This window comes from Sturnira hondurensis, unplaced genomic scaffold, assembly GCF_014824575.4.
Source record: "Sturnira hondurensis isolate 20B ecotype Veracruz unplaced genomic scaffold, ASM1482457v3 Scaffold0019865, whole genome shotgun sequence".
In the NCBI taxonomy this organism is placed as follows: Eukaryota; Metazoa; Chordata; class Mammalia; order Chiroptera; family Phyllostomidae; genus Sturnira; species Sturnira hondurensis.
The window spans coordinates 441,758-688,723 of NW_028092496.1; the positions used below are offsets into that span (position 1 = coordinate 441,758).

At 42.2% G+C, this 246,966-nt stretch overlaps 2 protein-coding genes across 2 annotated transcripts; one reads left to right on the forward strand and one right to left on the reverse strand.

The window, feature by feature from the left end:
- The first annotated feature begins 118,238 nt into the window (after positions 1 to 118,238).
- On the forward strand, positions 118,239 to 241,356 carry HS3ST2 (heparan sulfate-glucosamine 3-sulfotransferase 2). The gene is made up of 2 exons (XM_037028422.1): positions 118,239 to 119,106; positions 240,005 to 241,356. The coding sequence occupies exons 1-2, from the start codon at positions 118,643 to 118,645 to the stop codon at positions 240,621 to 240,623; spliced, it is 1,083 nt and encodes a 360-aa protein (XP_036884317.1). The 5' UTR covers positions 118,239 to 118,642; the 3' UTR covers positions 240,624 to 241,356.
- Positions 200,843 to 201,265, reverse strand: LOC118974843 (protein FAM136A-like). Its single transcript, XM_037028423.1, has one exon. The coding sequence runs from the start codon at positions 201,263 to 201,265 to the stop codon at positions 200,843 to 200,845; it is 423 nt and encodes a 140-aa protein (XP_036884318.1).
- Positions 241,357 to 246,966: the final 5,610 nt, after the last annotated feature.

A 246,966-nucleotide genomic window follows, 5' to 3' on the forward strand; every position in this document is an offset into this window, starting at 1 on the left:
CTAACCCTCCATGTGATCTCCATTTCTATAGTTCCGAGCTCAATCTAGCTGTCCTCTTAGTTTGCTTTCGTTTTAGGTGTGGTTGTTAATAACTGTGAGTTTGCTGTCCTTTGACTGTTCATATTTTTAATCTTCTTTTTCTTATATAAGTACCTTTAACATTTCATATAAGGGCTTGGTGATGATGAAATCCTTGAATTTGACCTTATCTAAGAAGCACTTTATCTGCCCAGCCATTCTAAGTGAAAGCTTTGCTGGATAGAGCAATCTTGGATGTAGGTCTTCGGATTTCATGATTTGTAATACTTCTTTCCAGCCCCTTCTTGCCTGTAAGGTCTGTTTTGAGAAATCAGCTGACAGTCTGATCGGCACTCCTTTGTAGGTGACTGTCCCCTTATCTCTTGCTGCTTCTAGGATTCTCTCCTTCATTTTGATCTTGGCTAATATAATTATGATGTGCCTTGGTGTGTTCCTTCTTGGGTCCAACTTCTTTGGCACTCTCTGAGCTTCCTGGATTTCCTGGAAGTCTATTTTCTTTGCCAGATTGGGGAAGTTTTCCTTTATTATTTGTTCAAATAAGTTTTCTGCTTGTCGTTCTTCCTCTTCCCCTTCTGGTATCCCTATAAATGGATGTTGGAATGTTTAAAGATGTCCTGAAGGTTCCTAAGCCTCTCCTTATTTTTTTGAATTCTTGTTTCTTCATACTTTTGAAGTATGAAAAATGACCAAAAATGTTTGGTCTTCTGGTCCACTCCATTGATTCGAGACCCAGTTTCCTTTCTATCACTATTGGTTTCCTGTGCATTTTCCTTCATTTCAATTAGTTTAGCTTTCATTTGTTCCTCCAATTTGTGACTAAAATCCACCAATTCTGCGAGCATCCTGATCACCAGTGTCTTGAACTGTGCATCTGAAAGGTTGGCTATTTCTTGGTTGCTTAGAGTTATTGGCTCTGGGGCTTTGAGTTCTCCTTGAGCCATAATGCTTTGGTCTGTTGTGCCTGTTATGTATGAAGGGAAGAGCCCTAGGTGTTCACCAGGTCAGGGCGACTCAGTCGCTGGGTTGTGACACCGTATGTGGGGGCGGGGTCAAAGAGGGGCAATGGCAGTCCCCTTTTCTGCTTCCTGCTGCTGAGGCCTACGCCGTCTGTCTCACTGGTCGCTCTTTCGCCTGGTTTATCTGTGCTCAAATGTGTGACCGTGGTCAGCCTGCTGCCTTGGGTCCTCACTGGGTCTGCTCATTGCCACCCCGTGGCTGGGATCTACCAATTGTTGCCTTTGCACCTGGGTCAGTCTGACGGCTGTGCAACCCTGCTCCCCCAGCCTCTGGCTCTGCCTCTCTTACTCATCTGGCTGAACGGTTTGTTGTTGTTGAACTTCCATATAGTTCAATTTTCTGTGTTTTGGTTGCGTTTTTGTTAATAAAACTTTGTTGTCTTTAAACTTGGTTATGCAAGCAGGCAAAGTGTTTCCACCTATACCTCCATCTTGGCCAGAAGTCTAAAGTCAGCTATTTGGATGAAGATTAAAAAAATAGCTGGTAGCATACATCATTCATTCATTCAACAAATACTCCAGCACTTTCTGCCCTAAGCACTCAGAATACAGCAGTGAACAGACAAAAAGTCCCATTCTCTGGAGGAGTGGGGCTTAGAATAAACAAGTATGTGTAGTAAATAACATGATGTCTATTCATACTAAATAGAAAAAAAAGACAATGGAAACACTGAAAGTGACTGGGCTTGGGGAGGAAGGGTACATTTCAGACTGAGTGACCAGGGAGGGCATCTCTGAAGAGGTGAAATCTGTCCAGAGACCTGAGTGAAGTGCATGAACTAGACTGGTGTAAGAACATTTAAAAGGGAAGAAGGCAGGACTCCAGGGAGTGTAGCAGACACTGAATGACCAGAGGTTGAGGAGAGGAGACGACCACAGATCGACGAGGTATGAGGGAGCAGCGCAGAGGCGGTGGCGGGCCCCCTGGCCAGCTGCCCCGGTCTCTGAGAGCCAAGGGTGGGCAACACCATCTCTGGGAGAGAACTGGTCACCAGGACCACCCCCATCTGGCAGGGCGCAGATTGGAAAACGCCATAAGAGATCGGTCTGCCACTAGTGGCAGAGAGAGGAGTGAGCATTTGGAAGCAAACCAAAAAGCTCTGATAACCCGTGGAGTAACGTTGCTGGCTTGGGAGAACTGAGAGATGCCAGAGCATTCCCTGCTTTGTGAGGGGCCTGTGCTGGCCCTCGAACAGTCTCTGGGAGTCTCGGACTGCTGGCAGGGCCTCCAGAAGTGAGTCAGTTGCAAGCTCCATCCCTACTCACCCGGCACACACCAGCTCCATCCCTGCTCACCCCGCGCAGACCAGCTCCATCCCTGCTCAGCTGGCGCAGACTGGGAGGCACTGGGAGTCAAGCCTTGGCCATCGGCTTGAGTAGCTGCAGGTCACCCGTGCCTCCCGGGCCCGGGGTCCGGCGCCGGCCCCCGGCTCGACCAACCGCTGGTAGTGCGCACCTTCCGGACCCTCAAGGGGCCTGTGCAGGCCCTCTACTTGGGGAACTGCCAGTCACCCATGGTTTCCCAGGGGTGCGGGGGTCTGCGCTGACCCTCGGCTTGGGGAATTGAGAGTCGCCCAGGCGATCCCTGTGGCGCGGGACCTCCACCGGCTGGTGAACAGTCTCGGGCTGCTGGCTGGGCCCCTGGAAGGGAGCCAGTCGCCAGCTCCATCCCTACTCAGCCGGAGCAGACAGGGAAACACAGGGAGTCAGGCTGTGGCTGTTGGTTTCGGAGAATTGTGAGTTGCCCTGTGTTTTGAGCCACAACACAGGGAAAGGTCCGCACCCAATCCTACGAGAACAAGAAAGCCTGGCTGAGAGTGCGTGCCCTCATGCCAGACCAGGGCTGGAAAGCCTGGGAGAAAATCCACTCTCAGTAGGGCCCAGGAGAGCTGTGCCAGTCTGGATCTTGGGGGGGGGGGGGTACTGGCGAGACCAGTTGATCATACCAAGGTGTGAGAAGAGCCACAATAACAGCCCCTCAGGCTGCTGCAGCTAGTAAGACAGAAGAAAAGGTTTGACTAGCTGGACACCAACCAGAGGAGTATTGGGAACAGAGAACACGAAGATACCTACAGGAGACTGCACCACTGAATTTCACAGGCATCCTACCACAGAAGTTCACACCATACTCTCAGAGTACCAGAACAGATCAATCTAAGAAGCTGAGGTCAACAAGAAGAGCATCACAAACAATGGGAAGACAAAGAAACAATCCCCAAATGAAAGAAAAGGAGGAAGTCTCAGAAAGAATGTTAGATGAAATAGAGGCAAGTCAACTATCACATATTGAATTTAAAGCACTGGTTATCAGGAAATTCAAAGAGCTTACAATGAGCTACCAGAAACTACAGGGTAGCTACCATGAGCTCTCTGCAAACTATACCAACATGAAAAAGGAAATAGAAACCATCAGCAAAGGCCAAGAGGAAATGAAAAATACAATTTCTGAACTGAAGAACACAGTAGAAGGTATGAATAGTAGGACTGATGAGGCGAAAGACCGCATAACCGAGCTCGAAGACAAGGTGGAAAGAATCTCCCAGATGGACCAGGTAATGGAAAAGAGAATCAGAAAAAATGAGGAGAGTCTAAGAGAAATGTAAGACAATATGAAACGTAATAATATCCGAAAAATAGGAATACCACAAGGAGAAGAACAAGGGACAGAAAACCTACTTGAAAGAGTAACAACGGAAAATTTTCCTAATATGAGGAGAGAGAAAGTCACACGAATTCATGAATCACAGAGAGTCCCAGGCAGGTGGAACCCAAAGAGGCCTACTGCAAGACACATCATCATTAAAATGGCAAAACTCCAAGACAAAGAGAGAATCCTAAAGACAGCAGGGGAAAAAAAGGAAGTAACATACAAGGGAGTCCCAATAAGGTTGGCTACTGACTTCTCAATGGAAACATTCCAAGCAGGAAGAGAATGGCAAGAAATAATCCGAGTAATGAGAAACAGAGGCCTACAACCAAGACTACTTTATCCATCAAGGCTCTCAATTAAGATAGAAGGCCAAATAAAGAGCTTCCAAGGCAAAAGAAGTCTAGAAGAATAGGCTTCCTCCAAACCATCTCTATAAGAACTACTAAAAAGGCAGCTTTAAGGAAAGGAAGGAAAAGAGACAGACAGAGAGGAACACAGGTACATAAATGGCAATGAATAAGTACCTTTCAATTATAACCTTAAACGTAAATGGATTAAATGCACCAATTAAGAGACATAGAATAGCTGAATGGTTAAGAAAGCATGACCCACACATATGCTGCCTACAAGAGACCCACATTATGTCAAAAGACCACCACAGACTGAAAGTGAAAGGATGGAAACAAGTTTTCCAAGCAAATGGACAAGAAAAAAAAGCCGGGGTAGCAATCCTCATATCAGACAAAATAGACTTCAAAAAAAAAGGCTATAAAGAGAGACCCAGAAAGTCACTGCATAATACTCAAGGGAAGAATCCACCAAGAAGACATTAACATTGTAAATATATATGCACCCAACATAGGAGCACACAAATATATAAGGAAAATCTTAGAAGATTTCAGGAAAGATATTGAGAGCAACACAATTATAGTAGGGGATTTTAACACCACACTGTCAAAAATGGACAGATCTTCCAAGCAAAATATCAGCAAAGATATAGCAGCATTAAACAACACTCTAGAAGAAATGGACCTAATTGATATATATAGAGCCCTCCATCCCAAAGAAGCTAAATATACACTCTTTTCAAGTGCACATGGATAATTTTCAAAGATAGACCACATGATAGGACACAAAACAAGTCTCAACAAATTCAGGAAAATAGAAATCATACCAAGCATCTTCTCTGATCATAAGGGACTGAAATTGGAAACCAACCCCACTGGCTTCCCCATTGGAAGCCAGTTCCCACAGGAAAAAACTCAAAACACCCAAAAGCATGGAGATTGAATGGTAGGCTATTAAACAACGAATGGGTCAAGATTGAAATTAGGGAAGAAATAAAAAAACTTCTTGAAACAAATGAAAATGAACTCACAACAACCCAAAACTTATGGGACACGGTGAAGGCAGCCCTGAGAGGGAAGTTCATAGCAATACAGGCCAACCTAAAGAGGATAGAAATATTTCAAACAAACAACCTAACCCGACACATGCAAGAACTCAAGGAACAACAACAAAGACAGCCCAGAGCAAGTAGAAGGAAAAAAATAACCAAGATCAGAGCAATATTAAATGACATAGAGACTAAAAGCACAATTCTAAGTATCAATGAATCCAGGAGTTCGTTTTTTGAAAAGATAAATAAAATAGACAAACCTTGAAGTAGGCTCATCAAGAAAAGAAGAGAGGGACCCAAATTAACACAATCAGAAATGAAAGAGGAGAGATTACAACTGATACCACAGAAATAGAAAGGATGGTAAAAAATTACCATGAAGAACTGTATGCCAAGAAATTTGAAAACCCAGGTGAAATGGACAAATTTCTAGAAAAATATAATCTTCCAAACTCAATGGAAAAGAAGCAGAAAATCTGAACAGGCCAATAACAGGAGATGAAATGGAAGAAGTAATAAAAAAACTCCCATCACAAAAAAGCCCTGGACCAGACAGTTTCACAGGAGAATTCTACAAAGCTTTTAAGGAAGAGCGAACCCCTATTCTTCACAGACTATTCCAAAAAATTCAAAAGGAGGGAAAACTCCCAAACTCTTTTTATGAAGCCAGCATCACTCTAATTCCAAAGCCAGATAGAGAGACAACAAAGAAAGAAAATTACAGACTAATATCACCGATGAACATAGACGCTAAAATCCTCAATAAAATATTAGCAAATCACATCCAACAATACATTAAAAAGATCATACACCACAACCAAGTGGGATTCATCCCAGGGATGCAAGGATGGTGCAATATACGCAAGTCAATAAATGTAATACACCACATAAACAAAAGAAAATAGAAAAACCGCATGGTAATATCCATAGATGCAGAAAAAGCTTTTGATAAGGTTCAACACCCATTTATGATAAAGGTACTCAGAAAAATGGGAATAGAGGGAGCATTCCTCAACAAAATAAAGGCCATATATGAAAGACCTACAGCCAACATCATACTCAATGGGCAAAAACTAAAAGCTTTTCCACTAAGATCAGGAACAAGACAAGGTTGCCCACTTTCACCACTTCTATTCAATATAGTATTAGAAGTTCTAGCCACAGCGATTAGACAATAAAAGGAAATAAAAGGCATCCAATTCAGAAAGGAGGAAACAAAACTGTCACTGCTTGCAGATGACATGATAGTGTATATGGAAAACCCTATACACTCTACCCAAAAACTGCTCGACCTAATAAATGAATTTGGCAAAATGCAGGATACAAGCCCTGGGCTGGTGTAGCTCAGTGGATTGAGCACGGGCCTGTGAACCAGAAGATCGCGGTTCGATTCCCTGTCAGGGCACATGCCTGGGTTGCAGGCCAGTTCCCAGCAGGGGCCAGTTCCCAGCAGGGGATGCACCCAAAGCAACCATACATTGATATTTCTCTCCTTCTCTCCTTCCTTCCCCTTCTAAAGATAAATAAACAAAAATTAAAAAAATAAAAATAAACAAAAAACCAGCAGGATACAAAGTTAATATTCAGAAATCAAAGGCATTTTGATATAGTAACAATGAATCACCAGAAGCAGAAATCAAGAAAAAAATCCCTTTCAATATAGCAAAAACAAAAATAAAATATCTGGGAATCAACCTAACTAAGGAGGTAAAAGTCCTGTATGCAGAAAACTACACAACACTGAAGAAAGGAATCAAGGAAGACACAAATAAATGGAAACATATACCGTGTTCATGGATTGGAAGAATTAACATCATCAAAATGTCTATACTACCCAAAGCAATTTACAGATTCAGTGCAATACCTATTAAACTACCAAAGGCATATTTCACAGACATAAAACAAACACTTCAAAAATTTATATGGAACCATAAAAGACCCCAAATAGCAGCTGCAATTTTGAGAAAGAAGGACAAAGTAGGATGGATCCCAATACCTGATATCAAACTGTATTATAAGGCCACTGTAATCAAAACAGCCTGGTACTGGAATAAAAACAGGAACATAGACCAATGGAACAGAACAGAGAGCCCAGAAATAAACTCAACTCTCTACAGTCAATTAATATTTGACAAAGGGGGCAATAACATAAAATGGAGTAAAGATAGCCTTTTCAACAAATGGTGTTGGGAGGACTGGACAGCTACATGCAAAAAAGTGAAACTTGAGCACCAACTTATACCATACACCAAAATAAATTCAAGGTGGATAAAAGACTTAAATATAAGCTGTGAAACCATTAAAGCCCTGAGGAGAGCATTGGCAAGAAAATCTCAGATATTCCACGCAGCAATATTTTTACTGACACATCCCCTAGAGCAAGGGATATAAAGGAAAGAATAAACAAATGGGATCTCATCAAAATTAAAAGCTTCTGCATGGCTAAGGAAGACAGTATCAAGATAAAAAGAGAAGCAACAGCTTGAGAAAACATATTTGCCAGTGACACCTCAGACAAATGTTTAATCTCCAAAATATACAAAGAACTCACTCGACTCCACTCAAAGAAGACAAGCAACCCGATTAAAAAATGGGCAGACGACTTGAACAGACATTTCTCCAAGGAGGACATACAGAGGATCCAGAGACACATGAAAAGATGTTCGGTATCGCTAGCTATCAGAGACATGCAAAATAAAACCACAATGAGATACCACTTAACACCAGTCAGAATGGCTGTCATAAACAAAGAAACAAACAACAAGTGCTGGAGAGGTTGTGGGGAAAAGGGGACCCTAGTTCACTGTTGGTGGAATTGCAGACTGGTACAACCACTATGGAAAATAGTATGGAATTTTCTAAGAAAACTAAAAATGAACGTGCCTTTTGACCCAGCAATTCCACTCTTAGGAGTATATCCTAAGAACCCTGAAGCACCAATCCAAAAGAACCTATGCACCCCGATGTTCATAGCAGCACAATTCACGATAGCCAAGAGTTGGAAGGAACCTAGATGCCCATCGGTAACTGACTGGATCAAAAAACTATGGTATATTTACACAATGGAATTCTATGCTGCAGAAAGGAAGAAGGAATTCTTTGCAACATCATGGATGGAACTGGAAATCATTATGCTGAGCGAAATAAGCCAGGCGGTGAAAGACAAATACCATCTGATCGCACCATTAACAGGAATCTAAACAAAACAAACAAGCAAGCAAAATATGACCAATGACACTCAAATATGGAACAGGCTGACAGGGTCCAGAGGGGAGAGGGGAGAGAATCATAGGGGAAAAGGGAATGGACTCACATGAACAAGTATAAAGGGCACATGGACAATAACTAAGGGTGGGGGGGTGGAAATGGGAGGGAGGCGGGGAGCATGTGGCAGGGGGTGGGCAGGGTTGGAAATATAAGACAGAAAGCTGTACTTGAACAAGAATTAAATTTAAAAATTATTTAAGAAAAAAAGAACATTCAAAATGAACAGCAAGTGCAAAGGTCCTGAGGTCAGAGGTGCTAGTGGTATTGGCATAACAGCAAGAAGGCAATGTGGCTGGAGAGTAGCAGGCCAGAGTGGGAGTGATAAGGATAAAGTCAGAGCAGTAGGCAGGCACCCAACCACTTAGATTTCATTAGGTCTTATCCTCAGTAGGAAAAGGGCCACCAGAAGAGTGTTCTTTAAAGCTGTTTAGGATCTGCACTGCACTTTTTGTAAACTCTTCCTATCAGGAGGCAGAGGGCCTGCAGAGCATAAGAACGTGCACCCCTGCAGGGCAGGAGCCCAGCTTTCTCTGACTTCCACTGAAAGGCCTTCTGAAATTGGTTTGCTTGGCTGTGCTTAGTAGACTCACACACTCTGGCTCACTGCAGGAGGAGTAAAGTACTCTTTTGGACTTCCTTCCAGACCTGGAACCAGTTTGTTTTCTGACTTTTATCATGAACATCCTGCTGTCCTTTGCCAGTATTCCTGGTAATGGAACCTTTTTGTTTTGTTATATTTTAATCTGCTTAGTACATGTGGCTTGTCTATCTGGTCCCACAAATCACTGGTTATCATCACAGTCAACGGTCTGTGTCCAGCCAATTTCACAGACAAACACCTCTCTCCCAGTCACTGTGTCTGATGTGGGGAAGTCTGATTTACAAAGTCAATAAAAATGCATTCATGGAATTACTGGCCCTGCTGGCTTAATAGATGAGATTAAAATCTCCAAGTTTAAGACTGTAAGTCATTTAACACAAGTAAGGTGGCAAGTGGGTTAAGGAAATGTCAGCTGGTCAGGGACAGGCACCACTGGGAGGGGATTTATTATCAGACGAAAAGACTGATTAATTGCCTTCCATGCATTTCTCTGCATGACCCAGGGAACAGATCTCATCATATATTTCATTGGTCACTTTGGAGAACAGACAATTTTTCATAGTGGGAGATCTTCTAGAACAAAAGTTGGGCATTTTACAAGGATTTTTTTTTAATTAAAAAGTTTTTTTTTATTGCCAAACCAATGTCTTCATTTTAGATGCTATAATGGCTCACCTAGAAAGCAGGCCTGGGCAGAGGGAGAAATTGGGCAGCTAGGAGAAAGGCCTCAGCTGATCTAGGAGTGTTGGACCTGGGACTAAAGCAGGGCTCCAGCCCTTGTATGCCCACAAGGACCACTTATGGCTGAAGATATCCCAGGAAGGGTGTGTGCCACCCTGAGTTAGGCTACTCCTTCAGCAGAGGAAAGTCCCTGGAAAGTGTCTCAGCTGAGAGGCACTGATGGGCAACAATTCCAGAAGCTGGGAGCAGGAGTGCCTCAGTCCTGGAGCAAGGCTCTAGGTGGTGCACACACTAGGTGGCTTCACTCCACTAGGCATTTTAGAACATGTAGAGAAAATAAGAAAACAAAAATTAACCCAGAACTTACTAACCCTAGAAAAAGATTGTTAACATTCAATCTGACTTCTGCCAAGATGGAGGCATAGGTGGAAACACTGTGCCTTCTCCCACAACCAAGTTTGAATACAACAAAGGTTTAGAGAACAAAGACACAGCCACAAAACAGAAAATTGAATTACACGGAAGTCCGACAACCACTAACCGTTCAACAGGGACAGTAAGAGGGGCAGAACCAGCAGCGGAGCAGGGTCGGGCAGAAAAGATCCTCAGACCTAGGCGCGCAAGTGGCTGGGACCCAGTCAGGGTGCGGGGCAGACTGACCACTGTCGCACATTCGCGCACAGTGAGACAGACCACACAGGCCCCAGGGGGCGAGGGCTGATGGTGGTGGCACACTCTCGTGCAGTGGGACAAAATGCGTGGGCCCGGTGACGGTGGCAGCTGCCGCACCTGTGGGGGCCGAGGCAGGAAAGGGCAGATGGGATGCCATTGCTCCTCTCTGATCCTGCCCCCACATACAACGTCACAACCCAGAGACTTAGTTGCCCTGCTCTGGTGAAGACCTAGGGCTCCAATCCTGCTACAGAACAGGCATGAACAGCCCAAAAGATGGCCTAAGAAGAACTCAAAGTCCCAGAGCCAATAACTCTCAGCGACCGAGAAATTGCCAGCCTCTCAGAAGCACAATTCAAAACACTGTTTATTAGGATGCTCACAGAACTGGTTGATTATAGTCACAAATTAGAGGAACATATGAAGGCTAAACTAATTGAAATGAAGGGAGATGTCCAGGAAACCAACAGTGATGGAAAGGAAACTGGGACTCAAATCAATGGAATGGACCAGAAGGAAGAATGAAAAATCCAATCAGAAAGGAATGAAGAAATGAGAATTCAAAAAAATGAGGAGAGGCTTAGGAACCTCCAGGACATCTTTAAACGTTCCAACATCCGGATTATAGGGGTACCAGAAGGGGGAAAGAAACAGCCACGAGTGGAAAACTTATTTGAACAAATAATAAAGGAGAACTTCCCCAGTCTGGCAAAGGAAATAGACTTCCAGGAAATCCAGGAAGCTCAGAGAGTCCCAAAGAAGTTGGACCCAAGAAGGAACACACCAAGGCACATCATAATTACATTAGCCAAGACTAAAATGAAGGAGAGAATCCTAGAAGCAGCAAGGGATAAGGGGACAGTCACCTACAAAGGAGTACCCATCAGACTGTCAGCGGATTTCTCAAAAGAGACCTTACAGGCAAGAAGGGGCTGGAAAGAAGTATTCCAAGTCATGAAATCCAAAGACCTACAGCCAAGATTGCTTTATCCAGCAAAACTTTCATTTAGAATGGAAGGACAGATAAAGTGCTTCTCAGATAAGGTCAAGTTCAAGGAGTTCATCATCACCAAGCCCTTATTATATGAAATGTTAAAGGGACTTATATAAGAAAAAGAAGATGAAAAATATTAACAGTGAAAGGACAGCAAACTCACAGTTATTAACAACCACACCTAAAACAAAAGCAAACCTAGAGGACAGCTAGATCAGGAGTGGAACCATAGAAATGAAGAACACATGGAGGGTTAGCAACAGGGGAGTGGGAGGAGGAGAAGGGGGGAGAAGGTACAGAAAATAGCATAGATGGTAGGTAGAAAATAGATAGGGGGGAGGGCAAGAATAGTGGGGGGAATATAGAATCTAAAGAACTTGAGACACGTGGTTATAAACTAAGGGGGGAGAATGGTGGGGGAGGGAGTGTGCGGGTGGAGGGGACTGAAGAGGGGGGGAATAGAACAACTGTAATGGTATAATCAATAAAATATATTAAAAAAAGAAAAAACATTCAATCTTTTACCATACAGACACAGGCATGTATATGAAATATTTATTGTGTGTCTATACAAATATACACACATATATACCCACATACATGTGCAAAAATGAATCATACTCTTTATGTCTTGCTTTTTTTCTCACTATACCATAAACATTTTCTGTGTTAATACAGATTAAAATACATCCAGAACCACCTAATGTCTAACAGGAAGGATTGGATTAACTACATTGTGAGATACCTCTGCCATTGCCATTGTAATGAAAAGTCTATGTTAATGATGTGAGAAATGGTGCTCAAAATATGGTTAAATATTTTTAAAGAATGTAAAATATTGGCATCTGGTGGGGGAAAAAGTATATGTGCATTGTAAAAAACAGTAGGCTAGCTACCAAGGTGTTCCCAATGGCTATAAGAAAATAAGGAAGTCACAGGTGCCTTTTTTTCTTTTTTAAAAATTATTTCTTTATTCCCCTAGGTATTATCTTATAATTTAAAAAAGCATTTAAAATATTCTTGATTGGTCCCCAAATATTTTAAACACTACTGTAAAAATTTAAACAGTAATTAATATATACAGCAAAAAAGTCAATAAACCAAAATGGTGTCTAATGAAGTTACCTCTGTCCCTTTATAGACACCTCCCTCTCCTCCAGTTCTCTCCACAAGAGGTGACCACTATGAAAAGTTTCTTTTATATTCTTGTAGAAATGTTCTATATGATATAAACACACACATATGCACAAAGCATGCTCTACACACTACTCAGCAAATCCCCAAATTATTATATCTGGGAGAACTTTCTAAATCATGACACATAAATTAACTTCATTCTTTTAGTGCCTGAGAAGCATTTTATACCTCCACTCTCACCCCCTAGTGAGGTGGATGAGAATGAATGATAATTCTTATTATCACTGATGTACAAAGAAATATTATTGGATGAATAAGCTTGCTTAAAAAGTGGGAGAGGGTTCCATCCTTCTGTCTTACCTGAGGATGTCTCTTTTCACTATTTCTCTCTCTGCTTCTCCCTGTCATCTCTGTACACATGCTCTTACCTCAAAGGAAGGAAAGATGAAGGGAGGGATAGAGGAGGAAGAAGGGAAAAAAGGGAAATTAAATACAAAATCTCTCTCAACTTTACTTCCTCATTGCCTTTCCCAGACAACTGATGGATACATTTACTCCGAATCAAGTGTTTTTCTGGGATAGTCCAGTAAACAAAACATTGAAAAATGTCTGATTTCATAGAATTACATTCTGGTAGGGGGATTAGATGCTAGACAAATATGTCAGATGTTGGTAAGCATCAGGGACCTAGTCTTCTGCACACTGTGTTCACTACCCAGGCCTTCTGGAGGAAGTCTCTGTCTTCTCTGAAGGCAGAGGCTGGGCATTCCTCCTCTGGCCTACATCTTGTTGGCAAGGAGAAACTTTGTTTTCCCGTGTTCCACTGAACTCTCCCCTTCTGGTGTGCCTTGCTATCCTGTTCGTTTCTCTCTGGTGACCACGGGCAAGAGCTGGCCTAAGTAGTAGCTATCGTTAATTGATCACCAAATTTTATTTGCCTGGGGCTGTCTGAAGTATTTTACAATTATGAACTTGGGTGAACTGTTTGAGGTGGATACTATTATTATCTCCTTTTTACAGATGAGGAAACTGAGAAGCACAGAAAGGAAGAGTGAGAATTTGAGCCATGGCAGGCAGTCTCAGGTGTCTTTAATATCTTAACTGGGACATGATAAATATGTGTTAACAGAAATGTGATCTTGCTATTTGTTTTTAAAAGTTGGGAATCTTGCTTAATCCTAGGGTCATTAATTTTTCATTCATTGGCTTTTGGCTTTTTGCAACTGTTAAACTAATAATCAATTAAATTATTTAGCATATATTCCTAGCACCTAGTGTATTCCAGGAACTTCTAGGCATTGGGGATACAAAGATGTGGATGCATCTGTCCTTTAGTAGACTTGAGGGGTTAAACAAAGCACTGCAATGGACTGCAGATCAGATCATATGAAATGGAGTAGTAGTAATTAAGTACTAACAGTATGCTAGACATGGCATTAAGCCCTTCACAGGTATTATCTTTTCTAGGTCTCATAAGAATCGGAAGATTTTACAGATGAGGAAATTGAGAGTTAGAGAAGTACAAACCACCTCTCCCACCCAAGGGACTGTTGCAGGAAGAATAAGGGTGCCCAGTTACATGTACATTTCAAAGAAGCATGTCCCATGCTTATACCAAAATACGAATCATTGTTTATCTGAAATTCAAACTTAACTGTGTGTGCTATACTTTTATTTGCTAAATCTGCCAACCTAACCTTAAGGTCATTCCACGGGTATTTGGACTTAAGTCTGTCTGACTTCAGAGAGATCCTTGAGGCCTGCTGGCTTTTTAGGGCCAGTGTACCAGGACGCTAGAGGCCCCCAGAGGAGTTGGCGTATGTATGCGTGCGTGTGCATGTGTCCATGTGTGCGCATGTGCACATACATACAAAGATGGAGACAGGAGCGAAAGGAAATGTGGCCCCTCTGACCCCCAGGTGCGGGAAGACAACAGCTACGCAGCGGAGTAAGTGCTTGTCTGGGGTGCTTTTTTCACAGGGAAATCAATGATTTAGTTAAAGTCTCACATTCCTGGTGCTGCAGACAGGGGCGGTCCCAGTGGAGCTGCTCTGCCTAGTCTTTTTTATAAACCCGCAACAATTTACACTCCAACAAAGCCCTAATAAACTGCTGCTGCGGCCCTACCAGGAATAGGCTGGGTAAACACTTCCTTTTAATAAAGCACACGAGGGCTGGTATGTGAGGGGCAGGGACTGCTGTGCACCCAGCATCCTGGCCTTTGTCCTGGGCGAAGGAGCCCCGGGGAGGGGTCTTCACACAGCCCCTTTGCGTAGGGATCATCAGCTCTTACACACCGCATGGTATTTCGGGGTGGCAGGAGCCCTAGATTACATCTGGGATGCTCCCACCCTGACTGCTGGAATTCTAGTGTTTTCCAGCAATGACTCAGTGATTCCTCATTGCTGGGAATCCCAGCATAACTTCTGGGAACTCTGACCTGGAGTCAGGCTGTGGCATCATACACCTCTTAATAGCTGTGTGACCAAGGTATCTTTACTTAATCTCTGTTTCTCACTTCTTCATTTAGAAAACAGGGATATTAATAGCACCTACCATTTAAAGTTGTGGCACAAGGTGAGGCATAGATTAAGTGCTGAGTAATACCCCTTACTGTGATTTTATTATTAAAACAGCATTATATATAATGACTTTGAAGTTCTTAGCATGTAATAAATACTTAGTACATAATATACCTATAACATTATTTTAGTATAATTATAACTACTAATAAACTATATTAGACCTTATAACTTCAAGACAAAGTTACAGTGTTGTAAATTCTATCCACTGCCCCAACTCTATTCTCTTGAGTCTAAACAGAATAATTTCATCCTGACCCCCTCTGATATTTTCCTCACTCCAAAATGCACCATAAGGTATGTTTCTTTCAGGTGAAAGTGCTCTGTTCCTTCTGCTACTCACCCATCCAAGCCTCATGTTTAAACTGAGAACTGTAATACTTCTCTTCCAGGAGGGAAAAAGTTAGTGTATATGAGAACTCGAGCATATTTATAGCATACAGGAGGTGCTCTTCCCTGCTGTTCTCCACATGGGAGCAGACTGTCATTGTCCTGCTTTCTGGGAGCCATCCTAGCTACTGGCTATGAGTGACAACTCTGAAGTCAGACTGCTTGGCTCCAAACTGGCGTCATCAAAGCTGTGTGACCTTGAGCAAGTTATTTATCCTCTCCTTACCTCACTTACCTTACCTGTGCTTGTGTTGATTAACAGAAATGATTGAGATACAGCACCCAGAATAGTGCTGGTGTGCAGCAAGCCCTCCATCAACATTGTCAGGCTATTGTTCCTAGCAAGCCACACACAGCTGGAGGCTGTCCTCAGGCAGAAGGCCCCCCACTCTTGGTTTAGCCCAGCATCACATACCATCCTTGGCTATTTCCCTCCCTGACTCATTCTAAGCAGTTGGTCTTAGCACACGAGCTACCATTAGGTGTCAAGACTTACCTTCTTCTCCACCAGATGTTACTTGAGTCCTTTGGACTCAAGTACAGGCCCTCACATTAATCCCCATTTAATTTCATCTTGTGAGCTTTGTGCTGTAATTACAGTTATTGATGAGTCTTTTGGAGTCTCACTCTGTCACCCACATTGGCCAGCTCACCGACTGTTCTGGCTGGACAAAGTGTGTGTTGTGGACTTAGGCTGCTCCTTCAGGCCCAGAATTTTCTGAATTTCATTATGTCTTTAGGGAACCACTCCTCTCCCATGTTATGAAGTTTTGGTGCGGTTGTCAATCAAAGTACAAGTTGAGGGTGTAGTTCCCTCCCAAGCTAGGCCAATCAGATTTTTTTCTCTGGAACCTAACTGTTGAGAACAATGACACAAGGAACCCTCTCCAACTGAGGTTGAGGGTGGGGAGTTAGAGCTGCTATTTATAGACACTGTGCATTAGATCCTAATCTATGAATCCTTAGGCAATCTATGAATGCCTTGTGCTCCTGCTAGGGCCTGGTTCTTCAGCTTTGCCTTTGATGATATATGTCAGATATTTATCGCCACAAGAATTCTGTGTAACAAACTTAGGGGCTCTTGTATCCTCCCAAAATTCATATGTTAAAATCCTAACTTCTAGTACCACAAAATGTAACTGTATTTAGAGACAGAGCCTTTAATGAGGTGGCTAAGTTTAAACAAGATAATCAGAGTGGGCCCTAATCCAATCTGAATGGTGTTTGTAAAAAGAAGAGGAAACTTTGGTCACCTAGGAAATCAACAGACATGTGGAAGCACAGAGCAAAGATCTGTGAAAATACAATGAGAAGATGGCCATCTACAAGCCAAAGACAGAGATCTCAGAAGAAACCAACCCTGCTGGCACCCTGGTCTCAGATTTCCAGCTCCTAAAACTGTGGCAAAATAAATGTCTGTTGTTTAAGTTGCCCAGTCTATTGTTCTTTGTTATTGTAGTCTTAACAAACTAATAGATGAATCATCCTAGAATTTAGTGACTTAAAGACAGAGCATTTATTCAGATTGTAAATCTATGGATCACCTAGGTGGGTCTCCTGGTCTTGGTTAGATTCCAGGCATGAATTCATGGTTATCTGAAAGCCAACTTTCCTGGTCTTTGCTGGATTCTCTCATATGTTCAGGGGATCAGCTGGGAATCGAGTGAGTTCCAGGATGACCTCAGATGGGACAAATGAGTGACTGAGTTGTGTTCAACACCCTCTGGTATGTTAGCAGTGCATGTTCACAGGATAAAGGCAGAGGAGCATGAGAGAGAGTGGGAAGTGGCAGTGCTTTTTAAAGCCTCTGCCTGTGTCATAACTGCTAATGTTTTTTTGGCCAAAACAGGTTACAGGGTGGGAGCAGCTATAAAGTTACATTACAGAGAGTGTGGACACAGGGAGAGCTGATGACTTGGATAGTATTGAATCAACAAAATACCATGAACTAGTTAAAAGACTCTTCACAAATTTACTTTACCCAATCTCATTCCTGGGTTGGTTTTTGTTGCTTTTGACTAATGAACTCTCACTGATACAGAGCTGGGTGGTAGAATGGATTTCTATCTGTATCCAAGTCTTGGAAGCCAATGGGAATGTTTCAAAATGGAAGCCATGGTCAACAATGCCAGATATTGGCTAGAAGTCACCTGATATGAAGATTAGAAAGGCCCATTGCACTTACAAGTGAGGAGGTTATCTGTCATTAAGGAAAGAACTGTTTCTATGGAGAAGTGGGGGCCAAAGCCAAATTGGAGTTGGTGAAAGCTGAGGAAGGGGAGACTGTGAGTGTAGATAGCTCTTTGAAGACTCATGAGAATATAAAGCCTGGGGGAGGATGTGGAGTGAGAAAGGGGTTTTTAAAATTTTTGTTTCTAGAGAAGAGAAACATATAAAGGAGGCACTAGGGTGGAAAGTCTAAATGAAAACAGTTGAACTAGGGATAGACTAGCCCAGGCTCCGCTGGAGCAGTTCCCTTCCTTTTTCCAAGTCGGGTGTTCTTGTTACTCCTTTTGGCTCTCACTTCCCTGCTTCAGCGTCTAGGAGCTTTCCCAGTGCCCCAACAGAACTGTTACCTGTCTTAACCACAAATATCCTTGTCTACATCTTATTACACCATGTGAACACTGTTTCACTCACCCTCTCTCAACTCCCCAGGACAAGGCCCCAGCAGGGTAGGGGCTGGGATACAAATAGAGTGGTGGGGAAGCCTCCTCACTTATGTTCTGAAGGGGTTATTAGACTTTCTAGCTTGAAACCACCCCACTCATCTGTTCCATTGGGACAGCAATGACACACCAGTTACATGGAAATGTGAATAAACTCAGAAAGTGAGAAAACTTACCTCTTACATAACTAAATGATATCTGGGGTATAGCCCCCTGGTAGGTGAAGTAGAATGGGTGCCAGTTCTAGGGAAAAGAATTAAGGAAGGGAAGATAACATCTTAATTTGAGTTCTCTATGAGGGCTAGAGACAACTTGTGGGATAAATATAACTCATGCAGATCAATCATTTATTTGTTGCGTGACTTTTCACAGGTGAATTGACCCCTCTGGGATTCATTCTTATGGGGTAGTGAGGATTAAATAAAATCCCATTTGTAAAGTATCAAGATGCCTGCTTTGTAAACCCTTCTCTCTTTCAACCACTGTGCACTTGTTAAATGATCGTCTCTTAGCACCAAATCCAGCCCTTTCTATTCAGCTTTGTGATGCTTGGACTCAGACATGGCAACCACACTTGGGCAGTACCAGCTACTCCCTGTTAGGCTCTGTTCATAGGGGGTGCTAGAGGGAGAACATGGGTTAAAGAGGAAGGAGAGACTTGCTTCTTCCTGTTTCTGTAAGCATCTCTTAACACTTCTCTACCCTGGACCCAGTCTATAGTTTTTTCAAAGTTGACAGAACGAGTCTCATTAGAGACTCCAACACCAGCTGGCTGTTACTCCATCCTCAGAGAGTTGGGTTTGAGACCCACAGGACCTGAGCTTCTGAGTTTTAATACCTTTAACTGCTCTTGATACCTAATTTGAGTGGTGGCAGCTGCTTCCTACAGGGGCTATCTCTAGGATACTTTACAGTTGCCCTTCTCCCCTTTTAGTTACCTAGTAATCAACTTCATACCTTGTTGAAATTCCTTATTCCAGTACTGGTGTGGCTACTGCCTCCCATCTGGACCCTGACCATACCCACATTTTCATAGGGTCAGTCTCATTGTACTCAGTTATTTCCTTCCTTGTACCTCATTCATATGGGTTTCTCCATCATGGTGATTGCTCAAACTGGCTGTGTCAGGATCTACTGGGGCCTTTGTTAGAATATCTTCTGGGGGCCCCACCTGGTTCATTTCAGAAGCATGGGGTGACAGTCCAGAATCTGTATTTTTAATAAGTGCTCCTGGTTTGGGAAATCACTTTTCTGCCATCAGGGAGAGGTTTTACTATCTTTGTTCCCAGGACCCTGGCACAGTGCAGGCCTCCACATGCAAAAGTTTGTTGAATGAGTGCATAGATGCTGTTTGCATTATTCTGCAGAATCAAGGACCAAGGAGAACTCCCAATAATTCTGTGTATCCTTTAGGTGAGAGGATGTGTAACTGTAGTCTGTGGAAGAGAAGTTACCAGCAACCCTGGTGGCTTCTAAGGTCAAATATTGCAGTAGAAGACCCAAGTCTGACATGTATTAAGAATAAAGTGAGCAAGCCTTCTGAGAAAATGTTTTGTAAAATAGTGACTCAAGTGTTTTCAGGAAGTACATCTCTTTTGATGGTGGGCCAAGATAAACTTCTGCTTAGTTAACTGATCTAAACAAATTGGAAAGTTTTTTTTATCCTCACCCAAGGACTTTTAAAAAATTGATTTTAGATAGAGAAGGAGAGAGAGACAGAGAGAGAGGAAGAGAAACATCGATGTGAAAAAAGAAACATCAATTGGTTGAGCTTCTTGTATGCACCCTTACTGGGGATTGAACACTCAACCTGGGTTTGTGCCCCAACCGGGAATCAAACCTATGTCTTTTCAGTCTATGGGATGACACCCCAACCAACTGAGCCACACCAGCCAGGGAAATTTGGAAAGATTAAAAATATCTGGTGGGGAAAGGTAGTTCTATTCCCCCTCCCTGTACCCAGAGTTTTACTTCATTTGAGGTAGAAAATAGGTTACTAGTCCTTTCATCAGTAAAAACTGGTTTGGACAGAGCTGTTGAGAAGCTCATTATGGCCTGGGGGCTGGGAAGGTTATGGTAGATTTTCATTAATTTACTTCTCATAGAAGAGAGAAAATCCATGAGACGTTAAGTATTAAGCAACATATAATACTTATTCCTAAGTTAAATAGTGCTTATTCAAGATTTGTCCAAACTAAATTAAATTATAACAGTAGGAAAAAATGGCTATGAGTTTGTGGATCAGCGCCACCATCCTTTGGAGGAGTAGTTCTTGAAGATCTAACCCTTTCCTCCAGATGTCATTCCTGGAATGCAGGGCCACAGGGATAATTATGTGAGTTATGGTTACATAGACAATGTAAGAGCACAGTTTCCTATCATAGTGTGTAGAGCTAGGATTCCAGAGATGGACACTCATATTGACTGTGACTCCTTTGGCCAGCTCATTTCTTGCATACCAAATATAGTCTTTTGCAGGCAAACTTGACAGATCAAAGTCTGCTTATAAAACTTTGTCCACCTTCACATTAGGGGAGAGGCATCCTGGCCATTGGGAAGTAACACCTAGGAAGCTACAGTATGTGGAAGGAGGTTTAGGATCATGGAACAGTGGTTGCTTCCCAAGAGACACTACAGAGTTGGTGAAGGCTCATTTTTCTGAATTCAGCTAATTCTGCATGGCCAACCAAGTCTTTGTGCAGGAGACTCTGCCTGGTTTGGGGACCTACCTGAAGAGAAAGTTCAATGAGAAGGCCAGGAAAAGGAATGTACAGTGTGTTGAGGCAGAAGAAATAAAAGGTAAGAAACAGCCTTGGGTTCCATTGCCTTCTCTTGCTAGAAATTCTAACTTTTCAAGAAAAGCTAAAAATTTTGGCTTTTATGTGAAATACCTTGATTTTTTTTAATGATGACGACTATTCTTTCAAATATAAAAGCATACGAGGGCCAACACATGCAGGTCCAAGAAGACACATCTGTGAGCCAAGTGTGGCCTGAAAAATAAGTTTGTAACCTTGATGTTAGTATCTTCACAGAGACTATGTGAGAAACAAGTGAGGAAAGGGAGTATATCAATCAGGTTCCACTCAGAAAACAGACCACACTCAAAATAGTACAATTTGAGGATTTATTAAGAAAAACTGATTGCAAAAGTGTAGGTAGGATTGTGGGGAGCCTCAAGAATAAGGTAAAACTTGGGGCTGGCCACAGTGGAGTTTTCACCACCTATACCTCAAAGGGAGAAGGGGAGGAGTAGTTGTATAGAGCAAGCCTCTTTGAGAAGTACCTTTTGCTGAGGGACATGGCCAGCCCAAGATTACCTCTCAGAGAGGGAACCAGAGAAATGAACATCCTGGCCTCCTTCCCTCCTGCTCCTGATGCCTCCCACTGACCAAAGCCAACTGACAGTGGAAAGACATGGATAGCCATGGATATGATGAATACCACTCAGTCTCTGGAGCAGAGAACTGGGCTGAGAGAGTATGGAGGAGGTCTGGAGGGACGAATAGAGACATCTAGCATAGGCAGTGGAAACAACAGATGTTTAAGGATTTCTAAGGCTTCCCGTGGGTCCAAACTCCCACCATTGCTTTCCACACAATCTAGGCACCAGCCCTACCCACATTTCAACTAAGGAGGAGAGCCTGGGAAAAAGATGACTGTTGAAAGGGAACTTGGCTGGGATGGACAATTCAGGACCATAGAGAAGATCCACCCTGTGCTTAAGGGACAGAGAATTAGGAGTGCAGGAGGCTTGTCAGCAAATCTACAAAAACAAGAATCTGAGTCTATTTTGTTCCTTGATGTATCCAAACAACTCAAACATGTCTGGCATACAGTAAGTGCTCAACAAATAACCTGCTGAATGAACAAATGTTAGGGCAAAGAGTGGCCGTCTGATTATATACTCAAAGAAGAGCCATCCCGCAGTGTTTTTCAGCACCCAGACCTCCCAAGACAGTTGAGGTGTCCTGATCTTTTTAGAAATTGCTCTTGGAGGAACCTGAACACCAGAAGGGCCTGAATGGGGAAACCACTTCCCAATATCGCTCTAGGATTTCCTAGCTCAGAGAACAAAACCTGAAGCCTCTTCCCCAGCCTCCTCTTTTTCATCAGCTAGAAATAACTCTGGGTAGGAGTGGCTTGTGTCTCTTCATATTTCTTGCTTGGCAAGCCAACAAGCAGTTGGATTAGAGGATTAGGCACTGAATTAATGGATAGTGGTTCTGAGAGGTGCTGTACAGAGGACTTGAAGCAGGTGGTGGGGAACAAGCTGACTTGACTGAGGCAGGTCTCAGGCCTTGGTCCTGGAGAAACCTTGAGAAGGGAGTAGAATAAACCTGTCCTTCTCATTCCTTATGGTCCAACTTGGCTGATATCTTAACCCCTGTCTTAAGGACTGCTAAATTAGAAGAAGAATTAGAAGCTTGTTCCCATTCAATCACCTAATATCCATCAAACCATTACCATGTGCCAGGCCTGTGCCAAGCACTAAAGACAGGGCGGTGAATAACACTGCCATTCTTCCTAGCTTCACCTGAGCTTACAGTTGAGAATATATATCAGAAGCACATGGAATTGTCATAATGTAGATTCTGAGGCTACAGGCCTAGATACTCTGTCATAGTAAGACTAGGAATCTGCATTTTTATGAACAAGCATCCTGGGTGACTCTAGTGCTATTGGTCGCAGCCACATCCTGATAACCAGCTGGTCTACCAGGAATCTTACATTTTGAGAAAAAGAGTTCCCAGTTCAGAAAATTACCACTCTGCTTCCCAAAACTGGAATTATTCCTCCTCTGCAGAACAAGAGGTTCTCAATTAGAGAGGAAAATGTCACATTGTCAAAATTACTCTTAAAATTGCTTAGGATGGCACCATGTTGGAGGTTGTTATATCACCCTTTAAAGAGACAAGCCCAGCCAGTTTTCCTCCACTCTGGGTAGAAATTGCTGTTTCTTCAGAGAGCATAAAATGAATGGCTGGCTTGGAAGTCCTGACGTTTAAAAAGATACCAATCTTTAAATACTCCACATGGCATAATAATCCCTTTATAAGGGTCACACGAGGAATAGCAGATTCAAGGCCATATTTTAAGCTCTCCCTGGATGTGCATTTATTGATGAAGTGGCAGGAAGAATTCCCTGTATTATTTAAGTTACTATTTTTTCAAATCCAAGGAGTAAGATAGGCAGAAATTAAATGTGCATGTAATATAACTCGATAGTTCTAAGAAGATGATGAAAGATGCCTGCCACTTCCATTTCCCCATTTTGAGAAAGCTCAGTGTGCCTCTAAGCCCACCATTACCTCTGAAGGATTCTTTAGCATTAGGTCCCCATCCATGCTCTGCACCACATGACCCACAGTTTCTTGTACTAGGTTGTGCACTGTATAGCCTTCAGAATGGTATTCACACAGATGGCAGTGTGAATGGCACCCAGGAGCTGTGCAGTATACAACCTAATCCAATAGCCCTAGCTGTACCCAAGAGCAGGAAGGCAACTCCAAGAATCTCCCCCAGGCCTTTGATTGGGTGGGTGGGGAGTACAATTGTTTTATTGCTTTCAAATAATACAACTGTTAAAATGCCAAAAAATGAAACACCCAAGAGACTCTGGGTATTTGCATTTCCAATTACATAGAACATGCATTCTTCACCCACAGAAGTGTCAATTTTATTATTTTTCAGAGTTCCACTGAAATTGGCCCAAGTCCCTTGGGCACTTCTTGCCTAATTCCACTTGTTACCATGAGATAATTGGTTTAAAACTGATTATTGAGTCACTAATTGTGGGGCCTATTGACAGTGTATTTCAACTTAGGGAAGAAATTTAAAAGTTCACCCTAATTAATCCAGGGTAATTAACAAGTCTTCAATTTTGTCAAGAGATAATTGCCAAGAAATCCAGAACAAATTAATTGTGTATTCCAGAAGGTGAGGAAGGACTCAGTCATTGGAACTGGAAGTTATTTGGGCCATTCACTCATTCATTCATTCAACAGATGTTTACTGAGCACCTACATGGTGCCAGGGACTCCGTGCCTTTGCTGATTTGGCCTCCCATTGGACAGGGAATGGTCAGGCATGTGACCAGGCAGTTTTTCAGATGGTTGCAGAGTGCTTCTCTGAAGGCATAAGAGTAGTGACTTTCCTTGCTGATTGCTTTGAGCACTTAATATCTGCTGCATGTGGTACTAAGAGCTTCTGTGTTTCATTTCTTTTTTCTATTTTTTTTTGTTGTCAAGTGATCTTTCATTGAAATATTCTCCTTTGTAGTTCTTAAGTAGCCAGGCATTCCACTGTACCACTGTTGGTGTCATCTATGATGTCATGCATGTGGCAGCCATCAACATTGCAGCCCACAGACTGGGCAGTCCCCAGGATCTCTGTAATGGTTCCAGAGAGTTCTCTAGCTAAAAACCAGTGCCACGTCTCTCAGGCAATGTGGAAAATCTCATCAGAAGTGGTCTTTCCACTGTGCTTAGTTGTTTGTTTGTTTGTTTGTTTGTTTTTGCTTCTTTCTGTCTCATGGCAGTTGCTTCAAAGGAAGGCTTTGATGACCAGGGTGGAGGAAGAAGGTACTACTACCTCAGTCTGGGCCTGTCTGTTCTGAATCGTCATTTTCACTGTAATCCTCAGACCCTTTCAATCACAGGTTGCTTCAGTGATATTACCACCAAACTTTTTTTAAAAAGATTTTACTTATTTATTTTTAGAGAGAGGAGAAGGGAAAGAGAAAGAGAAGGAGAAAAACTTTGATGTGTGAGAGAAACATCAATCAGCTGCCTCTCATACCCACCCCCACCCATTCATGTGCCCTGATTGAGAATTGACCCTGAAACCTTTCACTTTGCAGGACAATGCCCAACCAAATGAGCCATACCATCCAGGGCAACATCTGTTATTTTTGCCTATACAGCATCATTTTCCTTATTCCCACAACTGCACCCTGGTGTTTCCTTTGAGGAACCACCCTTCTCCCTTCCTCAAGTCCCTTGGCTTAGGTGGGGATGTTAACCCTCACACTCCATGGTGAACATGTGACCCAGGTCTGAGAGATCAGGAATTCATTTTTTATTTCTAGTCACATTGACTCATTTTCAGACATAAACACATGCTCATGTAGATCTAATAGAGCTGCCCCCTTCACTTTGCAGGATGCCATTGGGGAAGAGGCACTCTCTCTCTCTCACTCACTTTTTCTCTCTCTCTCTTTAATTGATAACTGTTATTACAACCAAAGGCAACTTTAAAATTTCACCTGGATGTCAGGTGAGAGCAGGAAAAAGGGCATGCAGCAAAATAACCTGCATATTAACCACATGGGAGGCCTCTGAGCCTTGGCCACTTGTGTTTCCACTTGTGTAAGGGAAAGAAGAGGCCCCCAAAGGTAGGGTTTGCCCCAGGAAAATAGGGTACAGAGGCCAGCAAGAGCCCCAAACAAAACCAGGAAAGGGGCAAAGACAAACAGCACCTAGAAGGAGGGAAAAGGAAGCTGGTGGCAGCAGCAAATCCTCTCCTCCCTCTTGTTGCAGATGAAGATTTGGAGACACTGGTCTTTCCACCAGTGGGGACCGCCCTGCTCCTCAACTAGTTGGTCTCAGCTAGTCATAGAAACAGCCTGGCTCCATCCTCCAAAGAAGCTTGGTACAGAGACGCTTCATGGGCCAGAGACCCCATGGCAGCCACTCCAGCCCTTCCTTCAGGGCTGGCTACTATGGGCCAGGTTACAGTGATCCTGGCTTTAGACAGGTGTGGGGTAGACCCAGTCCTGCCATCGGGGTCAGAAGCCCTGGGTCCTGGGGAGGCCATGAGGGTTCCCTTGTCTGGTGCCTGGCTGGTCCATAAAGATGCAATGCTGACAGGCCCACATGGCCAGTGTGACATTGAGCAAGGAGCCCAGACAGCTCCATCCTTGTGAAGGCACAAAGCTGCACCCAAGCTGTGCTACCAAACCACTCCATGGTGGCCCACTGCTCAGGCTTCTTCATGTCTGTGTCAGCTCTTCACAGCCTCAGCTTCTGACAGCTAGCTGATGCTGTCCGGAAGAGGCATGGTTTTGCCAATGACCAGAAACAGCAGGAGCTGGAAGTCCAAGATGGTATCCAAGAATACAGGGGAGGTATTCCAGAACAAGGAGGTGGCCAAACTGCGAAAGTCCAATAGATTCCAGTTTTCAATAGGAAGTGGATTCTATGAGTAGAAAAGTGTAAACTGGATCCTTGGGGAAAGTCGTTGTAATTTATGATCAGATTCTCCATGTGCAGTGGATGAGCCAGCTGGGTTATCTGCTATTTATTTTTTAAAGATACCCAGACCCTACATCAGGCTCACTGAATCAGAATTTCCTGGGATGCAAGCCCTGGGTAGGATTACAGTGAAAAACCTTCTCACTTTGTTTTTCCACTCACTCTGGTTAGGAATCAGTTATTTAGAGAAACAACAGTACATTAATAACCAAAATTTTTAAAACAAGAAGAAACATTAGAACCAATAGTAAACAATATTTTAAAGACATAATAAGTAAAATACTAATGGGGCAGTAATGGAGCTAAGATATAAATTAATAAAGTAGATAAACTTTGTAGAAATTAATATAAATATATAAAAGGCAATGTAGTATATAGCAAAATTGGCATTTTTCATTAGAGAAATTTATTGAATAAATGACTTTAAAAGGACTGATAGTCATTTATTTTATTCTTATTTTTAATTTTGTTGTTCATTAATTTTACTTTGTTCTTTATTTTAGTGTCTCTGGTTACATTTTGCTACCTTGATTGTCTTGTTGGTTAGGTTCCTCTTATAGGTGAGCTCATATGGTATTTGTCCCTCACTTCCTAGCTTATTTCATTTAGCACAATGCTCTCCAGGTACATGCATGCTGTTGCAAAAGGTAGGAGCTCCTTCTTTCTCTCTGCTGCATAGTATTCCATTGTGTAAATGTACCATAGTTATTTTTGTTTTTTATTGTTTCTTTTTTAAATTTAATTATTGTTCAAGTACAGTTTTATGTCTTATACTCCCATCCCAGCCCACCCCCAGTGCTCCCAACCTCCCTCCCATTCCCTCCCCCACCTTAGTTTTTGTCCATGTGTCCTTTATACTTGTTCCTGTGAATCCTCCCCCTTTTCCCCTGAAATTCTCTCCCCTCTCCCCTCTGGTCCCTGTCTGCCTGTTCTGTATTTCAGTATCTTTGGTTATATTTTCCTTGCTTATTTGTTTTGTTGTTTAGGTTCCTGTTAAAGGTGAGATCATATGGTACTCATCTTTTACCACCTGGCTTATTTCACTTAGCATAATACTTTCCAGTTCCAGCTATAATGTTGCAAAGGGTAGGAGCTCCTTCTTTCTTTTTGCTGCATAGAATTCCATTGTGTAAATGTACCATACTTTTTGGATCTATTCATTTACTGATGGGCACCTAGGTTGCTTCCAACTCTTGGCTATTGTAAATTGTGCTGCTATGAACATTGGAGTGCATAGGTTCTTTTGGATTGGTATTCCAGGGTTCTTAGGATATACTCCTAGCAGTGGAATTGCTGGGTCAAAAGGCAGGTCCATTTTTAGTTTTCTTAGAAAATTCCATACTGTTTTCCATAATGGTTGTACCAGTCTGCAATCCCACCAACAGTGAACTAGAGTCCCCTTTTCCCCACAACCTCTTCAACATTTGTTGTTTGTTGCTTTGTTTATGAGGCCATTCTGACTGGTGTAAAGTGGTATCTCATTGTGATTTTAATTTGCATCTCTCTGTTAGCTAGCGATATTGAGCATCTTTTCATGTGTCTCTGGATCCTCTGTATGTCCTCCTTGGAGAAGTGTCTATTCAAGTCCTTTTCCCATTTCCTAATTGGGTTGTTTCTCTTCTTAGAGTGCAATCGTGCAAGTTCTTTGTATATTTTGGAGATTAAACGTTTGTCTGAGGTATCACTGGCAAATATGTTTTCCCATACAGTTGGTTTTTAATTTTAATACTGTTTTCTTTAGCCATGCAGAAGCTTCTTATTTTGATGAGATCTCATTTGTTTATTCTTTTCTTTATATCCCTTGCTCTAGGGGACACATCAGTAAAAATGTTGCTGCATGAAATATCTGAGATTTTCCTGCCATTGTTCTCCTCTAGGACTTTAATGGTTTCCCGGCTTATATTTAAGTCTTTTATCCACCTTGAATTTATTATGGTGTATGGTGTAAGTCAGTGCTCAAGTTTCATTTTTTTTGCATGTATCTATCCAGTTGTCCCAACACCATTTATTGAAGAGACTATCTTTACCCCATTTAATGTTACTGCCCCCTTTGTCAAATATTAACTCACTGTAGAGAGTTGGGTTTATTTCTGGGCTCTCTGTTCCATTCCATTGGTCTCTGTGCCTGTTTTTATGCCAGTACCAGCCTGTTTTGGTTACAGTGGCCTTGTAATAGTTTGGTATCAGGTATTGTGATCTCTCCTACTTTGTTCTTCTTTCTCAAAATTGCAGCTGCTATTCGGGGTCGTTTATGGTTCCATATAAATTTTTGAAGTGTTTGTTGTATTTCTGTGAAATATGCCATTGGTAATTTAATAGTCATTGCATTGAATCTCTAAGTTGCTTTGGGTAGTATAGACATTTTGATGATGTTAATTCTTCCAATCCATGAACACACTGTATGCTTACATTTGTTTGTGTTTTCCTTAATTTCTATCTTCAGTGTTCTGTAGTTTTCTGAATAAAGGTCTTTTACCTCCTTGGTTAGGTTTATTTCTAGGTATTTTATTTTTCTTGTTGCTATATCAAATGGAATTTTTCCCTCATTTCTATTTCTGGTACTTCATTGTTGGTATACAAAAATGCCTCTGATGTCTGAATATTGACTGTGTATCCTGCTGTTTTGAGAAATTCATTTATTAGGTCAAGCAGTTTTTTAATGTAGTCTATAGAATTTTCTATGTACACTGTCATGTCATCTGCAAACAATGAAAGTTTTGTTTTCTCTTTTCAAATTTGGATGTCTTTCATTTCTTTTTCTTGTCTGATTGCTGTGACTAGGACTTCCAATACTATGATAAACAGAAGTAATAAAAGTGGACAATGTTGTCTTGTTCCTGATCTTAGTGGGAAAGTGTTTACTTTTTGCCCATTGAGTATGATGTTGGCTGTAGGTCTCTCATATATGGCCTTTATTAGGTTGAGGAATGCTTCCTCTATTCCTACTTCACTGAGTGTTTTTATCATAAATGGGTGCTGTACCTTATCAAATGCTTTTCCCACATCTATTGATATGATAATGTGGTTTTTGTCTTTCCTTTTGTTTATGTGATGTATTACTTTTATAGATTTGCTAATATTGTACCATCCTTGCATTCCTGGGATGAACTGCACTTGATCATGGTGTATGGTCTTTTTAATGTATTGCTGGATGCAGTTTGCCAATATTTTGTTGAGGATTTTATCATCTGTGTTTATCAGTGATATTGGCCTTCTTTTGTTATGTCTTTATCTGGTTCTGGGATTAGGGTGATGCAGACTTCATAAAAAGTTTGGGAGTCTTCCATTCTCTTGGATTTTTTGGACTAGTCTGTGAAGGATAGGGGTTAGTTCTTCCTTAAATGCTTATTAGAATTCTCCTGTAAAACTGTCTGGTCCAGGGTTTTTGTGAGTCTGGATTTTTTTATTACTGCTTCAATTTCATCAACTGTTATTGGTCTGTTCAGGCTTTCTACTTCTTGTTCATTCAGTTTTGAAAAGTTATATTTTTCTAGAAATTTGTCAAATTCACCTATGTTTTTAAATTTCTTGGCATATAGGTTTTCATAGTAATTTCTTACAATCCTTTGTATATCTGCAGTATCACATGTAATCTCTCCTCTTTCGTTTCTGATTTTGTTTGTTTTGGTCCTCTCTCTTTTTTTCTTGATGAGTCTGCTTAAAGGCTTGACGATTTTGTTTGTCTTTTCAAAGAACAAGCTCCTGGATTTATTGATCTTTTGAATTGTTCTTTTAGTCTCTATGTCATTTAATTCTGTTCCGATTTGGTTATTTCCTTCTTTGTACTCTCTCTGGGCTTTGTTTGCTGTTGTTCTTCCAGTTCTTGTAGATGGAGAGTTAGGTTGTTTATTTGAAATATTTCTATCTTTTTTAGGTGGGCCTTTATTGCTAGGAACTTTTCTCTCAGGGATGCCTTTTTTGTGTTCCAAACTTTTGGGCTGTTGTGTGTTCATTTTCATTTGCTTCCAGAAATTTTTTATTTCTTCCTTAATCTCATTCTTGATTCATTCATTGTTTAATCCATGCCATTCAATCTCCATGAGTTTGACTGTTTTTGAGTTTTTTCCTGGGGTTAGTTTCTAGTTTCAGTCCCTCATGGTCAGAGAAAATGCTAGATATAACTTCAATTTTCTTGAATTTGTTGAGGCTTATTTTGTGTCCTGTGATGTGGTCTATCTTTGAAAATGTTCTATGTGTATTTGAAAAGAGTGTGTATTTTTCTTCTTTGGCGTGAAAGGCTCTAAATATATCAGTTAAGTCCATTTGATCTAGGACATTGTTCAATGTTGCAATATTTTTGTTGATATTTTGTTTGGAATATCTGTCCATTTTTGACAGTGGGGGTGTTGAAATCCCCTACTATAATTGTGTTGCTGTCTATATCTTTCTTGAAGTCCTCCGAGATTTTCCTTATATATTTTGGTGCTTCTATGTTGGGTGTATATGTATTTACAATGCTTATGTCTTCTTTTTTAAATTTAATATATTTTATTGATTATATCATTACAGTTGTTCTATTCCCCCCTTCATTCCCCTCCATCCTGCACACCCCTCCCCCACCATTCCCCCCTCTAGTTTATGACCACGTGTCTCAAGTTGTTTAGATTCTATATTTCCCCTACTATTTTTGCCCTCCCCCCTATCTATTTTCTACCTACTGTCTATGCTATTTTCTGTACCTTCTCCCCCCTTCTTGATGGATCCTTCCCTTGAGTATTATGAAGTGAGCCTCTGGGTCTATTTTTATGGCTCTTTTCTTCAGGTCTATTTTGTCTGATATAAGTATTGCTACCCTAGCTTTTTTCCCCTCTGTCTATTTGTTTGGAATATTTGTTTCCAACCTTCCACTCTCAGTTTGTGTAGGTCTTTTGTTCTGAGGTGCATCTCTTGCAGGCAGCATATGTGTGGGTCATGATCTCTTATCCATCCACTATTCTATGTCTTTTTATTACATTTACATTTATTTACATTTAAAGTTATTGTTGGTAGGTACTTATTCATTGCCAATTTTTTGTACCTGTGTTCCTCTCTCTCTAATTTTTTTTCATTTCTTAAAGCAGTTCATTAGCATATCTTGCAGAGCTGGTTTGGAGGAGGTGTATTCTTTGAGGTTTCTTTTGTCCCGGAAGCTCCTTATTTGGCCTTCCATTTTAATTGAGAGCATTGCTGGGTAGAGTAATCTTAGTTGCAGTCCTCTGGTTTTCACTAGTTGGAATATTTCTCGCCATTCCCTTCTGGCTTGGAGCGTTTCCATTGTGAAGTGAGCTGCTAGTCTTATTGGGGCTCCCTTGTATGTTACTTCCTCTTTCTCCCTTGCTGCCTTTAAGATTCTCTTTTTGTCTTGGAATTTTGCCATTTTAATTATGATGCATCTGAGAGTGGGCTTGTTTGGGTTCCTCTTGTTTGGAACTCTCTGTGTTTCCTGGATTTGTGTGACTTTTTCTCTCATCAAATTAGAGAACTTTTCCATCATTACTGTTTCAAACAGGTTTTCTATCCCTTGCTCTTCTTCTTCTCCTTCTGGTATCCCTGTTCTACAGATATTACTACATTTCATGTTGTCCTGAAGTTCCCTTAACACCTATTCATTCTTTCTGAGTCTTTTTTCCTTTTATTGCTCTTTCTGGGTGTTTTTTCTACCTTGTCCTCCAGCTCACTGATTTGATCCTCTGCTTCATCTAACCTCCTTTTGATTCCCTCTACTGTGTTCTTCAATTCAGTATTTGTGTTCTTCATTTCCTCTTGACCCTTGTTGATAATTTCTATTTCTGTTTTCATGTTGATATAATTTGCAGTGAGTTCATTATAGTTTCCCTGTAGTTTCTTGTAATTCTCTGTGAGCTCATAAAGCTTCCTTGTAACCGTTACTTGAACTCAGTATCTGATAATTGACTTGCCTCTATTTCATTTAGTGTTCTTTCTGAGACTTCCTCCTTTCCTTTCATTGCGGGGTTGTTTTTTTGTCTTCCCATCATTTGTAACACTCTTCTTGCTAGCCTCTGCTTCAAAAATTGATCTATTCTGACTGTGTAGGTTTGTGGTGTGAACTGCTATGGTAGGAGACCTGTAAGATTCAATGGTACAGTTTCCTTGACCTCCTGAACTTGCTGCTCTTGGGCTGTCATTTATGCTGGCTTTCTGGATTCATATGGATTTTGATTGTTTTGTATTTTTCTTCAGTGGGTCCTTCTGTCCAGCTGGTTAACTGGATCACTCCACCCACCATTTCTTGTATGCTATTTTGCAGGTGTGGACAGGTTGTGTCAAAGCTGGTTCTTCTGTCCCTTTTTGGTTTCGAGCCTTCTTTCTCACTTTCAGTTGGTGGTTATGGGTAATTTCTGCACTGTTTAGTTGTACTTACAGATAGATCCTGGGAGGAGATTAGTATTGCTAATTATTTGTTGGTTGTTCCTTTGCTGGTGGATTCTTTCTTCCAAGAGGTATCGTGGTGTTCACAGCTCCCACCTACTCTTTTCTTGTGATCAGTTGAAAGGGAAAGCAAAATGGATTAAGACAGCAGGAGTCCATTCTATAGGACTTAAAGTATCAACACATAAAAAAGAGGATAGCCTTTGGATAAGTATAGTGTTAACCATGATATTTCACCTGACTAGCCACTTTTTAGAAAGGGTGGAAAAGAGAAAAGACTCTTGTTAGAGGGGGGAAGGATTGTGAGTTGAGTCCAGAAAATAGTGAGCTTGTTGGAGGTCATATTAGAAGATATAGTGAGAGTAAAGGATAGAAAATAGGCATCATGGGTGAGAGAATAAAATCACTTAGAATGTAATAAACTTCCAGAACACAGTGAACTGGGCAATGATCTGGGAGGGGTGCTGTGTAGTATTTGCAGTTATATGGAACAACAATTATTTACAATAATACTGGAACAACAATCATGTGACAGAATCTATGTGATCCGAATAACAAGAATAGGAAGTACATGACCTAGAGTAGTGTACTATTGGAACACAAGTGAAGTGAAAGAAGGAAAATTAAAAATACATTGTGACAGAGAGAACAAGAAAAACCAGTCAAACAATGCAATTAAAGAAACAAAATGAAGAAAACTGAACAGAAAGAAGAGAAATAAAAAATACTAATAAAAGAAAAGAAGTAAAAATAATGAAAAAATAATAACACAAATAAACAATAACTTGCAAGTTCTCTGCAATAGAAAAGTGAAATTTGTCTTAGTTTCTCAGTATTTAGGATGACCCCTCTTCGGGTCTGACTCTGGTCCTTTCATAGCTCCAGGTCTTATTGTCTCACTTGTGTGGGGGGAAACAAGGAAAGAAAAAAAAAGCCTCCTGTTGGCTTTAAACTGCCCAAATGAATTCTGCTAGTCTTCCTGGCTGCAGCAGCCTGAGGAGGGTTGGGTTATGCTTTTTTCCCTTCCTGTGGTTTTGCAGGGATGGGGGCCAGGCCTGCCCTGATCTCTGCACACTTACCCAACCTCCAGCTCAGTTCCTCAGTTTGGTGCCGAGTCCCCAGTGTCCTTCTGTGCCAGACCTATGCCTCAGTCCACTAGTTGTGCTGTCCTTGAGGTGCACCAATTAGGGGCAACTGACACACCAACTTCTCGCTCTTTGCTGTCCTAGGCGCTAGGGACTCAAAGTCTCTTCAGTGTACTTAGGCTCCCCCACTGAGTTACGTGTTTCTGGGGGCTGCTAACTCCCTGAGCTCTGCTGCTCTCCTCTGTAGAAACCAACAGTGCCTCTTCTTTTCTCTTAGTGCACCAGTCCAGCCCCACAGGGCGAGGGAGCTGCAGTGGCTGCAGCCAAGGGGGCTTCAAGGTTGGGCACATGCCTCTGTGGCTGTGGGCATGGGCTGGGGCTGTCACGGCTGCAGTGTTGGGGGTGGGGGTGTGCAGCCTTGGCAGAGGCAGGGTCAGGCATGTGCCACTGGGACAGTGGCCGCAGTGGGGTTGGGTGTGTCCTTCTGAGGCCTTGGGCAGGCACCCTCTACCTCTGCAGCTCAGGGGAGAGTAGGGCATGGCTACAGTGGTGGCAGCAGGGGTGGGCCTGCGACTAAGGCTGCAAAGGCTGAGGAGGCCCAGCTGGGGGAGAATTCCTTAAACAGCCACCAAGAGCCTTTTTTAGGGGGGGGAACAAATTCCTCCTCCTCAAAAAAAATTCCTCCTGTTCCAGCCTGCTGCTCCTAACAAGCGCCCAGCCTCTCACACAGCCCAACTTTCCAAACAGATCAAAGACTATCCAGGTCAGCATCCATCATGGCCCAACTCTTCTCCCTTCTCCAGGCCTCACCTGGTGCCCCAATTTCTCTGTTAATGACGCAGCTTATGTCCACCATCTCAGTGGGTGAATACTACTTCTGTGTATTTTCCATTTCATCTTTATTACCCCCAGCAACTTCAAGCATCCAGTTCCATCCTGGTGTTGCTGTAACCTCCCTGTTTGGCAGGGGAGGGAGCCAATGATCTGGTCTCTTCCAAGGATCCTGCTGCAGTCCCAGCAGGTGCTGGGCCTGGGGCTGCAGCCACCCTGGTCCCTGTGCTGGTCCCAGGGACCTTATCATCCCAAAGCAATCTCCTTACCATCTGATTTTCAATGCCCTTTACAATTGTGGCCTCCAGCCTTCACATATGCTGGGATACTATTGGCTGTTCACTCTATTCCTCAGAAGCTCAGCTAGGTGTTCCACATGTATACAGGGGGAAGTGGACTCTGCTCCCACCTACCTCACTGCCATCTTCCTTCCCCACTTAAACCTCTTAATTTGAGATACTGTATTCTTCATTTCTTCCTGGTTCTTATTTATAGTTTCTATTTCCTTTTTCATATTGTTGTAGTTCCCACTGAATTCCTCAAGTATCCTCATAACCTTTCTTTTGAATTCTATATCTGATAGTTTTCTTGCTTCCATTTCATTTTGCTCTTTTGCTGGGGAATCTTCCATTCCTTTCAACTGTGTTTTTTTTCTTTGTCTCCCCATTTTAGGTGACTCTTTTTGTTTGTTTCTGTGATTCTTGATGCTTTGTTTTGCCAGCTTTCTTCACAGGGTGAACTTCTATGGTAGAAGTTCTGTGGGACCCAGTGGTGTGGTCTCTTTGCTCTTCTTGTCTGGATGCTCTAGGGTTGCCCTTCTTTCATTTGTGTGGGTCTCTTGTATTTGGGCTTTACCTTTTGGTGGCTCATTTGTTGGTGGGTTTTCTCCTCCAGTGGGCTTACTGGTATTCACTGTTCCCACCTTGTTTTGTATGCTGTTATGTAAGTATTGGTTAATAAAGCAGTATTACGGAAACAATGCAATCTACACCAGCAAAAGGAATCCCCCTACAACATCAGCAATATCAACCTCAACAGAACTAAGATTAATAAATGTGAAGAGGGATTTCAGATATGACATGACAAAGAAAATATAATATGACTAAAAGAGGGGAAAATGTTGTTGTGTGGCAAGAGGGAGGAGAACTGATAAGCGTTGAGATAGAACCAAGGTGAAGAAAGGGAGAGAGCAACATTTACAACATAAGTAAAACACAAATGGGAGATAGGAACAATGGGGTAAGCAGAGGGAAGGGTATAGTATGAGGTCTGAGGGTATAGTAAAATTGAAAAGGTACTGAACCAACAGGAGCAAAATTGTAGAAAACCAACAGCAGGGTCAATAGCAATGACAGCTGAATGGAGTTTAATAAAGATGGAATGGGAATAAGAATATTATAGAAAAGCATAAGTGCATATGAGATGTCCATAGTAAAAAAATGATTTTGAGAGGATGGGAGAAGCAAACTAATGAGTAAGGAGTAAAGCCCAGGTTGGGGTGGGGGGAGAAAGAAAAAGAAGAAAGAAAGAAGAAAAAGGAGAGAGAGAAAACAATGAGATGAAATTCCTTACTCAACTGATCAGGGACAGGGTGAAGGCAAAATGGAGTAAAATGGAGAAAAGTATTCTATGGAATATAAAGAACAGATAGTGAACAAATAGGAGATCCTTTGGAAAAATACAGTAGTGACTGTGATATTCCACCAACTAGCCACTTGTTATAGAAGGTAAAAAAGAGATGACTCTTATTAGAAGGGAAGAAAGAATGTGAGCTGACTTTAGAAAGCAGAGCACTTATGTGAGGTTAGATGGAGGAGAAATTAATAGTGAGAGCAAGGGATAGAAACTTGGCATAGAGTGAGATAAAACAAAGTTAACCATAACAGAAATAAAGCTCAGGAAGATGGTGAAATGAATTAAGACCAGGAAAAGATGGTGTGTAAGATTTGGAATAACAATAGTATGATAAGAAATATATAATCTGAATAAAAAGAATAAAAAGTAAAAGACCAAGAATAGTGTGTTATTGGAATATGAGTGAAGTCAAAGAAGAAAAATTAAAATTCAATATAAAAGGGAGAATAAAGAAAAAATCAAACAATGAAATCATACAAACAAAACAAAAAACCAGTTAAACAGAAAGAAGAGAAATTAAAAGAAAACATGCAAGTTCTAAAAGAGAGCAAAGTGAAATTTCTCTCAGCTGTTGGTGTTCCCCTTCTGACTACTTTACGGATCTATATCTTGTTTTTTTTCACAGCTCTCAGTATTATTGTCTTACTCTTGAAAAAAAAAAAGAGCCTCCAGGTGACTTTAAACCTGACAAACAGGTTTTGCAGGCCTTCCTGGATCCTGCAGGTGAGTTTGGGCTCCATTTTTTTTCTCCTGTGGTTTTGAGGATGGTGGCTCAATCTGAGCTATAATAACCACAGGGGTCCAATTTCCAGCCTAGGTTCTCAGAGTGCTGTGCAGCCTACACTCTCCACTGCTCATATGTGCCCGGCCGGTACTTATAATCTACCTGGTTTTGCTCCCTTTGTTCAGTCCTTGAGGTGCACTGACTGGAAGCAAATCACATTCCCTCCTCCCCCACCCACCTACCCTGTCCTCCCTCTTTGCTGGTCTGGGTGCTGCGTAGAAATCCCTGCAGGGCAGCTAAGTTCCCCTATTGAAAAAAGTCTCTCTGGGCACTGCTACTGTAACAGGGGGCAGCCAAAAGGGGGGCCCCAAATAGGGATTTGTAACAGGGTTCCAAACTCAAGGTGTCCAGGAAATATTACATATATATATATATATATATATATATATGATGTCCTCACCCCCCACAAGTCTGAGCTTGGGGAATGGGCCACATGGAGCAGGACCATTCAGAGCTCTGTTGTATTTTTATTACTTATTTATTTTTAAATTTTTAAAGACATATTTTATTTCTCTTTTCCCAAGTAAAGCATTTGTACTACTCTTCTGTTTTTTAAGCATTTTTTAATTTAATTCTTGTTCAAGTACAGTTTTCTGTCTTTTACTCCCATCCCAGCCCACCCCTCCAGTGCTCCCCACCTCCCTCCCATTTCCACCCCCCTTAGTTTTTGTCCGGGTGTCCTTTATACTTGTTCATGTGAATCCTTCCCCTTTTCCCCTGAAATTCCTTCCCCTCTCCTCTTTGGTTCCTGTAAGCCTGCTCTGTATTTCAGTGTCTTTGGTTATATTTTGCTTACTTGTTTGTTTTCTTGTTTAGGTTCCTGTTAGGATCCAGAGACACATGAAAAGATTCTCAATATTGCTAGCTATCAGAGAGATGCAAATTAAAACCACAATGAGATGCCACTTTACACCGGTCAGAATGGCCATCATAAGCAAAGCAACAAGCAAATGTTGAAGAGGTTGTGGAGAAAAAGGGAACTCTAGTGCGCTGTTGGTGGGAATGCAGACTAGTACAACCACTATGAAAAACAGTATGGAATTTTCTAAGAAAACTAAAAGTGGACCTGCCTTTTGACCCAGCAATTCCACTGTTAGGAGTATATCCTAAGAACCCTGAAACACCAATCCAAAAGAACCTATGCACCCCAATGTGCATAGCAGCACAATTTACAATAGCCAAGAGTTGGAAGCAACCTAGATGCCCATCAGTAAATGAATGGATTGAAAAAGTATGTTACATTTACATAACGAAATTCTATGCAGCAGAAAGAAAGAAGGAGCTCCTACCCTTTGCAACAGCATGGATGGAACTGGAAAGCATTATTCTAAGTGAAATAAGCCAGGCGGTGAAAGACAAATACTATATGATCTCACCTTTAACAGAGCTGTGTTGTATAGCAACAGCTTTGCAGCTAACCTCTGGCACAGTCATTTAACATATCTGTAACCTTTAACTGGTTTCATGAGTATGTTAAATAGCTGTGGCCATGCTTTGAGCCAGGGGGATGGGAGTGACTTTCACCCAAGATGTTACTGAGAGGCAATTGTCCCGGGTTATACTGCCTGCGTGAGAGTTTGGAGGAGATTAACTCCGTGCTATGGGGCCACACCTGCTCAGACTTACTATTGTAGTCCAGTAAAGCTGGAAGAATACAGGAATGCTGGCATGTGTAACTGATTGTAGGGGGAGTAGAAAATAGGGCTGCAGAGGAAGATTGGCTATACAGACTTAGAGTAGTGACTTAATGGTTTCATTAAAATACTGGAGTCCTTTAGAATACTCACAGATGCACACAGTCCTTCCTCCTCCCTTTTGCCCAGTCTGAGATACCGTATCTCAGGAAAAGAAGTAGAAGTCCATGATTTGGGCTCCCGGCACCTCCAGCTGTGTTGCCGCCACAATCTCCAGTTAATCTAAAGCCATGTGGCACTTTCTCATGGCCCACAAGCAAGAGCCCTTTCACCCCTTTTCTTCCAGACAAAGTCTCTCCTGCTTCCTAAGCCATGTGGCAAAAGGGAGCACCCCAAAGCTGCAGGGTCCCCACTCTGCCAAAGCCACGCAGTTCTCCCCATTATGGCTATCATGCCTGGGTTTAAATCCCCAAGCCAATCTTCCTCTGCAACCCCATTTCCTATTCCTCCTACAATCAGTTACACAATCAGCAAGAGATTGGAAATCTATTTGAAATGATAATGAAATAAAACTTTCCTAATTCTGTGAAGGAAATAGACAGGCAACTCCAGGAATAACAGAGTCCCAAACAAGATGGATGCAAAGAGGTCCACCCTAAGACACATCATAATTAAAATGTCAAAGGTTAAAGATAAAGAGAGAATCCTAAAAGCAGTAAGAAAAAAAAAGAAGTTGGTTACCTTCAGGAGAGTTCCCATAGAATATCTGCTAATTTCTCAAAAGAAATTTTGCAGACTAGAATGAATTGGCAAGAAATATGCAAAGTCATGAAAAGCAGGGATCTACAGCCAAGATTGCTCTTCCCAGCAAACATATTATATAGAATAGAAGGGCAGATAAAAAGCTTCCCAGACAAGAAAAAACTAAAAGAGCTCATTATCATCAAACCATTAACATGACATGTTGAAGGGACTTATTTAAGAAAAAGGAGATCAACGATGAACAATAAAATAGCAAAACATACAAACCTATTAATGACAGTCTTGTCTGACCTTACATAGAAGCTCCCAAGTCAGCAAAACAGGATATTGGAACAAACAGACCAGGGTGGGACAATATCCAAGTAAATGGTTAGGGAACAAGTTCCAAGAACTAGATAGTGTGGTTTAGAAATATCCAATAAGAGAAGGACAAGACTACACTTCCCCATAGTGTTTTTTTTTCTTTTAAAACCCTACACAGAACCACTCATGTGGGAGCTAGTCTCAGCTCTGCCACTTTCTCCTCTCTTGCTCCTGAGAGACACCTCTTTTAATAAACCCCTTGCTTTACTATTAGCTCGTTGTCTTCTCATGGTTCTCAGCAGCTCCGATCTCCCATTTTGGTGCCAAAACCAGGGAGTCAAGGTCGCCCAAGCCCTGACCCCTTGCCTGGGACCCCCCTGGGGTCTGGACTAGACTCCTGGACCAATAGCTACTGAAGATTTCATTAGTCCCAGGCTTGAGCTCCCTGCTTGGCTGCTTAATCCCATCTATCTACTCTGCCTGGAAAAACCTAGCTATTGTGCCTCTCTTTAACAGACAACAGTGGTCATGAAACCACAGGGTGAGTCTAAGCCCCCTATCAATCCTTTTGTAGACTTTCTTATTACCACGGCAGCCTGCTGGTATATGCTACTCAAAATCTGAACGTTCAGTCAGAGTCCTCCACACTTCTCTCACCAGGACAGACGACTTTCAGGGACACTGGGGAAGATTCAGTTTCTCTTGTCACTGGCCTCTGATAGTGACATGGGGATGCTCATCTCACTGCTCTGTCTATTTGTGGTTTAGCACTTCTCACCCTTGCTCTGACCTTTGCTCTCTTCTTCATAATTCTCTCCACAATGGGGAACAATCAATCCCTACCTCTGAAGGACATCCTCCTCAGGTGTCTTCTTAGAAACATAAAGACACTCCAGTTAGAGCAGGAGATTAAGCCTAAGAAGCTCATCTTTTTCTCCACTGTAGCATGGCCCCAATATCCTGTTTAGACAACCAGAATGGATGGCTGGAAAAAAGGCACTCTCAATTTTGACATTCTCACAGATCTCGACATTTTCATGTGGTGCACTGGCAAGTGGTCTTAGCTTATATATCTTTAAGTTTTTTGGACACTTAGAACCAAGCCCTCACTCAGCCAGGATCCCACTGCCCTTTAACTTCTCCTCTCTAAGGGAAAGGGATCCAAGCTGAGATCTAAGCCTACCCCTTCAGCACCTCCTTCTGACTCCTCATCAGCCACCTTCTTTGACCCCGCCAATCACCCTCTGCCCTATTCAGGTCCCTCCCCCACTCTTCAAGGGACAACCCACCTCCTTCAAGGGACTCACAGCCTCCCAGACCCTACTCTTCTACCCCCAGAACAAAGCCCCTATACCTGCTTGTTACCTTGCCACCTCACATTCATTCTTGTGGGCCTGTCTCAAATCCCTCAATGTATGCCCCCACTGAGACCTCCTTGGGGATATTTCCTCTCAGAGAAATAGCAGGATTAGAGAGAGTAATGCGGCTTCATGTTCCTTTTTCTCTCTCAGGCTTAGCACAGATAGAGTGTAGCCTCAGCTTTTTTTCTGAGGACCCCACAAGCTATGTTAAGGAGTTTAAATATCTTACTCAAACTTATAATCTTACATATCAGGATGTTAATGTCATCCTCACCTCAACCATGACCCCAGAGGAGAAAGGCCATCTCTGGACCACAGCTATGACCTATGCAGATGGGCTTTATGCCAAGAACCCAACCTGCCTCCAGGGCACGGTCATGGTTCCTACTACCCTTCCTAATTGGGATTATCAACCAGACTCTCTTGATATAAGAAAAATGTCACACTTCCTGACCTGCATTATTGTGGGCATGGAGGAGGCTAGTTTTACGGCTGTAAATTATGACAAAATTCTAGAGATCACGCAGGGCCCAGATTAAAATCCTGCAGCCTTCATGAGCTGCCTCAATGAGGCAGTTTCCAAATATGCCAATCTGGACCCAGGCTCAGCAGAAGGAAGCTTATACCTTCACACTCATTTCATAAGTCATTCTAGACACAATATTTGCAAAAAGCCCCCCAAACTAGAGGATGGCCCACAAATGTGGCAGAAACTTTGCATGCAAGTCCCCCCGTCTGCCATGGATGAAAATAAAACTACCAAGACATGATCTGCTTGGGGAGGAGAGGTGGTCAATCTCTCAAAGGAGGAGGACCAAGAGCCCATTCCTCAATGGCTTTTATTAGGTTTGTATCACACAGAAATATGGGTAAAGCTCATCAATCAATGTCAGGTGGCAAGGATCAAACAATAGATAACATTTCAGAGAAATCTGGGGGCTTAATCTGAGTTAGTGTCTGTCAGGTAAGGGGGTTGCAAAAACTTTAGGAGACATACTCATTTCCTGCTAAGACTCTTATCATATGAATGAAAGCACTCCTAGCAAAGCAGGCTTCACAGGACTCTACAAATTCCTTCTTATGCCCAATCACTCCAGAAAACCCTCTAGCTGACAAAGGGCTGCGCCACCTTCCCAGTCATAGGTTTTTAGGCTTAAGTGGATTAGAGTCAGGAAGTGCTTCTCCCACATGGAAATGGGAACTCAGGCTATGTCAGAATAGCCAGAGAACAAGGGTCCATCACCCCCTCTTTGCTGCAGCCCCCCGAGTCCTTCCTTGAGGGCCTCCCAAGTGATCATGTCTGGCTTAGGTTGACCTCCCTCTGAGGGGTCTTACTCATCATTGACTAACTGACCAAGCACTGGGGGCCAGAGATAGATGAAGCAGAAGCAGCGCTCCTGCCAGAGAGATAAGTTTTGTCTCTTTAGTGGCTCACAGTCTGAAGGTCACTCACTCCGCTTTACCCATGGGGGGTTTACAGCTCCTGAAACCAGTCAGGGCAGTTCCCAACACACAAACACCCCAAAGAGAACTCATTAAGATGGCTTTCTGGGTATTCAACAACAGAGAGGAGTAGAAAATACTAGAACAAAACAGGAGAGATAAAGAGGGAGAATAAAGAAAAAGTGTGTGTGGAGGGGGAAAGCAGGAAAGGGAGAACTCGAGATACCTAATGCTTGTCACTGCCCTTCAGGAACAAACCCCCAGGGGTAACAGGAAAGGAAAGAAACCTACTTAGGCAGGGGCTTCCTGGGGTCCTTGTTTCAGGTGTGGAAAAATGGAACATTGGGCAAAGCTCTGCAAGAAGACAGGGCATTGGAAGGTTGACTGTCGGACCCCAGCCAAGGGACTAGACTTCCTTCCTCTGTGGGATAAGCACCCCCTGAGTTCACAGTCCCTTCCCTACTCAGTCTAGATGCAGAACTGACAAGGCCCTGCTTCAAGAACCCCTACCATTACCATCACCACTGCTGAACCCAGGGTAACCTTATGAGTGGCAGGTAAGCTCATCTCCTTTATCCCAGGTAAGAAGCCACGTTCTCAGTTCTGCCAGAATATCTGGGACCTTTAACCCCCTCCTCAATCTCTATTATAGTAATAGATAGAAAACTAACAAAATCATGGGCCACTCTTCTGCCATATAAGGGAACATACCTTTGCTCACTCTTTCTTAGTCATACCTACTTGTGCCCTCCTGCTAATAGGGAGGGACATTTTAGCCAAGCTACAAGCCTCCCTTCTAATATCCTCATTATAGAGCATAATACATGCTCTAAACCCACAAACTGTCCTGCTGCTAACCTTAGGAAGCCACCCTAATTCCCCAGCACCCAACTCATCAGACCCCACCTTCCTTTCCTCTATTGACCTTTGGGTTTGGGGCACAGAATACCCATCTGTAGCCTCTCATCATGAACTGGTCAAGGAAGCTCTTAAAGATCCCAGAAAATTCCCCAATAAAATACAATATCCCCTGTCCAGGCCCTAATAGGAGTCCAGCTCATTATAGACCATCTCCTCTCAGCAGGCCTCTTACACAACATGGCTTCTCCAACCAACACCGCTATCTTAGCAATAAAGAAACCCAATGGAATGTACTGACTCATACAAGATCTCCAAGTGGTGAATGAGGTGACTGTTCCCATTACCCCCATCGTTCCCAGCCCATATTCCCTGCTCTTCCAAAGACCACAGGAACCACTCATTATTATACTGTCCTAGACCTAAAAGATGCATTTTTTACTATTCCCCTTTCCTCCCAATCACAGGATCTCTTTGCCTTCACTTGAACAGACCCAGCTACAAACTCAACCAAACAACTGACATGGACTGTCCTCCCTCAGGGCTTTAGGGGTAGCCCCCATCTCTTCGGTCAGGCCCTGGCCTCTGACCTATGAGGCCTAGCCCCCAGCACCCTGCTCCAATACGTAGATGACCTTTTACTCTGCAGTCCATCTGAAGAAATCTTGCAAAAGCATACCATTGCCCTTCTTAACTTCCTATTTAAAAAGAATTATCAGGTCTCTAAGGCAAACCAAGGGAAAATTTTTGCAGACTCAGGTCACCTACCTAGGACTCTTACTAACTCCTACCCATAAGGCCATCACACAACAACACTGAAGCCTCATTACTGACATCCCTCTCCCTCAGACCAAGCAGGAATTACTTTCCTTCCTGGGGCTGGACAACTTGTTTAGGACCTGGATAACCAACTTTGGACTAACAGCTAAAACTTTTATGCCAGGTGACCACCAGTGACTTGCAGGAGCCCATATAAAACCCAAAGTATTTCTAAAGCTTTCCAGAAACTTAAGGATGCCCTTGGACAGGCCCCCACTTTAGCTCTTCCAGGCCCCCAATGGCTCTTTGTCCTATATATGGACATCTGTAATGGCCATGCCTTAGGCCTCTTAGCTCAACACTATGGGCCCAACCTAAGGTCCATCGTTTATTTCTCCAAGCCACTAGATGCTCCATTCCTAGGCTGGCTGGCTTGCCTGTGGGCTCTGGCATCAGTAGCCATCCTTATTCAGGAGGTTCTTAAGCTAGTTCCATATGCCAACCTGATGGTATATTCCTCCCACTCCATAAACCCTCTCGTCACACACCTGGCTATATCTAATCCTTTCCCCTCCTGGCTACAATTTCTCCATGCTCAAATCCTACAAAACCCTCAAGTTCAAATCCATCCCTCCCCTCAAAGTCTTAACTGATCTTCCTTGCTGCCTCTCTTTACCTCATCTACAGACCCTCATCATTATAGTGATGTCATTCACCACTTTTTACATCTTTTCCCTAATCTCTAGGATAGCCATCTCCTATCACCTACACCCAATTTGTTCATAGATGGGAGTTCCTTTAAGGCCCCCAAACAGGGAGCAGGCTATGCTATCATCACCCTCACTGATATTCTGGAGTCTAAGTCTCTCCCTCCAGGAACAACCCCCCAACAGGCAGAGCTTATAGCTCTGACCAAGGTGCTAACAGTCGCCAAGGAACATATGGTAAAATATATACATGGACTCCAAGTATTCCTTCTATACCATACATTCACACATCCCCATATGGAAGGAGAGAGGCTACCTCACCTCTAAACATTCCCCCATCATTAACGGAAACCTCATCCCCAGGCTCTTCCAGGCAGCCTCATGACCCAAACATGCTGTTATAATTCACTGCAAAGGACATCAACATAAGAGATCACATCTCCAAAGGAAATATTAAAGCAGACACTGAGGCCAAAAGACAAGCTTGGAACACCCAACCACTTATTCAACTGTTGATAGTGCCTTCTAAAGCACCACCCTACACCTAGAGGAATATTTAAACCTCCTCGAACTGTGAGCAACCTTTTCCAATGGTGGTATACTCTTTTTTTTTTAAATATTTTATTTATCTTTAGAGGGGAAGGGAAGGAGAGAGGGAGAGAAATATCAATGTGTGGTTGCCTCTCGTGTGTCCCCTGCTGGGAACTGGCCTGCAACCCAGGCATGTGCCCTGACTGAGAATCGAATCACGATACTCTGGTTTGCAGGCTCAATCCACTGAGCTACACCAGCCAGGGCCAATGGTGGTATACTCTTAACAACAAGATAATTTTACCAGAACAACGTGTCACCCAAATACTTACTGACCTACACAACCAATTTTACATAAGTGCAAGACCCCTCACCTCCCTTCTCTGTCAGACCCTCCTACACCATTTCCTACTCTCTACCCTAGAAAAAATAATCAAGCAATGTGTCATCTTCCAACAAACTACACCACAAGGGGGAATGAAACCTAACCAACCACAAGGGGGAAAAATCTAACCGACCCCTTTTCCGACTCACCAAGCTAGGGCACAGGTCCCCAACCAGGGTTGGCATTTCAACTTTACACACATGCCACCAATATGGAAGCTCAGATATCTCCTAGTATTCATAGATACCTTCAGTGGGTGGACAGAGGCATTCCCCACTTCCTCAGAAAAAGCCACACAGGTAACATAAAAATTACTTACTCAAATTATCCCACATATTGGCCTCCCAACATTCCTCCCATCAGACAATGGCCCAGCATTTATCTCCCAAATTATCCAGCAGGTATCCCAGGCTCTAGGTATCATATGGAGGCTCCACACAACCTACAGACCTCAGTCATCTGGGAAAGTTGAGAGGATGAACGGCATCCTCAAGACTCGTTTAACATGACACATCACCTACACTCATCTTACCTAGGATGAACTCTTACTCCTAGCCCTCCTGAAAGTCAGGGCAGCTCCACACAAGCCACACATGTTAAGTCCTTTCAAGCTGATTTATGGGTGCTATCTCACCCTCAGCAACATTCCTCTCAGCCACACACCATATGAGGACTAGTTTTCCACCATAACATACCAGGAGTACCCTTAGAGACTATGCCAATGATTCTCTCCCCAGTCCATGGAGGGAAATACTCTCCTCCCCTCAAATTGTCCCAGGAGACTACGTTTATGTAAAAACCTTAACCCTGAAGCCCCTTTCCCCTATGGAGACAGGCCCATACTTAGTCCTACTTACCACCCTCACAGAGACTAAGCTTCAAGGAATTGGGCCCTGTATATATTTTTCTCACCTTAAACTCACAACACAGTTACAACCCTCAGACACATCAGGAGATGGAGTATCAAGTTCTCTGCTACTTGCTCCCATTCCAGAGGTTGAGGAGATCCCCTCCTCCAAACCATCATATACCTGTATCCCCACTGGAGACTTTAAAGTAAAAATTGCCAGACCCAAAGTAAACACTCTAATCTATGATGCAAGAAGACTCCCATCTTGCCAGTATAATGCTGTTCCTCCATATTATCATTCAGGAACTCTTTTTATACCATAAACCCCCAGGGTCCATTGCTGAGCTCCAAGAAGTTATCAGAGACTTTTGGCCACAAGGGGACCTATAGGATTTTAACTCCCAGGAAATACAGTTTAATACTTTCATCCCTAGCCTGCTTCTTGCCCACCTCCTACACTAATCTCAATTTGAAAACCAATCTCCTACTCCCTTTTGCTCTCATCACTCCTGCCCTGTCCTTTAAACATCCCATCACCCCTATAATTCAACACACAGTCAACATTACTCATGAAAGTATTTGATGGATATGCCCCAAACCTCCTCCACTATTAAACTCATTGCTTTCCCAGCAACCATATCTGAGTTATTAACACTCTAACCCCAACTATTCTGACTAGGGCCAAAAAATCTAACTGACCCCAATAGTGTGGAAAGCATAGGGCAGGCACCCACTCTATATACGAAGCTGGTTTCTGCTTTCAAAACTTCAACAGTACAGGGAGTAAGGCAATCCACTTAGGCTCCTTTAACCACACATAACTACACTTATGTCTTTTGGCACAACAAGGCAATCTTCTCACCCCCCACAAACCCATCAGGGATATGTCTCAACACCACCTATCACAGCTCCACTTTCAAAGAACAGTTGCATGCTTTTACCCACAGTGCCTGGGGAATAGGGGACAACACAGGTGTAGTGTACACCCAAATAAAGGAAACTTCTAAAAATGCCACAAAAAGGAACTCCTCATACACCTTCTTTACTAGACTTATTCTTAATGGAGTTTGCCAACACCCACATAACCTTTCAACAGCTCCACTGTCCAATGGCAACTGTACCAAGAAGAATAGGGGCATCCCCTGTGCTCCACAGTAGAGCTCCATTATTCCTGATCTCAGAAAATGAAAACATAAACAATATAGGACAACTGCCCTGACACTAAGAGAAACAGGATTTTATTTCATGTATGGAACCAAAGTACATCTAGTCCTCTCTAGGTACTAGTCCACAACGTGCACTGTGGTAAAATGCAGAATGTGCACTGTCCCCAATGCAGACATACTCACTCAGCAGGAAATGGCCTCTTCCGAGAGTTTCCGGAACCTTGGCTCTTTTTTAAGGATTTCTCTCTAGTCGTGGCCCAAACCATTAACTAGGCTGAAGATCTAGCAGATCCTAACTGGGGCTATCATACACATGATAACCCAGTCCTAGAAAGACTGGGAGGCTACTCTATTGCTCATGGTGTTTTTTAGTTTGCAGGAATACCAGTACTAGAAAGACCCATCTCAAACATATCCATTACCCTCCAACAAAACTGGAATGCCACTGTCAATGTGGTAGAAAGGCAGCAAGAGTCACTCAATAGCCTACCTGACGTAGTCCTGCAGAATAGACAGGCCTTAGATATTTTAAAGGCTGAGGTAGGAGGCACCTGTGCTATGCTTAATGGGACCTGCTGCTTCTATACAAATAATATGGGCATAGTTGAGGGAGATTTAGAGCTACTGAAGAAAAATATTGACATAATACTAAGAGCCTAGAAAGGGGCCTACACTAGTGGAAGCTAGACCTCAACTCTGCTTTCCTATCTCTCCCAGTCACTGAAGGCACTGCTGTTACACCCTAATTACACCTTTCCTCATTTTATTTCTGTTTCTCTTAGTAGAACCCTGTTTAATTAAGCTGTTAATCAATTTCATAAGAAGAACAGTTGAAACCACTATGGTAGAAACCATGAAGGCCATTCTGCTACCAAGAGGGTACCATCCTCTACACCATAATCCAGCTCAATAAGAGGAAGTCCCCTTGCCATGAGCTTATAAGATGAGCTTCTCAGCAGGAAGCAGCCAGAAGACCTTCAATGCCCCCATTCCACTAACCCCTATTCTCTTTTTATATAAAGAAAAAGACAAAAATGACAGTCTGATCTGACCTTGCATAGCGACTCCCAAGTCAGCGAAACAGGATATTGGAACAAACAGACTAGGGTGAGACAATGCCCAAATAAATGATTAGAGAACAATTTCCAAGAACTAGATAGCGTGGTTTAGAGACACCCAGTAAGAGTAGGACAAGACTGCACTTCCCCATAGTTCATCGTTTTTTTCAAACCCTTCACAGAACCACTCAGGTAGGAACTAGTCTCAGCTCAACTACTTACCTTCTCTCACTCCTGAGAGACCCCCCTTTCAATAATTGCTTTGCTATTAGCTCACTGTCTTCTCATGGTTTCTCAGCAGCTCCAATCTCACAATCAACAATTGAATCTAAAAAAAAAAAAACTAAGCCAACAAGTAGAACAGAGAGAGAATTATGGATACAGAGGGCATTTTGATGGTTGTCAGATGGGAGGGTGGGTATGTGAGAATGGATGAAGAGGTGAGGTGATTAAGAAGTACAGATAGGTAGTTATAGAATAGCCACAGGGATGTAAAGGAAATGGAGTAGCCAAAGAACTTATACACATGACCCACAGACATGAAGAAGGATGTGGGGATTGCCTGAGGGAATGGGGTTGCTTCCTGGAGAGGAAGCTAAGGGGGAATATTAGGACAACTGAATAGCATACCAAGAAAATGTAATTAAATTTTTTTTAAATAATTAGCGAAATTATACATATACATTCACAAGTAAAGTGTATAGTATATAAAGGGCTCTCTAACTAATAATGATCTGCACCCTCACCCTCACCCTCATATTAAGAACTACTGCTCCAGCTTCAAATGACCAGAAAACATTTTAACAGGTATTTTGAAAACATTTTTACAAAATGATTTTTACAATTTTATCACATTATGTCAGAGTTCTCCTCTTCTATCACTTCTAGCCTGTCACCAAGTACAAGATGCTTTCTTGGGACAACCAGGGGTGCTCTATGTCATTGATCTGGGGGATTTAGTTCAGACTTTTGGATTTTAAAAACTCCTCTAGGTCATTTTAATGGGCAGTTAGAATTGGTAACCCCTGGTTTAGAAACTACTTCCTAGTCTTGACCACTAAACCACTACTCTCCTATCTGCTTTGGGACCTTTTCACTCCTCTGCCTAGAATACTCTCTCTGTGCTCCTGACAGCTCCTCTGGCCCCACATTTGGACCCTTAACTCATTTTTCAGGTGTTGCTTTCTCTGGGGAACTCTCCTGACCCTTTACCTAGGGCAGGATGTCTGGTATATACTTTCCAAAACTTAGGTACCCATCAGACTTAGAGCCAGGAAGTGAAGAGTTCCCTTCTCTTTCTTTCCTTACAGTTCCCTGTGGAAACAGAATGGCCTGAAGGAAGATATGGTGTTCTGCCTAGATGGGGTAGAGTCACAGTCTTTCTATGTGGTGTCCTAATTTCCCTCCAAACCCAGCCCAGACTTTAGAAAATTCTGCCCTGTTTCCTTTATACAAAAAGGAGAAGCAACAAGAGCCAGAATCAGAATGAGAGGCCTCAGATGAGAAGAGAAATTTAGGAGAATACATTCAAGGGCCCTTGATCAGACATCCTTCTTAATCAGAGGATCATCCTTCTTGTATTAAATCATAGAGACTCAGAGTGTGATGTTCTTTAATAATAATAGTCTAACACTACTGTGCTGCCCTTAGTGACCATTTACTAGATAACATTGTGCTATGCATCACCTGCTGTCTCACTAATACTCACATCAGCTCCAGGAGTGAACTACCTTTCCTCTCTGTGGAAGAGACAGAGGCACAGGGAAGAAGTAATTTGCCCAGGATCATACCTGTAATTAGTGACAGAGCTGAGTTGTTTGATGACATAACTCCCAGGCCTCTTTGATGCTGGAGCCACTTGAAGCTATGGGGTGAGGAGACGTGGGGGACTGGAGCCCTGGGTTTTCTGCAGCTTCTGTAGCCCCAGGTTCTGCTGCTGGTTCTGTTCCCCATCCCATTCCACCCACCCTCAGTGTCCTCAACAGCCCAGCTTCTCGTCCTAGTGTACCTCAGACTGCAGCCCACCTGAGTTATGACGTAACTCCCCTGAAAATTCTCCTGTAAAGGGAAAGGGGCCAATCAAATGTGAGTTATTCTTATTGTAAGCTCCCCAAAGCCAGGGACCTTATATGGTTTATCTCAGTATAACCCACAGCACTGGGAACAGGGCCTGGCACACAGCACACAATAAATGTTTACAGAGTCAACTATAGTTTTCAGAATTAGGGGGGCCAAACACACACACACATTGTACACATACTGCTGTACACACACAAACACACTATAGTTACACAATCTCCATGTATAAACACCTACCTTCTATCAACAGAGACACACTCTGTACACCTTGACACATACACATTGTTCACACACAAATAGACATACACACTGCAGTTATACATCCTCTACTTACACATACCCACTTTCTCTACCCACACAGATACAGTCTTTGCACATCCACTCTACACATATGTGTACATACACACACACAGTTTATTTTTGTGGGTGTGAGTTTGCATATGTAATCTTTGTCTTCCTGTGACATGTTATGTGTATAACTCGATCACTTACTTTAATTACATTATTGTGGGCTCTATTTGGCCTTTGGCTATTTTTGAGACCAAATTAGGAAATTTAAAAATAGCCACTTTGCTGACCCAAGAAATTTATAACAGCAAACAGGAAACTAATAACAGGGTTGAGAATGAAGACACAGGTTGGAGCAGGGGACTAACTTTTCATGGGAATCCCTTTTGTTCTGTTTGGATTTCTTTTTTAACCCATGTGCCTGTATTATCTTTTCAAAGCCTAGAAATACAGACATTTAGGAAAAGAAAAATTAGATACCTTCCTTCAAAAACAACCATTGATTTATCTGCTCTGGACAGTTCACAGGCCCCCAGGCACATGTTGCCACTGCCCCAAGGATGGAGGCAGGTGGTACAGGACCACAGCCCTCTGGGGCCTAGGCCCAGGCTGGCTACCTCCCAGGAGCTCCTCTGCAGAGGCCCTGCATGTTCATTTAGCTATTCTCTTTGCTGGGTCAGTAACAGATCTGTAAGGATTAGGCTGGTAAACTCTGAAATCTACTCAGTAAGATGAAAATCTGTCCCTTCATTCTCAGGCTAAAGTGAAATGATTAAATTCAAGGATCATCTCAGGGGGCAGGGGCTGGCTGCAGCCTTTGAATTAAAAGTTCTGTTGCATCCTTTCCTGTGATTTGAGAACCCTTGGTCTCTGGTGCCCAGACTCCATGGCAAGGAGGTCTGGGGTCTCCAAGGTGGACAAGGACTTCCAACCAGCTGAGAGAACTGTATGTTTCTTCTAAGTCTAACATAATCCTGGAGGGATTAATTTTTATCAAATGACTTCTTAATGAGAGTCCACTTATCTCCAAATTTGAAAACTTTAAAACTCATCAGCAAGCTGGTCTGCTTGGAATGTGAGGAGTTCACATATCAGAAATTCGAAAGAAAGGGAACAAGTTCAGCAACAGACAGGTGCTAGCAGACTGGAAAATATTAGCTTGGAATTCAGAAAATGGCCTTCCTTTGTGTCCCTGCCAAAGGCACCGAGATGCCAGGTGGGGTCTGAAATTGGGGTTGCCGGGGCTGGCTCTGGCTTGCAGATGTGTTTTGTTTAGTTCACAAAATAATTTTAAAATTTTGGAAACTTCATATATAAATGTGGTTTGGGTGCTCCTTTGTAAAATCAGAAGCTCTAGCAGGAACAGGTCCATACTCCTGTGTTGGCGACGATCTCCTTGAGCTGCCTAGTGGTCGTGCCTTTGTGATGGGTAGTGTGCTTATCTGCCATAGCCCCCGCATTTTTCTATTACCCTTCCAGCTGTGCTTATTATGTTCTCTGCCTGACCCTGTGGGTGTCTGAGTTTGAATTTGAGTTTCCTGCTTCAGATAAATCACAAACATGCTTAGAAAAACCCATGGGGTAGGCTATTTTGCAAATGTGGAATCATTTAGTAGACAGATGAGGCCAAGACTACTCCCTTGAGCTTCATTGGGGGATTTCCTTTATTCTCCCCCACACTGCTGCTATGACTTGGCTGCCCCTGTGACTCAGCTTCAGTGACCTAATGTTTCTCTTCTTGTATGCTGTAGTGGACTGACTCTAAGAGGATTCCAAATCATCCCAGCCTCCTGGTACATGCCATTGTGTAAAGTGCTCTTGATGGTGGGCAGAGCCTGTGACATACTCCTAACCAACAGAATACAGCAAAAGTAACAGGATGGCACTCCCATGATTACGTTACATTAGACTACAGTGTCTGTCTTGGTAGCAGACTTTCTTCCCTTGTTACCTTTGGTGAAGAAAGTGGAAATGTTAAGGAGTCCCGTGTGCAAGAATCTGAAAGTAGCTACCAGCAAACAAACAGCTGGCAACTGAGGGTGACTTCTGGCCAACAACCAGCAGGAAACAAGGCCCTCAGTCTGACAGCCCATAAGAATCTCAATCCTGCCAACAAACACATGAGTTTGGAAGCTGACTGGCCAACACTTTGATTGCAGTCTTCAAAGACCCAGAAGTGGAAGATTCAGCTAAGCCATGCCCAGACTCCTGAGCCACAGAAACTCTGACATAATAAACATGAATTGATTTGAACTGCTAAGTTTCTGGTAATATTGTTTTGTAGCCACTAATGCACACTCCTCTTGGGCTTAAAGTTTCAAAAACTACATTTCATCTCAGTTTGATCTTATCTCTAGTAATCTTACTCATGGTGTAGAACTGCTAAATGCTGCTATAGATGCTCCCAAATCTGGGTCATTTGCCAGAATCAACTTTTCTTGAGGCAAGGAGGGTAAGAGTATGGCCACACCCGGTTCACACCTTTTGTGTCATTCATCAAATGCATCTCACACTTAAAAAGTGTGTTCCTTGATGGTAGGAACTCTGTCTTGTTCATCTTGACATCACTGGTACTAAACATACTGACATGCGTCCAGTAAATAGTTGTTGAACAAATGGGCATAGCTGAATGGCTAAATTATCCATCACAGGCAGTTTTTTCCCTCCACTTCTATTCTTCATGACTAGATCACTTGTCCTTCAAAGAGCCCATAGTTTAAGGACTTAGATTCCTTTGGCATTCATTCCATTTTCTAATTTTTTGTTAATATAATCAATGCTTCAATTAAGCACTTTAATAGCCAAATATTTGTGCCCATTTATGATTATGGCTGGGTTAAATTATATGCATGGTATTGTAGTTAATACTTACTAGCAATATATTTATCTGCCTGAAAATGTAGTATGTGCTCGCTTTCTTGAGCACCTGTCAACACTAGATAGTATTTTTCTGGATAATCTTTGCCATTGTAATAGCTGAGAATGATATCTTGTTTTTACTTGTATTTATTTGTTTATGAATGGGGTAGAATATTTTACTAAATGTTTCTATTTCTTTTATAAATGTATATTTCATGTCCATTAGTCACTTTTCTATTGGAACAGTTGATCTTTATCTCACTGATTTGTAAGAGCTCTTTATATATTAGGTATAAATGATTCACACCACTTTTCTTTTTTTCTGTGTGCTTTTCTGTTTTTGGTTTTGTTTTAAAGCATTTTTATTACTTTTTCTGTATTTTTTCTTTTTATTTAATTATTTTTAAAGTACAGTTTTCTGTCTTTTACTCCCATCCCAGCCCACCCCCCATGCTCCCCACCTCCCTCCCATTTCCACCCCCCCTTACTTGTTGTCCATGTGTCCTTTATCCTAGTTCCTCTAAATCCCTCTCCTTTTTCCCACAAAACTCCTTCCCCTCTCCCCTCTGGTCCCTGTCTGCCTGTTCTGTATTTCAGTGTATTTGTTTTTATTTTGTTTGCTTGTTTGTTTCATTGCTTAGGTTCCTGTTAAAGGTGAGATCATATGGTATTTGTCTTTTAACACCTGCCTTTTTACTGACAGGCACCTAGGTTGCTTCCAACTCTTGGCTATTGTAAATTGTGCTGCTATGAACATGGGGTGCATAGGTTCTTTTTTTTCTTTTAAATTTATTATTTTTATTTTTTAAGTTCAAAGTATATTTTATTTATTATGCTATTACAGTTTTTCTAATTTCCCCCTTTATCCTCCCTCCACCCTGCACCCCACAACCTTCTAACTTCCCCACCCTTAGTTCATGTCCATGGGTTGTATATATAAGTTCTTTGAGTTCTGTTTCCTATACCATTTTTGACCTCTCCCCATCTATTTAATGCCTACCAAGTATGCTTCTTCTTCCCTGTACCTTTCCCCCACATTCCTCCCTTCCCACTCCCCACTGAAAGTCCTCCATTGATGTCCATTTCTCTGATTCTGTTCCTGTTCTATTGTTTGCTTAGTTTTTGATTTTGTTTTCTTCCTTTCTTTTATTTTTTAGGTTCATTTGTTGATAGTTGTAAGTTTGTCGTCATTTTACTGTTTGCATTTTTTATTTTCCTTTTCTTAGATAAGTCCCTTTAATATTTCATATAATGTCTTGGTGGTGATGAACTCCTTTAATTTGACCTTATCTGTGAAGCACTTGATCTGCCCTTCCATTCTAAATGAAAGCTTTGCTGGATAGAGTAATCTTGGATGTAGGTCCTTCCCTTTCATGACTTCAAATACTTCTTTCCAGCCCCTTCTTGCCTGTAAGGTCTCTTTTGAGAAGTCAGCTGCTAGTCTAATGGGAACTCCTTTGTAGGTGACTCTCTCCTCTTGCTGCTTTTAAGATTCTCTCCTTATATTTAATTTTGGGTAATGTAATTATGATGTGCCTTGGTGTGTTCCTTCTTGGGTCTAATTTCTTTGGGACTCTCTGAGCTTCCTGGACTTCCTGGACTTCCTTTTATTTCACCACACTGGGGAAATTTTCCTTCATTATTTTTCAAATAAGCTTTCAATTTCTTTTCTTTTTTATTTTTTAAATAATTTTTTTAAATTTAATTCTTGTTCAAGTACAGCTTTCTGTCTTATATTCCCAACCCTGCCCGCTCCCCGCCCCATGCTCCCTGCCTCCCTCCCATTTCCGCCCCCCACTCTTAGTTACTGTCCATATGTCCTTTATACTTGTTCATGTGAGTCCATCCCCTTTTCCCCTATGATTCTCTCCCCTCTCCCCTCTGGACCCTGTCAGCCTGTTCCGTATTTGAGTGTCATAGGTCATATTTTGCTTTCTTGTTTGTTTTGTTGTTTAGATTTCTGTTAACAGTGATATCATATGGTATTTGTGTTTCACCGCCTGGCTTATTTCGCTCAGCATAATGCTTTCCAGTTCCACCCATGATGTTGCAAAGGGTAGTAGTTCCTTCTTCCTTTCTGCAGCATAGAATTCCATTGTGTAAATGTACCATAGTTTTTTGATCCAGTCATTGCATAGGTTCTTTTGAATTGGTGTTTTAGGGCTCTTAGGATATAATCCCAGCACAGGAATTGCTGGGTCAAAAGGCAGGTAAATTTTTAGTTTTCTGAGAAAACTCCATACTGTTTTCCATAGTGGTTATACGAGGTTGCAAGTACACCAAAAATGAACTAGGGTCCCCCTTTCCCCACAACCTCTCCAACATTTGTTGTTTGTTTATGAGGCCATTCTGACTGGTGTAAAGTGGTATCCCATTGTGATTTTATTTTTATTTTCTTTTATTTTTATTTATTTTTTTATATTAAATGGTTGGAAATATTAGTACTGATATACTCTTTTTTAAAATTTTTATTTATTTATTTATCTTAGAGGGGAAAGGAGAGAGGGAGAGAAACATCAATGTATGGTTGCCTTTGGTGCATCCTCTGCTGGGTGTTGGCCTGCAGGGAACCGGCCTGCAACCCAGGCATGTGCCCTGACTGGGAACAGAACCGCGATCCTCTGGTTTGCAGGCCTGTGCTCAATCCACTGAGCTACACTAGTCAGGCCATTGTGATTTTAATTTGCATCTCTTTGATAGCTAGGGATATTGAGCATCTCTTCATGTGTCTCTGGATCCTCTGTATGTCCTCCTTGCAGAAGTATCTGTTTAAGTCCTTTTCCCATTTTTTAGTTGGGTTAGTTGTCTTCTTAGAGTGAAGTCATGTGAGTTCTTTGTATATTTTGGAGATTAAACCTTTGTCTGAGGTATCATTGGCAAATATGTTTTCCCATACATTTGGTTGTCTTTTTATTTTAATACTGTTTTCTTTAATGGTGCAGAAACTTTTTATTTTGATGAGATCCCATTTGTTTATTCTTTCCTTTATATTCCTTGCTCTAGGGGACATAGAAGTAAAAATGTTGCTGCGTGAAATATTTGAGATTGTCCTGCCAACATTCTCCTATAGGACTTTATTTTTTTTAAGATTTTATTTATTTATTTATCTTTAGAGGGGAAGGAGAGAGGGAGAGAAACATCAATGTATGGCTGCTTTTTGTGCATCCCCTGCTGGGAGTTGGCCTGCAGGGAACTGGCCTGCAACCCAGGCATGTGCCCTGACTGGGAACTGAACCGCGATTCTCTGGTTCGCAGGTCTGTGCTCAATCCACTGAGCTACACCAGCCAGGGCTCCTCTAGCACTTTAATGGTGTTACAGCTTATATTTAAGTCTTTTATCCACCTTGAATTTCTTTTGGTGTACGGTGTAAGTCAGTGCTCAAGTTTCATTTTTTTTGCACGTATCTGTCCAGTTCTCCCATCACCATTTGTTGAAGAGGCTATCTTTACTCCATTTTATGTTACTGCCCCCTTTGTCAAATATTAACTCACTGTAGAGAGTTGGGTTTATTTCTGGGCTTTCTGTCCTGTTCCATCGGTCTATGTGCCTGTTTTTATGCCAGTACCAGGCTGTTTTATTTACAGTGGCCTTGGAATACAGTTTGATGTCAGGTATCGTGATCCCTCCTACTTTGTTCTTCTTTCTCAAAATTGTGGCTGCTATTCCAGGTCTTTTATGGTTCCATATAAATTTTTGAAGGGTTTGTTTTATGTCTGTGAAATATGCCATTGGTACTTTAATAGGTATTGCATTGAATCTATAAAGTGCTTTGGGCAGTATGGACATTTTGATAATGTTAATTCTTCCAATCCATGAGCATGGTATATGTTTCCATTTGTTTGTGTCTTCCTTGATTTCTTTCTTCAGTGTTGTGTAGTTTTCTGCATACAGGTCTTTTAACTCCTTGATTAGGTTTATTTCCAGGTATTTTATTTTGTTTTTGCTATATCGAATGGGATTTTTTCTTGATTTCTGCTTCTTCTGCTTCATTGTTAGTATACGAAAATGCCTTTGATTTCTGGATATCGACTTTGTATCCTGCTGTTTTGGCAAATTCATTCATTACTTTGATCAGTTTTTTGGTAGAGTCTATAGGCTTTTCCATGTACACTATCATGTCATCTGGAAACAATGCCAGTTTGTTTCCTCCTTTCCAATTTGAATGCGTTTTGTTTCCTTTTCTTGTCTGATCGCTGTGGCTAGAACTTCTAGTACTATATTGAATAGAAGTGGTGATAGTGGGCAACCTTGTCTTGTTCCTGATCTTAGTAGAAAAGCTTTTAGTTTTTGCCAATTGAGTATGATATTGGCTGTAAGTTTTTCATATATGCCCTTTATTATATTGAGAAATGTTTCCTCTATTCCCATTTTTCTGAGTACCTTTATCATAAATGGGTGTTGAACCTTATCAAAAGCTTTTTCCACATCTATTGATATGATCATGTGGTTTTTGTCTTTTGTTTTGTTCATGAGATATATTACATTTACTGATTTATGAATATTGAACCATCCTTGCATCCCTGGGATGAATCCGACTTGGTCATGGTGTATGATCTTTTTGATGTATTGTTGGATGCGATTTGCCAATATTTTATTGAGGATTTTAGCATCTATGTTCATCAACAATATTGGCCTGACGTTTTCTTTCTTTATTGTGTCTCTATGTGGCTTTGGAATTAGGATGATGCTGGCTTCATAAAATGATTTGGGGAGTTTTCCTTCCTTTTCAATTTTTTGGAATAGTCTGTGAAGAATAGGTGTTAGCTCTTCCTGGAAAGCTTTGTAGAATTCTCCTGTGAAACTATCTGGTCTGGGGCTTTTGTGTGATGGGAGTTTTTTGATTACGTCTTCAATTTCATCTGCTCTTATTGACCTGCTCACGTTTTCTGTTTCTTTTTCATTGAGTTTTGGAAGATTATATTTTTCTAGAAATTTGTCCATTTCACCTAGGTTTTCAAATTTCTTGGCATACAGTTCTTCATAGTAATTTCTTACAATCTCTTCTATTTCTGTGGTATCAGTTGTAATCTCTCCTCTTTCATATCTGATTGTGTTTATTTGGGTCCTCTCTCTTCTTTTCTTGATGAGCCTACTTAAAGGTTTGTCTATTTTGTTTATCTTTTCAAAAAACTAACTCCTAGATTTATTGATCCTTAGAATTGTGCTTTTAGTCTCTATGTCATTTAGTTCTCCTCTGATCTTGGTTGTTTCCGTCCTTCTACTTGCTCTGGGCTGTCTTTGTTGTTGTTCCTCAAGTTCTTGGAGGTTCCCGGTTAGGTTATTAGTTTGAAATGTTTTTATCTTCTTTAGGTAAGCCTGTATTGCTATGAACTAAGTTCCTCTCAGGACTTCCTTCACTGTGTCCCATAAGTTTTGGGTTGTTGTGAGTTCATTTTCATTTGTTTCCAGAAACTTTTTGATTTCTTCCCTAATTTCAGTCTTGACCCATTCATTGTTTAATAGCATACCATTCAGTCTCCATGATTTTGGGTGTTTGGGGTTTTTTCCTGTGGGGTTGGTTTCCAATTTCAGTCCCTTGTGATCAGAGAAAATGCTTGGTATGATTTCTATTTTCCTGAATTTGTTGAGACTCTTTTTGTGTCCTATCATGTGGTCTATCTTTGAAAATGTTCCATGTGCACTTGAAAAGAATGTGAATTTAGCTTCTTTGGGTGGAGGGCTCTATATATATCAATTAGGTCCATTTCATCTAGAGTGTCGTTTAATGCTCCTATATCTTTGTTGATATTTTGTTTGGAAGATCTGTCCATTTTTGACAGTGTGGTGTTAAAATCCCCTACTATAATTGTGTTGCTGTCAATATCTTTCTTGAAATCCTCTAAGATTTTCCTTATATATTTGTGTGTTCCTATGTTGGGTGCATATATATTTACAATGTTAATATCTTCTTGGTGGATTCTTCCCGTGAGTATTATAAAGTGACCTTCTGGGTCTCTCTTTATAGCCCTTTTTTTGAAGTCTATTTTGTCTGATATGAGAATTGCTACCCCGGCTTTTTTTCCTTGACGATTTGCTTGGAAAATTTGTTTCCAGCCTTTCACTTTTAGGCTGTGTAGGTCTTTTGACATAATGTGGGTCTCTTGTAGGCAGCATATGTGTGGGTCATGCTTTCTTAACCATTCAGCTATTCTATGTCTCTTAATTGGTGCATTTAATCCATTTATGTTTAAGGTTATTATTGAAAGGTACTTATTCATTGCCATTTATGTACCTGTGTTCCTCTCCGTCTCTCTCTTTTCCTTCCTTTCCTTAAAGCAGACCTTTTTGTAATTCTTGTAGAGCTGATTTGGTGGAAGTGTATTCGTTTAGACTTCTTTTGTCTTGGAAGCTCTTTATTTGGCCTTCTATCTTGATTGAGAGCCTTGCTGGGTACAGTAGCCTTGATTGTAGGCCTCTGTTTCTCATTACTTGGAATATTTCTTGCCATTCTCTTCTTGCTTGGAATGTTTCCATTGAGAAGTCAGTAGCCAACCTTGTTGGGACCCCCTTGTATGTTACTTCCTTTTTTTCCCTTGCTGTCTTTAGGATTTTCTCTTTGTCTTGGAGTTTTGCCAATTTAATGATGATGTGTCTTGCAGTAGGCCTCTTTGTGTTCCACCTGCCTGGGACTCTCTGCGATTCCTGGATTTGTGTGACTTTCTCTCTCCTCAACTTAGGAAAATTTTCTGCTATTACTCTTTCAAGTAAGTTTTCTATCCCTTGTTCTTCTTATTTTCCTTCTGGTATTCCTATTATTCGGATATTATCATGTTTCATATTGTCCTACATTTCTCTTAAACTCTCCTCATTTTTTCTGATTCTCTTTTCCATTACCTGGTCCGTCTGGGAGATTCTTTCCACCCTGTCTTTGAGCTCGCTTATGCGGTCTTTCGCCTCATCAATCCTACTCTTCATACCTTCTCCTGTGTTCTTCAGTTCAGAAATTGTATTCTTCATTTCCTCTTGGCCTTTGCTGATGGTTTCTATTTCCTTTTTCATGTTGGTATAGTTTGCAGGGAGTTCATTGTAGCTCCCCTGCAGTTTCTGGTAGCCTGTTGTAAGCTCTTTGAATTCCCTGATAACCAGTGCTTTGAATTCAATATCTGATAGTTGACTTGCCTCTATTTCATCTAACATTCTTTCTGAGACTTCCTCCTTTTCATTCATTTGGGGATTGTTCCTTTGTCTTTCCATTGTTTGTGATGCTATTCTTGTTGGCCTCAGCTTCTTAGATTGATCTGTTCTGGTTCCCTGACTTTATGGTGTGAACTTCTGTGGTAGGATGCCTGTGAAATTCAGTGGTGCAGTCTCCTGTAGGTACTTTGGTGTTTTCTGCTTCCACTACTCCTTTGGTTGGTTTCCAGATAGTCAAAACTTTTCTTCTGGTCTTACTAGCTGCAGCAGCCTGAGGGGCTCTTAGTGTGGCCTTTGTCATGCCTCAGTGAGCTCAACTGGTCTCGCCAGTGCCCCTCCAAAATCCAGACTGGCACAGTTCTCCCGTGCCCTACTGAGGGTGGATTTTCTCCCAGGCTTTCCAGCCCTGGTCTGGCGTGAGGGCACGTGCTCCCAGCCAGGCTTTTCCTGCTCTTGTAGGCTTGGGTGTGGACCTTTCCCTGTGCTGTGCCTGAACACACAGGGCAACTCACAATTCTTCCAAACCAACAGCCACAGCCTAACTCTCTGTGTTTCCCTGTCTGCACAGGCTGAGTAGGGATGGAGCTGGCGACTGGCTCTCTTCCAGGGGTCCAGCCAGTAGCCCGAGACTCCCCGAGACTGTTCAAGAGCCGGCGCAGACTCCTTGCCTCAGGGAAAGCACAGGCGACTCACGGTTCCCCAAGCCAAGGGCCAGCGCAGGCCCCGTGCAGCCAGGGAGGCACGAGCGACTGGTGGTTGCCCAAGCCGACAGCCAGGGCTTGACCCCCGGTGCCCCCCAGTTTGCGCTGGCTGAGTAGGGATGGAGCTGGTCTGTGCTGGGTGAGTAGGGATGGAGCTGGCAACTGACTCACTTCCAGAGGTCCTGCCAGCAGTCCGAGACTCTCCGAGACTGTTCGAGAGCCAGCACAGGCCCTGTGAAGCAGGGAATGCTGGGGCAAGGGAAAGCTCGGGCAACACTCAGTTCTCCCAAGCCAGCAACCTGACTCCACAGGTTATCAGAGCTTTCTGGTTTGCTTCCAAATGCTCACTCCTCTCTCTGCCACTACTGGCAAACCGATCTCTTATGGTGTTTTCCAATCTGTGCCCTGCCAGATGGGGGGGGGGGGGGTGCCGGTGACCAGTTCTCTCCCAGAGTCGGCGTTGCCTACCCTCGGCTCTCAGAGACCGGGGCAGCCGGCCTGGTGGAGGGCCTGCTGCCGCCTCTGCGCTTCTCCCTTGTACCTTGTTGATCGGCGGTTGTCTCCTCTCCTCAACCTCTAGTCATTCAGTGTCTGCTACAGTCTCTGGAGTCCGGCCTTATTATATGCTGGGTCCCCCTTGGGCATCTGATGCGCTCCTCCACAGATCAGCCAGGTCCTTCTCTGGTGTGTGGAGGGAAGTGAAATCCTTTGTCCTACTCTGGCGCCATTTTCCTCCTCTCCCTTTCGCTCATGGTTTCTTATCCATTCAGCTATTCTATGTCTTTTGATTAGAGCATTTAATCCATTTATGTTTAAGGTTATTATTGAAAGGTACTTATTCATTGCCAGTTTTATACCTGTTCTTTCATTGTCTCTCTTTTTTCCTTCCTTTCCTTAAAGCAGTCCTTTTAGTATTTCTTGCAGAGATGGTTTGGTGGAGGCATATCCTTTTAGACCTTTTTTGTCTTGGAAGCTCTTTATTTGGCCTTCTATCTTGATTGAGAGCCTTGCTGGGTACAGTAGCCTTGGTTGTAGGCCTCTGGTTCTCGTTACTTGGAATATTTCTTGCCATTCTCTTCTTGCTTGGAGCATTTCATTGAGAAGTCAGTAGCTAACCTTATTGGGGCTCCCTTGTATGTTACTTCCTTTTTCTTTCTTGCTGCCTTTAAGATTCTCTCTTTGTCTTGGAATTTTGCCATTTTAATGATGATGTGTCTTGAAGTGGGCCTCTTTGGGTTCCTCTTGATTGGGACTCTCTGTGACTCCTGGATTCGTGTGACTTTTTCTCTCATCAAATTAGGGAAATTTTTCATCATTACTCTTTCAAATAGATATTCTATCCCTTGTTCTTCTTCTTCTACTTCTGGTATTCCTATTATTCGGATATTATATGTTTCATATTATCTTGCATTTCTCTTAATCCATCCTCATTCTTTCTGAGCCTCTCTTCCTTTTCTTGCTCTTTCTGGGAGTTTTTTTTTTCTACTTTTTCCTCCAACTCGCTGATTCAATCTTCTGCCTCACTGATCCTGCTTTTCATACCTTCTCCTGTGTTCTTCAGTTCAGAAATTGTATTCTTTATTTCCTCTTGGCCTTTGCTGGTAGTTTCTATTTCCTTTTTTTATGTTGATATAGTTTGCAGTCAGTTCATTGTAGCTCCCCTGTAGTTTCTGGTAGGTCATTGTGAGCTCTTTGAATTTCCTGATAACCAGTGCTTTGAATTCAATATCTGATAGGTGACTTGCCTCTATTTCATCTAACATTCTTTCTGAGGCTTCCTCCTTTTCTTTCATTTGGGGATTGTTTCTTTGTCTTTTCATTGTTTGTGAGCCTCTTTTTGTTAGCCTCAGCTTCTTAAATTGATCTGTTCTGACTTCCTGGGTTTATGATGTGAATTTCTGTGGTAGAATACCTGTGAAATTTAGTGGTGCAGTCTCCTGCAGGTAACTTGGTGTTCTCCACTTCCACCTACTTGTTTTTTTGTGTGTGTGATCAGTTGGAGGGTGAGGCAAAATGGTTAATGATAGCAGAAGTGTATTTTATGATATCTACAGTCATAGCCGGTAGAGAAGAGAAAGAAGATCTTTAGGCTATATACAGTGGTAACCGTAATTTTCAACCCAACTTGCCACTTTTAAGAAAGGATGGACAAAAGATAAGTCTTTTGTTTGGGAGGGAAGGCTTTTGGGTTGTATATAGAAAGCAGTGAGGTTGCAGACCATCAGATTTTGAAGTAAGGTGAGAGTAAAGAATAGTGAATAGGTGTAGCATGTGAGCGAATAGAGTTAATCACTACAGTAATAGAATTCAGGAACCTGTAAAGTGGGCTAAGATCTGGGAGATGTGTTGTGAAGTATCTACAGTTGTATAGGACAGTTCTTATTTACAATAATATTAGAGCAACAATCATATGACACACTCTATGTGATCTGTCTGAATAGGGGGTATAGAGCTTTGGGTAGTGTGCTAAAGGAAAGCAAGTGGTGTGAATTATTGTCTTGGAATTAGAAAATTAGCAATACACTGTGGGGGAAAGAACAGGGGAAATCTGTCAAATAGTACAATATAACCAGCCAGGACTAAGAAACCTATACAGAAAGAGGAGGAATGCAAAGAAACTATTAAAATATAGAAGAAAGTGAGAATAATGAAAAAATTCAAATATGCGGCAACTCGTGGCTTCTCTGCTCTAGCAAAGTGAAATTTGTCTCTCTGACTCTGCTGTTGAGATGCCCTCTCTTTGGGTCCCACTCTGGTCCTTTCACAGTTCCCAGTTGTTTGTGTCTCTTATGGGTAAAAGAAAACAAAGCAACAAACAAACAAACAAACAAAGGGAGGGAAAAGCAATACGTTTGGGAAGAAAGGAAGAAAAACTAAAACAGGAAAAAAGAAAGGAGAGGAACAAAGTATTGAAAGATAAAGCAATAATAAAATTAAAAAATAAGATTACTGAAAAAAAGGTACTAAAAAACAACAACAAAAAAACCTTCCCTTTGTTGGTTTCAAACTGTCCAAACCGGTTTTCCTGGTTGCAGTAGGACCTCTCTGTGGTCTGGGGTGCAGGTGTGTGCAGGCACTCCAGCCAGGCTTCCAGACAGGGGTTGTGGGGCCCACACACCCGCCAGGCTGCCTGGGTCCCACAGGATCTGGCACAGTCCTTCCCAGTCCTGTGGTGGGACTCAAATGCTTCTGCCCCTCCTCTAGATCGCTGCCAGCCTGGGTGGGAGGCAAGCCAAGCTGCCCTCGCAGGAGAACACCTCAGTCCACTTTAAAAAAAAAACCTTCTCCAGAAAGCCTGCCTCTCAGCCCAGCCCAAGCCCCAGCCAGACCAGTGACAACAATGCGCCTCTCAATTTTCCCCGGCTGGTGACCACAGAGTCCTTAGTTGAACATTGCCCTTAGTCCTTATTACCCTCTCTGTAAACTCAAGCAGACAGGTCTCTGCCCGGGGTTGCCCAGCCTTGCTTAGACAGGGAGGGAGGGAGCTGATGACTGGCGCTGGTCACCTACCGAGGCCCTGGGTGCCCAGGCTCCCTTGGCAGACACCTCTGGCGCTGGTCCCAGACTGATGCCTCTGGACCCCGACTGTGGCGGCAGCACCAGGGCCCGCCTGGCTGCAGGTGCCAGCCCCCACCGTAGCTGCTGCCACTCCTGTCTCCACTCAAGTTCCCGAGACCCCACTGACCTCCTGCTGTCCGGTCCCTCAGCATCCATCACAATCTCTAGTCTCCCAGTTTCATAAATGCTGGGGAACTGTTGGTTGATTCCGCTGTTCCTCAGTAGATCTGCGAGGATTTTCTCCCCTGTGTATGGGAGCTGGAATCCACTCCATCCTATTCCATCGCCATCTTCCTGGCCCCCTCACACCAGTTTTCAAAACTTTGTTTTTTGCAAAAATGTTTTTAAACACATTAAGAACTTTTTATTTGGTGAAAAAACTGTTTAAGATTTTATTTATTTAATTTTAGAGTGGAGAAGGGAGGGAGAGAGGGACAGAAACATCAGTGTGTGGTTGCCTCTTGCACATCCCAAACTGGAGGCCTGGCACACAACCCAGGCATGCACCTAGACTGGGAATCGAACCAGTAACACTTTGGTTTGTAGGCTGGTGCTCAATCCACTGAGTCACACCAGCCAGGGCAGTTTCATGTAATTTTTTAAATTGAATTTATTGGGGTGACACTGGGAGGTGCACATCATATGTACACTGTACTGTGTGTTCCTCACCGCAAGTCAAGTCTTCATCCATCATCATTCATCCCCTTCTCTACCTGCCCCTCCCCTTGGCAATCACCACACTATTGTCCCTGAAATTCACCAGTTCTCATTTTGTAGTTTCTGTCTATTTCATGTAGAAAGTTCTGTTTGACCTTCAACATTATATATTCATTCTCTAACCTTTTCTCTACATAGGACTTTTTATTAAGTTTGGCAGCTGATATATGGACTTTCTCTGTGTTAGTAATGTTTTGGTCAAGCATAATTGAAACCTAGTCATGTAGAATCAGACGTGGTCCTTCAACAAAATCAGTCTTGGCACACCAGCAGATCCACACTGATAGATTTTTTAACTAAACCTGTCTTCTCTATCTGAGACTCTAGAGACATTTTTCCTCTTCTAATGGTTGAAACCACTTCATATCTTGCACTAAGCCCTGGTAATTGAGAGTTTCCTTGGAAGAAAGACTCAGCCGTGGGTGTTGAGAGAAGTAGAAATGGGTCCATGGTATCACTAGACATCACTAGAGAACAGGTAGCAGACTGTACAAGTAACCAACATTAGGAGTCCTACAGAAAATTCAAGTGTCCTTATAGGGGACTAGAAACAAAATGGGATCAGGCGTTGATTGGGTATCGGTCCAGTGCCATGTGCTGTGCTAGAGTCTTAACATCCACTATGTAATTTAATTCTCTCACTAACTCTATGGTGTAAATATTATCCACATTTTGAAAATGAGGGAACTAAGACTCAAGACCTTGATTCAGGCTTGTCTGACTTTGAAGCCCTTTCCAGCACCCTACACTGCTGCTTCTTGTTTTTCCACATGAATACAAGTGATATTCATGGATACAGGCTGGCAGGATCAGAATGGCTCGGCTGAGGCCAGGTTTTTGGTGAGATGCCATTTGAACATTGGTTGGCTGTCAAGGTGCACATATAATGGAGAAATTGGTGAGAACTTCACAAACTTGGCCTATGATAGAGATGTATAGTCAGCCACCCTGTCCTATAACTACACATTGAGTTTCTTGCTAGAGATTTCTAACACTCTGCATTTTCTTGTCTAGGGATGCAATCATCCTATGTTAAGCCAGACTCCTTGTGGTGAGTTTGCTTTAAATCACCTTCTTCTTTTTTTTAATATTTTATTTATTTATCTTTAGAGGGGAAGGGAAGGAGAGAGGAAGAGAAACATCAATGTATGGTTGCTTCTCGTGCATCCCCTGCTGGGAACTGGCCCCTGCTGGGAACTGGCCTGCAACCCAGGCATGTGCCCTGACTGGGAATCGAACCATGATCATCTGGTTCACAGGCCCGTGCTCAATCCACTGAGCTACACCAGCCAGGTAAATCACCTTCTTTTATCTGTAGATTTATGTCATTCTCTCATCTCTTAGGGGGTGACCCACAAGAGGATCCAATGTTCTCTTCAGCGTCTGGTATTGGAAGTTCTCTGCTATATCTCCCATTTTTCTGGTGCTCACAATCCCAAGGTTGCAGGGGATAAGAGCAATTCACCACCTTGATTCACTGAGGGCAAACATCTCTCAAACCACATCTCCACAGTATGTATTCCACAGACATTGAGCATTTACTATGTGCCAAGAACCACTTAGATTCTTGGAATGCATCACGTGAATAGATGCTTGGAACACATCAAATGACCCAAAGTGAGAAAGAACTTGCCCTCAGAGAGTGAACACTCCAGCAAGGAGTAGGGAAATAAGGAAGAGGAGATGGGGTCAAAAAAGTATTGGGGGAAGGGTATGCAGGACCATTTTGTTTTTCCTTTGAATGAAAGGAGAGCTACTGTAGGGCTTTGAGCAGAGTACTGACATGACCTGACACATTTTTATTGGGATCTGATGGCTGCTGTGTTGAGAATAGACCGTACTTATACAAAAATAGAAGTAGTGAGGTCAGTAAGGAATCTAATGGAGAAATTGTGAAATGATGGTGACTTGGGCCAGAGTGATAGGAATAAAAGTGGCAAGTAGTTGGATTTGGGATATATTCTGAAAGTAGAGCTAGTGGGATTTCTGACATATTGGACATGGGATGTAAAAGAAAGAGAGTGGTCAAGGTTGACATGGGATATCTTTAAATAAGGTGAAGAAAGCTGTTGGGCATCTGGAGGGGGGAGATGGAGAGGTCAGTTCTGAACATTTGAAGGCTTATTATGCATCTTGTGACATCCGTCATGGACTGTGGCTTGAGGTCTCAGGAGCTGAGATGACTCAAAGAGAACTGGAGAAATATGCAGAGAAAGAGATGGGCTGTACCTACAAGATCCTTCTCTGAGAGTAGAGTACTCCAGTAGGAAGTTGTGAAGAATCCCACAGCACTTAGTGCTGCTGGGTCTCATAAAGTCCACATGGAGTCTGTCTACTCTCCACAGAACCCTAGGAACTCTTTGCTACCAAGCTAAGGTATGTGGTCAGGATGTAACTGAAAGAGCAAGAGTAAATTGAATGTGTTTGGGGACAAATGACCAGGGCAGGGTCTCAGGTATAATAACTAAGACTCAGATTCATGTATAAAATGGTGGTCTTCTCTTGCAAGGGTGCTTCTAGTGCTCACCCTTATCTGCTCCTCAGCTTCTCCTGAACACACCAGAGAATGACACAGCCCTCTCCCCATGAGGTTGGTCAGGGCCATGTGATTAGTTCTGAACAATAGGCTGGACTGAAAGTGACATCATTTCTGGGCCAAAGCATTTAATGGTCCTAATGACCCTGTCTCTCTGGCTTCCCCTGTGCTGGTGACTAATGGGGCCTCATGTTATAGATGGTGCACCAACAAGGTGTCACAGCCTCTGTCATCCGGGCCCCTACATGACTCCATGGATTAGAACCCCTACTCGTACTCACCTTACTGCATATGTACAAGGAGACAGAATTTGTTGTGCAGAGCCACTGAAAGTCCAGTTAATATCACCACAGCAAAAACTAGACTCTCTTGACTGAAACAGCTCTTAACAACAGAAGCAAATTACATCAAACTCCAGGTCCCCTTTCATATTTTATCCTTTTAAGAAACATAAGAACTGCTCTGGCCATTGTGACTCAGTTTCCTGGATATCATCCTGCAAAGCAAAGTGTCGTCAGTTCAATTCCCAGTCAGGGCATATGTCTAGGTTGTGGGTTTGGTCCTGGTCGGGGTGCATACCAGAGGCAACCAATCAATGTTTCTCTCTCACATAGGTGTTTCTCTCCTTTTCTTTCTCCCTCATTTCCTCTTTAAAAATTAAAAAAAAAACACACATAAAAACTGTTAACACTCTTCCAATGCTCCTGATAATACCTCAGTTTGTCAACCCCCCCAGCCATCCCAACACTCAGCTCTGTGTGAAGCCTTCCCCACCCATCTCACCCCAACTGGTGATACTTCAGCATACCTTCCTTATGGGACTTACCACATTGTGTTCAAATAAATTGTTTCTGTCTGACTCTCCTACTAGACTGTGTCAGAAGCTTCCTCTTTTTCCCCTCTTAAGAATAGGGGGGAGATACACCAAAGGAAGGACCAATACATATAAAAGGCAGCTGCACTGAGTCTCTCTTCCACCTTAATTGGCAGTGCTTTTAGTTAACTGCGGGTAATAGAAATCTACTTTGCTAGTTTAAGTGAAAAAAGAAATTTGTTGGAGACATATAGTAGTTTTTAGAATGTAAGGGAAAGATAAACAAGAAATTCAAGGAACTGTGGGAACCAGGGTGTCCCTGCAGATCTCATTCAGTGACAAGATTTATCCACTGTCTGTTTATTGCTCCACACAGCTCCCAAATCCTGTACACTGCATCCATGAGTTACGTTGTCCAGGAGAGAGAATCCAACTGGCCTAGCTTGGGTTAAATGTCTATCCCTGACTCCAACACCAATGATCAGGAGACGTGCTCCAAAGTAGAAACACAAAGCTGTAGTCTTGCAATGTGAGCCATTCTCAGTGATAAGAGGCTGAAAAATAATCTCACAGATGCTCATATCAAATGGCATCTTATCTAACCTTTAGAAAATGCATCTACTTGCCTCACGGCTCTGTAGACTCTCTCTCAACATGAAAATTCCTGATAAATTCCAACCAATCACATTCCTGGAGCCTGCCTTCAGTGTCCTAAGTCACCTTGAACTTCTGCAGAAGTACCTGGATGCACATCTCTTTCTAAATAATGGACATGCCCAGAAGTTTGATTCATCTTATTTGCCCTTAGCTAGCTACTCTGTTGCTCCCAGTAACTTTCCTGCTTAACGTTTTACAATGTCTAGGGCACCCAGCTCCTCTCATGGGCTTTATCAGCTCCTGCTCAGGCTGATGGTTCAGCCAAGCCCAACTGTTAGCTGGGAACTGACTATAAATTTCCCCATAGTTGGCCCATCGGAAGCATTGGTTGAATGAAACTGAAACGGATGACAAAAACTAGATTGTGTCTACTCTGACCACCCTTTTCTGGAATGGGAAACCAGAAGAAAACTGGGCCTACGGAGAAGAAGTTGTGCAGCATCAATTTTGGAAACAGTTCACCCCCATGTCTTGACCATCCCCATTTATGCATTCATTTATTCATTCATTAAAAAACATTTCCAGGTACCTATTATGTCAAGGTTTTTCTAGGCCTGGGGATAGTGAAATGAAAAAGATCTTGTCTTGCAATTAACTCAAGTCTTGGAGGGGATGCAGAGACTCAAACAGATAACTGAAATTCTAGGAAATTAATTAGAAAGTAAAATCTTATAAAAAAAAAAGTGTGGGTTGTGAAGATTATGAATCCTGCCTCCATAACTTCCTGGCTGCATGACCTTAGATGAGTTACTTGACCTTTCTGGGTTTTAGTTTCTTATGACCAAGGCAAAAGTAACATCAGCTTCACAAAGTTGTTGTATTGGATATAATATGTAAAGTATCTAGCAGTTAATAGGTTGCCAGTAAATGGTAATTATCCATATCATTACAAAATACAGGGTTTTTTAAACATACTTATGAGGTTTTTCCCATGATTTCCAGGGCCTACAACACTGTCTAACACATAATAAGCCCTCAATAAAGATTTTTGAATCAATGAATGAACACCAGTTTTTTGTGCAATCACCTTATCTTAGACATTCATGTGTATATCTGGAAACAACTTAATTTGTAGAAGTACAGTACAATATAAGAGTTAAGGTCTCCATCTTCAGTGTTAGAAATATTGGGTTCTAAGCCTTACTATGAATTTGGGCTCTGTCTTAGGTGGGTCCCTAGAAACAGAAGCTGAGAAGGGACTTCTGCAAATGATGACAATGTTCTCCAGAGGGACTTATAAGAAAGTAAAGGAGACCATATAAAGCAGACTAAGAAGCTAGACAAAGATGTGGTGGTGTCTGGTACCTCAGTCTAGCCTCAGTCTAATTCTGTAGAGAGTGCTGGAGTGTGAATTGTTCCAAAGTCAGTACTGTCTTTATGAAAGGTAGTTGGCTTTTATGTCCCCCACCTCAGTCAGCTATTGGCTGGGGATAGCCCTGGGAAGGAGCATCTCTCATAATGTCTGAAGAGTCTCCAGCAGGGTGGTTCCCATTGATTTCGAGAGGAATGAAAATGAGGCTCTATCTGGAGGCTACAGAGAATCTGGGTGCTATAGAGGGGTCCTGATGGGAAACCAAGAGCATATGCTATAGACTTCTAAGTACTATCATTAAAAATGACAGCCCATACAACTTATGGCACATGAGGGAACCAGAGAGCAAGAGCTTAAATAATTCATCTAAGGTTATCTAGCTCTAAGTAGAAAGTGAATCCTAACAAATATCATGTGTTCATAAAAATAATGACCCATTATTGAGCAATTAAATGACCGTGTTTTAGATAGAGAAAGAAATGCTGTACCAAATATCATGTGTTCATAAAAATAATGACCCATTATTGAGCAATTAAATGACCGTGTTTTAGATAGAGAAAGAAATGCTGTACACGCACAATTTTGTTTACTACTCATTACAAACCTTCAGAGTAAATAATTTATTATCCCCCAATCAAAATGAGAAAACAATGCTAAGAGAGGTTATGTAACTCATCCCAAGTCACATTAGTAGTAGAGGCATGGGCAGGATTTAAAATTAGGCATGTCCAATTTCAAAGCCAAAGGATATTAACCACAACTCTAGAAAAGCATTATGAGGTAATAATGTGTTTTTTTTGTTCCTCACAAATTTTCCTTCCCTGTATTCAATGGGGAGCAGTCTCTCTTTCCTCATGGGACATTTGTATAAGTAGAAGTCAGAGAACAGTATGTTGTCTTGGGATTTTGCCTTCAAAGCATAAGCCTTTAGGAAAAGGGCATATAGGAACACAAAGTGCAATGGTTTGAAGAAATGGGAAAATGTATTCCCTTAGAATTAGGGTCTGCAGGAATGAGGGAGGGGGGAAAAGAATGAGCCACAGTGGGCAGAGGGCAGAGGGGAGAGGGAGAGAGGGAGGGAGAGAGTGAACACAACTTTTGGATCCCTGGGCAGCAGAGAGGAAGCTCATTTCTCAGTCACATAGAGAAGAAAAGCTATGTGGTGCTTCTAGGTAGACGAGAACACAAGAAGACTCATTAAATCCTCTCACCCTCTTAGCATCCAAAGAATCACAGAGAGGGAGTGGATAAAAAAAGACATGTAGACAGGGAAAATGGATACATCTGTGCAATTTGTATAGACATATGACTGAGATTCAAACACAGCCGCTCTTTGGATGTAGCTGATCCTAGGAAGGACTAAAGTTAACTTTTTTTATACATCAAAGGGATAGAAAGCATGCACCATCAGATAATCAAGTTGAGCTGGAAAACAAAAGGAATATTACAACCTGAGTTTGAAGTTTGAAATGTATACCAATGACCAATGTGAAAAAAAATTAACCTTAGGAGATAGGGAGACAGTAGCCTGTGTTATGATGAGAGGAGAGAACTTTCCTATATTGAAATCAGCATTACTGGTCACTAAATGGCACACACTTACCTCTCTACTTGGGTTGCTCCACCCCACTGTCCCTACAAGGAGAGTGGGAGTTGTTGAATATTGAAGTCCAAGTAAACTAAGGCCAGAACTCAAATACAATTATTGCCTTAATGAAAAAGGATTGAAAAATTTGCACCCATCAGCCTAGGGAAGTGAATTGGGGGATTTCTCATTAACCAAACGGAAAAACTACAAAACTCACTCACCTATAGAAAGCAGAAGTACCAAATGTGCACCATATGTTGATACTGAAAATCAAATTATGATACTAGTAAGTGATAGATTTCTTTCTTTTTTAAAAAGATTTTATTTATTTACCCTTAGAGTGGAAGGGAAGGAGAGAAAGAGAGAAATATCAATGTATGGTTGCCTCTCGTGAGTCCCCTGCTGGGAACTGGCCTGCAACCCAGGCATGTGCCCTGACTGGGAATCAAACTGTGATCATGTGACAGATTTCTAAAGTGATAAATTCACACCAAAAATTTGTTCTAGACTGGTGGAATCCCAAGGGATGTCTGCACACACGAATGCAAAACCATTCCATAATACCACTACTATAGCACTAGGATCCATGGGACTCCCCTGGTATAAACAGTATCCCCTAGGATTTAGCTATCTTTTAAAAACTATAAAACATATCAAGAAATTTTCAACNGCATTGCCCTGACTGGGAATCAAACTGTGATCCTGTGACAGATTTCTAAAGTGATAAATTCACACCAAAAATTTGTTCTAGACTGGTGGAATCCCAAGGGATGTCTGCACACACGAATGCAAAACCATTCCATAATACCACTACTATAGCACTAGGATCCATGGGACTCCCCTGGTATAAACAGTATCCCCTAGGATTTAGCTATCTTTTAAAAACTATAAAACATATCAAGAAATTTTCAACCATGAGGAAAAGTCAGAAGACACCACACACAGTAAAATTGCTACCTTAAGAACGTTAGGTAACAGAATGGCAATCTAAAAGGTACTGTAAGTCCATTTAAAACTTTTATTAAGATAAAGAAAAATAACAATCATCCTAAAACGACAAGATAATGATGTGGACACCATCCCACAGTGTCCACATCATTATGGATGAAGTGAGACATTCATGCAGACTACCGAGTCCAGTGGAGGAAAAGGGCGAGCATGGCTTTTCTCTCAAGGGGAGCAAAAGCCTTGGTCCTTGTTGCGACAAGCCTTTATTGGGTTTCTGGGCACATTACATAATGGTCCTCATTTACTATGCACAGGTTGCTTTAGGTAATTGCCTTTTACAGAAAACAAAGGGGCCAATGCCACTAATCACATCACAGAAGAAGGATGTTAGCAAACGAAAAGGCAAAAGTGGCTGGACCTGTTACACTCATCCTTGGAAGGTTTAGCATGGATTAAATTGGAAGTTACTTTGCAGTAAATGTTTGCCACTGGGGCTGGGCCCACACCACGCAGAATTGTCTCCTACAAGATAATATAAAAATGATAACAAGTATATTTGAAAAATAATTGAACAGAATGTCTGCCAACAAAAAATGTGGACATATAAAATAGAACCTCAATAAATGTGCTAGCATATTAGACACTGCTATGAAGAGAATTACTGAAGTATAAGATGGAGCTAAGAATATTACCCAAAATAAAGGTCGCAGAGAAGTGTCTATGGATAAGATGGATAAACAATATGGAGGACAGAATGAGCAGAGAATTCTAGAAGGAAAGAATAGAGGCAATGGGAAACAGGCAATATTCAATGAGAATTTTCAGAATTTAGGAAGCATAGTGAGCTCTAAATAGGATACATACCCATATATCTACATATGGATCCATTAGGTTGAAACAGAAAAATAACAACAATATTAACAACAATAAAATTATCTGCAAAGGAAAAACAGATTGTTAGTCCAGAATAATGGAATAATCCCTTCAAACTCCTGGGAAAAAATGTCGATCTAGAATTCTATACTCAATACAAATATCAACAGTCAAAGACACCTGTAGACAGAAAAGATAGAGACCACTTTCTTGATGACATGATAAAATTGGAAAATAAGGAGAAAAATAAAGTCTAACCTTCTTTCCATCCCATTGGGAAATATTACACTTTTAAGTAATTCATGTGTCAATGAAGAAATTTGATGATAATTAGAAACTACAGAGTCTGGCAGAAGTAAGGCTTGCTTGAGTATGGTTGGTAGGGCACGTGAATGTCTTGCATGAGATGGACAATAATTTGAACATTTCACCTAAAATGTTATATGGTGTGCTTGAATGTGATATTGGTTTTTTTTTTCCTTTTTTTTATTTAATTATTTTTCAAGTACAGTTTTCTGTCTATTACTCCCATCCCATCCCACCCCCATCCTCCCCCCTCCCTCCCATTTCCACCCTTCTCAGTTGTTGTCCATGTATCCTTTATATAGGTTCCTCTAAATTCCTCCCTTATTTCCCCTGAAATTCCCTCCCCTCTCCCCTCTGGTCACTGTCAGCCTGTTCTCTGTTTCAGTGTCTTTGGTTATATTTTGCTTGCTTGTTTGTTTTGTTGTTTAGCTTCCTGTTAGAGGTGAGATCATATGGTATTTGTCCTTCAACACCTGGCTTATTTCACTCAGCATAATGCTTTCCAGTTCCATCCATGTTGTTGCAAAAGGTAGGAGCTCCTTCTTTCTTTCTGCAGCATAAAATTCCATTGTGTATATGTACCATAGTTTTTTGATCCATTCATTTACTGACGGGCACCTAGGTTGCTTCCAACTCTTGGCTATTGTAAATTGTGCTGCTATGAACATTGGGGTGCATAGGTTCTTTGGGTGAATGTGATATTGTTATGTTACAGAATTACATGCTTGTGATTTTATAATAAAAGGGGTTGTTATTTGTGCCACACCCTGTATTTAGACCATAAGCAATAGTGAAATAATACTTCCTATTAAAATATGTAGGTGCTAATTCTAAAAACTCATGTGTAAGGGTAAAAGGGCAAGTTAAGCAAAGAAATGGGAGAAATGCAAATTGAAGTAGCAGTGAGATTCTTTACACCCAGCAGTATGGCAAAAAATTTTCAAGAAATTCTCATAATGAAAAGCCATGGCAAAGGATAGAGATGATGGGACCCTCCCATATTGCTGCTGGAGCAGTTCTGAAGGTAGCTCATCAGCATCTAGATAAACTTGCACACAAATATCCTCCAACTCAAGCAATCTCCAGGTATATACCCCAGAGTGCCACATCCTGCAATCCCCCCTCCCAGTGTGATGAGTTGTGAAATCAGAAAAGGTCCTAAACAGCCATAAAAGTGAAAGAAGTGAAGGGAAATACTAGCATGCATTACACATAGCAAGATTTGGTGTTGGCTTTTCTAAAAATTGTATATGTGTCGGTTGCAGTGTAAATGTATTCTTTCCCAGGGTCACCGTAAAAAAAAAAAGAATGTAACAGACAGTTCTCTAATGCAACTCTCACACTTGTCCACAAGGAGGTAGAGGTAAGAGTGTTCACTGTGGTGTTCTGTGTAATAGTAAAAAATGAAAACAGCCTAGAATGTAATGACAGTAAGTCACATTTATCTACATGGTGAAATACTCAAATGCAGTTAAACTAGCCTAGGTATACATTTCTCAATGCTAATAAAGCTCAAAATCATACTGCTGAAGATATGGCGAGCATGGTACCATCTCTCCAAATTGTAAAGCTGCATCCAGATGTGGTAAAAATATGGGAACATTTGTGGGGGATACACACCAGCTTCAGAACTGTATTTACACTTAAGGAGCAAGGTGGAGAGGAGCCTGGGATGGCATGTGCATGTTGGGGAGTGGGTACTTTTCCTTTCTTTGTGACATTCTCTATGTAAACAAATCTGAAGCAAATATGAGGAAATCTGAACACCTGTATAATTTGGGTGCTGGGTACACAGCTGTCTGATATTTACTGTGTGTCTGACACAGTTCATAAAGAGAAATTTAAAAATTGAAATAATCTCAATGCAAATACCTTCAGAACACTGGTTATCCAGCAGAGGCCCCCAATCACAGGGCCAGCTGAATGTCCAGTGTACTTGGCTGTCTGGAAAAAGAGATTGCTGGCATTCAGCTTGGGGTCAGGGAGACAAAAATGTAAATTTATATCACACAATCCCACAAAATCAATAGAGGTAATTTCCTGATTCAAACCTGTAGATGTGCACAAAAGCAGCCAGATCTATAGAACACAACACACACACACACACACACACACACACACACACACACTCACACACACACACACACCAGAAAGGGAGCTCTGGGGCCTGAATTATTCTGTGTTTGTACCATGTCCCCATCACTTTGGGCTTCAGATGGGGTACAGAGAGGAAGCATTGCTTTGGCTGCTGGATGGGCCTCAGCCTGGCTGCTCTCACAGTCACAGACCCATGATGAATGATAATTTTGCCTTTTCTACAACCATGTGTGGAAATCTGTTTATAGATAGGGATTACAAGTTCTGGAAGCTTTAAATGTTTAATGATTTTTCACTGGTCTTGAAGGGCTCTATACTATTTCAACATGAATCTGCCTAAATTCTGGACATTGTGGAATTAACTTTGGAGACTATGAGAAACCTAAAATGTTGGTCATCCCACCCTCAATTTCCTTGTTTTATTTTTGAAAAAGGTGGAAAAGGGAAAAGGCAGGCATTTGGGAAGAGACTGTTGTGAATAGTTGCTTTTCTCTCCTAGGCTAATAGGAGAGCAGTCATTCCAAACTTTGTAAGTGAATCCATGGTTGGAGGACAGTCCAGAGGGTGATGTCTGTTCCTCTCGAAGCCTAGAGAACTGGCCATGAACTTCATTTCTAAATGGATTAAAACATACTGCAGTGGGAAGATGGCTACAAAAACCAAAGATTCTGAGTGACTCACACATTACAAAAAAAATGAATTAGCAGTGACATTTTTTTCTCCTAAAGCATCCCCCCCCCTTTTTTTTGGCTATGGAGATAAGGGCAAACTTTGATCTATTCTAGCCAGAACCTGATGAAGACATCAAGGCCAGAATATTGCCTCTAATCTTATTTATTATTTCCAGACTCTATCCTATGGACCCTTGGCTCCTTTAGGCTGGGGCTGTCCTGATGCTGATACAACAACTCCATGAAAGAAGTCGTGCTGTGTGCTCAAATGGGCCCGTTCTCATGACTTGTGACAGGCAGTGCTGGTCTGGCTAAGGGTCCCCATTCATGGTATGTATGCAATCTTCCTTGATGCAGATAAACCGTAGCTGGTGGAAGTGAAATATAAAACAGGATGGGGAAATGACAGCACAATAAATAGAGAATTATAAAAGACAGAACAAGCAAAAGCTTTTCTGTTCTTAAATTGAACATTTAATTATTTTTTAGGAGTGTGTCACTAGACACACTCTAAAAATGTCTTTCATGTTTTGAAGATGAACAAATTATGCACCAAGTTTCCAAGCTGAAAAATAATTATTTTTAAATGCAAACACAAAAGGAAAAATAACAAGATATATTTTTTAAAAAGATTGGGTGGTTCAGATCTGGCCCCTTCAACAATAAATGCCACAATAGACTCAAGCGGTGCCTATGTGACTTGGGGAAAAAACTATAACTTAATAGATGTGCATTTGAGATGATATTTAGGTATGAAGACAATAGGAAAGCTGGTCAGAGAGCCTGGCAAAGGGGATCATATTGCAAATATCTCCAAATGAAAAGACCTTGGCATGTAGAATTTGGAAAACTTCAGTAAGGCGCTGGACTTTTTTCTAAGGGTTTTAAGCAAAGCGATGTGATTTTATGGATGTTTTTAAAAATTAATCTAGGGCATACAAATGAGGAGGTTTTGCATACCCAGGGCAAGAAGTAGTGAAGGCCTGGACTGGCAGATGACAGTGGGGAAAGGAAGTACTTGGATTTGAGATCTTCATAGAATGATGATGAAGAGGATTCACTGATAGACTGTATTGGGGGTGGTGTGGAGACGGTGAGGGCTCAAAGAAGAATTCCAAGTTTCCATTTCAACACTGGGAAGATGGTTTTAATTTACTGAAGTGAGAAACATTGGTGAGGCACAAATTTGGGGTTAGAGATCAATGGACCTACTACAGTAGGCTTTGAATCTACTATATTTGACGGACTAAAACTTACAAATGGTATGGCCAAGGGAGCAATTAGATATAGATGTCCAAAATCATATTCTCAGCCCTATACATCTCTGAATCCACTACACCACCCTCTCAAATCTTTCCATGGATCCTCTGGAGCTCCTATATTGTGATCAGTAAATACTGTAATGCCTTCAGCCTCCTATTCTCCTCCCTTGGTCTTCCTCATTCCAATAATGGTATGTCAATATTGATCTCTTGATCCCCACTCTTATTAAAACTTGCTTTCTCTACAAGCACTTCTCACCTTCCAACTGTTCAAGTCCCAAACCATGATGTCATCACTGACTCCTTGTTTTCTCTAACACTCCACCTTCAACCCTCCAGGAAACCCACTGGCTTTCGGCATTGTTCAGAATAAGAAAACAACAACAAAGATTTCACAGTAACTCATAAAGTTCTACATGATCTAGACCCTCAGATAGTCTCTCTCATTCTTCTCTCACTTTGTTCCAACCACATTAGCCTCCTTGCTGTTGCCCAAGACTCCAAATACATCACCTCGGGGCCTTTGTGCTGGCTCTTCCTTCTCTCTGAAACACGATCCCCCCATTTCCCCATTTTCCCACAAGGCTCATTTTTTTTTCTGTCCTTAAATATCCCCTCATCAGTGAGGTGTGCCCTTATCTGATATAAAGCAACATCTTGTCCCTTCTTATTACTATGTGGCACACTCTCTATGTTTATGTTTACTTGTCTATTGTTTATTTTTCTTTACTAGAATACAAGTCCCATGAGACTATTGTCCTCGTTTTGTTCACTGCTGTATCTATACTGTATCCCCACAGCGTAGAATAGTGACTGACCCAAGTAGATACCCAATCAATATTGTCGCTATATATTGTTGCTGGTGACTAGAAGTCAAATAGTCTGGAAGGTAGTCTCAATTATAACCTCATGGAACCTCCCTGAGATTCATCTTTCTTACCAGAGAAGTGGGATAGTAATATTTGCCCTGACTAGGTCGTGGATCTGCTGTGAAGGTGTCTTAAGTATTAGACAGAAAGACTTAGAGATTTTCACAGGCCATAGTTCCATGGCCAAAAAAGGCACAGCAGAGTGTGTGGAACTCAGTGAATGGACATTTGATAATCTCCTCTGTAATCCCAATGGGGGAGAAAAAAGAGTGAGGGCCCTAAAAAATACTAGTGTGTTCTTACAGGGAATTTTCTGATGAGCTCTATCTTAAAATGATCAGTATATAGAAGATGGAAGGATAAGCACAGAATCACGAAAGAGTAGTAAGCAGGGACAAAAACAGTTTTAGGGAGTCTGTGACCAAAAAAGAGTTAAGGTTTGCAAAAATATTAAGTATGAGAAAAATTGATTTGGGGACACATTTGAAGCAAGATAAATGACAGGATTGTGCCAACAAATGACAGATTAAAAGCAAACTTATATCTTAGTTTGTGTCCAGCACAGAAAATGGTCTTCAGATTTAAAATAAGAAATTCTTTAAAATTAAGTTTAAAGAGCCAGACAGTTATGAAAGGAGGCAGAAAGTATTCTTGCTTCATTAAATAAAATTGAGTCCCCAGATCCAAGGTAATCCTCAACCTAGTCCCTGACTTCATTTCAAGGGTCTTTTTCAACTCCTCCCAAATTTGGCAACCAAGTTACCCATCTACTTCTGGGAATATTCCCATTTAATTCACAGCTCAGTCTGATGACAGAGATGGCTAAGGAGCCATATCAGGTGGGTAGAAGAGTCTCTCCTTATCTGTGGTCAGACTAGAGGACCTCGAGCAGGTGAGCATCCATATGCTTGGTTGTGTGTATATTTCTATACTAGGACATCTAGGAGAATGTCTTCTGATGACAGTGAACTAGACTTTATTGGTTCCAAGCATCTCTCCTCCACTGGAAGTAGGAGAGTTTGGGGACCATAAGGATGATTGCTCCCCTGCTATTAATAAGTACACACCTTTGGACTTCCCAACTTCCTATCAATACTCCAAGAACTTTAGCCACTGTGTCCCTAATAGACTGACCTTGACTGTTGTACTCTGGAATGGCCACTGAGTCTCCATGTGGTCCTCTGATCATTGGGATACAAGTCTGTACCAATGTGTTGACTTCCATTCTTCACTCTTATTTTTTTACAACTTATGTATGCCTTCCATCCCACACAGAAACATCATCCTCATTCTAGCTTGGGGCTGAGACCTGCCATTCATGAGGACACTTCTCAGATACTGCCCTTTTGTCTGCCTGGACTTCTGAACTGTTCCTCTGGGGCCTTCTAAGCCACATCATATATTGTCACTATTCACAGCAGCCATTGCACCAACCATTTACTTAAACCCTGACCATAGAGGTTCATGACCCTTAGAAACCATACTGTGTTGTGGACCGCTCTGCCTGGTTCTATGAATTGTAATTCTCTACCCACTGTGGCTAAAGATGAGGAAGTGATGACCTCTGGAATGCGAGCCACAGGAGACAAAGCTTGTCTGTGATAGCAAATGCTGCCTCAGTTTCCTCCCTGCTCCCAAAGCATGGTCAGAAGTCCTTGATGGGTAAGTCCCCTCAGAGGAGGGGCAACCTAGGCCAGACACGGTCACTTGGGAGGCCATAATGGAAGGATTCTGGGGGCTCCAACAAAGAGCAATGGACTCTTGACCTCAGGCTTTGAGTCCCCATGTCTTTCAGGAGAAGTGCTTCCTGGCTCTAATCCCCTTAAGCCTGAATACCTGATGGGGAGGGGTGCAGCTTTTTGCTTTGCTAGAGCATGTCCTGGGAAAAAATCTGGCATCACAAAGACTTCCTGATAAACCTGTGAAATTCTGCTCTGCTAAGAGTGCTTTCATTCATATGTTAAGGGTTCGAGCAGAAAACCCTAAAACTCTGTTCCTGACAGACTCTGACTCAGACTAAGCCCTCAGATTTCTTTGAAATGTTATCTACTGTTTGATCCTTGCTGCCCTGTGTTCCCGTGTATTATAACCCAATAAAAGCCCTTGGAGGAAGGGGCTCAACGCCTTTTTCCCCTGAGAAACTGACCACTGCTCAAGGCCTTTTTCCTCTGGAAAACTGGCCCCTCTCCTCTCTAAGCAGATCACATCATGTCTGTCATGTTTACTCTCATCTGTGGCACATGGGGGGACTTGTGAGGAAAGTCGCCCCCACAGTACTGTGCTGATTGAACCTGGGGTGTCAGCCCCTTTCTTCTTTCCCTGCCTTTTTGTTCCTGCAGGAGTCTAGATCATGGTCTGTCTGACCTACTTTCCTTATTTTTTGTGAATTCTGTCCTTTGTGACTCATTTTAAAATTTAATAATTCCCAAATATATAAAAATGGGATCCCCAAACAACTGAAATTAAAAAGTAATTTGACTTCCTGAGGGGCAGGAACTGAGTCCTACTCATCTTTGTAACCTGATAAAACAAGCAGACATAAATTTTATGGGAAGAAAATCCATAAATTAGAAAAAGGCACTAATCATTGTTTCCCAAAAAGGCAACTTTCAAGATGCTAAAGAGAGTTAAATGGCAAAACCCTAAGTGAATCCTTATAGTTTTGCTTTGTGAAAACTTGGGAAACTAACGACATGGTCACCAAGTAAGTTGTATGAAGTTAACCAATTCACGATTCTGAGGGGATTAGTCTCACAGATATCTATAACATAGAATTTGTGTATTTCAAATCTTCTTTTAAACTACAAAATGTTTTAAAAGTTTTTTTGTATTGTGGTAAAATATGTAATACAAAATTTACTATTTTATCCATTTAAGTGTTAAGTACACTCAAGTTGTTACACAAGCAACATTACCATCCATCCATCTCTAGAATTTTCCATTGTCTCAGATAGTAAGCAGTAACTCCCCCAGGCCCTGGCAATCATCATTCTACTTTCTATAAATGTGTGTCTGCTACAGGTACCTCATATTAAAGAAAGCATATAATATCTGTTCTTTTGTGACTGGCTTATTTCACTTAATGTCCTCAAGGTTCATCCCTGTTGCAGCCAGATTTCTTTCCTTTTTTAAGCCTGAATGATAATGTGTTTTAATTTTAACAAGACCAATTTTCTCCCAAAACCTTGTGTATTAAAGGCAGGAATGTGGCCTAAGGGATGGGATACTAAAGCATTACCGAGTCCTTGTCATCTGGGGGAGAGGCTGTCTTGGGAAGTCCCCTAATAGTCTTGTCCAGACTGCCCTAATAGCATTTCTAACAATGACTTAACTGAAGACACTGGAGGGCTGACAAACTATGTGACTGACACAAACTTGGGCATAACATCTCTTCTGTTGAATGATAAATATGGATCCAAAATCTATAGTATACTAGAATGATATACTGAAATCAAGGAGGTGAAATTTAACAACAGTAAATGTAGTAGGCTAAAATTAGTTTAAAGTGCATACGTGAATGCACACACACACACACACCTGTAGCAGTAGAGGATGGAATAAGACCAGTCTAAGAGCAGCATGACCAAGAGTTGTGGGTTTTAATTGACCGCAGGCTCAGTTTGAGTCAACATTGGGATGTGGTTGCCAAAAAGCAACTAATAGGATCCAGAGATGCATTAATAGAAGCACGATGCTCAGAGTGAGGCAGGAAATAGCCTCTGTGGGCCTTGCTGTGTAGGCCACACCTAGAATGCTGAGCTCAGCTTGGTGCCGCAGTTTAGGAGGGAATTGAAACCCTGGAGGGCATTTGGCAAAGGACAAACAATCTGGAAAACATGTCTTGTGAGGAGAAGGAAACAAATCAAGGAACTTTGTGGGCTGAAGAGAAGACTTTGCAGGGGACACAGGAGATGACTTTAAAATTTGGAAGAATTGCTTTTCCATTAGAAAATAGAATGGTTGGTCATGGATGGAAGTTATGGGAAGGGTACATTCTACTTAGAAAAATAGATAATCTTATTGTTGGACCTATCAAACAATAGAATGGGAGGCTTCTTGAGTGAGTTCCTCATCATTGGAGTCAATTAATCAGAGTTGTTTCAGAAAAATGATTCTTAAGGGCAACTTTGCCCTCCAGGAGATTCAGGCCTCATTAATTGTCACCATTGGGATGGGCCAGAGCTGCCACTGGCCTCTAGTGGGTGAGACCAAGGATGCTTCTAAACATCCTACAGTGAATGCACTGGACAGCCCCCAGAACAAAGAATTATCCAGCCCCAAATGTTAACCACGCTGAATTTGAGAAACCTGCTTTAGAGGAACTTACTGTACTAAAATGTTTTGTGCAGAGGCCAAAGCCCACTGGCTGGATCTGGCCTTCAGGGTTTTGTTCTTTTTATATTACTTGCCAACACTCATGAATCCAGAGATTTCACAGGCAGATCTGGAATTTCATCCTTTCTTTCTAAAAACAATAAAAGTAAAAAAATTAAAATCTCTATATTTGACAGTACGTGGACCTACCTTCCTGCATGGCAGTAACTGCCTGGAGTTGAGTAGCTGATATCCACTTGGGATAAAACCAGAGCTCGTCACAGTCCTAGTGTCATTATCTGTTTGGTCACTGCAAACATTTGAATTTGTGAGTCCATGTGCTCTAAATTCAGGGCTTCCCAACATTGTCTCTGCTTTTAAATCACCTGGGAAGTTTTTAAAAAACCCTAGTGCTAGGTTGCACCCCAGACCAGTACATTAAAGCCTCCGGGGAAGGAGGACCCAGGCAGCAGTGTTTCTTGTAGTGCCTCAGAGTGGTTCCCAGGTGCAATCAAGGACAAGAACCACAGCTTTGTGAAGGACCATTAGCCCATGTGAGGAAGTTCTAAGACAAATCATATCCAGTAGATAGAACTTTCAGTAGTCAAAGAATTTGAATAATCAATTAGGTGGCTTCAATAGTGAGCTCCATTTTTCTGAAGGTAACCAATCAAGAGAATTTTAAAGAAGAACTCTCTACTTTGGAATACTTGAAAGGGAGGATGAAAATCACCTGAGGAGTATTGCCAAGCACACAGGTTCAGGTCCCACCCTGGATGATTATAGGTGAGGGCTGGATGAGTCAGGTGAGGGCTGCACAGGTGAAAACTGGAAAAGCTCCCGGACAATGCTGGTGCACTCCCAGAGAAGAACCACTGAGTCAGATGGATGACCTCTGTCTCCCAAACTCAACCTTAGCAAACACTCAGATCTTTGAAAAAATATCTATGTAAACATTCAAATACATGCTGAAAGAGAAACAAATAACATGAACCCCATGGGTTGGGAGTATTTTAACACATGAAGATGAGGTTAAATTGATAGTGCAAGATTCTCTGATTCGGCCAAACACAGAGGCCTAAAGGATTCAAGAAAAGAGCTGTTTTCTAGGTTCTAGCAATTTCTCTGATATACTTGACATGTGATGTCTGCTTAAATAACCTCTCAGAAAGCAGCTCATATGTTTGCATGGGAGTTCTTAGCTTCAAGCAACAGACACTGACACTGCCTACTCTAAGCTAGAAAGAATTCCGTTCGACCCGCACTGGGATCGTGTGAGAAGGTTGTGAAGTATACCTACCTGCTTGATAAAGTATGATACATTGATGCAATGACTTGTTATTAGAAGCAGTCATGCAGGTTAAAATGTATTGGCATGTAAAAATGTTCACAATACAGAACTTTGTGAGAAAATTAGGTTATAGAACAGAATTTAAGATATGATACAGCCCTGACTGGTGTAGCTCAGTGGACTGAGTGCGGGCCTGTGAACATAAAAGATCGAGGTTCAATTCCCAGCCAGAGAATGGGAACCCATACCTGGGTTGCAGGTCAGTTCCCAGCAGGGGATGTATGAGAGGCAACCATACAATGATATTTCTCTCCCTCTCTCCTTCCCTTCCCCTCTACAGAAAATTTTTTTAAAAAAAGAGGCTCCAGGGAGATCCCTTGCCCCTTCCACCATGTAAGGGCATAGCCAGAAGGTACTGTCTATGAACCAGAAATCACCAGACAATGAATTTGCCAGCAGCTTGATCTTGAACACTCTACCTCTAAAACTATAAACAATAAATTTCTACTATTTATAAGCCAAAAAAGATATGATACAATTTATCTTTTTAATAGCATATATTTATATTGATACTTATATACAAAATCTAGGGGGAAGTATGAACCTCACATCTTATATACAAAATTAACTTTAAAAGAATCATGAAGTTAAATATAAAATGTAAAATTATAAAACTTTTATTTTTATTTTTTAAAAAATATTTTTAAAGATTTTATTTATTTACTTATCTTTAGAGGGGAAGGAGAGAGGGAGAGAAACATCAATGTATGGTTGCCTTTTGTGCGTCCCCTGCTGGGAACTGGCCTGCAGGGAACCAGCCTGCAACCCAGGCATGTCCCCTGACTGGGAATCAAACCGCGATCCTCTGGTTTGCAGGCTTGTGCTCAATCCACTAAGCTACACCAGCCAGGGGCTAAAATTATAAAACTTTTAGAAAAAACATAAGAGAGTACCTTCAGGTTCAAGGGCTAAGGAGTTCCTAAGGACTTCCACCCAAAAGCACAATCTGTATAAGGAAAGACCAATGAATTTGACTTCATCAAATTAAAAATGTTTGTTTTGTGAAAGAAGTGTTAAAGGAATGAAAAGGCAAGCTGCAGGTTGGAAAACTAGTTGATAGAATACTGTATTTTGCTGTGTATAAGGTACACCCACATTTTTGGCCCAAACTTGCAGGGAAAAAATTTTTGTTTTAATTTTTTAATTCAATCTTTTATTTATTTATATTTAGATACATGTTTTTTTCTATTATAAAAGAATTTCAGCACTTAATTTGAACATAACATGGTACAAGAAATTTTATGCAAAAAATAATTATACAACACAAGAACAGGTACAAGTTACAAGAAATTTTAAGAAGAATTAAAAACATTTATATAGATATGGAATTAGTACTACCCATGTATAATGTGCATCCTCATTTTTCCCTCAAAAAGAGGGACAAAAAGTGCACATTATACACAGAAAAATATGGTATATAAAGAACTCTCAAGACTCAACAGTAAAAAAATAAATTCAAATTAGAAAATAAGCAAAAACATAAAGAGATTGTCCCCCAAAAGAATATGTAGATGGAAAATAAGCACAAGAGGAGATGGTCAAAATTGCTGACTACTAGAGAAACATATGTTAAAACCACAAAAGGGTAAACACGCACACCTATCAGAACAGCTAAAAAAAAAAAAAAAACAATGACAACACCAAATGCTGGTGAGGACGCAGAGAAACTGGATCAGTCATCCATTATAATATGGTACAGCTACACTGGAAAAGAGTTTCTCAATTTCTTACAAACTAAACATGCAATTTCACTTGATCCAGCGATTCAGCTCCCGGCCATTTATTCCAGAGAAATGAAACTTATGTCCACATAAAAATCTATGCATGAATATTCATAGCAGCTATGTTTGTAATAGGCAAAAAATGGAAACAACCCAAATGTTCTTCAAAGGGCAAATGGTTAAAGAAACTGTGGTACATACATTCTATGAAACACTACTTATATAAGTAAAAAGGGATGAACTTTTTATACCGCAACAATTTGGATAGATCTCTAGGGAATTATGCTGAGTGACAAAGTCAATCTTATAAGGTTACATACTCTATGATTCTATATGTATAACATCTGTGAAAAGACACAGTTTTAGAAGTGAAGAGATTAGGGGCTGGGGTGGGTGCACTTATCAAAGAGCATCATGAAGGACCTCTCTAGTGATAGATTTGTTCTGCATGTTGACTGTGCTAGTGGATACATGAACATGTGATAATATTGTGTAGAACTAAACACCTACCCACACATATCAGTACAACTGGGTAAATTGGAACCAGTTCAGCGGATTGTATCAATATCAACATCCTCGTTGTGATGCTGTATTATAATTTTATGAGATGTTACCATTGGGAGAAACTGAGTACTTGATCTCTTATAAGTTCCTACAGGGCATTTAAACCCACGATTATCTCAAAATTAAACATTTAATTAAAGAAAAATATATGTTGGCATGTAAAGATCTCCACAACATAGGGTTTCATGAGAAAATTAGGTTACAAAATAGAATAAAGATATCATTTATTTTGATAAATTTGTGTATTTATACTAATAGACATAATGACTGGAATCTATGTTGAAGTGATGGAAGGTATCATGGGTAACTTTATTTTTATCTTTCTTTTATTTCTCTGTGTATTCTATTTATTTTTAACTGAATACATGGATTTGTGGGGTGAAAATAAACATTTCAAAAAAGAGAACACAAGGCTATTGGGTAGTTCACAGAATCATTAAGGTGTCTGGAGAAAGAGAAAGGCGGGAACAGTCAGGAGTGGCTGAGCAGCAGCAGAGTCTGACCAGGTCTCCTCTGGCTGGGGCACCACTGCTGTTGCCCTGAGCTGCTGTGATAACATAGCTGCCCATCAGTATCACAAGTAATGAACTCTGGGTGTCCCCACTTCCCCTGCTACCACTTGCTTCCAGAACTTCAATGTTGCTGCAATCATTACCACTAGAGAGAGAGAGGGAGGGACAGAGAGACTTTCCACGCTCTGTGCTCCCAACGCAAAGCCACAGGCACATGCTGTCATTTTCAGGACCTGGAGCAAAGGCACAAATGGAGGCCCACATACTATATGCTTAAACACTGAAGTTATAACCCAGACCTACAAATTATTTAAAAAGATATGTTTTATTATCCAATCCTGACATATACCTTCAAGAGCCTCCTGCAAGGCCAAGTTCAAATTTAGAATCAGACTCTTCAGAATCCTTCACTTGAAGGTGATGATATGGGGATAGCCAGCCCTGGTCTGCAGTCCACACCTCTATTCTTTCCACTACTGGCTCACCTTCCACTTTGAGCTGCTTCACAAGCAAGCATGTAAACATTCAAGCTCCAAGCAACCCCAATACCTGCAAAGAGCCATTTCTATGATTTGGGCCTCATGGTATGCAACTGGTGGTACAGTCCACTCTCAGGAAGATGGACCTGGGGAAAAGACCTGTGTGATCTTGGAAATGGTTTGAGGCTGTTTGGCCAAGTATTCCAGGATCCAGGATACCTGGAATGTAATGTGATATTGGGGTCATATGTGGGCACATATCCTTGGTCCTGTGGACTCCTCAGTTCACAGGAAGGAACACAGCCAGAGTCTGGGTCTCCCTAGCTGCAAGAAAATCTAAGAAAGTGAGATCTGACACTTTCAGCTTCATAGCGGAGGATAGGTTTTGCCTACCATCAACACTCATAGTATGGGGAGTGCCATAAACATGGGAAAGGTGCTTAGAGCTGGATAGCCTCAGACAAAAAAAAGATGTCCACCATGATACTTCAGCTCCTAAATGCTATTCATTGTCAACTCAGAGACGCATAAAAGGTGATGATTATTAATGATAGTAATGATGGCGGTGGTGATGACACAAGCTAACATTTATTGAGTATTCATTTCTGTCAGGCACTATGTAAATATGTTCATTTACATTATCTTATTTAATCCTCACAACTCTAGGTTGTAGACTTTTTTGTTACTGTCACCTCCAGCAGAGATAAGAAAACTGAAATGCTAAGATAATTTAGTCACAGTAAGTTGGGCAGTGATTATGAAAGACAGGAGTAAAACTCAAGATGCCTGGCTCCAGGATTTGCAAGCTTTACCAGTACCCTAGCATCCTCTACAGAAGCAAGTGGCAGTGGTTATTTTGGTTTTTGTTTTTTTTTTTTAATTTATTTAATTGTTCAAATACAGTTTTCTGTCTTTTACTCCTATCCCAGCCCCCTCCCCCCACCAGTGCTCCCTAGTGCTTGTTTGTTTTGTTGCTTAGCTTCCTGTTAAAGGAGAGATCATATGGTATTTGTCTTTCACTACCTGGCTTATTTCACTCAGCATAACGCTTTCCAGTTCCATCCATGCTGTTGCAAAGGGCAGGAGCTCCTTCTTTCTTTCTGCTGCATAGAATTCCATTGTGCATACGTACCATCGTTTTTTGATCCATTCATTTACTGATGGGCACCTAGGTTGCTTCCAACTCTTGGCTATTGTAAACTGTGCTGCTATAAACATTGGGGTGCATAGGTTCTTTTGGATTGGTATTTCAAGGTTCTTAGGATATAATTCTAGCAGTGGAATTGCTTGGTCAAAAGGCAGATCTATTTTTAGTTTAGGGGGAGAGTTCCATACTGTTTTCCATAGTGGTTGTACCAGTCTGCAATCCCACTAACAGTGCACTAAGGTTCCCTTTTCTCCACAGCCTCTCCATCACTTTGTTTATAATGGCCATTCTGACCAGTATGAAGTGGTATCTCACTGTGGTTTTAATTTGCATCTCTCTGATAGCTAGGGATATTGAGCAACTTTTCCTGTGTCTCTGGATCCTCTGTATATCCTCCTTGGAGAAGTATCTGTTCAAGTCCTTCCCCCATTTTTTAATTGGGTTGCTTGTCTTCTTAGAGTGGAGTCATGTAAGTTCTTTGTATATTTTGGAGATTAAACCCTTGTCTGAGATATCATTGGCAAATATATCTTCCCATATAGCTGGTTCTCTTTTTATTTTAATACTGTTTTCTTTAGCCGTGCAAAAGTTTTTAATTTTGATGAGATCCCATTTGTTTATTTTTTTCTTTATATCCCCTGCTCTAGGGACATATCAGTAAAAATGTTGCTGCATGAAATATCTGAGCTTTTCCTGCCAGTGTTCTCCTCTAGGACTTTAATGGTGTCATGGCTTTTATTTAAGTCTTTTATCCACCTTGAATTTATTTTGGTGTATGTTGTAAGTTGGTGCTCGGGTTTCTTTTTTTTCTTTTTTACACGTAGCTGTCCGATTCTTCCAACAACATTTGTTAAAGAGGCTATTTTTACTCCATTTTATGTTGCTGCCCCCTTTATTGAATATTTATTGACATAGAGACTTAGGTTTATCTCTCGGCTCTCTGTTCTCTTCCATTGGTCTATATGCCTGTTTTTATGCCAGTACCAGGCTGTTTTGATTACAGTGGCCTTGTAATACAGTTTGATATCAGGTATTGTGATTCCTCCTACTTTGTTCTTCTTTCTCAAAGTTGCAGCTGCTATTCGAGGTAGTTTATGGTTCCATATAAATTTTTGAAGTGTTTGTTATATGTCTATGAAGTATGTCATTGGTACTTTAATTGATATTGCATTGAATCTGTAAATTGCTTTGGGTAGTGTTGACATTTTGATGATTTTAATTCTTCCAATCCATGAACATGGTATATGTTGTCATTTGCTTGTGTCTTCCTTGATTTCTTTCTTCAGTGTTGTGTAGTTTTCAGCATACGGGTATTTTACCTTCTTAGTTAGGTTTATTTTTAGGTATTGTATTTTTCTTTTTGCTATATTGAATGGGATTTTTTTTCTTGATTTCTACTTCTGCTATTTCATTGTTGGTATATAAAAATGCCTTTGATTTCTCGATATTGACTTTGTATCCGACTGTTTTGCCAATCATTTATTAGGTCGAGAAGTTTTGGGTAGAGTCTACAGAATTTTCCATGTGCACTATCATGTCATCTGCAAACAGTGACAGTTTTGTTCCCTCCTTTCTGATTTGGATGCCTTTTATTTCCTTTTCTTGTCTGATCGCTGTGGCTAAAACTTCCAATACTATATTGAATAGAAGTGGTGAAAGTGAACCTTGTCTTATTCTTGATCTTAGTGGAAAGCTTTTAGTTTTTGCCCATTGAGTATGATATTGGCTGTAGGTCTCTCATATATGGCCTTTATTATATTGGGGAATGGTCCCTCTAACCCCACTTTACTGAATGTTTTTCTAATCTTTATTTCTTTATTTAATTACTGTTCAAGTACAGTTTTCTGTCTTATATTCCCAGCTGTGCCCACCCCCCTAGTGTTCCCCACCTCCCTCTCATTTCCACCCCCCACTTTAGTTATTGTCCATGTGTCCTTTATACTTGTTCCTGTGAATCATTCCCCCTTTTCCCTGTGATTCTCTCCACTCTCCCCTCTGGTACCAGTCAGCTTGTTCTGTATTTCAGTGTCTTTGGTTACATTTTGCTTCCTTGTTTGTTTTGTTGTTTAGGTTTCTGCTACAGGTGAGATCATATAGTATTTGTCTTTCACCGCCTGGCTTATTTCACTCAGCATAATGCTTTCCAGTTCCATCCACAATGTTGAAAAGGGTAGGAGCTCCTTTTTTCTTTCTGCTGCATAGAATTCCATTGTGTAAATGAACCATAGTTTTTTGATCCATTCATTTACTGATGGGCATCTAGGTTGCATCCAACTCTTGGCTGTTGTAAACTGTGCTGCTATGAACACTGGTATGCATAGGAACTTTTGGATCGGTGTTTCAGGGTTCTTAGGATATACTCTTAGGTTCTTAGGTAAAGGCATGTTCATTTTTAGTTTTCTTAGAAAATTCCATACTGTTTTCCATAGTGGTTGTACCAGTCTGCAATCCCACCAACAGTGAACTAGGATTCCCTTTTCCCCACAACCTCTCCAACATTTGTTGTTTGTTGCTTTGTTTATGATGCCCATTCTGAACACTACTTTACTGAATGTTTTTATCATAAATGGGTGTTGTACCTTATCAAAAGCTTTGTCCATATCTACTGATATGATCATGTGATTTTTCTCTTTGCTTTTGTTTATATGATGTATTACACTCACTGATTTGCAAATATTGAACCATCCCTGCCTCCCTGGGATGAATCCCACTTGGTCATGGTGTATGATCTTTATAATGTGTTGTGGGATGTGATTTGCCAATATTTTGTTGAGGATTTTAGCATCTATGTTCATCAGCGATACTGGCCTGAAGTTTTCTTTCTTTGTTGTGTCTCTATCTGGTTTTGAAATTAGAATAATACTGGCTTCATAAAAAGAGTTTCGGAGTCTTCCATCATTTTGAATTATTTGGAATAGTCTATGAAGAATAGGGGTTAGCTCTTCCTTAAATGCTTTGTAGAATTCTCCTGTGAAACCATCTGGTCCAAGGCTTTTATGTGATGGGAGTTTTTTGATTACTGCTTCAATTTCATCTGCTGTTATTGGTCTGTTCAGGCTTTCTAATTCTTCTTCATTGAGTTTTGAAAGATTATATTTTTCTAGAAATTTGTCCATTTAACCTAAGTTTTCAAATTTCTTGGCATACAGTTCTTCATAGTAATTTCTTACAATCCTTTGTATTTCTGTGGGGTCAGTTGTAATATCTCCTCTTTCATTTCTGATTGTGTTTATTTGTGTCCTCTTCTTTTCTTGATGAACCTGCTTAAAGGCTTGTCAGTTTTATCTTTTCAAAGAACCAGCTTATGGATTTCTTGATCCTTAGAATTGTGCTTTTAGTCTCTATGTCATTTAATTCTGCTCTGATCTTGGTTCTTTCCTTCCTTCTACTTGCTCTGGGCTGTCTTTGTTGTTGTTCCTCAAATTCTTGCAGGCGTAGGGTTAGGTTGTTTGTTTGAAATGTTTCTATTTTTTTTTAGATAAGCCTATATTGCTATGAACTTTCCTCTCAGGACTGCCTGTGCTGTGTCTCATAAGTTTGGGGATATTGTGAGTTCATTTTCATTTGTTTCCAGAAACTTTTTGATTTCTTCCCTAATTTCATTCTGGACCCATTCATTGTTTAATAGCATACCATTCAGTCTCCATGATTTTGGGTGTTTTGGGTTTTTTCCCTTGGTGTTGGTTTCCAGTTTAAGTCCCTTATGATCAGAGAAAATGCTTGGTGTGATTTCTATTTTCCTGAATTTGTTGAGGCTCGTTTTGTGTCCTATTTTTTGGTCTATCTTTGAAAATGTTCCATGTGCATTTGAAAAGAATGTGTATTTAGCTTCTTTGGGATGAAGGGCTCTATATATATATCAGTTAAATCCATTTCATGTAGGGCATTGTTCAATGCCAAATTGAACAATGTGCCATTGTTCAATGCCACAAATATCTTTGTTGATATTTTGTTTGGAAGATCTGTCCATTTTTGACAGTGGGATATTAAAATCCCCTACTATAATTGTGTTGCTGTCAATACCTTTCTTGAAGTCTTCTAGGATTTTCTTTATATATTTGGGTGCTCCTATGTTGGGTGCATACACATTTGTGATGTTTATGTCTTCTTGGTGGATTCTTCCCTTGAGTATTATTAGGTGACCTTCTGGGTCTCTTTTTATGGCCATTTTTTTGAAGTCTACTTTGTCTGATATGAGTATTGTTACCCTGGCTTTTCTTTCCTGTCCGTTTGCTTGGAAAATTTGTTCCCAGCCCGTCACTTTCAGTCTGTGTAGGTCTTTTGTCCTGAAGTGGGTCTCTTATAGGCAGCATATGTGTGGGTCATGGTTTCTTATCCATTCAGCTATTCTATGTCTTTTTATTAGAGCATTTAATACATTTACATTTAAGGTTATTATTGATAGGTAGTTATTCATTGCCATTTTTATACCTATCCTTTCATTGTCTCTCTCTTTTCCTTCCTTTCCTTAAAGCAGTCCTTTTAGTATTTCTTGCAGACATGGTTTGGTGGAGGCATATTCTTTTAGACTTCTTTTGTCTTGGAAGCTCTTTATTTGGCCTTCTATCTTGATTGAGAGCCTTGCTGGGTAAAGTAACCTTTGTTGCAGGCCTCTGCTTCTCATTACTTGGAATATTTCTTGCCACTCTATTCCTGCTTGGAGCATTTCCATTGAGAAGTCAGTAGCTAACCTTACTGGGGCTCCCTTGTATGTTACTTCCTTTTTCTTTCTTGCTGCCTTTAAGATTCTCTCTTTGTCTTGGAATTTGGCATTTTGATTATGATGTGTCTTGAAGTGGGCCTCTTTGGGTTCCTCTTGATTGGGACTCTCTGTGTTTCCTGGATTTGTGTGACTTTTTCTCTCATCAAATTAGGGAAGTTTTCCATCATTACTTTTTCAAGCAGGTTTTCTATAACTTGGTCTTCTTCTCCTTCTGGTATTCCTATTATTTGGATATTACTACATTTCATATTGTCTTGCATTTCTCTTAATCCCTCTTCATTCTTTCTGAGCCTCTTTTCCTTTTCTTGCTCTTTCTGGGAGGTTTTTTTTTTTTTCTACTTTGTCCTCCAACTCACTGATCTGATTTTCTGCCTCATTGATCCTGCTTTTGATTCCTTCCACTGTGTTCTTCAGTTCTGAAATTGTATTCTTCATTTCCTCTTGGCCCTTGCTGATAGTTTCTATTTCCTTTTTCATGTTGATATAGTTTGCAGTGAATTCATTGTAATTCCCCTGTAGTTTCTGGTAGCTCATTGTGAGCTCTTCAAACTTCCTGATAACTAGTGCTTTGAATTCAATATCTGATAGCTAACTTGCGTTTATTTCATCCAGCATTCTTTCTGAGGCATCCACTTTTTCTTTCATTTGGGGGTTGTTTCTTTGTCTTTCCATTGTTTGTGAGACTCTTGTTAGCTTCAGATTCTTAAATTGATTTGTTCTGTCTTCCTGAGTTTTTGGTGTGAACTTTTGTGGCATAATACCCTTGAGATTCAGTGGTGTAGTCTCCTTGATCTCCCCAGCTCACTGGTCTTGGGCTGTCCTTTACATTGGCCCTGAGTTTGTCTTTTGGTTTTGGTTGTTTGGGGGTCTTTCTTTTGTGGGTCCCTCCCACCAGCTGGTGAACTGATGGCCCCTCTCTCCACCACCAATTTTAATTTTTTTTGCTGGTGGGGGCAGGTTGTGTTGAAGCTAGTTCTTCTGTGTGTACAAGGTTTTGAGGATTCACTTTTGCTCTTGTTCAGTTGTTTGCACTGGTTAGTTTCTCCACTGTTTAGTTATATTTCAGATAGGTCCTGGATTGAGATCTGTGTGGTTTCCACTTTCTCCCTCACCTTCTTCTGCTGTTATCTGTTGGTAGTTCCTTTCTTGTTGGGTTTCCTCTTCCAGTGGGTATCCTGGTGTTCACCACTTCTACCTACTTTTTTTGTGATCAGTTGGAGGGGAAGGCAAACTGGTTTATGACAGCAGGAGAGTATTCTATGGTATTTACAGTAGCAGCTGGTAGAGAAGAGATAGGAGATCCTTTGGCCATGTATAGTGATAACCGTAATCTTCAACCCAACTAGCCATTTTTTTACAAAGGATGGAAAGAAGATAAGACTCTTGTTGGGAAGGGAAGGTTTGTGAGTTGGATCTAGAAAGCAGTCAGGTTGTGGGAGGTTAGAGTCTGAGGTAAGGTGAGAATAAAGAATAGTAAATAGGTGTAGTGTGAGAGAGAATAGAGTTAACCACTACAGTAATAGAATTCAGGAAACAATGAAGTGGGCTAAAACCTGGGAGGGGTGTTGTGTAGTGTTTACAATAGTATGGAACAGCTATTATTTACAATAATATTAGAGCAACAATCATATGACAGAATCTATGAGATACCAAGAATAGGGAGTATCGGACCTTCAATACTGTACTAATGGAGCACAGGTGAAGTGAGAGACAGTAAATTAGCAATACAGTATGAATGAGTGGACAGGGGAAACCTGTCAAATGATACAATATAACCAGCCAAGGCAAAGAAGACTATACAGGAAGAGGAGGAATACAAAGATACTATTAAAATAAAAGATGTAAGAATAATGAAAAAATAATAATACAAATATGTAGTAACTTGTAGTTTCTCTGCTATAGCAAAGTGAAATTTGTCTCTCTATCTCTACTGTTGGGTGCCTCCTCTTTGGATCCATCTCTGGTGTTTTTGCAGTTCCAAGTTTTTTGTGTCACTTGTGGGGGAAATAAAAGGCAGCAGAAGGGAAGGAAAAGTGATGTGTTTGGGAAGAAAGGAAGAAGAAATAAAACAAGAAAGAGGGAAAGAGAGGGAAAAGGTATTGAAAGATAAAACAATAATAAAGTTAAAAAATAAAAGATTAGTTTAAAAAAAGAATACCTCTTGTTGGTTTCCAGCTGGCCAAATTGGTTTTTCTGGTCTCACTGGTTGCAGCTGGCTGAGGGGCGATTGGTGTGGCCTTTTTCCCTTTTGGTGTACTCACCCAGTCTCATGAGCACTCTCCCAAGATCCAGACCGGTGCCTCTCCCCAGCACCCCACTGAGGGAATCCAGGTCCTCTTTAGAGCACTCTTTCCCCGGGAGTCACCGCCATGGGCTGGGGTGCAGGCACTGGTGCCCAGCCAGGCTTCCCTGGTCCCGCAGGCTTGGGCACGAACCTTTCCCAGTGCTACAGGGGAACACAAGAGAGACTCTCAATTCTTCCAAACTGGTGACCACAGACTCCAGGGGTGATCAAGGCCCCCTTGTTTGCTTCCTTGTGCCCATTCCTGTCTCTGGCACTTCAAGGAAACAGGTTTCTCCCTGTATTCTTCAAACTGCGCCCAGCCGGATAGAGAGGGAGCTGATGACCCGGCTCTCTCCCAAGGACCCTGCTGCCAGCCCTCAGCTCCCAAAGAGTCAGCAGCAGACCCAGCACTGGGCCCATGGTGCCTGGCATGGCGGAGGCAGCAGCCTGGGCCTGCAGCCTCTGAGCTGGTCCCTCGGACCTTGTTGACCTGCAGCCGCCTCCTCACCGTCTGGTCTTTCAGTGTCTTCTACAATTTCTGGACTCCTATTTTCCTATGTGCTGGGGCAGTGTTGGATATTTGCTGTGTTCCTCCACAGATCAGCCAGGTTTTTCTTCCACATGTGAGGGGAAGCGGAATCTTCTCCATTCAATTCTGCTGCTATCTTCCTCAGATCCCCAGAGGTTATTTCGAACCTAAAAATTAAAATGTGTGTTAGCAAGCATTTGTCTTGGTTATAGAAAACCTAAATAATACCCTTTACAAATGTTTGATTCCGAATGAGGATATCTACTAGGATGAATTTACTGTTCGATGTATCCCCTGCAGCAGGCTTTCAAGCAGCATTCAAGTGCATTTTAACACTGTTGCCCTGAAACCCTTTCTTCTGACCAGTCTTCTGTAGGACCAAGGATTCCCAGAGGTCAAAGTTCTAGAGACAGGACTAAAGAACACCACAAGAAATAGAGAATAAATGGGAAGTGAAGTATATGTCATCCTGGTGGTGGAGAGCAGGCAGACTTCCTATTGTCTCTTTCCTCTCACCAGTGTCTGCCCCAGGTGTAAGGCAGTATGTGGAGTTATTTGTGGGGCTATGTTTGAAAAAAGGGGTTTTGGTTTTGCAGAGTGGTTGTGAAGGGTGGAAGGTCTCTGCTTGGTAGAAGTGTTCTGGTGAGATTTAGATTGTGGGCTGAGTGGTGGAGTAAGGATGAGCTATTCTAGATGCTTTGTGGGTATTACGAACATCTGTTATTTCAGGAAAGCTCTTGGGAAGAATTTCCCAAACCTGTCTTGTCATTAGTCATCTGGAGCAGTTCTCAGAATTACAGCATTCAGTTGTGACCCAGTCCTATCAAATGGAGTCTCTTGGGCTTTATTGGTCAATAGATGGTTGGCCTGGTTCAAAGGAGAAAAGATCCCAAATCATGCTTTTGGAAATGAGGCAGATAAAGGGTCTTACTGGAAATTTAAGTTAACACTGGGTTCGAGCATTGTTTGTCACAATGTGAGGTGTTTAGTAGTGATAGCACCAAGATAATTTCAGGTGTCACACACCCATCAACTCATAGAGAAAGTTATTCTTTTATGAACATCTCCCAATCCTTCTAATTACATCAAGAGGACTTCTCAGACCTGTGCTGAATGTCCTGAATACCTCTGGTCCTTATTCAGGTTTTATACCAAGAGAGACTAGGTATCAAACTCAGCCCCCAGTAGGCAACAATAGCTGAAGAATGTAATAACAGCTTTTTCTTTACTGTGTATGTTTTTAAGGTTACCTTCAATTTTGGAAAATGATACTGGTTTTTTACTTCTAGTAATGATCAGGATCACCTTAAAAATATCAATTTTGAAAATATCCATTTAAGCATACGTGAGATGATGTAAAGATATCTTATAGAAGTAATCGTCTTGCCCTGACTGGTGTGGCTCAATTGGTTGGATCATCTCCCCACAAGGTGAAAGGTCACTAGTCTGATTCCAGGTCAGGGTACATGCCTGGGTTTTGAGTTTGGTCTCTAGTCAGAGAGTGTATGAGAAACAGCTGATCAATGTTCTCCTCTCACATTGATGTATTTCCCCCTTTCTTTCTCCCTTCTTTCCCCTCTCTCTCCAAAAAGAAGGGGAAAAAGAAATAACAATATTGTTGGTATCTGAGTGGGAAGAAATCATGCAGGTGCCATGTAAATAACAAAATTTGGGAAATACTACCCTGAAAAATTCTTCTCTTAGGAATCTGAGCATGGTGGAAAGGGTGCAGAAAAATAAGGATCCCAGTAAGTACTGTCTCCATCTTTTCCCCTGCTTTTTTATTTTTTCTTCTTATTCTTAGAAGGGGTATTTCGGGTATTCATACATCACTTCCTTCACTATGTTGATAATGGACCTGAAATGAGCTGTGGTCCTTGCATTGGACACATGTTGAGGTGGGTGAGAGGCAGAGACAGGGTGGTGGGAGGGATTAGGGAAGAAGAAATAGCTGATGAAAATAAAAAAGCATTTCCAGTTACAGCCAAGATAGAGGCATAGGCAGATATGCTTCACTTCCTCACACAACAACAAAAAAAGGATGACAATAAATTTAAAAGCAAAAACTGCCAGAAAATGGAGCCATACGGAAGTCTGACAACCAAGAAATTAAAGAACAAGCATTCACCCAGACAAATAGAAGGGGTGGAAACAGGCAGGTGAGGCAGAGAGGATGCATGGCAAGGCTGCGGCTGGCAGTTGGGGTGGGCAAGGTGGCTGCTGGCAGACTGGGTGGTCCCACATTTGAGTGAGAATGAACCAGAAGGAACAAATGAGGAGTGAGATAGACCACACAACCCAGAGTTCCAGTGCTGGGGAAGAAAGCTTCAAAACTTCTGACAGTAAAAACCTTTTAGGGATGTAGTGGCAGGAGAAACTGCCAGTCTCAGAAGAGTCTGTTGGAGGGAATCATGGGGTCCTAGAATGTACACAAGCCCACCCACTTGGGAATAAGCACTAGAAGGGTGCAACTCATTTGTGGGTAATGGAGGAAGTGACTGAAAGCTGGCCAAGAGCCAAGCAAGTGGCATTATTCCCTCTCTGACCCCTCACCCACAGACAGCACCACAACACAGCAAAGTGGGTTGCCTCACCCTGGTGAATACCTAAGGCTCCATTCCTTACAACATAATAGGTGCACCAAGACAAGTATGGCCCAAATGAAAAAGAAGATCAAAACTACAGGAAAAAACTTAAGTGGTGAGGAGATAGCCAACCTATCAGACACAGAGTTCAAAACACTGATAATCAGGATGCCCATGACAATGATTGAATATGGCTGCATAATAAAAGGAAGAAGTGAAGGCTATGAAAAGTGAAATAAAGAAAAACATACAGGGAACCAACAGTGAAGGGAAGGAAAATGGGACTCAAATCAATGATTTGGAGCAGAAGGGAGAAATAAACATCCAACCAAAACAGAATGAAGAAACAAGAATTCAAAAAAATTAGGACAGACTTAGAAACCTCTGGGACAACTTTAAACATTCCAACATCCAAATCATAGAGGTACCAGAAGGAGAAGAGAAAGAGCAAGAAATTGAAAACATATTTGAAAATATAATGAGGAAAACTTCCCCAATCTGGTGAAGGAAATAGACATGCAAGTCCAGGAAGCTCAGAGAATCCCAAAGAAAATGTGCTCAAAGAAAAACATACCAAGACATATCATAATTAAATTATCCAAGATTAAAGATAAGAAAAGAATCTTAAAAGCAGCAAGAGAAAAGGAGACAGTTACCTACAAAGGAGTGCCCATAAGACTGTCAACTGATTTCTCAAAAGAAACCTTACAGGCGAGAAGGGGCTGGAAAGAAAAATTTGAAGTCATCAAAGGCAAGGAACTACATTCAAAATTACTAGAATGGAAGGGCAAATAAAGTGCTTCCCAGAGAAGGTCAAGTTAAAGGAGTTCATCATCACCAAGCCCTTATTATATAAAATGTTAAAGGGACTTACCTAAGAAAAAGAAGATCAAAACTACAAACGGTAAAATGACACAAACTCACAAGCATCAACAACTGAACCTAAAACAAAACCCAAAACAAACTAAGCAAACAACTACAGTAGGAACAGAATCACAGAAATGGAGATTATATGGAGGGTTATCAATGGTGGGGGAGAAGGGGGGAAAGATACAGGGAATAAGAAGCATAGTTGGTAGGTACCAAATAGACAGGGGGAGGTTAAGAATAGTACAGGAAATGGAGAAGCCAAAGAACTTATATGTACAATCCATGAACATGGACTAATGGAGGGAGAATGCTGAGGGAGGGTGGGTGCAGGGCAAAGGGAGATAAAGGGGAGAAAATAGGTTGACAACCTATGGTTGCAGGGGACAACCATGATAGCATAATCAATAAAATGTACTTTTTAAAAAAGAAGCATTTCCAAGTTATGAGTAAGGAAGTATGAAGGAGTTGTGCAAACTGCAAATTTATTACTGGGTTGGAGGAGAAGGGAGCAGAAGTTGAGAGGCAGAGATAGAATGCATGAACAGGAGGAGGGGCCCACTAGGGAACATTAGCCCTCACTGCAAGGGGGAGACTATGGGGAGAGTCTGGCCATCCTAACTTGTACAAGACCAGAGAACGCTGTAGCTTGCCTCCGTGTGTCTGCTTCCACGTCTCCATCAGCAGATGGAGGTAATCAAGGAGCCTAAAAATGGAAACACAAGCTGGTGTGAAGCATTGTCATGGCAGTTTGTCACAGAACAGTCAAGAATCCTTCACCAGTAAATATGACTGTCAAGGTCATCTGTGATCTCCCTAATATTAAATCTAACAGACACTTGTCTGGGTGGGCTGCAGCCAGACCAGGTAGGCCAGTCTCCTGGGGCATGAGGTTGGCCGCTGCCCACTTTCAATCAGCCTGGCTTTAGCAATGGTTTGGTTTCCCTGGGGGTTCCTGAAGGCTGTTAGTTGCAACTTTTGTCAATAACCTATGTAATTAATCAGCTTAAAGAGAATGCTGGTAAGCAACAGTTCTTGACCCTGGCTGCACACTACAATCACCTAGGGAACTTTATAAAAATAATACCAGTCCTAGACCTCACTCAGGATCAATGGGTGAAGCCTCAGATATCAAGTTTTTCAAAAGCACCCCAGGGCTGGGAACCACTGGGATAGTTCAGTAAGGGCCCAAGTTTGGACATATGTGGGATACCAATCTTGCTCTTTCTCCAACCTATGACCTCCTGTTAGCACACTCTGATTTGGAGTGAGGATTGTCATTGAGAGAGTAAGAGGCTATAATCTATTTAAGCAAAAACCAATTGGTGCAATTTTAATATTATTTTAAACTTTATTTTAAAATGCTATAACAATCCAATCACCTTTTGCACCAAACTTTGCATGTGTCCATAATCTATTTCCTTGGTATAAATTTCTCATATAAAGTTTGTAATATACTTTATTGTCTTTTGCCAAATTGTCTTGTAGAACAACTTTTCCAGTTGACTTATTTAAGAGTATTTAACTTTGCACTTCTTTAATGCTCAATTTTTCTATTTGTATCTTAGTTATTTGTATTTCTTCATTTCTGAAATAGATATTCATGTGCTTTCACCATTTTTCTATATTGGAGGTTTTTCCTTACTGACTTTTAAAGATTTTATATATTAAGGGTATTAAATATTTGCCATATACATTGTCAACATCTTGCTGTCTTTTGCTTTTAATTTTGTGTGATGTTTTATTTTTTCTTTTTTTTCCAATTTTTATTTATTTATTTATTTTTCAAGTACAGTTTTCTGTCTATCACTCCCATCCCATCCCACCCCCATGCTCCCCCCTCCCTCCCATTTCCACCCTTCTCAGTTGTTGTCTATGTATCCTTTATATATGTTCCTCTAAATTCCTCCCCTACTTCCCCTGAAATTCCCTCCCCTCTCCCCTCTGGTCACTGTCAGCCTGTTCTCTATTTCAGTGTCTTTGGTTATATTTTGCTAGATATATAAGTGTAAGCTGTTTATGTAGCCAAATTTGCCCACTTTATCCTTTATGGTAAATTCCACTGCTTTTATGTTTAAAAATTCTTTCTATCTCAAAATGTTCTTATAATTATCTTCATCTAATTTCTAATATTGAATGCTTTCATTCATCTGGAATTTGTTTTGGCAAACAAATTACTTCAACTCCAATACCAAATGCCAATTCTATCACACACTGAACATGAGGGTGTGTGAGCTTTCTCTTTTGCTCTATTGATCAATGTGTTTAGTTTGTCTTGACCTAATACCACACTGTTTCAGTTACTATAACTTTATTGTTTTTTAAGATCCCACAAAAGTACATCATTCTTATTTCTGCTTTCAAAAGCATTTGTGAATCTTACTTGAATATTTTGGAAAAGTCTTAGAAAATCATTACAAAATTAATGCATGTAAAGACAATATTGTTTGCAAATACTGACAAAGAGAACTATGGAACCAAAGAGAGAGTGCAATGATGAGAAGCCTAGTATTTTATATCTGTGAGAAAGGAGAGGACTAGACAATGAACAATTTCTTATTCACTTGGCAAACATTAGGGTGGTGTCTCGGATTATATACAAAAATAAATTCCAGGAAATTTGGCAAAGTCTGTGAATAGTCAATTTATAGAGAAAGGATCCTAAATGACCAAGAAATATATAAAAAGATTCTTACCCACAGTGATAATCAGGGAAATGCAAATAAAACAATTAGATAGCATTTTTCTGCCATATGATGGGGAAATTATTTTTAAAATACAATGTCTAGCCCCGGCTGGTGTGGCTCAATGGATTGAGTGCTAGCCTGTGAACCAATGAGTCGCTGGTTCGATTCCCAGTAAGGGCACATGCCTGGGTTGAGGGCCAGTTTCCCCAGTAGGGGGTGCACAAGAGGCAACCACACATCGATGTTTCTGTCCCTTCCATTCTCCCTCCCTTTCCCTCTCGCTAAAAATAAACAAATAAAAAAAATTTTAATTAAAAAATAATAAAATGTAATTTCTTTTTAAAAAGATTTTATTTATTTATTTATCTTTAGAGGGGAAGGAGAGAGGGAGAGAAATATCAATGTATGGTTGTCTTTTGTGCGTCCCCTGCTGGGAAATGGCCTGCAGGGAACTGGCCTGCAACGCAGGCATGTGCCCTGACTGGGAATCGAAAATGTAATTTCTTAATATGTAGAGTTGACAAACTTGGGGGCAATTGTTAGGAAGTATGGATTAGCAAAGTCATGTAGGAGAAACTGGGGAGGGTTTATTAAAATTTAAAATACCACACCTTATGACCTGTGAATACACTCAGAGAAACACTAGAACTCTTAAACAGTATGGGCAACTCTAAACAGGGCTCTACCTATCACTGAAAGACTGATCTACTCCTCTTTTGGTTGGGACATAGCCCTAGTCTCAAATCCTGCAAATGTCCCTCTCTCCACCTGCAAAGGTCACTTTAACTTTTCCCCCCTTTAACCTATACTGTCCTGTGATCCAGCAAATAAAGAGTTAGTGAGTCAATGACTAGCACAGATCACTCTGGGAATCCCCCTCCTCCTTTCTGCTCCAGCCCTGGGCCCCAGGTCTGTTCTAGCTGATTAGAGATATTTGACTGTGATCCCTGTGTTAGAAGATATTCATCAAAACATTGTTGTGAGAACAACAGACTGGAAACAACTTGAGGCAGAGACTGCTAACTGCCTGTGAAGTATCAGATTTCTCTTTCACACCAACAGAACTTATTAACATTACTGTCCATCAAAAAAGTACATGTCCGCCCTGGCTGGCATAGCTCAGTGGAATGAGTGCAGGCCTGCGAACCACACGATCGCGGTTCGATTCCCAGTCAGGGCACATGCCTGGGTTGCAGGCTAGTTCCCAGCAGGGGACTCATAAGAGGCAACCATACATTGATACTTCTCTCCTCTCTCCTTCCCTTCCCCTCTAAAGATGAATAAATAAATAAAATAATCAAAAAAAAGTAACAGAAGTCCATGGCCACATCAAACCTTTAAAAAAAAAAAGTACATGTCCCAGCTTCCCTTGCACCCAGGTGTGGCTGTGTGATTAAATGCTAACCAATGAAAGCTGAGCAGATATTAGCATAGAGTTCTGGGACATCTCCTTAAGAGAGTCCTCCATGCAGTCTCCCAGATTGAAGATGTGATTGTGGAAATGGCAGCACCCAACTTCATCCACAGGAAGGTGGGACACATGCAAGTTTTCCTGGAGCTGGAAGGCTGGGTGACTGATAACTTCCTGGAGGTGTCATACAGACCCAGGCAGGTTTCTACTTGGCTTCCTTTAAATGAGAAAGGAATTGGTATCCTATTAAAATTGCTATTGCTTTGGATTTCTCAGTTTGATGCAGCCAAGTTTGATGACAATGGATGCAAAACCAAATGCCTATTGACAGAGAAATGGGTAATTCAACCATGATATATATATATATATATATATACTATATATATATATATATATATATAAAGTATATATATATTATATATTATATATATATTATATATATTATATATATAATTGGAAACAACTTGAGGTGTTATATATGTGAAGAAATATTTTGAAGACTGAGTTAAATATATAGGCATTACAAATATGGAAGCAACCTAATCATCAACAGATGATTGCACACTACTCAGCCATAAAGAGAATGAAATCTTACCATTACAACAATATTGATGGATCCAGAGGGTATTATGCTAAGTGAATAAGTTAAACAAAGAAAGACAAGTACCATATGATTTCACTTACAGGCTGAATCTAAAGAACAAAATAAATGAACAAACAAAACAGAAATAGACTTATAGATACAGAGAACGGACTGATGATTGCCAGAGGGGAGGAGGCTAGGGGGCTAGGTGAAAGAGGGGAAGGAATTGAGAAGTAAAGACTGGCTGTTACTAAACAGTTATGGGGATGTAAAGTACAACATAGGAAATATAGTTAATGATATTATAATGACAATGTATAGTGCCAGGTAGGTACTACACTTATTGGTGGGATCATTTCATAAATTATATAAATGTCTAACCACTATGCTGTATGCCTGAAACTAATATAATATTGAATGGCAATTGTAATTGAAAAAGAAAAAAATAGGTTCTAGCCAAGATGGAGGCATAGGTAGAAACCCTTCGCTTCCTTGCACAACCAAAAAAAGTAGGATAACAACCAATCTGGAATGAATAGCAACCAGAAGCACCAGAAAATTAAACTGCATGAAGCTCCAACAATCAAGATATATATAAATATCTATCTATCTATCTATCTATATATATATATATTTATATATATCTGGTTGATATATATATATATAAATCAACCAGAACAACCAGACCAGTAAGAACCCACAGCAGACTGTGCAGGCAGGGCTAGCTGAAGACGGAACTGAGACTCAGAGTTGACTGGGAACTATGGCAGGGGTTGCTGTGGTGAGAGAAACTCCCAGTCTCACACAAGAGTTCATGGAAAGTGGGCTAAAGACCAGCAGGTGAGCTGCACTGTTCCCTCTCTGGCCCCTCCCCAACAGGCAGCACCTAGATTCTACAAGAAGGGTTGCCCCACCCCTGTGAATACCTAAGGCCCCGCCTCCTTACAACCTATCAGGTGCCCCAAGACAAGGAAATATGGCCCAAATGAAACTTTGAGCTTGGTCAAAAAATGAAAAAACAAATGAAAGATACCCAAATGAAATAAAGCAAAATATTCAGGGAACCAACAGTGACAGCAAGAAAACCAGGACTCAAAGCAATGATTTGCAAAAAAATAAAATAAAATAAAGGAAAAATAAACATCCAACCAGAATGGAATGAAGAAATAAGAATTCACAAAAGAGAAGAGAGACTTACAAACCTCTGGGACAATCTAAAACATTCCAATACCCAAATTATAGGGGTGCCAGAAGGAGAACAACAGCAAGAAATGAAAAACTTATTTGAACAAATAATGAAGGAAAACTTCCCCAATTTGTCCCCAATTTGTCCCCAATCTGGTGAAGGAAACAGACTTCCGGGAAGTCCAGGAAGCCCAGAGAGTCCCAAAGAAGTCAGACCCAAAGAGGAACACACCAAGGCACATCATCGTTAAATTAGCCAAGATTAAAGATAAGGAGAAAACCTTAAAAACAGTGAGAGAAAAGGAAACAGTTACCTCCAAAGGAGTTTCCCATAAGACCGTCAGCTGATTTCTTAAGAGAAACCTTGCAAGCAAGAAGAGGTTAGAAAGAAGTATTTGAAGTCATGAAAGGCAAGGACCTGCATCCAAGATTGCTCTATCCAGCAAAGCTTTCACTTAGAATGGAAGGACAGATAAAGTGCTTCTCAGATAAGGTGAAGTTAAAGGAATTCATTATCACCAAACCCTTATTTTATGAGATGTTAAAGGGACTTATCTAAGAAAAAGAAGATAAAAATATGAATGATAAAATGACATCAAATTCACAACTATCAACAAATGAACCTAAAGGAAAAGAAAAACAATGAAAACAAAAACTAAGCAAACAACTAGAATGGGAACAGAATCCGAGAAATGGACATTACATGGAGAGATTTCAGTGAGGAGAGGGAAGGGAGGCATGGGTGGGAAAGATACATAGAAGAAGAAGCATAATTAGTAGGCATAAAATAAATTGGGAGAGATAAAAATGGTATAGGAAACAGAAAACTCAAAGAGCTTATATGCACAACCCATGGAAATGAACTATGGGGTGGGAATGCTGGAGGGTTGGGGATGCAGGGCAGAGGGGGAGATAAAGGGGGAAAAATTGGGAAAACTGTAATAGCAAAATCAATAAAAATATTAAAAAATAATAAATTAAATAAGAAAAAGAAAATAACTATATGTATAGGCATTAACATGCTGAGTGAAAAAAATTGTAAAATACCATAAATTTATATATGTGAACTTCTCAAACCCCCAATAAAAGTTTGCTGATTTTCCCTACATTTCTAGACACAAAAGCATAGAAAAACAGACTGTAAGTATGCTATTTAAACTGTGATAATGTTAGTAACTTTGAGGGATTGAACAATAATTGCTGGGTGCTGACCAAATGGCACTTTATCTTTGACTGCTCTATGCTATATTTTCATAAAAGGAGTCATTCATGTACAATTTGTATGGTACAAATTATTTAGGTTTCCCATCGACTCACCAGATCACCTTCTTAAACTCTACTTGCTCACCGCTCACTGCCTGCAGGGTCTGCATTTGAGAGCTGTCAGGTTGAAGACACAGACTCAGAAGAACAACCTCCCTGGCTCACAGAAATTAGCTTGTGAGCCACATGAATGCTTTTTGTCAGAAAATTTCAAGGTTCTTTCAGAACCCCTCTGTCACAAAGATTGTATTTTTTATGACACCACTGTGTCTAAAGGAAGAAAATAATGGTATTAATCTACAAGGATAAAGACAGTAAGAGGATGCAGCAGCAGATGAGAGATGACAATAAAACGTTAGAAGTAGTTCATGGCCCTCAGGGCTTAGACAGCAGCCCTGAGCACCTGCAGTAGGAAATACTGCTCCAGAGAACCTTAGAATGGCTGAATACTTGGGGACATCAGGTGGGAAAAGAGGAAAGAGGTGTAAGGCTAGACCCGTATGTATTCCTTGCCATGCACACAACAAGGAAATTGTGTTCCACACTCCAGTACTCCAGATAAGGAGACCCCAAACTGAGCAGTGGGAAGGGAAGGAGTGTTAGTGTGAACCAAGGGGAATTGGGTTAAAATCATCCTCTAATTATGGGTGGGGCAAAAGTAGGTTTATAATTGTGAGTATGCAAAACAGAGTTTATTCTTGTACTATTATTTAGTAATTATTGTATTATTTTCCATACAAAGAACTGTAAACCTACTTTTCCCCCACCATATATAATAAGTATGTGTTCATGGGTCCCATTCCAGATTCTTCTTGTTATTTCTCATGTTTGAGGCCAGTTCCAAGGCTGCTAATTGCTTGAGGATAGTTTGGGCTCAGGGTAGAGGGGAAGAACTTGGCAGCTGGCAGTTTTATTTTGTGTTTATTGTCTCAAAAGAATACTTACGAGGTTGACAGGTCTTTAGCTCCAGGGATGGATCTTCTCGCTAGGTGAGGTTAGAAGCCACAAAGGGCTTTAAACAAAAGGAGCCCTTTCAGTGTTGAGATGACTTTAAGAAGACCTACTAGGGTCTGTATCAATTACGGTCTACTCAGGAAAACAGAACCACTCTAGGTATTTCAAACAGGAAGAATTTAATAGGGAGATTGGTTCCAAAAATGATGGTAGGGTAGGAGAAGGATAGAGTTACCTAGCACTTAATAACAGTAGGAACTGCCCCTAGGCTGTAGGCACAATAGGGAAGATGACGATGCCAGAACACGACTGTTATATCACTGTGATTATTGAAGCACCTGCTACTATTACTGCTGCCTTAGGAACCATAGCCACATCCAGCTTTTAGAGGGTCACACTCTCACTTAAACTGCAGGATCTCATATGAGAGGTTGGGGGATCTGTCACACCCATGAGTTCTGGGCTGCTGAGGCTATAGGAACACCCACTTCAACCTATATGCTACATGAAGAAGAAATTAGAAACCTACACTTAACCCATATTGCTGTTGTTGCTAATGCCATGTAAGCTGCTTCTAGCAGCAGAACACGATTTCTCCCTTCCTCTGTTTGCCAGTGTCCTGCCAGTGCCTTCCATTGGGTAAACCCAACTAAAAGCCACCTAGCCAAGAAACAAAACAAAAAATAGCTGGCCAGGGATGCTAGGAAATGTTATTTTCAGTTCCCCAGTATCTTGCAATATAAAGGGGACATGGAAGAATGGGAATAGAAATGAGAGGGGATAAAAGACTGAGGATGGCTACTATAGGAATTTAGGTGAGAAAGGAGGGCTGCTTGGACTGGGATGACAGCAATGGAGATAGTGAGAGGCAGTCAAATTCAGTATATATTTTGAGGTGAGAATCCACAGGATTTGCTCACAGATCACACATAGGCTGTGATAGACAGAGAGGAGTCAAGGCTAACTCTGGATTATTCTTGGCTTGAGCAAAGAAAAGATTAAAGCTCTTATATACTTAGATGATGAAGACTATGATAAAAGCAGGTCTTAGGGAAGCAGTAAATTCAGTTGGGGACATGTGTATTTGAGATGCCTATGAGACATGAGGTGGAGATGTTGAGTGGACAGTTCAGGGGAAAAGAGATATAAATTTGAGATGTAGTCATATATAAGTGGAATATAAAGCCATGGGACTTATGGTGTCACTAGAGTAGATAAATAAGAGACAATGTCCAAGAACTAATACCCATAATACTCCAAGTTAGAGGTCATGAAGGCAATAAAGAAACCATCAAAGGAGGTTTAAAAAGAGAAGCAGAGAACACTAGAAGAACAGGGTATCTTGAAACCCCAATGAACAAAACCTTTCAAGAAAAGTGTTAATTGTATCAAATGCTGCTTATAGGTCAAGTTCAATGAGGACTAAGAATTGACTTGAGTTTAGTACTATGGAAGTCATTAGTGACCTTTAGAAGAACAGTTTTAGAGGAGAGGTGGGAACATAAGTCTGATTGGAATGGACTCCAAAGTGAGTGGAGGAGAGAATTTGGAGTCAGTGAGTAGAGATCAGTCTTGAATAGTTGAGCTGTAAAGACAGGAAATAAATAAAGCTCTACTGAGAGGGAGAGGCAAGATCAACACAGTTAGTTTCTCTCTTTTCTTTTTAAGATTAAATACCAATTTATTTATGTGTTTATGGGAAGGACCCAGTGGAAAGGGGCAAAGCTGGATGCAGGAGAAAAGGGAAAGGGTTACTGGAGTCCGTCCTTGAGTAGACAAGAGTAGACTGGATCTGGTACCCAAGTGAAAGGGTTAAACTTTTCTAAAAATATGGACCATAAAGTCATATTAACATGAGAGAAAACAAAGCATGTGAATATATCAGGTAGGTGCAGATGGTGGCATAAATACCATTTGCTTCTATTTACCAGGGAAGTAGAAGGGGATAGGGGATAGGAGAGGAGGTGTTAGAGGTTTGGGAAGAGGAGAGAAGAAACTAAATACTTATATAGGAAAATGGGAGAATGAAGGGGCAGTAGGATGATTGCAAGGAAGTGTTAAGGGTCCACCTGAGATCAGAAATGATGAATTTTAAATGATACCAGTCATCATGCTTGTGTATTTGCTGTGTTCAGTTGTGTGGGTGCAAGCGTTGGGAACTGAATGGGAAGAAAGCTGATTTTAAGCAGGAAATACAGCACAGTAAAAGAGTGTTAAGGGAGTTGAAGATAAAAGCAAAAAAAGATAATCTTATTTCTAAATAGAATTTAGTCTGAGTAAAGAGGAAATAGAGGACATGAAGGCAGTGATCAATAAACAGAGAAGTGAGTCCTGTAAGATAAGTTGTACCATGTCCTCATGACAAAAAATTGCTGTCCTCTAGGTGAATGGGGTGTTTAAGAGTCTTACCTATGTATTTATCCAATAGACACTTGTTGACACTTGTCCAGAGAGGACATGAGCTATGTCCAGAGAAGACATTTGGTTAATTCCCTAGAAACATTGAAAATATCAGGGAGATAAACTGGATCCAAAGCAGGAGGGGTCTTAGGTGATTTGGGAAAACATAATAATTTTATTTTATTGTCAATACAATTCTCAAGTAAGTTGGAGGATGCAAATCTAGTTGAAAAGTACACATCTGTATCAATCAAAATGGCTTAAGTCCAAAAGCAAATTTATTAATGGATGTAAAGGAAAAGTTTGCAGTATAATAGCAGCTCATGTTTATTCAGGGCTTATTGTTAGCCAGGCTCTGTTCTAAGTTCATTACATTTATTATCTTGTTTAATCCTAGTGTCAGAGCCAGGATTTGAACTCATGCAGTCTGCTTCCAGACACTGTATTCCTAACCACGATGCTTTACTGTCTCTTGGAGAGATAGTTTCAGGCAAAGCTGAATCCAGAGATTCAAACATTATTCCCAGGACTCAGTGGTTTACTCATACTTCACTTACTTCCGTGTTGAATCAATTCCATTCATGGTAGCTCAGGCTCACATGATCCTTACATCAAGCATTTCCAGTAGAAAGTTATTTTCCCCTTCTGAAAGTGCTAGATTTTCATCAGTCTGTTTATAATGATATAAAATAGATTCACAATATTGTTAAGTAAAAAGAACTCACACTTTACAAAACAATAGATAAGGACTGATCCATAAACAACAACAACAAAAATAAATATGTATACACACATATATACATACATATTTGGAAGGATATAAATAAAACACTAACAATAGTTATTTGTGAGTGTTATAATTTGGGGGATTATTTTTATTTTTCTCAGCATTTTCAGTTGTTTTTTACATTAAGAATATATTATCTGTATGATAAAACTTTTGAAGGTAAACAAAAATGCAACAGAAGCAAACAAATAAATCTCTCTGTATTGTTCTCTGTAGCTAAATGCTTTTCCACTCATCCCACCCTATACCACTAAGATCTGTATCTCAGGGAATGTATAAATGGCAGGTGGCAACACCAGTGGTGACATTCTTATCTGCTTCCATTTGGCTAAAGACAAGAAGAGGGAGGACCCCAGGCCATTTCTACCTATTATTGAATAAATGAACAGGTTTAGTATCTTCCCCAACATGATAAATAATCCACTCTGGGCCTATTTTGAAACAGATTATTAGTTCTTTCTGAGAAGCTCTCACAAGGTAACATTTCATGATCCATCAAGAGGGAGAGGAGATAAAAGAACCTGTGAGGTCTCAACATGAATATGCAGCCCAAATTCCAAGTACCAGGAATCAAATCAATCAAATGGCTTTGAAGTAACTGTTCATTCTCTGCCGCCAGGGAGTTTCCATCTCATTAGGAAAGCAAGATGGTAAAACAGGGTGAGTACAAGACACTGTGGGTTAAATAATGCAGGATGGGAGGTGGGGGCTGGAAACAATGCTGGCCCAAAGGAATTATAGGAAAACTGGTCATCAATCTCCCATTCATGCTTCTAGATATGGTTTCTATTCTCCAGCCTGCAACATCTGTGAGAACATGGAAAACTCAACCTATTTCACATTGTTTCCTAGTTTATAAAGTACAGATCATAATAATACTTATCTTACTGTTTTGTTGAGAAGATTAAATCTGGTAATACATCTACATAATTGGCCACATACTTAGGGCTGAGAAAATGCTCAATAAGTAGAACCTATCATTATTTTTATTATAATTGCCAATAGCAGAAGTAAACTAACACAGAGATGACAAAAGGTTCGGAATCTTAAAAGGTACTTGAACTCAACCATGGTTTCTGATTTTGTAGATCTGGTCCCTTGAACCTTTGCCCTCTGATTTTATTCAGGGCACCAAATGTGCATAAAATCTCATCCTTGCTCCTGACCTCCTTCCTAAATGTAGAATTCACATTTGTTCACATTTGTTCTTGGCTCAGATGGGAACTTTGAACCTCATACAATCTGAAGACCATGTGACTCCATTTCACAGTCCTTTGCTTCATAAGAACCACCCTTTTTTGGTGCATTTTCTCACATTTTACAAAATTCAGCTCTTGGTCAAATTTTTTAAACTTGCATTGAATTAAAACTGAATTGGGCTTGATTGGTCCAAAGACTTTAGGGAAAGAAAATGTCCTTGTTTTACAATTTTTAAATTCAAAGTCTTAAATGCAGAGTATCAGAGTGAGAAAGGAGATTCATGGTAATAGTGATGCAAAAGAGGCAAAGAACACTCAGAAAGGGAAGAGAAGAAATGCATTCCATGGTTGCCATTTTGTGATGTGCCCAGTTCCCCAGCTTGTTAATTCTGTGAGCTCTCTCAAAGTTCTTTTTTCTGAGTTATTCTGAATTCTTCTTTTTGCTTCTATTAGCCAAAATCCATTTCTGTTGCTTGCTACTCAATAACCCTTACTAATTCATAAATAAAGTGTGGGTGGGTGGGTGAGGGGAAGGCAGTTATAAGTGAGAAGAAAATAAATAAGGAACAAAGAGCAGTAGAGAGGATAGAGAAGACAGCTAGATCCTATGCCTTCTTCAAGTTTTCAATGATTCCAGGCATAGTCTGTGCATATCCTTCAAAATGAATTTCTACCCCACCTCCACCATTTTTTTATTAAAATGGCCTCCCATTCTTTGTAACTGAGGTAGCCGACTCTTTCAATTGCAAGCAGCAGAAGATAACTAATCAGTTGAAACAAAGAAATCCAGGAACTATGCTTCCAGCATGGTTAGAATTAGAGGTTCAAAGGATACTATCTGAGTCTCCATCTTTCAGTCCTGCTTTCCCTTGTGTTTTCTCAGCCCCTGAGTTCCCCCGTCTGATGGCAGAGGTGACCACTTGAAGCTTCAGAGTTATTTTGTACTAGTTCATCATCTTAGAAAAAAAAGTTTCTCTTTTCCAATAATTTCAACAAAAGTCTTGTGGTTGATCCTCACTGGAAAGATTTGACTTGCTTTCAGTGAAGTATGATTAGAAAATGATAGTTGTCAGAGCTTGGTCACATGCCTGTCCTTGAACTAGGATCAGCCCACACAAACCACACAGGAAAAGAATAAGGGAACACCTTTCTCCAAGGATAGTAGAGATTACTAGTTGCCCTGCATAACTTTTCTTCAGTTCTTTCTGGGTAACAAACACACCAATATTAGCCAGGAATCTATCCACCCAAGTGAAGATTACAGTTCAAAGGATCTCTTGGAGCTAGAAAGTCTTGTGACAACATTCTCACCAACTGAACATAAGTGACAGTAATGAAGGCAATTTACAGGAAATGTCATCAAAGGGCATGTCTCTGTCATTTCTTCCTTATCTTTGTACACAAAGTAAGTCATCTTGGGCCACACAGACATTTAGGAGTGGAGGAGACTCATGGTGAAGCCTGGGTCCTTAACACTGTGGAGCCATACTAGTCCTGAGTCATTTTCATCTTCTTCCAGGTGTTAGAAAAAGGAATATATCTAGTTTAAGTGGGTGTCTTTGACAAACCATATAACCCAACATAATCATCCCTGATTCCCCAAAGGAAAATCATGGTATTACTGTAAAAAGAGGGGCAGGAGAAAAGAGTAGGCATGTCTCCTGTCTCACTCCCTGAAAAATTCTACCTAAGTCATGGCATAACTCTGCATGGAAATTTGAAGAGACAAATCTGCCTGATTCTGATGTTTCTGAATACCCAAGAATTTCAAAATTTATAAATTCTAGGATAAAAATAAATTTTAAATGGAGCCAAGCAGAGACTCAAGAGGAAGAACTATATTCATGTTTTGTCCCACCAATAATACAGTGTTTGTCAGAGTGGATTAATCTACACTTAACCTTGTAATTTTAACAATGAAGGACAGAAATAGCAGGTTCACAGTGTGAAACTATGTATTAGAATTCCTTTCAACATATTTGTTTTGAAATTTTTATTAACTATTTGATTGAGGAATTATTTAAATTGTAATCAAATGTGGAGATGACCTGATGCCAATAGAGGGGTTCATACCTTGAATAAAAGAACCATAAAATTACACAACATGAGAACCAAAGAGGTTTTTGAAGTTAATCATAACTCCCCAGTTTACAAGTGAGAAAACTGAGGATCAGGGATATCAATCCACTTCTCCCAGGTACACCTGGAATCAAGGGTAAAGTTGTTGAAGTTCAGTCTTTCTACTTTCTCTTTTTGAATACATAAGAGCTATATCACAATTCAAGATTTAAGTAGACATTTTTTTAAGTAGAAGCAGTGAACTGATGAGACCAGATATAATTCATTCAGGTTAAATGTGTAAGTACCTACATGTCCAGTCCACAAAAGCCCACTATACAAGCACAGTGTGGAGCTGATGTACTTTAATCAGCAGTGATTTCATGAAGCATCTAGAAATGTGAATTGTCTGCAAGCTTGAGGTATCAGCAGTGTGACACAGCTACAAGAAAAAAAGATAACACAGTCACAGGTGGCATCACTAGAAATAGTTTACAGAAGAGAGATCTGAGTCCTGTGTAACCTTTCCATCAATACCTGCAATTCCGCCTTCAGTCCCAGGTGTCAGATTTTAGAAATGATCTAGATGAAGTAGCTCAGCTCTAGGATGGAGTCACGTAAGAATGGCCAATGGAAGTTAGGGAAATGCAAAGCACTGTAATGAAGAGCTTGAATCTTGTAGTCAGATGGCCTGGGTTTAATCCCAGCTCTGTCAATTACTGAGGATATGTTCATTAAGCCCTAATTTCACTGTCTGTAGATGAGGAATTATAACAGTACCTCTCTCTCTCTTTGGAGATAAATGAGGCAGTGCATGTCAGTGCGTGATTTGCGCACTACTGGCACAAAACAAAAACTCCACAAAGGTTAGCTACTATTAGGATTAAGGAAGCAAAGTCATCTGGGGATAATGGGAACAACATAATAGGTTGTGGTGAATATGAAATGAGTTAACACGTGCTGAGTGCTTGAAACAAACTTGATGGTCACTATTATCTGCAGTGGAGAAAATAGCCTAAGGCAGGGGGTGTTAAACTCACTTTCACCAGGGGCCACATCAGCCTCTTGGTTTCCTTCAAAGGGACGAAATAATTTTAGGACTGTATAAATGTGACTACTCCTTAATTGTTAAGGGGTTAAAATTACATTTGACACCCCTGGCCTAAGGTTTCCATGAATGGGCCTGGTTTAGGCACGAACTATACCCTGCCTTTGGCTAAGGTCCACAGAGCTCAGTTGGGTGTGTGCGCATGTAGAGGGAGGATTGGGGAGTGATGGTGGTCACTCAGATATTCTATGGAGGTACTCACTTGGTGACCACCTGGGCACGGTGACTTGGCCCTGTCATGGACTGAAAACTTAGCTGCTTTCTGGGCCATGGTCATTTAGGCCTGTTCTGATGACCACTAACTAATGCGGTCACTTAGGGAAGTACTGGATTGGTCACTCAAGCTTGCTCTGATCGTGGTCACTGAGAATTGTCCTGTGGGCACTTAGGAGTCACTCGAAGTGGAAATGCTCCTAAGTCCTCTCTGCCCTCCCTTTCCTCTTCTTTGTGCTACTGCGTGAAGAAGTCATGGACCTTAGAGATCCTGTGGGACCCTGAATAGCTCCCCAGTCTGCCGCTAGGGAGCGGCTGCTAAGAGGGAACCCACTTGCACTGAGTCCGCTCCTTTGGGGTTGGCTCTCCCTCAGGTCTAGTGGGAGATGGAGTGACAGTAGGATGGGGGCGCACGCGTCAAGGGTGTGAGACGGAGCAAGCTGCCTGGGTGTGAGTCAGCGCGGGGCGGGGGGGCGAGGCTAAGGAGCTCCCTCAATAGTCACGGAATCTCACTCATGCTCAGCTCTTCCACGCAACCGCTCTAGAACGTGCGCCCCCCATCTCGCACCGGTGTCCCCATCCCGCGCGTGTATTCGCGCAAGGCACGGTGACGGATTCCAGGCTCTGTGTCTGTTTGGTGAGATGGGAGCCGGGGCGGCGGGCAGAGGGGAGTGTCCATGTCGGTGTTTCTACGCCGGGGTTAGGAGATTTCTCCCTCCCCACCCCACGTGGGTGTGGTGGTGTGGCCGGGTCAGAGTACCTATGTACCTGTGTTTGTGCTTGCGTATGTCAGCGCGGTGGGACCGTTTATCAGTGTGGAGTGCTTGGGTCTGTGCTCGATCCAAGTCTGGGTCCGAATATTGGTGCAATTTCGACCTGTGCTCCCACCCCTCGGTGTCGGGAGGCTAGCGTGGTGGGGGTGTCCAGCCTCCTGAAGAAGTAAATGCCTCCACACCCTGTCCCCACCCCACCACAAGCTGACCAGAGCTCCCTAGGGTGCGGCCTTGTTGGGGAGGGCCTGGGGTGTGCGTTCTGGGAGGGGTAAGAAGATGCGGGGCGGGCCAGGACCCCGGTTGGGGCGCGGGCTCCGGGGACCCGCGCTGCTGACGTCAGGCGACTCCTTAAATAGAGCCCGCAGCACGCTTGCCTCGGCATTCCCAGGGAGCCCTAACGCGGCCCTCACCAGCGCCACCTTGCGGGCTGCCGCCAGTCTGCACTGCCAGGCTGCCGCTGGGGTTCGGAAATGGGGCTTCGGGCGTTGGGTGCGCTCCGAATCCAGCGCGTCCAAGACCGGAGAAGCGCCGGGAGCCGCCCCACCGCCTGGAGCCCCGTCGCCTAGGATTGGGCGATGTTGGAGGCGCTGCCGCCAGTCCCCAGAGGAGCCGCCGCCCCCCAGCCCCAAGGGCAAGGTGCACGTCCCGCTCGGCAGTTCCCGGAAAAGACCGCGCCCCCCACTTCCGACCCTCGTGGCCCAGGCGGCGCCGCTCCAGCCTTTTAGGCGGCCGCAGGGCCCCAGGAACTCCGCCGCCCGCGCCCCCTCGGAAACCATGCCCCCCGGCGCGGGCCCAGGGAGCCATGGCCTATAGGGTCCTGGGCCGCGCGGGACCACCTCAGCCGCGAAGGGCGCGCAGGCTGCTTTTCGCCTTCACGCTGTCGCTCTCCTGCACTTACCTGTGTTACAACCTCCTGTGCTGCTGCGACGACTTCGGTCGGAGTCGCCGCCTCGGCGCGCCCCGCTGCCTCCGAGGCCCCAGCGCGGACAGCCAGAAACTTCAGAAGTCCCGCCCCTGCGATCCTCTGGGGCCGACTCCGAGCGCACCTGCAGCCGCTGTACCCGGCCCGCGCCTCCCGGCTTCCAATCTCTCCGGCTTGCCCAGGCTGGGCACCAAGCGGCTGCCCCAGGCCCTCATTGTGGGCGTGAAGAAGGGAGGCACGAGAGCCGTGCTGGAGTTTATCCGAGTGCACCCGGACGTTCGGGCCTTGGGCACGGAGCCCCACTTCTTCGACAGGAACTACGGACGCGGGCTGGACTGGTACAGGTAAGGAGGGGAGTCCCACGCCGCGCCCGGTTCCCAACCGGCTCCATTCTTAGAGCCACCCTTCCGTTTTCTCTCCCCCTTTACGCGGCTTGTTGTGTGGGTGCAGGCTGACACGTGGGGGGATATTAGAGGATGAATTTATCCATAATTTTCCGTTTTCTCCCTCTGTACAAGCTTTTTCTTGACTGGCAAAGGGTCGTTATCACTGGAGTCGCCTGGAGGGAAGGGAGGGCTGGAGCCCAACCTCGGAGTAAGCCGAGGGAGATGACTCTGGGTCCAGCCTCTGGTGGAGCAAGGTGCTCAGGGAAGGGTCAGGACGAACACGCACTACCTACGCACAGCCCTCTCCCGACTGTGCTCAGGTCTTTCCTGGCATGTGAAGGACCCTGAGAAGGATGGAAAATTAGAACAGGACGACCCCCTTGCGACGGGCGTGGTGTTTGGGCAAGGTCGCCGTAGTACAGGCCGAATGAGAGGGCATCCATGGAGGTGCCGAAATGAGAAACTTCTCCTTTACAGGCTCATTTGCAGCTCCAGATGTGTGCTCTCGTAACTGAATTGAGACCCTATCCCTCTGACCCCGAGTTAGGGGCTTAGAATAGTGAAAGGAAGCCTGCATTTGAGCTTCTGTCACTTAGCTTGAGCAAATTCCTCAAACTCTTTGAGCCTCGGTTTTTTCATTCATCACATTGGATAGGGAAGCAGTCCCTGCCCTGTCTGCTTCCCTAAGCCTTTCTAAAGTGCTTTAAAAGTGCAACGCTGGGTGATGCTTTTAGACCAGCCACCAGTGTGGGGAGTTTGGGATACTGGTGGGCACTCTGAAGATTGGCCAGTCGTGGGGCAGCCAATCATATGTAGACTTCTCCCACTCCTCCTCTGCACTGCTGGGGATGAGAGCCACTGGTTGTGTTGTCTGGGCATAGACTGAAGCTTCTGGAAGGTGACAGTCTCTGCTGTTCAATGTCCATTTACCTCCCAACCACCGTATGGGCTGATCAAGGCGTGCTGGGGGCTGGTGTAATATATGGGTTTCCCATAACACATGGTTCACAGAATTCTCCTGACCATTCCCTTGGCTCTGTGAAGACTTTCTAGAAATGTCTGCATAGTAATGGAACTGGGAAAGGGGTAGGTAACATGGTAGCTGCACAGTAGCTGAGGCTGATTTAAAATTTTAAATAATTTTTTAAAAGAAATTATAAAAGTAAGCCTTTAGGAAGTAGAAAGTCCTAAGTATATTGGGCAAAGGACAACTTCACTAGAAGGACCACACTGGGCTCATAATACGGGGTCCTGGATTTGCAAGAATGGAGGCAACGGGGCTGACCTGTCACCTTTGCCAGCTAGCTTTCACTGGTCATGATTGTGAGGGAAAGGGGTGGAACCTGGGCCTCAGTCAGGAGGTAGACAGGCATAGTCTGCCTCCAGTGGAGCCCAGCCGGGATAGCTGTCTTAAGGGTGGCCCTGGCACCATTATGTTGGCTCAGTGGAATAAGGTGGCCCAAAATGGCAGTTCCTGTGCTTTCCAAGCTGGCATCCCATCTGGGCATATGAGGTGAGCAAGGACAGAGTGGGACCCAGACCCCAGGATCGGGGAGGCCAGTGGGCCTGACAGCAGAGTCTTGGGTGTATCAGCCATGGGCATACTCTAATGAATGGCAGTTTCCTTGAGAGGAGATCATTATGAAACCCTTTGCCAATGTAAAGTGCTTTTTAAGTACAAAATAACAAAATTATGAGCATCTGGCTGTTAGATATTGTGCCCTTCAGTAAACACCTGCACCCTGTGTAGTCTCTGCATTCCCCTCTCCCCATTCCACCATAAGCATCACACCTCAGGCTTCCTGCCCAGAGCTCATGTCACTCAGGGATGGCTGCTTTTTATTTTTAACCGTGGCATGTGTGATTCTAAGCCAGCTTAGCTGTGAACCTTAGAGATGGGAGCCGTGCCTTTTTTTTATAGCACATTTGGATTCTGCTAAAATTCTCAGCTGAGTCTTGGTAGGTTTTATATAATATCAAACATACTGACAGCTCTACTTCTCAGGGTCTGACTTATCCTCCCTTTCCCCCTTCACATTTCTAAGAGAACAATTAGCTCAGGGGTCTGGTTGTGAATTGCCAGCTATGCTAAGGTAATATTTCCCCATTTAAATTCTGTTTCCATAATTTCCAGAACATTTTTCTCTATGTGTTTTATCCTTGATTATCACTCAAATAATATACATTAATTGCAGAAATGGTGAGAATTTCTGAGGTCCTATAAAACCCATGTTCTCACTCTATTCCTGAGTTCCACAAGTTGAGTGGCAGATGATATGATGCCCCTCCCTGCCTGCTGCCCCCACTCTTTAACATATGTGAACAGTGAAGCCCCAAAAGGAAAGAGCATGTGAAATGGGGTCACAAAGCAAGTTGATGAAAGCTAGGACTAGAAGTCCCTGGCACACATGTGTGCACGGATGTGTGCATTTCCTACCAAGTGTTCCAACCCTGCTCTGCACAGCTTGCCACCAGAAAGCCAGTGTCCACTGGGTATCCTGGCCAAAGAGCCTCTGTACCCATTGTGGTGGACTGTGTTTTCCAAAAGTGGAATTGCACAGTTGATGATGGTGCATCTCATGTGACCTGTCCCTGCTAAGCCCATAGGGATGACTTCCTGGGCCCAGAGGCCCAGATCGATGGACAGTGGAAAATTAATAGCTTTACCCTCAACCCAAAGGAGATACTTCTTTCTGTGGGTGGACAAAGATGACCCAGGATTTGACAAACAGTGCCTGAAGGCAGGGTAATACAACCAGAGTTACACCACTGGCCAGAGAGACCAAGAAACAGAGCCTGCACCTCCCGTGATCCCAAACTGGAGCCTCCCTTGGGAACCAGCCCAGGTCAGGCCACCTAAGGAGAGCCTAGCCCTCCGTGGTGGCACCCTCCCTGTAGGTATTTACTAAGATCCTTTCCCAGAAGCTTATCTCATCTGTCCATCTTACCTGATTCCCTTCTCCCAATTTCCTCCCCACAGTAGCAGCTGGGCTTGCTTACAGGATGGGGCCAGCTAGCTGCTTGGCCAGGTAGGCAAAGTGAGACCACCCTGACAAAGCAACCAGGATAGGACCTGCCAGAGGCTGGAAATGGTCACATGGATGCTGGGTGATTTGAGGTTGAGTGATCTTTCTGAATCTCTATTTCCTCGGCATAGAAGGACACCTGCAGTTACTGTCACAGGAGGTTCGTTCAGAGAGTGAATGAAACACTGTATAGGAAAGTTCCTGGAACTTTTATGGGGACCTAAAGATAAGGCAGTGATGTTACGACTGTTGCCACTGTTACCCCTACTGTTTCACTACCAACATACCTGTTATCCCTGTCAGTACTATTAATATTGAAATGATCAGTTTCTGGCCCCAGTGCAGTCACCTGATGGGGCTGAGGAGTTAATTAATTGCTACAAAAGTACTCCCATGACTCAAGGGTCTTGGCCTCAAATTCTACTCTCAGCTCTGTTTTGATTTTATTTTCATTTTTGCTCTCTCCCCATTGATAAAAAGTCATTCACAGTTCTGGCTGTAAGTTTGCTCACCTTTAAAATGGGAATGATGCCTGACCTGCTTTACAATCTTGTAAAAATCAGTTAAGACAGTATATGTGAGAATGCTTCCCCTGATCTGAGATTATATTTAGGGTGTTATCATCCACTAAGGGTTGGGAGTGAGACAATATTCAGGGTATCTTTTATAAAGAGATACAAGCTATGCCTTTTCTGATAGTTTTTAGAGTGTTGGGGGAAGCTGAGTTTTGTGTAAAGTGTTTTCTGTTTTGCTAGTGTTCAGCAATGGGTTGGGGGCGTGGGAGCATTGTGGAGAGGAAGTGAATCTTCTTTAAATGCACTGAAATGCCAACAAGAGCAAGTTAACATTTGATAATCGACTCTGCTCTGGTGTCAGCATTTTGATAGATGAGCACATTCTGTAAATTTTAGGCTCCACTCCACTGCTTATTTATTTGTTCAGTGTGGATGGTATTCTGGGGATGGTGTAAGACAAAGAAAACACAGTGCTTGCCCCAGAGACAACCATCTAAATAAGAACGAATAAAAAACACAGAATAATGTCTATCACTGTGTCCAGATCATTTCAGTCTAGAAATTAATACTTAAGGACAAACTTTGGAAAGAAATAACACCAAAGGCAAAGGTGAGAGAAGTAGTTCATGCAGAAGGCTTGAATTGTCTTTAACAAAGTGGTCGATGTGTGACACACACTGATCCATGCTTGTCGAGTGCACACAGGTCACTGTCCATGTAGATTAGTCTTCAGAAGGAGTTTCCTGCCTCAATCCAGGAGGACAACATACATCCTGATTAAGTGGAACCATCGAGTTCGTAAATCCCCACTCACCTTGCAGCTTTCTGTCAGCCCCAAGCACTCTGAAAATACACTAGTTCTGCGCATGTGCAGTTCTTGTCAGGCACTGAAGAACACAGAATGGGCCAGCAGAACTGTTTTTTCGAAGAGCTGGCTTTGCTCCCTCTGGAGCTTAGAGAGATGGTGGAAGAGCTTCAGTGAAAAAATTTTTTAAAGAATGGGCTTTCCCTTAGGTTAAAAATGTGAAACTATCACTTACCATAGATTCTAAGGAGCATATTTCCCCCCCACACACACACATTGTAGAAATTAGGATGTCTGATGATGAATGGGATCTTAGCTTCAATGATATACAGTGCTTCCATATTGGATGGAAATCTTCTCCCCAGAGATGAGTTCTGTGCTGGAGACCCACTGGACCAGTGGTGAATGTCTGGCTCAGCAGGGGCCCTCATACCCTGCTTGTCTCTGCAGCCAGTAGCATCTCTTCTGGTCTAGGAACTATACCCATTTTTGATGTTTGATTGTCACCTATGCCATCTCTCTCAAAGCATCTGTCCTGAAATGAGGGAACATGTGGGCTGACACCCACCAGCAGATAAGATGCTATGGTAGGCATGTTCTTCACGGGCTGCTAGACCACCCAGCTACCTAGAGGCATATCCCAGGTCTCTAACAGGTTCTGGGTGGAGCCAGTGTCCAACAGGTGCCATTTACCTGCATGTTTGCTGATCCTCCATGCACAGGCATGCAGGACTGTAGAATGATTTCCTTGCCTTTGGTTAGACCCCACAAATTGTTCCTGAATGGTTGCATGACAGAGTGGGTGGGAAGGGGTGGAAGTACATGTTTCTCTGTTCTTCAGGGTCCACTGGAGGACCTGGAGGGAGGCCGCCTGGACAAGTGAGGGCTCAGCCATAGGGGCAGTGGGTAGATAAGCTCTTGGGCTGAGTCCAGCTGGAGGGTCTGAAAGGTCACATAGTCAATCTACCACTTTGGGACTCACTGTCTTCCAGAACTAGCCCCTGGACAGATTAATTCGTTTATTTGTCACATACCTGCCATTGCCAGGCTCAGCACCAAGCTGCTGTGGGCCAGCTCTGCTGTTCCTTTGTTCTCCTAATTGGCTGTGCTGATGGGCTCAAGTGCTTTGTAGTCAATGGGCAGCCTGACAAGGTGGGTAAAAGCCACCTGTGAGTGGAAATAACTTAGCATTTCAGAGGTAATTGCTACCTGTCAAGTGACACAGCTGGTCTATTGGTCCAGGGCGGCAGTCCCAGGGACTTTCTCCACAGGATAATGGCATAGAGAGAGGGGCAAGGGGAAGTTACTGACCATGTTTTTCCAAGGAACATGGACCAGAGGACTGGTTGTGTTAAATGGGGCTTGAGTGTCACATGGATTTCCTGGGCACAAGTCCATTCATTGGGAGTCTCCTCCTAAGCTTTGAAATCAGAGATTCCATCTCAGTGCCAACAGCCACCAGCTTCCATGTGTGAGGAAACTAGGGGTGTCTGTTCTGGGTACAGGCCTGAGGATCTCTCCCTACTATCTTCTGGGGGTTGGCATCACGCCCCCATGCTCTGAGGGTAGTATTTTCCAGGCTTCAGATGTTCTTGTACTGCCTTCCTGATATACGCCCAAACCCAGCATGTCCTCTGCTACTATTCTTTTACTATTTTTAGTTAACACACTTAAAAATGATAATTTTTTCATAAAGAACTGGGCTTATTTGTATTCCCTTCAGTGTGTATTTTAGAATAGATAATATGTTCACATAATGTAAACTTCAAATTGACAAAGGATATTTAATGAAATTATTCTCTTCTTTCCTAGCCTGTGACCCTGCCATATGCTTCCCTTCCCAGAGCCATCACGGTGTCTGTTTTTGTGGACTCTCCTAGAGGCACACTGTGCATTTGTAAACCTAACACACATTATACAGATATAGTTAAAATACATATTTGTGAAAACCAACTTTATTTGAAAACCACCCTAAATGGAAAACCAGCATTAGTTGTCATAATTAGAAAGTATCATAAAACTAAATAGATTGACAACAAAAGAGTGCTGTTGAGTTTTGTTCCCTAAGGTGACTAGAATGTTCCAAGCCTGCCCCATCTTTGTTTAAAAAAGAATACTTGGGCTTGCTACTAGTAAAAGCAGTTAGAGACATACTAGTATCAGCGTGAGACTTTTCCCCTGGTGTAATCAGAAGGCGTGAAAGTGAAGTGGAAAAGATAAGGCATTTTCTCCCTATGAGATTCAGTGATATTTAGTAGGTCTATGTCATACCTAAAATTACTGAGATGGGGTGCATACCAACACCATGGAGAACACTGCTGGGGTTTACAGAAAACCCAGCTTCAGCAAATCTAGCCATGTTTCTCACTTTCAGTTCCTTTGATGTGTTAGTGATAAGAAGAGACAAGCCAAAAGAAAAGTCTGAACAAATATGAACATTTTGACTTACAGTATTTACAAGATAGTCTAGCCTTCAGAATAGCAGGGTTCCCTGAAAAAAGTGTATTGCAGGTATTTACAGAATACCCCACAGGTTTCTTCACTACTCTCACTGGTAGAAAATCAGCAGTGTCCCCATGATTATATCTACTTGGATCATTATATACCTGCAGGCATCAGTGTTCTAAAAGTAAGACAGCAACTTAGGGGGAAGGGGCTATGCCTTGATTTTAAAAAATTATAAGGCTCATAAAAAGAATGAAATATTACCATTTGTGATAACACGTGTGGACCTAGAGGATATTATGTTTAGTGAAATAAGTCAGACAGAGAAAGACAAAGACCATATGATTCACTTCTATGTGGAATCTAAAGAATGAAATCAACAAAACAGAAACAGACTCATAGATGCAGAGGAAGGTTGCCAGATGGAAGGTGGGTTGGGGTACGGCTGAAAAAGGGGAAGGGATTAAGAAGTACAGATTGGGACTTCTGGCCAAGATGAAGGCGTAGGCAGGCACACTCTGCCTCCTCACACAACCAAAAGAAGGACAACAACAAATTTAAAAACAAAATACAACCAGAACTGCCAGAAAATCGAATTGTGTGGAAGTCCTACCACCAAGGAGTTCAAGAAGAAACATTCATCCAGTCCTATAGGAGGGGCAGAGACAGGCAGCTGGGTGGAGAGGACTCACAGCAAGTGGTAACTATGTATGGTGTCAGGTGGTACTGGAAATATTGGAGGAACACTTTGTAAAGTATGTGATTGTCTAATCACTATGCTGTACACCTGAAACTAATGCAAAGTACCAGTAATACTGAATGTCAACTGTAACTGAAAGATAAAATTGTTGAATCAAGTATTTAAAGTTACAAAACAATAAAATTATGAGGCTCATGTAGGACAGGGTGTCTTTAAAGTGTCAGGATGCAAAGTTCCTTTTCCTCCACTCTACAATGCATGGTGTGAGGCTTAAACATAGTGGCAGGGCAAGGTATCACTTTGCTTTCTCAGACAGTTTCGGGTCAACACTGTCCAATGGGAAGACACTGTTGTTTCTCTGTACATACATTCTTAGCTGCACAAACAGGAACTCCACTGGAGAAAATTGTCCCTGGGACTTCCCATATATTGTCAACAGAAGCAACTTAGACAGTGTCCATGAGAGTGGAGCTTCCTGAACTTGCCTTTTGTTGGGCAGATAGTCATCAGCACTGATGAGGAAGGGACTTTGTGCTCACTCAGGGTTCCCTGGCCTCAGTGCCTACTGCTAGGTGCGAGAGTCCCAGTCCCACCCTGAGGCTGGTGGGGAGATGCACAGGCTTTGGTGGCACCATGCTCCTCAGGGAGCATTTGTAGAGGATAGGGAGAGCAGCCCAGAGTCAAAGGCAGGGATGAGGTGGATTCAAATGCAGATAAGGACAGCAAAGCGTCAGGGGAGGCCATTTTAGCAGTGATTCAAAGTTCAGGCTTTTGAACCAGAATGGACAAATTGGGATTTCAGTTCCACGATCTGCCATTTAAGTGCCCACCAGCTAATGGCTTCTTTGTGCCTCAGTTTCACCTGCATACTGGGACAGATCATAATGCCTATCACGTAGGGCTGCTGTAGGGAGGAAGTGATTAAGAACATGTGAAAGTGCTCAGATTCTTTCTGGAATGTGAAAGGTGTCCAATGAGTGTTAGCCGTCATTATCTGTCATTGTTTTTGTTTTTGTTTTTTCATCATACTTTTACTGAGCTAAGTGCTAAGGACCTAGGGTTGAGTGGGCTACAGATCCTGTCACTTCATTGTTTGATGGGGTCATTAGATGTTCTTCGATATTTTGACATTAAGTCAGATGGTGACAGGTACCATAATAGAGATACCTATTGGTTTCTCTATAGTAGCATGAAGAGTAGACAAAATCCAATCAGGGGAATTTGGGGACCCTTCCTAGAGGAGGTGGCACATTATTTCAGTCTCAATGGGCATATAGAACTTTTGCAAGGGACAGGTAGTCTTATAAGGATGTTTTTTCTAAATATATTCATCCCATGACTTCACCTTTGCTTACAGTCAAATCACAAAGTAAAGTTGGTTCAGATTACTTTAGTTCTGCACACATTTATTGACCACCTACTCTATGCCAGGCACTGTGCCAAGCCCTGGAAATGAAGATGAGAAAGAAGATCTCTTTGTTAATGGGCTGAAGGGGCAGGCAAGTCCAATAGCAAGACTTGCTGAGAAAGAGAAAGCTCCTAGCAGTGTGGGGTCATGGGTCAGGGGCCACCACCCAGGGTGGGTCAGAGAGGCTGTGTGGGAGCTTAGGCCTAGGCTTTAGCACTCTTGCATTTGCTGTAGCCCAGATCTGACTGCTTCTCATCATGCAGGTTCCAGTTCAATATTACCTCCTTAGAGACAACTTCCTGAGCCACCCAGTCTGAGCTAGCTTACCTTTCCCATCACTACCTTGTTTTATTTACTTCATACTTCTTATTGCAGTCTGAAATTATCTTGTTCATTTTTCCTTTCACTAACTGTCTCCTCTACTATACTGAAAAGTCCCTGAGAGCAGAGATCTTCTGTCTTGTTCATGCCTGTTTCTCCAGAGCCTGGAATGGTTGGTGCCTGGCATACAGTAGGTGCTCAATCAATAGTTGTTGGGTATATACAATTAAGTGTGAGGGACGACTAGGAACCACCAGGTTCTGTTCCAAGGCCACAAACTGGCCCCAGCTTTTTATTAGGCTTCCACATGTGGGTCTTGAGAGACTAGGTGAGAGAATACAGGATACAGATGCTGGTGACTCAGCCATTGCTTCCACAGTTACCATACTTATTGGATACCTACTCTGTGCTGGGCACTGTTACAGTCACTGGGGAGAGAGCAGGAAAAAAACCAGACAAAAATTTCTGTGGTGCTCACTTACTATGGGGTGGGGAGGAGATGGTTAATAAATGAATAAGTACATCACATCTATGGCAGATGGTGAAAATCGAGTGCTGTGGAGAAAGTACAGGGAGAGAGGTGGGCAGGGAGGGTGCAGTTTTAATAGGTGGGTAGGGAAGGACTCACTGGGAAGATGATATTGCAGCCAAGACCTTACATTTTAAAAAGATCCCTCAGGCTTTTGCAATGGTAATGGTTGCATGGGGTCAACGGTGGTGGTGATGAAGACAGCTATCAAGGGCTTACTGTCTTTCTGGCCCTTTCAGGTGACAGGCTGGGGTTTGAGTCTAACATACTACCCAGGACAGACCCTGACATGAATGACCAAACATCTATCTGCAGGCGTCCTTGACCTAACCAAAAATGGAGTCGTGTTCTACTGTAACTTAAAGGCTTCAGATCCACCCCCGAATAGGTGGTAGATGTTATAGTCACTCTTTCTACCAGTGTTTGAGGTCTTTTTTAAAGGTGGCGTTCTTAGGTAACCTCTTGAGATCCTAGGAAGGTTGAATTAGCTTTGCTTCTAACTTGACCGAGTATGCATCAGTGCGTGTGTCCTCTGGTTTCTCATTCTTTTTTAAAAAATTTAAATTATTTTATTGTTCAATTACAGTTGTCTGTATTTTCTCCTCCCCCCTCCCCTACCCCCTCTAAACCCTCTTCCCTCCCTTGCTTCCACTCTACCCCTTGGTTTCGTCCCTGTGTCCTTTATAGTAGTTCCTGAAATCCCTTCTCCCCACTGTCCCCTCCCCTGTCCCCTCTGGCTGTTGTTAGGTTTCTCATTCTTGTTCCAGCCTCAGCAACATGCATGGCAACGTGGCTGCCTTGATGGTGATGCTGAATTTAGGGGGCTTATGTGTGTGGTTTCCTTCACCATAATGTCTTTCTGCAAGCTAATCAGGACCCAAATCTCCTGATTCCCCAAAGCTGCCAGAGTGTGGGGAATGTTCTCTGCTTTGGCAGCCTCTTTGCATTATGTTTCTGCTTTGATGGTTTTAATGAAGATATGAAATCATCTCTGAGCTTTCATTTTGCTGGAGTGAGATGGCTTAAAGTGGGGGTAGCATTTCCCAGGATCAATCTCCATTTTCAGAAGTGGTTGGTTAAACTCTCTGCAGTTTATGGCCACTTCTGGCAGAAATAGTGTGCAATCTGAATTATTAATTCTGTGAAAAAATTAGTTAAGTCATTGCAAAGCTCTGTGGTGGCAAAATTTCAACTTCAAGCCCCCTTCCTTATTTTTTCTCTAGCACTAACATCTCTGTTAACCAGTCGCTCTTGGGCAACATGGCCAAATGTCTGCCTGTCGGTCATTTCTCCAGGAGCAAAAGAACCCGACATAATTCAATTGTTCTTTCCTTACAAGAATGAAGAGGAGGAAATAGGCATAAATGACCCTGGGAAGTACTTATGTCAAAGCCACTTTTATAGGTACTCCAATCTGGATGTGAGTCATATGACAACTGTGCAAGTTCATATGACAACTTCTGTACCACATGAACCACTGAGCACCTCTAACCACTCTGGTGGCTGATGCCCATGGAAGTGTGCAGGCGGATGGACACTCTGATCTGTTCTGAATATGACACTGGGAGCTGAGGACAGTAACCCAGCTGCAGAGGGCGCCTATCCTGTGTAGAAGCAGTTTGGAGCAGTGATGGCATCACAAACTCAGCATCCTCAGGGACTCTGGGGGCACAGCCATGAATGAATGAAGTTGACTGTGAGGAGAGAGGGGGAATTATTCCACTTACACAAGTCCCATTTAGAGAGTGTGCTGGTCCTGTTGGAGGGAAATTGTCCCATTTCGAAGAGACGACCACAAGTCAATTCCAACAGACATTTTGTGATCCCTGTATTGCCAGATCTTTTAAGTTTTGCTGTTTTTTAAGAAAAAAAAACTTGAAATGGCATTTTAAAAATATGAACTGTAAATTTATAATTGTGTTTTACTGATTCATGATGGTTATAGAACACTTGTGGACCAGGAAGGACATGTTTGTGGGCTAGATGTTAGCTGTAAGATGTCCTTCCATGACTCGTAGAGGGTGGGCCTTAGAAACAGGCTTTACCACTTTGTCATCCTGCTTCTGGCACTTATTTGCTGCAGGGTAAGCTGATTCACCTTTCTAAGCTTTGGTTTCTTCTTTATAGACAAGGATATCAAGCACTCTTACCTCCTAAGTTAAGTTGTTTTAGTGACTCAATGTCATAAGTATGTGTTTGATCTTATTACTGTTGTGGGTCCCCCTTCCTGGGTTGTGCCTGGAAGAGGTATGACCATCATTCAGCTGATGAGAAGGCCTGGAAGACAAGAGGCATAACTTGGACCTTTGTCAAGGTGAGGAAAGCTGGGGTTTTCTCAGGACAATGGAGAGGTGCAGAAGCTGGAGCCAGGATGACCCACAGTTGGAGGAACCCATTTGGTTGTAGAACTGACCCTGAGAGGGGAAGTCAGCAATCTCTGTGGCTCCTCATCATCATTCATGTTCACACCTTTAAGGTCCCTGGAGATGCTGAGTTTGTAATACCATCTCTGCTCCAAGCTATTCTCCACAGGATAGAAGCTCTGTGCAGCTGGGTCACTGGCCCCAGCTCCCAGTGCCATATTCTGAACAGCTCAGAGCTGTCCATCCTTCTGCACATTTCTTTTGGCTTCAGTCATTGGATAGGGTAGAGGTGTTCAGAGAAGCACATTTTCGAGATGAACTTGTACAGAAGGCAAACACCTCTTTGATTTGGTGATTTGGTGTAAAAAGAAGTCCAGCCTGGAGAGAGGGTTCTTGCTAACAAGGAGAGGCTAAGGGTTAGACCACAAAGGTCAGCCTTGGGGAATTTCTGTTCAGCCTTGATCAAAAGTTGGCACCTGCAGAATGACAGAAGAACCTTGGGACAGTGGTGCAGAGGAGTATAAAGGGAGAATATGATGGAGAAAAGAAGGCATCCACCCCACAGGAGAACAAATTGTGTCAGCGATGATGGAATTCCTCTTGAAGCCAAGCTTTGAGGTGAAGGGAGGCCCACTGGGATTAGTTGCAGGATCGGTACTGATAGTCCGGAGGCATGCACCATTGCAGAAGAGCTGAGTGGCCATCCAGCTTTGTCTTGCCCCTGGGACAGTCTTTCTAGGCCTCCACAATCACAGCATCATCAAATTCTACCTAAAATCTGACACATGGTTCCCCAACTTTCAGTCATTTGGGTGCCATCTTCGTGATTTATTTTTGGATGTATCCACACATATTGAAATCTTTGTTTACTTTACATGGTATCGAAGCCCATTCATAACTTTTGAGTTAACTTATTTACTTAAACACAAAATTTTCTATCATTATCCTAAAGGAAAACCAAAAAGTAGCCATAAAGACCAAATGGTGCAATTAAATTACCTGTATCATGTTCTGCCTCTTTTTTCTGTTAAAGAGAATCAAAACTATTAGAGAGGTGTTAACAACATTTTAGCACCTCAGACTTTCTCCATGATGTAATCAAAAGATTTGATCAGAATGAAAATGGAAAGATAATTATTTTCTAATGATGTGATTAAGTGGCATTTAAAGTAATGTATGTGTGAGGTCTAAATGTTTTTTTTTAACCACAAGTGGTTTGTATCCCCTAGTTGAGGAAATGCTGACCTGCCCACCTAGGTCCCTCTCGCTTTGATGTCACTGTAATATTTTTATCATACTTGCATGTCTTGGTCCATCAACAGCTTGGAGGGGACTGGCTGACGTTACAAAGTCTGGGTGGTTTACCAAGCTGTGATTCTAATTTAAATTGCAAATTGGTGGGGCATCACGGAGAAAGCGAGTGCCTCCAGGAAGAACTGGGGGAACTGATCCAGCCATGCAGTATTTTTAGATCTTCTCCCCAGATCAGTTTTGTATAATTTTATCTGGACTCTGGGTTTGATAAGTTGTAATATGTGCTTTTTAAGATATTATCTGAGGCCTAACCCAAAGTTTCCTTGCAATTCCAACTTAAATGACCCAGGTAAAACTTTTATTGTTTCTTTAAAAAATGGTGACTTGAATGAATCTCAAAGACATTACACTGAGTGAAAGAAAAGTTATGTATTGTATGATTCAATTTATATGACACCCTCACAGAAACAAAATTAAAACTACAGAGAACAATCTATGCCTCCCCAGGGTTGGGGCAGGGGGAGAGTGTGACTGTCAAGAGACAGATGAAGGAGTGTTGGGGCTGTGGAATCATTCTTTACTCTGACTGTGGTGGTCACATGAATCTATACGTGTTAGAATCCATAGAGCTGAATACCAATAAAAAGTCTGCCCTACTTTAATATACTTTTAAATATAAAATAAAAAGTAAAACTTTATTTTATAAATATCCATGATTATACAACTCAGCTACTGAAGGGCATCCATCCTACCCCCTGAAAAGAGAGTGATACTGATTGTCAGAGAGACCTAGCTTCCAAAATTTTTGAGTTCACAAGCCTTCCCAACTTCCATCCTTATTATGAGTCAGAATCCAGAATATGAGTGGCCTTCAAAGCTTCCCTGTCCCACAACCATGTTCCTAACTGATGCTATGATCTGAAGCAAAGGTGGGGAAGATTGCATTGTGGTCTGGGGCCCTGGTGGCCAGCATGGCTGTCCCACCAGGCTATTTACAACCTTCTGACAGCATGTCTGTCCTCCTGACCACTTCTGGTTGTAATCAGCCTCAGGACTGAGCTAGAAGCATCCCCCTGCTGACCCCACCCTTCAACCTGAGCCAACTCAGCAGGGACAAGAAGGTCCTGAAATGTATTCTTTCCAGCCAGAGCTGGGGAAGAGCAGTCACCCTGGACTGGAGATGTGCAGAGTCCTCCTCCCCAGTCCTTGGTAAAGAACCCATGGTTCACACAGCCCCCATGCCACAGACTCTACTCTAGCTGCTGCTAAAGATGGGCCACCAGTTGTGTTCTCTCTTTCCATGGCATCTGAAATGGGACACAGAGACCATGTTGGCAAGGGGGGGGGCATTGAAGCGAAGCTGTAGTGCTTGCACTTGATACCACAAGGCAACCCTGTGACCTTTCACAAACCTTGCATTTTACTGGGTTAGTATGAATGGGTTTATTTTCCTTGGGTGGCTAAGACACTACTTGCATGATTGTGCTGAAGCCACAGGGGCTGGAGGCAAATATGTGTGTGTTGCCAGTCTGTGGGTTATGATTTGATTTATGGAAGCAGCTGTAGTAAGTCAGGAGCCTGTGCAGCTAGGGAGCAAGGTCACAAGGTGGGGTGTGACCCGGAAATAATTTAACACAGTGGTGGGGATACAGTGATGGGGAGGGATGGAAGGTGGGACTGTTCAAGTCCTAAACCACAGCAGAGCAGAGGGTATGTGCACAGACATGTTGGAGGTTCCCACCCTCCAACAGCTCTACCTCTGTGTGAGCTTGTGAGGGAAACATAGCCTGTGTTTCTTAGCATTTCCATTTTCCTGTAGATTGGTCTATTTGGATATTCATGGTAACCCATTTAAAAAATTATCATACTGCATATCCAGATGTCTGACATCTGTTATGGTTACTGTTATTCCCAATATATAAATACTTGTACTTTTTCTGAATATAATTCATCTCTAAGTAAATAAATAAGCAAACAAGCAAATAGAGGTATATGCACATGATGCAACACAGTATATAGCAGATAAACATACATACTGAAATATATATGTATATATATATATAAATATCGTATATATACTGATATAGAAAGTTCTCAAAATATATTATTTAGTTAAAAATAACAAGGTAAAGAATATATGTTATCTTTTGTGGAGAAGGGTGGCAAGGAATAAAATATACTCAAATTTTGTAATTTATGCATAAGTTAATTCTGAAAGTATACGTAAGAAACTAATAACAACAGTTTCCTGGAGGTGAATTTGGGTGGACAGGGACAGAGTAGGAGGAAAATTCTTTACTACATACCTGTTATACATTTTTTAGCTACATCAGTATATTCTTTGAAAAATTAAAACAGAAATTGTGCATTGTGGAAAAATTAGGAAATTGGTAAAAGAATTAAAAAGTTACCCACAATTTTGCTTCTGGTTGTAACCACTGTTAGTATTTTGCCTTTTATGACTACAGACAAATCATGTGTAGACTTTTATACCATTTTATACCTAAATACATACATGTTGTGTTACCATGTTTTATACACTATTCCATAATTTGCAATTCATTTAACCAGAACACATGGATATCTTTCCATGACAGTAAGTATGGATCTACAGAATCATTTTAAATGCTTATATAATTTAGTCCTATAGCTATACCATTGTCTATTTAACCAAATCTTCTACTGATGGATATTAGGATTGTCCCCATATATTATTATTTAAAAATAAAAATGACAGCAGCAAGGCATTTTATCTATTTTCCCACCCAGGATGAATCTCTTGCAGAAGAATTTTTAGGTTTGAAAATAAGCATGCTTAAAAAACAAACATTTTTTGACATAAATTGCTAGTGATCCTCACACCTTGACAATATAGCTGAGGTATTTATACTTCACAACCTTGTCAGCACTATTAACGATGTATTTGATCTGTGCGATTTAACACATGAAAATGATCTCCTTTGCATTTGGAAATTTTTTGATAGCTATTAAAAGTGTTTATTGCCCATTTGCATTTCTTTTCTAAAATTTTAGTCACTTGTTTTTCCTGCTGGAGATTTTTCTTTTAAAAAGACAATGCTTAATGACTAAAGATGCTTACCTGGGTTGCCTTTTATTGTCATATCATTTCAGAAATGTTTCTAATGGGTGAATAGCATTGGGTTTTATATTTTTATCTAGTCTGATATAATCATCTCTCAATAAGAGTTTATATTTTAATTTTTCTTTTTTGTTGAGATCCTCTGCCAATTTTTTTGGCATTTAAAAAATATTTTTATTGATTATGCTATTACAGTTGTCCCATCTCCCCTTTAGTCCTTTCTGCCATGCACACCCCCTCGCACCCGCTTTCCCCGCCTTGCCCCCACTTCATGTCCATGGGTTGTACAAATAACTTCTTTGGCTTCTGCGTTTCCTATGCTATTCTTAACTTCCCCCTGTCTATTTTGTACCTACCATTTATGATTTTTATTCCCTGTACCTTTTCCCCCATCTCCTCCCTCCCCCTCCCCACTGATAACCCTCCATGTGATGTTCATTTCTGTGATTCTTTTGCAGTTCTGTTGTTTGCTTAGTTTGTTTTTTTCTTTTTTCTTTATTTTTTATTGTTGTTCAAGTATAGTTGTCTGCACTTTCCCCCCACCACTCCCTCCCCCACCCCAGCCATCCCCACCTCCCTCCCCTGATTCCACCCACCTTGGTTTTGTCCATGTGTCCTTTATAGTTATTCCTAAAAACCCTTCCCCTTTTCCCCCATTATCCCCTCCCACCTCCCTTCTGGTTACTGTCAGTTTTTGTTTTTTTCTTAGGTTAGGTTGTTGACAGTTGTGATTTTGTTGTCACTTTACTATTCATATTCTTGATCTTCTTTTTCTTAGATAAGTCCCTTTAACATTTAATATAATAAGGGCTTGGTGATGATGAACTCCTTGACCTTAACTTGACCTTATCTAGGAAGTGCTTTATATGCCCTTCCATTCTAAGTGATAGCTTTGCTGGATAGGGTAATCTTGGATGTAGTCCTTGCCTTTCATGATTTGGAATACTTCTTTCCAGCTCCTTCTTCCCTGTAGAGTTTCTTTTGAGAAATCAGCTTACAGTCTTATGGGAACTCCTTTTTGGATAACTGTCTCCTTTTTTTCTAGTGGCTTTTAAGATTCTCTCCTTATCTTTATTTTTGGCTAATGTAATTATGATGTGCCTTGGTGTCTGCTCCCTTGGGTGTAACTTCTTTTAGACTCTGTGAGCTACCTGGACTTCCTGGAAGTCTATTTCCTTTGCCAGATTGAGGAAGTTCTCCTTCATTATGTTTTCAAATAAGTCTTCAATTCCTTGCTTTTCTTCTTTTCCTTCTGGCACCTCTATGTTTCAGATGTTGGAACGTTTAAAGTTGTCCCAGAGGTCCCTGAGGCTTTCCTTGTTTTTCTGAATTCTTGTTTCTTCATTGCATCCTGGTAGAATGTTTATTTCTTCCTTCTCTTCCAAAGAGAGTTGATTTGAGTCCCAGTTTCCTTCCCATCACTGTTGGTTCCCAGTATATTTTCCTTTATTTCACTTTTCATAGCCTTTCTTTTTTCTCTATTTTGTAACCATACTCAACCAATTCTGTGAGCATCCTGATTACCAGTGTTTTGAACTGTGCATCTGATAGGCTGGCCATCTCTTTGTCACCTAGTTGTATTTCTTCTGAAGCTTTGATCTCTTCTTTCATTTGGGCCTTTTTTTTTTTTTGTCTCTGTGGGGCTGTTCTGTACTCAGGGGTGGAGCCTTAGGTGCTCACCAGGGCTGGGCAACTCACGTGCCTGTGTTGTGGTGCTATATGTGGAGGAGGGGTCCAAGAGGAAACAATGCCACTTGTTCAGCTGTTTGCAGGCTTTTAGTCACTTCTGCCACCACCCACAAACAAATTGGGCCCTTCTAGTGCTGATTCCCAGGTGGGTTGTTTTTGTATTTTCTAGGACCCTGTGGGTCACTCCAACCAACTTTCCTGTGAGGCTGGGAGTTTCTCACTGCCACTCCCACAAATTTCTTCAGTCAGAGGTTTTGAGGCTTTATTTCCCCGCACTGGAACCCTGAGTTGTTCGGTCTATCTCACTCCCCACTTGTTCCTCCCAGTTTATCTGCATGCAAATGTGGGACCACCTGCTCTACCAGCTGCCACCTCACCCAGTCCACCTACTGCTGCCTTGGATACCTAGGTCCTCCAACTGCCACCTTGCCATGAGTCTTCTCCACCTCAGCTGCCTGTCTCTGCCCCTCCTACTGGTCTGAATGAATGTTTCCTCTTTAACTGCTTGGTTGTCAGACTTCCATACAGTGTGATTTTCTGGCAGTTCTGGTTGGTTTTGTTTTTAAATTTGTTGTTATCCTTCTTTTGGTTGTGGGAGAAGGCACAGTGTATCTTCCTATGCCTCCATCTTGGCTGGAAGTAAAGAGTTTACATTTTTATGTAAACTTTGATGTGCTCTGATTTTCAGCATATTTGGACATTTTCCTGTCATTTCTTGTCTTCATTTTCATTGTTTATTCCCTCCTCCCCTGACTCTCTATTATTAGATTAGTGAAGAATTCTTTTCTTTTTTCCTTTTCTTCATGAGGTAACACTGATTGACAACATTATGTAAGGTTCAGGTGTGCAATATAATTTCACATCTGTATATAATACATCATGCTCACCGCCAAAAGTCTCACTTCATTGTTACCATACAGCTGATCCCTTTACTCATTTCACCCCTTTGCTTTCTGCCATCCACCAATCTGGTGTCAGCCTTTGTGAGTTATTTGGTTTTTCTAATTTAAAATATTCTACATATAAGTAAAATCATGTAGCATTTGTCCTTTTGCAACTTATTTTACTTAGCATAATACTGTCAAAATCCATCCATGTTATCACAGACGGCAGGATTTTTTAAAAATGTATTGTTGTTCACTTACAGTTGTCCTGCCTTTTTCCCCATTGCTCACCCCTACCCCTTTGTACCCCACTCCCACAGCCAGTACCCCCAATTGTCCATACCCATGTCTCCTTTATTCGTACTGCTTTGCTTGCCACTTCCCCTTCTTTCCTTCTTCTCACCTCGCCCCCCTTCTCCACCCTCTGATCACTGTCAGTTTGTTCTTTATTTCCAAGTCTCTGGTTTTGTTATGATTGCTTGTTTGTTTTGTTGATTAGGTTCCACTTATAGGTGAGATTATATGGTGTTTGCCTTTCACCACCTGGCTTATTTCACTCAGCATAATGCTCTCCGGTTCCATCCATGCTGTTGCAAAGGGTAGGGGCTCCTTCTTCCTTTCTGCTGTGTAGCATTCCATTGTGTAAATGCACCACAGTTTTTTTTATCCACTCATTTCCTAATGGGCACCTAGACTGTTTCAGAACTTGGCTAAAAACAGCCTAGGTACTTAAAACTCTGCTGTAAATAATGGGGTGCATAGGTTGTTTTGAATTGCTGTTTCAGGATTTTGGGGGTATAGTCCCAGTAATGGGATTGCTGCATCAAAAGGCACTTTCATCATTAGTTTTTTTAAGGAAAATCCATACTTGGCTACCCAAGTCAGCATTCCCACCCACAATGTACTAGAGTTCTCTTTTCTCCACAACCTCACCAGCACTTCTTTGTTGACTTGATTATGACGGCCATTCTGAATGGTGTGAAGTACAGTCTCATTGTAGTTTTAAGTTGCATCTCTCTGATGGCTAGTGATACTGAGCATCTTTTCATATGTCTCTGGGCCCTCTGTATGTCCTCCTTGGAGAAGTGTCCATTCCTCTTTTGCCCATTTTTCAGTTGAGTCATTTGTCTTCTTGGAGTGGAGTCATGAAAAGTTCTTTATATATTTTGGAGATCACGCTCTTGTCTGAGGTATCATTGGTAAATATATTTTCCCATAAGGTTGGTTCCCTTCTCATTTTCCTGATGTTTTATTTAGTCATGCAGAAGCTTTTTGTTTTGATGAAGTCCCATAGTTTATTCTTTCCTTTATGTCCCTTGCTCTAGGGGACATGTTGGTGAAAATATTGCTGTGTGGAATATCTGAGGTTTTTCTCTGCCTATGTTCTCCTCTAGGGCTTTTATGGTATCATGACTTATATTGAACTATTTTCCTTATCTACCTTGAATTTATTTTTGTGTATGGTATAAGTTGGTGATCAAGTTTCATTTTTTTTTGCATATAGCTGTCCAGCTCTCCCAACACCATCTGTTGAAGAAACTGTTTTTACTTCATTTTATATGTCTGCCCTTTTGTAAAATATTAACTGACTGTATTGACATGGTTTTATTTCTGGGCTCTCTGTTCTGTTCCATTGGTCTATGTGTCTGTCCTTATGCCAGTACCAGGCTGTTTTGATTACAGCGGCCTTGTAATACAGTTTGATATCAGGTATTGTGATCCCCCCTACTTTGTTCTTCTTTCTCAAAATTGCTGAACCTATTTGGGGTCGTTTATGGTTCCATATAAATTTTTGAAATGTTTGCTCTATACCTGTGAAATACACCATTGGTATTTTAATAGGTATTGCATTGACTTCATAAATTGCTTTGGGTAGTATGGACATTTTGATGATGTTAATTCTTCCAATCCATGAACACAGTATATGCTTCCATTTATTTGTGTTTTTCTTAATTTCTTTCTTCATTGTTGTGTAGTTTTCTGAGTGAAGGTCTTTTACCTCCTTGGTTAAGTTTATTTCTAAGTATTTTATTTTTCTTGTTGTTATAGTAAGTGGGATTTTTTTCCTGATTTCTGTTTCTGATATTTCATTGTTGTTGTACAAAAATGCCTTCAATTTCTGAGTCTTGATTTTGTATCCTGCTGTTTTGACAAATTCACTTGTTAGGTCCAGTAATTTTTTGGTGGAGTCTATAGGATTTTCTATGTACACGATCATGTCATCTGCAAACAGTGTCAGCTTTACTTCCTTCTTTCCAGTTTGAATGCCTTTTACTTCTTTTTCTTGTCTGATCACTGTGGCTAGAACTTCCAATTCTATGTTGAACAGAAGTGGTGAAAGTGGACATCTTGTCTTGTAGCTGATCTTATATGGGGAAAGCTTTTAATTTTTGCCCATTGAGTATGATGTTGGTTGTAGGTCTCTCATATATGACCATTATTATGTTGAGGAATGCTCTCTCTGTTCCCACTTTGCTGAGTCTTTTTATCATAAATGGGTGCTGTACCTTATCAAATGCTTTTCCCACATCTATTGATATGATCATGTGATTTTTATCTTTGCTTTTGTTTATGTGATGAATTATGTTTATTGACTTGTGGATATTGTACCATCCTTGCATCCCTGGGATGCATCACACTTGATCATGGTATATGATATTTTTAATGTATTGCTGGTTGTGGTTTGCCAATATTTGTTGAGGATTTTATCATCTATATTCATCAGTGATATTGGCCCGTAGTTTTCTTTCTTTGTTGTGTCTTTATCTGGTTTGGGTATTAGGATAATACTGGCCTCATAAAAAGAGTTTGGGAGTCTTCCCTCTTCTTGGATTTTCTGGAATAGTTTGAAAACAGTTAGGGTTAGGTCTGTGTAAATTGTCTGGTAAAGCTGTCCTGTGAATCCAGCCAGCACAAAGCTTTTGTGTGCCAGCAGTTTTTTGACTACTGCTTTGATTTTGCCAGCTATTATTGGTCTATTCGGGCTTTCCGCTTCTTCTTGACTCTGTTTTAGAACATTATATGTTCCTGGAAATTTGTCCATTTCACCCAGGTTTTCAAATTTCTTGGCATATAGTTCTTCATAGTAATTTCTTACAACCCTTTGTATTTCTATGGTATCAGTTGTAATCTCTTCTCTTTCATTACTGATTTTATTTATTTGGTTCCTCTCTCTTTTTTCTTGATGAGTCTGCTTAAAGGCTTGCTGATCTTGTTTAATGTTTCAAAGAACCAGCTTCTGAATTGATTGATCCTGTGCATTGTTCTTTTAGTCTCTATGCTGTTTAATTCTGCTCTGATCTTGCTTATTTCCTTCCTTCTGCTCGCTCTTAGCTTTGTTTGTTGTTGTTCCTACAGTTCTTATAGATATAGGGTTAGGTTGTTTATTTGAAATGTTTCTACCTGTTTTAGTTAGGCCTGTATTACTAGGAACTTACCTTTGAGGACTGCCTTTTCTGTGTCCCATAAGTTTTGGACTATTGTGAGTTCATTTTTATTTGTTTTCAGAAAATTTTTTTATTTCTTCCTTAATCTCATTATTAACCCATTCGTTGTTTAATAGCATGCTATTCAGCCTCTATGAATTTGGTTGTTTTTGAGTTTTTTCTTTGAGGTTGGTTTCAATTTTCAGGCCCTGTGGTCTGAGAAAATGCTAGATATGATTTCAATTTTCTTGAATTTGTTGAGGCTTGCTTTGTGCCCTATCATGTTATCTATCTTTGAAAAGAATATGTATTTTGCTCCTCTGGGATGAAAGGCTCTACATATATCAGTTAAGTCCATTTCATGTAGGGCATTGTTCGATGCCACAATATCTTTGTTGATATTTTGTTTGGAAGATCTATCCATTTTTGACAGTGGGGAGTTAAAATATCCTAATATAAGTGTGATGCTGTTTAAATCTTTCTTGAGGTCCTCCAAGATTTTCCTTATATATTTGGGTGCTCCAATATTGGGTGCATAAATGTTTATAATGTTTATGTCTTCTTGATGGATTCTTTCTCTTGAGTATTATGAAGTGGCCTTCTGTCTTTCTGTGTCTCATTTTATGGCCTTTGTTTTGACATCTATTTTGTCTGATATAAGTAGTGCTACACTAGATTTTTGGAAATTTTATGTAGTTTAACGCAGAGAAATTGAAGAAAAAAATCAGGAAGGAATGGAAGAAATGCGAGAAATGCATTAGAAGGTGCAACGTACATCTAATAGGAGGTTCTGGAAGGATGAAATTGAAGGGAGAACAGAAAATACACAAAGAAATAATAAGTGAGAATTTTCTAAAATTGATTAAAAAAACATTACTCCTCAGATTTGGGAAGCAAAATGTGTTCTGATCAAAATAAAAATAAAGCAAATTCATACTTTAGATCAATTGTAATGAAATTATAGAACACCAAAAAGATAGTCAAAAGCAGAGATTAAAGACAAATTTGTCTATAAAAGAATGAGAACTACATTCAGATTCCTCACCAACTATACAAAAGTTCAGAAGACACTGGAATTACATTTTCCAGGGTCTTAGGGAGAGTAACTGTCAACAACCTAGAATTCCATAATGAGATAATTAACATTCAAGAATGAAAGGAAAATAGAGACACATTTAGAAAAAGATACAGAATGTACCAGTGAAGAAAGTACTAAAGGACATACTTTAGTGGACAGCAATGGGACTCAGAAGGAGGAAATGAGTGAGTGAAGCCACAGTGAGACAAGGAACTCAGATACCACTAGATAAATCTACATAGATGTTTACTATCCTCTAAAAAGGAAGTAATAAAATGCCCTGGCCAGGTGCTCAGTTGGTTGGAGTGTCATCCCATACGCCAAAATGTTGCAGGTTCAACCTCTGGTTAGGGTGCCCACAGAAAGCAAGTGGTCAAAGTCTCTCTCACTTCAGTACATCTCTATCTTCCTTTGTGTCTGTCTGTCTCTTTCTCTAAAATCAATAAATCTATACCATTGGGTAAGAAGTAAAAAATAAGTAAAGATAAAAATAAAAAGGAAGTAGTAATGATAATGGGATCGTGGTCAGTAAAAACAAGTCGTAAGTAAAATCCTAGACAAAAACATTGTAGGTGAAGGTTGTTGATAGGACTTAGTATGCCACTGCTCTTGTACCTTGCAGGAAGAAAGTGAATAAATTCCAGACTGTTAAGATTGTAAGGATAACCCCAAAGAGAATATAAGTAGAACAGGCAACTTCCCAAGTGGTTGAAGGAGAGTGGGTGTGGCTTCTGAGGTGGCTTACACTTTGGGAGCAGAGGAAGGAATGCCAGCAGCACCTCCAACAGAACACTGCCATCCTTTAAGCCACTGATGTTTGGCAGGTCACAGAGGAAGTGGGAAGTAAATGAAACTGTATCACCTCTTGGTGCAGACAGCAGCAAGAGACACATGCACCCTGACACCATTGAACAGTTCCTGTTTTGTGAGCTCCAGGTACTTGCGAAAAGCAAGTGACAGCTCTGAAGTAAGCAAGGGCTGGACTGGGCTGGACTCCCTCACACGCATGTAGAGGAAATGAAGGGACATGAATTCAAAGTGAGGAGGAAACCCCATGCCCTGTGACAGGGGCCCACCTCAGAGGGCAGAACTACCAGGGGATCCTTGCAAGTCAAAGACCAAGTGTGCCTGCACCATCGCCTCTGCTTCTATGTGCCTGCAGCATTACCATGGAAACTGATCTTTGAGTAAAGTTAAAGGATGTTTTTTTTCTTATTTTTCACAACTTTTTGGGGGGTTCCCCCAGAAAGTGACCGTTTCCTTTACATTAAAAAGCTAAGGTAAAAAGATGTAACTCTTTCCAAAGACCTCATTTATACTGCACAGATCTTAAGACAATCAATTGCCATCATAAGATTGAATTCTCTGAATAAATGTTGTATATACATATTTGTCAATTTGAGGTACATAGAAACATAGCTTTCATCACATTCTCAGAGAAATCTATGAACAAAATAAAGTTAGAAGCATCTAACAACATTAGTTCTAAATCACTGGAGTGATTTAGAATCAGAATATCAGAATCTTTGGGTTAAAGGGGAGAAAAACCATATGCCGTCTTTTTTTAAAGATTTTATTTACTTATTTACTTATTTACTTATTTTTAGACAGAGGGGAAGGGTGGGAGAGAGGGAGAGAAACATCAATATGTAGTTGCCTCTTTTGCGCCCCCTTCTGGGGACTGGCCCACAACTCAGGTATGTGCCTTAGACTGGGAATCCAAGCAGCGACTCTTTGGTTCACAGGCCAACACTCAATCCACTGAGCCACACCAGCCAGGGCTGTGTGTCGTCTTTAAAAAGTGTAGAATATGCTGCCTTGAGTTGAAGAAAAAATGTGGAGAGGCTTCTACCTTAGAAAGGAAATTTCACCTTTATATAGCTTTATAATGGTTGCAATTCTGAATGCTCTGCCAGGAAAAATACAGGGTTGAGAAATGCTGCTCTAAGGTGTGATTTAATTTATCAAATGTGATTGACAGAGCATTCAGAATTGCAGCTATTATAAAGCTATAGGCAAAAAGGAATATGGTCACACTCCTCCTTCATTACTTAGACTTTTGTTCTTTTCAATAGCTCCTTCCCAGTTGCCTGAGAAGGTTTCCACTCCTTCCTGTATTTGCAGCTTGTGAGTCAACAGTGCCCCATGTCTTCAGTGGGTGCCTGGAGCTGTGCTGAGTCTTCTGCCCTGCCCATGCCATACAGTTGTTTGCTCACTCAACAAACAGTTTTCAGTGTCACTGGGGACCAAGCACTTTCATAGGCACAGAGGCGGTAGCCAGGGACAGGTCTGTGCATCATTTCACAGGGATGCACAGGTGCTTAAGGATGTTCAGTGTCATAAGGAGGGCATTTACAGGGTCACTGAAGGCCCATAGGATACACGGTGGTCATCACATTGAGTGCAGCACACAGATGAGTGTTGGCTGGTGTGCAGTGAAGTATGGGTTGGGGTGTTCGTGCCTGGGCAGTGAAGAGTGACACTAGGCAGTAGAGAAACTGTGTGATGCAAACACAAGGTCAGCATTACCATTCTCGAGTCTAGGGTAATGAGACTAAGGCAGTACTTTCTAGGAAGAAACAGCATTCCTTATACTCTTTTCCAGGTTGCAAACAGTACTGGGCACCTCGAAGACACCTGTCCCACCTGACTGGGAATCCAAGCAGCGACTTGGATCCAAGCACCCACCCTACCAATTGACATTAAAAAAAAAAACAACTTTTCAGGGGCCACCTGCCTCTGCATGCCTCTGTTATCTAAACAAATGACCTCCTCTCTCAATCACATTCTTGCCCTTTTCTGTGCCCCCTGCCTTTTCATAAATGCAGCCCCAGGAGCTTCTGCTGCTGGGTTTTAGCAGCTGTGGACACCTAATCAATAGCTTTTCCTAACAATTTTCTTCACAGCCAGGACTCTGGCCCAAGCTGTTCAAACTACCTGGATTGAATGAAACAAGGATGTCAAAGCAGCCAAAGAGGCACTGGGTGCTCTACAATTTTTAAGAACTCATTCTTCGGCTACTGAAGAACACAGAGGCCTCCACCAACTTTCAAAAATGACTCTGATTCCACATTGCAGACCTTACATCAGAAAGGCAGTGTTCAATGGTTCTGATGGGAACATTCCAAAAGACTCCAAAACAGAAATTTGAAACCTGGGGCCATGGAACAGTACACCCTGAGTCCTGGCAGTGCAACGGAGTTTTGCTCAGAGATTCTAGAGGTTGATAATGGATCTTGAAGTTCTTTTACTTAAAACCCAATCACTCACATACAAGCCCCACATTCTGGCAGTATTCTTGAACTATTACTTTATATTTTTCTTTAAAATCCACCCAGAATACACAAATCCAGCCTAATTCTGCTTCTACAAGTGGAAACAGTAAGAGCATACAAGTCACTCACCCAAGTCAGAGGCAAGTTGATGAACTTACTGGAACTAGAACATGGGTTTCCTGACCAAGAACAAATCTGCTTTGGACTAAGATTTCCTTCCCTCATGGGCAGGGCCACTAAGCATCACTTACTTCCCCTTAGGAGAACCCATAGGCTGGTGTCACTAGCCTATGAAGGCTCACCTCTCTCCATCCATCTGAGATCACCACTGACTGACTGGCCAGGTGGGTGGCAGAGCCCTGGAAATGGCTGGCTGTTCTGGTACTGTCCCTTGGGGTACCCATTCTGGGGGAGAAAACCTGGTCTGAAAGAGTCAGAGCAAACAAAGGCCTGATGGGTACCTTTTAGCAGGAGACCAAGATAGGTCTGAGAATCTGATCTTCCATCCAGACCATGCTCAACCTGAAAACAGGGGGACTTAAAGGTCAGTGTTAAGTTATCAGTACTGAGCAGCAAGTTAGATCCTTGGGAGGGATGCTTAGTTCCTGGTCCTTGGGAGTCCCTTAAGCCAGAGAGCTTGACTTCTTTTGGAGCTCATGAGTAAGAGTGTGCTGATATACTATGTGTCAGATACATCTGGATGTGCCCCGTTTCTGTTCCCTTAGCTCACCTTGGGTTTCAGCAGCAGCTGTGGTGGACAGCACCCCTGCTAAAGGACCTGTCTGGTCTTTTTGATACTTTGTCCCAAGACTTTACCCAATGCTGTGGGTTCCTGCTTTTCTCTCACAGGGCAGACCAGAAGCACCAGGAGGAAAACATTCTTTGGAAAAACTCTAATCCAATGAGTCATTTGGAGGGACAATTCTGAGGCATTTACTAGAGCAGGGGTGTCAAACTCATTTTCACCAGGGGCCCCATCAGTCTTGCGGTTGCCTTCAAAAGGTTGAATGTAATTTTAGGACTATATAAGTGTAACTACTCCCTAACAAGGGGCAAAGAGCTTAGAGCTGCTGCAAGGTAGAAACAGGTACTGGGCTGGGTAAAATAAGGTAGAGGGGCAGATTTGGCCCACAGGCCTTGTATTTGCCACTTGTATTCTAGAGGATTCCCTAGCATTCCTTAGATTCCTCAGTGGGGTTGGGTCCCAGTCTCCACAATGTCAATTCCCTCTGTCCCCCTACCCCTCTGTCCTTCTACCCCTCCATCATTCCTGCCTTCTGGAATCACCTCCTAAATAAACTATTTGCACTCACATTCCTGTCTCCATCTCTGGTTTCAGAGAGCAAGGGTGAGAGAGAAACACTGATGCAAGAGAGAAGCATCGATTTGTTGCCTCCATGTGCCTGGACTGGGGTTTGAACCTGCAACCTAGGTACGTGCCCTGACCGGGAATTGAACCTACAACCTTTTGGTGTATGAGATGATGCTCCAACCAACTGAGCCACCGGCCAGGGCATATCCTGGCATGTTCTGTGATTTTTTAAAAAATGTTGAGCTCATATAAGTGCCATGTGGGAATGTTTCTACTGAGTGGCTTTGCATTTGCTTGTGCTGTGCTGGGACAAATTTTTGTGTAATTTCTTGCTTTGAGATTCCTGCCCCATGCTAGACACAGGCGCACTGTTTCGATTTCTCAAGACTTAGTTTTTTCTCCCAGAGCCTTGAGTAAAGACAAAGGTCCTTACAATTCTCCTGGGCCACTGAGAAGAGTTTCTTAGTCTTCTATCTCAAAGATGGGAACCCTTATAAGATTCCCAGCTCTGTTCATGGGTCTCTTTTCCTGGTAACCACCTCACATGAGCTGAAGCTCACGCCTTCAGTCCTTCTGGGGTATAACAACTTTACCAACTAAAGCCTGTATATGAACTGTTACATATGTGGGCCACTGTGGCATCATTTGAACATCAGTGCTTTCTTCATTTCTGGCAGCTGGGGATCTCACTTTCTTGTGAACTCATCAGTGTATTCTCTATTGTAATATTTCATCCAGCATTTCTAACTAACAGGAAAATTTATGTTGTCTCAGGCTAGTTTGCTCAGGGCCTCATGAAGACTCTTTAATCATGGCTACATTTGCTTAACAATACAATAAACAACTTAGTAGGATACTGAAGATAAGGCTTTCTGTTAAAGCAAATTCAGCTTTTGGTAAACCTCCAGTCTTTGCCTGCCTTCCTTCCTTCCTTCCTTCCTTCCTTCCTTCCTTCCTTCCTTCTTTCCTTCCTTCCTCCCTCCCTCCCTTCCTTCCTTCCTTTATTTCTTTCTCTTTCTTCCTTTGTTTCTCTCTTTCTTTCTTTAATTCAAGATTGTATTTATTTATTTAGTTTTAGAGAGAGGGAAAGGGAGGGGAAAAAGAGAGGGAGAGAAACATTGATGTGTGAGACAAACATCGACCCATTGCCTCTTGCACTCCCCCAACTGGGACCAGGCTGGCAACCCAGGCATGTGCCCTGACTAGGAATCACATCAGCAACCAGCAGGCTTTTGGTCCACAGGGTGATGCCCAGCCCACGGAGCCACACAAGTCAGGGTTCAAGTCTTTTCAAATTGAGTTTTGTCAATCAGAATTATTGTCTGATGTTGTTTCAGCAAGGACAGACATGAGTTGGGCCTTCAGATTGGTTAATGCATTGGACCAAGAGGCCCAGTCAACACTTACTAATACATCATGACTGGCTTTGGATAGTCATTTCCCCAGCACATCTTATTGCACGTCCTTTCTGTCTTCCCCCTTTCAGTGCCCCCCAGTTATATGCTTCATCTTATTTTGTACCCTTATGTAAGTGTGCTAAGATCCTGGACCATGTCCCATTCTCGTTTCTTATCACCCATGGTGCCAAGCACATAGTAGGAAGTTAAAAAAACTATGCTTTCTATGAACTTATATGTATATATTAAAATTAAAACAATTTGAGATACATTTCACTATTAGACTAGCAAAATTTAGAAAAATGCCACATGTTGGAGTGGATGAGAGGATATAAGAATTCTTGTGCACTTCTTATGGAAAGATAGACTGAGAGAAATTGGACATTGCTGTCAAATTAAACATACCATACTGTAGAGTTCCACTCCTGGGCAGGTAGCCCAAAGACATTCTCACAAAGCCCCATTGAAAGACATGTGCAAAGAGAGTGATTGCAACATAGCTATGGTGGTGAGGAGTTGAGCCCAGTCTTGAGGTCCATCCCTGGGAAGGTGGATAGGCAAAGGTGGAGACACACAGCATGGGATCCCATGTACCACACATTGTAGAATCAGCACATTAGATGAACACAGAGCAACACGGATAGACCTTAAACAACAGCACTGAGTAAAAATGTAAGAAAGGGAATGAGCTACTCAGCACAATACCATTTATGTAAAATTTTTAAAGCCCATATACAGAATGATATACATTTTTGCAAGAACAGATTCAAGAAAAAATGCACATTAAATATATGAGAATGGATTGCTTGTGAGAGAGAGGGGTATGAGAAGAAAAGTGACACAGTAATTAATAAACACATAAGAAGGGAGCTATACACAGACCAACAATGATGATAAAACCACAAAGCAAAGTGATTAACTATCAACACATGACAATTAAAAATAATTTTAAAACACCTGCTCATTTGGCAGTCTCATTTCCTCTTTGAAACCTTGCCTGCCCTGGCTGGTGTAGCTCAGTGGATTGAGTGCGGGCCTGCAAACTTGACTATCTCGGTTCAATTCCCAGCCAGGGCACATACCTGGGTTGCAGGCCAGTTCCCAGCAGTGGACGCATGAGAGGCAACCATACATTGATATTTCTCTCCCTCTCTCCTTCCCTTCCCCTCTAAAGATAAATAAATAAAATCTTAAAAAAAAAAGAAACCTTGCCTGATCAGGCCATTCTCATGTGGTTTGTAGAACCCTATAATTCTTACAGTGATATGTGTCCTTTTCTTCCAACTCATTGGTAATCTCTTTAATTGTAGGAATTCTATCTTATTCCTTGTTACATGGCTGCACCAAGGTGTAGTTGAAAGAGGATGGGTTCCAGGGTCTGATTGTGTCATCTATCTGAACTGCAGTCTCCTCATTTGGAAAATGTATGAAAAGACCTCTGAGGGCTGTTACAAGGACTAACAAGGGCTGTTTATGGACTGTTGTCCCCAGTTTAGTGCCTGTAGTTGCTCTTTAGTAATGCTGGCATCCTCTCCTTGGATGGTAGGTGTTCCATCCAGATATTTGTAACAGATATGAACTGATGTTCCCCACAGACTGACTGGACCAAAAGGTAGTGGCTTAGGTCTGGCTAAAACAGGGCTTCTGGGCAGCATTTTTTTAAAGTATCAGGATTGCTTCTGAGTATACTTATGAAGTGTTATTCTTTGAGTACCCCTTAGAGAAAAATTCTCTGTATTCACACCTGCCTCTGCCATCCCACTCCCTAGCCCTGTTGGTCTGCATTCAGGACTCCATGACTTCTCACTCTCCTTCCTCCCTGCTGGTCTCAGAGAGAGACCCTCTGTATATTCACGTTGCTTTCCCTCTCCTTTTGTTCTCACTGTCTGTGAGAGAGACCATAACTTACCATGGGCTGGGTGATTACCTTGTGCTTGCTTTAAAGAGGAGAAAGCCTGACACTGGCCATGGACCATGGTGACTTCTCAAGGCCTTGAGGCTGATTGCATTCATCTTTGCAGCAGGTTACACATGCTATAAAATTACCCAGCTGCTTTCCAAAGTCTTGCTTTCAACCTGAGATGTCTTTAAAAGCCTTCACATTTTGAACATTTTCAATCCAGCAGCTTTGAAAAATGCCCTGGCTCACTGTGATTTGGGTAGGTGTTTTTACCCTCTGTGTCTTGTTTTTCTCATCTAGGAAACAGGAATGATGGTATATTTAAACACCCAAAGGACGTGAAGCATGCCATGTGTTCTGTGTCACATGCACATGTAACTAGGGTTAGTCCCATTTTCTGGAAGTGATCACTCCTAATCCATGTCACTTCAGCAGTGACAGCCAGCAAAGCTCATAACATGCAGTTACTTCTCTAAAATAATCCCTTCTCTGCTTCTTTAAAATAATCCAGCCACCCAGAGACTAAGAGTATAAATTAAGGAGTGGGGGGACTTTTATTCAAACATTTGCATTATGGAAATGTTCCAGCTCATCTTCTGTGTGTAAAAATAGCACCCAGGTGATTGTCTAATTCTCACTCTGATTTGATTCAGAGAGACTGAAAAGGCTTTGCTGTGCTGCAGTAACAAACAACCCTATACATCAATGGCTTACCCATCAGAGGTTTATTCCTTGCTTGTGCTACATGTCCTTCAAGTGTGGGATCTCTGCTCAGTGTTGTCTTGCAGGGACCCAACTCATGGAAGCTTCACCTCAACATGGCTTCCAAGGTCACCCCAGAAGTGGAAAGGGAATGTGGTAGATAGTGTGTGCTGGCTCTTAATGTTTCTGCCTGGAAGCAGCTCCAAGAAAAGCTTGATTCAGGCACAAGCAGTGCCATTATACTTCATTTTCTGGATCTGCTTCCTCTGGGTTATCTTGCCGCTCAGTCTCTGACAGTTCCAGGCCTCCCATCAGCACAGCACCCAGTTTAGTGAAATAGACTCCTCTGAAATAGTTTCCATACAAATCCTGGGCATCCCTTTCTCTCCCCTGGGTATAGGACTATAACCATCCTGAAGTCATTGGATAACCATAGCAAGGGTGGTACAGTGCAATTACCATCAGCTTAATGGATATTGTACCCACTGCTAGGGCTCGGTATGGGACTAAGATTACTCCCATGAAATAAAGTGCAGGATGCCCAGTTAAATTTAAATGTCAGATAAACAACAGATTTCTTTTAGTGTAAGTAAGTCCAAAATATTGCAGAGGACATACTTATACTAAAAAATTATTCATTGTTTATCTGAAATTCAAGTTTGACTGGATATCCTGTATTTTTATTTGCTAAAACTGGAAACACCATATGGATGCCCTTTCCCAAACCACATGCAAGGAAAGAATGGTTCCTCCAAAGCAAAATCAGATTCCGTGTTATCAGAATAAGAGACAATGTCTACTGAGTGGCATAAACCACAGTTGTTTGCAATAATGACTGTGCTGGGTTGAATGGGTGTGATCTCCCTGAGGTTTGTATGTGTGATCTGGTCCTAAAAGAATATCTTCCAAAGGCATGAAACTATGTAACAAACAATCCCAAAATGTAGTCACTTAAACCAGTAGCTTATCATTACATCTCATGGCTCCATGGGTTGATGGGTTCTGCTGGGCAGTTCTTACTGATGCATGGCTGTCAAACGTCAGCTGGAGCTGTAATCATCTGAACTGTACTGGGACAAATGTCCAAGATGGCTCACTCATGTGATTGGCAGTTGATGCTGGCTGTCGGCTCTGAGCTCAGCTGGGGTTGTCAACCAATGTGATGACACGTTGTCTCTCCACATGGCTTGGGCTTACTCTGAGGAGAAGCATTGCAAGAGCAAGTGTCCCAGGAGGTCCAAGCAGAAGTCTCAGGACTTTGTGTGACATTCAGAAGTCTCAGAATGTCACTTCTGCTGTGTTCTAATAGTCAAGCAAGTCACTGAGGCCAGTCTGCATTCAAGGGGAGAGGAATTAGACTTCATCTCTCATGAGAGGAGTAGCAAGTATGTACAGGAGGGAAGGAATAAATGGGGTCATCTTGCAGATGACCAACCACATGTATTTTATATGCATTATGTAATTTACCCTTACATCCACTCTGTTGGGTAGAAGCTAATGTAGCCCCATTTGACAAATAGAAAGCCAAAGTCTTCGTGGTCAAGGGACTCACCTGAAGTCAAACAGCTAGGAAGTGGCAAAGCAAGCACTAGAACTCAGGTCTTCCGGTTCCAAGTCAACATTACTTTTTTCTCCATTGCAGCCCCACTTCTCTTGGAGTGGCAGAGCCATTGCACGTGGATTAAGGATGAAGGTGAAACTCTATCCTACTGAAGGAGGATGCTCTCCGATATGATCCACATGGGAGTTTCCATCTCCTACTAGTATCCTGGGTCTCCTTTAGCATAATTTTTGATAAAAGGTGACTTACTAGACTAAGGTAATTTTAAGCCAGTTATGGCAGCAATGGCTGGGATAATTTGGATCATTGGTCCATGAATATTCACTCCCCTCTCCCCTCCTTACCCCGTCAGTGGTGTGATAGGCTTCCTTACCCCATCAGTGTTGGCCTTGACTATATGACATGGTTTGTCCAAGAGGGTGTACCATGATCAAAGGTTGGAAATGTGCTGTGTCACTGGGCTACCTCTGCAATTGCCATGAGAATATGCCCCAGGGAACCACCTGGCCCTAGAAGGATGGAACACACATGGAGCAGCCCTGGGCTGAAGCTTAGACCCAGTCCCAGGTGAGCCCAGCCCAAGCTTAGCCTGGACCAGTGGTTTTCAACTAAAAGTGGTTTTTCCCACCAGGGAACATTTGGCAATGTCTGGAGACATTTTTGGTTGTCACAACTAGAAGGAGGTTGCTATGGGCATCTAGTGGGTAAAGGTCAGGGGTGCTCCTAAGCATCATATAGGCACAAAACAACGCCTGTGACAAAGAATTATCTGGCCCCCAAATGTCAGCAGTGCTGAGGCTGAGAAACTCTGAGCTAGACTAACAAACTTCCAGCTGACTGTAGACATGAGAACCAGTAAGTGACCGTGATTTGAAACCTCTGAATTTGGAGTAGGTTTGCAATGAGGTGTTATTGGTAATGGCAGATATAATGGCAAATGTGAGAACTATGCTTTGTGAGGCAGGCTCATAAATGGTTTCTCCCAGCTAAACTTTGTCATCTCCTTACTGGCTCTGGGTCCCAGTCATGTTCTCTGGCAAAGAGTGGCCCTACTGACCAGCTGAGATCCTGACGATTTCTTAGGCTGCCACCCCCTGCACTCCCACCACAGGGGAAGAAGGGCACCACCTTCAGCCCCAAAGAGTCTTTCTTTAAGCTTCATGTCATCCTCTTTCTTGCTTCTGGAAGCACTTAATGACCGTCTGCCTCCCAAGGCCTGCCCCTTCCCTTCTCTGTCACATGCAGTTTGTCTAAATGATTCTCCAGCTGGTTATGAACACATTTTTTGTTATTGTTTTTTCCTTTTCTTTGTTTTGTTTTGTTTCCTGTAGAAAAGCTCAGCCTTTTCTCTTGTCATTCCAGGCCAGTCTTTCCAGTCCTGGTGCCTACATGCCCTTGATGGTGACTCATGTCCCCAAGGAAATGAATTCATTCTGTACTTGTTAAGAAAAGACAGAAACTGTTCCTTTTGGTCCTTTATAAAAATCTCTTAGGATCTTTTTACATAGTCTTGGTTTCCAAACTGCGAAAAGGATTAGATTCTGACTAACCTGCACAAAAGAAATTACAGAAACGGTTTTCACCAAATCCTTGAATACATGATCTCATTTCATATTCACTTAGCTTTTCCACTCACTTTGAAGGACTTTTAGAAAATTGAGGTGTAATGTGCATACAGCAAAATAGACAAGTCTGAAGGGTCTGATTAATTTTCACTTCTGTGTATGCGTCTGTAACGACCCCCCAGATCTGGATCTTGAGCATCACCTCACCTCAGCAAGTCCCCTTGTGCCTCTTTCCAGGCACTCACCACCTCCACAGAGGTCATCTTCACTCCTTCTGTCACCGAAGATTCATTCTGCCTGTTCTCAAACTTCATATAGGTCAAATCATACAGTGTATCATACAGTAGTTGCCCATTTTTGTCTGTCTTCTTTCTGTCTACATAATGTTTTTCAAACTCATCTACACTGTTGGGTGTGTATCATTCATAGGGTTCTTTTTTAAAAAAGTTAATTTTTTGAATTACAATCGACACTTAATATTATATTAGTTTCAGGTATATAGCATAGCAATTAGACATTTATAGAACTTAGGTAGTGAGTGATCCCCCCAATAAGTCTAGTTACTACTTGGCACCATGAGACATAGCTATGAGAATATTATTAACTATATTTCCTATGCTGTACTTTACATCCCCATGACTATTCTCTAACTACCAATTTGTACTTCTCAATCCCTTCACTTTTTCACCCATTTCTCCAACCCCATCCCCATCTGGCAACCATCAGTTTGTTTTCTGTGTTTATTAGTTTGTTTCTGTTTTGTTTGTTCATTTACTTTATTTTTCAGATTTCCCACATAAGTGAAATCAGATGATATTTGTCTTTCTCTGACTGCCTTATTTCATTTAGCATAGTGACCTCAATGTGTATCCATGCTGTTGCAAATGGTAAGATTTCATTCTTTTTATGGCTTAGTTATATTCCATTGTGTATATGCACCACATATCCTTTATCCCCTTGTCTATCAATAGATACTTAGGTTGCTTCCATATTTTGGCTTCCGTATCATTCTAAATGGCATCTTCCACTGGGAGGAAGAAGGATTTGGTAAAATTTCTACCACTGACTGCTCTCTCAGGGGTAAAGAGAATTAAGGACTTCTGGACAAGATGGGCATCTAAGTCTTTTTTCCTCCCCGCCCCCACCACTCCTATGACAATGATCAATACAACAGGAGGAAAATCTGCACTGGTTTTAGATAGTAGGAATAGCTTCACCTGTTTGGCAGAAACAGCAAGGAATTTTCTGCTAGACCAGTACAGATGAAGCTGGTCTGCAGGCGCTATGAAAGGCAGTCTCAATTCTTCCACCTCCCCATCACTTCCCCAGGGAAGAGTGCCATGGGTAGGCAGAGATCCCTAATGTAGAAGACTGCGTGGTGGCTGGGCTTCCTCCAAGCCTGGAAGGCTGCCATGAACAGAAGAGCTCCATGGAAGGCACATCCCCAGTGCTGGCAGACAAAGCGAATACAGACCTATGGAGACTGGACATCCTCTGAAGCTGGTCGTCTGGCCAAGCAAGAAGCCTCGCGCATTTATTGACCTAAGCAAGTTGCCCTTTTCTTCAGTCAATTTTGATGATCTATCTTCCCTAGAAAAACACCCGTTTCATTAAATTTTCCAGTTTATAATCACAGACACACATGATCTCACAATTGTATTTTGAATCATCTAATAATTGGCTGGAGTATTATTTCAATAGTGTGGAATGCGGGTCTTGAACTTTCTGAGCCTTGAACAGCTGAGAGCACCTTCTTGTTGCTGCACACACAGACAGCAGCTTGGATGTATGTGTTGAGTCCTGTGCTTGCTGGCTTCCCAAATCTTCAAAACTAGACATTCTCTTCTATCTTATGCTGTAGAGGTAAAGTCTGAGACCAGGCTGAATTTTTCCCTTTATAGGTAAGCTTCTTCCCCAAATATTTGTACAGTTCTTTTATTTACAGTTACAACTTTACCAGAGACATGCCTAGGTTTTAGGGTCTTTTAATCTTTTTTTTCTGATACAATTTTTACTCTTTCAAAACACAGATTTGGTTTGTCAATAACTTAGGAAACTTTTTATCTCATGCCAAACATTGGTTTTGGCATCTTGTTCATGTACGTACATTTTCTATGTGCTACATCTCTTTTCCTGTCTTTAGTACCTGCTATCTCTCACCATTTCCCCTCCATCCTTCTCTGAATCCTGGGCAACTTCCCAAGCTTGTCCTCATCATCACTTAGTTGCTTTTCTGTTTTGTTCATTTAGCCATTCTACGGTATCAAATGCACTTTTAAATGCTTAATTTATTTCTGACTGTAAACCATAATCATTTCGACCTTTTCCTTTCATCTCTTCTACGTTTTTGTTCCATGAAGTCTGCATTTTGTTTGATTTTATTGAAATACAAAGCAAATGCTATTGCAATTTACTTCTATTGCCTGAAGAAAATAATTTTCAAAACCAACTCACTTGTCCTCTGCCCATTTAATGACAGGAAGTTTTCATAGGCTTCACATTTTTAAATTATTTTTAGTTGATGAGAGCTGTATCCAGGCTTGGCATGCCCTCCCAAGCAGAGGGCATAGGGTTCTTCCAGAAGAACCCTGGCAGCTCTCCTACACGTGGATCCCAAGCTGAAAGATTGTGCAGGTTCAGGCACTGAGCATCTGCGGGGCAGAGGAGGAAGGGAGGCCACAGGTGATCCCAGCACTGGACTGTGGCTTCTCCACATATGACAAGGCCACCATGGCAGATTTCAAACACCCTAGGTGTCCAGACCCCTCAAAATCATGGCTTTTTGTGAGGCTCGGGACTCTTTTGTGTATAGTGACATTAAAAATCTGGCTTAATTCATGCTTGCTTTGGCAGCACATATACTAAAAAAATCTGGCTTAATTAAAAGAGAAACGATTATCTTGCTTAATTGAAAAAGTTCAAGGATCATTCTGGCTCTTGGTGTGACTAGAATCAGGGGCATCAGAAATAATACAAGTCTCTCTCTCCCCCCTCCGTCCCCCTTTACTCTATTTGCTGGCCTCATGCTCAGGCTGTCTGTGGCATGATGCCTGTTACAGCTTCAATCCTCAGAGCCTCACAATTCCAAGTTCAACAGAAGAAATGTTTTCTTCCTTCCCAGCATCTCAGGAAGAGTTTAGTTGTAAACATGTTAGTTCTGATTAGATGACATGCTCACCTTTGAGCCTGTTACCATATCCTGGAGCTGGGGTATTCTATTTGGTTTAGACATGGGTCATATGCCCACTTCTCAAGCTAGGATTAGAATCTGCCCCGTGCAAACCTGAAAAGAACTATCGGGGTACTGTTCCTGTAAGACAAATGGCTGGTACTGGCACAAACAATAGATGTCCATTATAGAAGTTTTCTTACTTAACTCTGTAAAACCACTTCACTTTCTCAAAGTGGTGAGTTGTGAGTGGGCCCAGTAGGGCAGTAGTGCGCAGCTGGGCAGGTCGTGTACTACACAATCATGCCACATCTAAGGGAGCCCAGGTCACATCATGGACCATACATTTGTATCACTTTTACAGCAGATGGAAGTGTCACATGGGATATCTTTGCTAAATGCATAGAGGTGCCTCAGAGACTGTACCAAGTGGCAGGGATCTTGCGGTGTCATTGCCCAGTCATTCCCTCCACAGGCTGCAGCTCCCTTCCCTGAGCTGCCTACCCTGACACAGTTTCTTCAGCTTTTTTTTTTGCGTGTTTAAGTATGTAAATCCTCAATCTTGTGTCATTTCCCAGAAATAGAATTTTTGCTGCTGTGTTAGGATTGTTCTTCCCCCTAGCCTCATGCCTGTTCCCAAAACCTATCCCTTCCCTAAGAAAGCAGGCTTTCCCATCCCTTACTGCCTAGGTGTGGAGCCTTAATGATGGTGAGGAGTAGTGGGAAGTCCATTCTAGGGTAGGCGGATTAGGCTCTGGAAGAGAATAAAAACGTATGCAGAGATGTTATGTAATCTCAGTAACAGCCCTTTTTTCCATTAGATGCTAATATCTAATACAACACATGCCCTAGATTTTCTATACACACTATGTCATTAATCCTTACAACAACCCCACAGATATTTATTACCATCACTCCCCCAAGGTAGAGAAAGTGAGGCTTAGAGCAGCTAAATGACTTGTTTGTTAAACTTGTTTGTTAAAAAAATATATATATTTTCACTGAGATCTCAAACCCATCACTACATGTGAGATTTCCTGATGCTAAGTATGGTGACAAAAATAATATTAATTTTAATGACACATATTTTTATGGCAAATGTGGATGACAGGGTGATATGGGTTCAGACAGGGCTGAGTTTAGATTTGGCCTTGGATGCTTAATACCTTTTTGATCTTGTGCCTTTATATGTTCTTCTGTAAAGTGAGTAATAATACTTTCCTTATAAGGCAGATGGTCAGGAGGATGAAATGAGTGAATATGACCACTTGGCAGTGGTATAAGTGGTCAGCAAATGCTCCTCCTCAATTTGTTGCATTTATTTACTTGTTAACCTTGGCTTTTTCCACAATCAAGGTATTTTTACATGAGAAAATAAGGACTCTTTTTCATAAGACATTTGTATCTTTCCACACTTACGTTATCTAAGGACCAGTGTTTTTCCTGTAAGCTTTGCTTGTTGCCTTTAAGAAAGCCCCTCCTCTTTATTTCCAATGTAGCCTCTTGACAGGTATTTGAGATATTTGTAAAGTATAAACACTAGAAGGTGAGTTAATATCGTTTCCTTTCCAGCCCCATGTTAAAGTGAAAGGGAAATGTGTTTGAGAAAAAATTCGCTTACAGCTTTGACCAAATACCCAAACTCTCAAAAATACAAAATAAAAAGAACAAAGTTTAACTCTCTAAATAAAAACCCATTTCCCTGTCTCTATCCCTGGCTGCATAGCTCACTTGGTTAGAGCATCATCCTGACACTTCAGGGTTGCAGGTTCAACCCCTCGTCAGGGCACATACAATGAATCAATGTTTCTCTCTCTCTAAAATCAATCAATTAAAAAATCTTTAAAAAATTTCATGTCTCTGATGCTGCACCAAGGAAAGTTCCTCAGTGGTCCATCTACTAATGAGAGCCAGGACATCAATAATGGAATGTGAGAGTTCCATTATTGTGAGTGTTCCTTCTAATCAATTTTTTTTTTTTTTGCCCAGGTTAGATTAAGCACAGAAAATGTCCAAATGCTCCATCTACTTCCTCTAAGATTTCTGGTAGGCTGGAGTCCAATTATGGCCACCTTATCTATTTTTAATAATCTACTCAGGCACAGGGAGGGTGTGATTTTACCTACATCAGCTTCTCTTTTAGAGCTTTCATTTCCATCCATAATTAATAAACTACTCAGTGCTTTGGAGGGGAAAGGAAGGAGAGATGGGAGGGATTCTTTAGCAGGATAGCTTCTTCTGTTGTTCATTCATTCACTCTACAAACCTTTCCTGATGTCTGCAGCATGCAGGGCAGCACCATGCTGAACACCCATGGCAACAGGAACGCTCTCGTGTTGGTCCCCGTGGGCGGCTCCAGACTCTCCAGGAACAGGCTTAAACATGTATGTCAAACCAGAAAATTATTCTGCCGAGACAACCAAGATGGTTTATGTTCTCAAATTATAAGGTATAGGATAATCATATGCTATATTATTACCAACATAATTCTAGGAAGGCCTTTTGGAACCAATTTTTTTGAGAGGGTGTGAGACTAGGGTAGTGGAGCAGTAAACTCACAGTCAGACAGCCTGGCGTCAAGTACCTACTTGGTACTGTGTGGCATTAGACAGGTCCCTTCACCTCTCTGAACCTGTTTCTGCATTTAATAGGAGGCACATGCCTCCTTTGCTGGGCTTCTCTGAAATAGTTTGCAATAGTTCGTTGTGTGGACTGCAAAGTGCTGTGTCAATATAATAAAGAAAACTCAGTCTTGCCAATCAGAAATATGAGAAAACCACCTTGACTTTGTTTTCTGATCCTGTCCCCCTACCCACTTCTGGTCACATGTTACCTGTGCTTTGAAGATACCCAAGCCTTCACATCAGAGACTAGTATGAAGTAGTTTGTAACACTCACAGTACAAGTTATTGCTCTTACTGGCAAACAATGCAACTGTCTCTAATGATTCTTAGCACAAAGGGGATTGCGGGGGAAACTTTGCCCACAAGTCCCCTCATCTGCCACAGATAAAAATAATACTATTAAGACATGATCTGCTTGGGAAGGAAAGGTGGTCAATCTCTCAGAGGAGAATGACCAAGAACCCCTTCCTAAACGGCTTTTATTAGCTTCGTAATACACAGGAATACAGGTAAAGCTCATTAATCAATGTCAGGCGGCAAGGATTAAACAGTAGGTAACATTTCAAAATCTGAGGACTTAGTCTGAGTCAGTGTCTGTCAGGTAAGGGGGTTGCAAAAACTTTAGGAGACATACTCATTTCCTGCTTGGACCCTTATCATATGAATGAAAGCACTCTTAGCAAAGCAGGCTTCACAGGACTTTAGGAATTCTTTCTTATGCCCGATCACCCCAGAACCCTCTCTAGCCAGCAAAGGGCTGCACTGCCCTCCTCATCATATGTTTTTAGGCTTAGGTGGATTACAGCCAGGAAACCCTTCTCCCAGATGGAAATGGGGACTCAGGCAATGTCAGAATAGCCAGGGAGCAAGGGCCATCACCCCCTCTTTGCTACAGCACCCTGAGTCCTTCCTTGAGGGCCTCCCAAGTGATCATATCTGGCTTAGGTTGCCCCTCTCTGAGGGGTCTTACCCGTCATTGACTAACCGACCAAGCGTTGGGGGCAGAGATGGATGAAGCAGAAGCAGCGTTCCTGCCAGGGAGATAAGCTTTGTCTCCTTGGTGGCTTATGGTCCAAAGGTCACTCACTCAGCCTTATCCGAGGTGGGTGGTTACAACTCCTGAAACCAGGCAGAGCAGTTCCCAACAGAGGATATTTAGGGAAAGATAGCAGTAAGTTGCAAATTTGCAAAAGGCTACATAATGGAATTGAGTACAGTTACCATTTGCTGACAATGTCACTGAATCAATAATTCACTGCTCATTCTCACATTCAATGCTATGGCTACCAGACCTCCTTCCAGCCTTTNCAAAAGTCACTCACTCAGCCTTATCCGCGGTGGGTGGTTACAACTCCTGAAACCAGGCAGAGCAGTTCCCAACAGAGGATATTTAGGGAAAGATAGCAGTAAGTTGCAAATTTGCAAAAGGCTACATAATGGAATTGAGTACAGTTACCATTTGCTGACAATGTCACTGAATCAATAATTCACTGCTCATTCTCACATTCAATGCTATGGCTACCAGACCTCCTTCCAGCCTTTCTGGGGTGGGCTTCAAGGATCTACATGCTCATCCTGCCTTAAAGCTCCTGGTTGGGCCAGAATGGTCCTCTCCTGCCAGAGTTGGCTTCTGCCTTCCAAATTCCAACTGCCAGTCTTGATGCAAATTCCAGAAATCTGGGATCTGTAACCCAGAGCTGAATAAAACCTGAAACATTCATCTCTGACAAAAGTTGAGCACTACCAGATGGGGGTGGCAGCAACTGAAACCTGTATTTCTGAAGGACAGTCCCCTTCATCTGGTCTGGTCCCAGAGAGTTTCTTGCAGGAAGTGGTGGCTGACCTGAGATTGATGTAGAGACAGGATTTGGGCAGGTAGTGAGTGAGCAGGAACAGAAGAGTTCTGATGTGCACCTTAGCTGCACCTGGCTCCCCACCTGACGTACAGCCACATCACTTGTCCTCGAGCATGTCCAACACACCCTGCCCTAAGCCTCTGCACCTGCTCTTCTCCCTAGAATTTTCTTCCCCCAGGCAGCCACCTGGCTAGTTCCCCTATTTCACTCAAACCTTTGCTTCAATGTGAGTGGAGCTCTCCCTCTCCCCAACCACCCCTGCACACACCAGAACTTCCCATTCCGCTCTGTGGTTCATTTATTTTTCATAGCAGCTCTTACTTGATACTCTATAATTGACTTTTGGGGAGGGGTCTCTCTCCCCCTCTAGGCAGGACTTTCTGCAGTGCTCTGTACCTGGAACCATTCTGATACACTGTATGTTCCCAGTAAACATCTCTGGGAGGAACAAATGAAACATCCACAGTCCAGTCACAGGCTTTGGTTCTGTACATTGTTTTTCTGGCCTCCAGAGTCCTAGCCCTCTCTGGATCCCTCAGGGACTCTAGGCTTGTGAGCACCAGCCTCTCTCTCATCCTTGTCTCTGATTGTGGCCTGGGGGTGGCCACCCCAGCTACATGCTCAAGTAAAACTGAACCCAGCTGGCTGTTGGTGAAAACAGGTGCTGATACCATGTGCTTGCTGGGGAGGTGGCTTCTGTTGAAGACAGGCATGGAATATCTATGGGGAGGCAAGGTGACAAGGGAGCTGGAGGAGCTGTGGTCCTCCGGACCAGTCTTTGTTGTCTCTTGTAGGCAGGCTTCTGCACATTCATCAGAATACCAACAAATTTTTAATCCAGAGTTGGGTGGGAGTCTCATTCCAGGAGCCATGGGTCAATGGAACTTAAAATAATAAAATACAAACCTCTTACCATGGCCTCTAAGATCTGGGTCACTGCCAGCCTTTGCACCTGGTCTCCACCTCCCTCCTTGCTCACCACACTTCCACCATGGGTCCCATTCTGTGTCTTAAACCTGAGAGCTGTCTTCCCACCTCAGGGCCTTTGCACTTGCTTCCTAGGTGCTCTGCTTCCCAGTTCTGGCACCCTTTCTTTGTTTAGACCTGAGCCCAGCATATCCCATTGGGGAGACATTCCCTGTTTAAAGTACTCTCCCATCCTGTTTATTTGTAACAGGATGGGAGAGTTGTTTACTTGTTTAATTTTCACTGCTTGTCTTCCTGTCCCCCAACCTGTCTCCCTGCCCCTGACCTTGGGAATGTGAGCTCTGTGGGAGTGGGGTTCCATTTACTACTGTGGCCTTAATGCCTAGCACAGCACTCTTCATGTCACAGGTACTCAATAAACATCCATAGAACAAATAAATGAATGGATGCACCAACAAGCAATTAGGCATACTCGTGTTGGGATGTAAAGGCAACTGGTATGGTATGTGTCTCATGCACAAAGCAGAATTGACAGCAGAGGTTGCTAGCTGGTAGACTGTGAAACAAGACAGAACTTTGGGGTTTGTTGAAATGGTTTGATTGGCCTCCCACAGTAGCTTAAAGGCAAACTAACCAGGCCTGTTTTATTTTTGCAATGTCAGCTGGTTAGCATCAATCACATTAGACTCTTTCCATCTCACACTTTTCTGTTACCTGCCCGGCTTCTGCAGCATTTGGGCTACCTTCCCTGGACTGTTGGATAATTTTAACTCAGAACACTCAGACACCTTCTGTGGCTTCTACTGTTGTCCCCATGGATTAGAGTGTGTTCTCAGGAATCTGGCCCAGGAACCAGTCTTCTCACATATCTGTGATGGTCCCAGGCTCAGGGGTTAGCAAGGTATGCTGATGTTTTTCATCTTTATCGACAGGTTGAACAAGGTTGACAACCAAGAAGAAAGAGAAATGGCTGAAGAGTAAAGATTTAGGATGTCTCCTGTGGGGATACAGGGGACCCACCTGAGAGCAGCAAGCAGATCTGTTTTGTCCAGTGCTAATATTCTCAGCACCCTGCACAACTTGGTCTTCTCTATGTGTGTCAGATCTCTCTGCTTCCCTCTTATAATACACGGAACTGCATTTAGAGCCCACCCTGATAGTGCAGAAATATTAGGTCTGTCCAGAAATTATCCAGCCATGTAATGTGAAAAATAGAGACATTTGAAGAAGATACCAGATGCAAGAAACATTGTATATAAGACGCCTCACTCCCCTTTCAAAGCATGTACTTTGGGACCTTACACAGTTCTCCCAATCACCATCAGCTGCCCTGTCTTATTTTCCTGAATCTCGTTAATAGTCTGAAATCTCTTCCCTTTTAAAGGTGATTTCAGTTTTGGGAAAAGTCACAAGTCACAGGGTGCCAAATTCGGGCTGTGGGAGGACTGAATCACCTGGGTAATTTGACATTTTGCAAAAAAACTCTGCACGAGACGTGATGCGTGAACAGACGTTTTGTCATGATGAAGCTGCCAGTCACCAGTTGCCTGCAGCTGCCACCTTCTGAATCATCTGAATAGTTTCCTTGGAGAAACATTCAAGCTTAACATGAAATTTGATGCAGATCTGTTGCTCTACTTGCTCAGTCATTTTGAATGCGATGGCCACGCAGTACACATGCTCACTCAATGGCTTCTACCACCCACACTGACTAATGCAGTGAAGTCCTCATTGTTCACACATGTGCATTCCAATTCACTCTTCTTGGCTACCAGGTACATCAATGTTGCAAAAACCATTCTCATTTTATTAACAACAATTGGACTTTTTCCAGACAGACCTCCTATCTTCCTAGCTTAAGTCCTTAACCTCATCACATCTGCGAAGACTGCTTTTCTAAATGCAGTAAAGTTTACTGGCTCCGGGGGTTAGGCCTTGATGTCTCTGGTGCCACTACTCCCCCAATGACACACAAACTTCCCAGTTGTGAAACATGAGAAATTTCCAAGGGCCTTCTATAAGACTTTATGGGGTTCCTGGTAGCCCCACTAGTACCTCCAAAAGAACAGGACTCATGGCACATGTTTGAGAATGACATGCCTCCTGAATCCTACCTTTTGCAATATCCCATAAGGACATGTTACCACTAATTTGTGCCCACCTTGGGGCCACAATGGTGTTCTTCTTGCAGGTGTCATCATGAAGATGGCCATGACAATCGCTGTTGTCTTTCCGCACTTGTGTCCCCTGACTCTGAGAAGTGTCAGAAATCTCTGACCTCCCAGGCTCAGACCCTTCTGAAGGACCTGTCAGTGGGACACCCTTCAAGTCATCATCTCCTACCATAGCACCTGATCCAGAAAGCAGCTTTTGCTTGCCACAAGACTCACACACAAGGAAGTGCCTGGAAGTTCCGTCAATGAGACAGCCATTTTGGCCCCTCTAGTACAATCCATAGTTCTCTGGACAAGAAGCTCGACGGCAAATACCTACTCCCTCTCCTCTCATCCTCTTCAGCTCTCAGCACTCATGACAGGGCCCCACTATTCCCTCCTATGTTAAGTTTCCTCCACATTCCACATGAAGCCCCTGTCATGGAGCTCAGAAGTTCAACAAAATAGCACAAGAGAAATGAAAATAGAGATGTTAATTATTTACAGGTCCTGGAGGAAGTACGTGGCACCTGTCAAGGGGCCACACAGGAGGTCAGGATAGGTAGAAGAAGAGGTAGAAGGAGGACCTGAGGCCCATGCCTTTTTAGGGTCTGTGTGGGGAGTGCTTGGGGGTTCTAGGTTAAGGCTGGATTGGTCAATTCAAAATCAAAAGAGCAGGATTTGCATAAGCTCCATGGGGTCTTATGAAAGGGAAGGCCCTGAGAGGCAGGGAGACTTGATCAGAAGGGCTGAGGGCGAAGTCATATCAGGAACTTATATTTGCTGTGACTCTGTCACTTGTTATCTAGGTGTACATTTGTCTGATGGTGCTAATGTCAGTTTAAGGCCCCTTTGGGCCATTTGGCCAAACAAATGGATGTCAAGGCAGCAATAGCACTGAGTAGCTGAGCTAAATGCCCAACACCAGGGTTACCTCAAATGTATAGAACATGTGTTCTCTTAGTAAGCAGGGTGAAAATTGAAGTCTTAGGTGATCAACTTAGGAACTATCAACTTAAAAACTGAAAACATAGAAGGATCGTCAGTCATCCAATCCACACTGTTCCTTTAGCCGAGGGCACACCATCATGGATAGCATATAATTTCTCTACTTTTTGAGGTGGCAATGTGATGGATTTCAAACCCTCAGTGACTGTGTTAGTCAAGCATCATCTGTTTACAAATAGTAGAAACATATTCAAATTAGGTAAATCAGTAAGAGGGGATTTATTATAAAGTTACAGGTATATGTCATGGAACCCAGTATGGGAAATGTGATAGAACCTCTGAAGCACTGTAGCCAGGAACCAAGGCAGTCATTGTCTGTTTCAGCAAATGGCAAAGTTGAACCAACATTTCTGGTTCTTAGTTCCAAGCTCCCAGGAGAGATTGTTTGACTGCTGTAGTTTGAACCAAGACTACAACTTGTCCAGTTCAGTTCAGCACATATATGGCTGTAGGGTCCACTTCCACAGGTGAAGAGGCTGTGTGCAGAAAGGAAGATGTAGATGTGGAAGTCCACAATATATCTATTTAGTGGTTGAATACATATCACATATTTACTACTTCTGGAAATGTGGCTCTCAACACACAGTAATTCATAAATAAACCCAAGTGCTGCTCCTTACAAAATAGATGTCTTCATAAATAAATCAAGGGAAAAGGGAGCTCAAATATACAACATTAGGAAAACAAAGTAGAGTTCCAGCCAAGATGGAGGCACAGGTAGATATGCTTTGCTTTCTTGCACAGCCAAAAAAGAAGGAAAACAGCCAACTTAAAGACAAAAACAACCAAAACAGCAAGATAATCAAACTGTATGGAAGTATGAAAACCAAGGAGCTAAGGAAGAAACATTCATTCAGACTGGTAGGAAGGGCAGAGATGGGAAGCTGGGGTGGAAAGGACATGTGACAAGGTGGCAGCTGGCATTCAGCTGATGTGAATGTGGTCCCACATTCACGTGTGGATAAGATGGAAGGAACAACTGCCGCCGCCCGCGGCAGCAATGTGGTCGAGAGGTGAGGCGATGGACTTAACTTAATTAAAAGAATGGAGAGGTCCAAGTGCTCTTGCTGGCAAATGGCGAGTTTATTCAAGGAACTGCTGGCTTATATGCAGAACTACAGTGGCCTGAGAACAATGCTGTTTTACAAAAGTTTGTACATTACCGAAAGCTATCAAGAGGGCAAGATGTTCTCACATCCTGAGAACATTAGCCCACAGATAGCAGTGTCCTCAAGATTATCACTTCCTTGGAACATGACGCACATGCCAAGACCTTGTTCTTTCCCTCAAGGCTGAGAAGGAGAAGGTCCGGAAGATGTCAAGATACCCGCCGGCTCCCGGGACCAGAAACCAAGTCCCGCCACCGTTTTCACAGTGGGGGCTCTGTCCTTGGTTCCCTGTGGCCTGGTGGGCTCCCACAAACAACTGGGGAGTGAGACAAACCACACAACTCAGGGTTCCAGTTCAGGGAAATAAAGCCACAAAACCTTTGGCTGTAAAAACCTGTGGGTTTATGGTGGTGAGAGAAACTCCGAGCCTCACAGGAAAGTCTGTTGGAGAGACCCATGGAATCCTACAACATACACAAACCCACACACCCAATAATCAGCACATGAAAGGGCACAATCTGCTTGTGGGAAGCAAGAGAAGTGACAGAAAGTGGGGAGTTGAGCAAGCTGCATTGTTCCCTGTCTGACCCCTCCCCCACATATAGCAACATAACACAGCAAAGTAGGTTCCCCCACCCTGGTGAATATCTAAGGTACCACCACTTATAATGTAACAGGTACACTGAGACAAAGAAATATGGCTCGAATGAGAGACAGGTCATAACACCAGAAAAAGAACTAAGAGACAGGAAGATAGTCAACCAATTAGATGCAGAGTTCAAAGCACTGGTAATCAGGATGATCACAGAAATGATTGAGTATGGTCACAAAATAAAGGAATAAATAGACTCTATACAAAGTGAAATAAAGGAAAATGTACATGGAACCAACAATGATGGGAAGGAAACTGGGACTTCAATAAATGATTTGAAGCAGCAGGAAGAAATAAATATCCGACCAGAACAGAATGAAGAAACAAGAGTTCAAAAAAATGAGGAGAGGCTAAAGAACCTCTGGGAGAACTTTAAATGTTCCAACATTGAAATCAAAGGGGTGCCCGAAGGAGAAGAGGAGAAGCAAGGAACAAATAATGAAGGAAAACTTCCCCAGTCTGGAGAAGGAAATAGACATGCAAGTCCAGGAAACTCAGAGAGTCCCAAAAAAGTTAGACTTAAGGAAGCACACACCAAAGCACATAATAATTACATTACCCAAGATTAAAGATATGGAGAGAGTCTGAAAAGCAGCAAGAGAAAAGGAGAGCGTTACCTATGAAGGAGTTCCCATAAGACTGTCAGCTGATTTCTCAAAAGAAACCTTACAGGCAAGAAGGGGCTGGAAAGAAGTATTCCAAGTCATGAAAGGCAAGAACCTACATCCAAGATTACCCTATCCAGCAAAGCTATCATTTAGAATGGAAGGGCAGATAAAGTGCTTCCCAGATAAAGTCAAGTTAAAGGAGTCCATCATCACCAAACCCTTATATATGAAATTTTAAAGGGACTTATCTAAGAGAAAATAATAAACTATGAACAGTGAAATGACAACAACCTCACAACTATCAACAACTGGACCTAAAAAAACAAAAACTGAGCAAACAACTAGAACAAGAATAGAATCACAGAAATGGGGATCACATGAAGGGTTAGCAGTAGGGAGGAGGAGGAGAATGGGGAAAAAGGGTACAGGCAATAAGAAGCATAATTGGTAGATACAATAAAGACAGGAGGAGGTTAAGAATAGTATAGGAAATGGAGAAGCCAAAGAACTTATATGTACAACCCATACACATGAACTAAGGGGACAGAATGCTGATGGAAGGGGTGGGTGCCAGGGCAGAGGTACATAAAGGGGAGAAAAAAAATGGACAACTGTTATAATACAATCAGTAAAATATACTTAAAATAACAGATTTTTACTCTATATATTGCATTTATTAAAAGGTAAAATGTCATTTAAATAAATGGTTTTCTAGGGAAAAAATTGACTCAAGAAGATATAGGAAAACAAAGTATGCTAACAACCTTGCATATATTTGAAAATAATGTAAAAAAAAAACCCAGCAAGACCAAAAAGATTCCATATATGAGTTCAATCAAATATTCAAAGAACAAAGTTAGTTATGCTGTTGAAAGACATAAAAATGTTCTCCTGTTTATTTTATAGGAGAACATAAAAATGTTCTCCTGTTTACTTGTTAGCAAGTAACAAGATTGCCCTGATACCAAATTTTGAATACAGATGCATAAAACCTGAATGACATGGCAGCAAATAGTGTTCAGCTAAATTAACAAAAGGAAGTATGTATCTGGGGAATTTGGAGGGGGTATATTGTATCCAAGTAAGATTTCTTCCAAGAATGCTAAGAATGCCTTGTTTTTAGGGTGCTCAATGGTACAAGTAGAGCACTATAGTGGCTCAAAAGAAAGAAATAATGTACAGTCAATTGGATGGCATTTTAATTAGGCATTGATGGAAGTCAGTGGTCATTTATGAAGACAAAACTAAATGAGGACTAGAGGATATCTGTTTTATTTATCTGATTAGGACCCTACATTGTGTTTAAGCAACATTTAAATTTAAAGCCCAGGACCACACCATAATGACTGTAGCTATTTAGTATTGTTCTGGAAGGTATGGTATGGCCAGTGTAATAAGACAAGAAAAAAGAGAAAACAGTCATAAATCCTGAAGGCATTTTTCTTTTTCATCATTAACAGATGATGGTATAGTCTGCCCACAAAACCAAAGACAATCAACCCACAGTCTGTTAGAACTAATAAGAGTTTGGCAGAGGGGAAAATACATACAAAACCACACACACAAAAACCAATTTGAGGGAGGGGGGTGGGGAGCACTGGGGGGGGTGCAGGGCTGGGAATACAAGAAAGAAAACTGTACTTGAACAAAAGTTAAATAAAAAAATTAAAAAAAACAATTTGACAATATTATGCATGTTAGGGGAGCAGTATTGTTTAAAATGGAAATTAAAATGTTAAATAAATGCACAGAAAATATCTATATCAAGAAAACAACAAAACTGTACTTTTCCAAAAGATCTGTGTACACAAAAGATCTGAATAAGTGGAGGGTGTGGCATGTACCTGGAGGTTGGTTCTTCTAAAATTAATTTATTCCTTTTATTTGATTAAAAGGAAAACCTTGACTTTCAAAGTTTCATGAAATATTTCTGGATATCAGTGAGAATGCTGGACAAAGTTTTTAGTATGAAAAATAAGATTATTATATTAAAACATAAGTTTATAATGACTAAAAGTATAGTACTATCATATAAGAAAAATCAGTGGAATAGAATAGATAATCCACTTAAAATTTTTTAAAGATTTTATTTATTCAGTTTTAGAGAGAGGGGAAGGGAGGGAGAAAGAAAGGGAGATAAACATCAATGTATGATTGCCTCTTGCACATTCCCCACTGGGGACCTGGCCCACAACCCAGACGTGTGCCCTGACTGGGAATCAAACCAGCGACCCTTTGGTTCACAGTTCATTGCTAAATCCACTGAACCCCACCAGTAAGGAAACATTTAAAATTTTTAATTTAATATATGATTAGGTGACATTTGAATCAGTGGGAAAGACTTATTCAACAAGTGATGTTGGAAATGATATTGGGACAAGTGGCTAGGCATTTGGCATTTATCGACATGTCTCAATGTGGTTACATATTTAAATGTTAAACATAGAGCAGTGCCAGGTATTTGCATATGGCTTGCCATGGTTGCAGGTACCAGATTGAAATTATTTTTTAATGAATAAATCCTTTTGCTGAGGTGACTTTCTTGTTTACCATCATCACATTTAGAGGCTCCAGAGAAGACCCCCCAATAGCTCTTGGGCTGGTGAGCAAACAGGTGTGGTGCCTACAGAGCCATTTGAGCTTGCTTGTTTTCATCCGAACTCAGAAGCTTGAAGGTGTCCTCGCAGGAAGATAGCTGTTAAAACTTTTGGCCATAAAGGGACATAAATTCTCTAAGGAAAAGTTGCAGTTTCCCAAAACTCAGTTCCTCACAATTGCTGAATACTGACAGATTATCTCCTGACCCCTCATGAAGATCTGCAGGAAATTCCTCTGGGTAATGCTGACTTCTCATGGTTTACAGATGGTTCTAATTTAAAGTGTGAACATGTGTGTTCTGAAGAGATGAGAACCCCAAACACCACACTCTTGAAACTGGAGATATTTTTTACTAGAAAAGACACCTTCAAAGGGACTCCCTCCAGCCTGGTTGCAAGGCCCCCTATCAGCACTGTCCCTGTTGCTTGTCACCCCTTGAGGGGAGTGATTTTGGGGCCATGTGCCTTTTTTTGACATGGAAGAGACACCTGGAAGAGGTCCTTTCTGGCTCTGAGAGACAAAAGGCCACTGAAATCAGAAGACCTCACTGCTAACCAGCAATGCTTTCAGAGAAAAACCTCAAGTGGAAGGGGAAAATGTTCAAGTCAATGATAAAAACTTTAACTGAGACAGGAATCAGGAGAGCCTGTGAGAGAAGCTCTCATGGCCTCTGTCAGTTGCAAAAGCCCTGTAGGAAGAATTCTATGGTTATAACAGCCCCCTCTACTTCCTCTTCCCTTTTGTATAAAAACTGCCTCTCCTTTGTTTTCCTGGAAACTTACACATGACTCACCATGATTGCACATCCCAGATTGAAATGCTTTTTCCCCAAATAAATCCTTTTTTCCTGGGGGGAAAAAAAAGCAATAGTGCCCGCTTATCCATAGGCGATACATTCTAAGACCCACAGTGGATGCCTGCAACCACAGATAGTACCAAACCCTGTATGTGCTATTTTTTCTATATATGTGTACCTATGATAAAGTTTAATGTATAAATTAGACTCAGTAAGAGACTAACAACTACTAATAAAACAGGACAATTATAATAATACAGTACAGTGAATGTTATATCATTAGATTTGGGGCCATTATTAAGTAAAATTAGGGCAACTTGGACATAAGCACTGGGGTACCTGGACAGTGAGTCTGATAACTGAGGCAGCTACTAAATGACTAACAGGCAGGCAGCATCTACAACGTGGACATGCTAGACAAAGGGTGATTCATGTCCCGACCAGAACAGAGTAGGACTACATGAGATTTCATCATGCTACTCAGAATGAGGTACAATTTAAATCTTATGAATTGCTTATTTCTGGATTTTCTGTTCAATATTTTCACATGTAGTTGACCAGGGTAACTGAAACCATGGAAAGCGAGGCATGGATAAGGAAACCAGTTTATTGTTGTGGAATAGTAAAAAATTTTCTAAGAATGATACCCACGACAAAGCATGAAGGAAAAGACTAAGAAATTTGACTCCACAGATAGATAAAAACATTTTTACACTAAAAAAGTTACAAAGGGAAAGCAGAATTGGTAGTGGTATATGCAACACATGGTCGAGAATTAAATATCCATAAGTTGTACAGGTTGATAACATACAAGTAAGAGACAGATATTCTAATAGCAAATTGGACAATGAACATGAATAATCAATGTGTAAGAGCAGAAATTCAAATGAACAATCTACAAATGAAGGAAAATGTTCAATTTTGTAGTTACAAAGAAAGGACATAAAATAATGACAGTGTTTTCTCACATGTGAGGTGGGGAAATGTGAAAATTTTCTCTTGTTGTGCTAGGGTGAATGTCAACTGGCACAACTGTTCTGGAAGGGAAAAGCCATGGACTCGGTCAGTCAAACCCAGAAATCCTGATTTTAGAAAATAATTTCAAGGAAATAAAGAGTGGATGGGTGTTTCACCCCTGGGTTTAATAAGTTTTGTTTAAATATTTAAAAGGGCAGACAAATTTCCAGTGCAGGAGATTGGTGTGGAATACTGTATAACTGTTTTAAAGAGAAGTACATGGATGTAAACTACTAACACGGAATATCATCCATTGTATATTAACATTCCGTAAAAACTGTTTTTAGTGCACTCTGACTGGTGTGGCTCAGTTGGTTGGTTGTTGTCCCATAAAGCAAAAGGTTTCCTGTTTGATTCCTGGTCAGGACTCATGCCTGGGTTGAGGGTTCAGTCCTCAGTTGGGGCATGTACCAGAGAAAACTGATGGATGTATCTCTCCCACAATGATGTTTCTCACCCTCTCTTTCTCTCTCCCTTCCCCTCTCTCTAAAAATAAATAAATGAAATATTTATTTAAAATGTTCTGCTAGTGGAATTCTGTTTACTTTTTGAAAAAAATGCTATATGCTCACAAAATCCTACAAATAGAATGATAAAAAATCTGGGAAAATGTAAAACATACTAATAGTGTTTATCTTCTGCATGGTGGGATTATACAGGATCTATTTTTTTCCCTTTTTATTTATCTGATGTGCTATTTCCATGTAAACCAGCAGAGAATGTGAAGTCAGGAAGAATTTTCAGGTCAGTAAAAGTTAAGTTTCAGATCTGTTTCTGATCCCAGGCCCTGCCCAGGGCTGGTGTTCATCTGACGATGAATCCACCCACCACTGGGCCCCATCTTAAAATTCCACAACATCCTGGCATCTCCTGAACAGGGATGTCTGTCTAAATACTAGTCCTTTGTGTCCCTTGCCAGATTTACTCAGTAGTTCAGTGCTTTTCGTAATTGAATAAAACCCACAATTTCATTTTTAAAATACATGGGCTCGTTAGTGTTAGTAGACATTAGCAAATATGAAGATGGCCCATTAATGAAACAGCCATTTTAGGAGGCTCCATGGGGAGAGTCCATGGGGGGACTCACTTACAAATGCTGCCCCCTGAGGATTTTGATGGACCTATTTATCGTCGGAACAGCAGTGGCACACCCTTTTCCTGGCATGTATTAAACAGTGAGACCTGCCACTGGGATTTACATTGTTGGAACAGGAGACCCAGTGAAGGCAGATTTGGGGGTCTGTAAGACTAGCCCTCCAAGGCAGGCCTGACTGTGCCATCTGATGGAGGCCTCCTGCCTCAGCCCCACTGGACAAGTCTTTGAGCAAGAGGTCTGCCCTTACATTGAGGGGCAATGTGGTATTACAAAGGTGTGGCCTTAACATCAACCAGCTGTGGGTTCAAAGCCAACTCTGCCACTTTCTAGCTCTGTAACCATGAACAGGTTATTGCAAATTATTTGGCCCATACAAGACTCAGTTTCCTGGTTCAAGATTATAGGGTGGGTCTAACCTAAAACCCTAGATCTTCAAACTCCTTTTTATTTAGGCCAGGGGAGCAAAAGGATCCCTTTTTTTTATCATCTGTAATCCAGCTTAGGTTGAAGGCTTGGGGTGTCCAATCTTTTGGCATCTCTGGGCCATACTGGAAGAAAAGTTGCCATGGGCTTCACATTAAATGCACAAACAATAACAAAAACTGATGAGCAAAAAAAAAAGTTTTAGGTAAATTTATGATTTTTTGTTGAGCTGCATTCATAGACATCCTGGGTCACATATGGCTCACAGGCCATGGGTTGGACACCCCAGCTAGAGTCTCAGCCTTATTTGGGCCACTGATCCATTGAAAAAATTTGATAAAAATAGCTAATGTAGCCCTGGCTGGTGTAGCTCAGTGGATTGAGCGTGGGCCTGCGAACCATAGGATCGTGGTTCAATTCCCAGTCAGGGCACATGCCTGGGTTGCAGGCCGGTTCCCAGCAGGCCAACTCCCAGTAGGGGATGCACGAAAGGCAACCATACATTGATGTCTCTCTCCCTCTCTCCTTCCCCCCTAAAGATAAATAAATAAATAAAATCTTAAAAAATAGCTAATGTATATTGAACACTTACTATGAAGTGTTTTACAATTTTTCACACTAAATCTATAAGGTAGATTTATTAATATCCTTGAGTTGACAGGTGAGGATACTGAGACTTATAGAGAGGTTTAAAAGCTTGTGTAGGGTTATATAGAGAGGAAGTGGCTCACATGGAATTTGAATTAAGGCTATTTGACTGCAGAGCACAATTTATAACCTCTAGGATGTACTGTCCTATGCTGACCCTCCCAGATATTTACCATACACAAAACAGCATTTTTTTCAGACAATCCAGGGGATCCATGGACCACCACTGAAGCCCATCAGGAATATTCAATAAGCTGTGGTGGCAGTAACATTGAGGATTTTGGAATTTGGATGGATCTATGATCTAACCACTTTTACTCACTCTAGGCCAAGCCACCATCATTTCTTTTGTGGCTAGCTCTCAACAGTCTCCTAACTGATTCTTGCTTCTGTTCTCTCCTCTCCTGTCTGTCCTCACCACTGCAGCCCAGTAGATGTGCTGAAACAAGTTAGATCAGGTCACTCCTCTGCCTCTTGTTTCATTCAGAGAGAACTCAGAAGTCTTTCTATGACTTCCCACATCCCACACCCCTGCCTCTTCCACTGTCTCTCTGACCTCCTCTCCTGCTATCCCCACTCCCAGCCCATTCTAGCAACCCTGGCTTCCTCACTGTCTCTAGCATACACCAGGCACAGTCCCACCTTGGGGACTGTGCACCTCTGTTTGCCCCACCTGGAATGTGTGCTCCTCTGGAAGTCTCATGCGCAGCTCTCTCACTTCCTTTACGTCCCCGCTCAAGCACTCCTCCGGGTAAAGCCTCCCCTGGACAACCTTTGTAAAATGTCAACCTCCCTCACCCTCCATCCTCCCCTTCACTGCTTCATTTTTCTCCTTAGCATGTGTCTAGCGTGCTGTATATTTTGTTTATTCGTCCTGTTTATTGTCCATCTCCTAAGAGCAACACAATCTCCATGAAGACAAGGATCTTTGTCTCTTGTTCAGTCCACCTCGGGACTCTGGAACAGTGCCTAGCACATAGTATAAGATCAGTAAATATTTGATGAATGAACCCGGTCCAATATCCTTCTCCCACAGGGCCCTGATATTTGGATGCAAAGTCCCAGGAAAGCTAGCAAGGTTCCCACATTGGAAGCAGGCACGATGAGAAACATTTCCTGGGCTGGAGATCCACGTGGCTCAGACTTCGATGTTGGCAGGGTCAGAGTGGCTGACCTGGCAGGGGAAGACATTCGCTGGTGCCAGTGAGGTGACTGCAGATGGTGTCTAGAAATGTGGGTTGTGTATTGCAGATGCCCAAGGGTCGCCAGCACACAGACATTCAGATGGAAATTTTAGAACTTGGCTTGCAAATCTGCTCTCTACATGAAAGTGGGACAGTCTTCCAATTTGTCAGCTGAGCATTAGGGTGTCAAGTGGTGGTGCTGGAGACAAACCCAAGTGAGAGACTGTTTAATAATCCACCCCTCATTTCTCATATTGACCTTAAAGATGATTATTCCACTTACCTTCCAAAAGATAAGTCCCCCCTTGAACTCATCCTGATTTTTATTGTCATTTACCCTGAGTTTTATGTCCTGTACCAAATACAGCGAATGTTTCTCTTGGGCAATATTTGGCCCAGACAAGTTTTGTTTTGCTCACATGGTATTTGAGGGGAAAAAATTTATTGGGTGCCAAACTAAAAATAAACATACCGCAAAATTGAATTTCTGGCTTGTCTTAAACAATGGGGAAGTGAGACATCAGTGGACCTGTATTCCTGCTTGCTAACAGTCAGCCAGAAAGAAGGGGTTTCCTCATTAGATAAGGTGTGCAGCCTATGTTTCCTGTGTAGCCTAGAATTCCCCCACCAGGCCTACCCAGCTCACTCCACTGTCACCTGCCTGACCCATAGAAGTGTCTGAACTGGCAATTCTAGCATCCTCCCTGGGCGGTGGGCTGCTCTGCTGAGGATAGAAAAGGGAGCAGCTCTGGACCCCAGAATAGAAGGTTCTCCCAAAATTTACCCCAAATAATCTAAAATATGAACCTATTAGGCAACCTGCATCCCTGCCTAGGGCCCTCGCATTGGTTTATAAGAGGCAAAATGAGAAGGAGCTATTTGTTTGATTTCCAGACATTTAGCCACTTACATTGAACAATCTGGCTAACATGGGCTCTCGAAGAAGAAGGCCTGGCTCAACCACTCATTACACATGTGACTGTGCGTGTATTTCTTCACCTCTCCATGTCTCAGTTTCCTCATCTGTAAAAAGGCAATAACAGCAGTTCCTATGTCAGCAGGTTAGAGTTCAGGATTAAAGTATTCATGGAAAGCACCGCTGGGCACATGAATGATGGTCGACAAGTGATTGCCAGAAGAAGGATCCTGTGTTGTCATAAAAACACTTGAACTTTGAGTTTTCAGAGCAGACTTCAAAGCCTGGCTCCTCAATTCCTAGGGAGAACAACACCACTTCTCTGAGCCTAGGCTTTAGAACCATTGGACACAGAATCTATTTCATAGGTTACTAAATGAGGCTGGTGAAGGCAAATGAAACCTAGTAGGTTCAAACCACCAAGTTCAAAGCCTGGCACATAGTAGACATTTAAATTTCCATTAAGTTTCATCTTAGTTTATTGACAAGTGTCTTGGACCATTTTCCCTTGACTTCTACTTATATGGTTATTTGACTAAAACTTTTGGGTAACAGGTAACTTAAACTGGAAAACAAGGAGATGGAAAATGGTTTTTGTTCCTGGTACAGGTAGTTTTGAATACATAACCACTCCCTTTTTTCTTTACATCTTGTAGATGACCATTCTGGAGTGTCCTGGATGGACGTGCTAGAGTCTAGCTGGATTAAACCATGTCTAATCAGGCAGTCTCTGACAACACAAAATCTATGTGTTTTCAATTTGTTTTTGTTGTGTGATCAACCATGCCAAGACTTTGTGGCTTAAAAGAACAGCATTTATTAAACTCAAGTACTCTCCAGGTTGATAGTTTGGTGGCCTGAGCTCACCTGGGCAGTTCTTTCATGCCTGAGAGGATAGAGGCCCCTGTCCATGTGGTTTCCCATCTTCCAGCAGGTTAGCCTGGGCACACTCAGTGGTGGCCATGGGGTTCAGGAGCAGCAAGAGGGCAAGCTTTGGTGCACGAGAACTTTTCAAGTGTCTGCATGAGTCACATTTGCTACTCTTATTGGCCAAAGCAAGTCATGTGGCCAAGTTTGGAGTCATGTGGGAGGGTTCTGTCAAAGGAGGTTAACACAGGAAGGGGAGTTATGATAGCCAGTTTTGCAGTAATCAACCCTACCATGACTCATAGCACAAGCTGCAAAACTTCTCCCTCAACTTGTATTGAGTAGAAACCCCTGAAGACGAGTGTTCCTCCCCAACGTCCCATCTCCAGGTTCTTGAACCTATTGGGAATGTGTTCCTTGGTGACTGCACAATCAGCCTTGCACTGGGGCCTGTACTCTGCTCTCCTCAAACCTGTTCCACAGCAATACCCATTCCAGCCCTCCAGCCCTCCCTGAGTGGCTGAACTTAGCCAGAGTTGCTTAGGTAGTGGGCCCATATGGCTGAGTCTGTGCTGCTTAAATGCCAAACTGCCAAGGCCATATGCTGTCTGGGAAAAGGCATTATTCACTGGAAACATCATTGCTGAGAAGTGGCAGAGGCAGCTGCTGGGGCCGGGACCTGTCATAGTCAGGACAAGTACTGGACCTGTGTATCTGCAGGCCCCCAGGAGCTGAACCAGCTGGACCAACAAAAGATCTTCTAGTTCTCCTCAGATCTCTGGATCCCATGTCCTCAGGCCATTGGCACCCAAAGAGGCTAGTGTTCTGAGTCCTCAAAATCCTCTGAAGAAATTCACCAGGGTTTACACCCCCAGGAATGTTGCTAGTATCTGGACAATCTGAGGCCTGCCTGATCCTTCTAGAAACCCAGTGGAGAGGCAGCATGGGCAAACCTTCCAGTCTCTTTCCAGGGCAAGAAACAGACTGGAAGATCCTCACCTACAGGGCAAGATCCTCACCTACAGCTGGAGTGTGAGGGTCAATACCAAGGACAGGAAAAGGTGTCAGAGAAAAGGTTGAAGAAGCATGTCCAAGTGGGGCCCTCATCACAGCAGCCAGCATTGACAGAGCATTGACCATGTACCAGGCATTGTGATAAGCATGTACCCTGCAAGGTTGGTATTGTTGGTGTTGCTATTTTAAAGAAGGGGAAACTGAGACACCAGAGGTGCAGCCCCTGTGCTGGCTCAGCCAGGGGTCAGTGGAGGGAATGAGGATCATGCCCTAGTTCAGGGGTCTCCAACCTCCCTCCTGCCCTCTGTAGACACTGCTGCCATTTCAATCTGAGCTTTGCCTCCTGTCTCCCCACCCACACCCTGGTCTGGGAAAAATTGTCTTCTACAAAACCAGTCCCTGGTGCCAAAGATGTTGAGGAACTGCTGCCCTAGTCTGTCTGTCTGACTCCAGGATTCTTAATCACTGCACCTGCTGCTGCCAGAGTTGGAAGAATGAGATCATGAGGTTGGAGTTGGAGCAGGAAGGGCAAAAGTAGAAAACAGAGGTGAGATAGTCCAGAATTGGCAGGCTCTCACAATGGTGGGATTGTCACACAAATCAGATTCCTTTAAACAGGCTGTGTGACTCTGGAGCTTTGACCTGGGACAGTCTTCCAATGGCACTCCAGTTGGGTCCTGAGTACAGGGTCCCTTTGGAAGGAAAGGGAGCACATCTTCTGCCTGAGCATGACTTCTGGCCTCTGCAGACTTCCAAGATTTTACACTTTGTTGAAAGTTGGGGTGGGGAGGAGGGCAATACATAGGATTGCATTCTCTCTTCCCTTCTCAAGTTCAGAACTGATCAAGTTGAGTTGGACAGATGATGATCAGAATGTCAGCTCTGTCAATGATAAAGGTAGCTTCCAAATATAGTCAGAAGAGCATGCTGATCATCCTGCTGACCTAGATTTACCCACCTGGCCACCAGCATAGCTGGGTGGCTGTCGGCATCCCCCACAGTCTGCTCCTCAGTGTGGCATTGATGGTCCAAAGGAATGGAGACTACCTTTGCTTGAGAATAGCTTGTTCTGGAAGGGCTCAGGGAGGGTGGCAGACCACAGCATGGTTGGTGACTTCTCCCAAACTTGCCAGCTAGGTAAGTCCACATGAGGAGTGACTGAGGGTGGGAAGAGAGAGTAGTAGTGTTGGTCTAACTGAAGCCTTTGCACATGGTTATAAGCAGGCGTGGAAATGGAGGTCCCTTCTAACATGTTTGGTTGGCCATGTGACTCAGTGTACAGGGGAGAAGGCATATATCCCTTTGTGGCAGGCAGGGATTTTTCTCACCTGGATAGAGGAGAGGATCTGAAAATCTCAGGGAGTCCTAGGGTCATGATGTACCCTGCAGAGGATTCAGGCCAGCATCAGTGTGGATTTCATCCCAGACCCATTCCAGAGCCCAAAATACCAGGTAATCAGATTATCCTAGAGAGTGTCCATGAGGTAATGGCTCACTCAGCACTCCTTAGCCTCTCATATGTGCCAGGTGCAGGGCTGGGCATGGTAGATGTGAAGAGAAATAGGGCAGTATCTGCCCTCAAGGAACTGCTGCCTAAACAAGGAAGACAGGGTATTGGAGTTAGTGCAATATGAAAGCTATAAGCAAGATAGGCACAGAGAGATGCAAAGACTGAATATTGTCTTGCATAGAAAAATAGTGAGGGCTTCTCAGAGATGATGCTGCTGCTGGCTTCTGAAGCATGAGCAGGAGTTCACTCAGAAGATGACGCTGGAGCACCCACTCTGGGTAGAGCTGCAGAAAACTGCACAAAGTGCTGGGGAACCTTAATACTCCTGCATTTTTGTAGTTAAGGGCTCATGAACAAAAGTAAGAGGCCAGAGGTACCATTCATGAAAGTTCAAGTGCATTCTTGAAGGTTATTTAGAATTTGTTGTATAAATTATGATTTCTTAACTTCTTCATTCTTATAGCTCCTTCATGATTTTTTTACTTTAATTAGTAAGTAAAATTTTATCACTACAGTAAATGCAAAACTGGTATCTCTTGTCAAAGAAATAGATATAACAAAAACAAAATGAAGCTATTCAATTCTGATTGGGCATAGTTGCTTACTCATGGCTTAGAGTCTAAGACTTGCTCTCTCTTTTTTAAAAAATAGAGAATAATGTGTTAGAGACACACTGACACCTAACTGAGACCTTGTCCTTAATTAAACAGAAGCAATTGGAAATGAATGAACTGTTCTAGTCTGTCAATCAGTGTTAATGCTGAGCCCCAGGACCACCCAAATCACTCCACTCTGTGGGAGACCCATAAGCCATGGTGAACCACTGTAGGACATTAAATATCACCTGATATGAACAAAAGAAATAAATTATAGGTATATTAGAAGTTGGTAAGTGATGCAAAGGAATAAAACAAGAAATGAGGATAAAGAGTGCTGGGGGAGGGCATTTCAATTTTAAATATGTTGGTCAGGAGTGTTTTCCTTGAAAAGATATGTTTGAGTACAGTCTTAAAGAAGGAGAGGGAGGCATGGATATCTGAAGGAAGAGCTTTCCACCCAATGAGAACAGCAAGTGCAAAGGCCCTGCGGTAGGAATGTGCCTGGCATGTTCAACTGCAAAATAGGCAGTGAGGCCAGAGGAGAGCATGGGAAGTGGGAAATGGCTGGAGATGAAGTCAGAAATAAGGAGGGTACAAACAGTCTGTTGGCATTTGTCCAAAGCTCTATGTACATATCCCTGCAACAGTTTTAGTGGAGAAAGTAAAAATTTAGTCAATCATTTTGCACTTCATTTTCACAAGATGAGTACCAGCCTTCACCAGCCAGTCCCAGGATCACCAAAGCAAATAGGTGTCTGGGCTCTGACTGCACACTCAACATTAGTACAATGTCATCACCAGCCTGGTATCTGTGTCTATCTAGACAACTCCAAACTTATTCTCTGCTTTCTGGGCAAGTAATCAGATTAACTGATTGTTTTGGGGGGATTCCAACAGAAGCCACCAAGAATTTCAGCATCTTATAGATCACCACAGGAAGCTTAATGCCTAAAGCTCTTCAGGATGGGACTGTGGAGTCAGGAGCTGTGCTGTCCTCTGAACTGTCACTGAGTTCTCAGGGGGAAGGGAATTGAGCTCTTCTATGAAGTATGCATGTCAGGCGTCTGCATGTCCTGCACCATGCATCTGCATGTCCTGCACCATGCCCTTGGCAGGATGATGACAGACAGTGGATGGAGTAGGGGTTGAATACCCTCTGCTGTGTTGGTAGCCCAGTTAGGAATCTTCCCCGAGGATGTCCCATCAGTGCACAGGGCTCTAGTGAGCTGGCCCCATTTTACATGAGATTAACTGTGTCTAAGGATGTGGCGAGGGAAGGAGAGGCACTTAGAACTAACAAGCTGAGTTCATGGAAGCATTAATGAGGCTGAACACTCCACCGGTATTGCCACCCATCAATGTGTCAGCTGGAGTGTAAATTAATCCAAAGGTGGCAACTCCACTGCTGAATTCTCCAACTATGCATGAGTTTGAAATCTTTTCCTTGGCTACCACAGTGGGTGAGGCAGTCACTTTTATCTTATTCCCCCAAATCATGGGATTTCCCATGGCCAACCACTTAAGACAGAGCTTAGGGACTACTAGCCTGGGAGGGAGACCATGACTGCCAGCCACATATTGGGTGGATCTGGGCAAGAGAGAACCAGGAACCTCCCAGCCCCACAGAGTTCCATACAGCCCAGAGCCCAGACTCTGGAACTAACTAGGGATATCCTGCCAGAGTATGATAGGTGTTAGAAAGTAATCAAAGAACTGAGGGAAGGCTGTCTCCTGTCTTGATTTGTCTTCTGTCCAATAAAGGTATGGAAGAACGCTTTGATGTCAGAAAGAGTAGACCTCTCTGTTAGTTTTGCCTACCCAGCATCCATTTCCCTCTCTGACTGGTACCAGATCTTGATTTTCCTTTGGGGAACTGCACTTTGTGCCATGTGGTCCTGGTTGAAGGGTTATAAGATTACACCCTATCCACTAAGGTAGACACATGACCTAAGATGGTCAATCAGAGAAATCCCTCCCTTGGTCATTGGGATTTGTTCAGGGATGGCATGTGACTCAGAATGAACCAATCAAAAATTTCCTAAGATATTACACATGGAACCTGATAGAAATAAGTTCCTTTTCCTATTGGATCTCAATCCGTGCTTTACCAGGTACATCCAGAGAGTGGTCTGCAAAGTAAAGCTCTGAGAGGTGCTGTCAGGCTCTGCCTCCTGCACTGCCTCTCCCCCTTCATCTGTTTCCCCATCTGCTCTCAGTCACCAGCCTCTGAATGCTCTAAGGAGGGCACCGGAATGCAGTCTGGCCATGACAGAATGGTAAGATCAAAGGAAATCATGCTGAGAGAAAGTAGAGCATGCAGCAAGCTGATGGGAGAAACAGAGGTTTATGTGAAGACAGTGCGACTTCCATGGCAGAATTCTAACTTCTCACCAAAATGAGGGCAGCAAGGTTTCCTGTGAACTTGGAAAGCTGGAGAGGACACTTCATAGCATCTCAGAAACTGGTGCCAAAGGTTCTTTGCCTAATTTAAAAGTTTGCAAGATCCTCAAGTTCTTGGCATTTAATTGGTGCTTAATACACATCTGGTAGAAGGAGGAAGAAAGCAGGGGCATACAGGTCGCAAGGCCAGCGGGTTGTAGCTTCAAGGAACATGTTTGAGTTGGTTCTTATCACGTTTTTTATCACTGTTGATTTTATGTAAAACCACTTGCCAAAATTTTATAATGGAGAAATTTCCCATGAAAATCTTTATTTCTTACTTAACTTAAAAAATAATACCATATGTGAGATATGCAAAGAGCATCCTGGGATCAGCAAGGGAGGCAAACCTTGCTGCGTTCAGATTCTCAGACCATAGCAACATTCCTGCTAACCATATGCTCCATTTGGGGCTGATTCAGATCATTTTATAGCACTTGCAGAATGTTATAATCTGCAAACAGATGCCAGTTCCTGAACACGATGACCATTTGTGCTTTCCACTCTGAGAGTCACAGATAAAAGGAAGAGATTGTAAAGCTCAGGGCACATTCCCCACACAGTGTGTCAGGCAGGTGCTGTCCAGGACAGCAGCCCAGCATCTTTTAAAAGCAAATCAGAAAATTGGAAAGGCCAGAGAAAACAAACAAACAAAAAACTGATTTAATGAGCTGTAATTGAAGGAATAGAAACTATTTTGCTAGGACAACAGAGTTCTAAAACAGAAATGTTTGAAAAGCTGTTCCTTGGAAACCTGTTCATGGAGGGCCCACCCATGCTATAGAAGATGGATGGGAAGTTCAAGGCATCACAATCAGCACTGTAAAAAAAAGCAAAGTGAGCTTTCTTGGGAAGTCATTAGAGTGGCTGGAATAACCACTTAGCTGGGTTTTTTTGGCGGGGGGGGTCTATTTTTGTTTTGTTTTGTGGCTTGATGATAAAATATTAGATGATAGTTGAACTGTATACTTTCTTCTGTTGCAGTTTGAAGTTAGCAATTAATCACACCCCTCCTTACTTCCTAGTTCCAAAAATAAAATAAAATAATAAAATAAAATAAAAAGAACCAATGCAGGTAGAAATGAAAATATAATTTTTACTTGTATTCCTGATTAAGGCCAAGATTAGTCATTCTACAACTGACCACCATCTCTTACACCTGACTTTGGGGCCAGCCTTCAGGAAAACTTGGGGTGCCTGCCACACCAGCCACAGAAAGGATCTGGGCTTGCTTCAGCCTCATGTTGGTCTAGTGGAAAAAAGCCAGAGGCGTGGTTTTCAAGCCTGATACTAGAAATCACAACAGATGCTGCCCCCAGTGCACTCAGGCACCATTTCTAGGTAATGAGAGATGGAGGAGGGAAAAATACAGGGTTGAGAAAGAAGCGAGCCATAGTTGACCCAAATGTCACCATATAAATGTCAATTCTGACATTTAACAAAGTGCTTATGTCTCAGAAGCTGTTCTATAGGCTTCTCATGATCTGATTTATCTCACTATATTATCTTGTTTAATCCCTGTACCAACCCTATGAAGAGTTACTACTAATGTCACCATTTCATAGATAAGAACCTCAGGGAACAAAGGAGTAAAGTAGCTTGCCTAGGAACATACCAGTGAGAAGTTAAGCTGTGCTTCAAACCCAGGTTCATCTGACTCCAAACTGGAGCTCCTGCCAAGATACAAGGAACAGCAGAAACTTCACTTATGATACTTGAACGAGAAGATGCAAGTTCAGGCAGAAGTCTCTGTGGGCCTTTGGCACAGGACTTCATAATAGGAGATCCACATCCTGCCTTCTCCATGGATCATAGGGACAGGGCACACAGTGTCAGCCCCAGAGTAGGCTCGGGGTCAGACAGAGCCACTTCAAAGCTCTGCCAACTGGAGGACACTGGGTAACTTCCTTAAGCTCAGTTTTTCCATCTGTAAAGTAGAAGGCAATGATCTACTGTCAGTTTTCTCCCCTATGAAAAGTCAGCAAAAAGTCTGATCCCATCTAGACATCTACCTCGATTCTCTTTTGCCAGATACATCATCAGCCCTAAACCCTTGTATTCTTCACTCTTATATGGCACACCACCACCACCCATTTTTGTCTCTTTAACTTAAGGTTCCATGAGAGCTGGCTTGGAAGAGGAAAGCCTACCCTACCCTTATTCTCCTACATCTCCAATTCAGGACAATCCCCCAGATGCCAACTCAATCCAGAGATGCTCCTCTACTGTGGATAAGTGTAGACCCTTTCCTAGAGAAACAGCGCATACCTCACCTCAGTGTGTCAGGAAGAAGTGAGGACTTGGACACAACACCAAGTGGAATGTTTGGCACATGGTAGCCAGGCCCTTTGTTGCCAAAGGCTGAGGGTCAGAGGTTTCAGTGGACCATCTCCTGCCCAGCCCACCATCTCCAAGGGTCAGGTAATCACAAAACAGCCTTATTCTTGTGGCTTGTGAGGAAGTCCAGGCTCCTTCACAGCCCAACACTGAGAGCCAAGAGTGCATTACTTGTAGGGGAGCAGTTAACATGCAGATTATCTTCTAAAACAAAAGAGCCCTGAAGGCTTGTTCACTTCTCTCTCAAAAACCTTTCCAGAATGCCATGGATCCCACTTTATAGCTTGAATTAGCTGCACAATTAAACCCAAAGTAGCCTGTCTATGAATATGAAATGCCAAGTCTCCCAGCAAAACATAGCCAAGTAATATATGTTTTAGAGCAATAAACAAGCTGAAATACAGCGTTTCTTTTCTCTTTCTGATACCAATGGGCAGAAAACCTTTCTTGGGAAGTACAACTTGGGGAAGGGGTGCTAAAATGTGAGGGTGTTTTTGCATCACTCTCTTGGACACAGAGGTTGGATGACTCACCATTGATTGGAGGTCCACATTTGGCCCAAACTCTGGTGAAGGGATTCCTCATAGGAGGCTCAGGACCACCTCTGGCTTTGTGTGATAGAGACAGGTGTGCCACTTCTAGTAACCTCAGTTGTGTGGGACATGGGTTGGTGAACCAGGAAGAGATAGGATTTCACCCCATACCTCCCTTTGGGCATCCTTGGCAGGAAGTGGCTTACACAAACTTTCAATAATGAGCCCAAAGTGAAATCTGTTTTACAGATTTCAAAAAACACAAAACAAACTCAAGAACCTGAGGAGACATTTGTTTCACTATTCTCTGGTTTATAACTCACCTAAATATTGATTCAACTTTTGAATTATGAGCCACAAACTTCATCTGAGTCCCTAGCATTTCTGAGCAGATTTCTTGTGTCTGCCTTGTGACCTCCCTCTCCAGTCCTGTGGTCATTTGAAACCTTTCATCCCTCTCCAGATCTTCTGCCTGACACTTCTCAGCCTTTCAGTGGCTGACCTTGCTTCCTTAACACCTTCTATGACTTACATGCAGGGCACTGGACTCACATTGTACATATGTTTTATTTAATCCCCACATAAACCTTATAAGAAATTTTATTGTCAGGGTTCTTCAGAGAAACAGAACCAGTAGGATACATGAGAGATGCATAAAAAAGATTTCATATAGGACTTGGGTTGTGCGGTTACAGAGGCCAAGAAGTCACTCAGTCTGCTGTCTGTAACCTGGTAGAATTCAGTCCATGGCTGGGCCTGAGAACCAGAGGAGCCAATGGTACAAGTTCGAGGGGCCTTGATGTCTGGTGTCAGGAAAGGGTGATGTTCCAGCTCAAGAAGAGAGAGCACAATTTCCCTTCCTTTGCCTTTTTGTTCCATTGGGGCCCTCAGTGGAGTGGGTGATACCCACTCAAGATGGTAAGGGGATTTTCTTTACTCAGTCCACAAAAATCAACCTTTACAGATGCACCCAGAAACAATGTTTTACCAGCTACCTGGGCATCCCTTTGCCCAGTCAAGTTAACCCATAAAATTATCCATTGCAGAAATAGATTACTTTCTCCATTGTATACATGTGGAAACTGAGTAGAAGTGACTTGCTCAGTGTGCCCCATTGGATCCCCACTCAAGCCTAAGTATTTCACTGCCCTGCAACAGTTCTTTGTGGGTTGTGCTTTACAAACACAGTACGTTTTTACCACAAATAGGACGTGGGATAAGACCTGAGATTCTGGAATTGCTTATAATCCATTGGGGGGGGGATAGTGAACTTTGGACAGAAATATTTATTTTGTAATAATATTTTATTACATTTATTGAGGTAACATTAGTCATAAAACAATATAGGTTTCAAGTATATAATTCTATAATAGAATAAATACATCATCTGTATATTCCATTTTGTGTTCACCACCCAAGGTCAAGTCTTCTTTTATCACCACAAACTTGACCCCTTTTATCCCCCATCCCCCATCAACCCCCTTCCCTCTGGTAACCATCATACTGTTGTCTGTGTCTATGAGTTTTTGTTTGTTCCTTTGCCTTGTGTGATCATTTGTAGCCTTCAGTTTTATATCCCACATGTGAGTGAAATCATATGGTTCTTGACTTTTTCTGTTTGACTCATTTTGCTTGGCATAATATTCTCAAGATCAATCCATTTCATTGCAAATGGCAGTATTTTACAACAAAGTAATATTTGTTGTAAATATTTTTTACAACAAAGTAATATTCCATATGTATCCATCAGAAAAATTTGAAAACACTTATTTGTAAAGGAATATGTACCCTTTTGCACACTGCAGCATTATTCACAGAGATTAAGATATGGAAAAAAAACTGAAGTGTCCTTTGGTAAATGATTGGATAAAGAAGAAGTAGTACAAGAATATTTCTTTTTAAAATAAAAACAAAACAGACTAAAGAGCTACCATTGGAGCAATGACTATTCTTAGATTTGACTTCAAGATAGAACAGTTAAATAGTGTTTACCTTCTTCCACGCCACAATTCTTGGTATAATAAGGAAACACCCGCATACCCTCCATTACAATCCTGTATAATCAGAAAAATAAAAGGCTCTGACATCTATTTTGTCCTCCTTGATAATCACAGGATTACTTTTCTAACAAGTGCATAGAGTTAAATACTAATTAATTACATTTGAGACTTCTGACCAAGATGGAGGCATAGGTAGACACACTTTGACTCCTCGCACAACCAAGGGAAGGACAAGAAATTTAAAAACAAAAAATAACCAGAACTGCCAGAAAATCAAACTGTATGGAAGTCCAACAATGAAGGAATTAAAGAAGAAATGTTCATTCAGACTGGTAGGAGGGGTGGAGACAGGCAGCCAGTGCAGTGAGGACTCGAAGCAAGGTGGTGGCTGGAAGACTGGCCCCACATTTGCATGCAAAAAAACCCGGGATGAACAACTGGGGAGCAAGACAGATTACACAACCCAGGGTTCCAGCATGGGGAAATAAAGCCTCAAAATCTCTAACTGAAAAGTCCTGTGGGGGTTGCAGTGGCAGGAGAAACTCCCAGCCTCATGGGAGAGTTTGTTGGAGACACCTGCAGGATCCTAGAATGTACACAAGCCCACCCACCCAGAAATCAGCACCAGAAGGACACAATTTGCTTGTGGGTAATGGAGTAAGTGACTGAAAACTGGCCAACAGCCAAGCAAGTAGCATTGTTCCCTCTCTGGCTCCTCCCCACATACAGTGCCACAACCCATCAATGTGGGTTGCCCCACCCAGCAAATACCTAAGGCTCTGCCCCTTACTACATAACAGATGCACAAGACCAAAAAAATTGCCCAAATGAAAGGACAAATAAAAGTTCCAGAAAAAATACAACTAAGCAATGAAAAGATAGACGGCCTCTCAGATGCACAGTTCAAAATCCTGGTAATCAGGATGCTCACAGAATTAGTTGAGTATGGTCGCAAAATAGAGGAAGAAGTGAAGGTTATGAAAAGTGAAATAAAGGAAAATGTACAGGGAACCAACAGTGAAGGGAAACAAATCAGGACTCAGATCAACAGTTTGAACCAGAAGGAAGAAATAAACATTCAACAAGAACAGAATGAAGAAATTAGAATTCAAAAAAAATGAGGAGAGGCTTAGGAACCTCTGGGATAACTTTAAACATTCCAACATCTGAATTGTAGGGGTGCCAGAAGGAGAAGAGAAAGAGCAACAAATTGAACACTTATTTGAACAAATAAAGAAGGAGAACTTTCTCAATCTGGCAAAAAAAAAAAAAAAAAAAAACAGACTTCCAGGAAGTCCAGGAAGCTAAGAGAGTCTCAAAGAAGTTGGACCCAAGGAGGAACACATTAAGGCACATCATAATTACATTAGTCAAAATTAAAGATAAGAAGAGAATCTTAGAAGCAGCTAGAGAAAAGGAGAAAAGGAGAGAGTTACCTACAAAGGAGTTCCCATTAGACTGTCTGCTGATTTCTCAAAAGAAATCTTATAGGCAAGAAGGGGCTGAAAAGAAGTATTCCAAATCATGAGAGGCAAGGTCCTACATCCAAGATTACCCTATCCAGCAAAGCTATCATTTATAACGAAAGGGCAGATAAAGTGCTTCCCAGATAAGGTCAAGTTAAAGGAGTTCATCATCACCAAGCCCTTATTATGTGAAGTGTTAAAGGGACTTATCTAAGGAAAAGAATATCAAAACTATGAACAGTAAAATGACAATGAACTCACAACTATCAACAACTGAACATAAAAAAATAGAAACAGAAACAAAAACAAAAATGAACTAAGCAAACAACTACTACAGGAACAGATTCACAGAACTGGAGATCACATGGAGGGTTATCAGTGGGGAGGGAGAGGGAGGAGAACGGGGGAAAAGGGACAGGGAATAAGAAACATAAATGGTAAGTACAAAATAGACGGGGGGAGATTAAGAGTAGTATAAGAAATGGAGAAGCCAAAGACCTTATATATATGACACATGGAAATGAACTAAGGTGGGGGAATGCTGGTGTGAGGGGGAATTGAGGGCAGAGGGGAATAAAGGGGATAAAATGAGACAACTGTAATAGCATAATCAATAAAATATATTTTCAAAATAATTAATTACATTTATATAACAGCCCACCCCTTGATAAAATGTTGACATGAGAGATCCCATTGTAAAATCACAGTAATAACCTGAATTGGGGTTTTCTCTTTTTTTAAGTATAATTTATTGATTATGCTGTCATAGTCCCAATTTTTCTCCCTTTGCCCCCTTCCCCCCAGTACTCCCTTTCCCTCCAGCAATGCTTCCCCCTCAGTTCATGACCATGGGTTGTACATATAAGTTCTTTGGCTTCTCCATTTCCTATATTATTCTTAACATTCCCCTGCCTGTTTTCTACCTACCAATTATGCTTTTTAATCTCTATCTTTTTCCCCATTTTCCTCCTTCCCCCTCTTAGCTGGTAACTCTCCAAATGATCTCCATATGTATGATTCTGTTTCTGTCCTGGTGGTTCACCTTGTTTGTTTGTTTTTAGGTTCAGTTGTTCATAATTGCGGTTTTGCCTTTTTAAAGTTCATAGTTTTGATCTTCTTTTTCTTAAGTAAGTCCCTTTAACATTTCATGTACTAATGGCTTTGTGATGATGAACTCCTTTAGCATTATCTTGTCTGGGAAGCACATTATCTGTCTTTTTGTTCTATTTTTTTATTTTTTAAATATATTTTATTGATTATACCATTACAGTTGTTGTTCTATTCCCCCCTTCATTCTCCTCCACCCTGCACACCCCCTCCCCCACCATTACCTCCCTTTAGTTTATGACCACGTGTTTCAAGTTCATTAGATTCTATATTTCCCCTACTATTCTTACCCTCCACCCTATCTATTTTCTGCCTACTGTCTATGCTATTTTCTGTACCTTCTCCTCCTTCTCCTCCTCCAACTCCCATTGCTAACCCTCCATGAGGACTTCTGCCAAGATGGAGGCATAGGTGGAAACACTGTGCCTTCTCCCACAACCAAGTTTGAATACAACAAAGGTTTAGTAAACAAAGATGCAGCCAAAGAACAGAAAACTGAACTATACAGAACTCTGACAACAATGAACTATTCAACCAGACCGGTAAGAGGGGCGGAGCCAGCAGTGGAGCAGGGTCAGGCAGGAAGGATCCCCCAACTCAGGATCCCCCAACCCAGGCAACCCAGGCGACCCAAGCGCGCAGGCAGCTGGGGTAGCATCTCGGACCCAGTGAGGGTGCGGGGCAGGCTGAGTGCAGTCACACATTCGAACGCAGATAAACCAGCCAGAGGTGTGAGCAGTGAGACGAACCCCCGCAGACCCCAGCAGTGGACTGCACAGTACCCAGTGGCAAACCCAGTGAGGGTGCAGGGCAGGCTGACCAAGGTTGCACATTCACGCGTGCAGATAAGCCAGCAAAGGAGTGAGCAGTGAGGCGGACTGCGCGGTCCCGGTGGCAGGAGGAGGCAGAGGGGGGCGCCATTAATTTCCTTTGACCCCCCCCCCATACAGCGTCACAACACAGCGACTGAGTTGCCCCGCCCTGGTGTCTTTTTGTTCTAAATGATAGCTTTGCTGGGTAGAGTACTCCAGGTTGTAGGTCCTTGCTTTTCATCGCTTTGAATACTTTTTGCCTGTCCCTTCTTGCCTACAAAGTTTCTTTTGAGAAATCATCTGATATACTTATGGAAACTCCCTTGTAGATAACTGCTTTACTCATGCTGCCTTTAAGATTCTCTCCTTATCTTTTACCTTTGAAATTTTAATTATGTTGTGTCTTGGTGTAGTCCTCTTTGGGTCCAACTTGTTTGGGACTCTGTGCTTTCTGTACTTGTATGACTATTTCCTATGCCAAATTAGGAAAGTTTTTCTTTTGTTATTTTTTCAAATAAATTTTCAATTTCTTCCTCTTCTCTTCTCCTTCTGGCATCTCTATGATTTGGATGTTGGCATATATGGAGATGTCCCAGAGTCTTCTTATACTCCTCGCTTTTTGGTGGGGTTTGTATGTGTTTTTATTTTGTTTTGAATTCTTGTTAAATTGAATTCTTGCTTATTTCTTCCTTATGTTCCAAATCATTGATTTGAAATCTAGCTTCCTTCCCTTGACTGTTGGTTCCCTGTAGATTTTTCTTTATTTCAGTTAGTGTAACCTTCATTTCTTCCTTTATGTTGTTCCTGTACTCAGTGAATTCTTTGAGCTTCCCAATCATCATTATTTTGAACTCTGCATCTGATCGATTAGGCTATCTCCATTTCCTTTTTCTTTTTCCAGAGTTTTGTTCTTTTCTTTCATTTAGGACATATTTCTCTGTCCCCTTAATTTGGCAGCCTCCTTGTGTTTGTTTCTGTGTATTAGTTAGAGCTACTGTTACTCCCTGTCTTAGTAGCATGGCCTATTGTTAAAAAGTCACCCATCTGGATGACTGTGGCTTCTTTAAATCCTTGATTGTCAGACTTCCATACAGCTAACTTTTCTGACAGTTCTGGTTGTTATTCGTTTTGAGATTTAGTTGTAATTCTTTTTGTGGTTGTGTGAGGAGGTAAAGTGTGTCTACCTACACCTCTGTCTTGACTAGAAGTCCCAACTTGGGGTTTTCTAAAAAAGTTCTATCGAAGGAGCATTGCTATATTTTTTTAAACCATTGAAATATTTCAACCATAATGGAATCATACTTTAAACAGTTTTCCACACATTTTTCTTTTGAAGATATTTAATTATAATCCCAATACAGTGGACAATGTGAGTGTTCCTTGCAACTCTTTTTCTCTGGTCATTACAGGGTTCAGCCACATATGTAGTTCTGCAATAAGTGACCCCTCCACTACCTTCATGAAAGTATTATCCTCCTCCCTTTGGATTTTCCGATGAAAAAAGCACATCTGTTTTTGTTTTGTTATCAGTTTTTGAGGCCTTGCAGAGCACCAGACACTGTGCAAAGTATATTTAATTCTTGTTCTCACCTTCAGCCCTAATTATTGCACTAATCCTATGAAGTAAAAACCAAAATTGGTTCCATTTAACAGATGAGAAAACTGGGCTTTGGAAGGTTAAATAACTTACCTGTTACTTCCCAGTTAATAGGGGATCAATTAGTTAGAAGCCAGGCCAGGCTGACTCTGGAGTGTGTGGGTTGAATCAATAAGTTACTATGCTTTCCTAATTTTAAAAATCTCTCCAACTGACCTACTGTCTGAGAAAAGCCTTCCAGCAGGTTAAGTGAAAGTGAGACTTTGCTGTTCCACTCCCCATGCACCCAGCTTCTTGCTGGAGGCACCAGTGGGTAGAAGAAATCACCTGTGTTTAACAGAAAAAGGCCAGGGTTTGCTGATATAGTTAATCCACATGGAGATTGCTGATGAGGATTCTAGTTAATCAGTTTGGGAATTTTAAAAAACACAGATGTGCTGTGGTAAAGTGCATTTTACCTCCCAAGCCCTGGGGGAGAGCCCTGAGCGTGTTCTGCAGCTGTATGTACTTACATATCTTGCCTGAACATTCAACAGCATGTGTTGTGAAACTTGGGTATACTGGCTTTGTCCCAGCATGGGTAATTTCATTCTGCCCTGGTCCTCCCTACTGTCTCAGGCAGGTACAAGCTCAGTGATAGTAGCTACAACTTGCAAGTGCCTGCTGTGCAGCAGCCAACATACTGGGAAATTTCTACACATCATCTCCAGTGCTTCCCCAACCCTGCAAAGTAAGTTTTATTTTATCCACTTGAGTATGGAAACTGGGGCTCAGAGAGAGGTTCATGACTTTCTACCCTGAGTGACAAAACAGGGATTCAAACTTAGACATGACTGACTCCAAAGCCTGTATTTTTCCCCTCCTTTGCACTCTCATTAAAAAAAAAAAGAAAGAAAGAAAGAAATGCAGTCCAAGGATACAAAAAGGCCATGTAATGGAAAATAAATTTCCTTCCAGCTCTCCCTACGGTTTCCCTTCCCCAGGCCCAAGCTCTGTGTGTCTCTTGCTTATTACTTCTTTGAAGTGGTTGTTACAAACTTTTTGGCTGAAATGAACTGTGTGGCTCTGTACTGAGGTTTCCTATGTAGAATATATAAGTGTTTAGAAGCTAAGTGGGGAGGAGATTTTTTGTAGGATTACCTACAAGCCCAGGCTGTTCTACACACTTTTCAGGAAGTCACCATGCATAGCAGGTCACATATTTTATATACTTGTACAGGGTAAGCAAAGTAGGTTTACAANAAAAAAAAAAAAGAAAGAAAGAAAGAAATGCAGTCCAAGGATACAAAAAGGCCATGTAATGGAAAATAAATTTCCTTCCAGCTCTCCCCACGGTTTCCCTTCCCCAGGCCCAAGCTCTGTGTGTCTCTTGCTTATTACTTCTTTGAAGTGGTTGTTACAAGCTTTTTGGCTGAAATGAACTGTGTGGCTCTGTACTGAGGTTTCCTATGTAGAATATATAAGTGTTTAGAAGCTAAGTGGGGAGGAGGTTTTTTGTAGGATTACCTACAAGCCCAGGCTGTTCTACACACTTTTCAGGAAGTCACCATGCATAGCAGGTCACATATTTTATATACTTGTACAGGGTAAGCAAAGTAGGTTTACAATTTGTATGGAAAGTAATACAATAAATAATAAGTAATAAAACAAGAATATACTTGTTGTTTTGTTGGTTTACACAGCTGTAAACCAACTTTTGCCCACCCTGTATAGTAAGGAGAGTGAGAAGATACTAGAATATAGTGGGGGACTGTGTTCTTCCTTGTGATGCCCAGGTGCAGACACACTTGAACACATGGAGACCAGTTATTATGTGTGTGTAGTATTTTCTGCTGACAATTTAATACCAGTGTTTTCCCCAGGCCTTAAGTATTCTCTAAAGTGTTTTTTATCACAACATTAGAATCTTTTTAAAAAGATTTTATTTATTTATTTTTAGACAGAGGAGAAGGATGGGGAGCAAAAGAGGGAGAGAAACATCAATGTGTGGTTGCTTCTCAAACACCCCCTACTGGGGACCTGGCCCACAACCCTAGGCATGTGCGCTGACTGGGAATGGAATGGGATACCCTTTGGTTCACATGCCAGCACTCAATCCACTGAACCTCACCAGCCAGGGCACAGCATTAGAATTTCACTAAATGCATCAACCACCATGTAATCTATATAGTATTGTATACATTTAGGTTGTTTCTCTGAGTTCACTACTCTACATAAAAAATACCATGTTGATTATCTTTTTATAACATATATCTTTCTGCAAGTATCAACATTTCAACAAGATAAATTCTAAAGAGTACCTTCCATAAAATATAAATTTACTTGTATAAGAGTGCCTATTCTGTGTGAGGGAGAAAATAAAATAACTCAACTTTGCGATAGGTCAAAATGCTATCTTATTTGGATTTAATTTGTGTTTCTTTGAAATCTAGTGAATGTGGGTATGTTGCCAATTTTATATCTTCTTTCAGGAATTGATCATGTCTCTTCTTCAGTTTTCTATTGCAGTGCTTTTCTTATTGATTTATAAAAATTCTACTCATTAAAGATATTAAATAGTTGTCTATTATATATGGAACACAAGTTTTGGGTTTGGGTTTTTGTTTGTTTGTTTATTTTTTTGCATTTTATTTTCCCTTGTGATTTTTTATCTTCCCAAACTTTCAACTATTTATATGGTCACATGTAAAGTCTTTGCTTTCTTCCTTTGGCATCATGGTTATAAAACCTTAACAATTCTCAAGAAAATACACATATTTACTCACACTTTAATCTTGTATTCCATTGTGTTCTTAACATTTGGAGGTGTGAATGAGGAAACTGGATTCCATTATTTCCCAACTGATTTGCTGATTGTCCCAATAATGCATAATTTCCCAACTGATTGAAATGACATTTTTATCATGTGTTTTGTTGATAGTCATGCTTATTTCTGGTTTTGTATTCTCTTCTATTAATCTATTCACCTATTCCTGAGCCACACTGTTCAAATGACTACAGCTTTTCAATATATTGTGACATCAGTTTCTTTCCCATGATTCTTCCTTCTAACACAATCTTATCTTTAATTTGTTTATTCAGAAGAAACTTTATCATTACAATGTCCAATTGAATTTTTTAAATCCTCTTGGGATTTGATTGGAATTACAGTATTTATAGATTAATTTGGGAAGAACAGGTGTCTTTCTAATACTGTATTATGACACTTTTCATCTCATTTATTAACATTTTGATTGAACTGTGTGTAAATTATGGAACAATAACAAATATTAATTGTGTTAGCAGGCATCTTTGTCTTGCCGAACTTTAATGGGACTAGTAGCCTGGAAGTTACCTGCACAGGTGCTGGAACCAAAACACCTGGCTTTCTATCCTGGCTTCCCCATCAATTCTTTGGGACTTTGGCAGGTTTATTCTCTCTGCCTAAATTCCTTATGTGAATAATAAGACTAATAATACAATACCTACCTGATGCTGGCTACTGTCACGAGGTTTAAATGAGCTCTTAAGGTTATTTTTCTAACTAGCAGTGAATGTTGAATTTACTGAGCACCTTTTCAGAATGTGTTGAGAATGATCATTTTTCTCCTTTGACCCATTTCTGTGCTGAATTATAATTCTGTATTAGATGTAATGATATAGATTTCAATGGGACATGACAGCTTTTCCTTTAATAAATTGTGCTTTGGTGGCCTTTACGTAAAATCTTGACTGGTCAGTTTCTCCACAGGATTATGCACATGCCAGCTTGTGGTAGGTAAGCTGCCTGCAGCACTCTGCAGGCATCTTGCCCTGCAACTCAGTAGCTCTGAAGCATCACCTCTCCTCCTCTGCAGGCAGTGACCTGGCTGTAGGGTTAGGAGAAGCTCTGTAGATCTAGCTGCTCTTTCTAGAGACCTCTAACATCGCCTCTGCTTCTGCTCACACCTCTCCAGATAGCACTTCTCGCTCCACCAGGTGGCACCCTGGTGGGGTGCCTCCAATTCCAGAGCTATTGGGAGATTCTGTGACAAGAATACATTTCTTCTCATTAGTGACAACCCCTTTCCCCCACAGCCACTTAATTTTCAGTGTTCTTAGTCCAATACTCTTCATATGTCTGCCCACCTTCTCACAAAAATATGACTCCATTCATTGGCCGCCACCCACTCTTCACACTTTCTCTCAATATACCTTTTATCGATCAATTGAGTGCCTACCCCAGCAGGAGTAGAGATTAACACTGATTGACCATGTTGTATGGAGGTATTGCTATGAGTTGAGCCCTTTATCAATATTAATGATTTGCTTTGTTCCATTTAATGTTTTTTTCCCTTAAATTCTAGTTCTTTTGTCGTTGGTGTCATGACTCTAGGTTTCTTTAAACTGGCATTTTCCTGATGTATCTAAACCTCTTCATTTGCATATACCATGTTTCTGTCCCCATGTTCTAGAGTGGCCTCATGAACACAAATATGACCAGGTTTTGTTTATTTATTGTTGCCAGTTAAAAATTATGATGTTTAGCCTGTTTCCAGTCATTTTTAATATTAATACAATCAGTTCTGCTTCTATACTTCTACAATTTTTTGCTATTTTTTTCTTGCTTTCCTTTCCCCACCTCTTTTATTACATGAGCTATAGTTTCTGGGTTTTTTTCTAGTATTATGGAAAGTATGTGTCCAGTTTTTAATTCCTCATTTTACATTTCCATGGCAGGGAAAATGAGTACCTTTTGGTAAATCATGTCATATACCTTGTTTCCCTATTGCCCACTTGTCAGTTTTTGTCAGTTCAAGCTGGTATTTCAGATTTGATTTATCAATGTATTGACATTTTCAACTTTATTGAGGTATAAATTATTAATTTTTATACCTTATTTTAAAGGAAATCCTAATGTTAGAAGTTAACTTCTTTGTTGTCTGGACTCAGAGCTTTCTTTGGTCCCAATCACTACCCTTTATTCAATGCATGACTTGCTCATCCTTGAGTTCTTCCACCATCTCTTAAGTTGTTGCCTCTTATTTCTAAGGAACTTTTTGGAGAGGAAGGCAGAATGCTTTTCAACCTGTTTCATGTCTTGTAATTCTTTGCTTTGCCTTCACAAGCAAATCATCTAAGTATTAGATACTAGGAGTCACAAACTTTTTTCTCCAAAACTCTGTGGATAATCTATGTTTTTCTAGCATCTAATTATACTACAAAGTCCTCATCTGGCTTGTATCTGTAGAAAAGTTATTTTGTTTGCTTTATGCAATCTGGATAAAGGATATAATACTTATAGAACTTTTGCATTTTATGTATGTTATAAAATGTTTGCCCTTATGCATGTTTGTATAGATAGGTGATGAGTGGATGGATGGATGGATCTTCATGGATGTGGGTTTTATTCTGTTCTGACTAAGCTGGATTTTTGGTCTACCCAATAACCATCTTCTGGCTCTGGAAATGTCTGTTTAATGAAATCTTTGCCTGTGCCTCTGTCCAGTTGGTTTCAGGTTTTTTCTTCAATAACACTGCACACTGCCCATTGCAGAGTGTCTTCCATGTCACCTTCTGTCCCATTCAGTTCCATCTTACAGACTTTTACTTGAGAAGCACAAGATCAGGCTCAAGTTTGTTCTGGTTAGTACTTTCTACATCACTGATTTTACTCTTTACTGCTGTCAGTGTAGTTTACTATGCATTTTTATTATTACTTTTTGAAGGAAAATTTAAATCTTATTTACTTTTTAAAACCAGACCACTAGGAAAATGTCTCATAGTCCTGAAACAGCAGACAGAAAGGCTATATTACCATTTCAAGTACCATATTTTACCATGTATAATGTGCACCTATGTTTTTGGCCCAAACTTTCAGGAAAAAAATCACTTTAATTTTTAATTCAATTATTTATTTATTCATATTTAGAAACAAAACCACTTATCATATTCCAGGGCATTATTTGCATATAGATATCATTATTGCTTTCTACAGTTATATTTTAATGCATAAGCATAAATATAAAAATTTACATAGATACAGAATTAGTACTACCCATGTATAATACGCATCTTTATTGTTCCCTCAAAATTTTGGGCAAAAAAGTGCACATTATATACAGCAAAATATGTAGTAAGTTGGTAAAAAAAAATAAAACAACAAGGTCCTTATCAAAATGGTGAGGTGCCAGAGCTGGGGTTGGAACACTGCATACTGCAAAGCCCCCAGGCAGAAGTATGGAGGCTGGAAGAGGTCGTATGGATAAGACGACCTCTTATCCATACGAGGTCGGATATGGATAAGACCTCGTATCTTATCCATATACTCCAGCAGGGAGCAGGATAAGGGAGCAGGAGACAGCTCCTCTCTTGCTCTAAAGGAGCCACAGCTCCCTGAGTTGCTTACGTGTTCTACCTTGACCTTCCTATGGCCAAATTGTTGTCTCAGTAGGGCTCTGTTATTTCAGGAAGCTAAGTAAGCAATACTGGGTTTAGGTTTCATTCCTGAAAACCAGGTTTTTTCCAGACCCAGTACTTCATAGCTCTCTTAATTAAGCAGTCTACAGTTTCTCTTTCATCATTCATTCCTGGATATTGATATATAGCACAATCAAAACTCCCTTTCCTTTCAAAGGAGAATACCATGTCAAGATTGTCCTGTCACTCTGCTGCAGAAAGCCTCAGGGCCCACCCTGGCAGCCAGTGAGAGAGAAGGTCCACTTCCCACACCCAGTGTGAGATTGCCTCTCATGTTTTTGGAGGATCTCCAAGCTGACAGATGTAATGTGTAAGAATTTAAGAAGTGTGCATCTACATCTTGATGGGCAAAAACAGATATCCAAAGGAACCATTCAAAGTTCTTATCCATACGACCTCTTCCAACTCCACATCTTCAATCAACTTCTTGCCCTTGTACGTAAAACAAAACCAAGGAAAACAAATACCCAGAAACCATTTTTCCCTTTCTAAATTAGTGACATCATGGATTTTGTTTTACGGCTTATGAAAAATGGTATGATGATGCTTCTGGTAAACAGGAGGTCGACAACAGAAAGAAACACCCCTCCTCACATTCCACCAGATCCCTGGCAGGTTAGAGGAACCTGGCAGCTTGTTGACAGGCTCAAAAATACCTGCTGCCAGGATAAGCATTTGTCACATAAAGTTTATGCTCTCAAAAATTCTATAACCCAAATTTTAGCACCAGTTTTTTCCAACTTTTTTTAACTTTCTAGGATTAAAACATAAAAGTATCCAGAGGCAAGTGACACATGTCTTAACCTTGCTGCCGTCCTTAATTTCTTCATTCATAAACTTCGCTTAAAAGACCAAAATTCATTCTTTGTTTTAAATCAATTCCTGCCCTCAGCCTCAATGGCCAATGGCAAAGCCTTCCGTTTCTGAATGAAAGAGGCTATTTCATCTTCTTGGTCATGGTTGGAATGAGGTTCACATGGTATCCACAATGAGTATCCACATACTTGATCACACAATTCCCCAGCTGCTGTTTCACATGAAGCTCTGTACTCCCTGTATCTGTTGAACATTTGGCTTTGTCATTGCAATGCATGGTGCACTGGGCCAGGCAGTTCTGGAACTTCTTCAGTTCACTGGTAATCATGGCCTGGGCTGGAACCAGGGTCATGTGACAGGGCTCAATGCACTGGTGCACATGCTGCAAGATCACCTCACAACCCGCCTGCTGCATGGAGGCCTCACAACAGCCAGCGCTGCACCAGGACACGAGGCCCTGCATCTTCTGTATATTCTCTCTCTCCAGACTTTTCACCATGGAGTCCACTGCCTCCTGCACCCAAAGCTGCTGCAGGTCTGCCATGGGCACCCCATGGTGTACCATGCCGCAATGGCACCCACATAGACTCTGCACCCAGGCACTAATGCATTTTTAGATTCTCTGCTGTAGCATCTTACCTCATCCATACCTGGTTATGTCTCATCTTGTTGTCTTCTCATGCAAGCTTATGCTCACCTCTTGACCTGCTGCTCCAATGTCCCCTTAGGGGTTCCTCTGAGCATGTGGCTCCCTTGAGACACTTGCTTTCCTCTTCTTTCACACAAGTTGTAATTGTACATTTGTGCATTTGTCTATTATGTCCTTTACCAGACAAGAGGCTTCATCTCTTTACCAGACAAATGTGTCATCTCTTTTATTTAGAGCCACAACTTCAGTGCCTAGCACAATGGCTGGAAAACAGTAGGTGCCTAATAATTATTTGTTGAATGACTACATGTTCACAATACTCTGGTTTGGATTCCCTTTGGGTGTACCCACACTGTTTTGAGCCAGAGTTTCTCAAACTTTCATCATTGAAGGATTACCACATTCATGTATCGTTTTACCATCATTTACTTAATATTTGTCTTTAGATCACTTCACAATTTCTACATTCACTATGTGTATAAGCCTCATCCTAAGCAACAAAATCTGGAAATAAAAGTGATGTCCTAGTTCCAATTTTCTAAAATGCATTCAAATGACATAACTGTAAAAATACGTAAGTACAGTCGCTTGCACCCCATATGCTGTATGACTGCACTTCCTTCAGAAAGGGGACACCCTTTCTGAAGAGCTCAGGCTGCTGCATTTCCTGAAGAAGCCCAGGTCTTCCAGTTTTAGGCTTTGGTTCCTTCCCATGTTACTCATTTGATCAGCATGAATCATTCCCTGGGGCTGCCTGTGATGGGATGGCACAGTGACAAGGACTTCAGATACCACAGTCAGCAAGGAAGACACCATTTCTTCCTGATGAGTTTGCAGACTACTGGGTGGAAGCCAATGGATTAAATAAATATATGTGCAAGATAATTACAGACTGTGCTTTGAGTTGTGAGGGGAATAAACCATGGGGTTAGAGTTACATTTAAGAGTGGTGACATATGAAGAGAGCCAAGGATGAGAAAGACTGGGCTGTGGAAAAAGCCAGGGGAAAGTTTTCAGGCAGAGAGAACAGCAAAGGCCTGGAGACAGAAAGGGTAGGGCTAGGAGATTCAAGAGAGTCTACTCATCTTGCCAGGTGTCCTGAATGCCTTCCAGAATGGAAATCCAGAGTGGAGTTATCTCACATCATAGCCTGGACACTAGTTCAGATTTGTACAATTGAAATGGGCCTTGGACCCTAAAGAAGTATCATTGACTCAACAAGGATACATGTAGGTTTAGCACAGCAGAGGCCTGGATGGTAGGTGAGCACCTGACTCCTGGTGCTTTGCACAGCCCACTGCTCTTCTTGCTCCTGCATGATCAGCAAGCCGGCTCCTGCTAACTCTTTGCAACCATGGAGCTTAATGTATTCTGCTACACCTGCATCTGCGGGAGACACAGCGGGAAACACTCCAGTCAGTGGCTGATTTCTCTCAGGTAGGCAACAGGGAATGGCAGAGGGGCAAGCAGGTGTTCACTCGCACAGCTGCCATTGAATCACCTCCCACTAGAGGGCACTGTTATGCCGCAGGAAATGGAACAAGTTTGCAGATGGCCTCCCTGTACAACCTCTCAGCACGGGACTCTGGAATGTGAGGTTGAAAAGCTTGGTATTAAAAATAAACTCATCCAGCCGTGGCTGATGTGATTCAGTGGATTGAGCATCAGACTGCAAACCAAAGTGTCACCCATTTGATTCCCAGTCAGGGCACATGCCTGGGTTACAGGCCAGGTCCCCAGCTGGGGGTGCACGAGAGGCAACCACACATTGGTATTTCTCTCCCTCTCTTTATCCCTCCCTTCCCCTTGCTCTAAAAATAAATAAATAAATAAAATCTTTTAAAAAGGGAAGTTTGCTGATGCCTGGGAAGCATTCAGAACTGGGGTGGAGGAGGGAACTGACAGGTCCTTAGAGTAGGTAGAATCTGCTGCAGGTGGGCAGGGAGCCCTGAAGGTAGGGGAGGTCCACAGGCTGGAAGAATGGCCTCAGAAAGCCGCTGGATTGGCCAGCTCCATCCTCCACCTGGGGCTGTTCCATGTGGAAAACTCTAGGTGTTGATAGTATGATATTAAATGGTTTTACATTCTCTATGAAGTATGATGTGAGCTCATCTGTCCAGAGGGACAGGAAAAGGCAGGCTTTGATCATTCGCAGAGAGTAGAGAAGGTCTGAAATAGCGCACAGTGGAAGAGGGAGTTGGCAGGAGGAACACGGAAGAATTTCTGGCTGTGCTGAGGCCCCTGGTATTGGTGATTGGGTATTGGTAGAGAACAACCTGCCACTTTCAGATGGTCTCCAGCAGCACCAGATCCCCTAAGGCTCCACTTGGTACCATCACCAGTAGCCTTGGCACCACCTGGTAGTCCCCAGGTACCACCTTGCTCTCTTGACATTGATGTCACTGGGGAGTGTCACACAAGAGCTAGAAGGGCTTAGAATGGATGCCATAAAGTAGAGCCTAGTGAGGGAAAAGCACTGAGCTGCTCCCTACAGCTACCATGAGTGAGGGACCTCAGTGATTCCTGAGGGGGCTGGGATGGATGTCAGATGAGCCTGGGTAAGAGGAGACCAGTTGGATTTGGTTCCAGATGAGATGTGGGTGTTTCTGGGCAGCTGGTGGGTGGCGAGGCCATTCATAACACATGAGATGAATTGGAATTGGGCTAATGCCTCAGATGCCGGAAAAAGGTGAGGTATTTGGAGATGTATTCAGAGAGCTGATTCTGAGGGTGATGGAAGGGGAGGCAGATTGGACAAGTTGAGAATGAATGTAAGGAAAAGAAGTGGAACCTTTGAGAACTTTGGAAAGAAAATGGGGCATATAGGTCTGTAGCAGGGGAAGGGGAAGGGTTGGATGAGTGGCTTTTTGAAATCAAAAAGACTTAAGCTGTACAGCATGGTGACTATAGACAATAATCTATATTATATATTTGAAAGTTTCTAGGAGCAGAAATCTTAAAAGTTTTGATCATAAGGAAAAGAAATTTTAACTGTGTAGTGATGGATGTTAACTAGACTATTGTGGTGATTATTTTGCAATATATTCAAATACTAAATCATGTTACTCGTGATGTATGTAACATGTCAATTATATTTAATAAATAAGTAAATAAACCAAAAAGAAAAAGAAGAACTAAATTAGGTAGAGAAAGAGTAACCCATAAATGGCTGGGTACAGTACTTCCTGGTTTACATGGGACTCACCCATGGTTAGCCAGCCCAAAACTCACAACAGCCAGGTGCAGTCTGCATCATCATCATCACTTGGTGCAATGAAGAAATTACTATGAAAGTTACAAAGCCAAGAAATGGAAAAGCTGGACTCAGCTCTGGGTTTTCTGAATTCAGACCATCCACAGTTCCCCACTCAATATCCATTAACCAATTCCATTGAATGCAATAAACACCCATGAACAATGCCATCTGTGCCAGTGTTGCCAGGATGCCCTAGGAAGACCTTGTGACTCCATCTGTGGTCCACAGACCAGCAGGTCAGCCACAGTGAGCCTGTTAGAATTGCAGAACCTCAGACCTGCTCCCAACAAATGCAGAATTTGCATTTCAAAAAGACCCAGGCATTTAAATGCATGTTAAAGTGTGAGATGCTCTGACTTAAGGGACCCACTCCAGAGAAAGGAAAGATAGGCTTAATTGTGGGGAAAGAGCTCAGCCCAGACTGAGAAAGAAAGCAAGTAATGCATTTACCCCCAGAAGATGCCCTGTTAGTGTCCCCATGTCTGACATGTGCACTGACCAGCAGTGCCCACGGCATCATGGATGAGACATGAGACAAATTCACACGGACTACCGAGTCCTGTGGAGGAAAAGGGCCAGCAAGGATACTTACTCCCTCAAGGGGGAGAGCCTCAGAAGGGCCTCACCACCCTCTCAAGGGAAGATCGGCTTGGAACAGCCAGACAACTCTCTCACCAGGGAAGAGAGAGCACGCCCCGACCCTTGCCTAGTCGGGCTTTTACTGGGATTTTTTGCTCAAGCATTCAGGTACAAGCTTAATAATCATGGATAGACAGTAAACAGCAGATAGTATACAAAAAACCATTAGGGCTTCTCCTTAAATCAAAGTCTATCAACTAAAAGTCTATAAAATATGGGAAAATAGAAATATTCAACTAAAAGCATTCTTAGCAGAGCAGATCTCACAGGTTTGTTACAAATTCTTTATCTTGCCAGATTACCCAGGCCCTGCGCTAGCTGGTGAGAGGTTGCACTGTTTTTCCATCACAGGTTTTCAGGCTTAAGTGGATTAGAGCCAGGAAGTGCTCTCCCAGAGGACGTGGGCACTGGGCTATGTTATAGTAGCCAGGGGCAGTCAGTGAGGGCCCATCACTCCCTCCTCCCCCCACCCCTGCCCAGTCCTGCCATGAATGGCCTCCCAAGTGATCAAGTCTGGCTTAGTTTGCCCCCCAGGGGGTCTTACCCGTCACTGACTTCCAATCATGCTTTGGGGGAAGGAGGATGAAGCAGGGGCAGCATCTGCTGCCAGAGACAAGTCTTGTCTCCTCAGGGGCTCACATTCCGGAGGTCACACATTCAGCCTTAAATAGTTGCAATTCCTGAAACCAGGCAGAGCAGTTCCCAACACGTCAGGCTAGGCTAGCTGCACATGGCACCTGAGAAACTGAGGTCCATTGCCTGGAAACATATCAAAGCTGTTTGTGCAGCAGCAAAAATCATTCACTCAACACCCATGAGAATTTCTCCTCACCCCTCCCTCCTCCCTCCTTTCCAAACCTGGCTTTCTGAGAAAGGAGCCATATTTTCCATCTCCCACATCCTTGCTTCCCACCTGCACTGCAGCCCCTCTAGACCAGTACCAACAGGGACTTTTAAACAGTTTTTCATTAGCTCATTTTTTTAAGAGAGAGAGGGGAAGGGAGGGAGAAAGAGGAGAGAAACATCAACGTGCAGTTGCCTCTCATATGCCCCAACTGGGGACCTGGCCCACAACCCAGACATGTGCCCTGACTGGAAATTGAACCAGCTACCCTTTGGCTCTCAGGCCCATGCTCAATCCACTGAACTACACCAGCCAGGACTCATTAGCTCATTTTTTTTTGTAACTACAAAGAAAACAAACTCATGGCAAAACAAAAAAAATTAAGTCTAATGAATGCAAGAACGTAAAGCTAGAAATTAAGTTCCACTCTACTCTATAGTCCGACCCAGGTCCCCCAAGATCATTCTCCAGAGGTAATCACTGGTAACAGTTTACTGTGTATCCATTTACATTGTATATCTATACTAGTACATGTATGAATAGTGTATACACAAATGGCACGTGTTGAACTCTCTGTTATGCAGTATTCTTTTTACACAAAATAATACATTTAGCATTCCTTTCTGTGAAAATAAATATATGTCAATCCACTTCATTTTTTAACATCCATGTAATCATCTTTCATCTGGCCTCACTACAAATTTATTTAACCAACCTCCTGCTAACAGACATGTAGGTTGTTTCTGGTCTCTTTCTAATACAAACATTGTTTCAGTAGTTAGCTCAATGCCAGCTGCTCTAACAAACTTGGAGATAAAAAGTGTATTTCTCAAGAGGGAAGACAAGATGGCAGCAAGGTAGGAGGGACTGGATTCCACTTCTCCCTACACAAGTGAGAAAAGCCTAGCCGATCTACGGAGAAACAGAGCAAACAGCCAATACTACCCTAGCATATATGAAGATAGAAGACAAAAATTGTAGCAGAGGTTGAAAAACCAGTCAGGAGAGTGTTTCAGGACAATAAGGTCCCAGCAACCAGTGAGGGGACCAGGGTGGCTACAGCCCCAGACCCAGCACCCACTGGGTCTGCCACAGGGTTCTTGGGAGAGAGCCAGGTCAATGGCTCCCCACACTGCCAAACAAGGATTGAGCAGCAGCAGGAGAGACCTGATTGCTTGAAGTCACAGAGAGGGGAATAAGGATTAAGTGGCAAACGTATAGGGGCTGTGAGCACCCATGGAGTCTGTGAATGCCAGCTGGGGAGAGCTGAGAGTTGGGCCGGAACGGGCCCTGACCCAGATAGTCCTCAGTCTGGTTGGAGAATTGGGTTGTGTGAGAGGCCAGACCTCTGTGGGGAGTGGCAAGCTTGAGTAGGGGGAATTTCTCAAAAAGAAAAAGTGGAAAAAGGGACACTATTTGGGGAATTCTCCTGCAGCAGCCACTCCAGCCTCCTCCCCACCCAGACAGGCAGTGCTTCTGAGGTGGAGAGAAAGGCCCTATGCACCCCCATAGCACTGGGAAGGGTGCAAGCCTGGGGCTAGAGGTGGCCTGGTCGAGCACATGGGGGGCCCACAACCCAGGGAGAGTGCGCTCTGTGCAAGGCCCCAAGGCCACAGCGGTAACCCCAGAAGAGCACCCTCTAAGGAAGGCCTGGATCCCACACCCAAGGCCCTGTGGAGAGGTGCCAGGCTAGCTCTGCAGGGAGTACACCAGAGGGTAACTGAGTGCTAATTGGGAAGGGAGAAAAGCTCTTCAGCCTGCTGCAGCCAACAAAATGAGAAAAACTGGTGTGGCCAGTTTGAAACGAGCAAGAGGTTTTGTTGTTTTGGGGGGGTGGGGTGGGGAGTGGGATTTAAAGTAATTTTTAAAAATTTTTATTATTTTTTGTCACTCAACTCCTTTTTCCTCTCTCTCCTTCTTTCTTGTTTTATTCCTTCTTCTTTTCTTTCCAATTTTATCTCTTCTTCCTTCCTTAGTCTGCCTTTTTTAAAATACCTTTTTTAAGTGAGACAAAAAACCCCTGGAACTTTGAAAAGACCAGAGTTGGACATCCCAACAGCTGAGGTAGTGAGACAAATTTCACTTTGCTATTACAGAGAAACCTGCAAGTTATTGCATATTTGTATTATCATTTTTTATTATTCTTACACCTTTTACTTTAATAGTATTTTTGTATTCCTGTTCTTTCTGTTTAGTCTCCTTTGCTTGGCTAGTTATATTGTATCATTTAACAGGATTTCTGTGTTATCTTTCATGGGTATTGCCAAGTTATTGTCCTTTACTTCACTTGTGTTCCTTTAGCACACTACTCAAAGTACTATACCCCCTATTCTTGTTATCCAGATCACATAAATTCTGCCATATGCTTGTTGCTGTAATATTATTGTAAATAATAGCTGTTCCATACTATTATAAATACTTCACAACACCCCTCCCAGATCTTAGCCCACTTCATGGTTTCCTGAACTCTATTACTGTAGTAGTTAACTCTATTCTCTCACACACTACACTTATTTGCTATCCTTTATTCTCACCTTACCTCAGAATCTGACCTCCCACAACCTCACTGCTTTCTAGATCCAACTCACAACACTTCCCTCCCCAACAAGAGTCTTATCTTTATTCGATCCTTTCTAAAAAGTAGCGTGATACTCCATGGATGGAGTATCACGGTAATCACTATACATAGCCAAAGGATCTCCTATCTCTTCTCTACTGGCTGCTACTGTAAATATCATAGAATACTCTCTTGCTGTCTTAAACAAGTTTGCCTTCTTCTCCAACTTATCAGAAAAAAAGAGTAGGTGGAAACTGTGCACACAGGGATACCCACTGGAAGAGAAAATCCAACAACAAAGGAACCACCAACAGATAACAACAGAAGAAGGTGAAGGAGGGAGTGGAAGCCATACTAACCTCAATCCAGACCCTATGTGGAAATACAACTAAATAGTGGAGAAATCACCCAGAACAAACAACTGAACAAGAACAAAAGAGAACCCTCAAAACCTTCTACACATGGACGAACCAGCTTCAACACAACCTGCCTTCACCAGCACAACAGAATACAAGAGGTGGTGGACAGAGTGACCCTCAGTTAACCAGCTGGTGGGAAGGACCCACAAAAGAAAGATCCAGAAATGATCAAAACCCAAAGACAAACACAGAACCCACTTAAATGACAGCCTAAGACCAGTGAGCTTGGGAGATCAAGAAGACTGTACCACTGAATCTCACAGGTATTCTACCACAGAAGTTAACACCATTAACCCAGGGAGCCAGAAAAGATCAATTTAAGAAACTGAGGCTAACAAGAAGAGTCTCACAAACAGTGGGAAGACAAAGAAATAATCCCCAAATGAACAAAAAGGAGGAAACCTCAGAAAGAATGCTAAATGAAATAGAGACAACTCAACTATCAGATATTGAGTTCAAAGCAATAGTTATCAGGAAGTTCAAAGAGCTAACAGTGACCCACCAGAAAGTAAAAGGGAGCTACCATGAACTCACCGCAAACTATATCAAAATGAAAAAGGAAATAGAAACCATCAGTAAAGGCCAAGAGGAAATGAAGAATACAATTTCTGAACTGAAGAACACAGGAGAAGTTATGAAGAATAGAATCGAGATGGCGGAAGATCGCATAAGTGAGATTGAAGACAGGATAGAAAAAATCTCCCAGACGGACCAAGTAAGGGAAAAGAGAATCAGAGAAAATGAAGAGAATTTAAGAGAAATGCAAGACAACATGAAATGTAATAATATCCAAAAAATAGGAATACCAGAAGGAGAGGAAGAGGAACAAGTGATAGAAAACCTACTTGAAAGAGTAATAACGGAAAATGTTCTTAAGTTGAGGAGAGATAAAGTCACACGGATCCAGGAATCGCAGAGAGTCCCCAGCAGGTAGAAACCAAAGAGGCCTACTGCAGGACACATCATCATTAACATGGCAAACCTCCAAGACAAAGAGAAAATTCTAAAGGCAGCAAGGGAGAAAAAGGAAGTAACATACAAGGGGGTCCCAATAAGGCTGGCTATTGACTTCTCAATGGAAACATTCCAAGCAAAAAGACAATAGCAAGAAATATTCCAAGTAATGAGAAACAGAGGCGTACAACCAAGGCTACTTTACCCAGCAAGGCTCTCAATCAAGATAGAAGGCCAAATAAAGAGCTTCCAAGAAAAAAGAAGTCTAAGAGAATATGCCTCCACCAAACCAGCTCTACAAGAAATACTAAAAGGACTGCTTTAAGGAAAGAAAGGAAAAGAGAGAGACAAGACAGGAACAAGACAGGTACATAAATGGCAATGAATAAGTACCTATCAATAATAACTTTAAAAGTAAATGGATTAAGTGCTTCAATAAAAAAGCATAGAATAGCTGAATGGATAAGAAAGCATGACCCACACATATGCTGCCTACAAGAGATGCACCGCAGGACAAAAGGCCATCACAGACTAAAACTGAAAGACTGGAGACAAATTTTCCAAGCAAGTGGATAGGAAAAACAAAGCCAGGGTAGCAATTCTCATATCAGGCAAAATAGACTTCAAAAAAAATGGCCATAAAGAGAGAACCAGAAGGCCACTTCATAATACTCAAGGGAAGAACCCACCAAGAAGACATAAAGATTATAAATATATATGCACCCAACATACGAGCACCCAAATATATAAGAAAAATCCCAGAAGACTTCAAGAAAGATATTGACAGCAACACAATTATAGTTGGGAGTTTTAATACCCCACTGTCAAAAATGGACAGATCTTCCAAACAAAATATCAACGAAGATATTGTGGAATTGAATAACATCCTGAATGAAATGGACTTAACTGATATATAGAGAGCCCTTCATCCAAAAGAAGCTAAATTCACATTCTTTTCAAATGCACATGGAACAGTTTCAAAGATAGACCACATGATAGGTCACGAAACAAGCCTCAACAAATTCAAGAAAATTTAAATTCTCCCAAGCATTTTCTTCTAGCACAAGGGACTGAAACTGGAAACCAACCCCAACAGTAAAGACTCAAAACATTCAAAATCATGGAGACTGAATGGTATGCAATTAAACAATGAATGGGTCAAGAATGAAATTAGGGAAGAAATCAAAAAGTTTCTGGAAACAAATGAAAATGAACTCCCGACAACGCAAAATTTATGGGACACAGCAAAGGCAGTCCTGAGAGGCAAGTTCATAGCAATACAGGCCTACCTAAAAAAGACAGAAACATTTCAAACAACCTAACCCTATGCTTACAAGAACGTGAGGAACAACAACAAAGACAGCCCAGAGGTAGTAGAAGGAAGGAAATAACCAAGATCAGAGCACAACTAAATGACATAAAGACTAAAAGCACAATTCTAAGGATCAATGAATCCATGAGCTAGTTTTTTTAAAAGACAAACGAAATAGATTAGCCTTTAAGTAGGCACATCAAGAAAAGAAGAGAGAGGACCTACATAAACACAATCAGAAATGAAAGAGGAGAGATTACAACTGACACCACAGAAGTAGAAGGAATTGTAAGAAATTACTATGAAGAATTGTATGCCAAGAAATCTGAAAACCTAGGTGAAAGGGACAAATTTCTAGAAAAATATAATCTTTCAAAACTCAATGAAGAAAAAGCAGAAAGCCTAATAAGACCAATAGCAGCAGATGAAATTGAAGCAGTAATCAAAAATCTCCCATCACACAAAATCCCTGGACCAGATGGTTTCACAGGAGAATTCTACAAAGCATTTAAGGAAGAGCTAACCCCTATCCTTCACAGACTATTCCAAAAAATCCAAAATGATGGAAGACTCCCAAACTCTTTTTATGAAGCAAGCATCATCCTAATTTCAAAACCAGATAAAGGCACAATAAAGAAAGAAAACTTCAGGCCAATATCACTGATGAACATAGACACTAAAAATCCTCAACAAAATATTGGCAAATCGCATCCAACAATACATTAAAAAGATCATACACCATGACCAAGCGGGATTTATCCCAGGAATGCAAGTATGGTTCAATATTCACAAATCAGTAAATGTAATAGATCACATAAACAAAAGCAAAGACAAAAATCATCTATCAATAGATATGAAAAAAGCTTTTTTTAAAGATTTTATTTATTTATCTTAGAGGGGAAGGGAAGGAGGGGAAGAGAGAGAGAGAGAGAAATATCAATGTATGGTTGCCTCTCATGCATCCCCTGCCGGGAACCGGGAACTGGCCTGCAACCCAGGCATGTGCCCTGACTGGGAATCGAACTGAGATTGTGTGGTTCGCAGGTCTGCACTCAATCCACTGAGCTACACCAGCCAGGGCTGAAAAAAGCTTTTGATAAGGTACAACACCCATTCATGATAAAAACACTCAGCAAAGTGGGAATAGAGGGAGCATTCCTCAATATAATAAAGGCCATATATGAGAGACCTACAGCCAACATCACACTCAATGGGCAAAAACTAAAATCCTTTCCACTAAGATCAGGAACAGGACACGGTTGTCCACTTTCACCACTTCTATTCAATATGGCATTGGAAGTTTTAGCCACAGCGATCAGACAAGAAAAGGAAATAAAAGGCATCCAAATTGGAAAGGAAGAAACAAAACTGTCATTGTTTGCAGATGACATGATAGTGTACATGGAAAATCCTATAGCCTCTATCAAAAAACTGCTCGACCTAATAAATGAATTTGGCAAAACAGCAGGATACAAAGTGAATATCCAGAAATCAAAGGCATTTTTGTATACTAACAATGAAACAGCAGAAGCTGAAATCAAGAAAAAAATCCCATTCTATATAGCAAAAACAAAAATAAAATATCTGGCAATAAACCTAACCAAGGAGGTGAAAGACCTGTATACAGAAAACTACACAACATTGGAGAAAGAAATCAAGGAAGACATATACAAATAGAAACATATACCATGTTCATGGACTGGAAGAATCAACATCATCAAAATGTCCATACTACCCAAAGCAATTTACAGATTCAATAAAATACCTATTAAAGTACCAATGGCAATTTCACGGACATAGAACAAACACTTCAAAAATTTATATGGAACCATAAATGACCCTGAATAGCAGCTGCAATTTGGAGAAAGAAGAACAAGGTAGGAGGGATCACAATACCTGATACCAAACTATATTACAAGACCACTGTAATCAAAACAGCCTGGTACTGGCATAAAAACAGGCACATACACCAATGGAACAGAACAGAGAGCCCAGAAATAAACCCAAGTCTGTATGGGCAACTAATATTCGACAAAGGGAGCAGTAACATAAAATAGAGTAAAAGTAGCCTCTTCAATAAATGGTGTTGGGAGAACTGGACAGCTACATGCAAAAAAAAAAAATGAAACTTGAGTACCAACTTACACCATACACCAAAATAAATTCAAGGTGGATAAAAGACTTAAATATAAGCCGTGACACTATTAAAGTCCTAGAGGAGAACATTGTCAGGAAAATCTCAGATATTTCACGCATCAGCATTTTTACTGATATGTCCCCTAGAGCAAGGGACATATAGGAAAGAATAAATGGGATCTCATCAAAATAAAAAGCTTCTGCACGGCTAAAGAAAACAGTATTAAGATAAAAAGAGAACCAACTGTTTGGGAAAACATATTTGTCAATGATACCTCAGACAAGGGTTTAATCTCCAAAATATACAAAGAACTTGCATGACTCCACTCTAAGAAGACAACTAACCCAATTAAAAAATGGGCAAAACACTTGAACAGACACTTCTCCAAGGAGGACATACAGAGGATCCAGAGACACATGAAAAGATGCTCAATATCGCTAGCTATCAGAGAGATGCAAATTAAAACCACAGTGAGATACCACTTCATACCGGTCAGAATGGCCATTAAAAACAAAGCACCAAACAACAAGTGTTGAAGAGGTTGTGGAGAAAAGGGAACCCTAGTGCACTGTTGGTGGAATTGCAGACTGGTACAACCACTATGGAAAACAGTATGGAATTTTCTCAGAAAACTAAAAATGGATCTGCCTTTCAGCCCAGCAATTCCACTATTAGGATTATATCCTAAAAACCCTAAAACACCAATACAAAAGAACCTATGCACCCCAGTGTTCATAGCAGCACAATTTATAACAGCCAAGTGCTGGAAGCAACCTAGGTGCCCATCAATAAGTGAATGGATGAAAAATCTATGGGACATTTACACAATGGAACTCTATGCAGCAGAGAGAAAGAAGGAGCTCCTACCCTTTGAAACAGCATGAATGGAACTGCAGATCATTATGCTAAGGGAAATAAGCCAGGTGGTGAAAGACAAATACCATATGATCTCACCTTTAACAGGAATCTAATCAACAAAACAAACAAACAAAATATAGCCAAAGACACTGAAATTGAGAACAGGCTGACAGTGACCAGAGGGGAGAGGGGAGGGAATTTCAGGGTAATGGGGGAAGGGTTTGAAGGAACTGTTATAAAGGACACATGAACAATAACACAGGGTGGGGTGGGGCAGTGGATACAGGAGGGAGGAGGGGAGGGCTGCAGGGGTGGGCTGGGATAGGGGTAAAGGGCAGAAAACTGTAGTTGAAGAACAATTTAATTTTTTTTAATTTCAAATAAAATAAGTCCTAAATTAGAAGAAAAAGTGTATTTCTTTCTCATCATAGTCCAAGGGATGTTTTCCTCCTTGTACGTGGTCTCCATGTCCCTTCTACCTTTTGGACCCACTCTTTTCTAGGACCACAAAGTTCTCTGCATTCAGCTTGTGAGGTGATTTTCAAGAGATGTGTTACAAGAATTTTAAAACACGCACTTGACTATTTATTCAGGGGTACTGACCTCTTTTCCCTTACATTGTCAAATTTAAAACAAAATAACAACAGCCCACACAATAGCTGTCCAGTGTGAATGAATCAAAATTATACATTTTTTGTAAAATTGGCAAAAAAATACATTTTTTGGTGTGCTGCAGAATTTTAGTGATTAGTTTATGTGTCATGAGGTGAAAAAAAGTTTGAAAATCGCTCACCTAGTGGACAGAAAAGACAGTGAAGCAGTCCTCCTACTTTGTGAGCACCTTGGCCTGGAGGTAACATACTGTACTACTCTCTGTCCATGGTACCAGCCAACCATATCACCCCACACAGATACAAGGGTTGCTGGGAAATGCAGTCCTTGGCTAGGCAGCTGCCTTCTAGAAACAGATCTATACCCAGGAGGGAGGAGCAGGAGTCTTTTGTGGACATCTCCCCATTTCTGCCATAAATGCTGCAACAAACATCCTCACACACAGTCTTTATGTGCCTATACAAATAAATTTCCAGAAATAAAATTGTGGGGTTGAAGGGTACATGCATTTTACATGTGGGTAGATACTATCTAATTACCTTCCTTAGAGACTGCATTGATATATGCTGCTACTGATATTAAAGAGTAACTTCTACACACACTTACCAGCAACAACTGTTATTACAGGTGAATCATATAATTCATGATAGGTTTTAATTTCCATTTCTTTAGTTTTAAGAGAGAGGAAGTACCTTTTCATATATTTATATTCCACTCATAGTTCTTTTTTTCTATTAACTCTTCTCATAGCCTGTGTTTCTATTCTACCAAATGTAGAAACACTTTTTTTCTTACTGATTTGCAAGAACTTTGAAAAATATATTTAAATACATGTGTGCATGAATGTAAAATTATCCTTTGTTTCTCTATCATATATTCTGCAAATACTTTTCCAGCTAGTTATTTTTCTTTTATTTGGTTTACCATGTTCTTCCATCCCAGAGACTTATGTCTGTCTGTTAATGTGGTCTAACTTTTTGGTCTTTTCTCCATGATTTTTGTCTTATGCATAGAAAGTCTGTCCTTGTTGCAAGACTCATTTTACATTTTCACATTACCTTCTAGTGCAAGAGTCATACTTGAATCCAGATTCTGCATCTTGCTGTGTTGCTTTGGTGACTGGCTTTCATTCTATGAACCCAGTTTCCTGAGTCCACACACAGGACTGGTAACAGTGCCTTCTTCACTGAGTTGGTGTGAAGACAGCAAGGTGGTTCTGGCCCAGCCACTATTAGCTGGTATCTTGCTTATGTCCAGGACATCAGTGCCATGTCAGCTTGAGCTGCTATTAAACAAATGTCATAGACCGAGTAGTTTAAACAAGAAATTTTTATTTCTTACAGTCTGGAGGCTCAAAGTCCAAGATCAAAGTGCCAGCCGACATGGTTCCTGGTGAGAGCTCTCTTCTTGGTTTGCAGGCAGCTGCCTTCTTGCTGTGTCCTCACATGGCAGAGAGGGAGAGGTTGTATCTCTTGTGTTTCTTCTTATGAGGACACTAAGCCCTGAGGGCTCCATCCTCATGACTGCTCCTAATACACATCGATGTGTGAATTCCTGGAGGATTATAAACATTCAGTCCACAGCAGACTGTGTGGATGGCTAATATATGCTGTGTGCCCATTTTCTGTAAAGATACATACCATGATAATGTAATGTACTGCACATTGTAAAATGATTACAATTAATTAGTATATTCACCACCTCACATAGTTACCATTTTTAAGACTTAGTGGGTTAGCAACTCTCAAGTGTATAACACAGTATTCTTAATGATAGTCACTCAGGCTGTACATCAGACCCCAGTGATAAGATTATTCATCTCATAACTGCAAGTTTGTACTCTGTGACCAACATCTCCATTTGCCCCATTCCTCAGCCCCTGGCAACCACCATTGTACTCTCTAGTTGAGTTTGACATACAGATTCCACATGTAAATGAAATCACATAGTGTATGTGTTTCTGTGTCTGCCTTATTTCACTCAGTCATGAAAAGAAGGAAATCCTGCTGTTTGTAACAGTGTGGGGTGAGCCTGGAGGACATGATGCTCTGTGAAGTAAGCTATGTGCCCATTTCTTATGGTTATCAAGTGACAGAACTCAAACTCATATCTTTTTTATTCTAAATCCCTTACTCACCACTAGTCGCTGAAGTAACCCGGTACCCTGACCATCTCTGTGTGGCTCTGTCATGCAAGGAGGATCCCTTTCTAGTCTCCATCTGTCACAAGACAGAAGTCAGGACCAATCCCATAACACACAAGATATGGGAAAAAGAAATAGGCATTCATAGTGGAAACTTGCAAGCCAAGGGCCTCAACAGAAGAGGCAGGCATGGGTTACTCTGTCTTCTCACCATCACCCTGAGGGACGTGCTTGGGCCTGGACAAACTGGGCTAATACTCCAGGAAAGGGACTCTGCCCTCACACCCTCATCAACTTCCCTCTTACACAACAGAGCTGAGAGCAGCCTTACCAGGCAGGAATGATCAAACAACTGAAACATCAGGCAAGCTGGGCTTAGGTCCCAGCTGTTTCCAGGACTTCTCTGGAAAAGCCAGCTTCCCAGCACCTGGGGACCCTGGAAACCTCTCAGAAACAGTTCAGGCATAGTTCCTACTGCCAGAGGATGGAAGCCCCTAGCCTTTGTGGGAAGCTGAGTTCAGGTGCTGCTCCTCACGCTGGGAAAAGAGAACCCACTCACCTCTGTGGTTTAGAGGTCGTTAACTCCTTGAGAACAGAGACTACACCTTGCTTAGCTTCTTATCCATGGCACACAGGAGGTTTTCACTGAATGCACACCGGGTCCAAGACAGGAATTGTCAATACAGAGGTATGACAGTCATGGCCCTTGCCTTCTGCGACCTTGCACTCCAGGGTGATGATAGATGCAGGTAATGTGTCAAAAATGGGAGATGTCTGTGGTACATACCATGGGGTCACTGGGTTAACAAAAAGAGTTATTTTCCCCTAATTCTTCTGGGAAGGGGAAAATAATTAAGATGAGGTAAGGAAAGGCTCCCTGGTGGAGGCAATAACGAGCTAAGAGCTGAGAGAAGTTTTGTCTGACAGGCTACAGAGCACTCTATCCTAAAAGCACAACATGTCAAAAGTTCCTCAGCATGAAAAATGAAGAATTTGGGAACTCTGAATAGTCCATTATGGCCAGAGCCTGGGGTGGCCATAGCCAAATTAAGCCACATAAGTCCTGTTAAGGCCTGTATCCCAGTGATGAGTAACGGATGTAATAGTTCAAGCTGGGACCTAGTGTTTTGCTCCTGGGTCACAGAAGTCCAAGGGTTTGGGGACTTTGGACTCTCAGCCTGAGGGGGATAGACAGCTGCACTGCTGTGCCTGCACTTGGCTCCACACATGGAGAATGAGTGGGGTTTGTTTTCACAGCCAGTTTCTTGCAATAAAGCCTTTCCTCTCCCCTTTGGCTCCTAATTATCCCTCTGGAAACTCATGGTTTTTTAATGAGCCTGGTTGCCCAGTTAAGAGCTAATAAGTCACCAAAGACCCCAAGGCAGCCAGGTCTTCCAAACACCTACAGATCTAGCACAGATCTAGCAGAAACTAAGATCGTCCAAAGAATCCTACTGGCAATAATCAAAGGTATGTTCATTCTGTGGGGTCCCCGGAGGCCCTACTCACGAGGGCTCCCGCATGCTGACACACACAGGATGTCCTTTGTATGGAGTGGGGTGGCCATGGGAATACTTTCTGCCCCACTGGATGAGTCAAAACTATCCTTTCCTAGCCAACAAGAAAGCATTGGGTTGTTTCTTTTTCTGTAGGGGCCACAGGAAGTCTGTGATTTGTGGACCTCTATGGTCTTGGGATGAGGCGCAGTCTCCTCTGGCTCACACGAATGTGCTTCTCCTTCATTGTGCCCAAATTAAACCCTTGCCTTTATGTCTTCCCTTCAACAAATAATTACTATAGCCCTAGTAACTCTGCATCATCACCTTGGTGCTGAGAATATAGCCGTGTCTGAGACAGACACCAAACTTGTTCTCCTGGAGCTTGTAGCCTACTGTAGCAGACCCTGTCCAGCAGAGTCTGCCTGTTGTGGCTGACAACAAGAATCAGTGCACAGACGACAACAACCCTGTGTGGAAAAAAGGGAACAGACACGACTACTCTCTCAAGGGGAGATGGCCTCTGGGTGCCTGAGCCACTCCCTCAAGAGGGGAGCGCCCCAATCCTTGCCTAAACAGGTTTTTATTATTTTCCTGGGGTCTTAGATCAAAGAAAGATTTATTATCTATCACATAGAATATTATTATCTACATTCTAGGTACAATCAAGGAAATAAAAATAACATGCAGAGGGGGGTGTCAATGAGCTGATTAGCTCTGTCCTTGGGAGAGCTCACACAGGCCTTAGAAATTACCTTGATGATAGACAATACACATCTGTTGCTTTAGACCAGGGTGAGGGAGTTTTAGCAAGAGCAAGCCATAGCAATCTGTAAGCATTTTGTAGGCCTGATTCCCATGGGACAACTTGGTTTGAAGATCTGGCTCCTGCCCACCTCTTCGCATCTGTAGGTTTTCCATACAGAGTGGAGTCACATTTGCCAGGCCAAGACAAACTGGTCCCCTACAATTCCCCCCCTTTTTTTCTTTTTTCTTTTTTTTTTTGTTAAGGCTGTTGTGGTGATACATCCCACAAGACTTACTACTTGCTTGTCTCCTTTGCGACCCTGGGCAAATAATTTGAAAATGTATCATAATATACAAAACATCATTAAAATCAATAAACAACTAGCGGCTCCAGTGACCCACAATCTTAGGTTGAGTCTATCAAACCAGTGTTTTGGGTTTAGTGAGCCAAGATTATCACTAAGGGTTTGAAGAATCTCCTGTTTAGTTAAGCGTTGAATGTCCTACAACTGTTGGTGTAACTCTAGTTGCAATTTATTGACTTGTCCCTTTAAATTAGTATAAAAAGCTCCTTTTAGGTGATGTTGAATATCACTCCAGGAGTATTGGCTGGAGTTCCATTGTAGTGGGGTGACACATAGTTTGGAGAAACCAGGATCACAGGTCAGCTGCTGATGGATCACTAGTGCATCCTGGCATTGACCAATCCAGTTGAGCGCTGATTCAACTGCAGAAAATCGAGTCAGGATTTCTTGATCAATCTGAGCCTGATGAAGCATTTCTAAAGTGGAATTGGTTAGGAGAACATCAACAGTATGAGCAGTTTGAACTGACCCAATGAGGACAGCGGTTGCCGTGGCCACAGGAGCTGTGACAACTACAGCAGAAACAATAAATGGAATCAAAGTGCCAACAAACCGTCGGACTCTTAAAGAGGCCAGTGCATTGTTAAGCTCTATTATGCCATGGGGATCTTCCCATTCTCTGGTTACATTAACTGGCACCCATATTTGACTTTGTCTTCTAACTATATAAACTGTAGTAAGACTTAACTGAGTAACATTGAGATGAGTAAGACGCTGGCATATATGGAGCCTGCAGGAACAGGCAAAGAATACATTTTTGTTGATTCACTATAAAAGACTTGAGCTGTCCTTGGAGTTGCCAAAAACAAGTAAGGATGAGAAGTACAAACTGTGACCCAATTTTGTTTTAAAGGGCCATCCTGATAGAGGCTTTAAAATTTTTTTTTACACAGGCGTTTTCTAGTAATAAAAGGCAAGCCCATTTTCCATGAGTTGTAATGCCAAGGGCTAGTGTGGTTGGGAGAAACAATTCTGATTATAGGTGCCCCAGTACTGGTCCCCTCCCACCACATATTAGTATATAGGATTTCAGGCAGAGCTGAAACTATTGTTTTGTCAAACTCAACCAGTACTTTCCAATTAGCTCTGAGTTCTCCACTACAGAAGGACTTTTGGGGAGAAAAGCAATAGTAGCATTTGGTCCTCTGCACAAAGACCAAGAGACTGAGTCATTGTGGCTCTTGTCTAAAGTACAAAGAGGAATTGGAGAGGGATTGAGTATGATAAATCCTCTCCTGGGCATGCAGGCCAATGATAGTTACTATGGAAAACTGATAGTAATTACTGTATTGCTCTTTGCTTTCAGCATAAAGTTGCTCCTTTAAAGGAAAATATAAAGTGTCAATAAGAACAGAAAAATAAATTAGTAAATACTTGCCAACATAAACTGCATTTTTTGGCACCAGAATCCAGTGCTAATTTTCTTCTAGTTGGCCATTGTCAGCTGGGCCACCTGGTCTGCTAGCTGACTGGTTTTCATCTCCAGGTAGCAGAGCTTGATGTCTGTTTTGTTATAAAGCTTCACCCTTTTAGCTGGAAGCCATACAGGGCCTGTAGGGATGGAAACACATGCGTACCCACTTCCCCATTTTAAGAGATCTACAGGACTCTGCCAAGTACCATCTCCCAGCGGATCTCTGTATAAAACTTGAGGATAAGATGACTTTGGTTCTTTCTTCTGAAAATGTTTCTCAATTGGAGTACAGAGTGATTCATCACACTTAGAAAATTATAGGTAAACATAGTTAACATAATCAAATTTGGGGGGTAGACTCCTGACTCCCCCTTTTTTGTTTTTTAAGAAGATTTTTAAAGATATGATGTGCCTATTCAACAATTGCCTGACTGGTTGGATTATAAGGTTAACCTGTTTTATGCTGGGTATTCCAATGCTGAAGGAAGGCTTGAGTAGAATGGGCAAGATATCCTGGGCCATTGTCAGTTTTAATTTGCTGAGGCCGACCCAAATGACTGAAGGCTTCAAGCCAATGGGCTTGTATATTTTTAGCAGATTCTCCTGTTAAAGCAGATGCATGTAGGGCACCAGAGTAAGTATCAATAGAAATGTGAATGTATCTGAATTTTCCAAAGGGAGATAATGAGTGACATCTGTTTGCCAAATCATTTGAGAGCTTAGTCCTCGAGGGTTAACTCCTGTGGATGGAGGTGCCTTAGTAAGGGCTTGACAGAGCATTCTTTAATAATTTGCTTAGCTTGAGAATGATAAAGAAACAGTCTTTTAACTTTTTCTACTACTTTTTCTGTTTAGCTTTGGGGGTCTGATTTTTGCCCTTCTGGAAGGGCTCCTTTAAGCTCTTCACCTTTGGCTTTCTGGTTTGCAATAAGTAGGGAGCAGTTGGCTGAAAAATAGCCTCAGTTTTAAAAGTGCTATCTTTTTCGTTACTTGGAAAGACAGGTCCTCTGCTGTTTTTGCAAGCTGCAATGAGCAGCAAATTAACTGTCTTGTTTTTAGGACTTACTTGGTAGTTCTTTGGTTTAGAGTTTGCAAGGAAAATGAGTATGAGGGGCATTATGCTCAAACATGTTTTAGACAAAACTGGTTATGTGCCAAGGGCCTTATGTGACTTGATTGACTAACCATTTTTCTTCGAGAACAGAATAGCCAGTTCTTTCCCAAGGAAGTGATCAGTGTTTACAGGTACTGTGTTAAAAAATAATACTTGGTCTTCCATGGAGAAGGGCTAGTTCTCCTTGGGAGATAGTACACTTATATTTTATTTTTATAATAAAAGGTCATGGCATGGCAAAAGCAAGGAGGATTCTTAATATTTCTTTAACACATCACACCTTCCATCCCACTTATAGCATGCTTTATATTGACAAATTTATTAACACATTCACAATTTTCAGAAACAGTTTTTTCTCTACTGGCAAATACATTTACTTTTTTCTTTTTTTGTTCTTAGTGATTACTGCATTCTTGCAATATGCTCAAAAGTGAGCTGTGTCATTATCTAGTGCCCTTGAAAATTTTTAGAGAGGTTGAAGAGGAGGGAGGGAGGATATTAATCTCAGCATAGCTTGCCCCCAGGACTGAGGCAGTCCCTGGGTCTTCAGAAAGAGGATTCAGATGGTTAAAAGACACATTTCCTCATTGTTTTTCTCTTTGAGCTTTTTACTGTCTGAGGGAAGTGAGATCTTTCCCTTTCTTTAATAATCAGTTTAAATTCTTTCTGAGTAGAATCTTTATAATGTAACAATATTAGAGATCTCATTCTATTTATTAAAATATTTTGAGACTGAGATGTTACTTTTAAAAACAGAAACAAAAACAAAATTCAGGAAAACCAGTATTTTCAAATTAAATCCTCTAAAGGAGGGAGTGAGACACTAGTCTTCATCTCACACCACCTGGTGCTGTTTCAACTTCTGCCCAACTTTTCCTAAATAACTAAGTCTAAAGATCCCTTATCAGGGAGATATTTAGCAGCTTTAAAAAACTGCCAAATTAGCATAAAACTTTGCTCTTGTTCTTTAGAGAGCCTATACCTGCTGTTAAAAGGTTCCCATTTTTACTTTCGATTTCTGCCGTTTCAGATTCCGCAGCCCAGCCCGTATTAAACCTTAAGTAATTAGCTATTGGGGAGTATAGTGTGGTGGGTCAAAAATGTACTGTTGGTGAAAACCGTCAGGGAAGGCTGCCTGGTATCCAGTGTACCCTAACCCCGTTTATGGGTTTCAGGTTTTTCCCACGCATCTAAGACTGCGAGGGGGGGCTCGAAGTGCCAAGTGACCAACCTTTATATCGCGCTCCCTGACCGAGCCCAGAGTTAAATTAGTGTGATTAGACTTGCCTAGGAGGCCCCTTCGCATCTCAGGGATTGACCCCAGACACCTCCGCAAGGCCCCTACTCACGTAGGAACGCTTGAGATCTCAAGCCGGAGGGAGGATTTGCCTCTTATCTTTGGTGTCAGGGCACTCATAAACAATCCTGTTAACTGAGTTCTCAAAGCAATCTTCGGAGTCTGGTTGAAACCGAAACACTCATTTACTATCTGCTTTTCTGTTTACAGGCAGGCGGAGGGAAAAGGCAGAATCAAATGGGCTGCAAAAAGCATCTTTTAAAGAAAGATGCACTTGTGAAAAAAAAAAAGCTAATTGAAAGGAAAGTTCATTGCTCTCTCTCCCAAGCCTAAAACCTGATTAGGGATTGTGCCGCAGGGATGGGCTTGTGAGTGTTTTTTACAGTGTACCTCTCGTCACGTGGGCTTTTGCTTGCAGTTGGCAGGAAACCTAGTGTTCTTTCCTGGCCCACACCCAACTCATACCTGTCACAGGTGTCTTTGTTGTGGTGAGTGCCTTTGTGGCTCTTAAATGCTTGACCTTTGCCTGTGGGGTGCGGCAATTGCCAGAGAGAGAGAGCAAGGCTTCTGCTTACTAAAGAAAGTGCTGTGGCAGAAAGAGTGACCTTGGAAAAATACCCTTTTTCCCTAAAATACAACACACCCTACACCCTCCGAAAAGCACTCGGGGTTTTCGGCCCTTACCTGGGCTATTGCGCGCATTCCACCCACATTGGTGTGTTGACCACAACAGCTGATAGCCTTGGCTGATAGCCTTCAAGTCCCTGTTCAGGCACCAGATGTAGCAGACCCTGTCCAGCAGAGTCTGCCTGTTGTGGCTGACAACAAGAATCAGTGCACAGACGACAACAATCCTGTGTGGAAGAAGGAAACAGGCACAGCTGCTCTCTCAAGGGGAGATGGCCTCTGGGTGCCTGAGCCACTCCCTCAAGAGGGGAGCGCCCCAATCCTTGCCTAAACAGGTTTTTATTATTTTCCTGGGGTCTTAGATCAAAGAAAGATTTATTATCTATCACATAGAATATTATTGTCTACATTCTAGGTACAATCAAGGAAATAAAAATAACATGCAGAGGGGGGTGTCAATGAGCTGATTGGCTCTGTCCTTGGGAGAGCTCACACAGGCCTTAGAAATTACCTTGATGATAGACAATACACATCTGTTGCTTTAGACCAGGGTGAGGGAGTTTTAGCAAGAGCAAGCCATAGCAATCTGTAAGCATTTTGTAGTCCTGATTCCCAAGGGACAACTTGGTTTGAAGATCTGGCTCCTGCCCACCTCTTCGCATCTGTAGGTTTTCCATACAGAGCTGAGTCTCATTTGCCAGGCCAAGACAAACCTGTCCCCTACAGCCTACAGCTGGAGACGGGATGGGCAAAGACAGAAACATACAAATACACTTATGATCTAGTAGATAGTGATATGTGCCATCATGTTACTAGTGAGAATGAATTTATTCAGGCTGCCCTTCTCAAGCTTCTCCAATTATAAGAATAATGGCAGAGGTGGGGGTGTTAAAAGTAAGAGTTCCTGGACTACACCCCAAAGCCATTGAATGAGAACATATAGGGAATGGTCCTGGGACTCTTTTTCTCCAAGGCGCACCTCGAGTTGATACTTGAACAACTGTTTCAAAAGGTGAGTGGCTAAAGGAACACTCAGTCTGATACAGAGTTGCTTAGTCCTGGTTGCCCACTGGGAACACCCGAGGAGCTTTAAAATTACAGGTGCCTGGCTCTCACACCTGCCTAGAGTTTCTGATTAAAGGATTTACTTATCTCCAAAGGCCCTCCACGTGGTCCCAGTGTGCAGCTTGATTTGCCCACCTCCTCGCCTCCCAGACACACTGCAGAGTAACCACATCTCTGTCCTCCCCGAACACCAGGGGGAACCTTGGACGAAGGACAGTGCACAGAGAGCCAAGCAAAAATGGCACAAGATGTGTTTCTTTCCATCTCATTTGACTTCTTATATTTGGAGCTTGGACTACCCTTAGTCTGTAAGCCTGAGTGCCTCTCGCCATGATAAAATCTTAACAATGGCACAGTGATTCCCCCACCCCATGACTATCTGCTGAATCCTTCCTCTGCCCAGGTCAGAATGCCAAGAAAAGCCTAGACTTTATAAACTAACACTGGCTTTTTCTGAGAACTCAAGGTAACCTCTCAATACCTTTGACACTGGATCTCTGATCAATTCATTGAGTATATGGTGTGCCAGGTATTGTGTTAGGAAGGCAAAAATGAATAAGAAACATGTCCAAGTTACTGAAAACCTTTTGATATAAAAGGATGCATACCTAATAAGTTCCACACAGGGGATGAGAGTCCTAGTCATTCGAGGCACAGAGTGCCATGAAACTACAAGAAAGTGTTCACAGAGGGTGTGACTTTTGAATTAGACTTCAAAAGATGAGTAAAGCTTCACCACAATGAAGGAGACAAAAAAAGGATAATCCTGAGTCTTAACAGGTAAAAACAAAAAAACAGCAAGTGCACAAACCACATGAAAGTGCACAATTTTGTGTCCAGCATGGCATGAGATTTGGGTTTCCAGGAAAGAGCAAGAGATTAGTTCTAGAATGGTAGGCAGTGGCCTTGATTACCAAGTCAAGGAATACAGACTTTATCCAAAAGAATAATTGATAGTTGACATGATTGTATGTGTTTTAGAAAGATTTCTCTGATGGACCCAGGATGTGAATGGATTTAAAGGGTGAACAGAATGAAAGCCTAGAGGTCAGAGAGGACTCTGTTTTCCAAGGAATAGATGACAAGAGCCCAAAGGGGAGACTTGAGAAGGTTGGGGAGGTAAAGCTTATGAGAATGAAAGACAGGTGTGAGAAGGAGTCAATAAGGACATAAGTTTTTCTGCTCTGTGAGTGGATGCATGGTGATATCATCTGTAAAAACAGGCAAAGGAGAGGCGTAAGTTTGGGGAGGAAAATGGCAACTTCAGTTGCTGAGGCAAGGTGTCTAGTCCACAGACAGCTGGGCATTCCAGTCTAGAGCATGGGAAAGTTGGAGGTGCAGTTACAGACATGAGTCAGCAGCTCGCAGGTGGTGGTTAAAGACTGGGGAAGGAATGAGGTCATCCAAGAAGATCACATTCACGAGTTACAGGAGAAACTTGGTTCTTGCTGATGCAGTAAAGAATAACAGATCAGCAAGTCTATTAGCGCGCAACCAGGGTTTATTGGTGATACATTCTTGTGAAAGAGAACAGGTCTTGCTGAGGTGGGGGAGAAAGGCAAGAGCCAGGGTGGCAAGAACATCAGGTCCTTTGTTCTGAGGACTTACATAGTTGGCAGGATGGGGGTGAAGAAGTTACATATTGATTGGTGGGTAAAGATGGTGCCAGCTTTTCCAGGGGTAACATGAGCACACAAACCTAGGTATGTGTGGGGCCTGCATCCTTATCTTGCTCCAGACCCCGTTTGTTCATCTTGTTGTAAAACAAGTACATGACAGGAGGCAGTTAATTAAAGTTGGGGCAGTTACCCAAAGTTATTTACGGGCTCTTCCTGTGAGGATTAGGGACTCTCTCATAAAGGATATAGTGTGTAGCAGTAGGCAGTTAACCAGAGTTGTTCTCTGGGCTTCTTCTTTGGGCACTGTGGATCCCCTCCTCTTCCCCCTTGTGGGCCTTGGAATGACTACACAATTTCAAGGTTTTCTTTCCCAGTAGTGAAAATGATACATTGAATTTCAAGGGCTTCCATCCTCCCATGCTAACATAGTATTTCTAGTGATGTTGGAACACCTGGCAAAATTATCAGATCAGGCTTGAGACTGCTGAGTTAGTGGGTGAGACATGTCTCCCTCCTCCTCCCTCCCTTGGTTTACTATCAATCCTGCCTAAGTGCTAAAAGGTGTTTCCTGACAAACAGGACACTAGACACTGCCCAGCAACAGCTGTGCAATCTCAGAGTTCTTCCTATGCTCTCTCCTGCCTCAACTCCCCCTTGAGACACATGGCTCTCAAAAATTTCTTTTTGGGTTGCTGAGGGGTGACAATCTGTCTTCTGTAGCTACTTCAGGTTTGAATGGGACAATAGACCCTGCCTATTGTGAACCATGAAACTCTCACCCTCTTCTATCTGGAATTTGGTGAAGAATTCCTGAGACCGTTAGGTGTGGGGGCAACTTTGCCCTCAAGTCCCCCCGCCCAATCTGCCGTGGATGAAAGTAAACACTCCCAAGACATGATCTGCTTGGGGAGGAAAGGTGCCCAGTTTCTCAGAGGAAAAATGTCAGGAGCCCCCTCCTCCAGGGGCTTTTATTGGGTTGTAATACACAGGAATACAGGGCAGCAAGGTTCAAACAGTAGATAACATTTCAAAGAAATCTGAGGGCTTAGTCTGAGTCAGTGTCTGTCAGGAAAAAAGGGTTTGCAGAAACTTTGGAAGACACTCATTCCCTGCTTGGACCCTCAACATATGAATGAAAACACTCTTAGCAAAGCAGATTTCACAGGATATTTTGGGAATTCTTTCTTATGCCAGATTTCTCCCCGATACTGCTCTAGCAAGGTAAGGAGCTGCACCCCTCCCCATCAGGATTTCAGACTTAAGTGGATTAGAGCCAGGAAGCACTTCTTTCAGAGGACATGGGGACTCGGGCTATGTCACATAGCTGGAGGAGGGGTGGTCAATTGCTATCTCTTTGTCACAGCCCCCCAAGTCCTACCATTATGGCCTCCCAAGTGACCCAGTCTGGCTTAGGTTGCCCCTTGCTGTGAGGAGTCATACCCGTCATCAACACTGACCATGCTTTTGGGGGCAACGGAAAGCACAGGCAGCATTTGCTACCAGAGACAAGCTTTTGTCTCCTGTGGCTCACATTCTGGAGGTCACTCACTCATCCTTAGCCATGGTGGGTAGTTCCAATTCCTGAAACCAGGCAGAGTGTTTCCCAACAGTCAGGGGCATTGCATGTTGGTCAGAGGAAGTTTGTCCTTCCATTGGCCCATGATAGATGCTGGGAGCTACTGGTCCCAGAGTTCAATAGCTGCTTGTGAAAATCATTTGTAGCTTTTTACCCTCTATTCTAGAGGAGATAAATTTAGTTAGTAAGTTGATTATCATGGGTCCAAATAGTAATATTACTAGTATAATTAATAATGGTACTGAAAGGGAAGAAGTAAAGAGATCAGCCATGAATTTGAATCCCAAAAAGAGGTTGAACTTGTAATCCTAGATGTTGATTCAAAGATGCTTTGGATATCTTGCTGGACATTTTCTTATCTGTTAACATAGAAGCAACACTCTTCTTTGGGGTACAAATGTGTTCCTCCTGCTGAGGCTGTGAGGAGGTCCAATGCCCTTCGATTTTGGAGGGCAACTCCAGCTAATGAGTCCAGTTGTTCTTGGAGTGCTGTAAGCAATTCTCCTGTTTTAGTTGATGATTCAGCTATTTTCTGTGATAGACAGTGGTGGATTTCTAATGAAGCTCCCCCTACCACTGCTCCCTTGGCAGAGAGAATCCCAATAAGTGATATTAGAGAAAAAGGCACCAGCCCTTTTGAAAAGATGTCCTTGTCCTCATAACAGGAACAGGAGGGAGGCGTTTCCCATACTATGGGGACATCAGGAAGAATATACCCAAGGAAGCAGATTCCCCTCTGCTGTGGAAGGAGGGCCCAGTATGCCTGGGACCCACAAATCCAACAGACTCCTGTCAAAGGGAGTATTTCTGCCATCAGAGCAGTTTCTGCCACTTTAACTGGCTGTGTTTCTACAAAGACTTATCTGCCATTAACTAGTTGTTTGGTTCTTGGGTATTTAGTGCCCCACCATTGTAATCTTTGTGCTGCCCATGAGGCTGTGAGCAGGGGGTCTGTTACATGGTTGTGGAAACTTGTGCTATTTATAAATTCAGTAGAGAAAGAGCCCCTCTTCAGTTCAAAATGTATGGCAACTCAAGAGCTGCAGTACAGAGTGATACAGTCCTCTCTTTCTTGTGGGAGGAATTCATTAACTTGATAGGATGGCCTGCCTTGGCAGTAAGCTGTTTTTGGAAGTTTTTTGTCTAAAGGTGGTTTAAGAACATCCTTCTTTGGAAAGCAGGTGTGTTACAAATTTATTTTATCCCCTGGCTTAGGAACTCCTCCAGAGATACAGAGTATTGCAATGAGGAAAATTCCATGACTAGTGATTGTGAGAGGGGGGTCTGGGATTAGAAAATCTTGTCAGTATTGGCTGTCAGCAAGCCTTCCCACAGGCGTGCCCCTGGAGCATTCCTGACAATGCAGAAGGGGTAGCTGACCTGCGGATGGTTGATTAAGTGAAAAAATAGAGGCCCTCTAGGGGAGCATTGACTCCTAGTGGAGAGAGTTCTGGGCAACAGTTTAGCAAGGTTTGGGGTAGCTATATGATGCCCCATTGGCTGGAATGTAGTCTTTTCATCCAGGGTAACAGAGATGTTTCCCCATTGTTCCTGTGCCAATGGCTGGGCATAGGCCCAAATATGGGTGGAAAGTCAAAGCCAATGGGAAGAATTTAATTTTAAAGATTGGGCCATATGATTGTCTAATTCACAGGCAGTTTTAGGTAGAGGTTTAGCAAAAGGGGTTGAGGGGTGAAGTAGGAAGGTACTTATCAGACTCGGGAGCAGTCCTGTGGAAAAAGAACTTGACCTCCTCTGCCAGCCACAGGAATATGCAGTGTCATCCTGCTGTCTGAGTTGTCTTCTCTTGGAACAGGAACTTGAGGGCCTCTGAGGGGTTCACAGGTGTAGGTGGAGTCCAGATCCCTTTGCTGGTCTGGGGAGTGATCTAGATCAACAGGAGCTAGCTTCACCCTGGAAATATGAACCCAACTATCAACACCTAATAGTTTCACGGCCAAGATGGTACTCAGAACAACCTGATAGGGTCCCTCCCATTTAGGGCTAAGTTGATCTGCAGGGGATCCTTCTCTCCAAGTTTTGAGAAGTACCCAGTCTCCTGGAGAGATAGTAGCGTGGAGTTCTCCTGTGGGAGAAGCCAAGATTTTATTCCCATACTCTTATAATGCTTTCTGTGCCTGCCCCAAGTTTATTATACACTTCATGACTCGATGGGTCTAGACATCAAATATTAAATACAGAGTTAGGAATGGCCTGCCATATAGCATTTCAAAAGGGCTGAGCCTAGTATTAGCCTTAGGGGAGACCCCGATTCCCATGAGGGCTATCTGCAGTAATTTAACCCAGTTTTCAGAAGAGTCCTGACAGAGCTTTGCTGATGTTCTTTTTAAAGTCTGATTCCTCTGCTCTACCTTCCCAGAGGACTGGGATCTCCAAACAGAGTGGAGGTAACATTTTATGCCTAGGGCCTCAGAATGATCGAGTGATCTTAGATGTAAAGGAAGGTCTGTTATCACTTCGCAGAGAGCGTGGGAGACAAGACTGGGGTCTTATTTCTTTTAGGAATGCCTTTGCTACTTCTGTAGCCTTCTCTGTTCTGATCTGAAAAGCTTTAATCCACCCAGTGAAGGTGTCTATCAAAACTAGTAGACACTCATATCCTTTACAGGGGAGCATTTTGGTAAAATCAATTTGCCAGTCTTCTCCTGGATAAGTCCCCATTTGCTGCACAGCCTCTAGCAGTAGGGGGCAAGGACGGCTTTTACCAGGATTATTGTAAGCGCAAAGAGAGCAGGCTTGGCAAATGTTCTTTATAGTAGTTGTTAGTCCTTTGCCTGTAAATAATTTATTAACTACTGCTGTGGTAGCATCTCTTCCTATGTGGAAGGAGTCATATGGGGCCTTTAAAACCTCCCATTGAGAGGCCTGGGGAACGAGAAGTTTCTGGCTGATGTAAATCCAGGGCCCTTCCTGAGTGCCCCCACCCTCTACATACCAAGTTTTCTCCTCAGACTAGTAATCAGGCTTCGGATTAGCATTGTCTATGGAAGGGGAACAGTGCCAATTCTGCAACTGGCCTCTGAGCTGCCTTCCTAGCCTCTTAGTCTGCCTTGCTGTTCCCTTCGGTAATAGGGGATGTATGTTTCTGGTGACCCCTACGATGCATTACTTCTACCTGTTTAGGGAATTTAACTGCTTCTAACAGGTTAAAAATGTCCTGCTTGAGCTTAATGGGGGGAATTCCTTGCAGTAAGGAGTCCCTGTTCTTTCCAGGTGGCAGCATGAGCATACAGAACAAGAAAGGCATATTTGGAATCTGTATAAACATTCATCTTTTTTCCTTGTACTATAATGAGAGCTCCAGCAAGGGGTATAATCTCTGCCTTCTGGGCCGAGGTCGAGGGTGGAAGAGATTGTGCCTCCATGGTGTCATATAAACTAACCACTGCATATCCTGCCTTTCCCTGCCCATTCTGTACAAAACTTCTATCAGTGAACTGCTCTTCATCAGGGTTATCCAAGGACTGGGCTAACAAATCAGCCCTGCTGGAATAGGTGAGATTAATAATCTCTGAGCAGGAATGAGCTAAAATGATCCATTAAGGAGGCTGGGTTTAAAGTATTGCAGGTTTTTGAGTTATTTTAGGATTGTCCAGGAGAAGGGCCTGATATGTGGTTAATCTATGTCCGGTTAACCATAGGTACCCTTTCATTTCTAATACACCTTGGACTTGATGTGGAGTTAGAACCTTTAACTCTTGTCTAAGAGTTTGCTTAGTAGCCTCCTCCATTAATGTGGCTGTGGCTGCTACTGCTCTGAGGAGGGAGGCCATGCGGTTGCTACATTGTCCAGCTTTCTAAAGAAACATGCAACCCCCAGGCAAAGGTCATTTCCTAGTTGCTGGACTAAGACCCCCTAATGCTATTCTCCTCTCTGCAATGTATAAAGAAAAGGGTTTATTTAAGTCAGGGATGCCTAGGGCTGGGGCCTTGACTAGAGCCTCCCTGATTTTATCAAAAGCCTAATCATGTTCCTTTCCCCATATAATGGGTTCAATTTCTAGCCCCTTGGTAGCCTCATATAAAGGCTTTGCAATTAGCCCAAAGCTTGAGATCCAAATCCTGCAGAACCCAGCCATTCCCAGGAAAGAATGGAGCTGCCTTTTGGTAGCAGGTGGTGTTAGCTAGGCGATGGCCTTTAATCCCTCTGGTGACAGCTGCCTAGGTCCTGGAGTTAGGATGTATCCTAAATAGTTTACAATCTGTTTGGAAATGTGGACCTTTTCCTAAGAGACCCAGTATCCCCTGTGCTACTGGCGAAGGCAATGGCTTCAATTAAATTGGACCCTTTCTGCAGATCTCAAGGCTTGTATAAATTCAGCTCCTCGCCCACAAGGAGTGGAAGAGAGAAATACACCACTAGTCGTTTGGTGTATTTCCTTCAAGGAATGGAGGCTGATGTAATACTGTTCTACCCAGTAAGAAAGGCCCCTACTATGGCGAAATACTTGCCACCCATGGGGCCCTGGTTTGCTCAGGTCTCAGGAGTCTATTGGATTAAAACACAGGAGGTGTCTAGGAGGAGAGGTAAGCCTATCTCTACTGTAAAATACTGGGTAGGGGGTGAGGAGTGAGCTCGGAAGCAGGCTCTTCTGCTGTTAGAATGCTTCCCCCACCCCCTCCTCTCCCTCCCTCCCCTTCTCAGCTCAGGGAAGAGGCTGGAGAAAAAGCGGCTGAGTTAGCAGCTCAGGCCCGAGGTGGTGGAGGAAAAGTGGCCGCCGCCTAAAAGCATTACTTTTTTTTTCTGCATTGAGGAAAACTGGTCCCCTACTGCTTCCACAACCAGTATTAAGTTTGACCCGGAAGTTAATTACCCTATTGTTCCCAGGAAACATTAGCTTCTAGGTCTAGAATTTAGTGGTTCAAAGGCGTACCTCCTTATTTTTCTTTCTGAGTTCTGCAGTCTGAGAGAGGGTGAGATTTTTCCCTTTGTATCCTTTTTCCCAGTGAAGGTGGGTACAGTGGGCCAAACCTAATTTGAAGCTGGAGTTGAATGTTGAGCTTGGGTTAGGCAGGTAAGGATTAGTCCTTAGGGGCTGGAGTGTCACTCAGCTGGAAAACAAACAGCAATTGCTTTGTAGAACAGATAGAGGAAGGAGTGGTAGAAATGTAAAGAGAGCAGTCAGAGAAAGGGGGAAAAGACTTATGAATGAGGCGAATTTTAATGAAAAGTCCCAGTTATGAGAACAAGACCTAGAAAGGCCAGGGCTTTCCACTGCAGGCTAAAATCTTGCTTTCTCTTCTTGAGAACTAAAACTAAGTAGGTAATGTGCCTCAGGAGTGGGGGTGTGATTGTGCATACAGTGTTCCTCTTGTTGCATGGACTTCTGCTTGCAGCTAGAGGGAAACCTAGCGTTCTGTCCCATCCTAGATTTTCCTCTCACAGGTGTCTTTATTGCAGTAAGTGTCCTTGTGGCTTTTAACTGCTTGAGTGTAGCCCTGGAATGTGGCAATTTCTCCAGAGGGAGAGAGCAAGACGTTCACCAGGCAAAAGTAATATTGGCCCTCCTCACAGTTCCTGCAAGGGGTATTCAGATGCAAATTGAGTTGCTAGAAGACACCTGGAGGAGAGAGATGCTACAAGTTTAAACTGACTTTTCTCTTGGCCAGGTTTAGAGGTACAAAAGGCTAAGGAATCTATGTGGGCCAAAATGTGCTGTTTCTGAGTGGGGCTCCCAAAGGCCATTATCCCTTTGGTCATCCCTCACTCTCAGCTAGGGGGGCTCATAGTGGTGGGTGATTAGCCCTTATTTTGTAGGTTCCCAGATGAGCCAAAGTTACATATTGATGGAAGTTCCTTATGAGGCCCCTGCACATTTTGGGGTTGATCTTACAGAAGGGGGGGGCAATATTTGGCCCACTGAGGGATGCCAAAAACTTACAGAAAACAGGGGTCCGTCCCAAGGACGGTATACTAATACCTACTGGGCTCATCTGTCTGCCGCCAGAGGAAAGACATATCTCAATGCCAGAGATTTGTGAAAAGGAAAGGAAAAGTTTATTTAATGCTATACAGACTTAAAGTAGTGACCCAATGTCCCCATTAAAATATCAAAGTCCTTTAGGATAACCACAGACGCCCACAGTGCTTCCTTCCCCCCTGCCCTAATTCAGGGTACCATATCTCAGGAAAAGAAGCACACGTCTGTGTTTCAGGCACCATCAGGTGTGTTGCCATCTAGGCAGGATGTCTAATTACTCCAAAGCCATGTGGCACCCTCTCACGGTCCACTGGCAAAGAGTTCTTTCACCCTTCTTCCAGGCAAAGTCTCTCTTGCTTCCCAGGCCACACGGACAAAGAGAGCACCCCAAAGCTGAGTGGGCCTCTTCTACCAAAGCTGCAAGAGTCAGCACTTCACCAAAAGCATGAGGCTTTCTTCTTCACCTGGCTGCAGGGGTCCCCATTCTGGCAAAGCTGCATGGTTTTCCCTTTCACCTGGGAAAGAGGGGGGTCTGCACTCTGCTAAAACCGCATGGCTCTCCTCTTCACCTGGCCAAGAGGGGACCCTTATTCTTCCAAAACCACGTGGCTCTCCTCCCTAATGGCTGCCACATCTGGGTTTAAATCCCCATGCCAGTCCTCCTTTGCAGCCCCATTTCCGACTCCTCCCACAATTAGTTACACCTGCCAGGACTCCTGTCTCCTCCCAGCTTTACTGGGCTGCCATAGTGAGTATGGGCAGGTGCGGCCCTATGGCGTGGAGCCAATCAACTTCAAGCTCTCATGCAGGCACTGTAACTTGGGGGCCCAGCCCCCAGTTACATCCTGGGTAGAAGTCACTCCCTTCTTCCTGGCTCAAAGCATGGCCACAGCTATTTAACATATTTATGAAACCAGTTAAAGATTGTAGATATGTTAAATGACGACTCCAGAGGTTAGCTGAAAAACTGTTGCTATGCAAAACAACTCCTTCCCCCAACTGACACCTGTTGGCAGGGGCGGGGAGGGGTGAGGACATCTTAATATTTCCTGTACACCTTGAGTTCTGGACCCCATTCCAAATCCCTTTTGCCCCCCCCTCCCCCCGCTCTTGGCTGCACCCTGTATCATTGACCGCAGGCACCTCTGTGTGGTCCCCACTCAGCTAGGAATGCCTCAGGACTCTGGCTGGAGGGAGGAAGTGCCTCTTTAGTTGTTGGAGCTGGAGCAAAATCTGAGCACTCATTTCAGATCTCATTGCTTCTACCTCAAAACAGAGGCCTAGCCTCCCTCCCCCCTCACACACACACACACACACACACACACACACACACACAGCTCAGCATCTCCTTTATACTCAAGGGTGAAAAAAAAAGAAAACCTTGCTGGTGAGACCATACTCAGTGCATTCCAAACTGGTGGAGACAGGGTGAGATCCTACTCAGGATCCCAGTCACAGCACCACTTACATTAATGGAAGGAGGCAAAGGGTGGGATTCAAGTCAGGATCCAGGATCCTGGTTTCAGTATCACAAGGAGAGAAGTGGGGCCACACCAATGGGCAGATCCAGAATGGTCTGAAGAGTGTGGAGAATTTGAAAAGGGACTGAGGGCTTCCGTGCATAAGTTGATTAGAAAAGTCATTGGTTTCATTGTAACCTCAACAATATTAATGGAGACCTTACTTGTGCCACAGCTTGTGGAGGACTCAGAAGATACAGATGTAGGTATCGTGCATGCTGTGGGGATGTTGCAGAAAAATCTGCTTCATGGCTTGTCAAGTCAACTTCTTTGTGTTGGGAGAAACCAACACAATAACCCCCACAGAGTTTGAAAAGTCATTAAGTTTAAATGTACTGTCTACATTTAAATATATTTAAATATGAGTCTGTCTACTTTCCTCATAACGACCAATATCTAATTATAATGTGTGCCAAGGTCATAGTCTAAGATAGCCAGATTTCTAAGAAAAGCTAGTCAAAAAATTCTATTCTAGTGCATTGTAATTGTTTGCTAATAATGGCATCCAATTTTTTTTCTGTTTCTCTTTCTTAGCTTTTACATTTTATTTTTATTTTTTTCCAATTTTTTATTTAATTATTTTTCAAGTACAGTTTTCTGTCTATTACTCCCATCCGGTCCCACCCCCCATCCTCCCCCCTCCCTCCCATTTCCACCCTTCTCAGTTGTTGTCCATGTATCCTTTATATAGGTTCCTCTAAATCCCTCCCTTATTTCCCCTGAAATTCCCTCCCCTCTCCCCTCTGGTCACTGTCAGCCTGTTCTCTATTTCAGTGTCTTTGGTTATATTTTGCTTGCTTGTTTGCTTTGTTGTTTAGCTTCCTGTTAGAGGTGAGATCATATGGTATTTGTCCTTCAACACCTGGCTTATTTCACTCAGCATAATGCTTTCCAGTTCCATCCATGTTGTTGCAAAAGGTAGGAGCTCCTTCTTTCTTTCTGCAGCATAAAATTCCATTGTGTATATGTACCATAGTTTTTTGATCCATTCATTTACTGACGGGCACCTAGGTTGCTTCCAACTCTTGGCTATTGTAAATTGTGCTGCTATGAACATTGGGGTGCATAGGTTCTTTGGGATTGGTGTTTTAGGGTTCTTAGGATACAATCCCAGCAGTGGAATTGCTGGGTCAAAAGGCAAGTCCAATTTTAGTTTTCTGAGAAAATTCCATACTGTTTTCCATAATGGTTGTACCAGTCTACAATCCCACCAACAGTGGACCAGAGTCCCCTTTTCTCCACACCCTCTCCAACATTTGTTGTTTATTGCTTTGTTTATGATAGCCATTCTCACCGGTGTAAAGTGGTATCTCATTGTAGTTTTAATTTGCATCTCTCTGATACCTAGCGATATTGAGCATCTTTTCATGTGTCTCTGGATCCTCTGTATGTCCTCCTGGGAGAAGTGTCTGTTCAAGTCCTTTCCCCATTTTTTAATTGGGTTAGTTGCCTTCTTAGAGTGAAGTTGTGTGAGTTCTTTGTAAATTTTGGAGATTAAACCTTTGTCTGAGGTATCATTGGCAAATATGTTTTCCCATCCAGTTGGTTGTCTTTTTATTTTAATGCTGTTTTCTTTAGTTGTGCAGAAGCTTTTTATTTTGATGAGATCCCATTTGTTTATTCTTTCCTTTATAGTCCTTGCTCTAGGGGACATATCAGTAAAAATGTTGCTGTATGAAATATCTGAGATTTTCCTGCCAATGCTCTACTCTAGGACTTTAATAGTGTCATGGCTTATATTTAAGTCTTTTATCCACCTTGAATTTATTTTGGTATATGATGTAAGTTGGTGCTTGAGTTTCATTTTTTTGCATGTAGCTGTCCAGCTCTCCCAACACCATTTGTTGAAGAGGCTATCTTTACCCCACTTTATGTTACTGCCCCCTTTGTCAAATATTAATTGACTGTAGAGAGTTGGGTTTATTTCTGGGTTCTCTATTCTGTTCCATTGGTCTATGTGCCTATTTTTATGCCAGTACCTATTTTTATGTTTTGATTACAGTGGCCTTGTAATACAGTTTGATATCAGGTATTGTGATCTGGCATCCAATTTTTTAAATGGCCTATTCCAATCACAAGGGATCATTATAAACATTGAACCTGGGAGCAAAATATCAGTTGTATCAGCTAATCAGTTTCACAGTGAATTTGAGAGTTCAAGGGGGTCTGGACAGGTTTGCAGGGAAGGCAGTAGAGAAAGAGATCTGAGAGCACAGGTGAGCCTCTGCCTGCCTTTTCCTCAGACTAGTGAGAGGGGCACAGCATGGGTGCAGATCACAGCCAGTTTCAGGATGAAATGAAGAAAAGTTGAAGGTGTGACAGCTTTTGTCTTTGTGGTGTATGGGAGATTAACTGTGTGTTAAGAATGGGTATCAGGAATAGGGGTGGGAGCTTATGGTGAGAATTTGGAACACATACTATAAGGAATCTTAAGGAAGCCTGTAAAAGCAAATATACCTAATTACAGAGCAGTATTGAAGCTCAGTGGAAGACAGAATTAATAAATATTGGAAGGATCCAGTTGCCAGGGTCAGCAGTTTCCTCTTCCGCTGTTTGGCAGAGCAGAGACCGAATTAGAAATGATGAAAGGTTGGGTAGATGTATTGTCAGGGACTGGAAGAGCAAGTAGTAGAAGGAAATTGATAATGATGATGATGATGGTGACAACAATGATGATGATGAAGAGGAAGAACAGGAACCGGAAGAAGAAACTAAAATAATTTTTCATTTGATCTAGAGAAGGTATGGAAGAAAGTGAAATCAAGAGGATCATAGATGAATTTGAAGATCAAGTACAATGAGTTTCAGACTGTGGTAAATGTATAAAGAAATAAGGTTGTAGCCTGTATTCATTTCCTTGGTATTTTTTTTGGGGGGGGGGCGTGTATATATATCACTCCATGCTCTGCCTTTGTCTTCACATTGCCTTCTTTTACATGTGTCTCTTATCCCCTTTTGTTGTCTTGTAAGCATATTCCTCATCTGGACTTTGGGCCTACCCTAATCCAGGATATCATCTCAAGATCCTTAATTTAGCCCTGGCTGGCGTAGCTCAGTGGATTGAGCGTGGGCCTGTGAACCAGAGGATTGCAGTTCAATTCCCAGTCAGGGCACATGCCTGAGTTGCAAGCCAGTTCCCAGGAGGGGACTCAAGAGAGGCAACCATACATTGATGTGTCTCTCCCTCTCTCCTTCCTTTCCCCTCTAAAGATAAATAAATAAAATCTTTTTTTAAAAAAGTGAGGGAGTGAGAGGTTGCATTACCTAGCTTCTGCTTGAGGCCCACTGGGTTGTCCTTTGTGCTTTCCCGAGGATGTATTTCAGCAGGAAAAGACAGAAAGACTTTTTTTCTTTTTTCTTTTTCATGTGGGGTGAAAGTGCCAAGAATTTCTGTTTTTTCTCAGTTAATTCAGTGATAAGGGATTCTTTTTTTTAATTTATTTTTTCAATTACAGTTGACATTCAATATTATTTTGCATTAGTTTCAGTTGTACAGCATAGTGGTTAGAACTCATTTCTAAAATACCTGCTATTACTATAAAACAAGCCCTTCCCCACCCCACCCCCAAAGATTTTCTAATATATTTGGATAAGTCTCTTTTGCCAGAACTATATTCAGTGCCTTCCTTTATATTTTTTAATATGTGATAACTGCATTAACAATTTCAAGCAGCTTAAAGGGTTATACAATTTAAAAAAGTCATTCTCATCTATCCCTTACCTCCTCACTCTACTCCCACCCTTTCTTTAGAATCGACTTTATCAGTTTCTTGGTACCTTGCCCAAGATGAAAGTTCTATGCCTTGCCCTTTTTCATTTAATGCTTTATCTTGGAAATCATTCCATGTCAGTACACTCAGATTTACCTAACTCTACTAAGTGGCTATTCCATCATTATTTAACCCATACTGATGGGCATGTCCTGTCTTAAAGAAAACCTGTTAAAAACTAAAAAATAAAATCAACAAGAGATAACATGGGTTTCTCATCAGGTGAGAGTAGGTGAGCCTCAGGTGTCACAGAGGAGAGGAGGGGGACTCAACCAGGGAGCTGGGTGCAAACAAATGATCCCAGGGCGCCCAGGGAAGCCCTGTCTGATGATGTGCTGCTTTTTCCCACAGGAACCTGATGCCCAGGACCCTGGAGAGCCAGATCACGCTGGAGAAGACCCCCAGCTATTTTGTCACTCAAGAGGCCCCTCGCCGGATCTTCAACATGTCCCGAGACACCAAGCTGATTGTGGTGGTACGGAACCCCGTGACCCGTGCCATCTCTGATTACACTCAAACACTATCCAAGAAGCCAGACATCCCCACCTTTGAGGGCCTGTCTTTCCGGAACCGCACACTAGGCCTGGTGGACGTGTCGTGGAACGCCATCCGCATAGGCCTGTACGTACTGCACCTGGAGAGCTGGCTGCAGTACTTCCCCCTGGCTCAGATCCACTTTGTCAGTGGCGAGAGGCTCATCACCGACCCCGCTGGTGAGATGGGGCGTGTCCAGGACTTCCTGGGCATTAAGAGGTTCATCACGGACAAGCACTTCTATTTCAACAAGACCAAAGGGTTCCCTTGCTTGAAAAAGACAGAATCAAGCCTCCTGCCTCGATGCTTGGGCAAATCAAAGGGCAGAACTCATGTACAGATTGATCCTGAGGTGATAGACCAGCTCCGGGAATTTTATAGACCTTACAACATTAAGTTTTATGAAACCGTTGGGCAGGACTTCAGGTGGGAATAAACCTCGGACATTCAAGGGCTCTTCTGTTGGTCTCTTCCATGAAGTTTGTTCTTAGAGCTTATCGTCCTTTCATCCCAGCAAAACCAGGCAACAATGCCCTCCCCATCTTGGATTCCATCATCCTGGAACCAGGAAGCCCAACCAAGCCCAAGAGACTGGGGATCCCTGCCACTAGCTCTTCCCAGTCTGTCCAGACAAAGCAGATCTGCCTCTGGAATGCCTCAATTCCAAATGCTTTCCCTTCAGCCCATAAACTGCCTTGGGAACTTGCTTTAAGAAGAGTGGATCTTCCCATTATGATAGCTATTGTAAATGGTGATGGTTCTGTTGCTATGAACACAGCAGTCTGTCCCTGTCACTGTCCATTCCAGCGTGATCTTGTTAATTCCAAGTATCATGTACTTCCCCCCTGTGCTGAGCTCTCCTGAGCCACCTGGGTAGTGGCATGGGAGACCATCCTCACCCTCCTGCCCTCAGCAGCACATCCAGAGATGCAGAGCAGAAGCACCCCCAGGCACCTCTAGGAGACAGACCCTTTGATGATGGTACAAACCAGAGCTTTCTAAGGCTATGATCTCAGCTCTGCTTGAAAGGTGACTGTCTCTGGAAACCACTTTGTGACTCTCCCTGCTCCCTATTGACAAAAGCACATACTTCTTCTTTTACGGGTACTTGCCTCATGTGAGCTTTCGTGTTTAGCATGTGACAGAATCATGCTTGTCCATGTGAAATAAATGTGGCTCTCTCGTGTCCTGAACATGGACTCTTCTCTGTAAGTCAGATTGGAGCATGACTCATTCATTCAGGGCCTCCATGCAAGGTGGAGCTGGTGCCAAGGACAGTCAGGGAAAGCAGTGAGGGTGCAATGATGTGTGGGTGTAGCAAGTGTGTGGAGTGGGTGGGGAAAAGAAGTTCTTGCTGACAGAGGCTGGGACAGAGATATTATGCATGGAGAGATCTGTAGGGACATCTTCCTTTGAAATATAAGTCTGGATCTGTCAGCTCCCTGCTTAGGCTTTGCCTCTCAAGTGCCAAACTAGAGGCCCAGAGGCTAAAAGGACATCAGATATTTTTTTGCTAGGCCTTCATGATGGTTTGAAATAATTTCCAACACTTAAAACTTGGGAAGGTTCATGTAAAAATATGCTGTCCAGATTTTTTTAATGGAAACTTGCCTTCACTCCACCATGGCAACAATGGGCTCCACCTTTGGATGGGCCTGGACTCCCCCATCTTCCATTCCCCACCTGGCACCCCTAAATAATTTAATCATCTGCCTGTCCCTTGCAGGGATTTGAGTACACAGCTCTACTTTGGGTGTGTACTGTAACCTCAGAATAAAGTTCAGATGGTGCCCGAATGACCCCAGTTGACAGTCTCTGGATCCTCTCCTGCTTCTCCTCCCTCACGTTCTGCTCCAACCACAAAGAACTGCAGGCCTTTCCTTGACTCTTTCATGCATTTGCCTGGACAGCTACCCCCACCCTGCATCCCAGCTAATAGAAACCCCATGCTTCCATAAGACTTTAGTCAAGTGTACCTGGCTGGATATTTGTGAAGCCTTCCACAACCAAGATGAGTGAACTGCTCACTCTTTTGTGTTCACTTGGTAGTGTGTACATACCTGTTATAGCTCTTATTACACTAGATAATCATTATTTGTTCAAATGTGTTTTACCATAGACCATGAACTTCTTGAGAATCAAGTTTGTAGCTTGCTAACATGTAGTAGGCACACAGGAAATGTTTACCAGATGAACATGTAAACAGCTGTAGGGGCTGGGAGGCATGAACAGGAATGTCTCAAGGAACTGTACTTTGAGATACTTCCCAGATAGTACCCACTAGTGGCTAGGAAAGATAGTACACACAAACCTCCAGGGCCACTTTGCCTTTGTCTGCTCCACCAGGCATCACGGAAGTTTCCTGAGACTCTGGCCTATAAGACTGGAGGACACAAAACCCTAAGACATAAGTTCTTTGGGCTAGAAGATATCTTGCCCCAAATATTTCACAGGAGATCAAATGACAGTACCAGAAGCCAGTTCTTGGAGTTTGTTTCCTCTGTGCATCCTCTGTGGGCATGGCAAAAGAGGACACTAAACCTGTGAGAGCCACCACCTCCCAAAAGCAGGGGCCATGAACCTATGGTGACCAGAAGAAGGATGGGTTGAATGTGGGCACTAGTGAATAGTTCTTACATTCTTTATCCAAAAGTATTTGGTATCCTGTGATCCTGGGCCATCTGGTAGCCAAAGCTGTATCCAAAGGAAGACACAGTGACATTGGACACAAAGGAAACCCCCCAAGAAAGAATTGATGAGATTAGGTTGTTTATCCTGATTGAGAAGAATCCATTCAGAATAGATGGGAATTCTGAATTTTGTGTACATGAAGGCAGCTTCATTCCTTTGCACTACAAGCATTCTCAGACTAAGCAGCCTCCTAATATTAATGAATAGGTCAGGGTCTACTGTAATCAGCATAAGAATCATTATATGCAAATGAAAGATGCTCAACTAACTACCTTAAAAATCCTGGTTTAATTAAGTGATAACTAGTTTACATGGATCTGCTCAGCAAACTTTGATTCTTTTTTTTAAGATTTTATTTATTTATCTTTAGACTGGAAGAGGAGAGAAGGAGAGAAATATCAATGTATGGTTGCCTCTAGTGAGTCCCCTGCTGGGAACCTCGCCTGCAACCCAGGCATGTGCCCTGACTGGGAATCTATCCATGATCGTGTGGTTCACAGGCCTGTGCTCAGTCCACTGAGCTACACCAAGCAGGGTGCAAACTTTGATTCTTAATCCAGTACAAATGTACCCTTTGCCCAGGTCACCCTAGTGCAAACTTGCACAAGTTCCAGATATTTGTGTGTGCATTTGCAGGTGTGTGTGTATGTGTGTTTCTCACTACCAGTACAGGGTGTATGGTGGTTCCACAATATCAGGGATTCTGGTTTTTTCCATCCTAGTACTCAGCCCATTCTGCCTTATATGAAGCATGGAGTGCAGAAATGGATGAAGACTGGCCAAAAGAGAACAAGCAGAACCTATGAACAAGCAGAACAAGCAGAGCTTGCTACAGAGAGGAGTCTGCATTGAGAAGGCTCCAGTTGTGCCCTGATGGAAGGTTATCTGCAGAGATGAGCTAGAAGCAGACTAACTAGCAGCAGGAATCCTATGTGACTGGTTCAAGGGCATATATGACTTTCTCTGGTTGGTTCTGAGTTGGAAGGAGAGACACAAAATAATAGGAAAGCTGGTATCTTTGACTGAGTCCTGATCATTGTGGGCCAGTTGCTGCAGAGATTGCGGGTCTGAGTTTTGTTGTCATATGTGGTCTTGCCATTATCCATTCAGCTTTTTGAGAGCAAGTGGCAGCTTGGGTGCAATAAGCCTCTTCCATCTGAGACTGAAACATCCTTTCTACTCACAGCTTCTTCATTATGTATGAATGGTACCTCCTAGGTTTGTGCAAAGGTGTGGGATTACTTCTGCTCATGTTCCCCTTGGGCAGAACTCAGTTACTTGGTCTCATTAGTTGCAAGGGGAGCTGGATGCATGATTGTGTTAGACTTGTTCCTGCTCCCAGACTAGTGAGGATCAGAGCCATATCAACAAATAATTACTCTCCAATGTAACAAACTGAAATCACGTGATGAGGGGCACAGGGAAGAGAGCAGGAACTTTCCCAGAGGAAGTGAGAAGGAAGCCATGTCTTAAAGGATGACTAGGAACTCCTCTGTTGGAGAAGAGTCTGAAATGCCTGGGAACATGATTTTTCTAGATGGGGTCAACTGAGACCAAGGATTAAGGGCACTGGGCTAAATTCCCGTAACTGAGTCAGACCCTGGGCCCATCTACACCACACCCAGTTCAGAAGAGACGGTCAGTTTTCCCCAGATTCAGAATGTACCTCATACCTTCCTACCTGGTACTAAGGGCAGAAATGCAGACACACTCTTTATCCAGGATAAGATGGGCCACTCCTCAACTTAGACTCATTGAGACATATGTAATCTCCTCATTATCTCATTTCACCTCAGGGCACTCAGCACCAGACAGCTGAAGGACCCATTCAGATGGCTAAACAGGTGTCCCAATGGGGTGCCTCATACTGTGACAATGAACCTGGCTCTTTACATACTTGGTTTCCTGTCAAGTAAAGAGAACATGTTGCTTTTATCATTAAAATAGGGGAGCATATATACCTCAACCCCCAAAACAAACTTAGAACAAATTTTATTCCATTTTTCTAGTGAGAAACAAAATATAAATGTGCTATTTAGGAACTGCACTCCTCTTTGCTTTATACTGACAATAGTATCTTAAACAAATTAGGAATTTATTCTCTCAAATGAAGGAGGTCAATTAAAGAAATCCTGGGCAGTGTCTCCCAGACCCCACCGCCCTTGACCAGTAGTGAAGTCCAGAGATTTCAGAGTTTGGGTTTAACCTGACGTTCTCAGTCAACATCCCTATACGCAGGAAGCCTGAGAGCCGCTGCACGTGTAGACCTGCGCCTGCTATAGCAAATGCCCTCAGTGCTGTGTTTCTAGGAAATTGCAAAACTGGATTCCTGAGAAAATGGCGGTGGAGTAGGATGGAGCAACTCCAGTTCTCCTACCCCTGGGAGAAAATCCTGGCAGATTTACTGAAGAACAGCGCAGTCAATTCCCCAACCAACAATTCCCCAGGATTTATGAAAATGAGAGACCAGAGATAGTGACGAACCAGTCAGCTACAGGTAGTTGGGGTCTCAGGGACACAAATAAGGACTGAGGCATCCAGGCCAACGGCAGCCATTGGCCGGCATGTAAAGACCTCGGAGCCATGGCTGCCACAGCAGTCGGAACCCAGAGGCTTCCTTCTGCCTGTGCCCAGCGACAGGGGCATCTGCCACAGAGGGCTCATCGGGAGCCCGACACCTGTGAGTAAAGATAAAAGCGGCAGTGGTACAGCCAGCTGCCCTCGGGAGCGAGGCACCCCAGACTAGAGTCAAAAGCAGCAGGGGCAGCACCAGCAGCCATTGGCTGGCGCATAAAGACATCGGAGCTGCTGCAGCCGCAGCTTCCAGGACCCAGAGGCTTCTGTCTACGGCCAGCATCGGGGCGACTGCCACAGAGGACTCATCGGGAGCCCAGCACCTGTGAGTAAAGACAAAAGCAGCAGGGAAACGACCAGCTGCCCTCGGCCCGCCTGTAATGCCTCCCAGCCGCTGCTGCTGCTGCGTTAGGGGTGTAGAGGCTTCCATCTGCGGCCAGTGCCACGGAGGACTCATAGGGAGGCCAGCACCCAGTGTAGCATTGGGCCGGCTGTGGGATCCTTGGAAGAGCTGGCTTCCTCCCTCACCATCTAGGTGGGGCTGGATGGCAGAGACCTGTTGCCTAGGTGTGCAGGGAGGGTGACAAGGACAGGGGGCCATGTTCAGTTGCGATGTCTGTGGTCGCCAGCCCACCAGCCTGCCAGCCCAGGAAATTTGAGAGGAGCATTGTCCTAACCAGTCAGATTGGGGATTGGGCTGGGCTGAGAGGCACGCTTTCTGGAGAAGTTTTTACTGCAAAGTGGACTGAGGTGTTCTCCTGTGAAGACAGCTTGACTTGCTTCTCACCCAGCCACAGGACTGTGAAGGACCAGTACCATATCCCGTGGGACCCAGGCAGCCCGTTGGTTGGGCGGGCTCCTGCACCCCAGTCTGGTAGCATGGCTAGTAGGCGGGTGTGTGCCTGGGCCTACAACCCAGCCCACAGAGGGGTCCTGCCGAAACCAGAAAAACCGGATTGGACAGTTTGAAACCAAAAAGGAAGAAGGGGTTTTTTTGTTGTTGTTTTTTTTAACTTTTTTCAGTAATCGTATATATTTTTTAATTTTATTCTTGCTGTATCTTTCAGTACTCTGTTGCTCTCCTTTCTTTTTTCCTGTTTTAGTCCTTCTTCCTTTCACTCCAAACTTATTGCTTTTTCCTCACTTCTCTTGCCCTTTTTTTGTGTTTGTTTGCTTGTTTGTTGCTTTCTATACCACTGTAAATACTTCACAACACATCTCTCAGGTCTTAGCCCACTTTACAGGTTCCTGAATTCTATTACTGTAGTGATTAACTCTACTTGCTCAAATGCTACGTGTATTTACTATTCTTTAATCTCATTTTACCTCAAAATCTGATCATCCCCAACCTCACTGTTTTCTAGATCCAACTCGCCAGCCTTCCCTCCCCACAAAAGAGACTTATCTTTGGTCTATCCTTTCTTAAAAGTGGCAAATTGGGTTGAAGATTACAGTTAACACTATATAGAGCCTAAAGATCCTATAAATATCATAAAGTACTCTCCTGCTGTGAT

Coding starts and splice junctions, on each gene's coding strand:
- HS3ST2 (XM_037028422.1), top strand. CDS start 118,643: ATGGCCTATAGGGTCCTGGGCCGCGCGGGACCACCTCAGCCGCGAAGG. Junction 119,107..240,004: donor CGCGGGCTGGACTGGTACAG/GTAAGGAGGGGA, acceptor TTTTTCCCACAG/GAACCTGATGCCCAGGACCC.
- LOC118974843 (XM_037028423.1), bottom strand. CDS start 201,265: ATGGCAGACCTGCAGCAGCTTTGGGTGCAGGAGGCAGTGGACTCCATG.